The 288,358-nt window shown below is 44.6% G+C and overlaps 4 protein-coding genes across 6 annotated transcripts in view; 2 read left to right on the top strand and 2 right to left on the bottom strand.

Annotated features, from left to right (window-relative positions):
* Positions 1-20,706: 20,706 nt before the first annotated feature.
* SAR1B (secretion associated Ras related GTPase 1B) lies at positions 20,707-96,066 on the bottom strand. 2 transcript variants are annotated; one of them, XM_068273002.1, is made up of 7 exons: positions 95,935-96,066; positions 59,372-59,447; positions 48,918-49,037; positions 43,532-43,597; positions 34,255-34,358; positions 22,190-22,321; positions 20,707-20,958 (listed from the first exon to the last, which is right to left on the bottom strand). In XM_068273002.1, exons 2-7 carry the CDS (start codon positions 59,427-59,429, stop codon positions 20,842-20,844), a joined length of 597 nt encoding a protein of 198 aa, XP_068129103.1. In that variant the 5' UTR covers positions 59,430-59,447; positions 95,935-96,066; the 3' UTR covers positions 20,707-20,841. The 2 variants fall into 2 exon arrangements, with proteins under 2 accessions (XP_068129103.1, XP_068129104.1); XM_068273003.1 differs by lacking the exon at positions 95,935-96,066 and adding an exon at positions 90,580-90,602.
* Positions 96,067-107,734: 11,668 nt separating this feature from the next.
* SEC24A (SEC24 homolog A, COPII coat complex component) lies at positions 107,735-201,606 on the top strand. Its single transcript, XM_068277915.1, has 23 exons — positions 107,735-108,000; positions 137,012-137,533; positions 147,923-148,078; positions 164,787-164,867; positions 165,747-165,913; positions 168,712-168,896; positions 170,148-170,250; positions 172,911-173,037; positions 174,109-174,218; positions 176,660-176,772; positions 177,303-177,421; positions 178,292-178,347; positions 180,996-181,202; positions 182,618-182,741; positions 182,826-182,984; positions 185,909-186,082; positions 188,191-188,301; positions 191,486-191,661; positions 193,585-193,722; positions 195,993-196,097; positions 197,497-197,589; positions 199,673-199,776; positions 201,088-201,606. Exons 1-23 carry the CDS (start codon positions 107,943-107,945, stop codon positions 201,200-201,202), a joined length of 3,303 nt encoding a protein of 1,100 aa, XP_068134016.1. The 5' UTR covers positions 107,735-107,942; the 3' UTR covers positions 201,203-201,606.
* Positions 201,607-235,685: 34,079 nt separating this feature from the next.
* Positions 235,686-250,878, top strand: CAMLG (calcium modulating ligand). The gene is made up of 4 exons (XM_068273004.1): positions 235,686-235,935; positions 244,672-245,087; positions 249,241-249,306; positions 250,390-250,878. The coding sequence occupies exons 1-4, from the start codon at positions 235,782-235,784 to the stop codon at positions 250,579-250,581; spliced, it is 828 nt and encodes a 275-aa protein (XP_068129105.1). The 5' UTR covers positions 235,686-235,781; the 3' UTR covers positions 250,582-250,878.
* Positions 250,879-287,838: 36,960 nt separating this feature from the next.
* Positions 287,839-288,358, bottom strand: part of JADE2 (jade family PHD finger 2) — a 385,478-nt gene continuing 384,958 nt past the window's right edge. For both annotated transcript variants that reach the window (XM_068277917.1, XM_068277916.1), the window contains exon 12: positions 287,839-288,358. This exon is cut by the window's right edge and continues 389 nt beyond it. In XM_068277917.1, the coding sequence (XP_068134018.1) occupies positions 287,888-288,358 (471 nt within the window). In that variant the 3' untranslated portion in view covers positions 287,839-287,887.

A 288,358-nucleotide genomic window follows, 5' to 3' on the forward strand; every position in this document is an offset into this window, starting at 1 on the left:
CCGGAAAATATTCGTAAGGTGGCAGCGTTTCACCAGAAAATACACTTATTGCAGCAGCATTTCACCAGAAATTAATCATAGGGCAGCAGCGTTTCACCAGAAAATAATCGTAATGGGGCAGCGTTGTCAGAAAATAATCGTAATGTGGAAGCGTTTCACCAGAAAATACACGTAATCCGAGCAGAGGGAAAGAGTAGAGAGGGAGAGGCAGCATAAGATGTAAGAGGGGGGTAGAGGAACAGAGAGGGGGAGGGATAGACAGCATAAGATGGAAGAGGGTGCAGAGAAACAGAGGGGAGAGGGAGAGACAGCATAAGATGGAAGAGAGTGCAGAGGAACAGAGAGGGGTAGAGACAGCATAAGATGGAAGAGGGGGCAGAGGAACAGAGAGGGGAGAGGGAGAGACAGCACAGCACTAAAGCACAGGTTTACAGCTTTACCAGCCTACAGCCTAACCAGCTTTCAAAGAAAACTCTAGTATCAAAAGAGCAGGGCACATTCTAGCAGTTATAACAGTACTGGGAGTCTGCACACAGGACAGGAAGTGTTCTTAGCAGCCTGCCTGCATACCTTCTCTTCTGCCTGTGCATGCAGCTTATCATCTCTGGAGTAGTGATGGGTCGTTCGTGAACGAGCCGGCTCTAAGAGACGGCTCTTTGCTGCGAACGACAAGAGCCGGTTCTCAGTTTTGAAAGAGCCGATGCCTCAGCCGCCCCACAGAGCTCTGCTTTGCTCTGCAATAAAGGGCGCTGAGGCATGCTGGGAGATGTAGTCCTCCTCTTGCAGCTTGTAGGAGTGTATGGGGCGGAGAGCAGTAGCAGGAGGGATTGCCCCAGTCAGAGAAGCAGTCTGGAATTTTAATGGAGACGGGGGCGGGGCTTTTACTCCGATTCTGAGTGGTGTTTAGTGATATTTAATGAAGAGCCGATTCAGAGCCGTAAGAGCCGGCTCTTTAATGGGAGCCGATTCAGAAGAGCCGATTCTCTGAAAAGAGCCGGAATTCCCATCACTACTCTGGAGCAGAAACTTCCCTTCTCCCGGGCTGTGTTGCTGTCTTGTGCGGGGGCGGGGCTCCAACACGGACACATCACATTCTTCTCTCTGTGACTGCATCTGTCCCCTGGCTGTCTCGCTCCAGTGTCTGTGTGCAGCCAGTGACACAGGTGGGGGGTCAGACTGTCGGGGGCATAAGCTGGCTGGCTGCTGGCTCCTGGTTTGACTGGCGTGGGGCGGAGTTAAAGGCTGGGCCACACGAGGTAAACACTTTACCTGTGTGGCTACTGAGAAGAAGGGGCACGGCTTTAAAGAAGGAGCCTGGCAGAGAAGAGCAGTATTGATTGCTCTATTGGCTGGGGAGAAGTGGAGGTGGAGGCACTGCTGAGCACATGGTAGCATGCCGAGCACCGGGGACTGAGTCGGGAGGTAATATAATATTAAAAAAAAAAAAAAAAAACATGGTCACGGTAGCAGCGGCGGGGGAATGCGCCTCACCACCTCATGGCGCCTCACCACCTCATGGCGCCCCAGGCAACCGCCTATACTTGCCTGGTGGGTGAGACGCCCCTGTGGTTTACCGCACTGCAGTTCACAGTGCCACGGGTGTTGCAGTATAACACGGGCAGCACGATGGTGTAGCGGTTAGCACTCTAGTCTTATCTTGCAGGGTTTGAATCCCAATCAGGGCACTATCTGCATGGAGTTTGTATGTTCTCCACGTTTCTGTGTGGGTTTCCACCAGGAACTCCGGTTTCCTCCCACATCCCAAAAGCATACAGATAAGTTAATTGGCTTCCCCTAATTGGCCTTGGATAACAATACATACACTACACTTTAGACATATGACTATGGTAGGGATTAGATTGTGAGCCCCTCTGAGTGACAGTTAAAAAGAAACCGTAACCAAGAATTGAACTTCATCCCAATCAGTAGCTGATACCCCCTTTCCCATGAGAAATCTATTCCTTTTCTCAATCGGATCATCAGGAGGGTCTGTATGGCTAATATTGTAGTAAAAAACCCTCCCACAGTGTGATGTCAGGACCATGGTCCTGACAGTTTCCTGTCTGTGAACCTCATTGCATTGTGGGAAATAACAGCTGTTTCCAACTGCCAAAAAAGCAAGCAGCATCTCCTTCCACTGACATCACCTGCCAGCAGTAAGTGTCACCATATGATAAATGTCAGAATGTAAGTCAGGGAGAGGAAAGATTTTACAATGAGCAAACACTGACTAACTCATTTATACATAATTATTGTAAAAATGAAGCACCTTTTATTACATTATTTTCACTGGTGTTCATGTTTAAGTGACAAGACAATATACTCTGTAAAGCCCTGTGGAAGATGCCGGCGCCATATAAATAATAATAATGGGCTGCGGTATGGTAACACACTGTGAACGTGGCCTTAGGTTGGGAGCACACATTGCAGAATTGCATGCCTTAGAGGCACAGGATCAGCAGGACAGCCAGGCAATGTGCATTATTTAAAAGGAAGTAAACATGTAAACCTCCATATCCCTCTCACCTCGGGTTCCCTTCCAAGGCAGCTCCCCTGGCCTCCCAAAACCTCTTACATACTTAAAGGGAAACTGTAATCAAGAATTGAACTTCATCCCAATCAGTAGCTGACACCCCCTTTCCCATGAGAAATCTTTTCCTTTTCACAAACGGATCATCAGGGGGCTCTGTATGGCTGATATTGTGGTGAAACCCCTCCCACAGTGTGATGTCAGTGCCTCACAGCACTTAGGTACTTACATCACACTGTGGGAGCCTTGTTGCATTGTGGGAAATAACAGCTGTTTACAACCGAAAAAAAAAAGCATACAGCATCTCCTTCCAGTGACATCACCTGCCAGCAGTAAAAATGCCACCATATGATAAATGTCAGAATGTAAATCAGGGAGAGGAAAGATTTTACAATGGACAATCGCTGACTAAATAATTTATGCATAATTATTCTAAAAATTAAGCACTTTTTTATTACATTATTCTCACTGGCGTACCTCTTTAACAGGACCCTTGAAAGTTCCAGCAATGACAGACCACCATCATAATATTACAGTACAATATTTATAACATTTGTTGCCGTCCCCAGCAAAGATCTTCCGGCTGCCCCTTACCAGCAAGACCCTGCTACCCCCCCCCCCCCTCCAAATAAAAAACCACATTATTAGGTAGCTTTCAGCCACCCCCTATTAGACAGGGTAGCAGAAGCGGAATGATATTATCTTGCTTCTGGAGGCAGGACAAGTTCTTCTCACTTCTCTCCAGTGCAACATTTGTGGCTCCCGACTTTGCATACCATGTCATGTGACAGGCATTGAGAGCCTAGGCTGAATGGCAGCTATGCTGCTGGTGGGGGGGTGGGGGGGGGGGAGAAGTTTCAACATAAGCTAGCTGGCTTGGTGGTGGGAGGAAATAAGGCACTTAATCCTGCTATCTGTGGGTCTTGGGGACAATAGCGGTATTAATACTGCTATCTGGGGGTGTGGGGAACAAAGGCCACCTAATATTTCTATCTGGGGGACGAGGCGCAAAGGCCACATACTTCTGCTATGTGGGGGATGGAGGGGAATGTTCATTTTTGCACAGAGTCCAATGTCATCTAAAACTGGCCCTGTCCAAATAATATTATCAGGTAGGCCTTGTCCCCCAGCCTAGATAGTAACATTACATTACATAGCCTTTGTGCTCCTATTGCCCCTAGATCGTAGTATTAGGTAGACTTTCTGCCCCTACAATAGTAGTATTTGGTACGAGCCCCCCGCTCCCCCCCCCCCCCTCCGGGATAAGGACAGCAGAGCAATTAAGCCCTATCACACCCCTACTCCACTCAATTAAACTGAGCCTTCAGTAACTGTGCAATAATGCTGGCATATAGGAATTGACATCACATGCCAGTGGGTCTGGGTCACATAAGTGCCTGGGATGGGGAGCCATGGAGACGCTGGGGCGCATTGAGGAGGAAGGGGGAAGACAGGGTGAGGCCCTGCTGTATATGAGACTAATCAACTTTAAATCCTTTAACGAGAATCTGTTATGGAGGGCAAGTCTGCCATCCATTCAAGTGAAAGGTATGCACTGACTGCCAGTTGTAATACAATGTGCAGTCACAGATGCAGTGAAAGGTATGCAGTGACTGCAAACATCTGTTTGTGTAGTGATGGCCATGCTGGACTGGTGCGCACCATGACGAGAGTGCAGGTGATGGCGGCTTTCCAGCCCATATGGTCGCCGGGAGGGGTAGCTCAATGACGGAACAGTGATTGTCCAGCTGATCGAATTTGGTCTGTCCACAATGAAGCAACGACCTTATTATCGTGGGTGTGCCCCCCCCCCCCACCCCCAAAGCACTCATACAGCCGTCGGTCATTGCTTCATTGTGATATGCAAGTCCCTTGCAAGGTAACGATCACGAAAGGGAATTGACACATGTACACGCCTTTTGTTTTGTTGTTGCAGCTGCAGTGCAGGCAGAAAAATTAGGCAGGCATGTACACGCCAGAAAAATTATTATAGCGGCCGCTGCTAGCATAGCAAAAAATTCAGGAATCCGCCTGGAGTCCTGGATCCTGTTGGTGGTGGCGGAGAAGGCAGTCAAGCGGCCTGCAGGCAGAGATGCTGTGTGGGGAGTGACTTAGTCTTGGGGCAGGCAGTTACACGGCATGCAGGCAGAGATGCTGTGTGCGGACTGACTTAGTCTTCGGGTAGGCCTGACCGTGCTTTGCAGACCACGTGGTCAGATGGACCCTTGACCCAACGCTGTGTGCCAGAGATGACACCACTTGCCTTTCAACATCACGGTACAGTTTGGGTATATCCTTTTTTGGGAATTCAGACATAAACAGCTCCAACCTTGTGTGCAGCCTTGGAGTACTAATCGATGGGGAATTGAGTTTCAGAAACCAAATTTCATCTGTAGTTAAATCTTCCTTCTTTCATCTGAAGAACATTGCAAAGATTAAACATCTGATTCCCCCAGAGGATCTTCCAACCCTAGTCCACGCCTTCATCACATCACGGCTGGACTACTGCAATGCCCTTTATGCTGGCCTCCCTAAAAAGGACCTGCGTCGCCTGCAATTAATGCAGAATGCTGCTGCCAGATTGCTAACAAACCAGCCTCGCCACTGTCACATGACACCGATCCTTCGCTCACTGCACTGGCTACCAGTAGAATGGAGAATACTCTTCAAGATTGGACTGCTGACATTCAAATCCCTGCGCAATCTGGGCCCTGGATACATGAAGGACCTGCTGAAGCTGCACCACACCTCTCACAACTGCAGATCAGCAAGTTCTATAAACTTGGTCACTCCCAGAGTGCACCTCAAAAAATCTGGAGATAGAGCCTTCTGTCATGCTGCCTCTACTCTTTGGAACTCCCTGCCACACCCAGTAAAGACAGCACCATTCCTGGAGCTATTCAAATCCAGACTGAAAAGCCACCTGTTTAGCCTGGCATTTCCAGACTTATAAAATTCTTCCTCTGTACCACGATGGTCGGAGCCATGCTTATGCGCTTTGAGTCCCATGGGAGAAAAGCGCTTTACAAATGTTATTTGTTGTTGTTTTTGAGAAATAATTGCGGCCTGGTATATTCCACTGCGGTGTGTGGCTTTGATTTTGTGTGCGGCCTTGCTTTTGTGTGCTGCATTTCCTCAGATGGTCATCCCATTGCAGTTTGTGCTTTGTCATCATGTGCCTTCGTAAGGAAATTGTCCCTACACGGGTCTTGGTCTTTCCACGGCTCAATGTTTGGTGGCAGAGAGTACAGATGGCATTGCTCTCATCTGAGGCAGACACACAAAAAAATGTCCATACTGCTGAGCCCTGGGGTGATGGCACTTTGGTGGTGGCGGCCGACTGAGTGTTAAGTGGGGTGCCAGAATCAGAGTAGGAGGAGGAAGATATGTCACGCTTCCGTGCGGAAGCTGAGGTGTTCTGTGTTAAATAGTCAACTACATCCTGACAATCTTGGGGGTTGATGGCACGCGCCTTCTGAACACTGTACTTTGGTCCAGGGCCGCACAAAATCACGACAGCACGACCTCGAACAGACCTGCCGGGTGGCTTGCCTGCCTCTGCCTGTTTTGCACATATTGGGGGGGATGAAGTGAAAGGTATGCACTGACTTGACTAATACAATGTGCAGTCACACAGGTGCAGTGAACAGGTATGCAGTGACTGGTATCAATACAATGTGCAGCTGTCACACACACAGGTACCGTGAACAGGTGCAGTGACTGGTGGTATATAACACTGCGTGCGCTCACGTAGGTAGGTAGGTGCACTGAACAGGTAGGTATGCAGTGATTGGTATTACAAATGTGCAGCTGTCACACACAGGTACCGTGAACAGGTGCAGGGACTGGTGGTATATAACACTGCGTGCGCTCACGTAGATAGGTAGGTGCACTGAACAGGTAGGTATGCAGTGATTGGTATTACAAATGTGCAGCTGTCACACACACACACAGGTACCGTGAACAGGTAACAGGTGCAGTGACTGGGGGTATATAACACTGCGTGCGCTCATGTAGATAGGTGGTGCACTACTGAACAGGTATGCAGGGATTGGTATTACAAATGTGCAGGTCACACACAGGTAGTCACTGAATGTGCTGGGCCTGGCAGTGGCACAGTAGGAATTACCAAGGTCCAGCAGCTAAGACTGACTGACAGGGCTGTATATGCAACACAAGTGTCCGTGGGACACACACACACAAAAAAAAAATAGATCACAAGAACAACATTAGCTCAAAAGAGCTGTTGAGGATGAGGAGTGCTTTTTAGCAATAAGTATCAGCAAGATAGAGCAAGCTAACAAGCCTAACACAAGAGCCTAACTAAGCTTTTGCTATGTCAGCAGGTTCTCTCCCTTCTCTAATTACTGCAGCCACATGAGTGAGTGAAAAGGCTGACGCTGCCTGCGTTTTATAAGGGGGGGCTCCAAGAGGGAGTGTAGCCTGATTGGCTACCCTGTGTCTGCTGACTGTGATGTAGAGGGTCAAAGTTGACCCTAATGATGTAGTATAGGGGGCAGGTCAAACTCGCATATAGTTCGAACCACCGAAGTTTGCGCGAATATGTTCGCGGTCGAACCGTTCGGGCCATCTCTAGTTATGTGTAAATATTCCGGATAGAGAAGAAGTAGAAAGCACAGTTGAAGACTGCACAGAGGGTGCAGCTGCCGCCCACCGGGACAAGTGAGTATGCTCTAATGTACCAGGGCTCCAGGGAGCAGTGCGGTAGACAACTTGTCAGGGTCTGGCGGTGCAGAGGCCCCTGCAGATATCGGGGCCCTGGAGCGATTGCCCCCTTTGTCTGTATGGCGGCACCGGCCCTGTCCCTGATTACCGGTGTTTTGTGCATCAGGCCCTTAGTGTGACAGGGGCCTCAGAGGTCTTATGGAGTCCAGGCCTCCACAGGTCAGAGCTGCTTTGGCAGCACAGGGAGGCTGTACACCGTGTCAGGCAGGTGTTTTCAATATTGTGGCTGATTGGAGTACTATAGATTACTAGATATTAAGTGAAGTAATAACATAAAACATCGGCTCTCAGGGCACATTTTTTTGTTGCTCTATTACAGCAATCCTCTGGAAAGCATTTTTCTTGGCTCGTCAGAGTTCATATGTTTTTATTAACCTGGCAAGGTTGTTTTACTTCTCTGCAGGCATCTTCCATTAGATTTACAAGCATGATATTAAAACTACACTCCTTGCTGGGAATTAAATTATGTGAAATACTGTAGAGGGAATTCAAAATACCCAAATCCTGTATGAGGGCTGCAGGAATGGGAGCATAATAATTCCTGCCTGTCTCTCCAGCAGCAGGGGTGGGGGGAGGGGAGGGAGGGAGGGGGTGGAAGCATGCAGCAGATATTGCAAAGGTGAGTACTGCCATCTAGTGGGCGATGTAGAATTTGCAGTTATTTCTCAGCGTATGTACTATATATACTAGTTTATAACAGAGTAACCAAGCAGCTTGAGGTGACCCAAACCACTAGGAATGTATAGGGGGATAAAAGAGACCAAAAAGCCCTCCTACTAATAAGCAATGCTTGGTGAAATTTGCCTTCTTAAAACAGAAGGAAATTTGCAATAATTCAGCTATAAGTGAACATTTGTGGTTACCCACAATGCATCACTACTGAATATGCACATTATCTCTTTTTGCCCCTGTAAGCCAGACAAGCATTCAGAACCGCTGGTGTATAGCTAGGGTGGCCACTTGCAGAACCCCAAAAAGGACATCACACCCTAAAAAGGAGGATATCTTACCGAGGCACAGTAGTCCACATGGTGGAGGGCCGGTGTTCCGACGTGATAACCTACACGTCGAGTTTGCCTACATCCACTATCAAATGTATACCAGGAGGGTTGGGGGAGGGGAAGGGATAGTAAAAGTCTATGGGATGTAGGTTAGTTTGACGTGTAGGATAGAGTGTTGGAGCATCGGCGGCCGACCACAAAATGCAATCTCATAGGCAGCAGATTTCCCCACCCACAAACTGCAATCTCATAGCCAGCAGATTTCCCCACCCACAAACTGCAATCTCATAGGCAGCACATTTCCCCATAAACTGCAATCTCATAGGCAGCACATTTCCCAACAAAATGCAATCTCATAGGCAGCACATTTCCCCACAAACTGCAATCTCATAGGCAGCACATTTCCCCATAAACTGCAATCTCATAGGCAGCACATTTCCCCACAAAATGCAATCTCATAGGCAGCACATTTCCCCACAAAATGCAATCTCATAGGCAGCACATTTCCCCACAAAATGCAATCTCATAGGCAGCACATTTCCCCACAAACTGCAATCTCATAGGCAGCACATTTCCCCACAAACTGCAATCTCATAGGCAGCACAGCACGGCGGTCAGCAAGCCTCTCTCACTCCTCGCGACTCACTCACTACTGTCTACTAGTACTGCTGCTGGCTTACTTACTAGCAGGTAGGCTTAGTGTTGCTGGTGGCACTGGCAGGCCAGGCACTAGTGCGGAGGAGCAGAGCGACTGACTGGCAGACAGTGGGCGGCTAGTGGCTGGCTGGGTGCGGACTGCGGACGGAGCGACTGTCTCTGGCAGTGGCTAATGGCGGCTGGCTGCTGTGCACTGCATAGTTATGGGTGCGGCTCTGGATGGGTCGCGCTCGCGCGATGTTGGGTCGGCTCCTCCCCCCCCCACCTATCACGGACGGGCTGCCTCTGTTGCCGGCTACGTGTGTGTGTCACGTGTGACATCATCACAGGCAGCGCCACTGCGCCTGTGCACCACCAGCGTTAGGGAGATGGAGGAGGAGAGGGCCGAAAAGGAGGACTTTTGGCTGTCCTCCCTTGCCTTCCCCCGGACGGAGGACCACAGGTCCAAAAAACGGACTGTCCGGCGGAAATCCGGACGGATGGCCACCCTGTGTATAGCAAGCCTATAGCTTTAAATATTACACAGCCACATCAACCCCACATGTAGACGGCCTGTTTCTGGCTTTTGGCCCTCATCAGTACATGGCAGGGAATAATATGGCTGTATGGGATAGGGCTTGGACCAGTACAAAATAGTAACCAAACAGCTTGGGGTGACCCAAACCACTAGGAATGTATAGCGGGATAAAAGAGACCCGAAAAGCCCTCCTACTAATAAGCAATGCTTGGTGAAATTTACTTATACTATAGTATAGTAGTATAGGAAATCTAAAGTATAGGATGACCCCCAACTTTCACCCTCACAAAACCCTAATAATGTGTGACCCGATTATAACCTGAACCCCCACTGTCTCCCCAGTGTATATAATTCAGAGTGTGCATTGGAAGCGTGCTTGTTCTGGGGTGTTTCTAGGATCCTGGGAGACGTAGGGCACCCTGGACACCAAGTGAGAGTCAATGTGCGGCGCATGTAGTTCATAGCCCGGTTTGGCTTGCACGATCCTACTCAACCCCACCACTGCTGCCTGGGACCCTCTTCCTCTTTATGACTGCACTCCCTTGGCCATGAAGAGGACATTCTAAGTAAAGAATGTCAGGGAGGAAGGGGACGATAAGCAGGCTCCCCCAGTAACATGGACCTGAAGTCCCTAAGCCAGTGCCTGAAGTGATAAAACATTTTGTGGATTCAAGTGTACCAGAGATCAATAATAATAAAAGATTTATACAGGGCTTCCTCCAGCCCCATGTGCACGGATCGCTCCCACGCCACCCTCCTCCACTGCCTGCAGCTCCAGTTGCCCGTTGGAGAGATACGTAGAGAGCGCACTTCACTTGCGCAGACTGGCCGCAACTGGAGGAAGTAACGGGACCCGATACCGGAGCTGCGGGCAGCGGAGGACAGCGGCAAGGGAGCGATCCATGCACATGGGGCTGGAGAAAGTCTCGGGCATAATCTTTTATTATTATTGATCTCTGGCTTCCTTTAAGCCCATGGTGGGATAGATTGCCTGCTGCTGACTTAGTCCACCTCCTGTTTTCCCCCAAACAGCTGAAGGCCTGGAACCCACTAGAGCAGGCATGGGCAAACTTGGCCCTCCAGCTGTTACGGAACTACAAGTCCCACAATGCATTGCAGGAGTCTGACAGCCACAGTCATGACTCATTAAGGCAAATGCATTGTTGGACTTGTAGTTTCGTAACAGCTGGAGGGTCAAGTTTGCCCATGCCTGCACTAGAGCACTTTTTTGAGCGTTTAGGGAGCACTTTAAATCGCTAGCGATTTCCCTAAACGCTCTGCCAATGTAAATAAATGTAACAAATTCCACAGTAGCAATTGCACTTAGCAAAATCGCATTCGCAGGACATGCATTTTGGAAGCATTTGCGCTTCAATGTAAAGTATTGAAGCGCTGGCAAATCGCTCATGAATTGCTATACATAGCGATTTCTGTGCGATTTTAAATTACTGCAAACTGTAAAAAAAATTATAATAAATTGAAAGGACCAATCAGAATTAAAATAGCTAATCGCAAATCACTGTCACAATCGCTAGCAAAAAGCTTACACTTTTTAAAATCACTCTCAAAATCTCTGGAAAACGCTCATGAAATCGCTTAAAAAATGCTAATTAAAAACGCTAGTGATTGCGCTAGTAATTTGTGATTTGTAGTGGGTTCCAGGCTTTATGGAAGTTCAAGTTCAGTGATTCTGAACTGGGCATGCCCAATGAAAGAAAGTGTTTGTGCACATGAGCTTCCATTTTGCTGGGCATGCGTGGTTCCTTCCTGACTCCAGATGACAATCAGATAAAATCTCTGCATGAACACCACCGAGAATTACCTAGAAATTACAGTCATGGATGTCTTTCAGTGCAAGGAAAGTTTCTAAGCTGCCCTTAAAGGGACCCAGTAAAAATGAAATTGGTACTTACCTGGGGCTTCCTCCAGCCCACTGAAGGCTGCAAGGTTTCCCAGCATCCTCCTGGCTCCTCTCCCGGTGTCCTTGTTCCCCCGCAGGCTCCTCTGTTTGAATATCCCACTGTGGGAGACTTCGGCAGTCTTCAAAAGCACTCGGGCTCCCGAAGACGTGCCGCTCTGTATGGCCTGTGAGTGCAGGTGGATGGCCTTGTCTTGGTAGGTTTACAGTTGTGCCATACTCCTTCCAATTTCTGAATGATCGCTTGAACAGTGCTCCGTGGGATGTTCAAGGCTTTGGAAATCTTTTTGTAGCCTAAGCCTGCTTTAAGTTTCTCAATAACTTTATCCCTGACCTGTCTGGTGTGTTCTTTGGACTTCACGGTGTTGTTGCTCCCAATATTCTCTTAGACAACCTCTGAGGCCCTCACAGAGCAGCTGTATTTGTACTGACATTAGATTACACACGGGTGCACTCTATTTAGTCATTAGCACTCATCAGGCAATGTCTATGGGCAACTGACTGTACTCAGACCAAAGAGGGCTGAATAATTACGCACACCCCACTTTGCAGTAATTTATTTGTAAAAAATGTTTGGAATCATGTATGATTTCCATTCCACTTCTTATGTGTACACCACTTTGTGTTGGTCTTTCATGTGGAATTCCAATAAAATTGATTCATGTTTCTGGTAGTAATATGATAAAATGTGGAAAACTTCATGGGGGCCGAATACTTTTGCAAACCACTGTATGTAGTGTAAATCTGAGCAATTCAATGTGCAGGTATGTTGTGTTTTGTAGAAGGTGTGTTCTGTGTACTCAATAAAACGAATTCAAAATATAATGAATATAATTGGGCCACATATGGAGTATTCTGAGTTACCCAACAACTAGGCATGAGTGCCCAAACTTCCCAGTTTTCCAACTTTCGCTTCAGATTTTTTGACGTTTAAAGAGTCGGCTGCTTTGAGTGGCATTTCTTGCAGAGAGCATAACAGAAAATGAGTTTTCAGCATTAAAGGGTCAAAAGGATGTTCTCTTTCTTGAAAACTGTATAAGAAGCAAGGGGCTCAATCCTAATTACATATGTGGGCTAGAAAAATATATCCATAAATATGGAGCACCGTGTCATTATAAAACGATATGGAAACTGTCAGGGAAAGGGGAATAGGGAAATGAGAGGATGCAGTAACTCCAAACGCTAGTGTAAACATATAAACACAATACCTTTAATATAAATATACAACTAACACATATACCCATTACAAATTGCACTATAAGAACACCGGATACCGCTATTTCATAAGCCAAATGCACAGGGAATACACAATGTCAATCTAAGATTGCCGCAACACAAGTTCATACTGCACTGACCCAAAGTAAATGTTTGGGGTGCGCACCTCATACACACGGGGCAACTGTCGCCGCAACATGCGCGTGCCACGTGTTTGTGGCGACAGTTGTGCCCCGTGTGTATGAGCCATTAGGCTACAGAGCTGCAAGTCATGTAAGCCTCAAAGTACATGCCATATAAAAAGAAGAAAACTGGTATACTTGCATATCGGCAGATGTGCAAAGCCTCAGTGGTGGTTCCTGAAGGTGCTGCCACGCATACAGGCATCTAGCGAAAGGCTGGGTGATGGTGAGCTGTGGTGGGCTGTGCAAACAGCAAGACCTGAGTTGCAGGTAAATGCAGTAACCATCCTGTAACGGTCCAATGTCAGGTGCAGGATGGGTGGGCCAACATGTTTCGCCGGGCCAGTGCCCGCATCATCATGGCCAAAGAGAAAGCGAAAGTGCAGAGAACGTCACCGTTACCATGCAGGGAGATGTGGCGGCCATGGCCACGCCACGCAGACCACGTGATGTGCATGCACGCAGTCCCTGCCCTGGCTACGCCTGTACACCAATTTCAGCTGTGAATATCCACATGTTCTGAAATGCGTTTGCGAAAGGGTCTTGTGGTCTTCCCCACATAAAATGCACCGCAACGGCATTCAATCAAATATACAACAACAAGTGTACCGCAATTCACAAAATGTTTAGCTGTGGACCCTGGGTAGGAGACCCCCACGGCCAATCTTAAACCACCTGCAAAATTTGCATCCCCCACATGAGTAGGTGCCCACAACCCTGAAATGTGGTCTCCTAACAATGCCCAAACATTAGCTGTGTACCAGAGAGTTGCCAATGGTTCTTGCACAACGAGTAACAAGCTGAGGTGTAGGGGCAACTAATGTGGCCAGGGAGGCGTCTGCCCGCAAAACATGCTAATGTGACTGCGAAAGGTGTCTGAGGGGTTCATTAGTACCATATTGTGTAATCAAGGGCACGGTAGTAAAATTTAACCTGGGGGATGAGCGTGGTTGCAACAGACGTTAACGTAAAGCATGTCCATATGCACGGTCAATATCCCGCCGATCATACCTGCGCTCTAAAAAGTGACAGGTGAGCTTTTGGGATTCGAGAAAAAATCACTTAACATTGAGCAGTTCCGAAGAAAAGTGGAGAAACTGCCCTACCGGGATACCTCGTATAGTGTGCCTTGGATGGAAACTGCTAGCATGTAACAGGGCACTGGTGATGTCTCTTTGCGATCGAGTGTAGTGTGGACCATACCATCTGAGGAGAGCAAATTGCTCAAATCCAGGAAGGTCATGGTGCTATGATTATAACTAAGGGTAAATTTAAGATTACGGTCATTTAAATTGAGGACCAAAATAAATTGCTTGAGATCATCTACAAAATTGAGCGCTCCAACTCCCCCAGGTAGAGGTTCCCCAGCGACAGGGAACGGGTTGTCCCCATTGCTGCGCCCTGCACTTGGAGGTAGTGGGCCCCATCAAACAAAAAAATATTGTTCTGTAACAGGTATTCAAGCAATGACAGAACAAATTCATTATTGCAAGCCACGCTCGTCCAAAATGGAGGCCACCGCCCTTAATGGTGAGGTATAGAGCACTATACAGCACTTTAGTCCCTAATACAGCACTGGAGTCTCCTAGCGATCATCTGCTATCATTACAGAAGCACAGGCTGGTGATAATGGTACGCTACATGCCCAACTAGTGCTAAAATATGGCATGTATAGTATCATTTCAACCAGTACGAGACAAGTAATGTATTTTAAGGTGGTTTACAACTGTGGCACATGTCATGTAAACATTAGAAAGGAGAAATCATGAAAAATTGCATAATTTTTGTGTTTACACCTAATTTTCCTCGATAAAGTGCTAGTGAAATTAAAAAATACTTGGAAAAAAAATAGTTTCAATAGTGACACAGCTGATATGCCAAAATTGTCAGGAACCTTAACCTCTTCAGGACCATAGGCTTATACCCCCCTAGTGACCAGGCTATTTTTCACTAATTAGGCCACAGCAGCTTTAAAGGCTCACTGCAGGGCCTTACAACTCAGCACACAAGTTATTCCCCCCCCCTTTTTCTGCCCACCAACAGTCTCTGTTGGTGGGCTCTGATTGCTACAGGGATGTTAGTTTATTTATTTTTTTATTTAACAAAAAAATACATTTTACTATTTTTTTATTTATTTTATATTAACCCCGCTCTCCCTTCCCCCGCTAGCCAATGACAGCGATCGGCTGTCATAGGCATTAGCCAATGACAGCTGATTGCTCCTGTGCCTCCAGAGGGGACAGCCGAGTGACACGGCTGTCTCCAGTACAGTGCTGCCTTAGATCGCAGCGATGTACATTGTAAATAGATCATTCGCCGCTGGGAGACTGATGATGGAGCGGAGCTCCGTCATTCAAGCATAGATGCGCGCATTAGCACACGCAATCTCCGGCAAAACACTCCCCCAGGACTTGACGCTAATTGGCATTAGGCGGTTCTGGGGGAGCCACCGTCATTAGGGGGTTTAGGCTGGTTTCACACCAGGACGTTGCGTTTTAGGGGACGTTAAGGTCGCATAACGTGCCCCTAACGCAACGCCTGGTGCTCTCTGATGTGGACGTCAGAGTGAGCCGCGTTGTGCAGCTCACTCTGGCGTCCGTGATGCCGTGATGCGTACTCTTGGACGCATGCAGCATCACGTGGTCCCATCACGTCACTGAGTGCAGTAAATATTAATTAGCCATGCGCCTGGCCGCTCTCCGCTCCTCCCCAACATTACTGAGCATGTGCAAGCAGTCTAACGCGGCTCTGCCGCTTATAAAGTACTGCATGCAGTACGTTGTCTTATGGCGCAGCGTTACTAAGTAACGCAACCTGGGCACTGTTAACAGCCCATTGATTTTTCATTGCTGTGCGGTGGGGTGCTTTACAGGCTGCTCTAATGTACGCCTGTAACGTCCCACTGTGAAACCAGCCTAAAGGGAACCAAAATGGACCTGCAAAAAATAAGTTTCACTTAACTTTGGCTTCTACTGGCCCCCTACAGCCACCCGGTGTCTGCGCCGTTTCTGAACGCTCTTTCGGTCCCCTGCTGTGCCTCAGTTTCAATTCTGGTGACTCAGCCAGTCGATGGCTACTGAGCCTATGCGGCCCTGGCCACGAGCATCCTCAATCGTGCTTCCATTGCTGGGAGCTTCCTGCGCATATGAGACAATCTCTACGGAACATGCGCAGGAGACTCCCAGCGACGATCAAGGCGCAGTGGCCATTGACTGACAGAGTTGAAACTGAGGTGCAGCAGGGAAACGGAGAATTGCTCAGAGACTGGCTGCATGGGTCCGTTAGAAGCCCCAGGCAAGTGAAACTTGTTTTTTGCACATTGGTTTAGGTTCCTTTTAACCAGATTAGCTTTTTGGACGTAGCTCCTACGTTCATGAAAAAACCCATTGCTGCAGCCTTTCTCAACGTGCCCGTTAGCCCAGAGATCAATGAATGGAAACACAATTCCCATTCAGTCCCCATGTCAATGAACACTGGCATCAATGAGATGACTGCGTCATCCACACATTACTTTCTGTTTAGCGTAATAGTTTGCATATTGTGGCCAAATAGTAATATTACACTTACATACATTTATTTTCCAAAACAGACCTACACATGATTTAAACTTAACTCCTTACTTCCCACGCTCTCCCAAAAATACCTAAATAAAACATTTTATTAAAAAATTTTAAAAAAAATTACAATAAAAAAAACAGCGAGAGCTGGTCATGTTATACTGTATAAATTGCCATGAAGTATAAAATAAAGTGAAGCATTAGAAAAGTTTCCGCTGAGGGTTGAGTTCCTATGGAATGTATGCATACTGGATTCTCAGTATGGCCTTTATTTTTCTCAGTATGGCCTTTATTTTTTATTCCTGAAAAGGATTTATATAAAGATGCTGACCATTCTCCCTGCTTGCTTCACACTTTTTTTGGCAGTTGGACAGAGAAACCCCCATTTCCTAAGTGTTTTGAAAGTTAAGAAAACCCTGAGAACCCTCCCATGAGAAGATGGGCTATTAAATCGGTTTTGTCAGATTTCTATTGCCTACTAGAAGTGACAGCAAGATGATCAATGAGATGCAAATAATTCCGAAATTATGCACATTTTTATGCAAATATATACAGCTTGAAAAAGGAACAATCAATTTAAACCTGGGTTTAAATTGATTGGTCCATTTTTAAACTGCATATATTTGCATAAAATGTGCATACATTTGCATCCGCTCTGAAGAATTTGCATATCTCTGATCATCCCTAGTAATTTATGGCTCATTTTACTCTGGAAGAAATGTACTTCTTTTTTGAATGTGTTTACATATGTTTTAAATTTTACGACTCGCTATAGTGGTCCTTTCAGCATTGGGTGTAGTTTCAGGTTCTATGAGCCATAGCACCGATCTCTCATGATTTGCAGCACACAGTGCAGTACGAAGATTTCTCAGTGACATCCATCAGAGGTGCTCAAATTCGGACTCGGGAGATACCCAGATAGTTGCAATCCGGGTCAAGCCTACCTCTCTGACGTCTTCTTCGCTCGTCCCTTGGCGCCTCCCACGATGCGGACCACGCGCATCACATGACTACAAACACTTCTTCCTTCAACCCGGAAGGAGGAAGTGTGTGTAGTCACGTGACCGCCGCGTGGACCGCATCGTGGGAGGCACCGAGGGACGAGCGAAGAAGACGTCAGAGAAGTAAGCTTGACCCCCCCGCCCAGCCTGCACAGCATTACTGGGAGATATCTGGATTGCAACTATCCCGGTATCTCCCGAATCCGAATTTGAGCATCCCTGACATCCATGAACGCTGCAGGTGGGAGGGGAGAACTTCCTGTCACAACAGTTCTGCATGATTATTACCCGGTGATCCGACCTTGTAAGTTCCAGCACTTACGTCAACGTCAAGCGAAGATGGCGAATTTAGGGAAATTACTGCGGGGAAATGGATATGTGTTTTGACATTAGATGCGGTTTGAGCACAGAACGTCTTGTCAGATCTCGCTCCTTCCGCCTGCTTTCTCCGGTGAGCATTTTATGACGCTATAAACATCCCGCACTGTTGAAAAAAAGGCATTATCTTCCCCAAATAGACAAAAAAACCCATTCAAAATAAAACTCTGAGCTCCGCTAACACAGCTGACGCGCTCGGTGCCTCTGCCGCAACCACGGTGCCAAATACTTGCCTGCCGAGGCTGTCAGGCGTCTGACCAAACACGGTTTTCATTTGAAAGTTGGACAAAATGTAATTATTTTCTAACCACGCTAGTCCTGCACCCCTTGAAAACGCTTTAGGACATTATAGGAAAAAAAATAGGGTTTTCAATGTTTTTATTAGTGTGTAGTAATTGCCGGTCCTGCTCAATATGGAGGCACAATGGAGCTGCAGGACAAGATGGCTGTCTGACACTCCCAGAGCTGGAAAACCATCGAAAGGTGTGCAAACAGCAAACTTTTCCACTCCTAATTTATTGGAGGTATTATACAGCAGTAGTGAGCCTCAGGCCTGGAACCCACTACAAAACACTATAGCTTATCGCAATCGCTAGCGTTTTGTAGGCTCGGTTTGTAAGAGATTTCATGAGCGTTTTCAGTAGTGATTTTAAAAAGTGTAATCAATTTGCCAGCGGTTGTGCAGCAATTAGCAATTAGCATTTTAAATTCTGATTGGTCCTTTCAATTAATTTTAATTTTGCTACAGTGTGCAGTAACTTCAAAACGCTAGCAAAATCGCTCTGTGTAGGTTTTGACGAGCGATTATGCCAGCTTTATATACATTACATTGCAGAAACGCTGACGCTAAACGTGAAAAATGCTGCATGTCCTGCGTTTTGCGATTTGGTAATCGCAATCGCTCCCTAAACGCTCAGAAAATCGCTGTAGTGGGTTTGAGCCGTCATTCAGATTCCACAGAATTGAAATGTCCACATTTCTGATCAGAAATCGGAATTTCGATCAAAATTCAGAAAACAGAAATCTGAAAAATGGAAATCGGAATTACATGGAAAGCCGATATACCACAAGTCGGTAATTTTAGCCCCATCTCAGAACTCGAAAGCATTGGACCAATCAGAAAATGCAGAATTTTTCTGCAAAATTTTAATGTTAGACCAATAACAGGACTGAATTTCCATTTTCTGTTTTTCTGATTTCCGTTTTTGTTTTTTGTTTTCAAATTTTTTGCAAATCGGAAAATTGGATAAATGGAAAATCTGAAATTGGAATTTCCACAGAATCGTAAATGGGCATTGCGTGTGCATAAAAAAGAGGCACCGGGAAATTTGGGCAGCCAATTTCGGACAGTAGAAAATCGGTAAATTTACAGATATTCTACATTTTTAGATTAAGGATGGCAATTACGACAGTAAAATATCAGTAAATAATACAGATATTTAACTAGTAAACCTAACCCTATTCTCACACTGAACGCTCCCTCTACTAATACCTAACCTAACCCCCCTACTGATACCCAATGACCCTAAATCTTACCCCACTCCCATGCCTAACCTTAACCAACCACTTAAAGTACCTCTGAACTGAGAGGGGGTGATTGCGCTTGGTGCCATTGTGTGAATGGTGATGTGACATATGTCACTAGCCTGGTCTCAATACTGGCCTAGACTTTTAAAAACCCTCTGCGACATCTAGAACTGCCTCTTCATATTTGGACGTTCTTGTATTATAGAAGTCTCAACTCTTATCTATGGCAAATTTGCATGATTCTGCACCAACTCAGAATTATTTGCATCTCAATGACCATCCCTAATTGTGAATAATTACTATGTGTTAACTAATGTAGTGAATAATATAACACTGCAATCTCCAGTGGTGACCCCAAGATGCATGATCCCTATCTGACCATCATGACTCCGCCTACCCAAGACATCATCTGCTCTGAAGGGGTGGTACTACCGGTATAGTCAGAAGGTGAGGAGCTGCTGGGGCCCCCACAGCCCCTTGTTCCTCTGCAGCTGCAGGAAGTGCTCCCCGTTTCGTTTACTGTAGCTGCCTGATAAACAAAAGTTTGCCATCTTGAAACAGAAGGTATTTGCGATAATTCAGGTTGGAGTGAGCATATGTCTCCCACAATGCATCACTGCTCAATATGAAAATCATCCTTTGTTGTCCCTGTAAGATAGCCACACCTCCAGAACCATTGTAATGCAATGATGTGTCAGCTTGTTAATTATACAGAGCCACAATAACCCAACATGCATACAGAGTGTTTCAGATTGGTTGATCCTCATCAGCGCATGACATGGATGAATGTAGCTCTATGGGAGGCTTTCTCAACCAGGGTTCCTTGAGGACTCTGCAGGGATTCCTTGGCATTTTACCCCATCGTGGGGGAAGTATACTAGAGCATACTGTAATAGGTGGTACTGTAACAAGAAGCACTAAATTGAGGGGTCAGGAGACAGTATAATGAGTGGCAGTGTAATAGGAGGTAGTGAAGTTAACAGCCTAACCTACTTTTAAAGACCATGCCTCCTGCAAAATAAATGCAAGGGTTCCTCGAGACCACAAAAATGTTTGCAAGGGTTCTTCGAGATCCAAAAGTTATTTGCAGGGTTCCTCCAGGGTAAAAAGGTTGAAAGAGGCTGCTCTATGGGGTAGGTCTTGAAACACCCAGAGTTACAGAGTACCCAGCTAGCTCATGGTGACCCAGAACTCCTAGGAGTCTGTAAGGGGTACAAAGGACCAAAAAGCCCTCTTACTAAACTGTTTTGCAAAACAAAAGTTTGCCTCCTTAAAACAGTAGGTATTTGCGATAATTCAGGTTGGAGTGAGCATATGATACGATGCATCACTGCTCAATATGCAAATCATCATTTGGTGTCCCCGTAAGCTAGCCACACCTCCAGAACCGCTGTAATGCAATGGCCTCTGTGGAGGGAGTATTGAGAGAACTTGGCCATGCTGTATCTTTATGCAGTAATACAATTTCAGTGATTCATTATTAGTAAAATAATTCGATACTTTATTACATTTTAATCACATACACTTGAATTGCAGCACATAATGTGTTTCACGTTATAAAATCTGAATTAAATAAAAGAGAGAGATTGAAGCTGAAGTCCTGGGCGTGTTGTCAGTCGATGTACTGTGACAGCCAGCGGAAGCCTTCCCCATAGCCTTGTCTCTTCAGGACGCTGCACATAAACACCTCAATAGGCCGGCAGTTCAGCTGCTTCTGTGGCACCTTCCCCTACAAGTCATAAAACCCATGTCACAAAGTGCAACAGGAGAAACAAATCACAATTACTGCTTAAAGTGGACCTGAACTCTTGCACAGGTCAGAAGGAAAACAGAGGGAAATGCACCCTGTATGTATTTAGAGAGTTTAGCCTGTCTAATTCCCCCTCATCTGTGACTAATCACAACTGTAATTTGATCTCTCAGCTGTGTCCACTGGCTGCCACAGCTAATTTGTACACACAGGATGTTAACCCCATGTCTGTTTCTGTGAAAGCAGGAAGTAGACACACTACAGATTTATTGCAGGATTTGTATCAGCTGTAACAAAGAAATGTTTTTCTTTAAATTATGCTGTTTATCTTTTAGAGCAGAGAGGAAGTTCTGAGTTCAGGTCCACTTTAAAAGACTTTAAAGAGAACCTGAGGTGGTTCCATGGGGGGCAGATGGGACACAGGCCTCATGACATGCCTCTGTGTCCCCATCCTGCTGCTCTACAGCTCCCCGAGATAAGCGGCAATGTGTGGGTGCGCTATGGCACCCAGAGATTAGCAACAGGGGAGAGGGGGGTTCCTACAGGGTCTTCAGAGCTGTCATTGCCACTCTCTAGCCACGCCTCCTGCCGCTTCCCCACCTCCTTGCAGAGTCATCCGCTCAGCCCTCCAGATCGAGTAGCCTCCTTTTTTTTATTTTATGATTACACCTCAGGCTCTCTTTAAGCTTAGATACAATAGATATAAGACTATAGGGTTCCAGGAAAGTGATATTTAGGAGTGAGAGTATATATACAATTGTTTATCTCATCAGGTTTGCTTTAACCCCCCTGGTGGTATTCCCGAGCTGAGCTCGGGCTGAGTTTCACATGCCTAGAGCGGTAAGCCCGAGCTCAGCTTGGGCTGGCCGCTAACGCTGCATGCTCTCTCTGTCTGGGTCCCGCACGCGATCAGCGCCGCTCAATGAGACCCAGGCTCCTCCCCCACAGCCACCGGGATCCCCTTACCTCCATTCCTGTTCCAGGGATCCTGGTGACCAATCAGGATGGCGAGTGTACGGCGGTGCGACGCCACATTGGGTAGCGTCACGTCATCAGAGGAGGTTAATATTAAAGTGGACCTGGACCCTGGACCAAATCTGTTTGTACAATATATACAGTATATATATATATATATATATATATATATATATATATATATATATATCTCCAACGCTTCTACAGAAAATGTGGTGGATAAACGAGTGAATACCTTTCCCGTCAAGTGTCCATAAAGCCCCAACAAGTGCAGCAGTCTTTCTTCACTGACAGCCTCGGGTCTATCAATCTTGTTGCCGAGAACTAAGACTGGAACACTGGAGATGGTTTCATCGGCTAGTAATGCCTGCAGGAACACAAAATTATACACACACAGGTCACAAAAATGGCATCTCTGTAGGATAATGGGATCTACAGAACAGCAAAGCACCTGTTACCTGGATCTCAGGCAACCAGAAGTTTCAACTAACCAGCATGCCTGAGGGGTAACAGGGACATTGTTTTTTTTTTTGGGGGGGGGGGGGGGGTTACAGGGCACTGTAGGGTAGAAACTACTTACCGAGCCTCCAGGTGCCATCTTCTACCCTTCCTGCAGGTGACATGCTGGGAGCAGTACACAGAGGACACCGGAAAGCTGCTAGGAGCTTCAAGAAGTGTAGAAGCCGGCACCTTGAGGCTCGGTAAGTACCATATTTTCTGACACACGGGGGAGGTTAGTGCAGCAGAAAAGTTAGTGTAGTGTAAGCAACCAGCAAGCATATGTATCCAACATCAGGCAACCCCCATCTGTTCCGGATACAGAGGACTTTGCTGTGTATGCTTTGCAAATCATGCAGTTTATTTGTCATTTATGCCATTTATTATTCTCAAACATTGTTTGTGTCATTAATCATTTATCTGTCAATAGACTTTGCAGCTGATTATATGGGAGCAGGGGATTTCCACAGCTACTACCCATGTTTTCCTGTATCAAAACAAAATATTACAAATAAACGTCTTATCTTTGGCGCACGTCCTGTTCCTCCACCTGTCCATGCACTGTGGCCAAAAGAGAGCTGTAAAGAAGTCTTGAACTACAAAAGCTTGTCAGTCAAAAACAGTACGCGGAGCTATAAATACATATCACATTTTCACTAGTGATATTTAAGATAGGAAGGACCAGTGTGGTTTCAATTATAAAACATACGTATTTTCATATAAATTCTTTATAGTATGTGTGACTAGGGGTGTGTCGAGGGTGTGATTAGGGGTGTGGCAGGGGCATGGCTTATGTGTCCCTCTACAGGACAGCCTGTAGCGTGGATCGGGGGGGGGGGGGGCTAGAGCTGCGCAGTCGCACTTGCGCCTATGCAGACTGCGCAGCCGCGGCCAGCTCAGGCGGACATTTTACAGGAGGCATGAGAGCCCGACCAGGGCTGTGGGGTCGGGAGCCGGCCCGGGAGGGGGGAGGGGGGGTGGGGGGTTGAGCAGCGGGGACCCGGCGGAACTGCACGGAGGGCGCGGATGGCATTCAAAAAATAGAGGTACTGTACTTTTGTTTCTTTACATTGTGCCTCGTAAGTCCTTTAACCTTCGTGGCGGTAAACCCGAACGTAGTTCGAGGGAGGGCCGCGCAGGAGGATTTCTCAGGCCCTGCTGGGCTGATTTGCATAATTTTTTTTTTTTTGCTACGCTGCGTGTGCACACCGATCGCCGCCCCTCAGCGCCAATTCGCCGCTACCCGCCGCGCCGCGCCGCCCCCAACCCCCCCCCCCCAGACCCCTTGCACAGCCTGAGGGGTGGATCGGGACTCCCGATGATGTCACAACGTCGATGACGGGGGAAGTCCTCCAGGAAATATTTGAAAGGGATTTCTTGAAGCGGGTGGGGGGATGCCGCTGCACAGCAGCTATCATGTAGCGAGCCCTAGGCTCGCTACAGGATTTAAAAAAAAAAAAGCTGCGCTGCCCCCTGGCGGTTTTTAATAGAACGCCAGGAGGGTGAATGTGCGTTACCACCATTTTTTTTGCGTTGCGTTGTAATGCTGTGTTGTGACTTAAATGTCGCATTACAACGCAATGTCTGAATGTGAATAATCCCTAAGGCTTTTTTCACACCTAAAATTGCAAACCCCAGTGATTTTTTATTTTTTTTTGTGTGTTTTTTTTTTCTCCTGGTGTTCCATTGCACGCTGCGATTTAATGTACAGTGCTTTTCAAAGCGCTTTTGCAGAGCGATTTGTTTTATCACTTCCTGACGCAAGTGAGCTTTTTGTCCCGGAAAAGAACAAATACAATGTATTTATTCTTAAAAGCGTGAACGTAATCACCGCTCAAAGTCATTTTGTTAGCGTTTTGCGCTTTTCCTATACCTTCCATTGTAGCAAAAACGCCCTAAAAATGGTACAGGCAGCTCCTCGATGAGCGGAAAGCAGACGAAATGCACTGATATGAACAATCCCATAAGGATTCATTGCACTAGCGATTTTAGGGCGTTTATTAAAAATCGCCGGTGCTCAAAAAAATGCAAAACGCCCTATGTGTGAACGAGCCCTCAATGTCCGGATTCTGAGTTACAAATTGCATGAAATGCAGGCACACAAGAATGCACACGAAAAAAAATACATGCAGGCATGCAGGACAAATACATGCAGGCATGCAGGACAAATACATGCAAAAAAAAAAATTGCAAATAAGAGGTAGAAAGTTGAGCGCGTAGATGCAGGAAATGAGGGCGCACAAGAATGCATGCAGAAAATACAGTATGTGCATGCAGAAAATGCAAATATGAGAGAGATAGGGGAGCGCAAAGATGGGCCAGACAAAAGAAAGTTTCACTAAAGTTGAAAAATGTACACCTAATATGACAAAGAAATTGATGCACTACATCACAAATCCAGCTACTACAAGTAAGCTTAATTCCTCCACTTAGCGATGACACAGACAGCAATAAATGCCACTAACAATATAAGCACTGAAAAAATGCACAACACAACTTGATGAGGATTGTCGGGAGTCTCACTCCACATGCCTTCTATGGCCCTCTGACCCTATACCCCGGGATGGCCATTCATGCCACTTATCTCTGTCCAACAACACAGTGGCTACATGAAACTGCCATATATCTCTAAATCCCTTACCTTATGATACAGTCATTGCTGCACTCACATATAAATTATCAGTGGCGTAGCAATAGGGGTTGCAGAAGTAGCAACTGCATCGGGGCCCTTGGGTCAGAGGGGCTCTGAGAAGCCCTCCCTCAAACACTATATTAGCTCTCTATTGGCCCTGTGCTGGTAATAATCATTTCTATAGATGCTTTAAAGAGACACTGAAGCGAAAAAAAATTATGATATTATGATTTGTATGTGTAGTACAGCTAAGAAATAAAACATTAAGATCAGATACTTCAGTGTAATTGTTTCCAGTACAGGAAGAGTTAAGAAACTCCAGCTGTTATCTCTATACAAAAAAATCCATTAAGCTCTACGACTTTCAAAGTCGTGGAGAGGGCTGTTATCTGACTTTTATTATCTCAACTGTACGTAAACAAATGTCTTTTTCTCTGCCAGAGGAGAGGTCATTAGTTCACAGACTGCTCTGAAAGAATCATTTTGAATGCTGAGTGTTGTGTAATCTGCACATATTATAGAATGATGCAATGTTAGAAAAAACACTATATACCTGAAAATAAAAATATGAGAATATTTTCTTTGCTGCTAATCTTCTAGTAATTATTCATAGTACACAACCAATTCATTATATCATATATTTTTTTCGCTTCAGTGTCTCTTTAAATAGTGGCAGGGGCGTAGCAATAGGGGGTGCAGGGGTAGCCACCGCATCGGGGCCCTTGGGCCAGAGGGGCCCAGAAGGGCCTTCCCTAAACTACAGTATTAGCTCTCTATTGGTCCTGTGTTCATAATAAGCATCTCTATAGATACTTTGAATAGTGGTGATCATTAACAAGCTGTTCCCCATCCCCTTCTTGCACCTCTGACACTGTGAAAATCCTTGACATGTTTTGGTGCGCCGTATCAATTGCTATGTATAGAGTGCTTGGGGGGCCCCATTGTAAAACTTGCATTGGGGCCCACAACTCCTTAGCTACGCCACTGAATAGTGGTGATCATTAACAAGCTGTTCCCCATCCCCTTCTTGCACCTCTGACACTGTGGAAATCCTTGACATGTTTTGGTGCGCCAATGCCATATCAATTGCTACCGTGTTTCCCCTAAAGTAAGACATCCCCTAAGAATAAAACCTAGCAGGAATTTCAAGAATGCTTGAAATGTAAGACATCCTCCGAATTTAAGTTCTAGCTAGGCAGCAGCCCACATGACACCAGCAAGTCACGCTCAATACAAAGCCTGGATACAGGAGAGCAGCAGTATAATGTGAGTTCTATTCAGTCCTATATATGTGTCAGGCAATTTGTGTTTTTGTTGGAGCCAGCACTCCTGATCTGTCCTAATAAGCATCAGTAGCACTTCACCTCTTCCCAGGACACACAGCTTATCCTATTATAGCTCTGGGGAGCTTGACCGAGTTCTCTGCCTGCAAGAAATAGACTCTTAATTACATGATCAGCAGAATTAATTTCTTGTAATTGAGAGCCAATATCTGCAACCACAAGCTCTGTGTATGTTGCACATGGCATACAGTATGTACATTTTGTATAGGAAAACTAACAGTGTTTGCCCAAAAATAAGACATCCTATGAAAATAAGCCCTAGCACATCGATTAGAGCAAAAATTAATATAAGACTAGAGATGTAGCGAACCTCCGATTTTCGGATCGCGAACCTTCGCAAAAGGTTCGGTTCGCGAAAAATTCGCGGACCGCAATAGACTTCAATGGGGAGGCGAACATTGAAAAATAGAAAAAATTCTAACGCCTAGAAAAATTTAATGGTTAAGGGCTCTGCCTCTGACACAGGAGACCAGAGTTCAAATCTTGTCTCTGTCTGTTCAGTAAGCCAGCATCCAGTAGGAGACCTTAGGCAAGTCTTCCTAACACTGCTATCTTGTCTAATTTTTCTCTTGACAACTGTTGAACACAAAAGACAAGGCCATGTCTGACTACATATCTGTAAGCAGTGGCTGCATGGTGTAATGGTTAAGGGCTCTGCCTCTGACACAGGAGACCAGAGTCCGAATCTCGTCTCTGTCTGTTCAGTAAGCCAGCACCTATTCAGTAGGAGACCTTAGGCGAGTCTTCCTAACACTGCTATCTTGTCTAATTTTTCTCTTGACAACTGTTGAACACAAAAGACAAGGCCATGTCTGGCTACATATCTGTAAGCAGTGGCTGCATGATGTAATGGTTAGGGACTCTGCCTCTGACACAGGAGACCAGAGTTCGAATCTTGTCTCTGTCTGTTCAGTAAGCCAGCACCTATTCAGTAGGAGACCCTAGGCAAGTCTTCCTAACGCTGCTATCTTGTCTAATTTTTCTCTTGGATTGAGTATAAATGGTAAATGCTAGGCCAGCTTCAGTTAGTACTGTTGTGGTACAGCGGTTAAGGTACTTGCCCACCACACAGTGAGACCTGGGTTCAATTCTCAGCTATGGTATGTAAACTGGCTTTTGAAATAATATAATTCTCTGGCAGATGAGACCCTCCTCCCTCCGGTAGGAGGGAATAGGTAAAAGGGTGGAGGGTGGATCCCACAAGAGCCTAATTAAAATCTCCCTAGCAGAGTGTGTAGCAGCTGTCCCTTAACTAATTAGTATAGGCAGATGAGTGAGTCAAATGGCTCAAGGACCTTGCCTTGTATAAAGGGGGGTGGGGCTCCACCAGTGAGTGCAGTCTGATTGGCAATAATGTGTCTGCTGACTGTGATGTAGAGGGTCAAAGTTTTGCTCTATAGAGCATTATGGGGCGAATCGAACTTCCGGGAAAGTTCGCGTTTGGTAGGCGAACGCGAACCACCGAAGTTCGCCTGGAACCGTTCGCCGGCGAACCGTTCAGGACATCTCTATATAAGACAGTGTCTTATTTTCGGGGAAACACGGTATGTACAGAGTGCTTGGGGAGCAACATGTAAAACTTGCACCGGGGACCATAGCTCCTTAGCTACGCCACTGTAAATTATGCCCACAGGGCTGAAAACTGTTTTCAGACAACTGAGGTTTAACCTCCGTCCACCCTCTCAAACCAAACATGCTCCCTACCCACCCAGATAGGCTGGGAACACACTAGGCAGTGCAGGAAACATAGAGTGCTTGTGTGTTTTTAGTGCGTTTGCATTCTGCATTTTTTCCCACACGTGTTTTTTTTTTTGCATTTTGCATGCATTTTAATTTGTTTGCAGTTCGTATATATAAATTGCATATGCGCTTTGTATGCGTTTTGCATCCTTTTTTATGCGTTTTATGAACATCACTAGGAAGTCAACAGGAAGTGGAAATAAACTTGTATTTTTGAGAAAAAAAAACGCATATAAAAACGCATGCAAAGCGCATACAAAATACACTTACACGCAATGCCTCTGCGTCACCATTGACTTTCATTATGTGCATTTTTGATGTGTTTTTGAAAAATATGCAACAAAACCAGCACTTTTAAAAACGCACATTGCAGAACGCATTGCCGAGAACGCATATGCATTTTTTCATGCGGCCCATTGACTTGTATTATGTGCGTTTTTGCTGTGTTTCCACAACGCTAGCGTTTCTGCCTTTCGTGCTCTCTGCCATACTAATTCATGCATAATCGCTTTATTACCCAATCAACATGCCTTCCTTTGGATAAGCCACAAACAAACTCTCACCCAATCATTTTCAATCCTGTGCCCTTATGGCAACCAATCACTGATGTGAACGGATCCTATGCAATCCATTCAAAGGGAGCACAAGTTTTGGGAGGAACAGATTTTTCCGGATCGACCAATTTACCATCTTTATGGGCTCTATTCACAAAACTTCTCATAAATGACTTATTTATCACCTAATTGATAAAAATAACCTTTCAGCACATTTACAAGCGAAATAATCACTGAGGGCCCATTCACGCTAGAAGCGCTTTTCTGAGCATTTTGCGATTGATTAGCGTTTTTTAAAATCGCTCCCATTCACTTTCAGTAAAATCGTGGTAAAAATAGCTCGCGTACGTGAAAATTTGCAATTTTCCTGCGATTTTTAACACAATTTTAATGAAAGTGAATGGGAGCGTTTTTAAAAACGCTAAACAATCGCAAAACGCTCAGAAAAGCGCTTCTAGTGTGAATGGGCCCCAAAAGTAAGTTGTTTGTGATTAACTTCATTTCAATGTTACTTTTCTTACCTTAATTATATTATATTTTTGTTCTTTGGGAGCTTAAAAAAGTAACATAGATAAGGTGAAAACAGCTAAAAAAGCTTTGTGAATCATGCCCAATGTAGCATGAGGGACAACACATTTTGAATAATAAGGCTGCTTTCACAGTGTGACGTTACAGGCGCAGGTTAGAGCAGCCTGTAACGCAGCTCAACTCACAGTAATGAAAAATCAATGGGCTGTTCACAGTGCCCATGTTGCGCTACAGTGTTAGTACACACTAGGTCCGGAAACGTATCCGTGGCTGCGTTTTTTTAGCCCTGATGAAAAACTGAGTCCCGGATACTAATGTTAAAAATAGCAGCCGTCCTCACCCAAGAAAAAAACGGACCAGTTTTCAAAACCTGAACGGAAGTTCCGGAATTGCTGCATTTTTACGGACCACGGATACACGGATGGGTAGTGAACTCCATCTCCACAGGCAATATAGAAACAAAAACTGATGAGAAAATGGATAGCCTGAACTTTACTATTGGCCCAAAAAATCCTCCCACTACCTTCCTAATGATAGAGACGTTTTCTGTCCGTTTTTTGGGGTAAAAAACTGGACGGAAACTGATGCAAAACTGATGCACTTTGATCAGTTTGCGGTCTGGTGGTACTTCCCCTGATCTTCCCCTGATCCCGGACTCCAGTGTCCGTCCTGCAACCGTGCCTAGTGTGGACCTAGCCTAACGCTGGACATTATTGAAAAGTGCTGCCTGCTGTGCGTTAGACTGCTTGCACATGCGCAGTTATGTTGGAGGAGGAGGGGAGAGTCCGCTAGTGCCTCTAGCCACATGGCTAATTAATATTCACTGCACTGTGTGACGTGCAGTGTTTACTTCCTGGAGTGGCCGCTCTGTATGGCGATTGGCTGGCGGGACCACGTGATGCGGATCACGTGGACTCAGCAGTCCATAGCACAAAAAAGGCGCACCAAGAGCTGCATAACGCGGCTCTAGGTAGCGTCCTCCTTCAAAACCACCAGGCGTTGCGTTAGGGGCACATAATGCGACCTTAACGTAGCCCCAAACGCAACGTCCTGATGTAAAAGAGGCCTAAAGGTGGTCATACACTTATAGATTTGCAGCAGATTCGACATCAGATAGATTTCTGTCAGAAGTCTGTCAAGTTATATCTGACAGGAATCTGATGTGTGCCACACACTAGGAACAGATTTCCAATAGATTTCAGAATGAAATCTATTGGAAATTAATCTAAATGCATTATTGCACCATTAGATCCAATGCATCTCTATAGGCCATCTATCTGCTGCCAGCAGCAGAACGACCTAGCTTTTACAACCTGTCAGATAGATCAAATCGATCGAAATCGGCCGCAAATCGATTGATAGATTTGATAGAATCGATTTCTGATCGATCAATCGATTCCACAGAATTGATCGATCGATCGATGGCTGAAATTGACAAGTGTATGGGCCCCTTAAGTGACAGGTGAGCAGCTCCTGATCGCATTGTTCACTTCACTCCAGCGGCTGTAAGCTGCTTCATTAAACACCACTCATCGTCCCTCTGCCCTCCCCACTCCATAGCAACCATTGTGCCTCTAGCCTGCAGGCTAGTGACACGTCTGTACAGCATTGGACCTTGAACTGATGGGAATTAAGGAGAGATAAAGGGACTTTAAATCTAAGCTGTGTTTTAAAGAATAATAATAGCAATGGTCTTTTTAAACAAATTTCTATCAGGACAATGGAGAACTAAGAACACACAGCTGTGATTCATTCTAAGCAAGTCTAAGCTTCACCTTATGTATTAACCTTTTACATAATACGGTATTCGGCACATAAGTATTCCGCTCTGCCAAGTATTACGGTTACTGGAGTACATGGAGTAATGAGATCCCTGTAAGAATAGTCTAAGTAAATAAGCTGCTCATATGAAATGTCAACAATAAACTGCTTGAGCAAACAATTCCCTTTAGGGGATGAACCTCCCTGCTATACACTGCACTGAAACTCACTTTCCAAACACCTGGAAGCCATTCTGTAAAGATGTAATACAGTCAGCAGATTCTGCTCAAACAACACAGGACGGACACGCAGGTGTAATCCGTGCAGCTCAAGAGGTCTTCTCAGCAAGCTGCTGCCATAAATGTGGATATGAGAGACGAAGATCACACAAGCACAGGCCCTGTGTGGTTCAGGAAACCAATAGGGGGCTTATTTTTTCAGAGGTCCATGACAGAACTAGAATTCCCATGAGTGAATTAACTGCAGCATTGCAAAAAAGGAGGATCCACCAACAACACAAATATGGCACCTCTACTCACTAGCCTCTTTTGAGATGGTCACAGAAATTTCAGGTGACAAAAAAAATCAGCTGTGTATATGTAGGTTAAAGAATGCACGAGGCAAATTAAAAAAAAAAAAATCAGATTTACTTACCTGGGGCTTCCTTCAGCCCCTGAAAACCTATGTGTCCCTCGCCACAGCTCCTCCTTTAAGAAATTGTATTCATGACATTATTTTCAATACAGTGATCACTCATACAAAAAAATGCATAGGGAATACCATTGCAATCATTTGGAAAAAATCTAAACCACCAGACACCTAATTCTTAAGCAGGGATAGTCCCACAGCATGGAAAAGGGTGAGATGGACATAATACCAGTATCAGATCCTAACACAAATTGTCAGAATAGGCAACAATTATCACACGGTTCCATCTATATTTTGTTTTGTGGCTCAACATAACTTACTGCGTTGGTGCAGGGAGAATGGCCTCAACACTACAAAAACCGTTGAGATGATTGTTGATTTTAGGATTAATGCACCCACACCTCCCCCAATCCACATGAATGGCCACGGAAGTTGAAAGAGTTCCCTGTGCACACCTCCTTGGTACTACTATCTCCAAGGACCTAACTTGGAAGGCCAACACCGCCTTCACTCAGAGGAAAGCCCAGCAGAGGCTATTTTTTCTCTGCCAACTGAAGAGGTTTGGTATGGCCCAGAATCTCCTGCCGAGCTTCTACTTCACCACAATTGAATCTGTCCTCTGCTCCTTCATTCTAGTCTGGTACGATGGTTCCTCCGCCAGCAACAGACACAAACTACAGAGGTCATCAGATCAGCGGAGAGAATCATTGAGAAACCAGTCCCCCCTCTGGACCTCATCTACAACTCGAGACTGTACTCCAGGGCTTTGAGGATCGCACCCAGGCTTCCACTTCTTAATTCCTACTGCACATTGTATATAACTTCTGGTTAAAAAATGTATAAATATTGTTTTTAAATTGCTGTTTTTTTTACTGTGTATCCTATCATACACTAGCCCTAAACATGCCAAACCCAATTCCAGGCACGACCCAGTAGTGCTTGGCGAAATAAATTATTCTGATTCTGACATGTAAACATGACTCTTAGGAAGGAAAAACTTAGAGACCTTCAATGCAATCTGCAACAAAACTGAATAATAATAATAATAATAAATTATAGACCTGTAAGCTTAACATCAGTTGTATGAAAACTATTTGAGGGGTTACTAAGAGATACTATACATGACTTCATAGTAGAAAATAATCTTATTTCTCAGCATCAACATGGGTTTACTAAAGACAGGTCCTGTTTGACTAACATGCTCAGCTTTTATGAGGTAGTGAATGCTAATATAGATATTGGGAATGCTGTAGATGTGATATACTTGGACTTTGCAAAGGCCTTCAACACTGTTCCCCACAAAAGTCTGGTGCAAAAGTTGAGGATGCAAGGACTGGGGAAGAGTCTGTGTTCATGGATAGGGAACTGGCTAATGGACAGAAAACAAAGAGTTGTGGTCAATGGATCGTACTCAAAATGGGAGACTGTTAGCAGTGGGGTCCCACAGGGGTCTGTACTGGGTCCAGTGCTCTTCAATTTATTTATTAATGACCTAGTAGATGCAGTAGTCAGCAATGTTGCTATTTTTGCAGATGATACAAAATTGTGCAGAATCATCAACTCTCAGGAAGATAGTGTCATATTGCAACAGGATCTGGATAGGATGGCTATATGGGCACATACATGGCAGATGAAATTCAATGTTGACAAATGTAAAGTCATGCATTTTGGACGTACTAATGGTCTAGCACCATACAAAATAAATGGGATACAGTTGGGGACATCAAACTTGGAGAAGGACTTAGGAGTACTCATTGACAACAAGTTAAATAATCGTACTCAATGCCAAGCCGCTGTAGCTAAAGCTAACAAAATTTTGGGATGCATTAAAAGGCAAATAAAAACTCGAAATGCTAGCATAATATTGCCCCTGTTTAACTCTCTAGTAAGGCCACATCTGGAATATGGAATTCAGTTCTGGGCACCACATTACAAAAAAGATTTTGCAGTTTTAGAGCAGGTGCAGAGACGAGCAACAAAATTGATACGTGGGATGGAAGGTCTCACTTATCAAGAAAGGTTAGATAAACTGGGTTTATTTAGCCTAGAGAAAAGACGCCTTAGAGGGGATCTAATTAACATGTATAAACACATCAGAGGGCAATATAATAGCTTGGCGGATGAGCTTTTTGTCCCTAGGCCTTCTCTAAGGACTAGAGGACATGATCTGCGCATGGAGGAAAAATGTTTTAGCCATTTATTTAGGGAAGGGTTCTTTACAATAAGAGTGATTAAGATGTGGAATGCATTGCCACAGGAAGTCGTTATGGCAAACTCTATACCTGCATTTAAAGCGGGGTAAAATGCTTTCCTTGCGTTGAAAGACATCCATGGCTACAATTACTAGGTAATGCCTAATGATGTTGATCCAGGGATTTTATCTGATTGCCATCTGGAGTCGGGAAGGAATTTTTCCCTTTAGGGGCTAATTGGACCATGCCTTGTAAGGGTTTTTTCACCTTCCTCTGGATCAACAGGGATATGTGAGGGAGCAGGCTGGTGTTGTACTTTATACTGGTTGAACTCGATGGACGTATGTCTTTTTTCAACCAAAATAACTATGTAACTATGTAATAATTAAATACTTACTACTTACATCAAGTTCTGCTTTTGATTCAAGTAACCGATCATGGTCAGCACAGTCAATAAGAAAAACAATACCATTAATGGCAGGGAGGTAGTTTTTCCAAACTCGACGTGCTAAGAGAAGAAACAGAACAGTATGGTAATAAATCTGGTAATAAATCTTCTATTTATACACTTCTATCCATGTCTTTCTTTCATTACCAAAACCATTTGAAATAGTGCAGGGATTCCTCATAAACTCTTTTTCATTCATCTAATCTGCTGGCTCATGAGATATGTCATATATCAAACAAACTATGAATACCAGTACAGTGCTATGTAAAAGTGAAAATTCAAGTTTTTCTAGAAGGTGGGAAAAACTATGATTATTACTACAGTGGGAATTCATGTTATTCTAGAAGGCTGAGCAAACTATGAATATTAGTGCTGTGGGAATTCATGCTCAAGGCTGAGCAAACTATGAATATTAGTACTGTGGGAATCCATGCTCTTCTAAAAAGGCTGAGCAAACTATGAATATTAGTACTGTGGGAATTCATGCTCTTCTAAAAAGGCTAAGCAAACTATGAATATTAGTACTGTGGGAATTTATGCTCTTCTAAAAAGGCTGAGCAAACTATGAATATTAGTGCTGTGGGAATTCATGCTCAAGGCTGAGCAAACTATGAATATTAGTACTGTGGGAATTCATGCTCTTCTAAAAAGGCTGAGCAAACTATGATAATTAGTACTGTGGAAATTCATGCTCTTCTAAAAAGGCTGAGTAAACTATGAATATTAGTGCTGTGGGAATTCATGCTCTTCTAAAAAGGCTAAGCAAAGTATGAATATTAGTACTGTGGGAATTCATGCTCTTCTAATAAGGCTGAGCAAACTATGAAGATTAGTGCTGTGGGAATTCATGCTCTTCTAGAAGGCTGAGCAAGCTATGAATATTAGTGCTGTGGGAATTCATGCTCTTCTAAAAAGGCTAAGCAAAGTATGAATATTAGTACTGTGGGAATTCATGCTCTTCTAAAAAGGCTGAGCAAACTATGAATATTAGTGCTGTGGGAATTCATGCTCTTCTAGAAGGCTGAGCAAACTATGAATATTAGTGCTGTGGGAATTCATGCTCTTCTAAAAAGGCTGAGCAAACTACGAATATTAGTACTGTGGGAATTCATGCTCTTCTAGAAGGCTGAGCAAACTATGAATATTAGTGCTGTGGGAATTCATGCTCTTCTAAAAAGGCTGAGCAAACTACGAATATTAGTACTGTGGAAATTCATGATCTTCTAGAAGGCTGAGCAAACTATGAATATTAGTACTGTGGGAATTCAACTTGTTCTACAAGGCGGAGCAAACTATGGATATTAGTACTGTGGGAATTCAACTTGTTCTACAAGGCGGAGCAAACTATGGATATTAGTACTGTGGGAATTCATGTTCTTCTAGAAGGCGGAGAAAACGATGAATATTAGTACTGTGGGAATTCATGTTCTTCTAGAAGGCGGAGCAAACTATAAATATTAGTACTGCGGGAATTCATGTTCTTCTATGAGAGCGAGCAAACTATGAATATTAATGCTGTGGGAATTCATGCTCTTCTAGAAATTGGAGCAAACGATGAATATTAGTGCTGTGGGTATTTCATGCACTTCTAGAAGGCGGAACAAACTATGGATATGAGTACTGTAGAGATTCAGGTTGTTCTAGAAGGCTGATCAAACTATACTGTAAATATTAGTACTGTGGGAATTCATGTCCTTTTAGAAGGTGGAGCCAGCTATTGATATTAGTACTGTGGGAATTAATGTTCTTCTGGAAGGCTGAGCAAACTGCGTATTAGTACTGTGAAAATTCATGCTTTTCTAGAAGATGTAGCAAACTATTAATACTAGTACTTTGGGAATTCATGCTCTTCCCGAAGGTTAAGCAAACTTTTAGTATTAGTGCTGTTGGAATTCATATTCTTCTAGAAGGCGGAGCAAACTATGAATATATGTACTGTGGGAATTCCTGCCCTGAACTCACTTTATACAATGTTGAGAGATTCCCCAACTGGTTATTACTGATTGTTTCTAACATTATTATTATTACACATTTACATAGTGCCTCCATATTTTCCACAGCACTTTACAGACAGCAGCAATCGAGTCACATGACTAAGTGACTCGCAGTAGGTCTCACCTTCTCATATCCCTATCAAATTATACAGCCGACTTCTGGAAGGACTCAGCTAACCTATCTGTATATTTTTGCAAAGTGGGAAGAAAATTAAGCACTTGGAGGAAGCCCAAACAAACATTGGGAGAATATACAAACTTCATGCACATAGTGCCCAGGCTGGAGGCCACACCTAGGACACTAGCACAAAAAAGCTAAAGTGCTATCCTCTTACCATTATCATGTACAGTAGCAATAAAAAGTATGTGAACCCTTTTGGAATTATATAAATGTCTGCACAAATTGGTCATAAAATGTGATCTGATCTTTATCCAAGTCACAATGACAATCACAGTCTGCTTAAACTAATACCACACAAATAATTGAATGTTTCCATGCTTTTATTGAACACACCATGCAAACATTCACAGTGCAGGTGGAAAAGGTATGTGAACCCTTGGATTTAATAACTGGTTGAACCAGTAACTTCAACCAAATGTTCCCTGTAGTTGCAGATCAGATGTGCTCAACAGTCAGGAGTAATTTTTGACCATTCCTCTTTACAGAACTGTTTCAGTTCAGCAATATTCTTGGGATGTCTGGTGTAAATCGCTTTCTTGAGGTCATGCCACAGCATCTCTATCGGGTTGAGGTCAGGACTCTGACTGGGCCACTCCAGAAGGCTTTCTTCTGTTTAAGCCATTTTGTTGTTGATTTACTTCTATGCTTTGGGTCGTTGTCCTTTTGCAACACCCATCTTCTACTGAGCTTCAGCTGGTAGACAAATGTTCTCCTGCAAAATGTCTTGATAAACTTGGGAATTCATTTTTCCTTCCATGATAGCAATCTGTTCAGCAAAGCAGCCCCAAACCGTGATGTCCCCACCACCATGATCCACAGTTAAGGTGAGGTTTTGATGTTGGTGTGCTGTGCCTTGTTTTCTCCACACATAGTATTGTGTGTTTTTTCCCAAAAAACTCAACTTTGGTTTCATCTGTCCACAGAATATTTTTTCCAGTACTGTTGTGGAACCAAAAATCAGAGTTTAAGAGCAATTGACACAAGATGAACCAGGCAGACCTTTTGGGGGGTAGATGCTAACACACTGTGCCTCCAGATCAAGTGTCCATACATTCAGCAAAGAGAGAAGATTCCGGGCACCAGATGCGTTGCAAACACCATCAATTTATTTCATCCCACCAACACAGATACAGCTACAGATATAGGGTGTGGCCTGACAGCCGTTTCGCAAGCAATATGCCCGCTTCCTCAGAGACCAATCTGTGTTGATGGGATGAAATAAATTGATGGTGTTTGCAACGCATCTGGTGCCGGGAATCTTCTCTCTTTGCTGACTGTTTTGGAACATACAGGTGCTTTTTTTGCAAACTTTAAACGTGCAGCAATTTTTTTGGGACAGAAGTGTCTTCCTCTGTGGTATCCTCCCATGAACTCCATTCTTGTTTAGTGTTTTACATATTATAGATTTGCTAACAGGGATGTTAAAATATGCTAGAGACTTTAAGTCTTAAGCTGCCACTCGATTCTTCTTCACCTCATTGAGCATTCTGCACTGTGCTCTTGCAGTTATCTTTACAGGACGGCCACTCCTAGGGAGAGCAGCAGCAGTGCTGAACTTTCTCCATTCACAGACAATCTGTCTTACCGTGGACTGATGAACATCAAGGCTTTATAACCCTTTCCAGCTTTATGCAAGTCAACAATTCTTAATTGTAGGTCTTCTGAGAGCTCTTTTGTGTGAGGCATCATTCACATCAGGCAATGCTTCTTGGGAAAAGCAAACCCAAAACTGGTGTGTGTTTTTTATAGGGTAGGGCAGCTGTAACCAACACCTCTAATCTCATCTCATTGATTGGCCTCCAGCTGGCTGACACCTCACTCCAATTAGCTCTTGGAGATGTCATTAGTTTAGGAATTCACATACTTTTTCCACCTGCACTGTGAATGTTTACATGGTGGTTCAATAAAAACATGGAAACATTTAATTATTTGTGTGGTATTAGTTTAAGCAGACTATGATTGTCTATTGTTGTGACTTAGATGAAGATCAAATCACATTTTATGACCAATTTGTACAGAAATCCATATAATTCCAAAGGGTTCACATACTTTTTATTGCTACTGTATTTATATAGCACTGACATCTTCTGCAGCACTTTACAGAGTACATAGTCATGTCACTGACTGTCCTCAGAGGAGCTCACATTCTAATCCTACCAGTCATACTCTAATGTCCTACCATATTATTATTATATATTTATGTAGCACTGGCAGCACTTAGGGACTGCTTCACACTACAAGCGCTTTTTTAGCGCCATGTTATGCTATGGGTGATTTTTTGAAAAATATCATCAAGTGGTGAATTTTTCTGATAATTTTTTTTTTTTATTATAATCGAATGGTGTAGGGTAGTCAATTTCCTAATGTATAGTTTACAATCATTTTTTTTTTAAATATAATTGTGAAAAAATTAAACACACGTGTGTGGTACGTAGGTCAGATTTTTCAAATGTTACAATCAATCAGAAAAATTGATTGTAATTCTTCAATTGCATAGAAATGTTTTAAAAATGGTATGGTGTATGGCCACCTATAGTCTAATGCCTCTATTATGGTCTAAAGCAGTTCTGGGGCAAACAGTTAACTCATCAGTTTGTGCTTAGCACGTGGGAGAAAATAGGAGGAACAAACTCCATGCAGATAGTGCCCTGGCAAGATCTGAACATGGGACCCTAAAAGGATTAATGGGACCTAGGCAAGATAGCATTTTTTTGCCAACCACTGATGATCATCTGTTTTTTTTAATAAGATTTGGTGGGTGCAGCATCCACCAGGCCCCTAGACTCTGTTTAGGCCCTAGGAAATTGCCTAGGTTTCCTTTGTGGATGATCTGGCTCTGGACCCTAGCACTGCAAGGCAAGAGTGCATCCACTACACCCATGTCAGTTGCGCCATGTGAACTCAACAACCAAGGACACATACATCACATCACATGGCATGTGCATTCAGAAGTCATGTTTACATCACAAATGCCAAAGATAGCAGAAACCACACAGCGGAGAGCAGTTCTGCACAGAGAGAATAGAGTATTTGTGAACTGCTAAGGCGTTCAAAGTTCACTGAGCAGATTGTTTACCAGAGAAGTGCTTCAGGGTTTGTGGCAAGAACCCACTCGCATTGGGTTGGAGTAACATTAGGTGAACCTGAGCTGGGATGAATTTTAAATAATAATCATTTGTGGAGAAACTACAACTAAATCAAGGTAAAAGGATATATTTTTTTAATGACGAAAATACTTTAAAGAGACTCTGTAATTAAAAACACGTCCCCTGGGGGGTACTTATTTCGGGAGGGGGAAGCCTTAGGGTCCCAATGAGGCTTCCGCTATCCTTGTAGCTGCAAGCAATCCAGCGCTGGCTCCCTGAATTCTGATTCTGATTCTGAGGTGAGTACCCCCCAAGGGAACTTTCTTTAGTTACAGGTTTTCTTTAAAGAGAATCTGTAGTGTTAAAATCGCACAAAAGTAAACATACCAGTGCGTAAGGGGACATCTCCTATTCCCCTCTGTCACAATTTCGCCGCTCCCCGCCACATTAAAAGTGGTTAAAAACAGTTTTTAAAAGTTTGTTTATAAACAGGGACGGATCTAGGGGGGGGGGGGCAGGCGGGTCTCTTGCCCCAGGCGCAGTTTGTTGAATTCTTAAAAAGGCGGCAAAATGTATGGCAGTTTAGGAGCCAAAACCTGACCTTGCCCCAGGCGCAACTTTGTCTAGATCCGTCCCTGTTTATAAACAAACAAAATGGCCGCCAAAACAGGAAGTAGGTTGATGTACAGTATGTCTACACATAGAAAATACATTCATACACAAGCAGGCTGTATACAGCCTTCCTTTTGAATCTCAAGAGATCATTGTGTGTTTCTTTCCCCCTGCATCTCTCATGCACTGAAGTTTCAGGCTGCTCGTTTTTCTCCTGCAAACAGCTTTGCCCTTGTCTGAATTTCCTCAGTATGTGAAAGCCCAGCCAGCTCAGAGGACGATTTATCCAGCTTGTAAAAGATAATAGAGCAGAGAGAACCTGCCATAATCGAAATAACACACAGGCAGTGTGCAGAGAGGGGCCTGGAGGGGGGAGATGCATCACAGAACCACAACACTGAAGAACTTGGCAGCCTTCCAGACACAGGCCGACAAGTCTGACAGGGGAAAGATACATTGATTTATTACAGAGATGGTGATAGTAGAAAGTGCTGCAGTAAGCCAGAACACATTAGAATAGCTTTTGGAACTTGTAGGATGATAAAAAACAGGATGCAATTTTTGTTACGGAGTATCTTTAAAGTAAACCTAATGCGGCCAGTTTAACTTACCTGGGGATTTTTCCAGCCTCCTGTATTGAGCACGTTGATTAGAACGCAGGAGATTTGGGCACTGCCGGCGCGCCACCATAGACCTTAATAGGAATTACGGTAGTGCACAGTGAGTAACTTCGGCGCTATCAGAAGACGGAGCTGAAGTTACTTTTAAATCACTGTAATTCGAATGACATCGTTTCTCACCATTCACATGGACCTGGGGGGGAATAGTTATTAACGCTGTGGGTCTTGTGCAGGAGCAGGATAAGCCATATATCGGCTATATCCTGTGTCCAAGTCTCCTGGCAGCGATTTCTCTCATACGCCTCCTGTAGTCCTCCTGTAGTCCTCAAAGACATTCTGTGCTGATCCATTCAGCTGCTGTGCTCCTCTGAGAGCCGAGCGACTCAGCCAGTTTTGGGCAGTTTTTACAAACTGTGCAAGGGCAGAATGCTCCCGCCCATGGGGGTGCGGTCCATTAGGGTGTTAATGTAAATAAAGCACCTGGAAGTTTGGGCGCAGGGTAAAGCTGAAAAACATTTCACCCTGCTCCTGCTAAAGGCCCAGCAGCGTTAATTACTATTCCCTCTCCAGGCCGCCATTGACACTGGGGTATGACGTAATTCATCTGCCAGCTACTGCTGGTGGCCGAACTGCGCTGTTTTTATCATAATTTGGGCTCTGTCTTTTGACAGCCCCCAAATTACTGACTAAGCACCGTTATAGCCGTAATTCACATTACAGCCTAGGGTGGCGCATGGTGCGCCCCAAATCTCCAGCGCCATTTTTTGCCTGACTTGCCATGAGGTGTACGGCCTGAGGTAAGGAGCCCCTGGTTAAACTGATCACATTAGGTTTAATTTCAGTTTCCTTTAAAGGGAAATTATAATAATAAAATTATTTTAAATAAACACATGACGTAGCTACAAATTATTATTACATACTAACCTCAGCGTCAGTTCCTCTCAAAGGCTCAACCTTTTCTTCTTACAGTGATCCCCTCCAGTTCTGACAATGTTTTGTCAGAACTGAAATATACCAGTTGCTATCAGTTATATATCATCAGCTGTCAGTTACAACTGAATATGCAAGGTAATGTCTATGTTTCCCTATGTCTCAAGTGGGTGATATTACAGTTTAACAGTGTGCTCACCAGGAAGCTGTTATGGAGTAATGGCCATTTTTAAAATGGACAGAGAATTCCATTGATCACAGTGGACAAATGGGACGCAGGAGAGGAGAAAGAGATTGAGGAGTAGACTACACAGGAGGTAAGTATGGCCTGTGTAAGGTTATTTTGACTTTTTATTTTCAGTTCAGGTTCTCTTTAACCACTTGAGAACCCACCCTTTACCCCCCCCCTTAAGGACCAGCGCTGTTTTAGCTGATCTGTGCTGGGTGGGCTGTGCAGCCCCCAGCACAGATCAGGGTGCAGGCAGAGCGACCAGATCGCCCCCCTTTTTTCCCCACTAGGGGGATGATGTGCTGGGGGGTCTGATCGCTCCTGCCTGCCTGGGTGTTGCGGGGGGGGACACCTCAAAGCCCCCCTCCGCGGCGAAATTCCCCCCCTCCCTCTCCTACCTGGCCCCCCCGGTAATCCGGGCTGCACAGGACGCTATCCGTCCTGTGCAGCCAGTGACAGGACGTCCCCTGTCACATGGCGGCGATCCCCGGCCGCTGATTGGCCGGGGATCGCCGATCTGCCTTAATGTAATGTAAACAAAGCGGATTATTTCCGCTTGTGTTTACATTTAGCCTGCGAGCCGCGATTGGCGGCCCGCAGGCTATTCAAGGAACCCCCCGCCGTGAATTGACAGGAAGCAGCCGCTCGCGTGAGCGGCTGCTTCCTGATTAATTAGCCTGCAGCCGGCGACGCAGAACTGCGTCGCTGGTCCTGCAGCTGCCACTTTGCCGACGCGCGGTATGAGTGCAAGTGTTTAAGCACCTAATCACCTTTTTGACAAAATATATAAAATTAACCCTAAGAGAGGTTTGTAAATAGAGAGAGTGTGAGTGTGTGTTGGGGGGGGGGGGGGGAGTTAGAGGTTTGCATTATGGTAAAATAACCACAAGATGTCAATGTGTGTAAAGCATGATGGTAGTCTTTATGGGATTGTCGTTTCCTGTATTCACTCTATATTCTCTCTGTTCTAAATGAGCTGCATTTCCTGATGGAGGTGTATGATATATTTCTGCATCTTTTTCTTCAGTAAGGTGTTGTAACTTGTAATACTGGGTACCTATCTGCATGTACAACAGGGGTGATGGGCATTTCCTACCTTCAGGATGCTCCTTCCTAGCCAACCGTCAGTATGTGGACCTTCATCCTCTCCAAGGAGATCGGTAGGTGCTGCAGTTTCAAGCTCCTGCATTGGTGTTGGGTGCCCCCGACCACCACAATGCATGCTGGGACATCTCTTGCGATGGCAGGGAATGCACAACACTGGTGGGCACTTCACACTGCTGCTGCTGTGGGTCTGGCTGAAGAAGACAGAGGGGCCCATACAGTTGGCTGGGGGGGGTGGGGCTAGGAAGCAGCTATGGACCACCCTTGAGTGAAGCAGCTATGAACCAACCTTGAGGGAAGTGGGTGTCAAAAAGGTGCTTAGATCCCTTTACACATCAAGCTGGAAAATCACTTTCTCTGCTGAGTAGCTTATCAAAAGATATTGCAGATGAAAGAAATGCATTGAAAGCAATGATCTTTATTATGACTTGCACACACACACTATAAAGCCTGGAGTTACGCATTCATTGTATTTACCTTGCACGTGTCCTCCTAAATCAAATGTAGTAAATGTCATTCCCGCGATTGTTAATTCTTCTGATGCTGAAGAAAAAGCCAGACAAATATTTTTTTAGAAGGAATATAAAGTATGTTTCTCCTGCAGAAGTAACCACACCACTGAGGAGAAACCAGTGATCAGCAATATATTATTTTATTCATGACTTAATATTTGATTACGTTTTGAACTAGGTAATAAATAACACACACACGTTTCCCAGCGATTCCACAAATAAGAGGTTGAACACAATACATAAAAATAAACAAACCACTTAGAAGTATTCAAAAATAAAATCTCTTTCGGCTCGCCACCGATCAAGCAAAGTTTCCCATCCTGTGCAATCAACCAAATCGATCGATTTCAGAGGGGAATCAATCATAGATCGTGGCATCGATTTCTACCACATTCGATCACAGTGAATGAATCTGACGGATACGGATGGGTAAAATAGACAACTGTATAGCCAACTTAAGGCAAACCTGAAGCAAAAATAAACTTATGACATATCGAATTGTATGTGTAGTACAGCTAAGAAATAGAACATTAGCAGCAAAGAAAAGATTCATATTGTTTTCCAGTATAGGAAGAGTTTAAAAAAAACAACTTGTTATCAGTGCAAGAGAGCTTCTCTGAGTTCTCCGACTCAGTGGCGTAGCTAAGGAGCTGCAGGCCCCGATGCAAGTTTTACATTGGGGCCCCCCAAGCACTCTATACATAACAATTGATACGGCGCACCAAAACCCGCCAATGGCAACTACAGTGGCAGAGGTGCAAGAAGGGGATGGGGAGAAGGTGGTTTATGATTACCATTATTCAAAGTATCTATAGAAGTAATTATTATGATCACAGGACCAAAAGAGAGCCAATACTTTAATTGAGGGAGGGCCCTTTGGGGCCCCTTTGGCCCAAGGGCCCCGATGCGGTCGCTACCTCTGCACCCCCTATTGCTACGCCCTGTCCGACTCAACTTGGGTCAAATACAGTCCTGTCTTCTCAAGCACTAATGCTGGGCATACACGGCTCAATTTTGCTGCTCGATTCTCCCGCTCGATTCTGCAGGCGATTATCTTATCTTCCGCTCGTTTTTCTTATCTTTTTCCATTGTGTTCAATGCGTAATCGAGTGGCGAAACGATCGGGCGGGAGATTGGACATGTCAGAAATTATCTATCGAGCCATCTAAATGGCTCAGAATCGAGGCGTGTATTCCCAGCATTAAACAGCCAAGAGACAGTGAGGGACAGCTTGAGATAAGGTTTTTCTACAGGAAAGTTCAAAGGGTGATTATTTCTGCTTTGTCTTCTAGCTCAAAAAACAGAGGCCCATATGCAATTCACTTTTTCTCCTAAGTTTCCTCCAAGGTGATAATTTTTCCTTTTCTTTTTCAAATAATTTTTCGGCATTTTGGAATTGAAAATGTACCAAAAGTAGAAAAAGTACTATCAAAATTATTTTGTGTATTTTCTTGCTTGCTGGGGGTTGAAAAAGCATTTTATTGACAAGGTGTGAAAATATCATCTAGGAGAAACTAAGGAGAAAAAGTGAATTGCATATGGGCCATAGTGTGGTTTTAAAACTGCAACTGTGACAGGACGATGCAATGTTATAAATAAAGCTATATAACTGAATTAAAATATGAGACTCTTTACTTTGCTCCTAATGTTGTATTCATTATCTGTACAAACACATACTTATATCATACGTTTGTTTTTTTTCTGCTTTAGGCTTGCTTTAACTATGTGCATGTAGAACATCTATGTTTTTGAAGATTTACTATGACGAACCCAGTAGATGAAAAAAATATTGGCCTCAATTCACTAAGCTTATCTCCTGTCTTTAATAACGTTTCTAGAGTGATCACCATGGTGATGAGGCATGTAGTATTCAGGAAACATTTAACTCAGGCAAACCTAAAGTTACCTCTTCTGTCTTTAAGTTAACTCTTCGATACTTAAAATAACTCCAGAATTCTAATGTTAAAGACAGGCTGTTAATTAACTGCGTGTGAAAATAACTACAGAGGAGGTAACTTAACTACAGAGGAGGTAAATTAACTACAGAGGAGGTAAATTAACTACAGAAGAGGTAACCTAAGGAATGAAGAGATAAGATAACTCTCTCACTGTGTGGAGGTAAGTTTTCTCTTGCCTTATTATCTCCAGCATGATCTTAGTGAATTGAGGACATTGTCAAAATTATTCTATTTTCTTGCTTGTCAGTGGCTTAAAGGGGTTCTGTGGACTGTTTAAATAAACAAAAAACGCCACTTACTTGGGGCTTCTATCGGCCCCCTGCAGCTGGAATGTCCTGCGCCGTCCTCCTCCGATGCTCCATTGCCAGCCGCCGGTCCCGTTGTAATATTCATCTAGCAAGACAAATAATGCTCGCTCCCACGCGCATCATCGGGATCGTACTGTGCCGGCGCAGTACGGAGTTTTCTTGTACTGCGCCTGCGAAGTAAGCGATGACGCGCAGGAGCGAGCATGCGAGCGGCCACAGCTGCGCAGCCACAGTCTAAGCAGACGGCTGATTAGACCAGGACCGGTGGCAGGGAACGGAGGATCGGAAGAGGACGGCACGGGACATTTCAGCTGCAGGGGGCCGATAGAAGCCCCAGGTAAGTGGCGTTTTTTGTTTATTTAAATAGTCCACAGAACTGAAAACATAAAAGAGAAAGTGCCATGTATCAACATAAACACCCACACAGTATTTCACACAGTACATATTCCAACTATTACTATCCTCCTACATGCCTGTGTCCTGAGGACAGTGATTTGCAAGTATAAAAAGCAAATATTAAAGGGAGAGGCAGCAATCTTGCCTTGTACCGTTAGGTTATGAAAACTCCTAATTTATCAACATTTTTGCTAAAGGCCATAAATGCAATGACAATATGTACAATTGCAAGCTTTGGCCTAGCCTCATAAACTTATAGAGGAACTGTAACCAAGGATTGACCGTCATCCCTATCAGTAGCTGATACTCCCTTTCCCATGAGAAATCTTTACCTTTTCTTGAATAGATTGTCAGTGTCAGAGGGGTCTGTATGGATGATATTGTGGTGAAACCTCTCCCACAGTGTGATGTCAAGACCCCATGGCCAAGAACCCTGACAGTTTTCTGTCTGTGAAGCTCGTTGTATTGTGATAAGTAACTATTCAACACCAAAGCAACCAATATCTCCCTCTGTGCGTATGTATATCTATAATTAGCATTGTTAGGGGTGTGGTTATAAATAACGGCAGTTGTTGCTGTCTGTCTTTTTTCTGTCTGCCAGTAGTAAAGATGATGACATGCAGGCTGATTGTGGATCAAACAATATGAACAAATTACATGGCAAATATCAATCATTTCTTGATCTCTCGTCTCTTTTTTAACTTCTCTGTATGCAATGTATTGTTTTTTTTTTTTTCCCCTTTTTATTAAAATTCCTATTTAAAGACCCCATTGATAAAGTGCCCATCAATACTTTCAAATGCATTTTTGGCATCAGTGGATAGAACCCTGGATTTTTCCTGAATGACAAAATGTAAAAAACAACTGAGTTGATTACATTATGCCAAGCTTTATTTCTTCATACAGATCCAGTTTGACCAAATGAAATAAATTGAGGAGATGTGAATTCAACCTTCTCACCAGGATAGTGGAATGTTTAAAGCAGGGGTCTCAAACTCAATTTACCTGGGGGCCGCAGGAGGCAAAGCCAGGATGAGGCTGGGCCATATAAGGAATTTCACAATCGTGGCGCATCACCGCCTCTGCCCGCCCCTCTCACTCTTCCTTCACAGAGAGTGGCGGGGAGAGGCGGTGATCCATGCGGCGATTGATGTCAGGAGGGGCAGAGCTGAAGCTGAAAGCTCTGCCCCTTCCAGGAAATGCCAGCGGATTGCCCCCGGGCGATTTGGGGGCTCTGTAGCCCTCGTTTAGCGGCGGGGATGCAGCGGATTACTTGGGAGCACTGAAGCGAACTATAAGGAAGCTTTTGCCGGCGAGGGCCACAAAATATTGTATCGAGGGCCGCAAATGGCCCGCGGGCCGCGAGTTTGAGACCCCTGGTTTAAAGGCTACTGAGCACCCGAATTTTTCTTTTTTAGAAGATTAACCTCCCTTATAACCGCATACACCAAATTTTGTAGTTCCTAGTATTGTCACGCTTGCACACCACAATGCATGCCTGGAAATGTAGTCCATGGATGCAAAAACATCTCTGTACTCACATCCACAGATGTCATCTCCCAGCATGCATTGTGCCGTGCGCATAAGAAACACTTCCGGGAAGTTTGCAGATGCGGCCAGTCCATGGAGAAGATTGCGCAACTCATACTGATGAGCAGTACCCTATAGGTAAGTAGTGAGGCTCACCCCAATTTTCCACTCTGGGCTTTATTAACCACCTCATTCATTGGACCGGGGCCATTTCTATCCTTTTTTTTTCACTCCAGGAGAAAAATGCTGTGTCACCCCCCCCCCCCCTTCCCCCATGACCACACTAGAGAATGTAAACTATGTTCTGTATAAAGTAGATGCGTAATACAGGGAGTACCCGATATACAAGGTGTAGTGATGGTCGTGACTAGGACAACTCAAGGAGAAGCATGTGATAAGTTTGGTCAGGTGATAGATATGTAAGTCTCTGACTTGCTAGTCATGATCATGTGCTAAAGCTGGATGTGATCGCAGCAAAAATTTCTTTTTTAAGATGTGCTTTTAGACTCTAAAAGCAGGAAAAAATCATACTGCCGAGAGTGTTCATGCAGCAGCCCTGCACATTTCCCACCTCCCCAGGATCCAGCACCACAATACTTCCTCCTTTCCTCCAGGTGGCACTCTACCCTTATGGTGAGATCACTGTCTGTTGTCATGTAACAAACGACGATCTCACCCCAGGGATCCAGAGCTTCCAAGGACCTAGAACTACCTCTTGAAAAACAGTCACTGAGTAGCCACTCATGTAAAGATTCAAGTTTATTTACTTCACCTAGTAAATCCCTTATTTATTTTGTCCTTGTTCTTTATTAACTACACTCTTCATTGTTAGGTAAATCATTGGTACGTAATTGGTAGGCAAATCATTGGTACGTAATCAAAAATGAGGAACCAGCCTTTTCAAATAAATCATCAAATAAAGATCCATTTGGAGTTTCTGAATAAAGTCCCTGTCTTTCATTTCCATGTATGGTTTTGCTTGCCACTCAAAATATCTAACTTGGATTTAATTACTGGAACTCTGGAATTACTGGACTCTGCTAAAAATACACTGGTTAGGCAAACCAAGATGACCTGGTTCAATGTGTTGTTCCATACGGGTGCACATAATTTCCATAGACATATCTTTCACAGGATAGCAATTGCCAGAGATACTCACTGGGGTGCAGTGTCGGGACATACTGGCCCATTCTTCCATCTTTAAGCATTTGGAGTAATGTCGTTTTTCCTGCATTATCCAATCCTAAAAACACTAGTTTTCCATTTTTCTTATATAAACCTTAAAGATAAAAAAGGAAGCCTTGAGATGACATTTAAAATACATACTTAAACATAAAAATAATAACGTACATATATTGTAACAATTCTAGATTAGTTCCTTTAATTTTTATTTACTAGCTGGTGCTATGCGCTATGCTGCGTGGGCAAGGAGTGTGCGTGCCATGTCTTTGAATGTCATGTGCCACCTCGAATTGCATGACTGGGCCAAGTTTAGTGTACTAAATAGATTGTACTAATCAAATTGCATGATTGGGCTAATCAGACTAGTTCAATTGTACAATTCAGATTGGACCAATCACATTGCACGATTGGACTAATCAGATTGGACAAATTCAATTATTTTAATCTGATTTTGTCCAATTGTGGCCCCAGTTGCCCTGTGACTGACTGTGCCAAGTGTGAGGATCCTATCATTAAAAGTCGAAGTATGGCTGCAGTTTACATTCTCCCATTTAAAATGAATGGGTAAAATTTAATTGGCTATTGTAAGCTCCACCCACTTTCCCCGAATGTAAATCCTAGTGACATTGTGACCAACTGTGTCAAGTTTGAGGACCCTGTCATTATTCAGGTTGATATCGAGAATTGTTGGTACGAGTTTGGCAAATGCAGCTTCAAAACTGTATGAGGGGTAGTGATTACAAAATAGCAGTTTTTATGCCCACTTTTGGGCATCCCACAAAAATTCCCATTTTAACTGGGTCTAACAACAAGACTAGTTGGTCCAAGCTTGGTGACTGTAACTTCAAAACTGTATGAATGGAAGAAATTTGAATGTAGGTAAATTTTGACTAGCTGTTTTTAACTCCTCCCACTTTTGGGCACTCCAAAATTCACAGTAAACTTGGGTGGTCCCTGTCACTTCCTAAACTGGGGGGGCACCTGTCACCACCTAAACTGGGGGGGTCTTGTCACTACCTAAACTGGGTGGCACCTGTGTCGGAGGCGCTCACAATCTAATCCCTACCATAGTCCTAGTCTAATGTCCCACCATTGCTAAGTACATGTAAATTTGGCTCCATCTGTGACCACACCCACATCCTTGTTCATGGCCATGCCCATTTTCGGCACGGCGCGCTACTGTGCTGCATGACTTGCCGAATCCCCCCCCCCGGAAAATTTTCTGCAGACGCCCATGCTTATGGATGAGAGCATAACTAGGCACACATTATTAGAACTGATAAATGACTGATATCCACGCAATATCCATTGTTTACCTGGTTGCCACCTTGAACTACTCAACCAATTTCGAACTTACCAAAAAAACTATCCAAAGGCATCCCACTATTGTGGTAACTATCTACATTTGTATCTGACTTTCCCTCCAGGTACGCTTTAAAAAGCAACAGCATGAGCAATTTGCAGGCCTTTACCACAGCTATTGCTACGGAATCGCTTAATAAATCCCCAGTATCTTCGTGAATTTCACCCAGCGTGTCAGTTCATGCTTCAGACTTCAAAAGAAAACATTTGTTTATAAGGAATGCTTGTCAGCCACGTGATTCAGAAGGTTTACTGAAACATCGAACATATGCCCTCAGCAAGAATAACAACCGTGTCACACGATAGTAAAACCTGTGACTGGAGTGGCTTCAATAAACACCACAATACTGTCTTCTCCAAGTCACACTCCAGTCTGCATGTGTTTTGAGATTTTTATTACAGCTTACTGTTTATGACATAGGCCATCTACTCTCAAAGTGCCAATAACCATGAATGTAACATTTAAGTTTAGTAATTTGTGCTTTGCTCTTGAAGAACTTGTCTAGAAAAGAAGAGGAGGACAATGTCCCTAAAATCTGTATTTTCAGAATACACCCCTTCCTGGTGGAAGGAGCCAGCTCTACACTGGCTCCTTACACCATTCTTCATCTGCTGCTCCTCTCTACAAAGCTCTACACTGGATTCTCCCACCAGTCTACTTCTGATGCTCCTCTCTGCAAAGCTCTACACTGACTTCTCCCACCATTCCACATCTGATGCTCCTCTCTGCAAAGCTCTACACTGACTTCTCCCACCATTACACATCTGTTGCTCTTCTCTCCAAAGCTCTACAATGTCTCCTACTACCATTCCACATCTGATGCTCCTCTCTGCAAAGCTCTACACAAGCTCCTCCCACCATTCCACAGCTCTACACTGGCTTCTCAATCTCCCATAATTCCACATCTGATGCTCCTTTCTGTAAAGCCCTACAATGGCTCCTCTCACCACTGCATGTCTGATGCTCCTCTCTGCAAAGCTCTACAATGGCTTCTCTCACCTTTGCACATCGGATGCTCCTCTCTACAAAGCTCTACAATGGCTCCTCGCACCATTCCACATCTGATGCTCCTTTCTGTAAAGCCCTACAATGGCTCCTCTCACCACTGCATATCTGATGCTCCTCTCTGCAAAGCTCTACAATGGCTTCTCTCACCATTGCACATCTGATGCTCCTTTCTGTAAAGCCCTACAATGGCTCCTCTCACCACTGCATGTCTGATGCTCCTCTCTGCAAAGCTCTACAGTGGCTCCTCTTACCATTCCACATTTGTCACGGAAGAGCCGTGAGACCAGAAAACGCAGTCGCAATCGGTTTCCTGAACCGATTGTCGTTGCGTTGCCAGATCAAAATTTCATGTCTAGGGGGTCTTCTTTTGGAAATCTAGCTTTCATAGCTGCTAGAGGAAGTCTTTTCATTAAGCTTGTTGTCTGTGACTGTCCCAAGGTTTTGTTTAATTAGCAAGGAACAAAGGATTTCCTGTCATTCAGAAAGGATACCATTTGGTGAGCCCCAGCAAAGGTTGCTTCCTAGCAAATCTCACTCAGATGACAATTACCACACCAAAAGGTTTCTTTCATCCAAGGGAAGCCAAACGAAGCTAGCTCCACAGGGGGCTGCTGGAATGCTGGTATCCAGTAGCCAGTGCAGCACCACTGGAGAGCAGATTTAAATGCATGTGTTTTATGGATTTCTGTCTGTTAAATTAAAACCATGTATAGCAGAGCTATGAAATTAATATAGTCTTATTCGTTAAAATCTGCCCAATGTGCTGATATAAAATTCATAACAATAACCCGTCCGGTTATTGAGGTATTCACTTTCTCGGTGACAAGACCTGATACAGCCTTCATGAAATATGTCATAAGAATCGGTATTTTCTGAGGAATATGAATCTGTGACTGTTATGTGCATGCAGGAAGCGTAAGCTAAGATATGAAAACTGTCATATTTGGTGGGCACCAGGAACCCACCCAGGAGGTTAACCGCACCCTGTCCAGCCCCTGGGCTGAAACTGAGACTCCACCCAAAATTGTGGTTTATTCAAAAGTGTTTGCCAGGGCCTCCTCCTTCAGTCCTCCCCTGTGTTGGCTGGCTGCCATTTGCCTAGACTGAAACAAAGGACATTTTCCATGTGCTCAGATTTTCCCAGAAAGGACATATTTCCACAAACTGAAGTATTTTCTTCCCTTATTTTTATTTTCCATACTGTGCTATTATTTGTCTCTATAATTGTTGATTTTAACGATTTTCTGTATATATTAATTATTTATATTGCATTTTTAATAAATGACGCTAACATCATTTATTTGTTCAGCTACCCTGCTATTCTGCCGCACAAACTGAACCCTGGCTTCTGAAGAGTCGCTACTTTTGTCGATAGCTAGATAGAATAGCGTGTGTTTAACCGTTTTATTTGCAAGTCTAGAATCAGCCAGTCAGTGGGTTCCTCTGTCCCTTTAGAACAGAGGTGGTAGCAGTTATACCCTGAAATAGTGTGTAAGTGGTATTACCGTAACTCACAAGCTCCCTCCTAGTCGGTCTGCTGCCAAATTCCCAGCGGTTTCCGTGCACCGATTGCAAGCACAGATTGCATGGTCTGTGTGCTGAAACCGATTGGAAGGCATTGTGCGGCCCGGCCACTAGGGGGCTTGTGACAACATCTGATGCTCCTCTCTGCAAAGCTCTACACTGGCTTCTCCCACGATTCCACATCTGATGCTCCTCTCTACAAAGCTCTACAATGGCTTCTCTCACCATTCCACATCTGATGCTCCTCTCTGCAAAGCTCTACAATGGCTTCTCTCACCATTCCAAATCTGATGCTCCTCTCTGCAAAGCTCTACACTGGCTTCTCCCACCATTCCACATCTGATGCTCCTCTCTACAAAGCTCTACAATGGCTTCTCTCACCATTCCACATCTGATGCTCCTCTCTGCAAAGCTCTACAATGGCTTCTCTCACCATTCCACATCTGATGCTCCTCTCTGCAAAGCTCTACACTGGCTTCTCCCACCATTCCACATCTGATGCTCTTCTCTGCAAAGCTCTGCAATGGCTCCTCTCCCCATTCTATATCTGCTCCTCCTCTCTGAAAAGTTCTACACTAGCTCCTCCCACCATTCCACATCTGTTGGTCCTGTCTGCAAAGCTATACACTGCCTTCTCTCACTATTCCTCATTTTCTGATCCATGTTGCACATTTATTGACCGGCTACTCCCACTATTTCTCATTTGCTGCTGCTAGATAAACTGAGTTTACTTAGTGTTGAAAAAAGATGCTTTAGATGAAATCCAATTAAAATATACATGCTAATGCTTGACAAGTAAACTTTTTGTCCCCAGGTTTGTGCAAAGGACTAGGGGACATGATCTGCACATGGAGGAAAAAAGTTTTAGCCATTTATTAAAGAAAGTGTTCTTTACAGTAATGGTGCCCATACACGGGACAATAAAAACTTTGGATTTTGGTGGTGTTGATCCAGGGATTTTATCTGATTGGACCATGCCTTGTAAGGGTTTTTTGCCTTCCTCTGGATCAACAGGGAAATGTGAGGATGTACGATAGTGTTGTACTTTATTTTCTGGTTGAACTCAATGGATGCATGTCTTTTTTTAACCTAAATACTGTAACTAAATAACTGAATATAGTCATAAGCCAATATAGGACTTTCCTGAAATCACACCATAATCTTGTTTGTTTTTTTTGCCAACAAGTTTATTAGGCATATTTATCAAAATACAACATTTGTAAAAGTAAAACCTTTTAATGGCTAACTGATAAAGTTAAATTATGAACGCTTTCAGGGATCTAGTCTCCTTTTTCAAAAACTGTGCACAGGAATCAACCATCAACGCTTTAAAGTCAATGAGGGTAAAATGGACATACCAGTGGCCCAACACTTCTGTGAACCAGGACACAGCAAGCAAAATCTGTAAGTACTTATTCTTAAAGCAAACTTGAACCGAAAATTAAAAGTCAAAATAAAAACACACGCCATACCTACCTCCCGTGTAGTGTACTCATCAATCTTTTTCTCCTCTCCTGCGACCTGTTTGTCCACTGTGATCCATGAAATTCTCTGTCCTCCATTTTGAGAATGACCGTTACCCCAAAACAGCTTCCGGGTCAGCACACTGTTAAACTGCAATATTGCCCACTTGAGCCATAGGGAAATATGGTTACCTTGCTCATCAGTTGTCCTGTCAGTTATAACTGACAGCAACTGATATATTTTTTAAAAATCCACAGTTGTCCGAAAGTAAATCACTTAGCCCCATTTCCCCATGTTTAACACATGACTCAACTTACAAACAAATTCAATTCACAAAGACTAGGACTAGATCCGTGAAAGCTTGCATAATTTAACTTTACCAGTTAGCAATTAAATTGCATTACCTTTACAAAGCTTTGTTTTTTTTTCTACCTACATACAGATAGTGACATTTCATTTGCATACACATAGAATTATCTACAACTGTATAACCCCCCAAGTAGCTTGAGACTTCGTACTCAACATTCTAGCCAGTTATCCTATATTATTTGAAGCCTGAGTAGGCACTTCCTGTGGGTATAAAACAGCTTTTTCTGTCTTATTTTAATTTTAATGGTTAAAAAATCTATGTTTAAAGTTTAGTTCTTATGTGAACGGACAGAATTGTTTTACATTTATGTAGCTTCCATACAGTCAAATCTCGATCTTTTTATCTTAAGCTTTCTATACTTAAAAATGGTTTCAACCATACAGGCGTTTTTTGGCCTCTAATTAGTCTTTAGTGAGTTAAACACTCTGTAATCCGACAATGGAGAAACATATAGAGTCTTGGATTCTGGAACAGAACCTAGTTCTAGTAGGGCTGAGACTGTACATACACATCCTTGAAAATAAGAGATTTATTGATGTAAGAGAACGCGGAAAAGCCTCCGCGTGTACTGGCGGCAAGGCAGCTGATTCCGCGTCCAGCGCGGCGGCTTGTCCGCAGCAGCATGCGTTCAGCGTGGTGGTTTCTCCGCAGCAGCATGTGTCTGGTGTGGCTGGGTCTGTTAGTTCACATAGAGAGGCAGGGCCTTTATGTCAAATGGAGAGGGATCAGCTGACCAGGTAGGTCAGCTGATCTCAAGGCAGCTGACTATTGGTTGATCACATAGGGGTGGCGCTAGAGAGCGCTGCTCTATATATAGTCTCTGCTGGGCACTTTCAGGTTGTCTGCCGTTGCGAACACTACGTGGAAGCACTCAGACCTTAGTCAGATCCAACAGTGTGTTTGAACCAGGAGGACCTGGGAATTCTCACTGAGCCAGATTACTACTGTGTTATTATTGTGTTATACCTCAGACTAGTTCCAGGGTGTTGAGATCACGGACCTCACACCCAAGATTAGGGAACTTGTGTATCATTCTGTTATACTTCAGACTAGTTCCAGGGTGTTGAGACCACATACCTCACACCCAAGATTAGGGAACTTGTGTATCATTCTGTTATACTTCAGACTAGTTCCAGGGTGTAGAGACCACGGACCTCCCACCCAAGACTAGGCATTGTTTGATATCTGTTATGACCTATTGCTTTCCTGACTACCTCTCCGCTCGCTGATTCGGTACCACGCATATCTGATCATCCGTTGCCAACCCTGCCTGCCTTGGATACCGAATCAGCCTTCTGTCTTTGTACTTTGTCTGTCTGTGTGTTGCCGACCTGGCTTGCCCGACCTCGAGAGCTATTTCTCTCCTTTAGGAGATAGTCTCCAGATCAGCTAGTGACATCCACCTTCAGGTGTCACTCACTCACTGGTCCTTCCTACCTTCAGCCTGAGACTCCACCCCTTGGAAGATCTCAGGCTGCTGGAAGGTTCTCGTGCTTCTCAAAAGAGCAGTGTTGCCCACACTGCCAAGGACCACCTGCTCATCAGGTGGATTACTCAAAGTAAATACTGTTGCACCAAACACTCACGATATATACAGGTGTCCAGAGGTTAGCACTATATCTGTATTATTGGTGATTCTGCAGATCATCAATAATCGGGTATATATCTGTATTCTTGGTGATCCTGCAGATCACCAATAATCAGATTCTCTCTGTGTGCTGACACCGATCGTTACAATTGACTTGTAAGTATTTGCATTATCTGCTATTCTCTTGTTTTAAATGAAGCTGTTGAAAATTAGGAGTTAAAATTCTTGATCTCAAGTTATTAAAATTGTGCAGCCTTAAATTAAGCAATATTACAGTGCTTTGTTTACTCTGCCACAAATGTACTTTTAATATCACTGGGCATACTTATTACAACAATGTAGCTCTTACTCTTATTATTAGGAATACATTATAGAGTTATGAAGATATCCATATGCACAGTGTGGGCTTGCTATTATTCTGCATTTACTGTATGTTTTGGCAAGAGTGGGGGCTGGTAAATTAGTTGCTGTAACATTTTTGGCGAAGGGTTTGTGTACATAATCTGGTTGCTCTATATTTCTATTGCAGCACTGACCCCCATCAATTATATTGCATAGGACAGCGCTGTATCGCGCACAGAATTGCAGTGCACTGTCAGAACTCACTGCTCAGTGGCATAACTACAATATATGGGCCTCCCCCCAGCAAAACTTTGTTGTGGTCCCCCAGTGTTCACACTTCTTCCCTTGTCTTCCCTTGGAGCCCTACATGACTGTTGTACAATCTCACAAGGGCCATAATACAAGTGTGGCTGTCATAATCTTCACATCCATAACAAATATAGCCACAAAAACAGCTGATCTGAAGTATAGTCCCCTGTATCGGAGGAAAGGAAGGTTAGTAGTTGGGGCCTTTTTAGTAGTAGTTTTTTGTTTTACCTTGCAAGGGGCTGGACATATATCTCTCAAGAAGGGCAAGCAAAAAAGTCTATTGACTTGAAGACTGGAGCAAAGCTAAGGAAGAGAGTTCCAGAGAGTGGTGGTAGCCCTAATAAAGTCTTGGAAAGATGCATAGGAGGAACCTAATATTATTATTTAGCATTTAAATAGTGCCGACATCTTCCCCAGCACTGTACAGAATAGATAGTCTTGTCACTTAACTGTCCCTCAGAGGGGCTCACAATCTAATCCTTAAAATAGTCATATGTTTATGTATCGTGTAGTGTATGTATTGTAGTCTAGGGTCAATTGGGGGGGGGGGGGGGAGGAGGGGACCAAATAACATGTGTTACTGTACATTGAGATAGACTGTCTCTTTAAGATGCTCTTTATTTCCTCTTCATGCCACAATAAAGATACAATCACATCTGCCCATATTGGTAAGTCAGATGGTGAATCAAACCTGGGTGGTTGATGGTGTTGGGGTGCTGGGGATGCAGGTGACCTGGGAAGAGGTGGTCCGCAATTAACATGTGTATGTTTTGGGGATGCGGGAGGAAACTGGCGTGTCCGGAGAAAATCCACGCAGACATGAGCAGAACATACAAACTCTATGCAGATAGTGCCCTGGTTGGGATTCAAACCAGGGACCCAGTGCTGCAAGGTGAGAGTGCTAGCCAGTAGCCACTACGCCGTACTGAGTAAGGAAAGGATCAGTCATTGAAGTGAAGTAGGTAGTTACTGGTGTATTTATAAAAAAGGCTGTAGATGTCAGTGGTGGGACAAGAATTGCTGAGTGATCGATAGACCATAGTGGCACAAATGTGTATTCTCAGGTGAAATAGAAACCACTGCAGAGATTTTCAGAGAGGAACAGAAAAGGAGAAGTGGTGAGAAGGTCAGATAATCACTGGGCTGAGACTGTACAGATGCACAGTTAGCCTACAGGCCAACAACACGTCCTGTTGCTATGCAGAGGGGTGGAGGGCCAACGGAGCTGTGCAGATGTGAAGTCAGGCGGCGGGCGGTGAGAACAATATTATTGGTCGCTGCTCTTTCGAATTGATCTGCCTGGAGAATCACTGGCCGGAGGTCGGGGGCAGGCTGTACACACGCAAGATTACTTGACTCTCTCATCTCTACTAAAGGCCCATACAGGTGCTAGATAAAAATCGGCTGAGGCGGGCAATAACAACCGTATCCACCCAAGGCCAGAATTATACTTTGTGTTACCCTAGGCCAAGTATGTTGTAGTTCCCCATCCATATGCAGTAGCACCCCCTCCATGTGCAGCCCTCTCTTCCACATGTATTATCCATGTACTGTAGCCCCTCTTTCATGAACAGCCACCTTGAGCATCAGTTTCTCTTTTTCATGTGTTGCTCCCCATTCTTAGCCTCCTCTTTCATATGTCGCAACACCTTTTTTATGTCCAGGTGCCCCCTGGGGCTGCAGCCACCCAAGGACCGTGCCTTTGTATCCTTTCCAGAAATCCGGCCCTGTCTCTGCCACCAATTGGGCTTTTTGGGGTTGATATTTGTTTTCAGTAATTACTTTATTTTCCATGCATTTTAAAGGGAAAAAATGAAAAAATACACTATTTCTCCAATTTCATCCCCTATATTTTTAATATAAACACTGCTACTGTACATAAAACCCACACATTTTAACTGCCTATTTGTCCTGGTTATCACAAGATTTTAATTATGTCCCTAGTACAAAGTATGGTGACAATATGGTATTTGGAAATAAAGGTGTATTTTTTCTATGATTTTTTTTATCCACTATGTTCACACACGCACGGGAGCGCGCATGTGCACGCGCACAGCGGCAGTAGCACTGTCTGATAAAAACGTCCTGGAGCCATTAAGAGGCTCTAGCAGGACGTTTTTATAAGTCAGCATGTCACTAAGTGGTTAATCTAGTGCACAGGCCTTTAGTAGGGAAAAGAGATATTACATTAGAAACCTGTCAAGTTACAAATCTTTCCCATTCTCAAACCTAAACAATTAAAAGTTTCAGATAAAATTTAAAATACAAAACAATTCATATAAGTTCAGGCTGAAATATACAGTATATTGTAAGTTGAAAATAAATACAGAGAAATATACATATGATAAAAGCCATCCCATCATTCACAGATGAATCACTGTCAGATTCTGCTGATATAAAATAAAACACGTTCAAATGGCAGAACCTCAGTGTGAAATATGACAATTGGTCTATTAGCCTCACCTAAAAACTGGAGAATGCTGCTGAAGCCGCTGGAAATCCAACTAAACAGAAAGGACATATCCAGGAGTTACTCTGCCTAAAAAACACACACACAAAAAATCAGGTTTGGTTAATATTTCCCTTTGTGAGTGTGGGACTGAAACAGAAAAGAAATCAAATACGTCTTTTATGGCCAGAGCAAAGAACGTTCTACAGAGCAGCTTTCATCAGATAATAGTGGCCAGGTTAAAGTCTGTAAATTAACTCCCTCCTGTAAATCCCATCGCAGAGCGCATGGCCGTCATTCAGGCAATAGTTCAGCACTGAGTGCGATGGGTTTAACAATATCCACATCAAATCGCAGAGAAGGGCTATGGATTTCGTAAAATGTAAAATTATCACATCGCTTTCGCTGTAAAAGTGTTTGACGTTCTTCTGAGTACATAACTGCATGACCTTCATATATCAATCAGTTGATTCAACTCAGTGTTGGTTTCTAACCCAACAAATCTGAAAAGTAATCTGTGCAGTCTGTTCACATTTGACTCATGCTGTCCTTACACTGAGGACTGTTCCCTGAACATAATAAATGTTTCTTCATCGTTTTAGCAATACTAATATTTGTATTTCTGAGACTGTGTTAGTTGCCTCAATTTGGTTTACAAACTTGTAAGATAAATGTCTGTTATACTATCCCAGGAAAACAAAAAACACATGCCGTATATACATAGAGCTTGGTGTAATTTGCCTTTTAAACTTTTTTTTTAGTAGGAGGGCTTTTTGGTTCCTTTTATCCCCCTATACATTCCTAGTAGTTTGGGTCACCCTGAGCTGCTTGGTTACTCTGTATATACGTAGATACGTACTCTGTATATATACGTAGATAAATACTTGTTCTATTTACATAACATATGTGTTGTACTGTCCACGTTTTGATCTCAGTGAATCTTATATAGTAAATAAAAAGAAAACAATTGGAGGCATTTTCCATCTTTACTGCCTCTGAATAAGCCAATTCTGATGTAATTTCCTCCCTTACTATTTTTTTCTCTCTTAAAAAGTGCACTGTCATATCTAGCTTGCTTTGTAACACATGTGAGCACAGCATAGACCGTATTTCGTCAGGTTCTGCAGAAATAGGCTTCTCAGCCTCAGCCTGTCACACTGAACTGCCCTCTGCCAATTAGTGAGGAGCATGAATGTGGGAGGGGATATAACAAGCTTGCCTGTCCTCGGCAATGTACCAAATAGTGCCAGGCTGACTAAGATAAAATTTATAACAGCAGAAACATTTATGATTATATTGGAATGCTTGTAATGCAGGGTCAGGTTGTAGATTGCATAATAAACACAGAGCAGTTGGTAAATGGAATCTGATTTAATGGCTGACAATCCCGCTTTAAAGCTGCATAACCCCTTATCCTCCATGCAGGCTGGCATTGCTCAGGATAGCTAGGAGGCCTAGGACCCACTAGAGCACTATCAGCAGCATTTTGGGGTAGCCAACGATTGCAGTGACTCCAAAAATTGCTATGCCAATAAAAGTGGTAAGGAAAGATTGCTGCAAAATCGATTTTCAATTGCCATACATAATGATTTCAAATCGATTTTGCATCTCTTGTACTACCCAGTGTGCCTAGCTTATAGAAAGGCTATATAAACTAGCTTCTTAGTGTGCAGCAATGTAGATTCCAGGACAAACAGATATTAACCCTTTAGCAGCCACATATAGTAAAACTATATACTGTAGGTGCTGCAGGGCCACATTTTTTTCTGTGTGCCTCCCCCAGCCTGGCAGGCTATGCAGAGAGCGGCAGTGAGCTGTTGTCATATTTACCTGTCAGGACACTGGACCAGCTTCTCCTCCTCCTCCAACTGCGGCGCTGCACTCCTGACATTCTCTTCTGTGCCCTGCTCACATGATATGACGGCAATCGGAACCCAGAGGATGGTGTCAGCGTTGCAGCGCCGCCAAGTGGTGGAAGAGGGGTGATGGAAGAGACTTTTCAGGCATCCGGAACAGATTACTATGACAACTCCTTGCATCCACTCTGTATGGATGCTTTAGGCAGTACAACAAGTTAAGCCAGCAGCAGATGCCCTGCCCTGCACTATCTCACACAAGATAACGCGGGTGGGGCTGCTAAAAGGTTAATTAAACGTCATAGCTAATGGCTTTTGGTTATAACACATCAAGAATAATGAACAAGTTTATTCACAACTTCCTTTTACAGACATGTGATGTAGAAAGACCTTTGTTACTAGAACTAACTGCAACCCTGTGGTTATAGCTAGTAATGCATAAATATTCACATAATAGACTAATACACATTCCAACACTAGTGTTAGGCATTAGGAGGGAGGGTTAGTGTAAGAATAAGGTACCCAGTAAGTCACTAGTAATGTATTATTAATTTTACATTATTAATTTTTTTTCAACTAACACCAACAAAGCGGTGCTTAAATCGCCAGACAGCGTCACAATATGTACTCCCGCCTTCAAAACCCATTCTTTTCTTTTCTATCTATTTATTTCTTGAGGTTAAAGTGAACCTGAAGTGAAAATAAACTTATGAGATAATGAGCCTGATGCTATTCCAGGTGATAAGTAGCTTGCAGATGCGAGCTACTTATCAGCTTGCCATCGCACGAGGATTACCGGCAAATCCTATTGCCAGTTTCACTCATGCGATGGACGATCGTTAGGGAGCATTACTCAGGCGAAAGCCTGAGCGATGCTCCCTATTCCCGGGCGATGGGGAGCGAGGTTTACGCTGTGGTACTGTCCATCAGCACCACGGCCTCGCTCCCCACACATGCGCACAACCCGCCGAACATCCGCCGCCATCTTCCGCCGCTGCATCTGGGGGTCTCCTTTAATAAGGAGACCCCCAGAGCTCCCGCCTACCGCCGCTCGTTTCCGCAACCCCCCACAAAGTTACAAAGCTACAAATTGCTTAAATTCCTTACCGCCGCTTTACACCCGCCGGCCGCCGCATCTCGCCGCAAGTCCCCGCTGTGTAATTACAGTGTACGAGTTACTGTAATTACACTCACTAATAACAGAGTCCCGGCAAAGCATCTTTGAATCAGCCGCCGGGGCTCCCCATTGGTTCACAGGCTGGACCAATGAAAATGGCTCAGCCTGTGAACCAATGGGGAGCCCCGGTGGCTGACTCAAAGATGCTTTGCGGGACTCTGTTATTAGTGAGTGTAATTACAGTAACTCGTACACTGTAATTACACAGCGGGGACTTGCGGCGAGATGCGGCGGCCGACGGGTGTAAAGCGGCGGTAAGGAATTTAAGCAATTTGTAGCTTTGTAACTTTGTGGGGGTTGCGGAGACGAGCGGCGGCCGGCGGGGAGCTCTGGGGGTCTCCTTATTAAAGGAGACCCCCAGATGCAGCGGCGATGTCGTGCGTTAGCATGTTTAGACCTGCTTTCTGCAGGTCTAAGCTAACACTCATGTCTGCCGGGAAGCATCGCTTCCCGGAGGCATGCAAAGTGTAATAGGATAGGGTGTAAGGAACTTGCTGGGCGATAATATCGCCCAAGCGAGTTCTTTTAGCACCCTGCCTAGGGATAAATGCAATTGGATCAGGCGACTTTATAGTCACCTGATTATCGGACTCACCAGCGTTTAACACTGGCGAGTCTGACAATTGCATCAGGCCCAATGAATTCTATGTTTAGTATGGATGATAAATAGAACACTAAGGCCCATATGCAATTATTTTTTTTCACCTGAGTTATCTCCTAGGAGATAATTTTCATCTTCTCTGTAAAGTAAATTTTCAGCATTTTACAACTGAAAAAGTACCAAAAAGTTGTTGAAGAAGTACTATCAAAAATATTTTGAGCATTTTCATGCTTGCTAGTGGATTAAATAGCATTTTATGACCACTTATGAAAATATCACCTAGGAGAAAACTCAGGTGAAAAAGTGAATTGCATATGGCCCCAATAGTATAAAAAAGAGTCGAGAGGCAGAGGCGAGAGAGGCTCCAGCCTCAGGGCGCAGTGTAGGAGGGGGCACACAACTCACTCAGCTATCATTCCCCTATTGTGTTTGAAGCAGAGGAAAATAAGAAAAGGGGATACATGGCAGTGACTGCCAGCCGGATAACTAGAGATTAAGGTGTTGGGGGGATGGGGGGCCCTGGGGTGCCTCTTAGGGCCTGATTCACAAAGCGGTGCAAAGTGTTTGCACGCCTGTGAAAAGCCCTTTATCACGCCTAAACTTAGTTTAGGCGTGATGTAAAGAAACTTGCGCGAAACTCCCGCGCGCAAAGTGACGCGCGCGCGCAACGCACCGCACTTCGCGCGCAGCCCCCATTAAACCCTATGGGACTTTACGCGCGCGCGTACGCGTTTGCGCACGCAAAACTTTGCACGCGGAAGCTTCGCGCGAGTTAGAGCACAAAGCGGTGATAACTTTGCTACTGCAAAGGTTATCACGCCTAAAGTCTTTTAGGCGTGATAACTGAGTTATCACCGCTTTGTGAATCAGGCCCTTAGTCTGATAGCAATCATTGTGTGACGGCTGGGGTGGGGGGGATGGAGGGGCGCACTTCAGTGTCTCAGTCTTGGGTGTTGGAGGACCTTGTCCTGGCTCTGCCCTCTGCCCGCTCTGAATCTGTCTATTAGTCTTTCTTAACATTTAATTTTATTACCACAGTTTAGTTGAACTTCAAAGAAACATTAAACATGCCATGCTTAGTTGATTTTCCACTTGCTCCTCAGCATTTTCAAGCAGGACCCTTCAGGGTTAAACGTCTGAAGGGCTGCAGGGGAAATCTGTTTGTTCCTACTCTCTCTTCTCTGCAGCCTGAGGGGTACAAAAGCTCCCAAGAAGGTGTCGCAGCCTATCAGCGGGACTTGCAGGTGACAGAGGATGTTTCTATTGGCTCTCTGCCTCGTCAGACATGGGTAATACCTCTCTGCTTCTGTGAGTCACATCTCCTGCACAGTCTCCACACTGTTTCCTATACACCAGAGCAGGTAATCACAGCACATGTTTCTGGGCTTTATCACATGTTCTAATCTTCATGAATTGACATTTACTGACATTTGTTGAGGTATTTACTGCACAAGTCGGTAATTTACCTCACTGCTTGGTAATTTCAGCTTGCCATGCTGTAACAGCCTCTATGAATTGACATTATCCTAAGAGGTCAGCTGTTTTCTGCATTACTGCATGTGGTAATGCTTTGTGAATCGAGGCCAAAATTTAATTTATTATCTATTCTAGGTATATCAACAACCATGTCCAACAACATTTTAGAATATATTTTTCAGCACTTTTCGGGGGGCAGAGAGCACTTGAAAGGGTACCAATAAATCTGTCCAGCGTTTTTGTGTTCGCATTTGACAGCGTTGATGATTGTTTTCAAAAGTGTCGTGGTTAATCGTCAGCATTCACCAAACGACAATAGAATCCGCTGGCAGTCGTCTTCCAAAAGCCAACAAAAGCTCTGGTTGTCTCCTCAAGATGTCCTGGAGATATGCGGCTGACAGGAAATGGACCAAAATTCTCAAGGTGGAGAGGACAGAAAATGGACCATAATCCTCTGGGCCAAAAATCACAATAAAAGCTTTCAAACGCAAGCGATTTAACAAACGCTGTGAACAGCTTACAAACAACTTGACTAAATTACATGGCATTTGAAAGCGGTCAGTGTTCAGCGTTTGAAAGGCCCCCTGTGGCTTCTGGGCCCCCCTGTGGAGGCATCTCTTGCAGGGTCTATTGTTACGCCCCTGCTGTAGTGGCTGCTTTCCCAAAAGTCATACCACAGATGCAATTTGAGGACCAAGAAGAGGCATATAGGGTTAACAAATCAGTGGGTGGCCTTAAAGTGAAACCAAGATCAAAATAAACTGATGAGATATACAATTGGATCTGTCCTTCTACTCCTAGAAATGACTTTTTTAGACATCTCATGGTTTTATTATCTGTATAAACATTTACAAAGCAGGTTTTAATGTTTTATTGTCTCTGCTCAACTGCAGTGTCTCAAGAGTCCCAGAGCTAAAATACATGACCTTGTTATCTACCCCTTTCAGTCAGAAGCCCAGTTATCTGCTTAGGAAAATGTTTTATAGCTGCAATCTGTTATCAGTGAGGGACACTATAGCCCGATTGTGTCCCCAATGAAGAAAAACTGTCAGTTGCATAGCTGGATATTCACTTTTAGGCAGGGAAAAAAGAAAAGCATAAATGTCTGTATACTTGCCACAGTCAACACATCACATGTCATCTCGGGTACACTTTAAGGACTGGTTCACACGGACGATTGCATGGGGGTAAACAATGTCCACGGCGCTCATCATTTAAGCGATGTCTATTCAAGTCACCAGTACGATTGTTTACCATCATTCACGCAAATGTTGCACTCGATCGCATAGTCTCCAGTTGTCTTGGTTTTTTTTCTGGACTCGATTGGCTAACAGTAGGTAAAAAAAGACCCATTTGCCAAACGACAAGAACTGATGCCAAACGCCACTTTGCTTGTTTGCGCCCGTGTGAACTGGCCCATAGGCATGAAACTGGAGTGCTGATAGAGGAGGAGTAAAACTGGCCAGAGGGGGACCGCCATGCAAAAATAATAACCAAGGTGCTATTGGGAAATATTCTGCTGGTCAGGTTAAAACTCTTCAACTTTAGTTCACTGAAAAAAAGGTGTCCTCTACAGACACAATTTTCTTCTGAAGGAATGCAGATGAAGCACCTAGTAAAGCAAAGGTCAAGAACATTCAAACATCAGACAATACACGTCAGCACTCAGGAGTTTTACTTGCTGCAGAGCGACAATCCCAAAATAATTAGAAGGCCCCGTCACAGGAGAAGAAACACGGTGACGTCGCAGGGATCGTCAGGTTACAATGTTCAACACAGATCTGTGCAGGTGACTCACACAGAGATCCACGCTCAGCACTGAGTCATGCCTGTCTAGTAAGACATACCGAAAATTGTTCCAGGGCTTCTCTGAATCTAAACTGATACTTTGAAATGCATTTCTTAAATACCTGCCGAATCAGCAGCAAGTTTACAATAAACTTGTTTAAAGGGAAGGTCCAGGCAAAAAAAAAAAAAAAAAAAAAGTTTCACTTACCTGGGGCTTCTACCATCCCCATGCAGCCATCCTGTGCCCTCGTAGTCACTCACTGCTGCCCCAGTCCCCCTGCTGGCAGCTAGTTTAGTTTTTGCCGACCTCGGAGGTCGGGGGCCGCATTGCGTACATTTTTACGCATTCCCGCTAGTGCAGGAACATGCGGCCCCCGACCTCCGAGGTCGGCAAAAACTAAAGTAGTCCTCATGCCCACCACTGCTCTCGTTCTCCTCCGACCCCCGCCCCACCCACCTTATTGTGAAAAATGCCCCCGCAGCCACTTCCTGGACTGCCGGGTTGGGCAATCTTACCTGTCTGACGTCTTCTTCGTCCATCCCTCGGCGCCTCCCAAGATGCGCTCCACGCGCGTCACATGAGTACAAACACTTCCTCCTTCAACTCGGAAGGAGGAAGTGTTTGTAATCACGTGACCACCACTTGGACCACATCGTGGGAGGCGCCGAGAGACGGACCGAAGAAGACGACAGACAGGTAGGATTGACCTCAGTATAGATAGTACAGTTGCCCCAGTATAGATAGTATAGTTGTCTCAGTATAGATAGTATAGTTGCGCCAGTATAGGTAGTAAGGTTGCCCCAGTATAGATAGTATAGTTGCCCCAGTATAGGTAGTATAGTTTCCCCAGTATACATAGTATAGTTGCCCCAGTATAGATAGTATAGTTGCCCCTAGTATAGATAATATAGTCATCCCAGTATAGGTAGTATAGTTGCCCCGGTATAGGTAGTATAGTTGCCCCAGTATAGATAGTATAGTTGCACCAGTATAGATAGTATAGTTGCCCCAGTATAGATAGTATAGTGGTCCCCAGTATAGATAATATAGTCGTCCTAGTATAGGTAGTATAGTTGTCACAGTATAGGTAGTATAGTTGCCTCAGTATAGATAGTATAGTTGCCCCAGTATAGGTAGTATAGTTTCCCCAGTATAGATAGTATAGTTGCCTCAGTATAGATAGCATAGTTGCCCCAGTATAGATAGTATAGTTGTCTCAGTATAGATGGTATAGTTGCCCCAGTATAGATAGTATATTTGCCCCAGTATAGATAGTATAGTTGCCCCAGTATAGGTAGTATAGTTTCCCCAGTATAGGTAGTATAGTTGCCTCAGTATAGATATTATAGTTGCCCCAGTATAGATAGTATAGTTGTCTCAGTATAGATAGTATAGTTGCCCCAGTATAGGTAACTAATATACTGTAGTTGCCCCAGTATAGAGACCACACAGACCTCAGATCAGACAGACCCGCTCAACCGCTGTGAAAGGAAAGCGACCCGCCTCCTATCAGCGTGTATACAGGAAGTATTATTTCCTGTATATGCACTGATTGGAGGCGGGCCACTCTCCTGTCACAGCGGCTGAGCGGGTCTGTCTGATCTGAGGTCTGTGTGGTCTCTATACTGGGGCAACTACAGTATATTAGTTACCTATACTGGGGCAACTATACTATCTATACTGAGACAACTATACTATCTATACTGGGGCAACTATGCAGAGGAAGCAGCCACCATGAAGGTAATACGATTGGTGGCGGGGAAGGGGGGGGGGGGAAGGCGGGCGAGATGCTGCACAAATGCGTCACTTGGCATCATGGGCGGGAAGGCACTGCATGTATCTCTGATGAGCGACATCCATCAAAGGTGTCTACTCACCTTTACATGTGATTCTTGCCTGATGCAAGATAAGCCACTGACAAGTTTGCTTTGGGTGCTCTTTACACCTGCTTCAAACTCACATAGCCTTGCAACTCTCAAAGGTATTTCTTGTTGGAGTATCAACAGGATTATTACCTAAACTGTAGTACAGTAAAACAACCACAAGTTGTCACTGTGTGTAAAATGCGATGGTGATATTTATGGGATTGTCATTTCCTGTATTCTCTCTGTCCAAAGCAAGCTGCATTTCCTGATGGCCACCATCACACGCCACGTGTGATTTATATCTTTATATAGTTTCTCTTCAGTAAAGATTGCTAACTTGTTATACTGGGTGCCTATCTGTATCTACAGAACACTAAGCTCCAATAGTTCTTTCATCTCCTAATAATGGTAACACCCACAGGCTGCATACCTCTGATGCAAAGCACTGGTATAGGTCACATGGTAGAAAAGGTTTATTGATACACAGAAACTATATATAGAAGTTAACCAAGTCAGTTCTATAAACTGAGTGAGAAAGATATAATTATTCTACTACGATGACTAAGTTGCAGGATGTAGTTTAACATAATAACCTTCATTCATGTGTCAACAAGGGTGTGATTCAAGGTAAATATCTAAAATTAACACTTGATTATTTTATCTACTAAACGTTAAATAAGCTATGCAAGTTCTAAAGTACAATTTAAATTAAAGTGAACCTGAGGTGAAAATAAACTGATGAGATAAACAATTGTATGTATCCTCCTACTCCTATAAATGACTTTTTTCTAGATACCCCATGGTTTTATTTTATATTTAAACATTTACAAAGGAGATTGAACGTTTTGCTGTCTCTCCTTAGTGGCAGCCTATTAAGTGTCCCTGAGTGAAGATACATTAACTATTGACATTGGTTTTTTTTATCTCCCTCTGCTCTCAGCTTTATTCTGCCAGGAAAAGTTTTATGGCTGTAATTTTCTTATGAGTGATGCTCACTATATTCCGACAAGGCACCCACAAGAGAGGAGCTGTCACTTCCATGCCTAAACATTAACTCTTTCAGACAGCAAAATAAAACAAGTAAACCAGTCTGGTTATTAATATGTTTTGCACTCTACATACACGTTTATCTCATCGTGTCACATGTCCCCTCAGGTACACTTAAAGGAGTCATCAGGGGAAAAAATTAATAAAATAAGTGCTACTTACCGGGGGCTTCCTCCAGCCCCAAGCTCCCAGCATGTCCCTCGCCGCAGCTCTCCCCACAGCCGTTCGCCGCAGCTCCGTCCCGGTCCCCGGCAATGACGTCAGGGCGATCTCCAGTTCGGCCTGTACTGCGCCTGCGTGAGCGGCGCTGTCAATCACCGCCACATGGGCCGGAGCGGGCTGCGCAGACGAAGTAGTTCTGCACCTGCGCAGTCCGCTCCGGCCCACGTGGCGGTGATTGACAGCGCCGCTCGCGCAGGCGCAGTACAAGCCGACCTGGAGGTCACTCTGACGTCATCTCCGGGGACCGGGACGGAGCTGCGGCGAACGGCTGACTGCAGAGCTGCGGCGAGGGACATGCTGGAAGCTTGGGGCTGGAGGAAGCCCCCGGTAAGTAGCACTTACTTTATTAATTTTTCCTGATGACCTCTTTAAAGTTAGCCATACAAAAAACAACTACCAGTAGGAGGCACCAATAGGAACTAGAAAACTTGAAAACATTTTAAAAAGGAGGAAGGAGGATAAGTGGTGGACTTGCTTCAAAAAGAAGAACCAATAATAAAGTCAAAAATAAAAACAGCCCATTTCTTGGATTTCTCTCTTATTCAGATCAGTCTAAAGCAGGGGTGTCAAACTCAAATACAAAGTAGGTCGAAATTGTACACTGGGACCCTGTCGCGGCCGTGGGCCAACCTCAATGTCTACGGGCCACCTTCCTCCTTTATAAAGTTCCCAGGTGTCTAATGGCTGTCCTCCAACACCCATACAGTTCCCTGGTGTCTCGTGGTACTCACTCCCCTATATAGTTCCCTGGTGTCCGGAGGCCCCCAGCCTCCCCTATACAATTCCCTAGTGTTTAGCACTTTCCCCCTGCCTCCCACAAATGGCTTCATTGGTGTTCTAGGGCTTCACCTCTAATATAGCTTTCCTGGTGGCCTAGAGTGAGCCAAACATAATGCAAAGTAAGGGAACCACTTGAGGGCCAAATTTAATGGCTCTGAGGGCCAAATTTGGCCCACGGGCCGGAGTTTGACATGTATGGTCTAAAGCATACATGCCAAACTTTGACCCGCGGGCCAAGTCTGGCAAGCAGAGCCATCAAATCTTACTCTTAAGTGGTTTCCCCACTTTGGATTATGTGTGGCCAACTCTAGACCACAAGGGAAGCTATACTGGGGGTAGAGACCTAGATCACCAGGGAAGCCATATGGAGGAGGACGAGGAAAAGCATTAGACTCCAGGGAACTGTATAGGGGAGGGGGGGGGGGCACTAGACACCAGGGAACAGTTTAGGAGAAGGAAGGTATCCACTAGGCACCAGGGAATTGTATGTAGGGGGGGGGGTTCACTAGACACCAGGGAACTGTATAGGGGAAAGAGGGAGTCCACTAAATGCCAGGGAACTCTATAGGGGAGGGAGGGAGGACCACTAAACATCAGGGAACTGTATAGGGGAGGGAGGAGGCATTAAAGAGAATTAGAGACGAAGCACCCTCATGTATTTTACCATATATATCAATGGGAACATGACAGTAAACACCTACCCTGCTCTCCGTTTCATTCTTCTCTGCTAAATCTGCCTGTTATCAGCCCTGATAAGAATCCCCGACTCAGCATTCAGTCTAGCTTTGCCCGGAAGGATTATAGTCAGTCTTCTGTGATGTCTTTTCAAGCCCAGGTCTGCCTCCTTGTGGCTCTGCTTTCCTGCTATTTATCCTCGAAGCAGCAAATCAGAGCCACAAGGGGGCAGGCTTGGGCTTGAAAAGGCATCACAGAAGACTGACTCAGCTATAATCATTCCGGTGAAAGCTAGACTGAATGCTCAGTCGGGGATTCTTATCAGGGCTGATAACAGGCAGATTTAGCAGAGAAGAATGAAACAGAGAGCAGAGTAGGTGTTTACTGTCATGTTCTCATTGATATATATGGTAAAATACAGGGTGCCTCGTCTCTAGTTCCCTTTAAGCCCCATCTACACCATAACATTTTTTGTCCAATTCGATTCATGGATTTGATTCAATCGAACATGTCCGATCGAGATTCGATTCAATTAAATTAGCCATTGTTTTGCAATGGCAAATTGAATCAAATTGAATTGAATCACAATCGGACATGTTGGATTGAATCGAAACAAATCAATGAATCGAATCGGACACAAAATTGTATGGTGTAGATGGGGCTTAAGATATGAGAGAATTGTACAGGAAAAGGAGGAGGGCCAGTACAGTAGACACCAGGGAACTGTATAGGGGAGGGAGGGGGGCATTATATACCAGGAAACTTTATAAGGAAGGGAGGTGATCACTAGACATTGAGGTTGGCCCCCATGACAGTGTTCAGTTTCAGACCACTATGTATTTGAGTTTAACACACATGGTTTAGACTAGAGTATCAAGTGCAGAGCAGAGCACATCCTACTTAAAGTGAGCCTGAACTGAGAGGGATATGGAGATTGCTATATTAATTTCCTCTTAAACAATACCAGTTGCCTGGCCTCATGCACCAGTAGTGTCTGATTCACACATGAAACAAACATGCGGTAAATGCAATCAAACTTGTTTCCCTTTAAGCCTATAGTTTCTTATCTTTGATGAAAGATTGGGTGTCCCGCCCTCTTTTCCCTTCCCTCTGTTTTTTGAGCGTGGTTACCCAGCGTGGTTGCCTTATAGGTAACCCATGTTTCTAAGCAGTCCTGGGCCACCCATAAGGTGGGGTGAGGCAGGGTCCTCAGGCAGCAGAAGTGGGGGGGGGGGGTGGCGCCCACCTGGCCGTGGGTGGAGGGCCTCCAAAGCTGGAGGGGGTGGCAGGCAGGAAGGGGGCAGCGGGCACAGCGGTGGGGAGGGGGTTGGATACCCCCTCCCTCACCGGGGTCCCCCAGTCAGCGCTTCCCCTCCAGCTATTAGTGCAGTGTACAATCAGGCAGTGGGCGGGGAAGCGATGACTCACTTCCTTCCGCGATCCAGCATGTGTTCCACCGCTCGTCACTTCCTGCAATTCCTCCCACTGTACTGTACAGTGGACGGCACTGCAGGAAGTGACGTGCAGTGGAACGCAGCGCTGTAACATCAAGGAGGTGAGTCATCACTTCCCCGCCCGCTGCTTGATAATTGTACACCGCTAATAGCTTGAGGGGGAGTGCAGACCGGGGGGACCCAGGCGGGTGCCCGCTGCTCCCCCTCCTGCCAGGCTACCTATACTGGGGGCAATTATACTACCTGGGGGGAGGGCGCCATCTTCATAAGTTTGCCTCAGGTGGCAAAAAGTCTAGAACCGGCCCTGTTTCTGAGTATCCATTACCTTTTTTTTAACTATCTACATATTTGGTGTTAATGATTAATTAATAATTATTTCACTAGAATGGATTATTCGGTTCTTATCACAGCACAGGTTGATTCAGAAGGGATGATTGATCAAACACAAGAGAAGCGCAATAAAGATAAGTGTATGGGTGTAGTTATGAGATCTCTTAAAGAGACAATGAAGCGGAAAAAAAATATGGAATAATGATTTGTATGTATAGTACAGCTAAGAAATAAAACATTTGGAGCAGAGACATACGTCTAATATTGTTTCCAGTACAGGAAGAGTTAAGAAACTCCAGTTGTTATCTATGCAAAAGAGCTCCACAACTTTCAAAGTCGCAGAGAGCTTTGTCTTCTGAAGCTTGTTATCTCAAGTGTCTGGCACCGTATTAGTTTTTCTTCTGCAGGGGACAGATCAAAAGTTCACTAGCCTGCTCTTTAAAATCATTTAGAATGCTGAGTAGTGTGTAAACTGCAAAATAAGAGAATGATGCAATGTTATACAAAGAACTATATAACTGAAAATAAAAATATGAGAATATTTTCTTTGCTACTAATGTTCTAGTAATTATCCATACTACACAACCAATTCATTATATCATAATTTTTTTTCCCGCTTCTGATTAACAGAAATTTTCCAAACCGACTGATGGATGTTCTTCCAATTTTACACTCAGTCGTGTTCATTTTGTGTTGATACGATACAGAATCATTTCACGGTCTATGGTTTTCAACATCTGGCAATTGCTTTAATAAAATGTATCAAACCCTTATAAAGTTGGACAAAGGACACAGGATGTGTGGTCACAACAAGTGTCATGTGTGACTCTGTTCGGACTGTTTCGTCGGACCCTGGGGTGCTTCTTTTTACCCTGCAGCCCTGGGGGGACTCTGCCTCTGTCTCTCTCCTCTTTCCCTGGTTCTTTCTCTTCTCTCTTTCCTTCCTCAGTCTCTTTAGCTATTCCTTCTCTTTTTCTCTCTTTTCGCTGTCCACTTTTCTCCAGGACACACGGCGGGGCGTCTGGAGCTGCTGCAGAGCTGAGCGAGCGCCACCAGCAGATGGCCACCAGCTGCTCCCCTCACACAGCTCTCCAGACTTCCCCACGCGTCCGTCATTATAGCTAGTGTGCTGTATATATAGGTATATGCTACTTGTACTACTGTACCTGACTGTATATGTTGGATTGCATGCATGTGTTTGTACCATCTCCGACCCTGTCTGTGCCAAAAATAATTCCGGGTACAACCCCCGTTGTACTTGGCGAAATAAACGTGATTCTGATTCACGATCAAACGAATTCTGCTGACCCTGACCTGAAAAGGGATGGAAATCTGGACAGAGTTCATTTGAGAGCTACTACTGAATGCCCGGTACACACCATGCAATTTCCTGTCAGATAGATGGGATGAATCGATTATATCTGACAGGTCCGGTCTCATTTTACTGATCTACTGTGTATAGATGTGATCTGAAATTGATCAGAAATACGATTGGAAATCAGATCAGTCCTGTCGGAAATAATAATTTCAATCCATCTATCTGATGGGAAATTGCATGGTGTGTACCAGGCAGGGCAGGTTCTAGCAATTTTGCTCCCCCCAGCAGAGACGTGGTATCGCATAGATGTGGCTGCTCCCCTCCTCGAATGTCTCCGTCACCCCTCCCCCAGGCAGCAGAGAAGCAATAATAGCGTAGAAGCAGCGCACCACATCACTCAACCTTTCAGTGGTATAACAATCGGATAACCAACCACACGTCCTGCTTCCTCTCTGACTACAGTGGCAACTCATGTGACCCGGCAGCATGTACTAACGGGTCACATGAGGCACCGCTGGAGATCCCATGGCTGGAACGCTGTGAGTGACCTACACTACATCTATGCTATATCATGGCTTGTTTACGGCAATTAAAGGAATACTGTAGGGGGGGGGGGGGTGTCGGGGGAAACTGAATTGAACTTACCCGGGGCTTCGAATGGTCCCCCGCAGATGTCCTGTACCCGCGCAGCCACTCGCCAATGCTCCGGCTCCGCCTCCAGTTCACTTCTGGAATTTCAGACTTTAACCTGCCTGGCGTTCTATTAAGATCGCCAGGGAGGCTGCGGGAGGTTTTTTTTTTAATAAAAAAAAAAACTATTTCATGCAGCCAACTGAAAGTTGGCTGCATGAAAGCCCACTAGAGGGCGCTCCGGAGGCGTTCTTCTGATCACCTCCGGCGGCCAGAAGTAACACGGAAGGCCGCAATGAGCGGCCTTCCGTGTTTCGCTTACCTCGTCACCATGGCGACGAGCGGAGTGACGTCATGGACGTCAGCCGACGTCCTGACGTCAGCCGCCTCCGATCCAGCCCTTAGCGCTGGCCGGAACTTTTTGTTCCGGCTACGCTGGGCTCAGGCGGCTGGGGGGACCCTCTTTCGCCGCACTGCAGCGGCGATCAGGCAGCACACGCGGCTGGCAAAGTGCCGGCTGCGTGTGCTGCTTTTTATTTGAGCCAAATCGGCCCAGCAGGGCCTGAGCAGCAGGCTCCGGCGGTACTGGACGAGCTGAGCTCGTCCAGACCGCTCAGCAGGTTAAAGTCTGAAAACCACTGTGCCTGCGTGGCCGTGTCCTCGCTCCCGCTGACGTGACGCAGGAGCGTACTGTGTAGGCCCGGTATGGTCTGGGCCTGCGCAGTGCGCTCCGGGTGACGTCAGTGGGAGCAAGGACACAGCAACGCAGGTGTAGTGGTTTTCAGATTTTAAAGTCTGAAATTCCAGAAGTGAACCAGAGGCGGGGCCGGAGCATTGGGGAGTGGCTGTGCGGGCACAGGATGCCAGCGGGGGACCATTAGAAGCCCCAGGTAAGTTCAATTCATCTTCCCCCGACCCCCCTACAGTGTTCCTTTAAGTAACAAGCTTTATCTTCGAGGGAGTTAGTGTCAGGACAGGAGGGGTACATTTGGGTGATGTAGGGCCTATGCTGCCCTCTAATTGCTGCTGCCTTGAAGCACACGATTCACACTGCTTTATAGAAGAACCGTCCCTCGTACCAGGCATTGGAGGTTCAGCTAAAAGTAAAGGTTCTACTGTCAAAGCAAACTGGGTTCTTTGGCAGAAGCACAGTTGGCTGTGTGGATACGCTGTGCCTGTTGCAGTGTCCATTACATGTCTGTTGCCTTGTTCACACTATGCACCATTCTGCGTCTGCTTGTCTCTGCTGCTATTGCACAAGTCCACACCCCCACTGCGGCCAAGGACAAGCGTTGCCATACCCATGGGAGCCCTGGCAGAAGCATATGGCTGGGAGCCTCCCATTGGATTGAAACAGAGTGGTAAACCAATGAGCATTCTCCCTGGGAAGGGAGGATTCCTATTTGTTGGCTTCAATGCAACATGCTTCTGTGGGTCTCCCAATGATATAGCGGCGCCAGTCCCCGAAAGCTAGCAGACCTGAGCGGCAGCGGATCTGCCAGGTGGTGGTGATTAGAGATGCGAAGTTCGGATCTTTTCAATGATCCGGATGATTCGATTCGGATCATTGAAAAGATCCGGATCTTTGATCCGAATCTCGGATCATTTTACTACAGAAGCATTCGGGGGTGAAATGACTAGCATGACAGGTTTTCCCTGCAGTGGGCAGAGAAGGGGAGGGGGGTGGACGCAGGGCCGGGCCGAGGCATAGGCTGGAGAGGCTCCAGTCTCAGGGTGCAGTGTAGGAGGGGGCGCACAATTCATTCAGCTGTCATTCCTAATTGTGTATAAAGCAGAAAGAAATAAGAAAAGGGGATACATAGCAGTGACTGCAAGCCAGATAACTAGATAATAAGGTGTTGGGAAGGTTGTGGGCCCTGTGGCCCTCTTAGTCTAATAGCAATCAGTGTGTGACAGCTGGGGTGGGAGGGATGGAGTTGCGCACTTTGGTGTCTCAGCCTTGGGTGCTGGAGGACCTTGTCCCTGCTCTGGGTGGACACACAGAGAAGGGGAGAAGATGGACAGAGGGCAGGGAGTGGACAGAGAAGGGAGGAGGGACGAGCAGAGAGCAGAAATGTTTTTTTTTTGCACACAATACCCACATGCTGCAATCATATGCTTTACATATATTTCACCTATATGTGCATCTGTATACTTTGAATGCAAACGTCGCACAGTGAAAGAAAGCATTCCCCAAAGCATTCCCAGAAGTGAAGTGCAGCTGTTTAGAGCAGTGTAGGAGGATCATATTGCACAGTAATCACAGTGCCTGCCCTTCTAGCCCAGCACGCTGCCTTACTGAGCTGAGCCAAAAGTTTCCAATTTGTTCACTGCACAACTACGGAACAGACAGCCTATAATGAGCAGCACGTTATAGCCAGTATGTGTGCTCTACACATATCTGGCAGTGGCACCCATGTCCCCTCTCTCTGATCTACCTGTGGCTGCAAGCCTGGCTCCCCTCCAACAGAGCGATCCATCTCTGCTCTGCTTCCAGGACACCGCTGCCCCCTTTGCGATCCGAATCACTCATTTTGATGATTCGGATGATTCGACTCACAGTCACAAAAGAGATTCGAATCAAATCGTTCATGATCCGGACAACACTAGTGGTGATACAGAAGGTGACAGAATAATAAAAGAATGCAAATGAATATGCACAGCAAACAGCCTTGTAAGACTGGACATTGTCCACTCCCATAGGCTGCTTCCACAAGTATCCCCAAGAGTATTGCATGAGTATCTGCCTTTCAGCACTGCAGTGATCTGACCAAACACCGAACAGTTGGTACTGAAATGTTTAAAAAAAGGAAATAAATATTTCCCCCTCTATATCCCTCACACTACAGGGTCACTATCCCACCCATCCGTGGAACTTGCCAGTTTCAGTTTTATGCACTGGGCGTCCTGCTCTTCTGACCCCGTTTCCCAGTTCATGGCTCCTGATCCCATTCACTGTAATTCCATCCAGTTCCTGCTTCTTTATTTGCCAGGCTTTTGCCCTTAGTTGTATGCTTTGTATATTTGTAATTGCTGTACATGGGTGTTATTTGGTTTTGTTCTCTGTGCTCGGGGTTGGATCACTGTAGCAAAGTAGCTGCTGTGTCAGTTTGCACTTTCTGTATCTAGTTTATCTTTCATTCAATCTAGTTTTCCTTATATGGAACCCGAAGTGAAAGTGATATGGAGGCTGACATGTTTATTTGCTTTTAAATAATGCAGATTGCCTGGCTGCCCTGCTGACCCTCTGCCTCTTATACTTTCAGCCATAGACCCTGAACAAGCAAGCAGATGAGACGTCTATGACAAATCTGACAAAATTATCCGCATGCTTGTTCCAGGTGTGTGATTTAGACCCTCTACTGACCAGAAAGATCAGCAGGACTGTCAGGCAACTTGTATTGTTTAAAAGAAGAAATGTAGACCGGCACCATCCAATAAATATAACTCAAGCGATTTATTGTGCAGACGTCATGACACAATGAACCTGTCAGCATCTCACTAATTTATCATCAACATCCTCTTTATATAGCTACTACCATGGAAGAGCAACCAATCACGTTGAAGAAGTCGCCTGTGGCGACCAATCCCCTACTGTCTCGCTCTAGCGGACCTTGTGGGGGACTTATATATGCGCATACAACGTGCGCACAGAGTGTCAGACTCGCCAGACCGTGGGGCGGAACGGCGCAAACCACGTCCACCCAGCGCTCCGCCGACCTATAAGAGAGCACACAGTGATGTCAACAACATCAGGACACGCCTCTATCTGAGGCGGACCTGATGGGAAACTGTGGGCTCCCTCGGCGGCCTGTAAGGCCGCCCATAGACCGGTGACGCAAGCATGTGAGGCGTGTATCGCCCCCATGCGCATCATGGTAAGCGCATATGGACGGGCGTACGCCTTCCGCCCCACGGTCTGGTAAAGAACCAATTGCAAGCAGGGACCAGCAACATAGCGTATAGACAGGGAAGTGGGACATCTAGTGTTCAAACACAATATCACATATAGATAAAAGTCTATCATACATAACACTGATGGTATAGAGACCCTGTAGGTTTACAATATGGTGTCATCTTGTGGAGACAATCTAATTAGCTATTACAAAAAGATCCACATATAATCAAAATGTTGTAGTGACCATAGATGGTATAAAGCAATAGAAAATTATAAAAACGGTGGAAAATTATAAAAAGGGAGTCATATCATAATCTCTATTCATACCCCTTGGTTCAATCGTATCTAACCTTCGTATCCAGTAAGCCTCACGGTAAAGCAATTTCTTAATTCTATTACCTCCTCTCCTCCCCCACTTAACCTGTTCAATAACCTGAAATCTAAGTTGGCTTGTAGTATGTCCTGCAATGGCGAAATGTGCTGGAACGGGTAACTCAACTTTTTTTGTTCTAATGGTACTTTTATGGGCAGTAAGTCTATCTTTGATTCTCTGTGTGGTCTGGCCTATATACAATAGGCCACATGGACATTTTAATGAATATATCACAAATCTGGAGTTACAGTCAAATTGGCCTTTTATATCAAATTTTGTACCATTATGTGGATGTATAAAGTGGTTCCCTTTAATGACACTGTTACAATGTACACAACCCAAACATGGGTATGTGCCATTGGGTCTTGTAGAAATAATTGATTTTTTCTGGGACCCTAAATCAGCATGTACTAATTTGTCACGGAGTGTGGGTGCTCTTTTGTATGACATAAGAGGAGGGGCCTGGAACTCAGGTATATCAGGGAAATTCTCTTTTAACAGAGACCAATTGGTACGTATAATCTTAGCTATGCGGTCACTATAAACATTGTATTGGCTGACAAATGGGATTCTTTTATTGTGTCCTCGTCTTCTGCTAGTTCTACCTGATCTATCCTCATCAAGACTTTGTCGTGCTTTATCCAACAGTGGCTTGGGATAATGTCTACGTTTAAACCTGTCAGTCATCTCGTCTAGTCTCATGTCTCTAAGTTGATTGTCATCAACTATACGTTTTACTCTCGCAAACTGGCTACCAGGGATCGACAGAATAGTGCTAGGGGGGTGAAAACTATCATATAGCAAAGTGGAATTAGTGTCAGTGGGCTTGACATATAAGTCTGTAGATAATCTACCATTAACAAGTTTGACCATCGTGTCTAAAAAACTGACCTCACATTGATCACAATTGATAGTCAGCCTAATCGCTGGACACTGTATATGTAGTTGGCTTACCAGATCTTCAAGGCTCGAACGTGGCCCCGCCCACACGCAAAAGACATCATCTATATAACGCATCCAACAAAATGCAAATTTAGTAAAAATATCATTAGTATAGACAAAAGTCTCCTCATAAGCATTCATAAAGATGTTTGCATAGGACGGGGCCACATTCGAGCCCATAGCTGTGCCCCTTAGCTGTAAATAAAACTGGTCCTCGACCAAAAAGTAGTTATTAGTCAAGAGCATCTTAAGTAATGCGCATAGAAAAGTAATCTGCGTCTGCGAAAAATCAGACGCACAAAAAAGCATATTTTCTACAGCCTCCACACCTCCATCATGTGGGATGGAGGTGTAGAGGCTTTCTACATCCAGAGTGACCAACATTGCCCCCTCAGGAATATCAGACAACTTTTTAAGCTCCTCTAGAAACATCGAGGTGTCTCTCAGATATGACTTGCCAGCCACTACAAATGGTCTTAGAATGTAATCTAGATACTTAGCTATTGGAGAAAAAATTGAATCGATACCGGCCACTATGGGCCTCCCCGGTGGCCGGGATCGATTTTTGTGTATCTTGGGACAGATGTAGAATACCGGAATAATCGGTTCTTTTTGAATCAAAAATTCATGTAACTTATCATCTATTACTCCCTGTCTTAATGCTTCATGTACAACTTCCTGTATCTGTATCATAAACTCCCCAGTGGGGTCCTTGGGCAACTTGCAATAAGTAGTTGAGTCAGCTAATAGGCGATAGATCTCTTCTTTATAATAGGAAGTGTCCATAATCACCACCGCTCCTCCTTTGTCCGCTTGTTTTATAGTAATCACTTCATTATCACACAGTTCACGTAAGGCTGTACGTTCTTCCACTGGTAAGTTGTGATGTATGGTAAGATTAGTCCCCAATCTGGGATTTCTAAGTAGTATGTCTATCTCCTGTTGTACTCTCTGACTGAACCTATCTATAATCTGACATGAGGGGGGGTTGAATCGACTCTTCACTCTTAAATTCGTATCCTGCAATCTAAGGGCATCTTCACCTACTTCTGGTCTAGAAAAATAAGGTCTCTCTTGAGGCATAGCGAAAAAATATTTAAGCCTGATCTGTCTGAAAAAACGGTAAAGATCTATATCCAAATCAACTAGACTGGGCCAGTTTGTGGGGGCAAAGGAAAGTCCCTTCTCCAATAGAGACTGTTGTGTTGAAGACAGGACAACTGACGAAATGTTAACGACTATGGTTTCCGCTGGTTCCCGCTCAGGTTCTTGGACTGGTTCGGTCGCTGTCTCAGGCGTTCTTTTATATTTCCTCCACTTGCCTCCGCGGCGATGTCTTCTGCGCTGGACGCATTGTCCGTTGAGGACTGGGAAGTTGTGGGCAAAAAAATCTGTTGATTCGCCCTGTTTAGGTATGGCTGGTCCCTTGGGTTTTGGTCTATCTGGGCGTCTCCTCCTGGACACTGGTTTTTGCCATGAGTAAACATAGCCTGAAGTATAGTCCAAGGCATCCCTCTGGAATTTGTCACGTTTGATATTCTCTACTTGTTTTTTATGTATTTCTAGCCGTGTTGAGAGATCCACAACATATCTGGCATATTCATCACTTGGAGAATTATCAAACAGTTTTTGTTTCAGATTCCCAATTTGAGTTTCTAATTTCGGGAGTTCTGCCATAATCCGGTCGATAGTAAGTGCCATGGAATCGAATGAAGCTTTATTCCAGATGAGCATCCACGTATTGCAGAACGTAGTATCTGTGGGAAACATAAGTGGACTCACATGTGATCTAATACCACGTGGTATCCGACCAGTTCTTAAATATTCAGCCAACGTGGAAGCATGTAGCTCTAATGATATCTTTGTTTTGGAAATCTTTTCCAGTTGTCTTTTGATCATCTTTTCGTCCACAGTGTTTAAGAACGTTGTTTCAGTCTTAACCTGAGCAACAATCCTTGCAGTATCCTCAGGTGTGTATGAGAACACGAGATCTTCCATCTGTGCTGTTTCCATGATAGATGGGGGTGCACAGTCCTGTGCTGACAAACACAATTAACTTTGTAGCAGACAGCACTCCCCGATTTTCAAAAGTCGATGTGCCAGGTCATAAGGTCCTACAGCACTCAGGACCCAAATGGTATAGAAGAAATGTAGACCGGCACCATCCAATAAATATAACTCAAGCGATTTATTGTGCAGACGTCATGACACAATGAACCTGTCAGCATCTCACTAATTTATCATCAACATCCTCTTTATATAGCTACTACCATGGAAGAGCAACCAATCACGTTGAAGAAGTCGCCTGTGGCGACCAATCCCCTACTGTCTCGCTCTAGCGGACCTTGTGGGGGACTTATATATGCGCATACAACGTGCGCACAGAGTGTCAGACTCGCCAGACCGTGGGGCGGAACGGCGCAAACCACGTCCACCCAGCGCTCCGCCGACCTATAAGAGAGCACACAGTGATGTCAACAACATCAGGACACGCCTCTATCTGAGGCGGACCTGACGGGAAACTGTGGGCTCCCTCGGCGGCCTGTAAGGCCGCCCATAGACCGGTGACGCAAGCATGTGAGGCGTGTATCGCCCCCATGCGCATCATGGTAAGCGCATATGGACGGGCGTACGCCTTCCGCCCCACGGTCTGGTAAAGAACCAATTGCAAGCAGGGACCAGCAACATAGCGTATAGACAGGGAAGTGGGACATCTAGTGTTCAAACACAATATCACATATAGATAAAAGTCTATCATACATAACACTGATGGTATAGAGACCCTGTAGGTTTACAATATGGTGTCATCTTGTGGAGACAATCTAATTAGCTATTACAAAAAGATCCACATATAATCAAAATGTTGTAGTGACCATAGATGGTATAAAGCAATAGAAAATTATAAAAACGGTGGAAAATTATAAAAAGGGAGTCATATCATAATCTCTATTCATACCCCTTGGTTCAATCGTATCTAACCTTCGTATCCAGTAAGCCTCACGGTAAAGCAATTTCTTAATTCTATTACCTCCTCTCCTCCCCCACTTAACCTGTTCAATAACCTGAAATCTAAGTTGGCTTGTAGTATGTCCTGCAATGGCGAAATGTGCTGGAACGGGTAACTCAACTTTTTTTGTTCTAATGGTACTTTTATGGGCAGTAAGTCTATCTTTGATTCTCTGTGTGGTCTGGCCTATATACAATAGGCCACATGGACATTTTAATGAATATATCACAAATCTGGAGTAACAGTCAAATTGGCCTTTTATATCAAATTTTGTACCATTATGTGGATGTATAAAGTGGTTCCCTTTAATGACACTGTTACAATGTACACAACCCAAACATGGGTATGTGCCATTGGGTCTTGTAGAAATAATTGATTTTTTCTGGGACCCTAAATCAGCATGTACTAATTTGTCACGGAGTGTGGGTGCTCTTTTGTATGACATAAGAGGAGGGGCCTGGAACTCAGGTATATCAGGGAAATTCTCTTTTAACAGAGACCAATTGGTACGTATAATCTTAGCTATGCGGTCACTATAAACATTGTATTGGCTGACAAATGGGATTCTTTTATTGTGTCCTCGTCTTCTGCTAGTTCTACCTGATCTATCCTCATCAAGACTTTGTCGTGCTTTATCCAACAGTGGCTTGGGATAATGTCTACGTTTAAACCTGTCAGTCATCTCGTCTAGTCTCATGTCTCTAACTTGATTGTCATCAACTATACGTTTACTCTCGCAAACTGGCTACCAGGGATCGACAGAATAGTGCTAGGGGGGTGAAAACTATCATATAGCAAAGTGGAATTAGTGTCAGTGGGCTTGACATATAAGTCTGTAGATGGAGGTGTGGAGGCTGTAGAAAATATGCTTTTTTGTGCGTCTGATTTTTCGCAGACGCAGATTACTTTTCTATGCGCATTACTTAAGATGCTCTTGACTAATAACTACTTTTTGGTCGAGGACCAGTTTTATTTACAGCTAAGGGGCACAGCTATGGGCTCGAATGTGGCCCCGTCCTATGCAAACATCTTTATGAATGCTTATGAGGAGACTTTTGTCTATACTAATGATATTTTTACTAAATTTGCATTTTGTTGGATGCGTTATATAGATGATGTCTTTTGCGTGTGGGCGGGGCCACGTTCGAGCCTTGAAGATCTGGTAAGCCAACTACATATACAGTGTCCAGCGATTAGGCTGACTATCAATTGTGATCAATGTGAGGTCAGTTTTTTAGACACGATGGTCAAACTTGTTAATGGTAGATTATCTACAGACTTATATGTCAAGCCCACTGACACTAATTCCACTTTGCTATATGATAGTTTTCACCCCCCTAGCACTATTCTGTCGATCCCTGGTAGCCAGTTTGCGAGAGTAAAACGTATAGTTGATGACAATCAACTTAGAGACATGAGACTAGACGAGATGACTGACAGGTTTAAACGTAGACATTATCCCAAGCCACTGTTGGATAAAGCACGACAAAGTCTTGATGAGGATAGATCAGGTAGAACTAGCAGAAGACGAGGACACAATAAAAGAATCCCATTTGTCAGCCAATACAATGTTTATAGTGACCGCATAGCTAAGATTATACGTACCAATTGGTCTCTGTTAAAAGAGAATTTCCCTGATATACCTGAGTTCCAGGCCCCTCCTCTTATGTCATACAAAAGAGCACCCACACTCCGTGACAAATTAGTACATGCTGATTTAGGGTCCCAGAAAAAATCAATTATTTCTACAAGACCCAATGGCACATACCCATGTTTGTGTACATTGTAACAGTGTCATTAAAGGGAACCACTTTATACATCCACATAATGGTACAAAATTTGATATAAAAGGCCAATTTGACTGTAACTCCAGATTTGTGATATATTCATTAAAATGTCCATGTGGCCTATTGTATATAGGCCAGACCACACAGAGAATCAAAGATAGACTTACTGCCCATAAAAGTACCATTAGAACAAAAAAAGTTGAGTTACCCGTTCCAGCACATTTCGCCATTGCAGGACATACTACAAGCCAACTTAGATTTCAGGTTATTGAACAGGTTAAGTGGGGGAGGAGAGGAGGTAATAGAATTAAGAAATTGCTTTACCGTGAGGCTTACTGGATACGAAGGTTAGATACGATTGAACCAAGGGGTATGAATAGAGATTATGATATGACTCCCTTTTTATAATTTTCCACCGTTTTTATAATTTTCTATTGCTTTATACCATCTATGGTCACTACAACATTTTGATTATATGTGGATCTTTTTGTAATAGCTAATTAGATTGTCTCCACAAGATGACACCATATTGTAAACCTACAGGGTCTCTATACCATCAGTGTTATGTATGATAGACTTTTATCTATATGTGATATTGTGTTTGAACACTAGATGTCCCACTTCCCTGTCTATACGCTATGTTGCTGGTCCCTGCTTGCAATTGGTTCTTTACCAGACCGTGGGGCGGAAGGCGTACGCCCGTCCATATGCGCTTACCATGATGCGCATGGGGGCGATACACGCCTCACATGCTTGCGTCACCGGTCTATGGGCGGCCTTACAGGCCGCCGAGGGAGCCCACAGTTTCCCATCAGGTCCGCCTCAGATAGAGGCGTGTCCTGATGTTGTTGACATCACTGTGTGCTCTCTTATAGGTCGGCGGAGCGCTGGGTGGACGTGGTTTGCGCCGTTCCGCCCCACGGTCTGGCGAGTCTGACACTCTGTGCGCACGTTGTATGAGCATATATAAGTCCCCCACAAGGTCCGCTAGAGCGAGACAGTAGGGGATTGGTCGCCACAGGCGACTTCTTCAACGTGATTGGTTGCTCTTCCATGGTAGTAGCTATATAAAGAGGATGTTGATGATAAATTAGTGAGATGCTGACAGGTTCATTGTGTCATGACGTCTGCACAATAAATCGCTTGAGTTATATTTATTGGATGGTGCCGGTCTACATTTCTTCTATACCATTTGGGTCCTGAGTGCTGTAGGACCTTATGACCTGGCACATCGACTTTTGAAAATCGGGGAGTGCTGTCTGCTACAAAGTTAATTGTATTGTTTAAAAGGAAATAAATATGACAGCTGCCATGGGTCTCACACCTCGGTTTCCTTTGATATCCTTGTCTTATGTTTTGGTATATGCTGCAAACATGGTCGCTCTTTACATTGAGTCCTTTGATGACAATTGTGATGTCGGGGTTCAGGGTTTAGTGGGGCTTAAAGAGAGTCTGAAGCGAGAATAGATCTCGCTTTAGACCTCATATATAGCAGGGGCACTTGTGCCCCTGCTAAACCGCCGCTATCCCGCGGCTTAACGGGGGTCCCTGTCCCCCCAAATCCCCTCTGTAATGCGGGGGAGCGCTTCCACATTGGGGCAGGGCTAGCCGCCTCAGCCCTGCCCCACGCGCGTCTGTCAGACGCGTATCTCCGCCTCTCCCCCGGCCCTCTCAGTCTTCCTTCACTGAGAGGGGCAGGGGAGAGGCGGCGATGCGCGTCTGATAGATGCGACTGGAGGCAGGGCTGCAGCCGTTAGCCCTGCCTCCAGGAAGGGAAATTCTACGACCAACCTAGCGACCAACTTTTGCGGGGGGTGGGTTGGGGGTGAAGGGACCCCCGTTTAGCCGCGGGATAGCGGGGTTTTAGCAGGGGCACACGTGCCCCTGCTATATATGAGAGCTGAAGCGAGATTTAGTCTTGCTTCAGTGTCTCTTTAAAGTAGTTAAAGGCTTACTGTCACTTTTCACACATGCTGGGCTTATGACTGTTTTGTTAGGACCTGCTTGTGATCTCACTTCCTCTTTTAAATTCAATGGACCTAACTTACTTCTAATAGAGGGCAAAAGAAGAAGAGGACAAGAGAGGCTAAGATGGACACACAGCATATGTGAAGCTATGAACATGCATATGCAACAGCTGAAAGAAGAAGTGATTGACAGACATATCTGGCATGCAAAAGTACATATGGTCACGAAGAGTCGGAGTCCACTAAATTAATGAGGAGAAGGAACTTACTACTATATATTAAGTGGCAAAGACCTACAACTACTATAAAATGTAACCATGCAGCTTGGGTTTCAGCTTTGAGGGGTACCTTACACGGGTGTATTTTGGGGTGGGGGAAGGGTTGTTAGAGTGTGGCAAATCTTCACACCCTTCACAGAGCACTTTTTTCTAATATCGAAGGACAACAGTAAAAACTTAAAAAGTAGATTTCAATATATAAAAAGTCATTTTTAGGAGAAGGAGGATAGATACAATTGTTTATTTCATTAGTTTACTTTCACCTCGGGTGTCTTGTAATCAAGACAGCTCCAACCCTGGACAAGTTTAAATCAAAACTGAAAAGCCACCTGTATAGTTTGGCATTTATGATCACATAACTTTTTCCCCTGTATACATCACAAGGTACTGATCTGAGACAAGCTTATGCGCTTTGGGTTCTACAGGAAAAAAGTGTTTACAAATGTTTGGTTGTTGTACGACTTGCGCCTGCACAGTAGCACGGCTTGTGCATGGATTGTATTTTCCATAAACAAGTGGCTCCTTGCTACTGCGCAGGCACAAGCCCACTGGTACCTGCGCCGCACGGCCGCGAAGATGAAGAGGGTTCTGGCCGCTGACAGAGGGGGGCATGGAGGATTGGTGAAGCCTCGGGAGCATCCAGAGTCTTCCGCTATCTGCAATAAGTAAAAAAACTTGTTTTTTCTTTTTGATTGCAGGTGTGCTTTAAGAATCTTCCATTTCTTTGTACTTTTGCACTCGCTGCAGATAAAATGAGTGAAATGTGCTCCACCTCTGCTCTAGTGTCCTATGCCCTAGTTTTCATAAATCAGGCCAACATCCCTGCTAACTGCATCCTTTTCCAATTACCAAAAACACTAAGGCTAGGTTCACACTTTTGCCTGCAGAAAATAACTGTGATTTTCCACAGGCGTTTTTTGAATTTTAACTTATAATACGCGTTTTGATGCATGTCACCCACGATCAGCTGACGGTGGCTTATCTTCGGCTATGGGAATCATGCAATTGCCCTTATTCAATTCAATTAAACCTATCTAGTGATCACTTCAAAGCTCTTTCTACTTCCACTATGTGTGCTGCTCAGTTTCAGCACTGCTGCTAATGTTTATTAATTATTGCTGACAAAGGAATGTAAACAGAAGATTAGGATTTGGCAACAAGCCTTCCACTAAAGAAGAAAGTGCTGTGTTTGAGGGCTCTTTTACACTATATGCAATTCCCATTTTGATGCGATTTTTCATGCGATTCCGATGCGAGCAAAAAAAAAAGTCCTGCATGCTGCATTTTTTTCTGCATTTTTCTTCTTGTGTTGTTGGCATCCAGTGAAAATCGCAACTCAGAATCGCAAATCGGAATTGCAATTTGTAGTGTAAAAAAAAGCCTGAATGCTGTACTGCTTCCATTTTTTGTGGTAGTACCGTAGGTCTAAGGCTGTAAACAATCTTTTAGAGCAAATAAGAAATGCTGAATTTCAAACCACTTTACAGTATTTACTTGAGTATAAGTCTAGAAATTTAGGTCTGATTCACTTCATAAAAGTATAAGTGTCGACTTATACACGAGTCACCAGCAACACTGAGCAATGAGTAACGTGTGTACTTATAGTGACTTTCCCATTTGCAGCAATTTACCCTGTGGGAAGTAATACTTTGAGCAATATACTGTATATTGGGCCATTGTAATGAAGTGTTCTGTGGTGGCGGCTTATTCTGGCCTCAGAGAAATACTCTTTTTCTTCTCCTTTCCTTTTTCTCCTTCTCTTCTTTACCCTTTTCTCCTCTCTTAACCTCTTTTCTCTTCTGTTCTCCTTCTTCCTCTCTTTTTCCTGTTTCACTCTGGCTCCCACAGGAGCTGTTTCCTGAAACTTTGCAGTTGTATTGGGCCTCGGCCCATAAGTTATACTCAAAGCAATGAAAGAGGCTACCCATAGAATTTGGTAAACCAGCATTTCGTAATTTTGTTGTGTACAGCCAATGGCTAGCTTAAAGCGGATCCGAGATGAAAAACTAACAATAACAAGTAACTTGTCTATATATTTTATCTAACGTTTAGATAGTTTACACAGCAAATCTAGCTGCAAACTGTATCACAGGAAGAAATAATCATTTTCTGTTGAAGCTATGAGGGCAGCCATGTTGTTTGCAAACATTACACAGGCAAGCTGATAGCGTTTACAGCCCTCACCTCAATCCCCTCTCCTCCTCCCTCCTCCCCTCTGCCTCTGAAATCTCTGGCTAGCAACACCTCCTCCTCCTCCTGCCCAGACTGAGCTCTCATAACCTCTTGCTACTGTCTGAAAATGCCAAGGCACTCGGAAAAGCTGTGGGCGAGGCTTGTTTATTTTATAGGGAATTAGAGTATTAAAACATAAACAAAAAAAGTATTTGGCTTGAGGAATGAATAAACTAAATGAAAGGAACACAATTATGCAATGAGTAAAAGTTTCTCAAATCCACTTTATCATGAATCCTTTGAGATTGTTATTAGTGGCTCATTGTTATTTGTATTGTATTTGACTGTTATCGACTTAAAATGTGAAGTTTTCTTGTTAAAATTTGAAAACTTGAAAATCTTCAATAAAAATATTGAAACAGAGGGAAATGCCAAGAAAACACAGGTCTGAAAGTCCTGACCACAACAATAAACAAGGAATGGGGTAGGGAGGGGGGTGGGGAATACTGGGCTGCATAAAAGAAAAGTGAATAATTGCTGCACTAAGGCCTCTTTCACAGTGCGACGTTAAAGTCGCACGTTAGAAAATGTTCCAACACAGACTAACGCACAGCAATACAAAGTCTGTGCGACATTCACAGTGCACACGTTGCGTTGTGTGTAACGTGTAGCAATATTTAGACGGTGCTGCATGCTGTGCGTTTAGCAATACATTTGCTGTGGTATGTGTGTTGCACATGCTCAGTAATGTTTTTGTTTTTTTAATGTAACGCACGCGCCGTTTTCGTTCCATCAGTATGCGACGAAAACGGCGCACCAAGAGACACATAACGTAGTACAAAATAAGGGGCACGTTGTGAGACTTTAACATCGCATCAAACGCACTGTCCCACTGTGCAACAGGCCTTAGGGGCCTGGAGGGGGACAGGAGAGGTTAATGGCTGCAATACTGTATACAATGTAGTCATTAACCCCTTCAGAGTCCGCAAGTGCTACCATTAACTTTGAATATTGGAGTCGACTTATACACAAGGTTGACTTATATATAAGGTTGAGTATATATGGTAATTTTTTCTCCTGGGTGATATTTTCACACCTCATAAATAAAGTGACTTTTAGGGCTCTTCCACACTAGGACGTTGCATTTGATGCGACGTTATGGTCGCACAACGTGCCCCTAACGCAACGCATGTCACTTTTGAAGTGTGACGTTTAATTGCCCTGCGTTATGTGTCTCGCGGTGCGCCGTTTTCGTTGCATACTGATAGAACGAAAACGGCGCATGCGTCACATTTAAAAAAAAAAAATCAAAAACATTACTGAGCATGTGCAAACAGTCCAACGTAGCTAATAACGCAGAGAACGCACAGCATGCAGCACTTTCTAAATATTGCTACACGTTACACACAACGCAACGTGAGCACTGTGAATGTCACACATACTTTGTGTTGCTGGGCGTTAGTCTGCGTTATTACTTTTTGTAACGTGCGACCTTAACGTCGCACTGTGAAAGAGCACTTAAGCCACCAGCAAGCAAAAAAATACTCAGAATAATATTGAAGGTACTTTTTAACCTACCTTTTGGTACTTCTTTCAGAGTGCTGAAAAGTAATTTTAAACAGACGATGAGAAATGATCTCCTGGGAGAAAAGTTAGAAGGAAAGGAAAATTGGATAAGGCCCAATGAGTGGTATTATGGTCCGGTATACCTGGTATACCTAGTTTTCTTCATGCATCTGAAATGACATGCAAGTGTGAGTAAAGGCCAGTGCACACCAAAAAGCACTAGTGTAATCGCAAACGCTCATCGCTTTTTGAAGTGATTTTTCAGAGCGATTCTAGATATGTGCCAAGCGATTTTTGGAGCGTTTTGTTGTAGCATTTTTAATTTTTCATTACGGTAGAGCTGGATCTGAACAGCTTCTATAACAAAAACGCTTGGAAAATCGTTCTGTTCTAGCACTTTTCAGAGCGATTTTCCACTTTCCTATATTTAACATTGAGGCTGAATCGCCTCCGAAAAGCGCAGAAATGCTGCAAGATCCGCGTTTGCTTTTGGGAGAAAAATCACATCGCTCTGGTGTGATCCATCCTATTTAAATACATTAGCCAAGGTCTTTTCAAAGCGCTGGCGTTTTTAAAAGCGTTCAGAAGCTCTCTTGGTGTGCACCAGCCCTAACTCCATTGACTTACACTGCACAAAAAAACATGAAGGGCCTGCAGTCTCTTGCATATACAAAAATTAAATGTATTAGTTGCCTTAGAACAATCATTAGCTGCACCACACACATTTAAAAATGACACATACATTTAATAACACAAGGTCCTTGTCCAGGAACTGCCTACTTCCTAAGAGGGGGGGGGGGGGATGGAGGGCTCTTTGAGGGCTGGAACCCACAGGAGCGCTTTTGGCAGCGTTTTGGCAGCACTGCGATACGCTAGCAGTTTGCCAAAACGCTGGGCTAATGTTAATGGATGGGGCAACTTCCACAGGAGCGTTTGCGTTTCTCAGAAACGCAAACGCAGGACATGCAGCATTTTGGGAGCGTTAGCGCTTCAATGCAAAGTATTGAAACGCTAGCAGAAACGCTCAGCAAAACCTAAACTGAGCGGTTTTGCTAGCGTTTTGCGGTTCAGCACACTGTAACAAAATGAAAAATAATTCACAGGACCAATCAGGATAAAAACGCAAAACGCAAAACGCTAGGCACCCGCTGGGGAAAAAAATACAATGTTGCAAAACACGACCAAAAACGCGCATGAATCCGCTTGCAAACCGCTCAGACAAAACGCTAGCGGTTGCGTTTAGCGTTTGCGGTTTGCAGTGGGTTCCAGGCCTGACATCTATAGCATTAAGTGATCGCCCAGCTTAAGCTTATGCAAACAAGCCAGTGCAGTGTGTCAAAATGCTGGCCCTCCTCCATCACCAAAGCACCCTACACACGTGCAATCTGTATCAGCCGTTCCAGCATTATTATTCAGCCCTTAGGCCCCATTCACACTTAGAAACGCAAAACGCCGGTGATTTTTGCCGGCGTTTTGCATGAGTGATTTTTCCGCAATTTCGGAAAAATCACTGAACACTGCGGCGATTTTGCCGTGATCGCGTTTAGCGCTTCTCTAGCACTGAAACGCGATCGCCGGGAAATCGCCTGAAAATGGTGCAGGCGACACATTGGCATTTCGTGTTTTTGGCCGTTTTAGGGCGATTTGCGGCGATTAGTGCAAATCGTCCAAGTAAGAACGGGCCCATAGGATTTCATTACACTAGCGCTTTTAAAAAGTGCTAGCGTTTGAGCGTCTGATACTTCTAAGCATTCACAGTGATGATTGTCATGGAATACTTGCTGTTATGATGATAAGCTCCCGCTTACTTCGAGCACTTGCAATTTTACTCCGGATAGTTTGCTACTTATCGTCTGGCCTCCAGCACCCTGCAGTGGCGTTCTCCGGTGGCCAAGACGTCAGCGCTGACTAGATTTCCGCCGTTTAAACACGGAAAGCCGGAGACAAATCCCAAACCTACCATGCTAACTTCATATGGACCTTCGTATGGACCACGCTACCAAATGGAGATGAGTGGAGCTCTTAACATGCACTAATACTAGTTAAATTCTTTTGAATAATTTCTAGTCACCATTATAGATGAAAAAAGTGAATTCTGACAAAACAAGTTTTTTGTTGGGTGTTTTTTGCCCTACGTTGAGTGGAAACACTCCTTGCTGGTTGCTCCACTGAACTAATCAGTTTAGAAGGCTACTAATTAACACCCATCACCTTTATTGCCCTTTGCCAGTGATTTGCAAACTTGGCTCTCCAGCTGTTACGGAACTACAAGTCCCACAATGCATTGTGGAAGTCTGACAGCCACAGTCATGATTCATAAAGGCAAATACATTGTGGGACTTGTAGTTCCTTAACAGCTGGAGAGCCAAGTTTGCAGATCACTGCCCTATGCAAATAGATACAGTAAATCGATTCTGCCTACGGTAACTTTGATCCCTGTGAAGCAAATTAATAAGCTTGAGGGCTACAACCCACTAGAGCGATTTTTTTGAGAGTTTAGGGAACAATTCAAAATGCTAGAGATTTCCCTAAATGCTCAGCTGATGTTAATGGATGGGCCAAATTCCACTGGAGCGATTGCGATTAGCAAAATCGCTAACGCAGGACATGCAGCATTTTTTGAGCGTTAGCGTTTCTGCAATGTAAAGTATATAAACGCTGGCGTGATCATTCATGAATCACTGTACAGAGTGATTTGCTAGCATTTTAAAATTACTGCACACGGTAAAAAAAAATTAAGGACCAAAACGCTAATCGCAATTCGCTACACAATTGCTGGCAAAAAGCGTACACTTTTTAAAATCGCTACCAAAAATCGCCAGAAAACACTCATGAAATCGCTTACAAAACGCTCATTAAAAAGCTAGCGATTGTGATAGCGATTTGGGCTTTGTAGCAGGTTCCAGGCCTAAGTCGAATTTCAAACTCATATTTATTTATTTTCAGTATGATAAACTGACACTAAAGGTTCATACACATGAGCCACAGCGGTGGCTCAAGCCATAAAAAAAAAAAGCAGCGACAGCTCGTCGCCAGGTCCCTCTATGCAAGAGCCGTACACACGGCGCACAGAGGGACACAGATTCGGCGGAAGCTGTCGCCGAAGGTTCCTCCCCCCCCCCCGCCGGAAGCTCTGCCGGAAGCTCCATACATTGTGTATGGAGTTTCTGTCGCTAGTCCGCATACACACGGTGGACTAGCGATAGTTGCATCGATGTTGCAGCAAAGTTGCGGCGACAGCTTTTGCCGGCGATTGGCCGCGCCAATCGCCTGGCGAAAGCAGCGACGGTTTAGGGTGCGCGCCTCATACACACGGGAGACCTGTCGCGCAACAGGCGCGTGCCACGTGGTTACGGCGACAGTTGTAGCCCGTGTGTATGGGCCATTAGATCTACGTTCACATTGGGGGTGTTGCATTGCAAAGCAGTAATGCAATGCAGCGGGGGAGGGGGTCCCATTGTGTGTCATAGTGCAGCGCTGCACATTATCTGCGCTTTACATCACATACAGTGAAGCATGTAGTCAATGAAAAGCATGCTTTACTGTACTGTTACTGTGGGCGCTATGTGGTTAATGCGCTGCATGCATAGGGCTACCACCCTCCGTCAGATCGCACTGCAACGGCTGCACTGTGAACATCAAATTGCTTTTGCATTGCAGTGCTCTGTTCTGCATTACATTGCGGCCATTACGACGCACACGTAACGCTCCACTGTGAACATAGTCTAAAGCCCATTTCACACTGTAGAGAAAATAACATAATACATAAAATTTCTTATTGTTTACAATATTACTTTTTTTAATTATTTAGTCAGTGTTTGCCCATTGTAAACTCCTTCCTCTCTGATTTACATTCTGAAAACTATCACTGGTGGTGACATCTTTAGTTTTGCCAGGTGATCTGTACAGAATGTTTGTTACTGAAGCCCCATCTACACGATACGATTCTTTGTACAATTCTATTTACGATCCGATTAAATCCATCATGTCCGATCAGGATTCGATTCGATTCAATTTGATTTGCCATTGCGATGAGAGAGTTCTATCCACAGAGGGAGATATTGCATGCTTGGCAGTTGGAAACAGCTGTTATTTCCCACAATGCAACAAGGTACACAGATAGCACACTGTGAGGACCTGTGACATCAAACTGTGGGAGGGGATTCGCCACAGTATGACATACAGACCGCCCCCCCCAATGATCTATTAGAGAAAAGGTAAAGATTTCTTGTGGGAAAAGGGACATCAGCTACTGATTGGCATAAAGTTCAATCCTTGGTCAAAGTTGCTCTTTAAACATGATGTTGCAGTGTGATTGAGGAACAATCGCATCAGCATGATTTAATTCCATCCCAAAAGGACTGGCCGCACTGTGATCAATGTGATAGCCCCATATGGCTATCACTGCTTCTTCGGTGGGACGCTGCAATTTTTTGGCAACACAATGCAAGGCGACACAAAGGGAACACTCACACTTTATCTGTCGCATTGCTGAATTCTGCCTGTCAACTCACTGCCCATACAATTCTATGGACCTGTTCACATCACTGCATTGTAACGAATCGCGCAGGCTTTGAATTAAAGGACAACTGAAGTGAGAAGAATATGGAGGTTGCCATATTGACTTCCTTTTAAACAATACTAGTTGCCTGGCAGCCCTGCTGATCTATTTGGCTGCAATAGTGTCTGAATCACACCAGAAACAAGCATGCAGCTAATCTTGTCAGATCTGACTAGTCAGGGACACCTGATTTGCTGCATGCTTGTTCAGGGTCTATGGCTAAAAGTATTAGAGGCAGAGAATCAGCAGGATAAGGAAATACATGTGGCAGCCTCCATATCCTCTCATTACAGTTCTCCTTTAACATGTGCACTATAATGTACACACATTATAACACATGCATTATAACGCTTGCATTATAACACACTAATGATTGATACCCATCACCTTTTGCAAAAAAAACCCAACACCATCCATGGTAACGTTGATCCCTGTGGAACAAAATAATAAGCTAAACTCTCAATTCAAGTTCATCTCTACTTTTTATGAGTATGATAAACTGAAATTAACACTGCTTTCTTTCATTGCAATAGTCCTGCCTACATACCGTAAACGTTTGAAAAACTAGTCAGTTCATTAACCTTTTTCAGCCTAGTAAACTTCAGAGGTGCATTACTATACATAGAAATAGAACAGCTTGAATATACACTGAGCTGCGTACAGCCTGAACCATTATCCCTGAGTCTGTCTCATCCTGACCAAGGGGAGTCAGCACAAATCAACAGGTGAAGCCAGACAGCGACCACTCACTATAATCAGCAAGGACACAGCTCTATAAAAGCAGCAGAACAGACAAAACGAGTCACCTGTAGAGAGGGAAGAGGTATGCAGGAACGGGACTCGCCGTGGTAACCGCCAGTGAGCCGTACAAATCACAGGGTGCTCAGTGCAAATTCCTGGAATCTGGCTGTCTCCTCCCCGATACAACAACCTCTGCACTGACAGCTGATCTCAGCTTCCGCTGTCACCAGAGTGCTGCACTCATCTGTCCCTACCTGCTCAGGGCATATCACTTGGCCATACGTGAACTAGGCAGAGCATCCACACCCAGGACTCATGCTTTCATAGATACCTGCAGTGTTTCTTTAACCTTCCTGGTGTTCAGTTTCTGCTGGATTACTGTGCAAAAAGTGATTCAATTAATTTTAATAACGCCATCTGTCCCTAGTGTGCCCCCTCTTCTGTCCCCAGGGTGTCCCCTTCTGACCCCAGAGTGCCCCCTGTGTCACCTTCTGTCCCCCATGTCTCCTCCCCTTCTGTCCCACGTGTGTCCACTTCTATTCCTCAGTGTGATCTCTTCTGTCCCCTGTGTGTCCTCCTCTGCCCCGCATTGATCCTCTGTTGTTTTTGGCAACAGAGGAAAAGTGTGTGTGTGTGGGGGGGGGGGGGGGGGGCTGGGGCATACCTAGGATTTTCAAGGTAGGGATTCCTGAAAGGTCTGCCTCAGCCACGCGCAGTACAGTATAACACTATAGTAGGACATCATGCTGGGTACACATAATGCAATTTCCTATCTGACTGACAGAATCTGACAATTATTTCCTAAATGTCCGATCTGCACCTGATCGACAAGGCCCTTGTCGATCAGGTGCAGATCGGACATTTAGGAAATAATTGTCAGATCCTGTCAGTCAGATGGGAAATTGCATTATGTTTACCCAGCATGATCAGGAGCAGTTTGGATACAGATAATAATGAGGACAGCAGACATTTCTTATGAAAGGGAAAGTGAAATATTCACACAGCAGGGCACAGTGCTGTGCTCATACCTGACTCTGTTAAAGGGAACCATAGATGAAAAAAATAAAGATTTTAATACATACCTGGGGCTTCCTCCAGCCCCATATGCTCCGATCGCTCTTACGCCGCCATCCTCCTCTGCCCGCAGCTACGAGAACCGGCTCCCCGCTGTTCCGTCAGTTGGAGCCAGTCTAAGCGTAAGGGAAGTGCGCTGTTTGCGCATCTCTGCAGCAGCCGCTAGAGAGATACGTAGAGGGCGCACTTCTCCTGCGTAGCTGGCTCCGATGACGTCAGTGACGGGACCCGGTTCTCGTAGATGCAGGCAGCGGAGGACGGCGGCGTGGGATCGTTCAGAGCGTATGGGGCTGGAGGAAGCCCCAGGTATGTATAACATCGTTTTCATTTTCCCGTCTCAGGTTCATCTCTGGTTTCCTTTGAAGAGACACTTAAGCCAGAAAAAAAAAAGAGTTTTACTCACCTGGGGCTTCTACCAGCCCCCTGCAGCAGTCCTGTGCCCTCGCAGCCACTCACTAATCCTCTGGTCCCCCACTGCCAGCTAGTTTCGTTTTTGCCGACAGGCCCGTTAGGACTGGCCATGCGTAGCTTTTTCCGCATTCCCGACTGTAATTAGCGCTATTGCGGGCCGCAACGCATACAAAAATACGCGTTGCCGCATTACGCACGCATATTTTTGTATGCGTTGTGGCTCGCAACAGCGCTAATTAGTCGGGAATGCGGAAAAAGCTACGCATGGCCAGTCCTGACGGGCCTGTCGGCAAAAACGAAACTAGCTGGCAGTGGGGGACCAGAGGATTAGTGAGTGTCTGCAAGGGCACAGGACTGCTGCAGGGGGCTGGTAGAAGCCCCAGGTGAGTAAAATTCATTTTTTTTTTTCTGGCTTAAGGTTCACTTTAAGTCCCCCAGAGCTGCTCCATGCTCTGCAAACTACATCCAAAGTCAACTGTAATCGGGAAAGAAAGGGGGCGGTGCTGTGAGCTGCAGGATACCTGCAGATATTCTGTCTCAACTTGTGCCTGTCCCCAGACACTGCACCAGCCCTGGTCTGAGGGGGGATTCTGGGCAGCTGTAATCCCCCATGCGCTTGCTTATGGGGGCAAACGGGGGCAGAGGAGGACACACGGGGTGACAGGGCATACCACCCAGGAGGTTATAGTACACCTGAAGTGAGAAGAATATAGAGACTGCTTTTAAAGGTAAAATCCGAGCTGCAAAAAAAACAAAACACATTTACTTACCCGGGGCTTCCTCCAGCCCCTATGTCCCTCGCTGCAGCTCTGCTATCAGCTGCTGGTTCCCGGTCCCCGACGATGCAGAGGCCGACCTCGCCAGGTCGTTCTCTACTGCGCCTGCAGTAGTTCTGCCTCTGCACCCTCGGGGATCGGGACTAGACTTCACCTTCCCCAAACCCACATCACCCCTGACAAACCGCACTGCAAATGTGCTGGCTGGCCCAGCTGTCACTTCTTTCTTACTTCCTCTACGGCTGCCCGACATAGGTTGCCACAGGTGTCCCTTAGTATTAGGTAGCCAGAGTAACCTGTCATTTATGCTCCGCTCGGGACTCTGCAAAGGGAAGGAGGGAGGGGTCACCTCTCCATCATCAGGCGACTGAAGGCATGCGTTTACAGTGCCCTATGGAAAATCCAGCCCTGGGATCAAAGTATCAGACTTTATCCGACACTTTAAACCGAGTAGCCTGATGCTATGCCGGACTAGATCTGGCAACGGCTCAGGCAGCCCTAATGCGCCCACATATATATATTATGTGGTGCAGCGGATGGTCCGTAGGGTCAGTAATGATCAACGTTTCGGATTTCATCCGACACTCTGATCTGAACGCGCCACCGCTGTGCCGGACATAGCAGCAGCCATATACTGTATGTCCTTGTCCAACATCGGTTGCCGGGAATAGAAGGGTCCATTGTCGGACTAAGTTCAATAGAGGATCGGAAAAGGGTTAATATAAGCACTTTTACTTACTCACACTTTTACTTACTGTAGTCTCATGGGCTGTGGGTGGGCAGTAGGCATGATCAATCTAATGCAAATATTTCCGCATTCATGCTTGATTACGAAAATCTTTATGCAAATATATATATGCAGCTTAAAAAATGGACCAATGAAGTCCCACCCAGGTTTAAATTGATTGGTCCATTTTCAAGCTGCATATATTTGCAAAAATATTTGTGTCTCATTGATCATTCCTAGTGGGCAGTTAAAATCAAGCAGAATCTGTTCCCTAGATTCTGCTATAGCAGAGTGGCGAGTCTGTTGCTATGGAGGGGAAGGGGGGGCAGCACAGGATGTCTTGATTTTGGACTTGAAGGGTAAGAAGAATAACAATTCAGTTGCTGTCATTAAAGTGAACCTAAACCCAATAAAAAAAAAATGACTTTCACTTAGCTGGGGTTTTTACCAGCCCCCTGCAGCCATGTTGTGCCCTCGACGTCACTCCTGGATCCTCTGGTACCTTTGTACGCGTTGACACCTGCTATAGCGTCCTGTAATCGCGGTAACACGTGCAATGATACGCGTGGCGGCCCGCTGACTCCGAGTCAGCAAAAAGGAAACTAGCTGGAGGCGGTGACCAGAGGATCATGGAGTGACGTTGAAGGCACAGGAAGGCTGCAGGGGGTGGTAAAAGCCCCAGGTAAGCGAAACTCATTTACCTCTACCTCAGGGAAGGCTATAGAGCCTTCCCGTTCTTCTCCTGGTCCCCTCATTCCAGCGCTGGCTCCCCTGTTCAAAACTCCTGCCGCGGGACGCTTCAGAAGTCTTTAGGAGCCCGAGTGCTCCTGAAGACAGGGTGGCTCCCTACTGCGCATGCGCAAAAGAGCACTTGGGCTCCCGAAGACTTTCAAAGCTTCCTGCAGAGACATAGAAGGGGAGACAGAACCTTCCCTCTTCTTAGGTAAGTATCTGAGTTTTTTTTTTTTTTTTTTTTTTTAAAGAGACACTGAAGCGAAAAAAAATATATGATATAATGAATTGGTTGTGTACTATGAAGAAGAGAAGAACCGAGAGCCCGATATGGTGTAGTATGTCAAGGTAATTGGATAATTAGAAAGAGTATGAATTGTATACTCACAAACCAGGGTTACCTCCAGGCAACCACTGTATAGGCAGGTGAGGAGATTAGCCTGTCCTCACTCAGGAATAAGAAGTCGCTCTCTGTAGGCTTGAAAAACAAGAAGGGGTATCCCCCTCCACCAAAGGTGGATACAATCAGTATTATGGTAGAGAACAGAGGCGCCAAAAGGATAAAAACAATATTTAAAAGTTTTAAAATTATTGCTTAGGAGGCAGTGGTGGACTCACCTCCCACAAGCACACACAACAACTGTGTATTCACAAAAGGGACATTTATTGGTATACTCCAAATAAGGTCGCAACGCGTTTCGCAGGTCAAACCCGCTTCATCAGGCAATTACAGGAAGGAGCACACAACAGCAGTATGTCCAGATAGCACCTGGCGCCTCAGATGCCTCACTGAGGCGCCAGGTGCTATCTGGACATACTGCTGTTGTGTGCTCCTTCCTGTAATTGCCTGATGAAGCGGGTTTGACCTGCGAAACGCGTTGCGACCTTATTTGGAGTATACCAATAAATGTCCCTTCTGTGAATACACAGTTGTTGTGTGTGCTTGTGGGAGGTGAGTCCACCACTGCCTCCTAAGCAATAATTTTAAAACTTTTAAATATTGTTTTTATCCTTTTGGCGCCTCTGTTCTCTACCATAATACTGGTTGTGTACTATGAATAATTACTAGAAGATTAGCAGCAAAGAAAATATTCTCATATTTTTATTTTCAGGTATATAGTGTTTTTTCTAACATTGCATTATTCTATAATATGTGCAGATTACACAACTCTCAGCATTCAAAATGAGTCTTTCAGAGCAGTCTGTGAAGTAATGAACTCTCCTCTAGCAGAGGAAAAGTAAACAGTTCACTTACAGTTGAGATAATAAGTCAGAGAACAGCCCTCTCCACGACTAAGTTAGTCGGAGAGCTTAATAGCTTTTTTACATAGAGATAACAACTGGAGTTTCTCAACTCTTCCTGTACTGGAAACAATTAGACTGATGTATCTGATCTTAATGTTTTTTTTTCTTAGCTGTGCTACACATACAAATTATAATATCATCATTTTTTTTTTCCGCTTCAGTGTCTCTTTAAGCAGATTCACTTCAGACTCCCTTTAGAATACTATTTTGACTTTGTTTATGACAGTTGCAGACAATGCAAAAGAGAGATTTTTTTCACTCATTAGATGTTGGGAAATGTGTGCTACAATGTTTGGCTTTTGAGTTCTCTGTTGATTTCAAAGTAAGGGCTTTGAGAGTGTCTAACGTGACTATATAAGTGAGGCCGTCACCTCTTCTACCTGCTGAATCACTGGACTTGCACAATCTGAAATGATGTGGTTTGTGTGTGCTCTTCTTTTATCAGCAAAGTACAAAGTTTCTATACACGCTGGTAGCTGTTGTAACAAACAGAGGCAAAGGCTGTTTTTTTTCTTCCTTTTATAGTACGATACTTCCTTTGCGACCCGTTTTAGCACAGTGCATGCAACTTATGATGCCTGTATGCAGGTACAATAATCCTCAGATCGGCTTCTGTTCACCCAATGAGTCGCTGGTGCCAGTGGTGCAGCTACAGAGCCATGGGGCCGGTGGCAATATTACACTAATTCATTGAAGGAACGCGTACATGAAATAGAGGCGCGAGGAAAAATGGGCACCAGGTGAAGCCAATATAAGTTTAAATGATCAATACCGTGGTGAATTGGGTGCCAAATGAAAACAAAAAATATTTACAGTGGTAATGAGGATAGTAAAACATTGGTAAATGTTACCGATATTTTACTACAACTAAACCTACCCTATTCTCATACAGAACCCCCCCCCCCATCCGTTGCCTAACCTTAAAACCCCCCTTCCTAACGCCTAGCCCTAATCCCCCCTTCCTGACGCCTAACTCTAAAACCCCCGTTCATGACACCTAACCCTAACCACCCCTCCTGACGCCTAACCCTCTCCCCTTCCTGATGCCTTACTCTCTCCCTTCCTATTGCACAACCCTAAAACCCTTCTTCCCGACACCTAACCTTAAAACCCCCCTTCCTGACACCTAACCCTACACCTCTTCCTTTCCTGATGCCTAACCCTAAAACCCCCTTCCTGACGCCTAACCCTAAAACCCCTCTTAATGACTCCTAACCCTAAAACCCCCTTCCTGACGCCTAACCCTAAATCCACCGCTTCATGATGCCTAACCCTAAAACCACTCTTCCTGACGCCTAACCCTAAACCCCCCTTCCTAACCTTATCATTTTCAAAATGATAATTTTCCAAAACAAAAAAAATTGTACATACAAAAGACAAAAAAAAATCAAAAACTATAAAGTTCTAATTTAAAAAAAACGAAGAATTTCAGTTAGACGGGCCCCGCGCCCGCTATTTATTGGGTGCCCAAACTTCTGCTTCAGAGGGAACCATGAATGCCAACATGCTATGACATACTGAGGCAGAGCATAATGCCTTCCTCTTGGTAACTGGGTCACAGGGCACTATTACAACATGAGCACAGTGGCGTAGCGGTTAGCGCTCTCAACTTACAGCACTGGGTCCCTGGTTCGTATCCAGCCAGGGCACTCTCTGCCATGAGTTTGTATGTTCTCCTGTGTCTGCGTGGATTTCCTCCTGGCACTCTGGTTTCTTTCCACATCCTAATAACATACAGATAAGTTAATTGACTTCCCCCTAAAATTGGCACTGATTATATTAGGATTTGATTGTGAGCCCCTCTGAGGGACAGTTAACTGACAAGACAGTATGCCCTTCAGCGCTGCGGAAGAAGTCGTGCTACATAAATACTAAATAATAATAATAATGATAACGACCCCAAACACACCTGTTTAAGATGACCACTGCCTTGCTAAAGAAGGGTAAGGATGCTGGACTGTCCGAGTATGTCCGATTAAATATTCACAAAATGTGAGACTTGTGCTTACTTTTGTGAGATATTGTACATCTCCAAGTTAAATATCCTAGATAATAAAATTCTCGTCTGTCCCTGTGTCCGTGCCTTTTCCGCCAGCGCACATGCGTGGCACGCGGGCGGACATTGGACAGTATAGGAGGACATGAGCAGGGGGAGGTGTGCGCGCATGCGCACTGATCGTGCGGACATTGCTGCGGCACCAGAGGGGGCCGGTTGTGGTGCGAGGGGAGCAGCGGCTGAGCCCTAGCGCCTGTTTTTAAATGGGTGGGCTTAGTACTAGTTTTAAATAAAAGAATTGGAATACTACCTGCAAAAATAGATTTTTTCTTAGCTGACATCTTCTCAAGTGGACATAATGTCTGAATATATTGTAATTAAAGCATTTCCTCAAGGTAAGCTCCTGAGATGGATGAGTAGCTAACCAATAGAATGGAAAAAGATCAAGGGTAAAAGTTAATGGACCTTAGGCTATTAAAAGTATTTAATGAGGCATTAAAAGGAGGGGACTTGCCAAATTCAATGAGGGAGTCAATGACAGTGTTCTTGCCAAAACAATAACATTTTTTGGGCATTGAGTGACTTTGGCTCAGTCTATATTATGTTGGATTTAAAAACTGATACCTTGACTTCTATTCTGTTTTCCTTTTCAACAAATCAATTTCTAGGGGCGGGGGAGACGGGTGTCCTTCTGGGATGCAGTGAGGGTGGGGGGTGTAAAGCAGGAGCAGAAGCAGCAGGCACACTGGGACAAAGCTGCGGCGAGGGGGGCCAACTCTTCTCTCTCTCTCCAAGGGCCCTTCCATTGGCTGCGCCCCCTCCATTGCACAGATTTAGCACAGCGGGAAGCGGTCATAGTGAAAATTCACCCCTTCCAGGATCCATGCAAGGTCCACGTGCTGCGGGCCTTCTCTGTTTCCACTGCTGCTCACTAATTCCTGATTAGTGGAAGTAGAGTGAGCATTGCTGGTGAATGGATCCAATGGCTCAAACCCTAGTGGCGCATATGCAGTACAGCTGTGCTTGTACATGGATGAGAGCATGGCAATATGCAACACATTCAACAGTTTTTAGAATGTTTTATAGGGAACAGCAACAGAGGGATATAAGAAGATTGGAGAAGCCTCTGGACTATCCAGAGGCTTTACTGTACTGAGGTAAGTACCTTGTTTTAACATAGGATCTGTTGGCATGTCTGTTTCAGCCTCCAGTGAAATGGACAAAAAAAGTGTCAGTTTTCACAGTGATTCTGATCCATTTCAATTATAAGTAACATTCTTGTGAAATGACCAGCTAATCACCTAGTGAAGGTAACAAGACAGTAAAATAGTTCAGACCAGATCAGTTGCATTCCTATGTAATTGTCAGGGTAACCTGGCATCAGTCTCACCCACGGAGTCACGTCAGCCTAGCCAGCCTCTGTTTACAGGCAGATGTCCACGCGAAAGTGTGTGTGTGTGCATGCCGTTGGTCGTAGCCTATGTGTGCGCTTACATAACGCTTGAGTTTGGCATAGATGCAGCGAACGAGATTTTGAGCTCAACCAGCCCTGGCATGGCTATAAAAGACTGCCTCTCTCAGAGCTCAGTACTGATGCCTATATCAGCTATAGTGGTTGTGCTAGTCCCTGGTGGAATGCTTTCAACCCTCTTCCTGATTATATCCTGTTCCTGACCCAGCTTGCTGGCTTGTTATTGGTATTACCCTGTCTGCCACATGCCCCGTCCCAGATTACTTATTGTTATTGACTGAACTCTGCCTGCACCAACCTCGGTCTGATTCCCGTTATTGATACCTGCAGCCTGCCATGGCCTGATTTGACTACAACTGGAGTATCTACTCAGTGCCCCCGGATTGGGGTGTCGCCTGTTCTCCCGCCCACTGTTAGAGGACTCTGGGGTGCACCCTGGTGGGCACTAGGCAGCAAAGTCCATCATCCCTTGCGGGGTGCACTGGTGAAAACCCAAGGTCACTGAAACTCTGCACTCTAAGGGTTACTTTCGCCTCAGTGGGACGGTCAACAGAGTTGCGACTTCCCTTACAATAATTTACAAACATTACGATGAGAAGAATGCCATTTTATGTGGCCCTCAAGAGTTTCAAGTGTGCTTCATCGTAAGCAGTAAAAGAACACAGCACACTGTCTTAACATCAAGGGGAACACATTGGTGATAGTGTTTCTAACTGAAACATTGTCAGTTTGAGTCGGGGTGCAGCAATAACCCACAAGGCACCCCTGACCATAGGGCCCCCTCCTGGGATCCAAACCTCTCAACCACCATGTGTCTTGTAAAAGACATACACCCCTTTCACCTAACACCATCTCCCACACATTGCAGAATAGCGCAGTGGAGCAGTGTAACATTTACCTGCTCCAGTGATGCATTGTGTCTTCTGTTCTTTTTGGTCACATGCTCTATGCTGCATACCTCCTTTTCCAGATCACATGTCATGTCTCAGGAGCCAGAGGTATGCAGTATAGAGCGTAAGACTGTCAGGAAGATGGGAGACCTGAAGCAGCACTGGAGCAGGTAAATATTGAACCTCTGCAAGGGGGTGAGAAGCAGGCCCCCCACCATTTCTATAGTTAAACCACTTAGTTTGAGACTGATAAAAAGTTTGGCCCCATGACTTACACTATGTTTTTGACAACGCAAACAACGCTTGCAGATTCGGCCAGATGGATCTGGGGAAATGATCTTTCGGTGGTGGAGATGCCTGATCCATCTGGCTGCATCTGCCAGTGGGTACGTAGCTTAAAGCGGAACTGAAGATTAGTTAAAAACATACAGTTTCACATACCTGGGGCTACCCCAAGCTCCCTGCAGCCATCCTGTCCCGCGCCGGTCCTCTATGATCCTCTTGTAAGTCGACAGCAGCTGTGCCTGCGCAGCCCAGGCCACGCATATTCTTCATGTTACCGTCCGCTGCAGGTTGCCATAGACTGCATTAGGCTTGATTCTGTCCCTACCCCTCCTCATTCTCGGGTAATATCTTTTTCCCCTTGTGCCTGTCTATTTACGTACCTGTCCATAGACACCATTGAACTTGCTGTACAATATACAGTAGATCACCTTCTGCTATTCATTTATGCCCCAGTTGGGCCATATTCTTACCACAGATTTACACATATATATTGTGTTAATTTACTCAACTTATTTTAGGAATATAATTGTGCCCCTTTATCAAATATATGTAATTTGGTATATCACAGTTTATTATTTATACTAGATTTGGCTTGCCTTTTACATTATTCTTTTGGGGAGGTGGACATCTACTCATATACCATATATAACTTATGCATCAGATAGAGTGTCAACTGTGATTTGAAAATGTTTTGAATTACTGTACTTTTGTATTTCATGCTTTTTTCACATTGATGTGAAAGTATATGAAAACAACTTCTAGCAAGGATTGAGGAAACGCTGACACCACCGCTGCATAGACCAAGGGAGCAGGAATGAGTAAGGAGCCTCCTAGAGCTCCGATACGCGTCAGCCTTTGTATGTGTCTACTGATGTGCTAATAAAGTTGAAGAAAAGTTTTATACCCAGCCTTGGTGTAGCAGAATGCTCTTTTCCTGAAAACAACTTCTGTTCAAAATCCCAGGAACTAGTTGACTTAGGCCTCTTTCCACGAACTGTTTCTAGGCAGTGAAATGCCTCTCAAACTCTCACAACTGCTCACTGCTGCCTGGTAACTGCTTGTCGCTGCCTGGTAACTGCTCACTGCTGCCTGGCAACTGCTTGCTGAGCACACAGCTCAACAGTTCGTGGAAAAGAGGCCTTATGGTGGGGCAAATGTTGTTCCCGTTACAGCCCCCACACCTAGAGGTAGAGACCCATTACACACAAGTGCGCAGGCGTACTCCTAAAGGTACAGACAAAATCTTGCACAATACAAGTCAAATGCAACTCCAGTAACTTACATTACATGTGCAGCAGATGCAAATTTGCAAAATCAGGAACACACATTATGTTATGTGTGAACAAGGCCTAAAGCCTAGTACACACCTTCAATTATGATTAGCCAATCTTACCACCTCCAGGAGGTATGAGAGTCAACAGATACTATGAGCAGATTGTGTAATACCTCATACTACACTGTGGTGGTAAAATTGGTCAGTAATTGGCCAATCATAATTAAAAGTGTTTACCAGGCTTAAAGAGGAATTGTAGTGAAAATAACATAATGAATACAATTGCTTATGTTTTTATAGTATTTATTTATAGCTGTAGTCTGTGCTTGCATTGTAAAATGTTTCCTCTCCCTGATTTACATTCTGAAATTTATCACTGGAGGGGACATCCTTAGTTTTGTCAGGTGATCTATACAGAATGTTCCTTACTGAGAGTTCTATGCAAAGGGATATTGGTTGCTTGGCAGTTGGAAAAAAATGTTATTTCCCACAATGCAACAAGGTTCACAGACAGCAAACTGTCAGGACCATGGTCATGACATCAGTGTGGGAGGGGTTTTACTTAAGGAAAGGTAAAGATTTCTTGTGGGAAGGGGTTATCAGCTGATTGGAATGAAGTTCAAGTTCCTCCTTAAAACTTGCTGAGTCAGTGACCATAAATAAGTACAGAGAGCAGGTGTTCTACCTCAGATGTGACTCAACAGCCATTGCAACAGGTGTGTGACTCAGAGTCAGTAGCACAGCCATGACTCTGGTATTGTAGGTAATTATAACTTCCACATTCCTCTCTCTACTGGTTTCCTGCTTATATGTGAATATAGCCCCAGTCAGATAACGTGTCAGGACTCAGCAGCCCTGCTCTCTCTCTCTCTCTCTCTCTCCAGTGTCTCCACTATCCGGTACACGGTGGCAGAGTCAGCACCGCTGACAGGAAGTGCCACGTGTACCAAGCGCGCATGCGCGGGCCGCCCCGGGGCCGGGCCTCCGCACTTCCTGCTGCCAGGGCTGAACTCTATCACTACCGCTAACAAGCTCGGGCCTGGACGGGACGGAAAGCGGCGGCTCCTCGCCAGGAATAGCCACTATGAGCGGCTGAGTCTCCGGTGCTCTCGCACATCCTCCCCGGTGCCACCATGTCCAGCGCTGGCTACAACTCCCAGAATGGGGCATCCGGGCCGCCTTACTCTAATGGTGAGTGTATGTGTGTGAGGGGGGCTGGTGGACTACGCGTCACCCAGCCCGGCGTGACGTCAGACGGGGGGGGGTCTGCGTGTGACGTCATGGGGGTCCCCTCACCCCAGGCAGCAGAGTGTCACCGTGTGGTGTTGGGAAGGGGCAGCCGGGGAAGTGGGTGGATGATGTGGTCTGTGGAGCCCAGCAGCCTGTGCTGTGCTGGTGGGGGAGCTGCACAGGGGAGAGGGGTGATGTGTGGGCTGGATCTGTGGATCTGGAGGTGCCTCCTGAGTCAAGAGTCCTGACCCTGACCAAAGGTCACTGTAGTGATCTGCCAGACTTGTCACTCCTGCCTCTGAGCTGTCATCTCTATAGGGCACACAGCTGCTGCTTCACACTGTTGTGAAAATTACTGTACATGGTTGCTGTCCCCTCAAATCGTAAAAAAAGTGAAGAGTAGCATTATTTTTTTTTTTTATTTAGAACCCAATTGAGTAAGACTACTTATGGTTGTTAGTTTTTTCACCTTTGCTACCTGTTGATTGATAGAAGTCGCGTAGAGAAGATTCGTAGGTGGTGTATTGCATTACCAGATTTGCTCAGTTATTTTTACATCACCAAAGGCTGGTTCACACGGGAGGCTTCCGGTGTCTGGCGTCCGTCCTCGTCGTTTACAGACTGGGTCCGTCGCGTCCCGCAGTGAAATGTATGGAAGCGTTTAGCTAAGTGCGCAAGCAATAGAATTTTCTGAGCTGCTGCTTCTAGTGTTGGTGACATTTGCGATTTCCTATCACCCTGCGGGCTTTAAATGTGACGATGAACAGACAAGCGGTTTAGCACACTGAAACGTCCCACCGCCACCCGTCTGTGTGAACTGCCCCATAGGCTCCTTTCACACTACGTCCCTTGTTTTCGGGCGCAACGGACAATGTAATTGCTTTAAACCTCCATGCAATTATATTTCTATGGTATGTTGACACTAGTACACGAGTATGGTTGACGTGAGCAAGAATGAAAGTTTCCATGGGCTATGAAATTCTGCTAAAGCGATTAGGTGGACAGTCACAGCACCCTCTTGAACTGCTAGGTTTCAGATAGGTTGTTGTAATAATACGCCCACACTTTTCGGCCAATTGGAATGCTTCAAATTTTAGATGTTGCTGTGATTGGTGATCTGTTTCCTATAGACTTCATGCTGACTTACTTCATCCACACTGGCTCCAGTATGGTCATGTTGATGTAGCAACGGTACAGTACAATATGTACTTTTGGAATAACTTGCAGCATACTTTGTGTTTGCATTTACGGTGGCAGTGAAGCATACTTTCAATGCACTGTATACTTCACATCGCATTCCCAATGCATGACGCTGCGAACATCATTTCAAGCATTGACGCCCTTAAAGATTGTTCTGGGAATACTTTCTTTTCAGTATTTTTTGCATTATAAAAAGATATACAATATAAGTAATTTTCGAATACAACATATATTTCCAACGCAAAGGATAAGAAACACTTGTCTTGTGGGGTCGTACCAGGTCCCTGGACCAATTTTCATGGTTCCTCACTTATAGTAAACACAATCAGGGAAGCATGTTGGAGAACAATTTATGCTGAGGCGACGGTTTGATCTGGTTGTAAACAAAGTGTCATTTTATTGGCTGGAGGGAGCACACCCCTTCTATGGGCGATCAATAGATTCATAAGTCCCCACGAGAGAAGTCAGGGCATGGACCGAATGTTGGTATAGTTCTGTATCTGTATGCCCACCACGAAGTGGGGGGAGGGGTGCTCTGGTGTATAAGTGGATCTGTGTGTTAAATCGATGAAAAAGCAAGAGTATTTTTGTGAGGTAAGTCAGTAATGCCAAACCTGTTCTGGGGAATACTTTGAATCATTTGTACAGACACACTGCTTTGGCATATTCTGCTCTTTGTAGAGAGGAGGGGTAAGACCAGCATCAAGAGGCCACAATAGAAGACCGATCACCTCCTGGGATGTTGTCATTTGAGTTGTTTTGACAGATGAAAATCTAGCGTACGTAGGTTGCTGTCATCACTAATTATAATTTAAAATGATACTATATTTGTATAAAACTTTGTACACACCTGCATTTATTATTGCCAACGGGGATCGAGACTTGATACTTCTGCCGTACATATGCATTCTGTTGCTATGGGGCGAAAACTGAACGGAGTGGGAGGAGTAAGGGTGTACATGTAATAAATCCACCTTCAAAAAGCGGCGCTGGATATTGCCACCAGGACTGTGAGGTGGGTACAAAAATGATCTGACTCCACCTCCTCAGTTTATGAAACCACCAACTCCAGGTACCCAAAATTGCTCTGACTCCGACGCTGTACAAAATTCCTCTGACTCCTCAGTTTATGAGATCAAAGATTCCGGCTCAAGGTACCCAAAAATTGCTTTGACTCCATCTCCACTGCCCTGATTGCCACTTGTTGAATATCGCTAAAATGACCGATCTCGTACTACTTCATCCCTCCCTGCCCACAAAGTGTGATTATCGGCATAACAGGGACATTTGGAGCGTACCTATGTAATCGCCGCCGGGAGACTTGGGCGCAGGATACAGCCGGTATATGGCTTCTCCTGCTGCTGCTGCACAAGTCCCGGTGACGTTAATTACTATTCCCCCTCTAGGTCCACATGGGAATAGTGGGGAATTATATAATTCGGCTTCCAGCTATTGCTGGAGGCCAAATGAGTGTTTTAAAAATGTAACTTCTGCTCCGTCTTCTGACAGCGCCGAAGTTACTCAGAGTGCTCCCAAATCTCCTGTGCTGTGATTACAGCGCTCGACATTTGGATGCCTGAAGGCTTCCACTATGTGGTTTTTTTTTTTTGTTTTGTTTTGTTTTGTTTTGAGACTACCTATTGCTATTTATATAAATTTCCCTATGTTTTTCGTATTGAGGCTTCCACTATATGGTTTACATATTCAGTAAAAGCCAGTGCAGGTCCGCTGTTATCTAGAGTAGCAAATCGGCATCAAATAATGTTGCACCATGTAGGAACTCCTTAATATACTAGGTGTCACACCGCCACCGACAATAAAAATCAAGATTTACCAGCCAGGGCCAACCCACATTATAAGGTTGTAACTCTGCTATGTTGTCTGTCAATCAGTGGTCACCCTCCACAAGTCCAGGATACTGTGTTGGTATAGCCTTCGGATCTCAATGGAAGACCAGGCCGTAGCTGATTCCAGTTATGAACATAAAAACACGAGCTCATAGGATGTGGGTCTCAAACACTGGATACCCTGAAGTTACAAGTACTTGTGTGAGATAACCGAGAGGTAGAGATTAAGAGGTGCCGCCCATCTCTTTCCCGACCGGTTTTGAACTCTCGCATTTTTGTGCTGTTTTTGTGAAAATATTTCTTTTGCTATTTCCTGGAAATATAAATTAACCTAATTTTCATGAGAATGTATCCATTGTAAAAATCGGGGTGTGAATTTTTGTGCAAAACGCGATTCTGCAGGATTCCCTCTTAACTAAAAGCAGATTTGCTGTCAGAGCTTAAAATGCAGAGAAATCAAAATCGCATGCGAACACACGAAAAATGCGTTGCCGCTGCAATACTCTAAATGTGTGACGATTCTGTTTTTTGGAGAGTCACAAAATGCTTGTGGTTTATTGTAGCTGTGAATCCTGCCTTATGCTGAATACTCACCTCCTGACCAAGGAAGATGGATCTCAGCAACATCCCACACATGAGGAGCCCTCCCTGATCCTGTTGTCAATCGTTTTCCTGACGGCTGGTATACACGATGGAGGCGAACAAGAGTTTAAGTGATCACGGTACTTTGCGCAGGAGTCATCGGGGATCTTGGAGATCCAATCCCCTGTGTCGAGCGATATCGCTAAGCGCCTGCGTAATTGCGTGTCTGTGCCCACGTTGCAAGATCGAAAAAACAATTACTCAGAACCATCGCTGGTCCTCTGGAAAAATTTCGGAAAAATAAGTAATGGGTATGGAAAAGTAGCTGAATGGGGCAAGATGAGAGAATGCAAGGGGGGGGCTGTGCTTCTCTGCACAACTCTGCTCATAGCAGAGGAGGTGGTGAGCTCACCAAAACCTGGCTAAAAGAGCCTGGGGAGAACACCGGACTTTTGATGTCAGGTTCATGGCAGAGGTGAGGGTTAGGACTATGGTAGATAGGCCAGCATGGAACTCATGCCTTGAACTATTTGTGTTTGTGGTTGTTAAGGTAACAGTTTGTCATCTATGATGTTGCTCACTGGATAAGAATTTGTAATGCTCTGTTTGAATTTTGTCATGATTATTGTGCCTAGAGCAGGATCTACTCTTCTGAGAACAGATTTTGAGTGACGTTCTTCGGTGTTTCATTACTGCTATTTCCCTCTGGTATTCTGTTTTTTGATTACCCAATATAACCAAAAACTCTGCCTGTGTGTTTATTAGAGTTCGTGTGAAAAAATTATAATTTGGTATTCTACATGCTTTGTATTTCTTGCTTCAGACTTCTTTGCTTCTCTTAATATTCATCTCAATTTGCTTTACATTGCTTTTGTAGCAAACTGAGAAGCTGGATGTGCAGAATAAATTTTGACCAGCCTCAGGATCGTTTTGTCAGTCTGACGTACAAAGTACAAATGCTTGGTTTAAAGTGTACCTGTAGCGCAAAAACAAAGTGCCCCAAATGGCTACTACTTTCAGTAGAGGGAGGCCTTCACCTGGCTGTTCCAGTGCTGGGACCTCCCAAAAACCGTCAGCAAACCTTTTGACGGCTCACACCTGTGCAGTAATACGGACCCTATCGAGCTTAGCTTTTTCCAAAGCCTTTGCGGGTCTGGGCTACTACACAGTGCGGCCATGCTCGTTCATGTATGGGTGCATGACTGCAGCTACAGGGGGTCCTGGCATCCAGGAGGAGTCTGAAGAAGGACGTGGGAAGCCTCTGGAGCATAGGTGTTGAACTCCAGTCATCAAGGGTCCTATCCATACCTATCCATACCAGTGTTTAGAATTTACAGAAATTGAGCAACATGTTCTACTTGATGAATCACACCTTTTCTGATTCAGTCCCATCAGTTTATTTGAGCTGTGCCAAAAATGTGAGGACCTCGGCCCTTAAGGACTGGGGTTAGACATCCTTTTCTGGAGGATTCAAAGCCTTCCCTCTGCCGAAGTAACTTTTTTTTATTTATTTTTTTCACTTAAAGCGGATCTGAGATGAAAAACTAACTTTAACAAGTAACCTGTCTATATATTTTATCTAAAGTTTTTAGATAGTTTACACAGCAAATCTAGCTGCAAACAGCTTTAATAGAAAATTATTTCTTCCTGTGATACAACAGCAGCCATGTTGTTTGTAAACATTACACAGGGGCCGGCTTATCTGTATCTTGAGCACTTAGCCTGTGAAAAAAAACTAATCCCCCCCCCTCCTCCCCTCTGCCTCTGAAATGAATGGCTAGTAACTCCTCCTCCTCCTGCCCAGACTGAGCTCCCATAAGCCCTTGCTACTGCCAAGGCTCTCTGAAAACCTGTGGGTGTGGTTTATTTAGTTTATAGGGAATTAGAGTATTAAAAACACAGTATTTGGCTTGAGGAATGCCCTATAAACAATAGGAAAGGAACACAATTATGCAATGAGTAAAAGTTCACCTCGGATCCACTTTAAAAAAGGCACAGGTTTGCTTTAAAAGGAGGCTGCCATATTTATTTCCTTTTAAGCAATACCAGTTACCTGGCTGCCCTGCTGGTCCTCTGCCTCTAATACTTTTATCCCCAGACCGTAAACAAGCATGTAGCAGATCAGGTGTTTCTGACATTTTTTGTCAGATATGACAAGATTAGCTGCATGCATGTTTCTGGTGTGATTCCCATTACTGCAGGAAAATAGCTCAGCAGGGCTGCCAGGCAACTGGTATTGCTTAAAGTGAACCAGAGACGAAGCACCCTCATGTATTTTACCATATATCAGTGGGAACATTAGAGAAAACGCCTACCCTGCTCTCTATTTCATTCTTCACTGTTCAGCCTTCTTCTAATCACCCCCTGATAAAATCCCTGACTGAGCACTCAGTCTGGCTTTGCTCAGTAATCATTGGAGCCGAGTCATTAGAGCCACAAGGGGGCAGGCTTGGGCTTGAAAAGACAGACTCAGCTATAATGATTCCTGAGCAAAGCCAGACTGAATGCTCAGTCGGGGATATTATCAGGGCTGATAACAAGCAGGCTGAGCAGTAAATAATGCAGCAGAGAGCAGGGTAGGTGTTTTCTCTAATGCTCCCACTGATATATATGGTAAAATACATGAGGGTGCTTCATCTCTGGTTCACTTTAAAAGGAAATCAATATAGTAGCCTCCATATACATCTCACTACAGTTCTCCTTTAAAGGGTACCTAAAGTGAAAGTAATGTGCCCAGTTTAACTTACCTGTGGCTTCTTCCAGCCCCCTGAAGTCCCTCTGGTGCCTTGCCATCATTCTTCTCTTTTCCATTCAGAAGCTGTGCCCCTCCGACAGCTGGGATACTGAGCCAGTTGAGGGCTACTGCGCATGCACAACCCTAGTCCTTGCCTCAATTATCGCACTCCGGTGGTTGGGACTGTTTGGCATATGCACAGTTGCAATTTTTACGAACTACAAAAGTGCAGAATGCTCTCGGACATGGGAGCGTGGTACAAGGCCACGCATGCAGGTTTCGGACGGGAAAGCTGCTGAATGGAACAGAGTGGAATAATGGCGAGGGACCAGAAGGACTTCAGGGGGCTGGAGGAAGCACCAGTTAAGTTAAACTGGGCACATTACTTTCACTTCCCCACATCCTGTCAATAGAAAATTATGCCTTTTTCCAAGATCATCAGTTGACATTTTGCTCAAGTTACCAATGCATTTCCTCACTTTCTCCTAATTTATTATACAGTAGACTGAGTTGCCTGGCAAATCGGCTTAACTCCTTTCTGACAACTTTGATCCATAGAAGCCAGGCTGACCTTTTTGCAGGATGCCAGGCAAGTGGTAACATCCGAAGGGCTACCCGTTTACCATAGTTCAGTTAATGGTTCAAATATGTTTGACAAGCCTTAAAGAGACACTGAAGCGAAAAAAAAAAAAATATGATTTGTATGTGTAGTACAGCTAAGAAATAAAACATTAAGATCAGATACATCAGTCTAATTGTTTCCAGTACAGAAAGATTTAAGAAACTAAATTTAGTCGTGGAGAGGGCTGTTATCTGACTTTTATTATCTCAACTGTTTTCTTTTCCTCTGCTAGAGGAGAGGTCATTAGTTCAGACTGCTCTGAAAGAATCATTTTGAATGCTGAGTGTTGTGTAATCTGCACATATTATAGAATGATGCAATGTTAGAAAAAACACTATATACCTGAAAATAAAAATATGAGAATATTTTCTTTGCTGCTAATCTTCTAGTAATTATTCATAGTACACAACCAATTCACTATATCATATTTTTTTTTTCGCTTCAGTGTCTCTTTAAGGCCCATACACACGTCGGATTTCCACGAACGACGGGTCGTTTGAACGTTCCGTCGTTCGCCCGCTAAATCGGGCGTGTGTACAGACTGTCGTTCACTTGATAAGGGTGGGTTTGAGCGATCCGCCGGGCGGATGAACGACAGTCTGTACACACGCCCGATTTAGCGGGCGAACGACGGAACGTTCAAACGACCCGTCCGTGGAAATCCGACGTGTGTATGGGCCTTAATGCTTTTGATTCTCTATCCTGGGAATATTTTACAGTGAACTAGTAACTTCCCCAAGAATAAAATTTGATACTTACCTCAGCAGAGGTAATCTAGAGTATTCCCAATCTATCCAGGGACCCTCCATTCCTGTGCAGGGTCCCTCTGAACAGTTTCACCAAGAGCTGGTCGGATATGTTCTGTTGGCTTTGCTCCCCTCCGTGTACAAGCTTGGATGTACTGCTCATGCGCAATTAGGGCTTTGGAGTTGGAGCAATTTTGGGTACCTCGACTCGGAGTTGGATGATTTTTGTACCAACTCCACAGCCTTGTGCGCAAGTAGAGCTGAGACTGCGCAGTAGGATGAAGGCTGCTTGTGAACGTGTGGCTTCGTGTACAGCTGTGCTTTAGGGAAACATGGCCAGCAAAAAGGATGTGGGAAGCCTCTGTCGAACACTGGCAATCCAGCGCTGGAGGCTTGCGTGCAGCCGGCGACAACATAGGCCGTAATAGGAATTACGGCTATATCGGCGCACAGCGAGTAACTTCAGCGCCATTAGAAGACGGAGCTGAAGTTACTTTTTAAACACTAATTCGGCCTCCAGCAATTGCTGGAAGCCAAATTATTTCATTCCCCACTATCCACGTGGACCTAGAGGGGGAATAGTATTTAACGTCACCGGGAACTTGTGCAGCAGCAGGATCAGCCATACTGACTGTATCCTGTGCCCAAGTCTCCCTGCGGCGATTTTCTCTCCGTACGCAGCCTCTGTTGCATCCAGGGGCTTCCTTCTACTTCAGTAAGTTTCTAACTTTTTTTTTCCTTGGATATTACAGGTTTGCTTTAGAGCACACCTGAAGGGAGAGGAATATGGAGGCTGACGTTTTCTGTATTTTTTTTCTAGAATATAAGATGCACTTTTTCTTTTTGGAGGAGGGGGGGGGGAGGGAGTCTCTTATTCCGACTATATGGTAAAAAGTGTTGAATACGGCGCAGGGAAGTACTTGCCCATCTTGCCGGCGCGCTCCTCTCCCCCTTGCTTAGTCCGCTGCACACACGCAATCATCTTCTGCAGCAGTCGCTATACAGCACCAGGTTCGCCATTCCTTGTGTCCTTCGTACTTCCTGATCTTTGGTTCCCTGGCACAGACGCCACTGCGATCACGCAGTAACATGGAACTGCAGACCCTGGTGTGATTCCCTCCTTCAGACTTTCCTCAAAGAAAAACTCTTGCTGTGGATGTTGCATGCAGCTGCAGTCAAGCAGCTAATAATTCACATCTCAGCAGTCCTCACCATGATGATGTGATTATACCTGGGTGAGGGTGATAAGTACTAGCTAATAGTAGACTGTTTTAACTAATGGTGTTGAGGTTTTCATCAGGATATCACATATAATGTCCCCAGATGCTTGCAGGTCTCTGGAGGGGCCTCAAGAGTCGGCACTCTGTGTTCCACACGACGAGTCCTGTCAGCGGAGGAAGAACACGATCCCTGCAGGTGTAAGGCTGACTTATTCCTTATGAGAATGTGCTGTGCCAGGGCTTCATATAGCCCAAGATAGTCTATGGCACAGAGGAACAGCTGGGAACTGACTGGAGCACTAAATAAAAAAGGGCTATAGATTTCCAACACAGATATTTTTTTTTTTTTGGTGAGTTGTAAAAATGAGGTTAAAGAGGACCTGTAATGACTCCTAGCAGAACACGCCTGATCTTTTGGTGATGTAGGTTGGCCGCTGTCCACAGGCTGGGTTCACGGTAGATTCTCGGCTTAGGCGGTTGTTATCAGCCTTCATGTCAAAGTTTTTAATCTACCATGTGTATGTAGCTTAAATGGAACCTAAAGTGAATGGTATGCGTGCAGTTAAACTTACCAGGGGCTTCCTCCAGCCCCCTTGTAGTCGTTCTGGTCCCTCGCCTTCAGTCTGCTGTGCTCCTCTGAAAGGTGCATGCACAGCCCGGGGTTGCGTACCTCCTGATAGCGTTCCCATGGCCGGTATCGTTCTGTACCTGCGCGCCTGTAAAAATTGGTACTGCGCATACAGCGAATGCTTGTGGCTACGGGAACGCTATCGATGAGGTGTGCAGTCGGGGCAGTATCACAGTAGCCCACATTTTGGAGGGGCACAGTGGCTGAATGAGACAGAGTGGAATGACTGAGGGACCAGGAGGACTATGGGGGTGTGGAAGAAGCCCCAGGTAAGTTAACCTGCTGACAGTACATTTACTTTAGATTCCCTTTTAAAGGACAACTGTAACAAGAGGGATATGGAGGCTGCCATATTTATTTCCTTTTAAAGAATACCAGTTGCCTGGCAGCACGGCTGATCTCTTTGGCTGCAGTTGTGTCTGAATAACACCAGAAAGAATCATGCAGCTAATCTAGTCAGCTCTGATATTAATCTCAAACACCCGATCTGCTGCATACTTGTTCAGGGTATCTGGCTAAAAGTATTATTGGCAGAAGATCAGCAAGATAGCCAGGACACTATTGCCTAAAGCGGATCTGAGATGAAAAACTTTAACAAGTAGCTTGTCTATATATCTTATCTAAAGTTTACATAGTTTACACAGGTTACCTAGCTGCAAAGAGCTTCAAAAGTTTGATTATTTATTCCCGTGATACAATGAGGGCAGCTATGTTCTGCTTGTCACATTGTCACAGGCTGAGGGCTGGAGATGCTATCAGCTTGCCTGTGTGTAAATTCAGTCCCCTCTCCTCCTCCCTCCTCCACTCTGCCTCTAAAATCAATGGCTTGTAACCTCCTCCTTCTGCCCAGACTGAGCTCCCATAAGCCCTTGCTACAATGCCAAAGCACAAAAGGAGCTGTGGGCGAGGCTTGTTTAGTTTAAAGGGAATTCGAGTGTTAAAACAAAACAAAGTATTTGGCGTGAGGAATGCCCTATAAACTATATGAAAGGAACACAATTATGCAATGAGTAAAAGTTTCTCGAAACCACTTTAACTACTTGAGGACCCCACCCTTTACCCCCCCTTAAGGACCAGCGCTGTTTTAGCTGATCTGTTCTGGGTGGGCTCTACAGCCTCCAGCACAGATCAGGGTGCAGGCAGATTGCCCAACTTTTTTCCCCACTAGGGGGATGATGTGCTGGGGGGGTCTGATCGCTGCTGCCTGCCTGGGTGTTGCGGGGGGGGGGGGGGGCACCTCAAAGCCCCCCTCTGCTGCGGAATTCTCCCCCCCCCCCCCCCCCCCCTTCCTCGGAGATCCGATGCTGCACAAGAACGGATCTGTCATGTGACAGCGATCCCCGGCTGATCTGGTACAATGCTGCTACTGTTAGCAGCGTTGTACGGATGTAAACAAAGCGGATTATTTCCGCTTGTGTTTACATTTAGCCTGCGAGCCGCGATCGGCGGCCCGCAGGCTATTCACGGAGCCCCCCGCCGTGAATTGACAGGAAGCAGCCGCTCACGCGAGCGGCTGCTTCCTGATTAATTAGCTTGCAGCCGGCGACGCAGAACTGCGTCGCTGGTCCTGCAGCTGCCACTTTGCCGACGCGCGGTATGAGTGCGCGGTCGGCCAGTGGTTAAAAGAAAATAAATATGGCAGCCCCCATATCCCTCTCGTTACAGTTGTCCATTAAAGGACACCTGATGCGAAAATAAACGAATGAAATAAACAATTGTATCTATCTTCCTTTTCCTTAAAATTGCTTTTTAAGATATTCCACAGTTTTATTTTATGTTTAAATCTACTTTTTAAGTTTGTTTTAACTGTTTTTTTATTGTTTTTGCTCAATGACACATCCATTGAAGTATGCCAGAGCTAAAATCTATGAACTGTTGACCCTTTTTATCTCTTTCCTGATCTCCAGAAGCCATTTTCTGCTAGGAAATAGTTGTATAGTTGGAATTTCTTATCAGTGAGGGCCACACTGTAGTCACTTCCTGTCTGAGTCAGCCACTTACATACCTGATATTTAACTCTTTCAGGCAAAAAAAGAAAAAAAGGAACACAGCATAGTTATTTGTGTGCTAGGCACTGTACATACTCATGTCTATCTCATCATGTCACGTGTCACCTCGGGTATCCTTTAAGCCTGAGAAGCTTATGACTGTACATAAGAGAGCAGACTCCTGAGAAGGGAGGTGTTGGCATAGTGGCTGGGCAGAACTGTGATCTGCATGCTTGTTCAAGGTCTATGGGTAAAGTATTAGAAGCAGAGGATCATCCGGACAGCCAGGGAAGGTGCATTGTTGAAAAGAAAATACATTTGTCAGCCTCCATATGTCTCACTTTAAGTTTGTGCTAAACATGCTGTGGTAGATTTCTTCACCTAGCTGGATTAGAAAAAGGAAAACTTTTTTTACAGGGGCAGAAACAGCACTTTTGGTAAACCTTTCCTTTCAAATCCTGAAAGCAGCGGAAAACCTGGCTAAACACAAATTTAAAGAAAGATTATTGCTTTTGCAGCAATAACTGCAACGTAATATTTATGGTAACCGTTGAGCCTTGAACATTGAATTTTAGCCTACTTGTAAAACTGTTGCTCCTGGATTTGAAGTGCATTGTCCCCTGTCCTCTTGGCATTTGTGCAGATCAGTTGAAATGCAGCGTAATCGCACTACCTAGAGTGCTCTTTAGCAGCTGTAAGGCCAGAAACCCACTAGGAGCGATTTTCTGAGCTCTTGCTAATGTAATGCTGTGGGTGCGATTTGATTTTATAAAAATCCACCATAGCATTGCATTAGTAAGGCCTTTTTCAAATCGCTAGCGATTAGAAATCGCTCCTAGTGGGTTTCTGGCCTAAAGCTGGGCACAAGGTACAGTAAATTCATCCCGTCCGTGAATAATCCCTTCTGCAAATTTGCTGATGCCTTTATTTTTGTCAGTCACATTATTTGATTTCTAATTTTTTTTTGTTCGTAGTTGTGTATCATTTATTTTGCATGCTCTTTATGGAGTCTAATATTGATCCTGTTACTTACAAAGCCCTATACAGTTTACTACTCTTCCCTCCAGATAGCTCCCCACAAGCAACCTCCGCTCCGCTGACGACATTCCCCTCTCTTCCTATCTTATTGGCCAGTGGTTACCAAACTTTTTTTTGGGTGAGGGCACCCTTGATGGCTTTGAAATTTTTTCAAGGCACCCCTCGGCAAAAACTACAGAAATGCAGTTATGACCCTTAGCAGGTGACGACTCACTCCAAGTAGCTAGTGATGCTTATTAGGCACTGCGATTCCTCTTATGTTCAAATTCAACCATGGTTGCCGGGACTAAAGGTTAACTAGCAGGTAATGCAGCCACGTTGTATATCAATGTGCGGTTGCATTACCTGATGGTATTGCATAAAGGATGGGGATGCATGCCGAGGCGCACCAGGGTGCAATTTGAGAACCCCTGTCATAGCCTCTTCTCCTTCTTGCATTCAGGACTCCCCTCTCCCCTTGTCTAGAATTTCCTTCCACAGTCTTTTCTGCACTCACCCACACTGAGGCCTTGTTCACATTATAAATCGCCAGCGCTATCGCCTGATTTTTGCAAGCTCTTTTCTAAGCCCTTTCAGAGGGATTTGCGTTTTTCTAAGCGCTTTTGTGTAGCAATGCTTTTTTTCACTTCCTGACGTCAGTCAGGAAGGGATCTGTTTGCTTCAATGTATTTAGTCATTAAAATCACTCAGAAAATTGCTTTCTTTTGAAGCACTTTTTCATGCGCTTAGCGATTCTTCCTATCTTTTCTATTCAATCGCAAACTCTCAGAAAAATGGTGCAGGAGCCGCATTTGCGATTGGATAGAAAGCTCATCTCTCATGTGAGAACACTCACATAGAGCAACATTTCAGAAGCGCTTCTAAGGCGATTTTCAAAATCGCCAGCGCTTTAAAGAGAACCCGAGGTGGGTTTGAAGAATATTATCTGCATACAGAGGCTGGATCTGCCTATACAGCCCAGCCTCTGTTGCTATCCCAAACTCCCCTAAGGTCCCCCTGCACTCTGCAATCCCTCATAAATCACAGCCACGCTGCTGACAAACAGCTTGTCAGAGCTGGCTGTGTTTATCTCTATAGTGTCAGTCTGCTGCTCTCCCCGCCTCCTGCAGAACTCCAGTCCCCGCCTGCATCCCTTCCCTCCCTGCTGATTGGAGGGAAGGGATGGGGGCAGGGACCGGAGCTATGCAGGAGGCGGGGGAGCAGCTGAGACTGACACTACAGATGTAAACACAGCCTCACAGCACGGCTGTGATTTATGAGGGATTGCAGAGTGCAGGGGGGCCTTAGTGGGGTTTGGGATAGCAACAGAGGCTGGGCTGTATAGGCAGATCCAGCCTCTGTATGCAGATAACATTCTTTAAACACGCCTCGGGTTCTCTTTAAAAAAACAACAACAACGAAATTGCTCTTAGGCCTGGTGCACACCAGAGGAGTTTTTCTGAGCATTTTGAGTTTTTAAATCTGCTGCTAATGTTATCCTATGTGTCTGTGCACACTGGAGCAATGAGATTTGTAAAAAAGAAACCATAGCATTACATTGGGAAGAGCTTTTGAAACCTCTAAAAGCTCTCCCCAATGTAATGCTATGGGTTTTTTTTACAAAACCTCATTGCTCCAGTGTGCACAGACACATAGGATAACATTAGCAGCAGATTTAAAAACTCAAAACGCTCAGAAAAACTCCTCTGGTGTGCACAAGGCCTTAGTGTGAACAAGCGCTTACCATCTTGAAAAGGTTCCTGGAGGAACTTGAAAAGGAGGTCCTGGCATGAAGTGCAATGGAATCCTGATCAGTATTGCGGCAGGAATGGAAGGTGTATGGCAAGCTGCTATGAAGATATGAAAAGGATGGAAGAGCAGAAGTTTCAAAGAAGAAAAACACTTGCAGATGAAAATGGTGGAAGAAAGAAGTATACAGGACGAGAAAGGAGAACGTACAACAGAAGACTGAAGTGCTCGGAAATCGATTGGAAAGCAAATCGAACATTTTGGAAATAACCGATCTGACAGTAAATCGGCCAGAAAATCTCATAGTGTGTACCCAGCATAACCGTTGCCTGGCTGTCCTGCTCATCCTCTACCTCTAATTGTTTTAGCCATAGACCATGAACAAGCATGCAGATAAAGCTTCTGACAAGATTAGCTGCATGCTTGTTTCAGGTGTGTGATTCAGACATTACTGCAGCAAAAGAGACCAGCAGGGCGTATACATGTAAAAAGGGAGCCGAGAAATTTGGACACAGGGTGAAAATTGTCTCACCCTGCTCCTGCAAGTTTCTTAGTAGTGTAGATTACTATTCATCCAGGCTGCTATTGACTCAGGGGTAAGATGCAATTCAGTGGTTGAATTGCACTGGTTTTTTTTGTAGTTTTGGCTCCGTCTTTTGCAGGCACCCAAATTACGCTCTGAGCGCGCCACTAAGTCACATTACAGTCTATGGTGGTGCCCAAATGTCCAGCGCCCTTTTTACCAGTCTCACAGCAGGACTGCCAGGCAACTTGTATTGTTGAAAAGGAATTAAATATGGAAAGATCCATTTGCTTTTCGCTTCAGGCATCCTTTAAAGTGTACCAGGGATGGCACACTACAACTTTTTTTTTATTTATTTATTTATATTTTACAATCCCAGGTCCCAGGGTTTCCTCCAGCCCCATAAGCATAGATGCGCCCCTTGCCGTCCTTCCACGGTCCTCCATTTAGCGGCAATCAGCCTTGTTATCTGGCTCAGTGACATGAGACTGGGTCTTCTGCGCATGCGGCTGACTCAGACTGGAGCCGACTGAGCCAGTTACGTGGGCTGATTGCAAACGAATGGCGTACAACGGGAGGATGGTGAGGAGCGCATCCATGCTTATGGGGCTGGAGGAAGCCCCGGGTGAGTAAAAAAAAAAAGTTCAATTGCAAAATCTCTGGGCTTCTTTAAATTCAATGGGAACCTAAAAAAAACATAGATACTTGCCTAAGTAGAAGGAAGGCTCTGTGTCCTATAGAGCCTTACTGTTGCTCTCACGGCGCCCTCGGTGCAGCGATGTCACCCTGTTTGAACCCCCCGCCGCATGAGGAATTGGAAGTCTTCGGGAGCCCGAGTGCATGCGCAGTACGGGGGCGCTCGTCTTCAGGAGCACTCGGCTCCTAAAGAGTTCTGAAGCCTACTGCGGCAACAGAGAGCAACTGATTGGTCGAATACTGCTACCGGGGGAGCTGCCGCTTAGACTAGGCGACCAGCTAAGGAGAGGGAAGGCTCTATAGGACCCAGAGGCTTCCCTCTCCTTGGGTAAAGCCTAGTACACACTAGCAATTTTGATAGGCCAATCATTGGTCAATTTTACCACCTCCATGTAGTATGACCATTTACCTATGTAATCTGCATAGAATTGAAAATCTGTGTGGCCCTCATACTACATGGAGGTGGTAAAATTGACCAATCGTTGGGCAATCAGAATTGCTAGTGTGTACTAGCCTTCAGTATCTGCTTGCTGCTTTTTTTTTTTTTTTGTCCCCTATAACTTTAACCTGTTGCCAACCACTCCACGCCATGGTGGAAGCCCCAGGACCGCTCCACGCCGATTGACCTGAACGGCCTTCTATGGGGCTAGCAGGCTGCGTGCGCATCTCCTGCTCGGAAGGAGGAGCTTGGCTCCATCTTCAGTCTCCCAGCGGTGATCGCCGCTCGTTGACTGTTAGACGGCGCAACGGTTTTGCCGTCTAATTACTGTACTGTGCTGCGATCTGCAGCAGCGCTGTACTGGGGACAGCCATGTGACAAGGCTGTCCCCTTCATAGGCTGGGGAGTGATCGGTTGTCATAGGCTGAAGCCTATAACTGCCGATCATGCTGAGTGGCTGGCAGAGGGAGGGAGCCGGGCAAAATAAATAAATAAAAAAAAAATAGCCACAATTATTAAAAAAATAAAATATTTATTAAAATAAATAAACTGTAGAGCGATCAGACCCCACCAACAGAGCTTTGTTGGTGGGGAGAAAAGTGGGGGAATCACTTGTGTGCTGTGTTGTGCGGCCTTTCAGCTTGGCCTTAAAGCTGCAGTGTCCTTTTTAGTAAAAAATAGCCTGGTCACTAGGAGGTTTAACACCACGGTCCTCAAGTGGTTAAAAGGGCAATGGTTTGCACTTTTGCCTTTTCTCTAGTGCAGAGGTCCCCAAACTTTTTACGGTCAAGGGCCGGGTCAACATACTTTAGACTGCCGGGCGGCCAGTACATACATAAAATTATGTTAAACATTACATTGAATCTAGGTATTGATTCCTTCCAGTCATGCCCGGAGGAGAACTCACAGCAGAAGCCATTCATTCTTGCAGTGTCCAAAGAACTTCTTTGTGCACCAGACAGTGAATATACTCAGATGACAACCTGCCATCCCATTGGACAGCAGTGTCACCTGATGCAGAACTGGATTGGAAGCCAGCGAATGACTGCTCACTGGCTTCATGCGGATGGGTGGTGCCAGCACTGCTATTCTATATGTCGGCCGCCGATATTTAATGGTGCAGTGGGACACATCTATAAGTTATACATTTTGGTTTGGGGGGCCGCATTCCGCCCGCGGGCCTTAGTTTGAGGACCACTGCTCTAGTGCTTGCCTGTTGGCTAAAGCAAACCTGAACAGAAAGTAAACTTATGAGAGAAATGGTTGCATTTGTAGAAATAATATTTAATGGCCCTTTAGGCCTTGTTTACATTGTGTTCCAATCGCGTTTAGCGTTCACTTTAGTGTTTTTTTTTTTGTTTTTTTGCGATTCCCGGCTTTTGGGTGGGCGGTGCATTTTTTCATTAAAAATGCTTTTCTAAGTGCTTTTCCAGAGCGTTTTTTTAATTCACTCCCTGACCTGACCTGGAAAGGAATAAATACAAACGCAATCGCTGTACAAAGTGATATTGTGAACGTTTTTCATTTTTCCTATACCTCTCATTGAGGCAAAATCGCCTCAGGCACTGCTTTGCTGAGCTTATCGGAAATGAACCGCTCAGATGTGAACTCTCCCATAGAGAATCATTGCACAAGCATTTTTAGGGCAATTTTGAAAATCACCTGCGCTTGAAAAAAGGGCAAAAACACCCCTAGTGTGAACGAGCCCTTACTAATTATATATTTTTTTACTTTGATTGATTAATCTAGGCTCAGCCATATACAACATCATACTGACATGGCTGCTGTTCACACACAGAGAAATGATAGCCTTTTGAACATTTGGTTTTCTAGCCTAGTTTTCTAGAGAGTTGCTGCTGCAGTGCAGCTCTGCATTAATAAAACACTGAGTTATTAACTATTGCAGTGAAGAAATGTTTAGAAAAGGACACAGGCCAGTTCTGTGTAGAACAGTCGGAACTGTGCATAAACGTTTTTTATCATGTCACATGTTGCGTCAGGTACCTTTTTAAGCAAACACAGCTGCACTCCTCTTGTCTCTGGTCTAAGTAAATGACTGTCACAGTATTAAAGTGAGAGGACCACTGTAGCAGGTAGGCAAACACCGGTTTTCAGTACAATTTCAAAAATGATTCCTTTCGTAACCTTTTAGTACTCGATATGTCCTTTATAACAAATGCAATCATAGGGAGCTAAGCTCTTTGGTTTCTGGCAAAGTTAAACATGCATTTCAGTGTCTATATATCAATGTTTTTAAAAAGAAAAAAGGAAAATTAGGAAACCGGTTTCTGGTGTTTATATAGTTATTTATTTTCTTTGGCCTAGGATAGAGTTAGGGCTCGTTTCCACTATAGCGAATCCGCATGCGGGCACTGCACGCGGATTCGCATAGGCAATGTAAGTGGATGGGACCGTTTCCACTTGTGCGGCTGCGGGAGCGTTTTTTGGTGCGGCAGAAATCTGCACGGCAGAGCCATCAGATTTCGCGTGCGGAAGGAATGTGCGCGAATCGCCGCTAATGTATCTAATAGGGAAATCGCATGCGGGGTGACCATGCGTTTTTTGCCAGTGACATGGTTAAATTCGCATATACCTTACCTATGCGGAATCGCATGCGGAATCGCATGCGAAATCGCGGCAAAAACGCATGCAGAATCGCACCCGCATGCGATTTCGTCCGCGGTGGAATGCAGGCGATTCCGCACCGCACTAGTGGAAACTAGCCCTAACAGTTGAAGAAAACTCTTTTGAGGCCCAGTGTACACTAAAAACCTCTAGCAGATCTGTAAAACGCTAGAGGTTTTTTAAGCAGATTTTCAGAGCGATTCTAGGCATGTATAGAGGTTTTCTAAACATGCCTAGCCTTTTTGGAACGTTTTTGTGTAGCAGATTTCATATATTGTTACAGTAAAGCTGTACGGCTTCTGTAACAAAAACGCCTGGAAAATCGCTCTGATCTAGCGTTTTTCAGAGCTGTATGAGCTTTTCTGTACTTTAGCTTGAGGCAGAAATGCATCTGCAAACCGCAAAAAGGCTGCAGGAGCCACGTTTGCGGTTTGCTAAAACCTCAAACCGATGGTGTGCACCATCCCATTGAGATACATTAGCCAAGAGTTTTCACAGGCGGCAGCTTGGTGTGCACCAGGCCTGAATGAGGATTCACAGTTCAACTTTTTTCAAGTTTTTGGCTGAAAGAGAAAAGCTTATGTAAGAGGCAGGGAAGCTGTTTTGAGCATGACTCAGCCAGCCATGGAGGTGAAAGGGTTATTGTTTGGGTTTGTTTTTCAGCAGAGAAAAGCTGGTTACTTTTATCACGTGGAAGTTATATTGAGCAGGAAAGGCTAACATTCCGCTATTTGCAGGGCTGGGCAAATCTCAGGAGACTGATAGCTTGGTGTAATTTGCCTTCCTAAAACCGAAGGAAACTTGCAATAATTCAGCTATGAGTGAACATTTGCGGTTACCCACAATGCACGGCTACTGAATATGCAAATTATCTCTTTTCGCCCCTGTAAGCCAGGCGAGAATCCAGAACCGCTGGTGTATAGCAAGCCTATAGCTTTAAATCTTACACAGCCACACCAACCCCACATGTAGACATCCTGTTTCAGGCTTTTGGCCCTCATCAGTACATGGCAGGGATTAATATGGCAGAATAACCAAGCAGCTCGGGGTGACCCAAACCACTAGGAATGTATAGGGGGATAAGAGGCCAAAAAGCCCTCCTACTAATAATGCTTGGTGTAATTTTGCCTTCTTAAAACAGAAGGAAACTTGCAATAATTCATCTATAAGACGGATAGCTGAAACGCCTTCAAAATTACAGCTGGCACCTTAGTTTTCATTTTTTCTCCAAATCATTTTCAGTTGAACTGGCCCCTAACTATGTTTTACTGGCTTTTGAATTGCACATATAGGCATCGTTATTACGGTATTCCGGCGACTGTATCAGAGATGGATGAGGCATCCGAATCCCCCTGGCGTTCCAATACGTGGTCATGGAAATTCAAATGCAATGTCCAGAAAAATGCGGCAGGCTTGTTTTGTTTCCGCATGTGAATAGGAAGCAGCCTATTGATATCAATAAAAACAAATTAATAAAAAAAGATAAAGAGCTTGATGCAGTAAACTCTGCAGGGGCAGCACCGGCCATTGACACTCAGCACAACGTGCGTTACCGGGTTAACAAGCATATTGCTATGGTAGCACGCATTACCGCTGTAAAGCACATGGCGCTAGGGGTTAACTGCCAGTGCTGTCATTTGTCATGTGACTACTGCGGTCGCCCATTCCCGTGGCTGTTAGCACTCTGCATTCACACTACGTAACCATTTGTAGTGCGCATATGCAGAGGGTTCCTGGTCACCGGTGCGTGGTCAAGGACATGCCGCTGCGCTTTAGAACACTCATAGGTTCTTTTACAAGGGGACGGAGGTGAGGGGAGTGCGGGGCAGGAGAACTCCTGTACTCCTGCTCCCTCTTTTTGTACAGTTTGCCTCGGGTATCCTTTAGGCACAACCTCTTTAGTACTGGTCAGCATCATACATTGCATACACATGCACAATACTAGTTCTCTGAAGTGATTGGGAGCTGAGCACAGTACAAATGCCACACTCTGCAATAGCAGAGTAATGTCTGTTGCTATGGGGTGGAGGGCTCATGCACCGCATGCGATGAGTGACTTTTGTCAGGCGAGTAAAGGAAGAGCACTGGACTCGGCTATTGATTGCCGCTTACAGGTCCGGCATGCAAAATTATTAAGCGATCTTAAGGTGTCACCTGTACACACAATAGACTGTCCTTGGTCTAGGCAGATGATTGGGGCCATCTCAGCGGAGAACAGGCAAGTGTGTACAAGGCTTTACTCTTACAAGCAAACACACTCCCAAGGTGTGTAAATGGTATCTGGAGAAAAGCCATGATTTGTAGTTCTGTGTATCATGAATTAACTTGCCCAGGCATCTGATCTGAATTACATTTAGTTATTTTGGGAGGAGTCATATTGCACCCTCTAAGAAACCTGCCACCAACCAGGGACATCCTTGCTGGAGGTGGGTGGCGTCTTACAGGAAGCATATTCAAATATTACAGCTGAATGTTTGAAAAAGAAAACCGATAGTCTGAATGCATAGCATATGTATAGGAGTTGTATCTTCCAGCACATGATTTAATAAGTAATAACACATACTCAAAGGAGTGCTGACCCATCTTGCCTCTGTTGATTCTACAGAGTGTTAAAGAGAACCCGAGGTGTGTTTAAAGAATGTTATCTGCATACAGAGGCTGGATCTGCCTATACAGCCCAGCCTCTGTTGCTATCCCAAACCCCACTAAGGTCCCCCTGCACTCTGCAATCCCTCATAAATTACAGCCGTGCTGTGAGGCTGTGTTTACATCTTTAGTGTCAGTCTCAGCTGCTCCACCGCCTCCTGCATAGCTTCGGTCCCTGCCCCCGTCCCTTCCCTCCAATCAGCAGGGAGGGAAGGAATGCAGGCGGGGACTGGAGTTCTGCAGGAGGCGGGGAGAGCAGCAGACTGACACTATAGAGATAAACACAGCCAGCTCTGACAAGCTGTTTGTCAGCAGCGTGGCTGTGATTTATGAAGGTTTGCAAAGTGCAGGGGGACCTTAGGGGGGTTTGGAATACCAACAGAGGCTGGGCTGTATAGGCAGATCCAGCCTCTGTATGCAGATAATATTCTTCAAACCCACCTCGGGTTCTCTTTAACGTCATTCACCTGAAGAGTTTTGGGTTCACTTGCTTCCTGTTCTGCCAGGCCATTACCATAGTGAGTGCAGATTACACACTGAACGTGGATAAGGCAACAGGGTGTACAGATTTCTATACAGAAAAAGTTAAAGGGCAACTGAAGCAAGAGGTATATGGAGGCTGCCATGTTTATTTATTTTTAAGCAATACCAGTTGCCTGGCTGTCCTGCTAATCCTCTACCTCTAATACTTTTAGCCATAAACCCTGAACAAGCATGCAGCAGACTGTTTCTGACATTGTCAGATCTGAAAGATTAGTTTCATGCTTTTTTCTGGCATTATTCACTACTGCATACTAATAGACCAGCAGGACTGCCAGGCAACTAGTATTGTATAAAAGGAAATAAATATGACAGCCTCCATATACCTCTCACTACAGTTGTCCTTTAAGCAATAATGTGCTGTAAATGGGTTGTAACACTGTGTAACGTGCAGCCTTATGACCTTTGCAGCACTTTCAGCTATCTGTAACTGTGGCAGTCTTGAAAATATGGCTTTAAAGATTATGCAACAAAACCTGCGTTTTTAAAAACGCACACATCAAAAACGCATATGAAGCCTTAAAATTATCTATTTTTACTTACAATTTCTCTTTAGTAATATGCCACTAGCTGAAACGCTGTATTCCCGCGGCTGAACAATGCCTCTTTACCCCCAAATCCCGGGGCAAAATCCAGGGATCACTTCTTGTAAGAGGAAGAGCTTTCCGCTGTAGCTCTGCCTCTAGGCGCGTCAATCTGCTCCGATCGCCGCCTCTCCCCGCCGCTCTGTTTTTCACTGAAAGGGTCGGGGCGAGGCGGAGATCCGCGCACAGATTGACGCGCCTGGAGGTAGAGGTACAGCGGAAAGCTCTGCCCCGGGATTTGGGGGTACAGGGGCATAGTTCAGCTGTGGGAATGCGGCGTTTCAGCTAGCGGCATAATACTAAAGAGGAATTGTAAGTAAAAAGAGATTTTAAGGCTTCAGACTCTCTAAGTAAACTGTATAAGCAGTGCAATGTAAAGTCAATTCCCATGTAGTACACTTCTTCAAAGCTGACACGAAGTGGCATGATGAGATAAGCATGGCTACATAGAGTAACCTACTTAGAACTTGCCTGTGTTCCTTTAACCCTTTAGCAGCCAACTTATTTATAGGCTTGCAAGTGCACCAGGCCAATTTTTTTTTTTTTTTCTTATTTGTTACATTTCCCTTCTTCTTAGTACTGCTGTAATGTGTATTTATGGCCACTTCTCGTTAGGGGGCAGTGTGAGACAATAACAGAGGACTTACTATTAGGCCAAAGCATTCCAAGAATTTACAGCACAAGTTCTGCCAGTTCTTCCAGCTGAGGTCAAAAGCAGGGCACTTATCTCAAAGGATATGACTCTATTGAAGTTGCTAATGGGTTAAGCTGTATTTCCATACAACGGGATTCTCCCTCACACGATTTTGGATTTTAAATTGCAGCCTTCAAATGAATAGGCTGCTTACGAGTCGTGTGCGGGGGGATAAGGATAGTCTGCTGCATTTTTTGGGCACGTATCTGAATCCTAATTGCCGCACATTGGCAAAGCAGGGGGATTCAGATGTGAATTTGCATTATCACAGGTGCCGCGCCTGTTTTGGAAACTAACGCTGCATGTGAATTGCGGTGTGTAGATACGGGGCTTCTGTTTTTGTTTTTTGTTGCAAGAGTTAATAAACCAGTGCTTTATATGTACAGTGGAACTTTAGCACCAGCTTTCCTGAAAACTAATTATAGGCCATAAAACTCTGTTGGGGATGAATGAGCACAGTTTCAAGAGAAGCATAACTGTGCCCATGTATATGTGTAAGCGGATGACCTGAGCAGAGCACTCACACATGAAACTGCTCCTCCCTACTCTGAGACTGTGCAAATACTTCCTATAGGTGCGTGACATGGCTGCCCTTCACATTTCAGACTTATAACTTCAGTCCTGTGAACCAGAGACAAAGCACCCTCATGTATTTTACCAGTGGAAACATTAAAGAAAACGCCTACCCTGCTCTCTGTTTCATTCTTCACTGTTCAGCCTGCTTCTAATCAGCCCTGATAAAATCCCTGACTACTCATTCAGTCTGGCTTTGCTATAATGACTCCGCTATAATTATTCCCGAGCAAAGCCACAAGGGGGCAGGCTTGGGCTTGAAAAAACATCAGAGAAGACAGACTCTGCTATAATGATTCCTGAATAGAGCCAGACTGAATTCTCAGTCCGGGATTTTATCAGGGCTGATAACAAGCAGGCTGAGCAGTGAAGAATGAAACAGAGCAGGGTAGGTGTTTTCTCTAATGTTCCCACTGATATGTATGGTAAAATACATGAGGGTGCTTTGTCTCTGGTTCCCTTTAAATTAAAAATAAGAGTCAGGGACTCCAGGAAACATTTTGTACTAGATTCTTTATTTCCTACTTTTACTTTTACTTCAGGTTTTTTTTTGTTAAGGACAACTGAAGTAAGAGTGATATAGAGGCTGCCATATTTGTCCTTTTAAACAATGCAGATTGCCTGGCTTTGGTTTATACTCTTTATTAGGGATTGAAATATTTGCGTTAATGCAGCATTATGTAAGTTTGTGTGTACATTTTATACAGCTTGAAAATAGACCAATTAATTGGGTGGGACTTGATTGGTCCATTTATAAGTTTCATAAATGTACATGCATGTTTATGTGGTCTGCTGGATGAGGCTAGCTATAAGAATGAAGTGTGAACTTAGGTGATATCTCTGCATTTGCACTCAGGAATGGATAAAGTTTTACAATGTGGACCTGAACTCTTGCTCAGGACAGACGGAAAACATAGAGAAATGCACCTTGTATGTATTTAGTGAGTTTAGCCAGTCTGTCTCCCTCATCTGTGACTAATCACAAGTTGTAATTTGATCTCTACCCTGTCAGCTGACTGCCACGGCAGATGAGCTCATTTGAAAGCACGGGGTGTTAACAATTTGTCTGCTTTAATGAAAGCAGGAAGTAGAAACCGTGCAGATGTATTGCAGGATTTGTATCAGCTGCAACAAAGAAATGTTTTTTCTTTAAAGGTTATGCTGTTGTGCATCTTTTAAAGCAGAGAGGAAGTCCTGAGTTCAGGTCCGCTTTAACCTGCTTCAAATTGGCAGACTTTATTTCATTGTTTGCTGAACCACACCCCTGACCAGAGAAAGTCCAAGCTCTGGCCGAAGAAAATCAAAAGGTTTCGTGGATTTGTTCTGAAACATTAGGAAACCGCGCCCATACATCTAGGGATATTGGGCAGATTCAACCAAGAGACAAACCTCTCTGATTCAATCTGATTAGAGAACAGATCAGTTTGTACAGGGATTACGTGCCAGTGTGAACCGGGCCTTAAGGTGCGTACACACATGCGACTATAGTCGTTTGAAACGATCGTTCCCCGATCCTTTCAAACGACGATCGTTTGAAAAAAAGCAGCCAACGACCATAAAGTCTAACGACGGACGAGCTAGATCGTTCAAAATCAAAACGAATGATCTAGCTTGGCGGATTTTTCCCAACGACGATCGTTTGCAAAAGTAGTACATCGTTGGAAACGGTCGTTCGTACTAGGCTTGACATGCGCATTTCACTATTTCTCCATGAAACTTTTCATTTTTATGCGCAGGCGCAATAGTTACTTTTACGTGATGTAACGTTCGTTCTAACGATCTGATCGTTACACACCTTTTAAAACTAACTTTACTTAGGTTGTTCTTTCATCAATTAAAAGTTCGTTAGTCGTTGACAATGAACGATCGTTGTCGCATGTGTGTACGTAGCTTACCTCTATATGTTCTTTGAATAGTGATAAGGGGTCCTTTTCCTCTAAGAAATGTAGTACAATGGGGATGTTTTGGCACCCTGGAGAAAGACATGGGAAACAGAAACACTGGAGCCCAGTAGTGTGATATGTTTAGATGCAAATGTAACAATGGGTAAGTAAATGACTACTCACAGAGGTGGCTTGCAGAGGGGCAACCGACCACAGGAAGCAGGTGGAGACTATAAACCCCACTCCACTCGGGGTGGCCCAACCAGACCTGGATGCGGTCGCTCTCCTTAAAAATCGGAAAAAAATGATGTGGCTTACCTCAATGACAATCATTGTAATAACAAAAGATTTTATTCAGCACAGGCAACGCGTTTCGCGAGTGAGCCCGCTTCCTCCTCTCTATAGGCTCCCTGTGCTGATGTGTTTTTTTTTTTCACTTGGCACTCTTATTGGCCTGAGGAAGTGGGTTCAGACTTGAGAAACGCGCAATGCTTAAAGAGGAACTCCAGTGAAAATAATGTAGTAAAAAAAGTGCTTCATTTTTTACCATAATTATGTATAAATGATTTAGTCAGTGTTTGCTCATTGTAAAATCTTTCCTCTCCCAGATTCACATTCTGACATGTATTACATGGTGACATTGTTACTGTGGGCAGGTTATTTAGCTGTTTCTAGCTGCTCTGTCTGTTAGACAGCTAATAACAGCTATTTCCTGTCTCTGAACATTGTTACATTGTGGCAGTTTGCCAGCAGTACCGCGGTATTCAGAGCCTCTTGTGGGAGGGGTTTCAGCACAAAATCAGTCACACAGCGCCCCCTGATGGTCTGTTTGTGAAAATCATTGTCTTTCTCATGTAAAATGGGGTATCAGCTACTGATTGGGAAAAAGTTCAATTCTTGGTTGGAGTTTCTCTTTAATGGGAAGGTCCAAGCAAAATGAAAAAATGAGTTTCACTTACCTGGGGCTTCTACCAGCCCCATGCAGCCATCCTGTGCCCTCGTAGTCACTCACTGCTGCTCCAGTCCCTCGCTGGCAGCTTGCCAACCTCAGAGGTCGGGGGCCGCATTGCGTACATTTTTACGCATTCCCGCCAGTGCAGGAACATTAACACATACATTTTTACGCATTCCCGCCAGTGCAGGAACATTAACACATACATTTTTACGCGTTACTGGTTCAGTGCGTATATTTTTACGCATTGAACCAGTAATGCGTAAAAATGTATGTGTTAATGTTCCTGCACGAGCAGGAATGCGTAAAAATGCACGCAATGCGGCCCGCCGACCTCCGAGGTCGGCAAGCTGCCAGCGGGGGACTGGAGCAGCAGTGAGTGACTACGAGGGCACAGGATGGCTGCATGGGGCTGGTAGAAGCCCCAGGTAAGTGAAACTCATATATATATTTTTTATTTTTTTTTTTGCTCGGACCTTCCCTTTAATAAAATCTTTTGTTATTACAAAGTGTTCGTCATTGAGGTGAGCCACCTCGTTTTTTTTCTGATTTTTTTTTTTTTTTTTTTTTTTAAACTTTTTTTAAAAGCAACCAGAGACCTTCTTTCCCCATATTTGCTCTAAGAAATTGTGTGTTTTCATTTTTTTTGTTCCACTGCCATGTTTTTGCCTCAATGTTTGTGCAACCTGATGGGTGTATAGTGCGATTGCTGTATTTTGTGATTGTGATTTACAATGGGAGTGGGAAAAAAGTTGGAGACTTTTATTTATTTATTTATTTATTTTTAATTGCCAGATTGCAATAAAGTTGCAAAGCAATTCTGTTGATTTGTATTTTTCCTGTGCTCCTATATTTTGTATCGGAGCTGAAGTGCATAGTTACATAGTTATTTTGGTTGAAAAAAGACATACGTCCATCGAGTTCAACCAGTACAAAGTACAACTCCAGCCCGTCCCCCACATACCCCTGTTGATCCAGAGGAAGGCGAAAAAACCCCCACAAGGCATGGTCCAATTAGCCCCAAAAGGGAAAAATTCCTTCCTGACTCCAGATGGCAATCAGATAAAATCCCTGGATCAACATCATTAGGCATAACCTAGTAATTGTAGCCATGGATGTCTTTCAACGCAAGGAAAGCATCTAAGCCCCCTTTAAATGCAGGTATAGAGTTTGCCATAACGACTTCCTGTGGCAATGCATTCCACATCTTAATCACTCTTACTGTAAAGAACCCTTTCCTAAATAAATGGCTAAAACGTTTTTCCTCCATGCGCAGCTCATGTCCTCTAGTCCTTTGAGAAGGCCTAGGGACAAAAAGCTCATCCGCCAAGCTATTATATTGCCCTCTGATGTATTTATACATGTTAATTAGATCTCCTCTAAGGCGTCTTTTCTCTAGACTAAATAAACCCAGTTTATCTAACCATTCTTGGTAAGCGAGACCTTCCATCCCACGTATCAATTTTGTAGCTCGTCTCTGCACCTGCTCTAAAACTGCAATATCTTTTTTGTAATGTGGTGCCCAGAACTGAATTCCATATTCCAGATGTGGCCTTACTAGAGAGTTAAACAGGGGCAATATTATGCTAGCATCTATTGATTTTATGTCACCCATCAGGGATCAGGACCTGATCCCCCTAGAGCGACATCGCTGGCCGGCCTGTACAGATGTGTGCCAGCTATGTAGCTGACGACGCGTTCTGTTATGCGGAGGGACAATGGAGCAGTGGGTGCGTGACATCATATGGGGCAGCAGTGTGGACAATGCGGTCAGCCATCGCGGGGTGAGTTGTACCGCTGGGCTGATGGCACGTGGGTCGACGGCCGCTGTACACACGCCTATCGTCTCACTCATTCATTATCCGTCGTTTTAGACAGACGTGTGCACGGGCCTTTCCATTCCTCCTTATCAGTGCAGCAGAGAATCAGAATTTTCTCACAGCTTTTTAGCGGAGCAGTTTGGAAAGTCCTGTAGCCTAGTGGAATGATTTTGGCATTTTTCCCTTCATTTTTTTTTCTTTATATTTGTACATGTGGCAGCTATAACCTCCTTCACAGCACTGCTTTGGCTTTTGTGGAGGCTAATTTATCATATGGTACAATGTAATATGTAGTTGCAGTATATCTGATTTGTATAACTTGTTTGGTAGATGCATATGTTTCTTACATGCTGTGGCTTGTGGAAACTCAGAGATTTTTATGCTACAGTAAGTAAAGACCTGTATTTGACTTACTTTTTATAATCCTTAAATATTTTGAAGCTATATCAATGGCTGGCAGCCGATTTGCATCTAACCCTGCGCCCAAATTTCCCGCCGCCCTTTTTACACAGATACATCCCCAGTGGCCGTTCTATTGTTTTTGTTTGGGTTTTAAGTTCGTACCTCGTATGTGTTGATGTCCATGTTTTATTGTTAAGTTTTGGATATTGAAACCTATTAGTAGAGTCTCACTTCTATTTTCATTCTTCCTTTTTTTTTTAAGGTCCACTTCAGAACCCTTTGATTTATTCTCAAGAGCCTTCAGGGGGACAGAACTACAATCCAAGACTTTCCGGCCCATATCCACAACAGATGCCAGCCAAGGCACCGCTACAAGCGGCCACTGGACTATACAATTATGGTGGCCCTCAGACTGCTCCATTGCCTGGACATTTTCAGGGATCTGGGCAGACAGCTGTTAGACCACCCTATGGACCTTCCCAAGTGGTACCTCCTCCAAATGCATCATCGACACCCAGAATGCCACCTCCCCCTCAGAGTTTAGCTGCAGCTCCACCGGCTGTTAGTGGCAATATTTCACATGGAAACCAGTCCACACAATCCAACTGGCAGTATTTTCCAACACCCCTGAGCCATGCACAGTCTATGGCTAGTCATGCACCATCCACAACAGGAATGCTTTTAGGGCCACCAACAACACTGGATACTTCAAAGCCCGCAACTACTCAGCAGTATGGACATTCTTTTGGAGGCCCTCCGCTTCAGAACAGTTTTATGAATCAAGGTAAGTCATCAACACTTGAAAATGCTAGCTACTACTGGTACAGACTAGTTTATAAGTGCATTGTACTGTTTCAATAGAGAATTGCAATGTTGGTAATGCATAAAGAAACCTTGAAGTGGCATGATGAGAGAAATCTGTACCTATAGTTCGAAAGGAAGCCCCGGGTAAGGATTAATTCTTCTCAGATTTGCTTTAGGAGTAATCCACTATTTATGCCCTTCATTTTTGTTGTGGTTTAGGTAATGTGGATTAAAGTAGGGCCATTTTGTGTTTACATTTGTAAGTCAAAAGATAAGAAATGTAAAGCCCCATACATAGGCTCAACAGCGGTCTTTTATGCTTGTACAACTTTTGTTGTGAAACAAGTTGAAACACCTAAAAAAAAAAAAAAAAAAAAAAAAAAATATTTTGCTATTGTTCAAAGAGCTGATAAGAAGTCAATCCAACTGTTGGATTGACTTCTTATCAGTCTTATCCGCTCTTTGAACAATAGCAAAATACTTTTCTTTTTCTTTTTTTTTAGGTGTTTTCAACTTGTTTCACAACAAAAGTTGTTCAACAATTTTGCTGCATAAAAGACCGCTGTTGAGCGTGGGAATGGGGCATAAGTAAACTATTAAAGTATTCACTTTGGCACTAAAGTTCATATGTATTATAGCTGTTCTTTCTTGCAGCTGTACACCTATCCAGCTTCAGGACCGCTACAGTCAACTGTCTTCCTGTGTAGAAAGCAGGGTCCTAAAATCCCTTTTCCTTTGAACTACCAAGTCCACTGCAGGCTGTAGCAACACAGTGACTGACACAATCTCCTGCCCATCTCTTTTACATAAAATAGAATATGGATAAGGTGGGCGGTGAACTGTGCAGCGCCCCTCCCCCCCCACCTCTCCTTTGTTGCCACCTTAAAGTGAACCTCCAGACTAAAACATCTACTCAGCACTGAAAAGGCTTGGTGTTTAACAGTTTCACAGCATCAGAACTTTGTTTTTCTTACTTAAGCCTCATTTTCAGCTGCACAGAAGCTAAGCTCCGCCCCATCAAAGAAACCTGTCCGGGCATGTTTCCCCTGATGCTGTGCAAAGCATGATGGGATTTCCTATGCTGTTCTCGTTGCATAACAGCTGGGAGGAGTGATCAGGACAGTTGGAACTGTGTCTCATGCTCTCTGTCACCTCCTTTCAACCAAAAATATGGCTGCCCCCATGAAATCAAGCATTTGCCTGTTCTTTTAAAACAGGGTGGGTAAGAGATATTACCTATCTATTTTAATTAACATAACTAATGTAACTTAATGACAGTATGTTTAGGCTGAAGTTCCTCTTTAAATACATTTGTTTTCTACTGTAATGCTGGGAAATGTAGTGTGGTCTTTATCCCTACTCTGTGTGTCACATGGTCACTCCTGATTGAACAGCCCCCCAACTGTATTATCTTTAGCAAGAAATCCCTATCCTGTGCATTTAGTGCTGCTGCATAATATTATGTGATTCCCCAATCCTGTTATGGATATAGGGCAGCCTTTCTCAACCTTTTTTGACCCGAGGGACCATTTTGAAAATGTTAAAATCTCGGGGAACCCCTGACACGCACGTATTTTATATATAATTTCCCTATATTTAAATTGGACCCATTTTCTCTTTATAGTATGGCACCTGTGCCCTCTTTATTTAGTGTGGCCCCCTTTGTCCCACTTGTTAGCAGTTATGGCTCCCATGTGCCCTTATTAACAAGTGTGGCCCCCATTTGTTTGGCTGCTATGTCCCCCTTGTTTGTGGGACTGCTTTGTCCCCTGTTTCTGTGGCTACTATGTCCCCTTGTTTGTGTGGCTTCTTTGTTTGTGTGCTGCTTTGTCCCTCCTCTCTGTGACTGCTTTGTCCCCCCTTTCTGTGGCTGCTTTGTCCCTCCTCTCTGTGGCTGCTTTGTCCCCCTTTCTGTGACTGCTTTGTCCCTCCTCTCTGTGGCTGCTTTGTCCCTCCTCTCTGTGGCTGCTTTGTCCCTCCTCTCTGTGGCTGCTTTGTCCCTCCTCTCTGTGGCTGCTTTGTCCCTCCTCTCTGTGGCTGCTTTGTCCCCCTTTCTGTGACTGCTTTGTCCCTCCTCTCTGTGGCTGCTTTGTCCCTCCTCTCTGTGGCTGCTTTGTCCCCCTTTCTGTGGCTGCTTTGTCCCCCTTTCTGTGGCTGCTTTGTCCCCCTTTCTGTGACTGCTTTGTCCCTCCTCTCTGTGGCTGCTTTGTCCCCCTTTCTGTGACTGCTTTGTCCCCCCTCTCTGTGGCTGCTTTGTCCCCCTTTCTGTGACTGCTTTCCCCCCTCTCTGTGGCTGCTTTGTCCCTCCTCTCTGTGGCTGCTTTGTCCCCCTTTCTGTGACTGCTTTGTCCCTCCTCTCTGTGGCTGCTTTGTCCCCCTTTCTGTGACTGCTTTGTCCCCCTTTCTGTGACTGCTTTGTCCCTCCTCTCTGTGGCTGCTTTGTCCCCCTTTCTGTGACTGCTTGTCCGCCGTTTCTGTGACTGCTTTGTCCCTCCTCTCTGTGACTGCTTTGTCCCTCCTCTCTGTGGCTGCTTTGTCCCTCCTCTCTGTGGCTGCTTTGTCCCCCTTTCTGTGACTGCTTTGTCCCTCCTCTATGTGGCTGCTTTGTCCCCCTTTCTGTGACTGCTTTCCCCCCTCTCTGTGGCTGCTTTGTCCCTCCTCTCTGTGGCTGCTTTGTCCCCCTTTCTGTGACTGCTTTGTCCCTCCTCTCTGTGGCTGCTTTGTCCCCCTTTCTGTGACTGCTTTCCCCCCTCTCTGTGGCTGCTTTGTCCCTCCTCTCTGTGGCTGCTTTGTCCCCCTTTCTGTGACTGCTTTGTCCCTCCTCTCTGTGGCTGCTTTGTCCCCCTTTCTGTGGCTGCTTTGTCCCCCTTTCTGTGACTGCTTTGTCCCTCCTCTCTGTGGCTGCTTTGTCCCCCTTTCTGTGACTGCTTTCCCCCCTCTCTGTGGCTGCTTTGTCCCTCCTCTCTGTGGCTGCTTTGTCCCCCTTTCTGTGGCTGCTTTGTCCCCCTTTCTGTGACTGCTTTCCCCCCTCTCTGTGGCTGCTTTGTCCCTCCTCTCTGTGGCTGCTTTGTCCCCCTTTCTGTGACTGCTTTGTCCCTCCTCTCTGTGGCTGCTTTGTCCCCCTTTCTGTGGCTGCTTTGTCCCCCTTTCTGTGACTGCTTTGTCCCTCCTCTCTGTGGCTGCTTTGTCCCCCTTTCTGTGACTGCTTGTCCGCCGATTCTGTGACTGCTTTGTCCCTCCTCTCTGTGGCTGCTTTGTCCCCCTTTCTGTGACTGCTTTGTCCCTCCTCTCTGTGGCTGCTTTGTCCCCTATTTCTGTGACTGCTTGTCCCCCGTTTCTGTGACTGCTTTGTCCCTCCTCTCTGTGGCTGCTTTGTCCCCCTTTCTGTGACTGCTTTCCCCCCTCTCTGTGGCTGCTTTGTCTCCCTTTCTGTGACTGCTTTCCCCCCTCTCTGTGGCTGCTTTGTCCCCTATTTCTGTGACTGCTTGTCCCCCGTTTCTGTGACTGCTTTGTCCGTGTGTGTGCTGCTTTCTCCCTTCTTTCTGTGGCTGCTTTAGTCATTGGTGTCAGTGCAGGGAACAAAAAAAAAAAACCCCATACTTACCATCTGACTTATTTTCCTCCTTGAAGCTGAGATCCTGTTAGAACTCTGCGTGTGCCGGAACTATAGAGCTGGCTTTCGGGTGATGCGGCTGCTTTGTAGATCCATCCGCCGCATCACTCGCAGCAGCAAGAATGAATCCTGCTGCTGCCGCCGCTGCTATGCTGTGGAGCAGCTATGGAGAAGCGGGACTATATTGTCCCGCGGAAGTGTCAAATTGACACGGAACTCCAGGAGGGTTCTCGGAACCCCGGTTGAGAATAGCTGATATAGGGCAACCACCATAATACACACTAATAGTAGTATTAATGTGTTGTCATGAAAAATGTGGTAGGAAATCACTATTACTATATACTAATCCACTGTGAAAAATAGAGCAGCACAAAACTGCAGGCAACTCACTATAGTAAATATGATTGTGATTAGAAGTAAAAAGAGCTCTAGTGTGGCCTGAACTCATCCCAATTACATTTAGTGCACCTAGTACGAATGGGCAGGAGTACGCATGGCTGTGGAAAGGGTGCCTGCTTTGACCTGATTAGGGATGGACGATGAGATGCAAATAATTTGGAGTTGATGCAATGGATTATGCAACTTGTGTATGCAAATTAATGCAGCAAAAAAATGGACCATTCAAATTTTACCTCAGCAGAATTTAATTTGGTTCAATTTCAAGCTGCGTAATCTTGCATAATGCTTGCATGAACTCAAAATTATTTGCATCTCATTGACCATTCCTAGTCCTGATATGTCCTTGAAGATCCTACTAAATGTGTTTTTTTTTGTATATTTATAGAGCACTGGCATCTTCTGCAGTACATACATAAACTACTGTGCCTCAGGGTAGCTCACAATCTAAAGCCTACCTTAGTCCTGGTCTAATGTAGTCTGAAGCCAGACATGTGGAGGTTTCAGATCACGTACCAGTATGTTTTATGCATGTTTGAGTGGGGAGAACCAGGATTCCCAGAGGAAACCTTCACAAAGGCTGCTTTCACAGTGGGACGTTACAGGCGCAGGTTAGAGCAGCCTGTAACGCAGCCCAACTCACAGTAATGAAAAATCAATGGGCTGTTCACAGTGCCCACATTGCGTTACAGTGTAACTCTGGACGTTCAAAGAAAGTGCAGCATGCTGTGCGTTATAGGTGGTTTTAACTGCGTTAGACTGTTTGCACATGCTCAGTAAGGGGAGAGTCCGCTATTGTTCCTAGCCACATGGCTAATTAATATTTACTGCACTGTAGTGTTGTCCAGATCATGAACAATTCGGATCTTTGATCCGGATCTTTTTTGTGAGTCGAATTATCCGGATCATCACAATGAACGATTTGGTTGACAGTGGATGTCTGGAAGAAACAGGAACTGCAGCTTCTGTGCACAAGCACAATCTTCCTGCTGCATCTCTCTCCCTTCCCCATTAGCACCCTCAATGCGCCCTCATTCTCCTACACCTCTCTCTGCTGCACCCTTGCTTCCTGCTTCCCTAGTAAAATGATTCAAAGATTCGGTTCAAAGATCCGGATCTTTTCAATTATCTGATTCGAATCATCCGAATCATTGAAAAGATCCGGACTTCCCAGGATAGCACCAAGAGCCTCATAACGCAGCTCAATCTGACGTCCAACCTCAACACTACCATGCGTTGCGTTAGGGGCACGTTATGCAACCTTAACGTCCCCTAAAACGCAACGTTTTGGTGTGAAAGAGGAAAAAAGATAGTGTTCAGGATCAGATTTGAACCAGAGACTCTGCACAGCAAGGCAAGAGTGCTATCAACTATGTCACCGTGCTGCCTGTGTTGAAATTAGAATATATAATGGGACAAATTTTCATCTCTGAGAAATTCTGTAGAACTGGTTTTCTAGTGTACAATTCTTAGTGTACCTGAAGGAGAAAAGGTACTTACCGTGGGAGGGGGAAGCCTCGGGATCCTAAAGATGCTTCCCCCTTTCCTCCCCAACAGAGGGGATCCAGCGATGGGACCCCCGGAGATCCGCTTGTTGCCGATGTGTGCAGACGCAGTATCGGCTTTCCCCTTGGTCTCCGGGCCCAATTAAGTTTGCTCTACTGCACAAACGCAGACACTTTGCACCTGCGCAGTAGAGCAAACCTGATTGGGCTGGGCTGTTTCTGCTGGAGTTCAAGGGGAAAGCCGCTAGGGGGCATGCATGCAGTGGCGTAGATTACCGTGTGGGAGTGAGGTACGGGCTGTCAGCAATGGAAAAGAGGGATGGAGGAAAGGTCATTAGGAAGTTTTCTCCTCCCCAAGATAAGTATCTGATTTCTGTTTAAATTAGTCACAGGTTTTCTTTAAAGGCCAACTGGAAGAATATGGAGGCTGCCATATTTATTACCTTATAAACAATGCCATGCTAATCTCTTTGACTGCAGTAGTGTCTGAATCACACCTGAAACGAGCATCCAGCTTAATCTTGTCAGATTTTGTCAGAAACCTCTGATCTGCATGCTTGTTCAGGTCTATAGCTAAAAGTATTGGAGGCAGACCATCAGCAGGACTGCCAGGGAACTGGTATTGCTTAAAGGATACCCGAAGTGACATGTGACATGATGAGATAGACATGGGTATGTACAGTGCCTAGCACACAAATATCTATGCTGTGTTCCTTTTCTTCTTTCTCTGCCTGAAAGAGTTGAATATCAGGTATGTAAGTGGCTGACTCAGTCCTGACTCAGGCAGGAAGTGACTACAGTGTGACCCTCACTGATAATAAAATCCAACTATAAAACACTTTCCTAGCAGAAAATGGCTTCTGAGAGCAAGAAAGAGATAAAAAGGGGAATTTCTTATCAGTGAGGGTCACACTGTAGTCACTTCCTGTCTGAGTCAGGACTGAGTCAGCCACTTTCATACCTGATATTTAACTCTTTCAGACAGAGAAAGGAAAAAAAAGGAACACAGCATAGTTATTTGTGTGCTAGGCACTGTACATACACATGTCTATCTCATTACGTCACATTTCAGTTCGGGTATCCTTTAAAGGAATCATCAGCCGTTTTAAGTTCCTCCCCCACCATCTACTTACCCGTGCCTTCCTCCAGCTCCTACCCAGTGGCACGTTCCACGACTCAGCTCTGCTCGCAGCCCGCGGCCCGCTATTCACGCCGGTGCTGACCGGTCGGCCTCGTACTGTGCCTGCGTGAGCGCCGCTGTCAATCACAGCCACGTTGTCCATGGTGTATTGCGCAGACGCAGAACTACTGCGACACCGGGATGCGGGCTGCGAGCGGAGCTGCGTTGCGGGACATGTCGCCAGGAAGAAGCTGGAGAAAGCCACGGGTAAGTAGATCCATATCCCTTTCGCTTTAGGTTCCCTTTCAGAAACACTTTTTCTTGAGAACAGAGATAGATATAGATCATGTATCATTTTTTTTTTTTTTTTTTTTATTGTTACGGATTTGTCTGTGTGGCTGCTGAATAAACTGTGGTTGAATACCTGTGTAAAGCCTAAATGCATATTTTTAATATAAAATAATACTATGCTGTTCCAGGAAAGTCCTGTTTAGGACTTTCCTGGAAAGTGGACTTTCCAGCAGTGGTTTAACAGTGAAGGCTTGTGGGATAGTTACTCTGCTATAAAGTAGAACGGGATTAACAAAACCATTCCGATCTGTAGATAGAAAAATGTACCTCTAGTAAACCTTGTGCTGGCACCCAGTCATCCTTCTCTTCTGAAGTACAGCACAGAAGCTCCACCATCTTCCAAGATGGCTGCCAAATACCACATCTAAGAAAGAGAAAGCAAGGAATTAAACAGGACACAAAGCTGTCCCTGATAGGTGAGTATACTACAATGATAACAAGACGACCTATGGGGTGAGGGTTTCCGTTTTGTGGATTCCATCAGCAGAGTGAAGCTGGAAGGAGTTGGTAACTTTGGCCCGTTGCTCTTTTCTCAGCAGTGCCTGAGGCATGCCATTCCCATTTTTGGATGTTGGCACACAGAAATTCCCTGTTAGGAGGATCATGTCCAAGTGTCTTACTGCCTGGCATTTAAGACCTTTATAAAAGAGCTTGCGTGCACCTGTACATGTTTGATTCTTGGCACATGTGGACACGTGTGTATGCACGAGGACAGGCTGCCGCCATTGGTTAAAAAGGTAAATCTAGCTGCCCCCATATCTCACGTTGCAGGGTTACTTTTAAAGGGATACTTAAGCCAGGAATAAAAAATAAGTCTTACTTTCCTGGGTCTTCTACCAGCTCCCTCCAGTCGTCCCGTGCCCTTGCAGTCACTCACGGAGCCTCCTGTCCCTTGCCGCCAGCTACCGTAGTTTCATTTTTGCTGACAGGCCTGGCCACACGTATCCTTCGTGTTCCCATCCGCAATAGCGTCCTGCACCTGTGGAGGACGCTATTGAGAATGGGAACATGAAGAAGGATACACGTGGCCAGACCTGTACAGGTGCAAAAAGCCCACCGACTCCCTGTCAGGGCCTGTCAGCGAAAACTAATCTAGCTGGCAGCGGGGGACCGGAGGCTCTGTCAGTGACTGCAATGGCACGGGACGGCTGCAAGGGGCTGGTAGAAGCCCCAGGAAAGTAAAACTGATTTTTTTTTTTTTTTTTTTTTTTTTTTTTTTTAATTCCTGACTTAAGTGTCCCTTTTTAAAGGTACTTGTAACTTTGTGCTACACAAACTGAAGGTCATGCTCGCCAGGAGACCTCGGCATTGTAAAACTAGTCTGCAGAGCAGTGCTGGGCGAGGAAGCGGCAGACAGTCCAGCCCTTGGGAACACTTCATAGAAGGAATGTTTCTAGAGCATCTTCACACTGTGTAGGTTCCCATTCATTACTAGGCTTCATACACAACATTCAGCTTCTGCAAGTCTGCTAATTGTGCCGATCTCAGTCATGGCTGGGAAGGACCTTTGCATGTTAAGTCTGAGAGGAAAAAAGGCTATCAAACTTGCACAGAAAGTGATGATTAAAGTGGAGATGAACTCTTGCACAGGGCAGAAGGAAAACAGAGAAATGCACCCTGTATGTATTTAGAAGGTTTAGCCAGTCTAATTTCCTCTCATCTGTCACTAATCACAACTGTAGTTTGATCTCTCAGCTGTGTCAGCAGGCTGCCATGGCAGAGCAGCTAATTTGTAAACACAGGATGTTCTCTCTGTCTGCTTCCGTGAAAGCAGGATGTAGACACAGTGCAGATGTATTGCATGATTTGTATCAGCTGTGACCAAGATGTACCAAAGGAATGTTTTTCTGTAAAGGTTATTATGCGGTTACTTATCTTTCAGAGCAGAGATGAAGTTCACGTCTGCTTTAATGTGTCACAACATTAAATGTACTACTACAGTTAGCTTTTACGGTGCTGTCACACTATGTGCATTCCCATGAATTTTTGCAAGAGCATGTCACTTTCAAGTAGTTTTCCATAGGACAATCATGTTAGCATTTAGACTTGTCTTTTTGCTGGTTTTTTAGTGTGCTTTCTTGCTATCTTTAAAAGAACAGCCTGCTTCCATTTTTTAGGAAAATTGGTATTTTGGTTGTTGTTGTTTAGGGCGAAAAAGCAAATCTGCACGATAACCAAATACAAAATACAGTATATGCATTATGCATAGGAGACATAAACACATATACACTTTGAACGTGTGAAAAGCCCTCAAGTAAATGTCTTCTAGTCTATGGTTACAATGAATAATTACATTTCCTCTTTAGAGACTTAATTTACCTACCAAAAGGATTTCACATACTTCAGCTTATTGTCGCGGTGAACTCCTAAGCAGTGGCCGAGTGGCAGGAATAAATACAGAGTATGAACTGGTATGTAAATCAAGAGCTATGCCCAGCTGTCAGTTCAGCCGCACACAGCTCCACTGAAGTGAAAAGGAAAAATGTGCAGATTACAGCAATGAGAATAAGTGCGCTTTTACTTTATTAAAGGGAAACTGAAGTGAGAAGAATGTGGAGGCTGCCATATTTATTTCCTTTTAATCAATACCAGTTGCCTGGCAGCCCTGCTGGTCTATTTCTCTGCAGTAGTATCTGAAGTACACCAGAAACAAGCATGCAGCTAGTCTTGTCAGATCTGACTTTAAAGTCTGAAACACCTGATCTGCATGCTTGTCCAGGGGCTATGGCTAATAGTATTAGAGGCAGAGGATCAGCAGGGCTGCCAGAAAACTAGTATTGATTAAAAGGAAATAAATATGGCAGCCTCCACATTCTTCTCACTTCAGTTCCCCTTTAAACCATACCAGTTGGCAGTCCTGCTGATTCTCTGACACTACTGCAGCCAAAGAGATCAGCAGTGCTGTCGGGCAACTGGAAATACATATGCCAGCCTCCATATACCTCATTTCAGGTTTGCTTTAACCCTATATTGTAGAAGGGTAATGGATCATATATGACTGTGTGTGGTGGTGGTTTTTTTTTGCTTTTTTGTTTGTTTTTTTTTTTTTCCCGTTGACTTCTATGGGAAATAGATTGGAAAATCGATTTGAAATCAGATCGGACTTGTTGGAAATAGTTGATCTGACAGCAAATCTGTCAGAAAATTGTATTGTGCGTACCTTTCGTAACACTTTTTTAGCCATAGACCCTGAACAAGCATGCAGCAGATCGGGTGTTTCTGACATTATTGTCAAATAGGGCTGCCAGGCAACTGGTATTGTAACAGGAAATTAATTTGGCAGCCTCCATACACCTTTTGCTTCAGTTGTCCTTTAAAGACTTGCACAAATGTGATTTTGGTTGACTTGATTTGATTGTAACTAGCATCTGTTGCTGTTTCCAGGTCCTCCAGCACCAACAATGAGCCTCGCACAACCCAACCGGCAACCTCTAGGGCCGCCTCCCACATCGTCCCCTTCCTTGACGAGAGCGCCAGCACCTCCCTCTGGTCCACCTGTCAGCAATGCACCTTTAGCACCTTTACTCAGTGCTCCATCTGGTAGGTATATCTGAACTGCTTATTTCATGGTGAACAATACCTGTCAACAAAATGCTAGCCACCCTTGCTGACCCTTTAAAATGTTAGTTTTGTGGTTGTAATGCCGATCCTCTGGCTACAGTTTATAAATTGTGCATTAGAAAGAAGTCTACTCATGAGTTATACTGGTTCAGGTGAGTCATTCAGATAACTTTGTTCCTAAACACAGAATAAATTAGTTGCTTAAAGAGTAACTGTCAGGCTGCAGAAGCTAATTTAAACCTCTATTCTCCTGTGTTAAACAGTTTAGACAGAAGCCAAAAAGACATTACTAAAGATAAAAATCTCTCTTACATTTAATGTGTGCTTATCAGCACAGCTAAGCTCCTAAGGAGGACGCAAGCCGCATTCCATACTGCAAAGCATTCTGGGGCCCTCCCCTCGGCTGCTAAGGAGAAGACGGGATCAAGTTTCAGCAGCTTCTAACTCAGTCCAGCCACAGCACAGATAAATCTCCGGGAAGAGTACTCTGCAGGAGTCCGCTATTGTTCCTAGCCACATGGCTCATTAATATTCACTGCACACTGTGTTATTCTGTAGGAGCTCCTCTGTGAATAGGGAAGCAGGCAGGACATGACGACACATTTGGCTTCACAAACATGGAACCTGCCATGGGCTGTCAGGAGCATCATTCTCTGCATATACTATATAAAAATTCTGTGAAATCCAAACGTGGACAGTGAAATGCATATGTAATGTAAGTACAGCCAATCTTTAGCTACTGATATATGTGTTTATTTTCTCTGAGACCTTATACCTAACAGCTCCTCTTTAACTACTTCCGTACCAGCAGTCTCTGCCCCCTTAAGGACCAGAGACTGCTGGCACGGTAAAGCGGCACTTACCGACAAATTGCTGTAATCATCCGTTGCCCCCACCGGTCATGCCATTCTATCCCCGCCGCAGGTTGCTGTCTCTGCCATCCCTATGACGACAGAGTGCTGTGCGCCGGTCAGGAGCCGCTTTCATTGTCTCCTGACGCTGTCAATCAATGTGGGTCAATGGGATTGGCTTACAGTGGTGACAGGTTTAGGAGCCAATGAAATCGGCTCCTGAGCAGCTCACACAGCTCTGCCATCATATAGACGGCAGGGCGAGTGATCTGCTGCAGCAACGAGTGTTGAAATCTACATCCTGTCAGATCTGCGCAGCCACATGCAGGACGTGGATTTCAACTGTGTGGGTCCAGAACCAGTGAATTCAGTAATTGTATGTGTCCGCCCAAAACAGCAAAATATTGATATCTCTGACTGGAAATGAATCATGGTCTAATGATCATTACACCACCTTGTATTTTGTTGCCGGGCTGTCCTGCAGATCTCTGCCTACAATACTTTTAGCCATAGACCATGAACACGCTTGCAGAGAAGATGTTTCTGGCAAAATCTGTCTAGATTAGCCGGATGCTTGTTTCAGGTGTGTGATTCAGACACTACTGCAGCCGAAGAGGTCCGCAGGATAGCCAGCCAGTATTGTTTAAAGAGACACTGGAGCGAAAAAAAAATGATGATATTATGATTTGTATGTGTAGCACAGCTAAGAAATAAAACATTAAGATCAGATACATCAGTCTAATTGTTTCCAGTACAGGAAGAGTTGAGAAACTCCAGTTGTTATCTCTATGCAAACACGCCATTAAGCTCTCCGACTAAGTTAGTCGTGGAGAGGGCCGTTATCTGACTTTTATTATCTCAACTGTTCCTGGACTATTTACTTTTCCTCTGCTAGAGGAGAGCTCATTACTTCACAGACTGCTCTGAAAGACTCATTTTGAATGCTGAGTGTTGTGTAATCTGCACATATTATAGAATGATGCAATGTTAGAAAAAACACTATATACCTGAAAATAAAAGTATGAGAATATTTTCTTTGCTGCTAATCTTCTAGTAATTATTCATAGTACACAACCAATTCATTATATCATATTTTTTTTTTCGCTTCAGTGTCTCTTTAACTACCGCAATGATTGAAATCTACACCCTGTTTTGGTGGCTTCCTGGCTCGCAGGGAATAGATTTCAATCAACCGACGCCACGTGTTCTTGCCGCTTTCGACGCTCCCGACCATCGCGACGCTGTCTCCCCGCCGCAGCTCACTCGCTCTGCCGTCTCCATAACTGCAGGTCAGAAGCCGATTTCATTGGCTCCTGACACTGTGTATCCATGTAAGCCGCTCCCATTGGTAGGCAGGGTCAGGAGCCAATGAAAGTGGGATGACAGAGTGGGTGGCCCAGGTTCCCGACGTGCGGCAGTGACTGCGATTGCGGCGGGTATGCGTGGCAATTCGTTGTTGTTCGACGGTGTTCTGCCGTTTCTAGTACCAGCAGTCTCTGGTCCTTAAGGGGGCAGAGACCGCTGGTACTTAAGTAGTTAAAAGGAAATGCATTTAGCAGCTTCCATAGACCTCTTGCTTCAGGTTCCTTTTTAAGCATTTCTTGCATTTCAGCCTGCCTATACTACAGCCTGAATTGGAAGAACTGTGTTATGTATATAACTTCCCCCCGAACATTCTGTCATTTTGCCTTTACATTAGAGGCACTTAATGTTTATAATCCGTTATACATTATGTCTGATGCCTGCAGGGTGTGCGGTGCTGCTCAGTTCCCAGAACTCCTCAGTCTCCGCAGCCATTCTCTATCAGCATTTACTTTGCATGACTGACCTTGTGATTTTCAGCCTTGCAAATCATGTAATGTTAGTCACTGGATGATTATAAGTGAAGCTGTCACAGAACTTGGAATATGATCTATCGTTTGCAAATTAGGTGATGTGCGCTTTCCTGGATCATCCAAATCTATTAAAGTGGACCTGAACTCTTGCACAGGACAGAAGGAAAACAGAGAAATGCACCCTGTATTTATTTAGAGAGTTTAGACTGTCTAATTCCCCCTCATTTGTGTCTAATCACAAGTTGTAATTTGATCTCTGACCATGAATCAGGAAGTAGAAACAGTGCAGGTTGCGGCGGCTGTTTGGGGGGGACCATTTCATCAAAGAATATTGTTGTACCCTGAAGTTGCTTAAAGATCATGCATGCCTGAACCGTCTGAGGGCATCGTTTCTCCTTACACCACCTGACAGACGCTGTTCTGTTGTTTCTTTTTTTCATTTTTTTTTTTTTTTTTTTTTTTTTTTTTTTTTAATGCTGTCGTACGTCTTCCCCCGTCGGTGGGGTGCACAATCCGGCAGGTGGGTGAAAGCATACCCGAGGTGAAAATAAGTTAATGAAATAAACAATTGTATCTATCCTCCTTCTCCTACAACCGACTTTATAAGATATTCGTTTTATTTTATATTTAGATCTACGTTAAGTTTTTACTGTTTTATTGTTTTTGTTCAATGACACATTCATTGACCTATGCCAGAGCTAAAAATCTATTAACCCTTTTTTATCTCTTTCCTGCTCTCAGAAGCCATTTTTTTTTTTTGCTAAGAAAGTGTTTTAGGGCTCAGCCACACTATAAGCACTTTTCTGAGCGCTTGCGATTGATTAGTAAAAACATACACGATCGCTGCGATTTTTACCGCTAATCAATTGCAAGCGCTCATAAAAGTGCGGCTGAGCCCTCATAGTTGTAATTTCTTATCAGTGAGGGTCACACCGTAGTCTGACTCAGTCTGGAATCAGACAGGATCTGCCACTTACATATTCTTTCGGGCAGAGAAAGAAAAAAAGGGAACACAGCATAGTTATTTGTGTGCTAGGCACTGTACTATCTCATAATGTCAATGTGCTTGCACGAGATGATACGAGTCTCTGTTGGAGACTTATCGAGGCGCCTGTACTCATGCTAGAGTCTTAGCACTTTTTGCTCAAATACATCTGATAACAGCTGAGTTATTATGTTATGTGGGTCTTTTAGACTTAATGTACTATATAGAGTAATTTCCAAGACCCTGTATACCAGTATATTCCCTACTTAATAAAGTCTCAGCTTCTGCACCTGTGTGTGTTTACCAGACCATGTATGCACGGGGGGGGGGGGGGGGGGGTGTAAGGGAAGGCAGGCGCGGGTTGCTGTGGGTTATGAAAGCGGGTGCGTATGGAGTTGTGGGAGCGAGTGCACCGCTGCAGTGCCTGTTAGCTAATCAGGTGAAAAGACTTTAGAATTTAGTGTCGTTTTTCAAACTAATTTCAGCTGTCGATAATACAGATTCAGAAGCCATATTAAACCCGTGACTCCCATTAAGAGGATACTGCTTATTATTGGGTGTGTGACTGGCAGTGAGTTTTGTTTTTCCTATGCATATTCCTGCTATGTATATGTGATGACTATATTATAATATTTAAGCCTAGCTTTGATCAAATAGGTACAATATACAGTTTAAAGACAATTATTAAACCTGTCACTCAGAAAATGTATGCAGTTATAACGATCTTGACAAGAATAGACACGTTTAATATACTTCATGCTTACTTTCCTACTAAGGGTTCCCGGCGGGTCTGTTGGTCTCAGAAAATTGACCGCTGCTACTGACGCTCTTTTAAGCGAGATCTTTCCAGCGCTCTGCATTGATTGCTTTTTCGATCGAAAACGAACATTGGGTGGCCTGCTGCAGCATCGATCTCTGCTAGATTTAATCATTCTGATCAAATCTGTGGGATATCCAAGCTACAAATGGAGTTATGTATGGGTACCTTTACACTGGTTGCACCACCAGAAGAAGCCTTTATAGATCTGATGTCTGCGATCACTAGACTTATTATTATTATTGATTATTGCTGGTTCTATAGACTATAGTAGGCGCTTGCGCTGATCAGTGTACATAGAGACACATATTTGCTCCATACCTGAGTTAGCCAGTAGAATTCTGTTCTTTAACAGTCGATTCTTGTGGAGGGATTGAGTAGCGCTGATATGCCTTTGGAGATGTCTTTATGTTCTCGTATAAAAATGTCGGACAGCTTAGACTTACTGTGGGCTTTCTCTGTGTGTGACGATGGCTTGAAGGTTGCTGGATTGAAGTGCTGTGCTGCACGTATCTGGCAGGTGATTTGCTACAAATCAGCCATACACTGGCTGACATGCAAGATCCCCAGGTCCCTTACTTAGAAGTTCGCCTCTGTATTCTCCCGAAGGACAGGTTAATCCCCGCGGGTCTCTTCGTACGGCTTTATGCCATATGAGGCTTTCTCGGTTACATTTGTTGAAGCAGATAGTGCTGAGAAACACAGGCGATAAGCCTGCTGATAGCGTAGGAAGAGTGAGGGGACCAGACCACCAGGCCCTGACACAACTGCTTATAGGTAAGAGCGGTTTCTGTACATAACTTTTCTTTTCTCCTTTTGTTACAAAGCTGTATCTCAGTTGCTTTTGTTTCAGACAGTGTTCTGAAAAATGTATCCTATTGTTTTTATAGAAGACTCGTTGTGTATTCGTATTTTTTTTTTATAGTATTTCACTGCTTGTTGTGTTTTTATGTGGTAGTGTTATCTAGGAAAGGGGTTTCATGGCATGTGCATGTTCTTGTAGTAAATGAATAGTTTCAGAATGAGAAAAAAATGGCTATTTATATATGCAGAATTATTTGTCTTTTGCATTTGTTTCACACTGAATAGTTTTTGAAATCTATAAAATGGAATTCATTATTGATCTTTTGTGTTTCTGTAGTGCTGACAGCTTCTAAAGCGCTAATGTCCTTTTCCAAGGCTTTGGCCAGTGTTTAACAGAAACCACTTACAGTAACTTATTGGTATGTTCTTGTGATGAGGGGGGCAGCGTGCCCAGAGGAAGACGTGGGAATAACATACAAGTGCCATACAGACATACAGATAATGCCGTGCATGCATTGCATTATTGCACAATGTGATTCAATCCCCCCCCCAATCCCAGGATTTTCCATGCAACACCCCAATGGGAACGTAGTTTTGGGGATGGGCAATGAGATGCAAATTATTTTTGAGGAGATCCTGAATTTTATGCTAATATTATGTAAATATATGCAAATATAAGCAAGTGATTGAGGCTGAAACTGTTCAGCCCCATACACACACTCAACAGCGTTCTTTTATCCAGCGCAATTATCAAACAACTGATAAGACTGATAAGCCATTGACATCTTATCCGTTGTTTGAATAATAGCAAGTACATTTTTGGGGAGGGGGGGGGAGGGGGGGTTCAACTTGTTTCACAACAAGTTGTTTGATAATTGTGCTGCATAAAAGACCGCTGTTGAGCGTGTGTATGGGGCTTAACTGTTAAGGGGCCCATACACTGGTCGATTTTAGCGAACAATCGATTCTATAGAATCGATCGATCAGAAATCAATTCTATCAAATTCCCCATTTGATCGATTTGTGGCCGATTTTCGATCGATTTCAATCGATTTGATTGAACTGACAGTATGGAAGATCTAGGTCGATCTGCTGATGGCAGCAGATCGATGGCCCATAGAGTTGCATTGGATTTAATGGCTCAATAATGCATTTAGATCGATTTTTCAATAGAAATCTGTGCCTAGTGTGTGGCACACATAAGATTCCTGTCAGATTCGACTTGACAGGCATCTGACAGAAATCTATCTGATGGTCGAATCTGCTGTAAATCTATAAGTGTATGGCCACCTTAAATGAGTGTCCAGAAGTCTATCCCACCTACAGACATCAGACTTCGGTTACATGAAATGTTTATTCTTGAACATTTGTATTATGCTAGGTACACACCATACAAATTTCTGTTAGATTTACCTTCCAGATCGATTATCTCCAACATGTATGATCTGAATTTCGATCGATCCTTCGATCTTTTTTTTTTTTTTTTTTTTTTAACCAATTTTCCTCAGTTGTATGAAAATCGATTTAAAAAAAGAAATCAAAAATCGATAAAAATCCAGATCGGACATGTTGGAAGAAATCGATCAGAAATTTGTATGGTGTGTATCTAGCAGGGCTGTGGAGTCGGCACAAAAATCTTCCGACTTCTCAGTTGAAATCACGACTCCAACTCCGACTCCAGGTACTCAAAATGGCTCTGACTCCGGCTCCTCGACTCAGACTCCTTAGTCTAATACTTAACAGGGATGTGGATTTTGTACAAAAATCAGCCGACTCCCGACTCCAACTCCTCAGTTTATGAAATCAACGACTCCGACTCCAGGTGCCCAAAATTGCTCGACTCCTCGACTCCGACTCCACAGCCCTGGTATCTAGCATTAGGCAGGGGCCACATATGTCTATTTTCATGCGTGTTTTCTGCACAAAAAATGCATTTCAGCTGAGAACTCATGTTAGCCAATGGGCCACTTCACATTTGAAAATTGTTTTTCATGCACAATGAAAAAACTGACATCCTGCAGCACAATTCTGCACATTGTGGGAGTTTTCTCTATCAAATACCTTAGTTGCTGTGAAAAAAAAGTATTTCTGAATATAAACACGCATGTTGTGCAGAAAAACGCACACAGAAAACTGAAGTACAAGTGTAGCCCCTGCCTAAGCCTCCTTTGCCACAATGTTTCTCTCGCCTTGCAGCGCTCGGTCCCTGGTTTGAATCCGAGCCAAAGCACTATCTATATAGAGTGAGTTTGTTCCCCTTTTTTAATTAAAAAAAGCATGGGAGATCAGGCCGGGCAGTAAAATGTTATCGTGTTGATGGAGTCATGGTGGATCGATGGCCATATAGCATTGTGCTCACTTAACCGTACATCGCTAGCAGCGCAATTTGATTTTTTTCCAGTAGAGTGCTGCTTTATTCTGATTGAGATCAGGCTGGGCATAGTAGTGCCCAGTCAGTGCTTTCAGTGAAAGTCAGTGCTTTCTGAATTGGGGCATTTTTTGGTGGCCACACATGTAGTCATGCACCCATTTTTTATGAGTAGCATAGTGAATAGCACTCTCCCCTTGCAGCAGTTCAAATCCCAACCAGAGCATTATCTGCACAGAGCTTGTATGTTCTTCCCGTGTCTTCTGGGGGTTTCCTCTAGGCACTCCGGTTTCCTCCCACCTCCCAAACTTTTCAGTACAGTCCTGGTGTAGGCAGGCAATAAAACTATGGCAGAGTAAGCAGGATCGAAATTGGGGAAAATACTTACAGCAGTTTTCAACAGGGATTTATTGGTTAAAATATGCAAAGTCTGTATAGCGAGTAGGTTTGTGGAGCTCAGACTCGGTGTAAGCTGAGAACTCACTGCACAGAGTTGATACACAGTGCTTTGTGGACAGACTCGGCCCCCGGGAATTGCACAGGCATCCCACCAGAAGTCGGACTCTGCAGTACAGGTTCCTAGTTCCGGCCAGGCTGGATGCCAAAATCTGGCTTCTTTATCCGGCAGGAGGTAATGTTTATATTTATGTATAGAGAAGGCAGAGCAGCCTGTGCCAGTTTTCATAATTATTTTTTTGTTTAGAGTGAAATTTCATTTTAAATTAAACCTGAATTAAAAAACAAAACCGTTCTATTGTTCTAAAGTCAAGAGCTTTTCAGTTCACTGCATATAAGCAGTCAACTCTTTATGTGCTTTCCTGGCAGCAGTAGTTTCGGGGCCTGCTAGAGATCGCCAATCACTAGCTAGCGTTTTTTTTTGCACCGCGATTGCGAATTCGGCAAGTCGCAAGTGCTCTTTTGTAATCAAGGCCACAGAGTTACATTGGTGAAGAACTTTTGGTATAGCTGTTGAAAACTCTCTAATGCGCTTTCCTATATTCAGTCTGATTGTCCCAATTATCTTATGGTGCCCATACATGGTACAATTTTTTTTCGATTAGGTAATTTTGTTTGATTACTCCATTAGATCGAATTTATAGATTTTTTCCAACATGTCCGATCGGATTTTTATCAAAAAACAGGAGAATTGTTCGCTTTTCTTGATGGGAAAAGGATTATTTTTGACTATCAATCGTTTTGGTGGAATAAACGGGAAAATCAAACATTTTTACTGTGCCGTGCGTGGGCATCATTAGTAAGATCTTGCTGTGTGTGGCCAATTTTTGTCTGCGGTAACGCTAGATATTAGGTTTGCTGGTGATTCATGCTGTGTGCTGCCATTAGTAAGATCTTGCTGTGTGTGGCCAATTATTGTCTGCGGTAACGCTAGATATTAGGTTTGCCGGTGCTTCATGCTGTGTGCTGCCATTAGTAAGATCTTGCTGTGTGTGGCCAATTATTGTCTGCGGTAACGCTAGATATTAGGTTTGCCGGTGGTTCATGCTGTGTGCTGCCATTAGTAAGATCTTGCTGTGTGTGGCCAATTATTGTCTGCGGTAACGCTAGATATTAGGTTTGCCGGTGGTTCATGCTGCTTTTTTAGTCTGCGTAGTTTCTTTTGCTGCTTTGCATAAACTGGCTATTTTTGCCTTTTGTAGGTAGAGGTTTATATTTCACATTCTGCCTTGTGCACCTGATCAGCCGGAGGGAACTCCTCTATCCTTGGGGGAATTGAGACACACAGAACATCAGGGTCATAGACTTGTGCAACATTCAATTGCTGTTGAGTAATGTTTGTGCAGAGTGGGCAGAGCGCACGACATATCTGTAGTATGGAGAAAGGTTATGGAACTGCGCAGAGATTTTTTTTTTTGGGGGGGGGGGGGTTGTCTTGTTGTTTTCCTTATTTAAATCGTCAATGTTTTTTAATTTTGAGGAATCCCTCAATACATTAAAGTATTCTCTTAAAGCGAAGGTCCAAGCAAAACATAAAAATGAGTTTCACTTACCTGGGGCTTCTACCAGCCCCATGCAGCCATCCTGTGCTCTCGTAGTCACTGCTGCTCCAGTCCCCCGCTGGCAGCTTGCCGACCTCGGAGGTCGGCGGGACGCATTGCGTACATTTGTACGCATTCCCGCTAGTGCAGGAACATTAACACATACATTTTTACGCATTACTGGTTCAATGCGTAAATGCCAGCGGGGGTCTGGAGCAGCAGTGAGTGACTACGAGGGCACAGGATGGCTGCATGGGCTGGTAGAAGCCCCAGGTAAGTGGAACTAATTTTTTTTATTTTGCTTGGACCTTCCCTTTAAAGGAAATGTAAGGTAAAACATTAAACTGATGAGAACAACAATTGTATCTGTTCTCCTTCTCCTAAAAATAACTTTTTTTTTTTTTTTAGATATCCCACAGATTTATTTTATATTTAATCCTGGTTTTTAAGTTTTTACCCGTTTCATTGTCTCTGCTCAATGGACCCCTTCATTGAAGTATGCCAGAGCTCAAATCTATGAACTATTGACCCTTTTTTTTATCTCTTCCTTGTTTTCAGAAGCCATTTACTGATAGGAAAGTGTTTTATAGCTGAAATTGCTTATTAGTGAGGGTTATGCTATGGTCTGACTCAGGCCCACCTGGACAGAAACTGTCACTTACATCCCTGATATTTAACTCTTTCAGGCAGAGAAAGGAACACAGCATGGTTATTTGTTTAGCACTGTACATTCACATGTCTATCTCTTGTTAAATCTGAGTTTATTTAACTTTTTGAAAAAGGAGAATGAACAAAGTACAAAACTGGAGTACAGTTACATGAAATTTGTTTACAAAATGGGAGAATTACATCACAATGGTGGAAATGATGAAAAGTACATACCTACATACGTACATAAATATGTAAAAGTCATACAGAATGATCCTCAAATATTTAAAGGGTGGTGACACATCTGAAGAGTGAGATTTTCTTTCTATGTGATGACCATAAAAATTAACAGTTGGTAACTGAAGATCTGAATGAACAATTGAAAGTATAGAAGGAGAAAGAAGAGCGATAGGAGGAAATAGAGATTTAGAAGGAAATTTAGGAGGAAGGGGGGTGACATGCAAGGGGCAAAAAGTCCACCAGCACTGCACCCCCCCAGGAGGTAGAGTAGGGGGGGGGAGATGGGGATAGGGTGGGGGGGGGGATAACCGGAGGGGATAGACCACATGCCTATCTCATCATGTCACCTCAGTTGTCCTTTTAATGTTTTTTTTTTTTTTCTTTTTGTAAATTCGATCTCAGACCACTTTATTTGTTTAGGAATATTAACAGTTTTTACAAATTCATTTTCAGGCCAACCTCCCCCCCCCCCCCCCCCCCCCCCCCCCCCCTTTTCTTGAATGGTCGCCTGGCCGGGTGCTTGTTAGCACTTGGCACAGGCGACTGACAGGAGACCACACACACACACACACACACACACACACACACACACACACACACACACACACACACACACACACACACACACACACACACACACACACACACACACACACACACACACACACACACACACACACACACACACACACACACACACACACACACACACACACTTGCATCTGAGAACAGTGGTTTAGCGTGCTCTGCTATGACATGAGATAGTATTATGCTGCATGGTAACGCCGCCGTGTCAGCGCTTGACGCGCGTGGTGTTATAACCGCTGCCATTCAGCTGCATTTAATTTGCACCCGAATAGCAGTTTTAGGTGGCAGATAGGATGCTGAACTGCTCGACAAACGAGGAGTTCAGACATTCGTGGAAAAGAGGCCTTAGCCAATGCATTCAGTCAACACACAAAGCTGACAGTTGTTACGGGGCCACATCATGGGGGCCCCTTCATCAGAACATAGTGCAGTGTTCTCCCCAGGCTCTTTTAGCTGGGTGCTCCACCCAGCTAATTTTGGTGACCATCTGGCTATCAGCTCGCTTCCTCATCCTCCTCCTATGCTGTAAGCAGAGCTGCGCAGAGAAGCACCGACCCTGCATTCTCCCGTCGCTCCCCACCTGGCTACTTTTTTGTTTTTCATGCCACCCGGCTGACTGGCAGTGTCTGGGTGTGACCATTGTTTACACTTACTGTGACGTCATACATTTGCATTAATGCATAATATGTGCAATAGGCACTAATCATGCAGTAACGCACTCTTCACTTCGCATAGGGTTTGCAGTGATTTGAGTTATTGCGTTGCATCACATTAAGTATGAAAGTCTCCATCTCCACCCAAAGCCTACCTCCACCAAGGGCCTGTGCGCACGCACAACACAACCACCGCCTACAATGCAAATGCCACTGCCACCAAAAGCCTACCTCCACCCAAGGCCTGTGCGCACGCACTCCACAACCGCCTCCTACAACGTGAACACTAGCTCCACCCAAAGCTTTCTGCCACCCAAGGCCTGTGCGCATGTACACCACAACCACCGCCTACAATGCAAATGCCACCCAAAGCCTACCTCCACCCAAGGCCTGTGCGCACGCACACCACAACCACCGCCTACAATGCAAATGCCACTGCCACCCAAAGCCTACCTCCACCCAAGGCCTGTGTGCACGCACAACACAACCACCGCCTACAATGCAAATGCCACCTCCACCCAAAGCCTACCTCCACCCAAGGCCTGAGCGCACGCACACCACAACCACCTCCTACAACGTGAACGCCAGCTCCACCCAAGGTCTGTGCGCACGTACACCACAACCACCGCCTACAATGTGAACGCTAGCTCCACCCAAATCCTACCGCCATCCAAGGCCTGTGCGCATGTACACCACAACCACCGCCTACAGTGCAAACGCCACCGCCACCCAAAGTGTGTAGACCACAGCCGCCGCAGTGCCTCCATGCATAATTACATTCTTGGTGTAGTATATTGCAGAGTTTCATAAATTACTGGAAGGCAAATGGCGTGGAGGTGACAGAATGATGTCACAGCGACATATTTGGTGCTGTCTCTCGGATAGTGGTAATTGATTTTCCTGTGTTCCCTTCATATGCGTTTAATGTAAAGTCTATTCTATGGGAAACCAGAATACCAACCTGAGAAAACTTTCCATTGCTTGCTGGATTAACTATATTCTAAGCGGAGAGTTTGTTAGAAAAGCCTAGATCAGGAGATATTTCACATTGTTGCAGCAGAGCCATAATTGTGATGATAGTGTATTATTACCGGCTTGTATATTTATAGGTTGGGTTAAGCTGTTCCAACCGTGTGCTGTTATTTACACCGTTCCTTCCCACTGGGAATGACTCTCCTCTGGAGAACTGAACTCAATGCAGCAACTCTGTACAGAGCCTATAATTAGACTCCTGCATTGCAGGTGGCTGTAATTGTGCATGTGCTGCCTGAGCACATCTGGCTCTTCAGCACTACACCACACCAGCAAGCATGTAGCACACATGTGTAACTGGCTACTGTACATGTCTGTGCCAGCAGCTGCAGGATTGATATGGATAGTCACAGGTGCTTTGGATAACATTCGTTTTAAAAGGAGATGTGTAGTTGCTACAAGTCACCCATGAATTGCAACTCTTTCAAGTGGTCTGAAACTCAGCATTTCTTCTTTGCTCTAAAATATTATGTGCAGCATAAAATCTACTACCACAAGAAAATTGTAGCAGAACAGCATTCAAACAGTTAAACACAGCTCTTCTTTAGTGGAAAGCTTGCTGCTGCATCTGAAGAGGTGACATGTAACTTTTGTTTACATTCCTTTGTCTGTTAGAATCACCATACATTAATTGCTGTGCTGAAAATGAGCTATCTCTGCTGTAGTAGCAGAGGGCTGAGAAGTGAGTACTATAGATTACAGCAGCTATGCAATTAAATGCAATGGCAGTTTTCAGAGCAGATAAACTGTACTTTGGGAACTTGTAATTTTTAAATAGACAATATTACTTGTGCACAAAAGCAAATATGGTAATTGTATGGGTAATAAAAAGTAGGAAAACACATTTTTATTGAATGCTTATGTCAGAGTTTTATCCCACTTTAAGGTGTCCATATACACATTGATTTAGCCATTCGGTTCCCTGCATATTGGAACTCTTCGATCAAATCGGATTGGAGGCGATTGCTTTAACCTTTCTGGCATTCAAATTCTTCTGGATTTCCGTGCAAAAGTGGTTTAATTAATTAGCATGAAATTTTAGCCTGTATTTGAATCAAAGATGCAGAAAACCAAATGTCACACCAAGATGTGCAATAACAAAAGGCCTTTATTCTAATAATAAAGGCCTTTTGTTATTACACATCTTGGTGCGTCATTTGATTTTCTGCTTCTTTGTTTCTAATATTGACTCTTGCCAGTTGCACAGGATGTGTTGATTTACACACCTTTGATCTTGGTGGTGCGAAACTAAATACTTGATTGAAATTTTTGCCTGTAAATTACCCAAATGTTTCAAGCAAGGGGCTAGTACAGTGATCTGCAAACTTGACTCTCCAGCTGTTGGGGAACTACAAATCCCACAATGCATTGCGGGAGTCTGACAGCCACAGTCCTGATTCATAAAGGCAAATGCATTGTGGGACTTGTAGTTCTTTAACCGCTGGAGAGCCAAGTTTGCAGATCACTGGGCCAGTATACGTGTTCAGTATAATAAAAGTTTCAAATGCAAAAGTCATGTTAAAAAATAAAAATTACATTTTCCCTTTCTGCCAGGCCACAATTTCCCCACTCTTCAGCTTCTTGGCAGAAAACGTGCAGTTTTTCGCATCTGTGTGAATTTACCCATGCAGGTTTTTAGAGCATGTGAAAACTTGCAGAACTTCTGGATGAGCCTTACTTGTCTATACAGTTTGCAGCTGTTTTCCCTGGACGAGTCAGGCTTGTCCATACCGCCAGGGAGGTTAAATGTTCGATTTGATTTTAACCAAAAATCGTTCAAAAGTATCGGACAGGATGTAAAATATAGGCCGGTGGGGGCTAGAGGGGTGCATGATCGATAGGCCATAGCGCTGCATGGAATCAAACACTACAGTTCAAATGATCGATTTTCAATAGATTCCCTGCTGGAATCTATGAAAAATCAATGTGTTGTGTGCTCAATTCCTTTTAAGTCTTCCTTTCTGAAAAGAATCGATTTGTTTTGCTGCATTGGGTGGAAATCTATAAGTGTATGGCCAGCTTTAGTGTGATGCAACAACCGTATTCTCTCATGTATATATTTCTATCGGCTCTTGCGCGGTAAACACTACATTCTTGTTTACAATGTAGGCATTGCTGATGGTTTTAATGCAATGTGTGTAGCATAGGATAGGCTAAGAAATCAGGCTTTCCATAAAAGCAATGTCCCTCTCCTGCTCTGCCCCAGTAACCAGTGTCATGCATCTAAGATTGCCCAAAGCCATCCTTTCACTCTTTTGTCAAGCAGCTTGTTCTGGCCTATGGAGCGTGGAGAACGAGCAGGAGACAAACTGCAGCAGTAAATTTATAGTGGTTAGCTAATGTATTGCAGCAGGTCAGATCACCCACTGCCTGATATAAAAAGAAACACCAACTCTGGGTCTAAAGTCTCAGGAAGACCGATTTAAATCACAAGTCACTCAGATTCAGTGATAAGCTGTCCTTTCCTTCTGTATGACTGATACGATTTTCACACATGGAAAGAAGGAAAACGCACGTAGCATAAATAACTCCAGGGTAACAATGCCCACCACTTCTCCACATGGATCACAGCTCTCCTCCACCCAAAATACAGTTGGGCCATCAGTGTTTGGCCTCACCCTGGTGTCCCCCTTTAGGCCGGAGGAAGGTTTATCAGCGTATAAGTGACCAACTCATCCTTTCGGCAATATGTGGCTCCAATCTTGTTGATCTTTCACACTACAAATTAAAATGGACCTCGCATATAGTGAAGAACATTGTCGGTAGATCATGCGCATGTATCTAGAGGGATAGCATCCCATGTGATCGCTTCTCCAACTTATGCCTTGGGATCCCTGCGTCTTTGCTTGAACTAAAACAGCCAATCACGTGGTGATGTAGCTCCAACCTATGCGTTTCATCAGAACACTATCAGGAAAATACCCCACTACACACTGTGGGACACCCGTACACACCGGTAAAGTGCACAAATCCAGCATGAATGATCATTGCAGGTGACTTAGTGTACCAGAGATTACATGGTGAGATAGACATGTGCATATACAGTGGCAAGCATACAGACACATATGTTGTGCTCCTTTTTCTTTTTTCCCTGCCTGAAAAAAGTTTATAATTAGCTATGGAACTGACAATTTTTCTCCAGTCAGGAGTCAGTCGGCTCACTGATAACAAATTACAGCTATAAAATGCTCTCCTAAGCAGATACCTGGGCTTTTTACTGTAAGAGGAAAAGATAAAAAGGTCAGTAGTTCATGTGTTTCACTCTGGGACTCTTGAGACACTGCAATTAAGCAGAGACTAAAACATTAAATCTGCTTCGTAAAAGTTTATACATAAAATACCTTGAGATATCTTAAAAAAAATTTAGGAGTAGAAGGACAGATCCAATTGTTTCATTAGATTATTTTCCTCTCTGGTTCACTTTAAGCTGAAGCGGTGTACTAGCTGTTAGAGCAAGTAGAAGGCAAAATGTGTGCAGTTTGAGAATTATGAATACTAATTATGATCTGAGCCAGAGAAGCAAGTGCGATTAGTGTTCTGTATTATATGAAAGAAGCTTCTTCATCTCTGTCCTCAGCCATATGCCTCTGCTAGATAGTTCTTCATGCATTGCAACATGGGAAATGTCTCTTGACAGACTGAACCTGCCTACCCATTCTCTTAGCTCTTCTGCATCTGATACAGGAAGTGACATCACCTAGCTTCACTTTTGACCTGCAGAAAAGCTGAAAAGGGCAGTGGTGAAAATATAATAAAACGTGTCCAGCATATATTTACAGTGAGAGATTTTAATATAGTTTGTAAACCACTCTGAATATCCTGTCGCTTATAAGTGCACCAACACTAACGTTTGTGTTATTGTTTTCCAGGCGTTCCTCCTCCACCCCTGTCAGGTGAAAGCACATCAGTTCAAAATAGTTACGATACTATAGAAGGAGGCGGATTTATGGGTAAGGGCAGTTCATGTGTAGAGAATGTGATTTAGGGGGTTGTTGTGAACTTGGTGTGATAATTTTCATATATGATTGCAGTAATTTTACGAGCTGACAGAACTTCCTCACAAATCCCAAATAATGCTTTCAGATTCTGGCTCTTATTTGTTAAATGTAATTGTCTGTGACGCGTTTACATTATTGGGGTGATTCGATATCAGACTAAGAATATCCTCATTGATTATGCTCTATTGTTGAGCAATAGATCTTAACTTCTCAGATCCACCACTGTCCTGTTGATTTTCATCCCCCTTTTAATGGCCAATAAAGTTCTGATTTTCATTGCTTGCCTAATTTTTTTTAACTTACACAGATATTAGGCACACACTCATCAAGCACTTTAATAGGAACATTGTACAGTAAAACCCCCGTTTAACTATGGTCAAAGGTAACATAAATCTAACGGGGATTACACTAGGACTGTTTCTAGAATGGGCTGCTTACGAACATGTATGTCTTCAGAAAACAAGGTAAACCTTTCAAAAAATTGGTGTGCTGTAGGCAGAGTTCCCCAACCCGTTCCTCAAGGCCCACCATCAGTACATGTTTTGCTAAAAAAAAAACACAAACATGCACATGTGAGGTAATTATTGTCTCAACAGAGCTGATTTTCTGCCCCTGTAGATTTCCACATAACATGCACTGTTGGTGGGCATTGAGGACTGGGTTGGGGAACGCTGCGTGTACAATCTGCAGAAACAAGTAGGAATTGTTTGTTTATGTAAAACCATACTGGTGCCGCTCTATACGTTCGCTTGCAAGCTTTCCTCTTTTGTACACTTAAGGAGATGACTGTCAAATCTTGTGTCCTATTTTAATGTGCTGTTTCTGTCACAGGGATGGTTCATCCAGTTCAGCCTCTTCCACCACCTCAGAATCCGACAATCGCAAGAAGTGCGTACCCAACATTACCACCTGGGTACCAGAATGCTTTCCCACCCGGAGGTCCAACCATCACACCAGCTACTCAGCGATACCCCAGCCCTCCACAGCCTCTGCCTCAGGTACAATACACATACTGGAATCCTTATACAAATACGTACTCTTTCTAGTTGGGAATAGTTGGCTTTTGAATTTTTGCATTGACGATCAAACTTTTGAGACCCTGCATGTACAGTGGGGTGCGAAAGTTTGGGCAAATCCTCATTATTTTCCTGTATTTGGTTCTTACGATGATAAATGTCACTTAAAGGGACACTTAAGTCAAACAAAAAAAATGAGTTTTACTCACCTAGGGCTTCCAATAGCCCCCTGCAGCTGTCCGGTGCCCTCGCCGTCTCCCTCCGATCCTCCTGGCCCCGCCGGCAGCCACTTCCTGTTTCGGTGACAGGAGCCGACAGGCTGGGGACGCGAGTGATTCTTCGCGTTCCCAGACACATTAGCACCCTCTATGCTGCTATATGGTATATGATATATGCTATAGCAGCATAGATGGCGCTATTGTGGCCAGGAACGCGAAGAATCACTCGCGTCCCCAGCCTGTCAGCTCCTGTCACCGAAACAGGAAGTGGCTGCCGGCGGGGCCAGGAGGATCGGAGGGAGACAGCAAGGGCACCGGACAGCTGCAGGGGGCTATTGGAAGCCCCAGGTGAGTAAAACTCATTTTTTTTTGTTTGACTTAAGTGTCCCTTTAACCTCCTTGGCGGTAATCCCGAGCTGAGCTCGGGGTATGCCGCCGGAGGTCGCCGCTCAGGCCCTGCTGGGCCGATTTCGTTTCTGAAAAAAGCAGCACACGCAGCTGGCACTTTGCCAGCCGCGTGTGCTGCCCGATCGCCGCCGCTCCGCGGCGATCCGCCGCGTGCAGCGGCGAAAGAGGGTCCCCCCAGCCGCCCGAGCCCAGCGCAGCCGGAACAAACAGTTTCGGCCGCCGCTAGGGGCTGGATCGGGCGGCTCTGACGTCAGGACGTCGACTGACGTCCATGACGTCACTCCGCTCATTAGGCCGCTCATTGCGGCCTATCTTGTTACTTTCGATTGCCGGAGGCGATCGAAAGTACGCTTCCGGAGCGCCCTCTAGTGGGCTTTCATGCAGCCAACTTTCAGTTGGCTGCATGAAATATTTTTTTTTTAATTTAAAAAAAAAAACACATTGCAGCCTCCCTGGCAAAATAAATAAACCGCCAGGGAGGTTAAATATATCATATAGGAGACACACAGTGATATTTGAGAAGTGAAATGACGTTTTATTGGATTTACAGAAAGTGTGCAATAATTGTTTAAACAAAATTAGAAAAAAAGAAATGAAATCAGTATTCAGTAGTTACTCCTTTGGCAGAAATTACAGCCTCTAAACACTTCCTGTAGGTTCCATTGAGAGTCTGGATTCTGGATGAAGGTATTTTGGACCATTCCTCTTTACAAAACATCTCTAGTTCATTCAGGTTTGATGGCTTCCTAGCATGGACAGCTCTCTTTAGCTCACACTACAGGTTTTCAGTTATATTCAGGTCTGGGGACTGGGATGGCCATTCCATAATGTTGTACTTATTCCTCTGCATGAATGCCTTAATGGATTTTGAGCAGAGTTTAGGATCGTTGTCTAGTTGAAAGTTCCAGCCCCGGCGCAGCTTCATCTTTGTCACAGATTCCTGGACATTGGTCTCCAGAATCTGCTGATACTGAGTGGAATTCATGCGTCCCTCGACTTTGACAACATTACCAGTCCCTGCACTGGCCACACAGCCCCACAGCATGATAGAACCATCACCAGATTTTACTGTAGGTAGCAGGTGTTTTTCTTAGAGTGCTTGCTGTGTTCTTTTTCCTCCATGCATAATGCCCCTTGTTATGGCCAAATAACTCCATTTAGTTTCATCATTCCACACCACCTTATTCCAAAATGAAGCTGGCTTATCTAAATGTGCTTTAGCATACCTCAAGCGGTTTTGTTTGTGCTGTGGGCAGAGAAAAGGCTTCTTCTGCATCACTCTCACAGCATCTCCTTGTGTAAAGTGCGCCGAATGGTTGAACGATGCACAGTGCCTCCATCTGCAGCAAGATGATATTGTAGGTCTTTGGTGCTGGTCTGTGGGTTGACTCTGACTGTTCTCACCATTTGTTGCTTCTGTCTATCTGAGATTTTTCTTGGTCTGCCACTTTGAGCCTTAACTTGAATTGAGCCTGTGTTCTTCCATTTACTCAATATGTTCCATAACCGTGGAAACAGACAGCTGAAATCTGAGACAGCTTTCTTTATCCTTCCCCTAAACCATAAAGGTGAACAATCTTTGTCTTCAGGTCATTTGAGAGTTGTTTTGAGACCCCTATGTTGCTGCTCTTCAGAGAAAATTAAGAGGATGGAAATGTACAATTGACCCCCTTATATACTCTTTCTCATAATTGGATTCACCTGTGTATGTAGGTCAGGGGTCACTGAGCTTACCAAGCCAATTTGAGTTCCAATAAATAGTTGTAAAGGTTTTGGAATCAATAAAATGGCACAGTGCCCAAATTTATGCACCTGCCTTATTTTATTTTAATAATTATTGCACACTTTCTGTAAATCCAATAAACTTCAATTCAGTTCTCAAATATCACTGTGTGTCTCTCCTCCATGATATATTTAACTGACATGTATTATCGTAACAACTAACGATTTATACGGGAAAATCATGACGATTAACAAGGTTGCCCAAACTTTTGCACCCCACTGTAGCTTGTAGTTTTGGTAAAATTCAAGGTTACGTATCCTTTCAGGGGCTCAAATCATGATGTCATGACAAATCGACAGGAAACTGAAACGCTCTGTTTGGACTGTACCACATGACTAGTTGTTGATCATTTGTTTTTCTCACTCTTCTAGCCCACAATGGGAATGAACAATTTGGTATCCTCAGTTGGAGGCTTGAGTCTTCATCAGGCACAGCAGCTGGATGAGTTACGTGCTCTGAACCTTCTGCAGGAGAGGAACATATTACCACCAACACCCGTGAAGCCTCCTACACCCTGTCTGCAGGAGGAGATACAGAAACTTAATTGTAGTCCTGAGTAAGGTTTATTTTATGCTTATTCTTCAAATGTTAGCATGAGGTTGTAGAAACATTGTCATGTTTTTATGGCCATATTAGTTGTGGCCCCATTTACTTTAATTCTACTAAATGACCAAAAACAGATGCGGTACATTATCTGTATATGGAATGGCCACTAGCACTTTTTTCAGATGAAAATTCCAATATCTCTATAACTTGAGTGATGTATTTATTTATGTTTGCTTCACCTTTGAAATTCTGCCCATTGTTCTGTATTATCAGGCATATTCGTGTACTTTAATTGCCCTTGTTTTAATAGAAATCCTACATTTTCAATGCTATGTTAGCCAATGTAGATTAACCAAGCCATTAACCCCTCCACTACTTACAGGAGAGAGAGAGAGAGAGAGATTGATTTCTTCTGTTACGTTGATCAGGCATTGACTAGAATTTTCTGCACAAGATCAAGTGGCACAGAGTGCAGCACTTCATGCTGGGGCGTAACTGCCCATGATGCCCACACATGCAGTATAGGACAGGGACCAGAGTATTATTTACCTGCCCCAGTGCTGCTGGTCTCCTCTTTGCATCAGTCGTACACTCTCAGCTGCCGTTTGCCAGTTCCCGATCACATGACTCGCATCCGTCTTGTGATCGGGAGTCAGTGATTGGCAGCAGAAAGTGTGTGGCTGAGATGCACGGAGAAGAAACACAGTGCTGGAGCAGGTAAACATTACTCAATCACCTGTGCTACTCTGCATGCTGGTAAGGATATGGAGGAGGAGTGCCCCCCCCCCCCCTCGGCAGTTGCAGGGGTCACAGGGGCTATTGTTGCGCCCCTGGCTCCATGGGCAATTACATTCTGTGGGCTCCGTGGACACACGTCATTGATTTGATATGATCAATAAGAGGCACATAATCCCAGCTTGCAATAAAAAAATTCTGTGTGGTTCAGAATTAATCATATCAACAACTCATTTGAATAAAATTTGCATGCTAGCAAGAATTCATTGCAGCTCACTTAACATCTCTACTAATATCTAGTGGTGCAAGTCCAGGTAAAGGATCAATATTCAGTGATTGGTCACCTGAGTTACCTCAAATCTAACTGGTTACAGTGAATATTTGAGAAGAATCTGCCAGGTTCATGTGTTTACATGGTAAGCCATATTGTCTAGTGGAAACAGAAACTGCAGGTGCAGATATTTTCCTAAAACTTATCATTACAAAATGAATGTTTTTATAACTTGACCATTTTTTTTTTTTACAGATTATTTCGCTGTACTCTGACCAACATCCCTCAAACTCAGGCCCTGCTGAATAAAGCCAAACTGCCCTTGGGCCTCCTGCTACACCCATTCAAAGACCTGTCGGTAATGCAATATTTTATAACTATGGTTCTGTCATGTTAAAGGGATCCTAAAGGCAAAAAAAAGTGTTTCACTTACCTGGGGCTTCTACCATCCCCCTGTAGCTGCCCTGTGCCCACGCCGGTCCCCCACGATCCGCCGGTCCCCCGCCGCAGGTTAGTTTTGTTTTTGCCAACACTGAGTTAGCGGGCCACTGCGCCTGCGCAGCTCTGTCCACACATATCGGCAAAAATAAAACTAGAGACCGGAGCATAGGTAAGTGGCTGCATGGGTACAGGGTGGCTACAGGGGGCTGGTAGAAGCCCCAGGTAAGTGAAACTCATTTTTTTCCTTGCCTAAAGCCCAATCTACACGATACGATTCTTTGTGCGATTCGATTGCGATTCTATTTACAATCCGATTAAATTCGACATGTCCGATCAGGATTCGATTCAATCCAATTCGAATCAAAATCCGATCGGACATGTCGGATTTAATCGGATCGTAAATAGAATCGTAATCGAATCGGACAAAGAATCGTATCGTCTAGATGGGGCTTTAGGATCGTTTTTAATCATGTTTTGATTTTCAGAAGAAATGTGGCTTGTACAAAGGCAATGCTGGGCTCCTTATAATACACTGATCCTGGTAATGTCTTAGGACATGTCCACTGTGGTGCAGTGTAACAGCCACTTTGTAACGCGGCTTACCACACTCCAATGCACCACCTATGCGACGGTTACACTGCCTGCTTGTTTGTTTTTTTCACCAGAGAAGTACGATTGCTTTTTCTGCTTGATAAAAGAATTTGAGAAATAAAACCAATGTACATATACATATGATCAAGTCTTAACACCTTTTTTTTTTTTTTTTTTTTTTTTTTTTTTATGTTTGGAAAAGCATATATTTGGCTTCTTACAACAGATCAGATATTAGTTGAAAAAGATAGGTCTGCTTTCTCCCCCATAACCTAGGTTAGGTGGTATATATGGTATGCATTTTCACTCAGGACGTACCTGACAGACAATCCATTACATAATTTAAAATGAAGAAAAAAAATCCTGTATAAAACTCTAGAGTATACTAAGAAGTATAGGTACTTGAGTATTATACCGTCCAGCAGAGCTGTCCAGCAGTTGGGATTGAAGAGCAGCTGATTTGTGACGGATTGGCTGCACTCCAGTTTCAGCAGCAGGGAGGGCAGTGAAGAGGCTCAGAGCGGACAGTCGTGACAATTCTCTCATGTATGTGATACCATCACCATATCACCAACTTCATAATGGAGAGCTGGGAGGGTGAAATACAGCAATAATAGGCAGACAATTTCAGAATCAAGACGAACCACTCAAAATCAAATAACAGTTATAAAACTAAGTACAATCACCCAATATGTAATCCACGTCACCAAACACCTATTAGTATGCCCTGTCACAGGGCTCTCACCAGCGCCGATATGCTGTACAGTCTTCCTGTCTCGGGATCCGTCTTGGTTGCTTGCAGCTTATCTAATGCTCTGCTCGGCATGGTGCAAGGAGACAGAGCAGCTGACACAGGAGACCCGGGATAGTCAGGGAGAGAGCAGGCAGGAGAGAAGCAGAGTTCTGACTGCTATTATCAGCACCCAGCAGATCGGCAAATCAGTGTGCTAATGCTAGGGTAGTTACCAGTGCCGATCACCAGCCAATACATGGAATGCAGCCGATCCGTGACTAATCAGCTGCTCTTCAATCCCAACAGCCGGACAGCTCTGCTGAACGGTATAATACGCAAGTACCATAGTATATATAGATAATAAAAGTATTAAGAAATGATTGCAAAATATGAATAAACAATTATAAACTACTGTTATCAAATATACGTATGTGGGTTTGGGAATGAAAAAAACTACTTTTTTGCCTGCAGCTGCAAAACCACCTAAATCCATGCACTAGATAAGTCATTGGAAACTGTTGATTCACCGTAGGTTGTCAGAAAGATGTTTATTGAAAAGATGCCCAATGACTTGAAAATATAGCCAAATACAGTTCTTGAGCACAACAAACTATCAATATGAGCCAGGTTAATTCGGGTAGTTATCAGTCATGTGAGACATTGTGTACAAATTTTCAAGGCTTTGGAGTTGGAGCAATTTTGGTACCTGGAGTCGGTGGTTTCATAAACTGAGGAGTCGGATGATTTTTGTACTGACTCCACAGCCCTGCAAATGTTATTATATTATGAATGACCATTCATGCGAGTAAGCATGCGCGACTTCTCTGTGTGTATTTCAGTAAACATCACTATGCATGTGCCAATGCCACATGCGCACTTGTGCCTTCAGTCTGTTCAATGTTGTGAATGACGTGGTTAGTGTAATATGTGCAGAATTATTACTCATTACATCATTTACAGATGCCGTCCATTCAATGGTAACCGATCATACACATGTTATCTTGGCAGTAAATACGTCTACATACAAGCTACTTGTGTATCTGTGGCTCATAGTATAAGATCCCTTCACTAAAAAGCTCAATTAGGCAGTGATCCCCACCACAATTATTACATCATGTTACAAGGTCAAGCTTAATACAGTGTTGAGGTGTCCGATTTGAAATGATCTTGATTACATTTTATTTGTGTTCTACATATGGTTTCTCAGTTTACATGTATTTTTAATTGAGCATTATGGCATTGTATTTTCCCAGCAACTCCCTGTTGTAACATCCAGCACAATAGTCCGATGTCGCTCTTGTCGTACGTACATCAACCCTTTTGTCACCTTTTTGGACCAGAGGCGGTGGAAGTGCAATTTGTGCTACAGAGTCAATGATGGTAAGTGTGCATGAAGACCGTACTGTGTATTTTCTATCCCAGTCTTATGAACAGTGCAGCATGCAGGTACAGAGTCAGTGATGGTAATTGCGCATGAAGACAGAAGAGCGTTTTTGTTGAGTATAGAACCATTTTCTTCTCAGGAAAGAGTCTCCTTTTTAAAGTGGTTTGAAACTCAATTTTTCCCACTAAAATATCAAAGTAAAAAACACATTTGAAACACTAAAAGACTGGTCTGATGTCATTTGAAGGCATATTTCACTTCGCTGAAGCGAATTAATAACATTGCCAGTTTCAGGAAAAATGATCAGAGTGACTAGTAAGTAATTACTAAGCGAATAAAGGAGAAAAAGTTCTCTACAGTTGAAGAGAATTTGTACTCTAAAATTCTTACAATAAAAAGCATACCATTCTATTCATTATGTTCTCCCGGGCCGCTTGTTGCTGTTTCTGACACTCCCTGCTGCAATCCTGGCTTGTAATTGCCAGTTTTAGACAGTGTTTACAAACAAAAAACATGGCTGCTAACCAGCATGTGATAGGCTGAGAAGCTCAGTATTTGACTCATACAGAGCCTGGAAGGGGGCGTGGAGAGGGTGTGTATAACTTTTACCTATCACAGTAGAGCAGCACATGCCTGCCTGAGCCGACAAAGCTGACAAAGCAGATTAGATTATAAATAACAGAGATAATACAGCCACTGTGCAACTAGGAAAGGCTGCAGTAAGACAGACCACATTAGAACAGGTATAGGAACTAATAGGATAGAAGAAATAAGGCTGAAAATGTTGTTAGAGTCTCTAAGTTTAAACCATTGAAAAGAAACCGTTCCTGACCTTGCACATTTTACTGTAAACTTGTAGTGATATTTTTATTATATCATAATTTATTTCCTAAAGAAATTCTGATTACACTTTTTACTTATTTTGAATATAGAGGTTATTCTTTAGTGAATAGTTCACCATGTATGGTGTATAATTTATTGAATCAGTCTATATCATTTATGGTCAGTTGGTGTAGTTAGCTTGATGTGAAATGTAATGTGTAGCTTTTTTTGTTTTTTTAACCCAGTACCTGAAGAATTCATGTACAATCCTGTAACCAGAGCTTACGGAGAGCCGCACAAAAGGCCAGAGGTTCAGAATGCCACTATTGAATTTATGGCCCCATCAGAATATATGGTGAGTTTTAAACTAATATGCTTCTTTGTTTGGTAGCAGCTTTATGTCCAGTTCAGATGTAAGTATGTTAATATCTAGTTTAAAAGCAATAGCTCTACTTAAAGGAAATCTGAAGTGACCCTGGAAACAAGTTAGATACTCGTGTATGTAGAGGCAAGGCTCTGGATCCCATTGAGCCTTCCAGATCTTTGCTATGTCCCCTCGGTCCACCGCTGTCGAGCGTTGAAATTCCTTGCCTTCAGGACTCATCAGAAGGCTTGGGAAATGCATCCCCTAGTGCTTCTGAAGACAGGTGCTTCCATACTGCATGAGCCTTGACTCACCTGTGCGCAGTACTGATCCACTTGTCTTCCGAAGTACCGTATATACTCAAATACAAGTAGATCTCATGTATAAGTCGACTCTAATAGTCAACCCTTTTAAGCTGGAATTTTTTTGTTGACTCAAGTATAAGTCTCCCCAGCAAAGTTAATGTCTGCACTTGGGGACCAGGAGGGGTTAATGACTGCACTGTATACAGTATTGCAGCTATTAACCCCTCCTGTCCCCTAAGTGCAGCCAATACCTTCTCCAGGCCCCCAAGTGCTGCAATTATTCACTCCCTATTATGCAGCCCAGTATTTCCCCCTTTCCCTTTCCTTGCTGTGTTTTCTCAGCATTACCTTTCCTCAAAGTAAAACTTACCACAGGGTACATTGCTGCAAATGGGAATGTCACTATTAGTACACACATTGCTAAGTGTGCTCTGTGTTGCCCGTGACTCGTGTATTAGTCGACCCCTAAACTTTTATGAAGTGAGTCAGACCTAAATTTATAAACTTATACTCGAGTATATACAGTACTCGGGGACGTGAGTGCTTCCGTATCCATCATAAGGACCTCCGAAGGCATATTCGACTGGGTGGTGAAATGACTTGGTTGGGGGGGGGGGGGGGGTAGCAGTCAAATAATTGTATGGAGAGAGGAATGGGAAGGCTCTGTGGGAGCCAGACCCTTCCCTCTACATAGGTGAGTATATAGGCTTTTTTTTTTTTTTTTTTTTTTTTTTTACTCCTTGAATAAACAAACATGTTGGGGGGCTGTGATGTGAAAGGACCTGCCTTATCGTATGTGGCTTACCAAGACCCGCCGACTCCCAATTCTTCCAAACTTGTGTCATATAATGACTAAGGATAAAATTACAAACCCAATGCTGGTAAATTCTTTGCATGCCCACAAATCTCTCTTGACTCCTCCCACAATATACAATATATCTGCTGGAGACCATGGTCAAACATTGCAGCAGAGAGATATCTGCAGTCAGTGCAGGAAGCAAATGCATCGTCTATAGGGCTGCAGTCAGTTCTGTGCTCAAAGCTCTGGGGATTGCTAGCGTATGGTATGTGAGTGTATACAGTAAAGTCCCTAGTATACCGCACAGTCGGGGATTGCCTGATGCTGGCATATGTGATCTTTGCGGTTGCTTGAGCAGTCAAGAAACCGGAGCCTAAAATAACGCGAACACAGATGAAATGCAGAGCAGCGCGGCGCAGAAACTACTTACAAAACATCCAGGCGTTGGTCCTCCTGCAGCCCCAAGCTGCTTTGCTGCATCCGCTTTGTTTGGTTCTCGATGATGCAGGTCAGGTGACGCATCACAAGCCTTAAGAAGATGCAGCACAGCAGCTGCAGTAATGAAGAGGGCCAGCGCCCGGAGGTTTTGTAAGTAGTTTCTACCAGGGCTGTGGAGTCGGTACAAAAATCTTCCGACTCTGGGCTTGATTCACAAAGCGGTGCTAACTGTTAGCACGCCTGTGAAAACCCCCTTAGCACGTCTAAACAAGCTTTTCGCGCATAAAACTTTACGCGCGCAAAACTTTATGCGCGTAAAACTTTACGCGCGTACTGCACAGAGCGCAGGGCGCTCCGCGCGAAGTGCCCATTAAAGCCTATGGGACTGACTGAGAAATCCGGTGCTAACCTACTTAGCACCCTGGTTAGCACGTCTAAAGACTTTAGACGCGCTAAGTAGGTTAGCACCGCTTTGTGAATCAAGCCCACTGACTCCTCAGTTTATGGAATCACGACTCCGACTCCGGGTAACCAAAATGGCCCCGACTCCGACTCTCCAACTCCTCAGTGTATGAAATCACGACTCCAACTCCGACTCCGGGTGCCCAAAATCTCCTCGACTCCAACTCTGACTCCACAGCCCTGGTTTCTACTGAGCGATGCTCTGCTTAATTAGATGGCTCTCCCCGTGCCCAGTCGGTTGCTTGAGACTACCAGTTGGTAGAGTCCTAAATAACTGGGATTCAGTTGTGTTCATAAAGGCTTTGTGCCTTTACTTCAGTTCAGTAATTGCTGACTGAATGCATCTTGAGATTATATAATCCTATTAGCTGACTGCTGCTGCTAAACCGGTGTTAATTATGCATTTTTTCTCTTTTTCCTGTTTGTAGCTTCGCCCCCCTCAGCCTCCAGTGTATCTTTTCATGTTCGATGTATCTCACAATGCCATAGAGACTGGATATTTGGACACTGTATGTCAGACCCTGCTTGAAAATCTGGAATGGTAAGTTTTTTTTTTTTTTTTCTGCATATGCCATTTTATGTGTGTTTAGCTTTCTACCTGGAGTTGACCCTTAAAGAGAAACCGTAACCAAGAATTGAACTTCATCCCAATCAGTAGCTGATGCCCCCTTTCCCATGAGAAATCTTTTCCTTTTCACAAACGGATCTTCAGGGTGCTCTGTATGGCTGATATTGTAGTGAAACCCCTCTCACAGGAAACTGTGAGGACCATGGTCCTGGCAGTTTCCTGTCTGTGAACCTCGTTGCATTGTGGGAAATAGCAGTTTACAGCTGTTTCCAATTGCCAAAAAAGCAAGCAGCAGCTACTTCCACTGACATCACCTGCCAGCAGTAAAAATGTCACCATGTGATAAATGTCAGATTGTAAATCGGTGAGAGGAAAGCTTTTACAATGGGGAAACACTGACTAAATCATTTATATATAATTATTGTAAAAATGAAGCACTTTTTTATTATTTTCACTGGAGTTCTTTTTTAAACCATTGACATGGCATTTGCATTCATTTACAGGCTCCCTGGCAACAAGCGGACGAAGATCGCTTTCATCACATTTGACAGCACAATCCATTTCTACAGTTTACAGGAAGGCCTGTCTCAGCCTCAAATGTTAGTGGTAACAGATATTGACGGTAAGTGCTTTTGCCAATAGTGTTTAATAAAACTAATTGAATGGTTTCATTGTCTGTCACAGTAAACCCGAGGCAGCAATAAACCCAAAACCCCACCAAAAAATACTAGCCTAAGAAGCCTGCAAAGGTTTCCCACCTCCACCTCCTGACCACCACTGCCCGGGATTCTCTTAAAACGGTGATCTGCAAACTTGGCTCTCCAGCTGTTAAGGAACTACAGGTCCCACAATGCATTGCAGGAGTCTGACAGGCACAGTCATGATTCATAAAGGCAAATGCATCGTGGGACTTGTAGTTCCTTAACAGCTGGAGAGCCAAGTTTGCATATCACTGTCTTAAAAGATTGTACCACGTTCCTCTTCATGCATGAGCCTGGCCATGTTGCACCCGCTTGTGCACAGCTGCACCTGCACAGTAGCACAGAGTGGCCAATGGATGAGCGGCTGCGGCTTACTGTGCAGGCGCAGTATGGCAGCTCTATGTGGTGAAGAGTGCAATCCAATATCCAATAAACTCTTGTCTGATATGTTCCTGGGGTCTGTACGTGGCAACCGTGGTGGCCAAGAGGATGTAGCAAGCCTCTGCAGAATCCAGATGCTTATGATAGCATAACACAGAGGTATTTCTTTGTTAGATGCATCTCAATATGGACATGTAATTGTCACAAGTGCTGCAATAAAACCACTTTGGCACAGGACGGATGGCGTACGTGCCTTTGTCTTCCTATTTGCTTATCAGAGGCCAAAAACTGCCTCTGTAGTATTTGGAGGGCAAAGGTTGCCCTGCTGCATTATCCTTGTACTGCCTGTTTCATGATGATATCATGAGGTGAATTGACATTAATGTTGCTTTTCTCTTTGTTGTATACAGATGTGTTTATCCCCATGCCTGAAAATCTGTTGGTTAATCTTCATGAATGCAAAGAGGTATGATTGAGCACACTAAATTGGCTTTTCATTTCTGCTTTATGTTGAAACCACGCCTGACCTAAAGCTAAAGGCATGGAGAGATGGGAGCTGTGTTGAATTTGCTTGACCTCAGTCCAGCCAATCACAATTCATCTTAACAGCACAGATAGCAGTGGAGGGACTTGCAAAGTGGCACACGGAGTTCAGCTACTATGTAGTCTTAACTTCAGATATTGGAGGGGTAATTAAGGTGCTTGGCTTTTGTGTGTCTGAGCCCCACATTGTCACTGATAGTGTTTGGTTGAGGGGAGGGGTGAGTTAGTGTTAGGCGTTGGTAGCGGTAGGTTAATGTCGGGGGAGGGCAGTTAGGGTGGTAATTGGGTCAGGTACAGTAATAGTAAAATATTAGTAATGTTACTGATATGCTAGTATCGGCATTATCCAGTGCCCAATAGTAGAATATCAGTAAGGCCTCTTGCACACTGCAAGCAATTCAGATTCAGATTCCAGAGGTGCTCTGCTTGCTATAACTGAATTGCTGTTGTTTATCCCCTGCTTATTGCCTGAAGAAGTGGGCTGTGCCCGCGAAACGCATTGCATCTTTGGGGTATTTTCAATAAATGTGTATATCTATACATTTACAGTCCTTGGTGTCTGCTTTAACGGAGGCGAGTCCACCACTTCCTCCCAGCAATTTTTGAAAAATTGTATGTACTTTTATCCTTCTGGCGCCTCTGTTCACCTCCCAACAGATTCAGATTCCGCTTTTTAATCTGTTTTTACTTCCGATTCAGATTCAGATTTGCAGTTTGCTCCTTGCACACTGCAAATCTGAATCGGAGGTAAAAACTGATTAAAAAGCGGAATCGGAATCGCATGCAGTGTGCAAGAAGCCTAATATTGTTAATATTCTACTAGCATTTCACCTTGTGGCCATATTTGTGGTTCATCCTTTTTCAGTGTACTCCAGAAGTCTACCGCAGACTGAGCCAGAATATACTGCCACAAGCTCTCTGCAGCTGTGCAATGAAATAAATGTGCTGACTCTAGCCATTCTCCACCCTTGTCATTGCCTCTGTCAGCGCCCTCTGCCACCACCTTTAGCCACATTTTGTACTGTAAAGTTGTGAATTGTAGTCTGACTTGTTGTCTTTCCTACTTTGGCAGTCACATGGCCATTACTAATTGACCTGTCCACAAACTAAATCTGCAGAGGGCTGAAAATTAGCTATATTGTACTGGCAAACCCACCTGTCTCATGCATAGGGTATTGTCCACCACTTTGCTTCTATACACTGTATATATTCAGTTGTGCTACTTTTTATTAGATTGGGTAGCGATCGATTCGATGTGTGCCAGAACATTTGCACACATGGGATTTTACGGTTAGTGTGCAGCTGCAATAGGCCTGAGATACAGTATTTGACAATATATCTATCCTTATAAATGATGGATTTAAAGAGTAAAAACAAATCAATACATTGCAAAGTGATAAGTAAAAAAAATAGAATAGAGATCAAGAAATGATTGATATTTGCCATGTAATTTGAGCCACAATGAGCCTGCAGGTTATCCTCTTTACTACTGGTGGACAAGAAAAAAGTGGACAACACCAGCTGCCATTATCTATAACCACGCCCACTAAGGTTGCCTAAAAGGTGTTTTTTTGTTGTTGTTTTTTAATATACATCTACATATGTACAGAGGGAGATACTGGTTGCTTGGCAGTTGGAAACAGCTGTTATTTCCCACAATGCAACAAAGTTTGCAGACAGGATCACACTGTGGGAGGGGTTTCTCCAAAATATCTGCCACATAGATCCTCTAATTATCTATTTGAGAAAACATAAAGATTTCTCATGGGAAAGGGGGGTTACAGCTACTGATTGGGATTGCGTTCAATCCTTGGTTACAGTTCCTCTTTAGTTGCAGCAGGCAATGCTAATATTCATCTTAAAGCACAATCTAGAATTTCTGTTAGAGGCAGGTTCTCCTTTTCAGAATTTTCAGAAATCCAGAGGAAGCAGAGTATTCTGCAGCTTTGGCCAGCAAAGCCAGTTTGGAACGTGTGTGTTTTAGTAAAACAAGTTTTTAGTTATATTTAAAGAGAACCCGAGGTGGGATTTAATTATGCTAGTGGGGCACAGAGGCTGGTTGTGCACACTAACACCAGCCTCTGTTGCCCCATGGTGTGCCTCCAGGACCCCCCTGCGCGCCGATATACCCCCCACAGTGCTGGCGACACACAGCGTGTCGCCAGCTCAATGTTTACCTATGCGCTGTCTGTCAGCGCCGCTCCCACGCCTCCTCCGTATCGGCGCTACCCGCCCGCGTCACTTCCCTCCAATCAGCGGGAGGGAAGGGACACGGGCGGGTAGCGCCGATACGGAGGAGGCGGGGGAGCGGCGCTGACAGACAGCGCATAGGTAAACATTGAGCTGGCGACACGCTGTGTGTCGCCAGCACTGCAGGGGGTATATCGGCGCGCAGGGGGGTCCTGGAGGCACACCATGGGGCAACAGAGGCTGGTGTTAGTGTGCACAACCAGCCTCTGTGCCCCACTAGCATAATTAAATCCCACCTCGGGTTCTCTTTTTGTGCTTCAAAGAGTTAAAGGAGCTGTGATAACTCTGGTGTGTACATTTATTTTTTTCTTTTACATTTAGCTTGTGCAAGATTTGCTGAAGAATCTGCCACAAATGTTCACAAAGTCATCAGAAACACAAAGTGCACTTGGACCAGCTCTGCAAGCTGCCCATAAGCTGATATCACCCACCGGTGGACGTATATCTGTATTCCAGACACAGCTGCCCTCACTGGGAGCCGGAGCATTAAAACCTAGAGAAGAGCCTAACCAAAAAGCCACTGCAAAGGTGAGACTAAGGCTGCATTTATCCTGGATGAGTCTCTCTCTCTCTCTCTCTCTCTCTCTCTCTCTCTCTCTCTCTCTCTCTCTCTCTCTCTCTCTCTCTCTCTCTCTCTCTGCCCGTTGCTTTGCCTATAGGTTACTACAGGCAAGGCTGACTGCAGTATCTGTTGTTCACAAGAAGCCCCAGAGCTTGGTTCTTGAGACAGAAGCAGAGCTGGAGTACGAAGGGAGCTGCTCTTTTACATAATTGGAACTGTTATTTATTGCCATTTTTTTTTACTTGTAGCAATATAGGTTCATTGATGATGCTTGGAGCTGTTCATAAAGTGACAGTGTGCCCAGGCAGTCTTCTTTCAGGATCTTTACAGCTGAACTTTCCGACTATTAGGGTGCCCATACGTTATTCGATTTTCAGCATCAATATCTGTTCGACTTGATCATATCTGGCAGAGATTGATGCTGCATCATGGCCACCCCATCAATTGCTTTGTTCAATTTCTGTCAGAATCTGTCAAGCATCCTGGAAAAATCTCAGTTGAAAGCGCTCTGTTGTGTACACAGCAGTCGGTTTCCTTATGGCAGACAGGCCCCCGGCTGGTTTCCCCCCAAGGCCTGTGGTGAGTTATGCAGGCTCACCTGTCATGCTTGTGCAATTCCTCCCGTGTTCGAAAACAAGTGGGTTGATTTGATTTCACCTCACTGATGTATTTTTAGTCTCTGCAGTGACATATTTAGTGGGAGAGGTATATCAAAGCTACCATCCTGTAGCAATAGACCACTGTGCCTCACGTCTCTACTCACTATCAATATAGTGGCAGACAACCCAAAAGTGCGTGTTGTTTCAATGCGTATGATATAACTCAGCCAAGGATATCCATTCCAGCATTGCAGGTTAAAAAACTTTAATGTAAAACACCAGGGACTGTGTGACAGGCATATACTCTGGCCGGGGAACACAGAGCAGCATGTCGCCTTCAATCCACCCGGCTTCCATGTCTGCCGTCAGTGCACGCCTCCGACTCTGCCCTAGGCGTTTTGTCACACTGTGACTCATTCAGCTACCATCCTGGATGAAGCCCAGTTCATCCAGGGGGACCTCACTAATGATTCTCGAAGGATATCCGAGGCGAGTGACTTTTTAGTTGCATAAACCTCCTGGGACGCAGTCTGTGTTTTTCTTTTCCCCCCATTCTCCACCAAGTGCTTGCTAAACCGGACATAGTGGATGCGCTGCCAGTGATGTAAGTGCGCACGCAGTATGTACAAGAGACTGCCGGGAGCAAGGACAATGTGGCAGAGGGCCTAAGACTCCCGGTCATACGAACTGCGCATGCCCGGCAGTGATTTCGGACTTCTGCTTCTGCTTTCAGATAAACTAATGTAAATGAGTTTATCTATAAATTTTTATGTCATTAACAGGAGATACACAACTTGACACCAGCAACAGACTTCTACAAGAAGTTGGCTTTGGATTGTTCGGGACATCAGGTGGCCGTGGACTTGTTTCTTCTGAGTGGACGATATTCTGACTTGGCTTCTCTAGGTATGTTTGAAAGCTCGGTGTTCTGATTGTTGGGTGTTATGCTTGTTGAGTTCCTGATTGACAGCTTGGGTTTCTCTGTTTCAGGCTGCATTTCTAGGTATTCGGCCGGTAGTGTTTACTACTATCGTTCATACCATCACCAGCACAATCCCGTGCAAGTGGAGAAGCTGCAGAAGGAATTTAAGAGATATCTGACCCGGAAGATTGGATTTGAAGCTGTCATGAGGATAAGATGTACAAAAGGTTTGTATGGAACCTCTACTCTTACCCTGCCTACAGTAATGAAACTGGTTGGAGTCCATGACAAGTTTTAGTAGTAAGGATGCAGCTTAAGTTGTATCTGTGGTGAACCTAAGGGTAAAATATAGATATTTTACTAAGAAGAGGGATGCCTCTGGATCCTGCAGAGGTTTCCCATATCCTCCTGGCCCCCACCGCTGCTTTGTGCAGACCCCCAAAGGTAATCTGACAAGAGTACGGCTGTGCATCCGCAGTAAGCTGGAGCTGCTTGTGCATTAGACGCTTCGTATTACTGCACAGATGCGACCATACTGGTGTGGGTGCAGCACGGCCTTTCTTGTGCATGAAGAGGATCCAAAGGCTTCCTTCTTTTTAGCTAAGTGTTGAGGTCTTTTTTTTTTACCTTAGTCGCCTTGGATTTATTTTAATGAAAACCTGTAATTAAAAAAGTTCCCCTGGGGGTACTGACCTCGGGTGGGGGAAGCCTCCGGATCCTATCGACGCTTCTCCCGTCATCCTGTGTCCCACGGCCATCTCGCTGTGCCCTTCCGAACAGCGGGGATGTAAATATTTACCTTCCCGGCTCCAGCACAGGCGCAGTATCGTCTCTCTGCTCAGATATAGGTGGAAATAGCCGATCGCTGTTGGTCCGCTGTACTGTGCAAGTCTCCTGCGCCTGTGTAGTAGAGCAGACCTGACGGAGATCGGCTATTTCCGCCTATCTCCGTGCTGAGCCGCAACAGCGCCACCCGCTGGAGCCAGGGAAGGTAAATATGTCAAGTCTTGTCAGGCTTATGGAGCCAGGATTGCGGAACACTTCGGGGGAGCCAGCGCTGGACTGCTTGCAGCTACAGGGGAGGGGGAAGCCTCATTGGGACCCTGAGGCTTCCCCCTCCTGAGGTGAGTACCGCCCGGGGAACTTTTTTTTTTTTGTTACAAAGTCTCTTTAAAGGGAATGTCCTAGCAAAATAAAAAAATGAGTTTCACTTACCTGGGGCTTCTACCAGCCCCATGCAGCCATCCTGTGCCCTCGTAGTCACTCACTGCTGCTCCAGTCCCCTGCTAGCAGCATGCCGTCCTCGAAGGTCGTCGGGACGCATTGCGTACATTTTTACGCATTCCCGCTAGTGCAGGAACATTAACACATACATTTTTACGCATTACTGGTTCAATGTGTAAAAATTTACGCATTGAACCAGTAACGCGTAAAAATGTATGTGTTAATGTTCCTGCATTAGCGGGAATGCGTAAAAATGTACGCAATGCAGCCCCCGACCTCCGAGGTCGGCAAGCTGCCAGCGGGGGACTGGAGCAGCAGTGAGTGACTAGGAGGGCACAGGATGGCTGCATGGGGCTGGTAGAAGCCCCAGGTAAGTGAAACTCATTTTTTTTTATTTTGCTTGAACCTTCCCTTTAAGAAACTCCACTCTTGAAAGTTTTGGAGTTCATTTTTTTTATTGCTGTCTCCTCACTGCAGCCCTTATCCCTCACTTCTGTTCTTGGGACCTTTCTAAGTTTAAAGGCAATCCAAAGTCTAAAAACAGGCATTGCTTATTCATCTCACTTCGAGTTCCCTTTAATATGAAAACTGTGCGTACATACATCTTGACTTATGTCGCCCATCAGGGCTCAGGACCCGATCTCCTAGGGCGACATCGCTGGCCAGCATGTACGGCTATGTAATGGATTTCATGTCTGGCATACACATTGCAATTTTCTGTCAGATTGACAGTCGGATCGTTTATTTCCGTCAGGTCCAATACAATTTCCGCTAATTTTTCTGATCGATTTTCTATCACTTCTATATAAAATCGATCAGAAAAACTGTTGGAAATCAGATCGGACCTGTTGGAAATAATCAATTTGACTGTCAATGTGAGGGAAAATGACATCGCATGTTCTAGGCATTAGCTCAGGGGACTGGAAATAAAAAATGTCAGGAATAACTCGCTGTACATAAAATAAGGTTTCACAAATTTGCCCGTCATAATCTAGAGACAATTGTAAGGCTTATACACACGTCCAGCAAAGCGCATGGGCAACTCCACCTCATGACCAATCCCTGGACAAACCATTTACCCGACTTGTATCTTCTGTGCACCAAACTAAATGACACTCATTTGCATACCGTGCGCACAAGCGGAATGATGGCTTTCACAACATAGCCGCATTCAAAACAAGCACATGTTGCTCAAACCGAACACTGCCATTCCAGCGCAGGAGACTTGGGTGCAGCAGTGAGTACCTTCAGCGCCGTCAGAAGATGGATCTGAAGTTACTTATAAAACACTATAATTCACCCTCCAGCAATAGCAATTATTTCATTCCCCACCATCCATGGCGCCCTGGAGGAGGAATAGTATTTAAAATCAATGGGAATTTGTGCAGGAGCCGGATAAGCCATACAGGCTGTATCCTGCGCCCATGTCTCCTGCACGATTCCTCTCGTACGCTGCTCAAACGACTTGTGCACGTGGCCATCTGCACGATATCAGCCCAACAGTCACATGAGTTGATCCGCGGGATGGATCGGTCCAACTGCCTGTTATTAGTTAGTCGGTTATAGTGCATACACAGGCCTGATTGTCGTCCAACAAACCAAAATCAGACGACGATCAGGCGGATTTGTTGGACGTGTGTGCGAGTATTTAGGGGGAGGCCAATTAACTTATCTGTTGTGGATTTCCTTCATACATTTTACACTATTTGCTGTAAATCTTTGCTGCGATAAATTGTTTGTAGGTTGGTTGATTTTTACCCAGAAATGTGAAATATTACCTCTTCATCCTATAACAGGCTGCCAAGCAGCTTACCTTGTGTGATCAGTCTGAATAGAGCAATTTTGTGACAATGGAATTGTGACAATTAAAGGGACCTTGATGGAATATTGTTTTACAATAACATTTCATTTGTCATTTTTTTTGCAGGCCTTTCTATCCATACATTTCATGGTAATTTTTTTGTACGTTCTACGGATCTCCTCTCGCTCCCCAATGTTAATCCAGATGCGGGTTATGCTGTCCAGATGTCTGTGGAAGAGAATCTGACCGACACGCCTATAGTCTCCTTCCAGGCTGCTCTTCTGTATACATCAAGCAAAGGTTTGCTTTTACCGAATAACCAGATGACCTGTGGTTGTTTTTTTTTTTTTTTTTTTTTTTACACTGAACTACAGTATTAGTAATTAGAGATTGCCATAGTCAAAATCTCTGATCTTATGGAGAGTGATGTTGAGGGGACATTTGTTTACACATTAGAGTGTAAACCCGTTTGTAGTACTATACTTTGTTCAAGAATAGGGTAAACAGACTGATTATATACATCCATCCAGGGTCGGATTTACCATAAGGCACTGTAGGCGTGTACCTATAGGCGCCTTATGTGAGAGAGGCGGCCCCTCCTCCTCAGATCACTGACCACACATGGGCTTACAGTCTAATCCATGCCTCATATCACTGACTAGCACTTACACTATAATCCTTGTTTCATGCTAATAAGGATGATATAAAACCGTGATTATAGTGTAAGATTCTAAGAACAGTTAGTGGCATAAGGCAGGGATTAGCGTTCAGAATATTTTACTTGGGGGTGTGGCCTGTGTTCAGGGGCAGAGTTTAGGGCGCCAGAAGGCCTGCGCCTGCAGTTGGAAATCCAGCCCAGCATCCACCTTCTTCATTAGAAATTTCCCCTGGCAATCGGCATCACTAAATTTGGGGCAAAGCCACCAGGTGGTGGTGTTTATGCTCAATGGTGCTGATTCGTAGAGCTTTCAGTGTAACTTCCTGAATGGAAGTGCTTTGTGGGAATATTCCAGGGTTGTACACTGAAAAGGCATTCCAGGCATCCTGTTTAGATGTGTGCCCATGTAAGCATGACTGCTTCCTGTAAACTTTAGGGCTGGTTCACATGGGCTTCGGCCAGTGTGTCGGTCAAATGCTTTTTCTGCAAGTGTGCCGAAAAGCATTTCACGGCTTCCGGCCTTTTTCACCCCCTCAGGGGGGTGTAGCAGTTTGTGACCCTGGAAGCAGCATGTTACTTCCAGGGTCCACTGAAGAAATAGGAAAAATCAGGATCAGAATGCGGCAATCGCGCAAACAATAGTACTGGCGCTGCCCATTCATTTGAATGGACAATGCTTTAATGATGAATGCCGTGGCCAGCGGCTGGCAGGGCGGCTAGCGGAGGCTCGTTTAGCATTATAGCATTGCTGTGCAGAAAAGCGGCATTGGTTCATGTCATCGTGTTTTGAGTCCCTAGGATGACATGGAACCGTGAGCGTAATTGCAGGCTGGATGCTACTCGTAGACAACGCGATCTACCACCATCATTTAAAAACCGCTTCTATTTATTTCAGAGATAAGGCGGTAGTTCCCTTTTATACAACGCTTTTTTGGGCCGGCATTTCTTTGCCGCCTGTGTGAACCAGCCCCTTAGATTGTGCAGGGGTTGCCTAAAATGTTTCCAACTGCTTTTTGCAGAGGTCTAGGAAAGCCTTTAACCGGTGTTTTGAAAAGAGACGTTTTGACGAAGCTATAGTTGGCTAGTGTTCAAGTCTCTAGACAGTTTATGAATTCTATAGCTCAGGGGTGTCAAACTCAAATACAAAGTGGGCCGGAATTGTACACTGGGACCTCGTCGCAGGCCAACCTCAATGCCAACTGACCACCTTCCTCCCTTTTAAAGTTCCCAGGTGTCTTATGGCCCCCATCCAACCCCTAAACAGTTCCCTGGTGTCCTCTCTCTTTTATACAGTTCCCTGGTGTCTAAAGACCAACACTCTCCCCTATATAGTTCGCTAGTATTTAATGCTTTCCCCCTCCCTCCCCCATATGGCCAGGTGTTCTATGGCTTCACCTCCAATTTAGCTTCCTTGGTGGTCTAGAGTGGGCCAAATATAATGCAAAGTGGGGAAACCGCTTGAGGGCCAAATTGAATGGCTCTGAGGGCCAAATTTGGCCCGCGGGCCAGAGTTTGACATGTATGCTATAGCTGGATCCAGCGGGATGGGGGGGTATGTCATAGCAAAAATGGTGATATATGTTACCTCTATTAGCAGCTGTTTCAGTACATTTTACGTTGTTTTGTTGAATTCTGCCAGGTGAGACCTATAGTTCTTGTTTTTTTTGTTTTTTTTTAATTATAATGTAACTAATCAAAGCCTTCATTGTTTAACTGGTGATAATAAAGTCCATATTGTGATTTCCATCAGGAGAGCGGCGGATCCGTGTGCACACTATGTGCCTTCCTGTTGTGTCAGCTCTTTCAGATGTTTATGCCGGAGCCGATGTGCAGGCCGTGATCGGATTGTTGGCAAATATGGGTAAGTGTACATCGCAAAAGGTCTTCATTGTTTTCTCCTGGCTGAGGTCCAGCTGACATTTTGAACCTCCAATATGGAAGCTATTTTGTCACTTCCATTTTCCCCATGCATTTTGCAGTGGATATGCAGAGCTTGCAGGAAAGATGTGCTTAGTATTTGCATTGTCTCCTTAGCTCCACTAGATGTGACATCACTGTTCACAAGGACCCTGCTAAAGAGTCAGGGCTGGATTTAACATTAGGCCTGTGCATACAGGCACCTGATGATGGAAAAGTGGCTCACTACCATCCCATAGTGCCTTCCCTATGCAGAGGCGCGAGCAAAAGTGTAAATGCGAGATTACTCACCTAGGTCTCGCCATTCCACTGATGAGATCTCCCTTCAGTTGGGGGTACCTCTAGCTGCGTAAACTTGGGAGCACCTGTAGCTACCTATGATGGGCAAGTGAGCGAATGGAGAAGGAACAGCTGGGCTAGCCAGAACACTTGTTTAGGTTCGTGGAGTGCGAAGTGTAGGAGGCCAGGATACCTGTGCCTAGAGGCTCCTGTGATGTAAATTCGGGCCTGTGGAGGGTTATTAGTTTCTGCAATGTTTTTAGAAGATCCTTTATATAGCAGATTAATTGCAGTCTCTGCATCTGTGTGCATGAATGAGGGGGGACCAGGGCTTTGGAGTCAGCAAAAAATGATCAGATTCCTCAGTTTATGAAGTCACTGACTCCAGGTACCCAAAATTGCTCTGACTCCTCGACTCTGACTCCACAGCCCTGGAGGGGACTATAAATCTGTGTCTCTGAACCTTGTGTTCAATGTATATATAATGCCATGTAAGCTATTCCTTTCCATAGGGAAGGCAAGGGCATTATCACTCCATTGTTCTAAGTAACCCCATCCATGCCTCCTTAAAGCTGAGCCTTTACATTTCTCAATTCAGGTTACCTTAACCTCTTGAGCGATAATCCCGAGCTGAGCTCGGGGTATATCGCGCAGGAAGATTTCTCAGGCCCTGGTGGGCCGATTTGCATAATTTTTTTTTTGTTACACGCAGCTAGCACTTTGCTAGCTGCGTGTAACTTCCGATCGCCGCCGCTCGCCGTGCCGTGCAGTCCCCCCCCTCCCCGACCCCTTGCACAGCCTGGCCAATCAGTGCCAGGCAGCGCTGAGGGGTGGATCTGGACTCCCTCCGACGTCACGACGTCCATGACATCGGTGACGTCATCCCGACCCGTCGCCATGGCGAACCGGGGAAGCCCAGCAGGAAATCCCGTTCTGAATGGGATTTCCTGCTTGCTCTGATCGCCGAAGGCGATCGGAGTGGGTGGGGGGATGCCGCTGCGCTGCGGCTATCATGTAGCGAGCCCTGGGCTCGCTACATGATTTAAAAAATAAAAAATTTAAAAAAATAGTGCTGCGCCACCTCCTGGGCGATATAATTGTATCGCCCAGAGGGTTAAAGGATACATGAGCGAAATAAAAGAAAATTAGATTTACTTACCTGGGGCTTCCTCCAGCCCCTATAAGGCTATATGTGTCTCTCCCCGCTGCTCCGCTTTCTGACAGTGTCCAGGGGTCCCCTCCGTAGCAGGTTGGTGGCTTCTGCACATGCGCAAGGGTAAGCCTGCACTTCCGTGGTTGGAAGCGTTCTGCACAGGAGACGCTGGAGGCCACTATGGAGGGGACTCCGGGACACTGGCAGAGAGCGGAGCTGTGGTGAGGGACACCTGGGCTTCTAGGGGCGGGAGGAAGCCCCAGGTAAGTTGATCTCCATCCCTAAAAGTTGATAAAATTATATACTGTGTGGCCAGTTCCCAAATTGGCCGGACAATGTGGGATGTGGCCAAGGAATGTGAGCAAGATGTAAGAATACATCGTACCTTGGCTGGTAAAGGTGTTTTCTTCTGAATGTGCAGCCTGCAGGCCTATGCCTAATGCTAACCCTCCCCCTCTTCTGCCTAATGGTGCCCATACACGATACAATAAAAACGTTCGATTTTAATGTTTATTCAATCTAAATGATCGAATGAAAGTTGAAAATATTTTTTTTTCGATCAAGAAATTCAAACGATTATCCCATTTTTTCGAGAAAAATCTCATCGGACATGCTGAAAAATCTTTATATTTAGTCTAATGGCATAATCGAACTAAATTATCTAATTAAAAAAAATGAAAAATTGTACCCTGTATGGGCACCTTTACACTAACCTCCCCTCCCCTCTCCTCTGCCTAACGCTAACTTCCTCCTCTCCTCTGCCTAACACTAACCTCCCCTCTCCTCTGCCTAACACTAACCTCCCCTCTCCTCTGCCTAACACTAACCTCCCCTCCTCTGCCTAACACTAACCTCCCCTCCTCTGCCTAACACTAACCTCCCCTCCTCTGCCTAACACTAACCTCCCCTCCTCTGTCTAACACTAACCTCCCCTCCTCTGTCTAACACTAACCTCCCCTCCTCTGTCTAACACTAACCTCCCCTCCTCTGTCTAACACTAACCTCCCCTCCTCTGCCTAACACTAACCTCCCCTCTCCTCTGCCTAACACTAGCTTCCTCCTCTCCTCTGCCTAACACTAGCTTCCTCCTCTCCTCTGCCTAACACTAGCTTCCTCCTCTCCTCTGCCTAACACTAACCTCCCCCTCTCTTCTGCCTAACACTAACCTCACCCTCTCCTCTGCCTAACTAGCCTCCCCTCTCCTCCGCCTAACACTAACCTCCCCTCTCCTCTGCCTAACACTAACCTCACCCTCTCCTCTGCCTAACGCTAACCCCCCCCCCCTCCTCTGCCTAACACTAACCCCCCCTCCTCTGCCTAACACTAACCCCCCCTCTCCTCTGCCTAAAACTAAAACGAACCTCCCCTCTCCTCTGCCTAACACTAACTTCTCCCTCTCCTTTGTCTAACACTAACCTCCCTATAACTCCCTAACCTTCCCACCTCTCCAGGTTCTGTCATGTCCAAGAAAGTGACGCGATGCCAGGAAAGCCATTTTGCACGTTGGCCAGTCAGTGTTGGACTTTGGCTGGTGATGTTACAACTAAATTGCCATTTTGAGAAATTGCTGGCCAATTCCCGCTTTGGCTGACTTCTGGCTTTGGCCGTAATATATATACTTTTTCAGCATGAATAATTGTCAGAAGATATTGCTAAAATAATAATGCATATTTTTTATTTCTTGAACCACCTATAGCTGTGGACCGGTCGGTGGCTTCTAGCTTGAGTGATGCTCGGGATGCTTTAGTTAATGCAGCGATTGACTCTCTGACTGCGTATCGCAGTTCAGCGCTCACTGTACAACAGCCTGGCCTGCTGGCACCTAATTCACTGCGCCTCTTCCCGATGTATGTTCTGGCTCTTCTGAAGCAGGTTAGTATTTATATATGCACACCTCATAACAATTGAAAAGAAACATCTTATTTGTAACTAGTTGTAACTCATTTAGTTGTAACTCTTGTTACAACTTTTTAAAAATAAAATAAAGAAGTCCTGTCAGGAAGTGAATCACAAAGTTCAGGTACTAATGTTCTGAAATGTTTTACTTTCAAAATGAGTCTTAATGCAGTCCAGCTGCATCCCAGCCCTGAGGAACAGTCTATTTAAAGGACTTCCGATGCACACTTAAAAATCTATTTTGTACTCACCTGGGGCTTCTTCCAGCCCCGAGCAGCAGTCAGTCCCTCGCCGCAGCCTTGGTTTTCCGCGTTGTTCCACTGGCCGTCCGTAATGATCGCATCCCCGGCAGTGGTGGTTGGCTCTTCTGCGCCTGCACACCATCTGGTGCATACTGTGCCTGCGCACAACTACTGTGCAGGCTCACTAGGCACCAGATGATGTGGATGTGCGATCCTTACAGCCGGCCAGCGGGGACACTGAGGAGGACCGGTGCTGTGGTGAGGGACTGAGACTGCTGCTCTGGGCTGGTAGAAGCCCCAGGTGAGTAAAAAATAGATTTTTAAGTTTGCATCGGAAGTCAGTCATTTGCCAGGTACTCCACTACTCTTGCATTAGAATCCAAATGCAAAATGAATTTTTGGGGAATGTGTAGCCAGGCAAACTTAGCGTTTTGCTTGCATGAACTTTATCATTAAAGAGACTCTGTAATAATAAAAAAAAAAAGTTCACTAGGGGGGTACTCACCACGGGAGGGGGAAGCCTAAGGGTCCCAATGAGGCTCCCCCCCCCCCCCCCTCTGCTGTAGCTGCAGGCAATCCAGCGCTGGCTCCCCCGAAGTCTCCCACTATCCTCTCTCAACAAGCCTGACAAGGCTTGATATATTTACCTTCCCTGGCTCCAGCGGGTGGCGCTGTTGCAGCTCTCAGCATGGAGATAGGCGGAAATAGCCTATTTCTGTCTGGTCCGCTCTGCTCTACTACGCAGGAGACTTGTGCCTGTGCAGTAGAGCGGACCGACAGCGGTCGGCTATTTCCGCGGTGGGACACAGGAGGACGGGGGAAGCCTTGATAGGATGCGGAGGCGTCCTCCACCTGAGGTGAGTACCCCACACACAGGCATTTGCTTTGCTGCCCAGTTTCTACCCCCCCCCCCTTTTTTTGCCAAAGCAGTTAATTTGGGCATGACAGTGCTACATTGTGCCTTGGCAACACCATAGAGCCCAAACTTAAAGTTAAACTATGACTATGAGTTACTCTGGGGGCGGGTGCTCTGCTAAATTATGGGAAAGAGCACTAAATGGTGATGAGTTCAGCTAAACCATGGCCAAACTCCATTAGCGGTGGGGACAGCGTACAAAACTGAGGTAGCAACTGAGCACAGTTTAGTGTTAGGTATAAGCTCCATTTAAATAATACCAGTTGCCCTGCTGATCTCTGGCTGCAGTAGCATCTGAATCACACACCTGAAACAATTATGCAGCTTCCAGCTGAAGTCCAACTAGATTACGTTGGAATTCAGTTAGAATCATATGATCTGCATGCTTGTTCAGGGTACATGACTAAGTATTTGAGGCAGAGGATCAGGAGGACTGCCAGGCAACTTGCAATGTTTAAAAGGAAATATGGCAACCTCCTTATCCCTCTCACTTCATGTGTGCTTTCACCACCAGGAAAATGTATAAGCGAGGTGGACCAGCACCCAATGGGGAGATGACGTGTGCTAAGCAGAGTAGATCTCGTTGTCCCCATTTATCTTGACAACATTAAAAGAGCTTTAACACCGATGTGGTGCTGCAGACTGCTTATATTTTATGATGTACGGTATTTGTGTCCTGTCATGCTGCGTACATTTCAGCTATATGAACAGTTTTTGACAAGACTGCTCTCTTGTTTTCAGAAGGCCTTCCAGACTGGGACAAATGTGAGCTTGGATGAGAGAATTTACACCATGTGTCAGATTAAGAGCCAGCCCTTGGTATACCTCATGTTGATGACTCACCCTGGCTTGTATAGAGTGGACAATTTATCAGATGAGGTGGGTTCTCTTAGTTTGCTCTGATGAAATTTGAATGGGAGTGTGCATACATCAACTTAGTTTGTATACATCAGCCAGGACTTTGGACACGCTGGTTTTGCTGATTTAGGGCCAGTGCACACCAAAAACCTCTAGCAGATCCTAAAACGCTAGAGGTTTTTGAAGCAGATTTGAGCGATTCTAGGCATGTTTAGAGAGATTTTCTAAACATGCCTAGCGTTTTGGAGCGTTTTTGTGTAGCAGATTCCATATATTGTTACAGTAAAGCTGTTACTGAACAGCTACTGTAATAAAAAAACGCCTGGAAAATAGCTCTGATCTAGCGTTTTCAGAGTGCTTTTCCACTTTCTTATACTTTACCATTGAGGCAGAAACACCTCAGAAATCTTAGAAATGCTGCAGCCCCCGAGTTTGCGTTTGTGGAAAAAACGAACCGCTCTGGTTTGCACCAGCCCATTGAAATACATTACCCAAGTGTTTTCAAACCGCTAGCGTCTTTAAAACTGCTCATGAGCCCCTTTGGTGTGCACCAGCCCTTTTACAGGGTGCAGAACATGTACACCTTAGTCTTAATCAACCTGATGGATTTATGCAAAAAAACATTCCAGTGTCTGTTTAGATGATATTCTATACGGTAGAATCCCTTTATAGCAAACTCCAAGGGACCAGGAACAGTAGTTTACTATATCAGAATTGGTCTTACATTGTATATTTATACGGACACAGTTGCTGGGACCTAAGAACTGAGTTTACTATATCCAGAGGTCTACTATATCAGAGTTTACTATAACGAGATTCTACTGTATAAGCATCCCATGTGTCTTGGCTTCTGGTGCCCATTTAGTCTGTACTACCTGCTTTATTGGCTAGAGGGAACATCACAATGTTATAAAGCTGGCTGTAAAGTTGGGGCCACCTTCTTGGCAGTGGGTGCTGTGTCTTCGCCAGGGAAACCCTTCAGGGATGCTGCAGCACACCTGCTCATTCACTGGGCAAGGGGTCCCTCCAGCGAACACGCTGAAACCAGCGCAGGAGATTTGGGCGCAGCTGGCACCACCATAGGCTGTAATAGGAATTACGGCTATAGCAGGCACAGGGAGTAACTTCAGTGCCATCAGAAGACGGAGCTGAAGTTACTTTTAAAACACAATAAATTGGCCTCCAGCAATTGCTGGAAGCCAAATTATTTCATTCCCCACTGTTCCCACGTGGGCCTAGAGGGGGAATAGTATTTAACGCGGCCGGAACTTGTGCAGCAGCAGGATAAGCCATACTGGCTGTATCCTGCGGCCAAGTCTCCAGCACCGTTATCTCTCGTACGCCTCCTCCAATCCTTCAGGTGTTGGAGGATTTACAGTGTCCCCGAGTCAGTTGCAAAATGGCACACATATCCCTACCCCCTTTGCTGCCAGACTGAGGAGGGGAAACCGGAGGCTCTTTCTTTTTGGGAGGGGCAGGGAGTGTTCCTCATGCATGATTTTTTTCTCCTAAGAGATAAAAAGTGAATCTTACTGCAGTATTCCTTAGTTGTTTGTTCAGCTTCCATACAGACAAATCTTGAACTATTGAACTCTTCATCTGTTTTTCTCACACAGGGGTTTTATGACCTGTAATTGGTTATCAATCAGTGTTAGGGCCCGTTCAGATCACAAATGCGGATGGCCATGCGTGCGGAACGCGTGCGGACTGCAACGCGTACGAACGCATGGCCATCCGCGTTTGTGTGCGTTGCGTGGCTGATCCCATCACTGAAAAGTGAATGGGACAGCCACGCGTTTTAGCAAAATCTGCGTGCAGCATGCGTTCCCGGACCGCACAGGTCCGGAACGCATGCAGTGTGAACATCAGACATTGCACTCTATGCAATGTCTGATGTCGTGCGTATCGGCCACCTGCACGCGTTTCCAAAACGCGTCTGGAAACGCGTGCAGTGTGAACGGGCCCTTACAGATTTCCAGGTGCAGAGATATTGTCATTTAGAGTCCTGAATTCTTAACCCTTACAGTGAAGAAAAAAAAGCCTAGTTCTGTGTAGGATTTGTACTGTATATACACTTGTTTATATCATCATATTACATGTCACTTATCCTTTAAAGGATACTTTTTCCAGTACCTTCTACTGAGAAAATCGGTGTTGATTACAATATTAATAACTAAATATTCTATATAAATTTATACTTTGGTTAATGAATCTTGATTGATCAAGGTCTGAACACGTGTACGTTGATATGGAATTAATATTATTTGTAATGGTTTTGCTTTCTGTTGCAGGGAGCATTAAATATCAATGACAAGACGATACCTCAGCCGCCACTTCTTCAGCTGTCTGTGGAGAAGCTGAACCGAGATGGAGCCTATCTCCTGGATGCTGGCACAGTATGTACTACTCAAAACACTTCTCCATTGGAATTCACTTAAAGTGAACCTTAAGTCGGAAAAAAGAGTTTTACTCACCTGGGGCTTCTACCAGCCTTCTGCAGCAGTCCTGTGCCCTCGCAGCCACTGACTAATCCTCCGGTCCCCCGCTGCCAGCTAGTTTCGTTTTTGCCGACAGGACTGGCTACCCGTAGCTTTTTCTGCATTCCCGAATTCAATTAGCGCTATTGCGGACCGCAACGCGTACAAAAATACACGTTGCCATATTACGAACGCATAGATATGCGGCAACGCGTTGCGCCCGCAATAGCGCTAATTGCAGACGGGAATGCGGAAAAAGCTAAGCGTGGCCAGTCCTGTCGGCAAAAAACGAAACTAGCTGGCAGCGGGGGACCAGAGGATTAGTGAGTGTCTGCAAGGGCACAGGACTGCTGCAGGGGGCTGGTAGAAGCCCCTGGTGAGTAAAACTCCATTTTTTTTTTTCTGACTTAAGGTTCACTTTAATAAAATATAAATTTTGCTTTGAACATATCCTGATGAGCTGCACATTTTTGTATCATCAGCATGTAAATATTTATGCTCTTGGCACTATCATTGTGTCAGGGGAAAGTGCAAGTAGGCAGCCATATTGGTTTGACCAGTGTTAACCACTTGAGGATAACACAGTGTTGACCACTTGAGCAATAATATGGCAGTTTTTTTGTGAAATATCTATACTGGGTGTACTTGGGGGAAAAAAGACTACTGGAAAAAAGGGCGCAGGGGATTGCCACTAGTTGAATAGTGTCAAAATTAGCAATATTCTGCTACTGAATTTTGATAGAAAAATATGGGTAATCTTTCCTGATATTTTACTATGACTAAACCTAACCCCTGTCTCACACAGAACCCTCCATCTATGCCTAACGCCCTTTAACCCCCCCCCCCCCCCCCCCCCCGTGGCACCTAACCCTAACACCCTACCTTCCCCCTACCCCTGCTCAATGAGAGTAAAGCTGGGCAAAGGGCGGGGCCTGAGTCTTCCTGCTATGCAAATTGCAGCTTTTTTTAATGTGAAGCTATAGCAACATTTTTGTTTTTCTTTTTTTTTAAACCAAGGCGTATGCGGGGCCATTTTTTCCTGTTTTAGTATAACACGCTGTCCACATTTGTTAGGATTTGTCAAGTGGCAACATTATAGGTACAAATTAAATAACGAGTATAATATTTAAAATGGTGGTGGTTTTTTTGTTGTTTTTCTTTTTGAAAGCGCTGTAAAACTCTTTAAAAGATTAGCAACCACTCTGGACTGTGCTTCATAAAAACAGTATATTTATTGCATAGGTGATTTAATTGCATACAGCATTTCATTTGCCCTTTTCTTAAGATGCAATTAATCCTCATTCTAATTATTCATCAGATTATGCTTCTGTGGGTGGGACGTAACTGTGGACAGAACTTCTTCACCCAAGTTCTTGGAGTTGCAGGCTACTCATCATTAAACCAAGACATGGTAAGTCTTCTTTACACTTTACTTTATTTTTAATAAACCATATTTCCATGGTTACAGGTAGTAGAACATTTGGTTAGCCACAGATTACATTTTAAGACTTGTAACCTTAGGGTGTACCTGAGAGCAGGAGTAAGAAAGATTTGATACTTACCCAGGGCTTCCTCCAGCCCCATGAGCACCGCTGCGTCCCTCGCCACCCTCCCGAGTGGTAGGGCTGAACGATTTTCGGTTTAAAACCGAAAATCGCGATCAGGGGCGTCAAAGTGTCGGTTTTGCTGCGATTTTTGGAGCCGCTGGTACCTACTCCTCTCCCGGCCCCCTCCTTCTCTCCTGGCCCCCTCCTCCAGCAAGTTCTTATCCCGTTTGGCTTGACCGCAATTAGACTGCTGCGCGGTGAGCCGTGGTGAACAAGCAGCGAGTGTTGCCCAGTATTGCGGGGCCGGAATCAGGAAGTGTGACATCACTTCCTGGCGCCCACCGTTACCAAGCAACACTCGCTGCCTGTTCACCGCGGCTCACCGCGCGACACTCTAATGCGGTGAAGCCGAATGGGATCAGAACTTGCTGGAGGAGGGGGCCGGGAAAGGAGTAGGTACCATCGTGAGGGGGCTCTGCCTATATACACTAAAAGGAAGGGGGTGTATCTGCCTATACTAAAGGGGGGATCTGGCTATATATGATAAAGAGGGGGATCAGGCTATATACATTAAGGGGGGGGAGGCTGCCTATATACACACTAAAGGGGATCTACACTAAAGGGAAGTGGGGAAGTGTCTGCCTATACTAAAGGGGAGATATGGCAATATAAACTAAAGTGGGGGATCTGCCTATACTAAAGGTGGATCTAGCTATATACATTAAGGGGGACGGAATGCCTATGTACACTAAAGGGGTGATCTGGCTATATACACTAGAGGGAGGGGAAAGAATCTGCCTATATACACTGGGGGGGGGGGGGGGGGAGGGAGAATCTAGCAATATACACTAAAGGGGGATCAGCCTATATACACTAAAGGCGACTGTGTATGTGTGGGGGGAGGGGGGGGGGGAATCTGGTTACACTAAAGGGAATCAGGATAGCTACCCTGTACTGTGGCACCATACACTGGCTAATCTGTACTACGGCACCATACACTGGCTACCCTGTACTGCGATACCGACACTGGCTAACCTGTACTGCGGTACCTAAACAGGCTAACCTGCACTGCAACACCTATAGCTGGCTTATCTATACTGGGGCACCTATAGTTAGCTAACCTTTACTGGGGAACATATAGCTGGCTAAACTATACTGGGGGCATTGTGAATTTAGTGCTAAAGCTCGATTTGAAGAAAATCGTGAAAAAATCAAAATCGCAATTTTTGAGAGAAAAATCGCAATTTCAATTTTTTTCCTAAAATCGTGCAGCCCTACCGAGTGGCACTGTCCGGCCACAATCAGCCCCGGTAATCTGGCTCAGTTGCGTCAGTCTGGCTCTTCTGCGCATGCGCTGCCGTCCGCATATGCGCAGAAGAGCCCGACTGAGCCAGTAACCGGAGCTGATTGCGGTCGAACGGAGCCACTCGGGAAGACCACAAGGGACGCAGTGGTGCTCTTGGGGCTGGAGGAAGCCCTGGGTAAGTATCAAATCTTTCTGATTCCTGCTCTCAGGTACACTTTAAATTGAGATGCGATCTGAAAAATCAGACAAGCTATCTGCTGGATATCTAGTGCCCCCCAAACTTATCTGATCGATTTACTCCCAATCTATTTTGGATAATTCAGTTGACCAGAAATGTGATCGAACATGGTAGTGATTTTTGTGCGAGGCTGTGGAGCAATAGCAACAGAGGATCAATGGCTACATTGCATTGCGCGTTCAGTAGTGGTCAATTTCTACTGAAACCTATCAAGATTGAGTTTGCAGAAGTTAGCACTGTATGAATAAATAATACATTTCTGAATCCTGCAACAGGCAGCCCCGTTCTGTTACATTGAACAGGGCCGCGTAGCAGTCGGTTGACTTGTGTAGCACTTACTTCTGCATCCATCACACACTGTGAATAAACCCCTAAGCTGTGTTCTCTGTCTTCTCTGCACCAGACTCAGCTGCCTGAACTGGATACGCCTGACTCCAGCAGACTGAATGCTTTTATCTCTTGGCTCAGAGAGCAAAGACCTTTCTTCCCAACATTACACATAATCCGGTAAGTGGTGCCTGCATAATGACTTTTATCATATGACGTGTTTGTTTTGTTTATTACACACTAATCTCTATCCTAGTTTAGTTCCACTAATGGTTCTTAGAATTCTTAATGCCAATGTTTACACTTAAAGTGCATCTGAGATAAACTTTTGGTCATTGCATAATTGTGTTCCTTTCATATAGCTTATAGGGCATTCCTCAAGCCCAATACTTTTTGTTTTTTGTTTTAATACTCTAATTCCCTATAAACTAAACAAGCCTCGTCCACAGCTCCTTTTGTGCCTTGGCACTGTAGCAAGGGCGTATGGGAGCTCAGTCTGGGCAGGAGGAGGAGGAGGTTACTAGCCATTGATTTCAGAGGCAGAGGGGAGGAGGAGAGGGGACTGAATTTACACACAGGCAAGCTGATAGCATCTCCAGCCCTCAGCCTGTGACAATGTGACAAACAACATGGCTGCCCTCGTTGTATCACAGGAATAAGTAATCATAAACGTTTGAAGCTGTCTGCAGCTAGATTTGCTGTGTAAACTATCTAAACTTTAGATAAGATTTATAGACAAGTTACTTGTTATAGTTAGTTTTTTATCTCGGATCCGCCTTAAAGTGAACCTGAAGCGAGGAAGCTCCGGCTCTGTTCCCACTTGAGCTTAGAAGAGACATATTTTTTGTCTGTTCTCCACTCATTGCAAATCTGATGAGGAACGGCTCCTATTGGGATCCATTGGCGTAAGCGGGCTCCATTTCTATGCAGTCCGCGAAAATCTGTTGCAGGCGGATGTGTTCACCATACAGCCTATGGGGGTAACTCATCTGCCCCGAGCTACAGCAGGACCATTAGTAGTGGCAGAGAAGGATTAACTTGAAATGGGACCTTAGGATGGATGCCAAATTTGTGCCCCATCTATTGGTCATCTTTTTTCGTTGGTAAGGTAAGATGAGGGAGGTTAGCCAGTAAAGGTGCCAGGCAGGCCCTAGCCCAGTGATCTGCAAACTTGGCTCTCCAGCTGTTAAGGAACTGCAAGTCCCACAATGCATTTGCCTTTATGAATCATGACTGTGGCTGTCAGACTCCCGCAATCCATTGTGGGACTTGTAGTTCCATAACAGCTGGAGAGCCAAGTTTGCAGATCACTGCCCTAGCCTAAGCCTGCCTTGTGGATGATCTGACTCTGGGTAGTGGACAGAGCCGGATCGTCCTGTTGCTACAAGTGCACTTTTAGTGGTTGTAGATCATATTCTAGCATGTATAAGTACATTGAAATATCTCTCTGGATATTGCTTATTCTGATTGGCTGTTCTCCTCTACTCCTAGGGACGAGAGTCCGCTGAAGCCCATTTTCCTGCAGAACATGATTGAAGACAGAACAGAATCGGCCTTATCCTACTACGAGTTTCTCCTCCATCTTCAGCAGCAAGTGAACAAGTAAAACTACTGCATAGATCCCACGTGCAAGAGGAAGAGTCTGTCCCCAGTAGTGTCCCATACTGCGGCATGGTTACTGCCACATCTACATTGCTAGGTCTGTAGGCCTCATGAATTTACGATGTGCATACACTGTGATTTCAACAAAATCGAAAAAACAAAAGAAAATGAACATATTTTGGAACTGCGATGTGCAAGCACACATGCTGTCATTTTAAATAGGATGTAAGGAATACGAAGCGACTGGTGCCTGCGTAGTGAGCGTCACTTGGAACTGTCACTACTGTCATTTATGCGAGTCCACGCGCCACGCCACTGCCGCCCTCATCGGCACCAAACGGTTTCCACGATATACAGGAGGTGACAAGACCATTAATAAAATAAAGCCAGATCTTACTTTGGAATACAGATATTTTTTTTCCTTGTTTTGCTTTCTTTTCTTTTGCTGCTAGTTTTTTTTTTTTTTTTGAAAGTTAACTAATGGAAATACAAGTTGCTGCTAAAAGAGAACCTGCTTTATACTCCCATGTATATGTGTAAATGTTTTCATAGATTGTCAGAAAAGGGTATTCACAACGGGCCGTATGAGTGATTTTTCTCCCCGCTGTAACGTATGAGTTGTCTTTTAGTATCCCCTGGTTTTCAGATGTACAGGATTTGTGTTGATAAATCGCGTTCCCAAGCCTTTCACAAAGGTGCTTTTTTTTTTTTTTTTTTTTTTTTTTATAGAAGAAAAAAAAACTAAACGTAAATTCTCCTCAGAGCCAATAATTTATTTTGTTTAAAAAAAGGAAACCGCTCAACAGGAAACTGCATCTGAGGTGGGAGCTGACTCCATCAGTCTTGTCTACTTGTGTTGATCAGTTTTGGAATGTACTGGACTGGTTGACCTGATTAGGGTGAATTTCTCTTCAATCTCTGCAGCCTCCCGTGGACCATTAGAGGTCAATCAAGGTTTGCCTGATGATGAAACTCCGCTCACTTAGGAGGTGCTGGGGTTTTTAACCAATTGGAAGCTTCACTAGGGTTATCTCGTTTGAGATAAGGGCACTGCTTTTGACAGCGGAACTTGTTGTGCTGTAAATTATAGGAATGCTTTGATCTCTTCCTAATAGCAGAAAATATAGAAACTGAAAGCAGAGGTCCTCTGTTATTGCCTCACACTGCCCCATAGTGACAAGTAGCCATAAATACACATTACAGCAGTACTAATTAGAAGCAGGGAAATGTAACAAATAAGAAATCAAATGCACTAAAATAAATTGGCCTAAAGGGTTAAAGCAAGTCTGAACTCTTGCACAGCACTCAATAAAGTCTTTATTCCTCATACAGTTGCCGAAGAAATCCACTGCTCTTTGTTTGTTTTACCTAGATAAAAGCAGCATAGGCGGATCAAAAACTGATGCTTTTCACAGATTAGTTTTTGATCCGTCCAGTGTGAACCAGGCTTTATACCAGTGGATCAATAAATGTCCTCCAGTATGTGTTGGATCATTACTTTATTGGATTGCGTGGTCTGGTGATCACTATAGTTCAGCCCTTATTGAGGCTCCTATTGATATATACTCCCGACCAATCAGACCAGCTTTAGATTATACAATTTATGGTAATGTTCCCCCTCCCCCCTCTGCTTTTCACCACCACTAGCCAATCTGCCGAATAATGCAATAATTTACAAAATTACACTTCAATTACAAATATTGGCTCAGAGCTGAAAGTTCTTTTGGTCCCTTGTGAGCGGACTTTCAACTTTACGCAAAACTCTGCTTGTCTCCTACCCTCTGAACACAGACTGGTTTACACACACACACACACACACACACACACACACACACACACACACACACACACACACAAACACACACACACACACACACACACACACACACACACACACACACATATATATTTCTCTTTTGCTTTAATGAAATGCTGAGGGATTAGAACCACCATCAGGTTTGTACTGCTTTCTGGTTTTCTACTAGGGAAATTTTTGACTAACTTCCTGTTCTCCGTGTCACCCAGACAGTTGTATGAGGTAAAAGTGAAGGTGAAATTTCTTCCTCTGGAACCAGGTTGATAAAATGTTTTCTAACCCTTTCCCAATCTATCAATACCATGTAATAACTCTGCTCCACTGAATAGCATCACTTCCCCAGAACTACTGAATGAGAATTGCTGCTTCTTAAAGGAACATTATCAAAGTTTGCCTTTTTTTTTTTCCTTAAATAGGCAGAAGGGAGTTTCTGATCACTTATAGTCATAGTAAAAGGGAAAAACATCCTTCCTCTTATCAGATCTCTGGAGAGTTCGGGTGTCGGGTGAGGTGACGGGCTGCACTGCGGGGGGGGGGGGGGGGGGGGGGCGCAGCTGTAACCTCTCCTTCACTCACTGTCCTACTTGTATAAACACAGCACCAGGCTATGCTGACAGGAGTGTGATGTGGCTGGGGAGGATCATTGAATGAAATTTGCCCTCCCACAACACACTCCTGTCAGCATATACAGCACCAGGCTATGCTGACAGGAGTGTGATGTGGCTGGGGAGGATCATTGAATGAAATCTGCCCTCCCACAACACACTCCTGTCAGCATAGCGTGGTGCTTTGTTTATACAAGCAGGACAGTGAGTGAATGAGAGGTTACAGCTGCCAGTCACCTCACCCGACACCATAACTCTCCAGAGATCTGATAATAGGAAGGATGTTTTTCTCTTTTACTAGAACTATAAGTAATCAATCTCCCTTCTGACTATTTAAGGTATTTAGAAAAAAGGTAAACTTTGATAGTGTTCCTTTAAGGAATTTCCTGAAACAGATATTTACCATGTGGCATGTTCCTTAGCCAGAGCTAGAACACTGGTTTTGTGGTGAGTTCTATGGGTGGAGTCATGAAGTGAAGCGCCTATGTAAAGCTGGCCACATACTATTCAATTATCACTCGATTTTTCAATTGAAATTACAATCCATATTACGATCAGTTATTTTACAATATAAAAACCATTGCGAATCTATCTTTCGATCAATTTTTAGCCCTTTACACTCTTGTCAGTATGGATGCGTGCCTGACTCGTCCCTGGAAAAATAGCTGTAAACTGTATGGACGAGTCAGGCTCATCCACCAGTTGTAAGGCAGGGTTCTGTTTTTTTTTTTTTGAGGGGGGGGGGGGGGTGCATTCAAATTTGTGCTCGTATTAGAAACCTGCATGCAAAAAATGTAAACACGAATGCAAATTTTAATGTGGAAAAAAATTCATGTTTTCTTCCAAAAAGCTGAAGACTGGGGAAAGTGTGGCCTGGCAGACATTGATTGCCAGAGAGGTTAATATCGATAATGTTGAAAAGAAAATAGAGTAATAATTGAATAGCGTATGGCCAGCTTTAGATCTCTGACTTACAAGCTGCCATTCACAGACAGCATAATAGTTCAGGGACAGGGAAGCTGAACTTCTGGCAAGCATGGGAACATAACATATGACTGTGAGGATTACAAGCTGTTCCTTAACATTGAAGCCATTTGTATTTTAGCAATATTTGTAATGTGAGTTTAGTACACCAGGCAATGACTTATAAGCAAAGAGAATGAATGCTTCTGTTCTAACTCGAGTCTAGCTTAATATCTGAAGATCACAGAACTGGGCCACTAAGATGATCTGCTAACTTTTCCAACGTCTGTATTTTTAACATTTAGTAAAAACAATTCTTCAAGCTTATTTGTTAAGGAATTCAACGCTGGTTTACCATATAGGTAATGAAAGAATGTGATTGGTTAAAGTAAATCTGAAGCCAAAATATTAAAAAAGACATACCTAAGGAGAGGGAAGGCTCTGGGTCCTATAAAACCTTCCTGTTCCTTTCCTCGTTCTCCCGCAGGCTCCTCTGTTTCAATCTCCAGCTGCAGGAGGCTTTGGCAGTTTTCAGGAGCCCAAGTGCCCCGAAGATGGGCGGCTGTGTACTGCACACGTGCAAGTGTGTGAAAGAGGGCGCATGTGTGTATGGAGCTGACCATCTTCGGGAACTTAAGTAATCCTGAAAACTTCCAAAGCCTCCCGCAGTGGAAGAAAGCTGACTTCTACCCACTGTTTAAATGTACACATGGCAAAATATGCTAAGCCAACTGTATGCCTATCGGACTGGAATTTGGACCTCACCACATTGCACACCTAATTTTGCTGAGCATCAACTGAACCACAAGCGTAGAATAGCTGTAACTAGACTGCTGACCAGATGGATAGGCAATTACCTGGTGTTCAGACTACAAACACACCTGAAATAAATCTCAACATTTAAACACTGGGATTTTTCATTTCTGGCCTTATTCATTCATGACGAAGTCAGGTGGAGGTTTTAATTCAAGCTAACGTAGCAATGTGGTAAGGTTGTAGATTACACTGCTCAGTTCTCTGCTTTGTCTGTGTAGTTAGTCCTTTCGACTTCTTCTGTACAGCGCTACGGAAGATGTTGCCGCTATATAAATAAATAATAATACACTACTTCAAATGTAAAGATTAACATGTGCATTTTCCTTTATCTCGCAGTGGAAAAACTTTTTAAATCTAGTTTTTCCCAGAATTTGCTAGTAACTGAGGAGGTTATTCATGGACCAATTTTTATAGTCACTGAGGCGTTTCCACCGGTCCTGAAAGTTGGTTGTTTGTGTATGGGGCACAAATGATGTGAAATTCCAGCACTAAGTAACCAGGGCTGGGGGATATATGGGGGTCTCTGGACTTCTGGCTCAATGATTTCCTTGGAGAGGAGAGATTTCACCATACATGCATGGCCGCCAATCCTGTGGAAAATCCACCTGGTCTTAGCGTAGGTGGGACAGGTGGTTCTGCTCGTGAGCAGTGTGTGTTGATCTGTTGTGCCTACTGAAGTTTTTAATTGTTTGAAATATTGTCTAACAAGGATAAATTTATGTCTTCTAATCAGGAATAAGAAACCAAATGCATTAGTAAAAATGTCCTCAACAGTTCAGAGACAATATTAGACTGAGTGGTCATATGCTGTTTGTGTTACTTGTCTTCATGATTGCCACAATGTATCTAGGAGACATTTGTAATGTAGGAGAGCTTGTTGAGTGTTCTAGGAGATATTCACCAATATTCCAAGTAGCTACATTAACATGTTGGGCCTAATTTACTAAAAGCATCTTCAAAGATCTCCGAGCATCTGTAATCCAGAGGCTTCCTCCATTCTCCTCCACCGATCCATCTCTGGGACCCTGTGAACATATTTAACCAGAGCACGTGGAATATGTAATTGTGACTGCACTCCTGTCAGTGTGCGAGAGTGGCTGTACTGTGCAGCTGCAGTGACGGTCTGTGCCTGCACAGTAACACAGAGCTGCTTGCATATGGCTTTTTCCTCCGTACATACCATAAGTAGCTCTGTACTAGTGTACAGGCACAGTACTTGTGCCAGCACAGTGCATGGATGGGAGTGCAACTGCAAAAATGAAGGGGGTCCCGGCAAGCAGTGGTGGGGTGGAGAAGGATCAGAGCAGCCTCTGGATCTTCCAGATTCTTCCCTCTACTGAGGTAAGTATCTAACTTCAATTTTTTTCCCCCACACAGGTTTGTGTTAATGTTTCAGCAACCCCATTATGTCCTAATAAGACCCAGGGATAAGCTGTGAGTGCTTGTTCGCACCTAGGGCGTTTTTACCTATTTTTTAGCGCCGACTATTTTAATAATAGCCCTAAACGCTTGTGCAATGAGTCCTTATGGGATAGTTCATATCGGCATGTTTCGTCTGCTTTCCGCTCAGCAAAGCGCTGCCTGTACCATTTTTAGGGCGCTTTTGCTATGATGGAAGGTATAGGAAATTGCTTTGTGCGGTGATTGCGGTCGCGCTTTCATGAATGAATTCATTGTATTTATTCATTTCCTGACTGACGGGAGGGAAAAAAAATCACAATCCCAAAATACTGGCCTCAGCGATTGCGATTTCAGATGTAAACAAATCCTCAAAGTTTTCAACCCAGTATCAGTCACTTTCATGTTTCCCAGATCTGTTCCCCAATCGTCACAAATCTGCCTTGTTTGCTGATAGGGATTGGTCCTAATTCCAAATCGATGCAAATGTTATGATCATTTTATGCATATTTAGACTGCGTCAATTCAGAATTCCTTGTCTCTTGTCTCCTTGCGGCCTGCACCTTTTAATTGCGAGCTGAAATATTGAAATGAAAATAAACCTCTTAGCAAAGTTCCTGCCGTCCTTAACATATACATATATTTTTTCTTTTTTAAATCTGGCATAACTTTATTACTGACTAATTTATTGTGAAGTGGAAAGACAGAACAAAACAAAAAAATGCGTGCGTGATTAATTTTGATTTTCTTGTTTTAAATGCACCTTTTATTCTCAGACTTCTTAATAAAGTTTTTAAAGACTCTGTAACTTTTTTCACCCTTGTAAGTGTCAAGCACAGGACAGGGAGGTCTGGGAGCCCAATCTGGTGCAATAACGTTAGTGGGTCAGGAAATGTTTTTAGTATAAAATAGAATACTCACAAGAGTGGGTTTCTGGGTGAGGCAACCACTCGTTCTCGCATGTGGGATAGTACCGTACCGGAAGTACCTTGGTGGTTGTTCGCTGCTCCGAAAAAGTAGACCTATCAGAAAACTTCCAATGCCGATCTTCCCCTAAGCATAGGGGTACTAACTAGTTTAGGTAGGATTAGAAGGCGCCCGGTCAAGGTAATATGAAAACACTATATGGCAGAGACAACCGTAACGATAGAATGGTACAGTCCTACCTTATAGGTGTTCCATTACGGGAAGTATACAAATGGAAGAGTGTAATTAAAGAGAGTTCGTTTTTTATTGGTGCACAAGACAACGCGTTTCATGGCTTCAGCCGCTTTCTCAGGTCAATAGTAGTGCCTAAACTCCAGTAGTGTCAGGTGTCCGGGCACTGTTATGACACGGCGCCCGGACACCTGACACTACTGGAGTTTAGGCACTACTATTGACCTGAGGAAGTGGCTTAAGCCATGAAATGCGTTGTCTTGTGCACCAATAAAAACAAACTATCTTTAATTACACTCCTCCATTCGTATATTGGGCAGCACGGTGGCGTAGTGGTTAGCTCTCTCGCCTTGCAGCGCTGGGTCCCTGGTTCGAATCCCAGCCAGGGCACTATCTGCAAAGAGTTTGTATGTTCTCTCCGTGTCTGCGTGGGTTTCCTCCGGGCACTCCGGTTTCCTCCCACATTCCAAAAACATACAGATAAGTTAATTGGCTCCCCCTAAAAATTGGCCCTAGACTACAGTACTTACACTACATAATATAGACATATGGCAATGGTAGGGATTAGATTGTGAGCTCCTTTGAGGGACAGTTAGTGACAAGATATATATATATATATACATTGTACAGCGCTGCGTAATATGTCGGCGCTATATAAATACTAAATAATAATAATAATAATAATAATATACTTCCCGTAATGGGACACCTATAAGGTAGGACTGTACCATTCTATCGTTACTGTTGTCTCTGCCATATAGAGTGTTTTCATATCATTACCTTGACTGGGCGTCTCCTAATCCTACCTAAACCCTCAGAACTGATAAAACAATGAAAATGCCACATTCTACGGCATTTTTAAAGGTTTTATAGTAAACTAAACAGGATGTAAAGTGCATCTACTTAGACCAGAGGTGTCAAACTCTAATCGCCTAAAAGACCAAAATCTAAAACGTGGTCTATGTTGCGGGTTCATTAATATTTAACCTCCTTGGTGGTAACTCCGAGCCAGTCTTGGTGTAAAAAATGCATGCTGGGAGCGGTAATCCTGAGCCTGGTTCTGTGTTGCCAACGGGAGGTATATGCAGAGCACACAGCGGGCATTTGGAACTCTGCTCTGTACTCCAGATGCTGGCAGCCATTCTTCTTCCGGTCCATTGAGGCTCTTGATCCCTTTGATGAGATCACAGTTTATCACATGAAGACAGACGGTGAAAAGAGTGCTTTTCTATCTGTTTTTCTTTTTAAAACATTCTCCCATTGCCTTACATTAAAATCATGCCAAATAGCAATGATGGTTAAATAAAAAAAACAAACTAATGAACAAAAAAAACGCGTTTGTGGCTATTTTGCTGCAAGTCAATGGGAGTGTGTGTTTAATTACAAAAACTGATCGAAAAGTGCTCTGCAGTGTGTCTCAGCCCTCAAACTAAGTAAGGCCTGGAAACCACTAGGATCGCTTTTCTGAGTGCTTTGTGATTTGAAAAGCTCTTGCTAATGCATTGTTATGGGTGTGATCCCACTAGAGCAGGTGTGTCAAACTCAAATACAAAGTGTGCTGGAATTGAACACTGGAACCTAGTTGTGAGCCAACCTCAATGTCTACTGGTCACCTTCCTACCTTTATAAAGTTCCCTTGTGTCTAATGGCTCTCCTGCAACCCCTATACAGTTCCCTGGTGTCTAGTAGCCCCCACTCTCCCTTATCCAGTTCCCTAGTGTTTAGTGCTGTCCTCCTAGCTCCCCCATATGAATTTCCTGATGATCTAGCGCTTCCCTGGTGGTCTAGAGTGGGCCAAACATAATGCAAAGTGGGGGAACCACTTGGGGGCCAAATTTAATGGCTCTAAGGGCCAGATTTGGCCCGCGAGACAGAGTTTGACATGTATGCGCAAGACGCAGTGTTCCCCAACCCTGTCCTCAAGGCCCACCAACAGTGCATGTTTTGTGGAAATCCACAGAGGTAGTCAATAAGCTCGGCTGAGACTCCAATTACCTTACCTGTGCATGTTTGTGGTTTTCTGCAAAACGTACTGTTGGTGGGCCTTGAGGACAGTGTTGGGGAACTCTGCACTAGAGGGATGTGAATTTATAAAAATTCCCCATAGCATTGCATTAGCAAGAGCTTTTTCCAAACCCTAGCGGTTAGAAAAGACGTAGTGGGTTTGAGCCCTAAGAGTAGTGCAGTGTAGCTGTTTAACTACTTCCTGCAAAATGGACATTTATAAACGTCCTATTTCTGCACCTTTGGTTTATGAAAGTCTAACTACGTCAAGCTTAGAAATGGACAAGTCAAATGCAGCAGACATTAGATCTGGTATGAAGAGAGTTGAGGCCTAGTTCACATTTGCTGTAGTGGATGCGCTTCTGTATAGTTGTGTCCCAAATAAAATTATATTTTTCAGGTTTATCCTTTGCAGTAATGCATCAGACAAACCCCTGAATATTTGTGTGTGACTGGGCCCATAGGACAATATATGCCTTCTGAACATGTTCTTTGGTCTACTCAGCAGAAAGATTCTGATGAGATGTAGCTGCAGCTTGAGTCTCACAAAGTTCATCTTTCAGCAGAAGGAGGTGGGTCGAGATCTGTGCTCGAAGGGAAAGACCTGGCTTCTTTTCTCTCAGAGCTCTTGCCTGACTATCATGTGGCTAATGTTATGATAGGAGGAGGTGTTTGGACATATGTCTGTTAAAATTGCATTATCATCTCAACCGGTAATGGAGCTACAGGACCCAGCAAGCCAGGTATTTTCTATATATTTTTTTGTTCAGACGAGAAGTTGGGAGATCTTTGTGAAAACAACGTTATGGAAAAAAGTGCTTAATTTTTACAATAATTTATTGATGATTTAGTCAGTGTTTGCCCATTGTAAAATCTTTCCTCTCCCTGATTTACATTCTGACATTTATCACATCGTGACATTTTTATTGCTGGTAGGTGATGTCTGTGGAAAGGGATGATGCATTTTTGGCAGTTTGAAACAGCTGTTCTTTCCCACAAGGCTCCTACAGTGTGATGTCAGCACCCTGGTGCTGACATCACACTGTGGGAGGGGTTTCAGGACAATATCAGGCATACAGAGCCCCCATGATGACCCGTTTGAGAAAAGTAATATATTTCTCATGGGAAAGGGGGTATCAGCTACTGATTGGAATGAAGTTCAATCCTTGGTTACAGTTCCTTTTTGAGATACTGCAACAAAATGAATAAACGGATTGGACAAGCACCATACTACTTAAATATATAGGGTAATGAGACCAGAGTGTGCTAGGGAAGACTATCAGAAAACTGGGCAAAAATATATCCCACAAACAGCACCAAACTGGTTGAAGAGTAAACAATCAGTCTTGAAAAAAATATATACATACACAAATAAAACCAATTAAAAAAATCATGTTGCATATACTTTTCAATAAAGACTTATTGTTTACTCTTTATCCAGTTTGGAGCTGTTCATGGGACATCCTCTTGCCACTGGCATAACAATAGGGCCTGCATCCCCTGCTCCCGCGGGGGGCCCGGGCCCCCCTGGGTCCCGCTCTGGGCCGTTTTGTGGGGGCTGGAGGGGGCGGCAGCATGAGGGGAAAGCCTTGGCCACAGTCGGTGGGGAGAGGGGAAGTCCCGTCCCCCCCCTCACCTCGGGGCTCTCCCCTCCAGCTTAACTGTGTCCATGGGCAGCGGCGGGCAGCAAAGAGATGCATACCTTCCGTGCGCTCCAGCCTGCATTCCTCTCGCTAGCCTCTAAAGCGACTTCCGGTATAACAGGAAGTGGCGTCAGAGGCTAGCGAGAGGAATGCAGGCTGGAGCGCACGGAAAGGCATGTATCTCTTTGCTGCCCGCCGCTGCCCACGGACACAGTTAAGCTGGAGGGGAGCGCAGAGGGAAGAGCTCAGAGGTGAGGGAGAGGGGGGGAACTTCCCCTCTCCCTGCCGACTGTGGCCAAGGCTTTCCCCTCATGCTGCCACCCCTCCAGCCCCCCCAAAACGTCCCCGAGCGGGCCCCGGGGGGGGGGGCCTAGTTACGCCCCTGCCTCTTGCCCAGTTTATTACAGTTTTTGTAACATGGATAAGAGGGAGTGACTCTACAGCTGGTATTTCCTGTCCACTGGACTACTGGTTCTTCTCGTAAAGCACAACTGACCTGAGGCAAAGCTATCCTGGGTAAACGTAAAAGGTGTGTTCATGCTGGATCCACATACCTTTGTGTGCTCTTAAGGGCCCATCTCCACTGCTGCGGAAATCGGGCCAAATCCTCAGTTTCCCCGCAAGCAAATCGTGCGGGGAAACTGCCATAGGGGGATAATGCTGCTGCCATCTGAATTGCTTGCCTTACCGAATCGTCCGACACTGCAGCATTTTTTTCTTGTGAGCGGCAGCGAATTCTATAGCCGTGCATGGCACAGCTTCTGGGATTCTTCTGTGTACTCGCAGACCAGGCTATGCGTGCGGCGGCTAGTGCAAGCACGGCGGCATTCCTTGAAAATTTTGACTTTTGGCTAAAGTCAAGTTTTCAGACTGGAAGAGGCAGGCTTGCAACAATTTTCTCCTATCACCCTCCCATTCTCTCCTCTTTCCCCACCCGGTTCAAATATTTCAAGGCATGAACACGGAGGGGGCAGAGATGAGTAGAGGAATGGACAGTGCACAGAGCGATCAAAGAAGGAGAATATGGATGCACAGGTCAGCCAGTTATAATTTCAGGAGTGCTGCTACCACAAATTCAGCCAACAGAGTACATGACCAAAAAAAGATAAAGGAGGAAGCACACATCCACCATAAAGGAATCAATTTATTTCCATTATTTTAAAATGCAGTGGCAGGCAAGACAATCACTTTAACCACTTGAGGACCACAGTCTTTCTACCCCTTAAGGACCGGCCACTTTTTTTCCATTCAGACCACTGCAGCTTTCACGGTTTATTGCTCGCTCATACAACCTACCACCTAAATGAATTTTGGCTCCTTTTCTTGTCACTAATAAAGCTTTCTTTTGGTGCTATTTGATTGCTCCTGCGATTTTTACTTTTTATTATATTCATCAAAAAAGACATGAATTTTGGCAAAAAAATGATTTTTTTAACTTTCTGTGCTGACAATTTTCAAATAAAGTAAAATTTCTGTATACATGCAGCGCGAAAAATGTGGACAAACATGTTTTTGATAAAAAAAAAAACCATTCAGTGTATATTTATTGGTTTGGGTAAAAGTTATAGCGTTTACAAACTATGGTGCAAAAAGTGAATTTTGCCATTTTCAAGCATCTATGACTTTTCTGACCCCCTGTCATGTTTCATGAGGGGCTAGAATTCCAGGATAGTATAAATACCCCCCAAATGACCCCATTTTGGAAAGAAGACATCCCAAAGTATTCACTGAGAGGCATAGTGAGTTCATAGAAGATATTATTTTTTGTCACAAGTAAGCGGAAAATGACACTTTGTGACAAAAAAAAAGAAAAAAAAAAAGAATCCATTTCTTCTAACTTGCGACAAAAAAAAATGAAATCTGCCACGGACTCACCATGCCCCTCTCTGAATACCTTGAAGTGTCTACTTTCCAAAATGGGGTCATTTGTGGGGTGTGTTTACTGTCCTCGCATTTTGGGGGGTGCTAATTTGTAAGCACCCCTGTAAAGCCTAAAGGTGCTCATTGGACTTTAGGCCCCTTAGCACAGTTAGGCTGCAAAAAAGTGCCACACATGTGGTATTGCCGTACTCAAGAGAAGTAGTAGAATGTGTTTTGGGGTGTATTTTTACACATACCCATGCTGGGTGGGAGAAATATCTCTGTAAATGACAATTTTTTCATTTTTTTTACACACAATTGTCCATTTACAGAGTTATTTCTCCCACCCAGCATGGGTATGTGTAAAAATACACCCCAAAACACATTGTACTACTTCTCCCGAGTACGGCGATACCACATGTGTGGCACTTTTTTGCACCCTAACTGCGCTAAAGGGCCCAAAGTCCAATGAGTACCTTTAGGATTTCACAAGTCATTTTGCGGAATTTGATTTCCAGACTACTCCTCACGGTTTAGGGCCCCTAAAATGCCAGGGCAGTATAGGAACCCCACAAATGACCCCATTTTAGAAAGAAGACACCCCAAGGTATTCCGTTAGGAGTATGGTGAGTTCATAGAAGATTTTATTTTTTGTCAAAAGTTAGCGGAAAATTGATTTTTATTGTTTTTTTCACAAAGTGTCATTTTCCACTAACTTGTGACAAAAAATAAAATCTTCTATGAACTCACCATACTCCTAACGGAATACCTTGAGGTGTCTTCTTTCTAAAATGGGGTCATTTGTGGGGTTCCTATACTGCCCTGGCATTTTAGGGGCCCTAAACCGTGAGGAGTAGTCTGGAAATCAAATTCCGCAAAATGACCTGTGAAATCCTAAAGGTACTCATTGGACTTTGGGCCCTTTAGCGCAGTTAGGGTGCAAAAAAGTGCCACACATGTGGTATCGCCGTACTCGGGAGAAGTAGTACAATGTGTTTTGGGGTGTATTTTTACACATACCCATGCTGGGTGGGAGAAATAACTCTGTAAATGGACAATTGTGTGTAAAAAAATCAAGATTGTCATTTACAGAGGTATTTCTCCCACCCAGCATGGGTATGTGTAAAAATACACCCCAAAACACATTGTACTACTTCTCCCGAGTATGGCAATACCACATGTGTGGCACTTTTTTGCACCCTAACTGCGCTAAAGGGCCCAAAGTCCAATGAGTACCTTTAGGATTTCACAGGTCATTTTGCGGAATTTGATTTCCAGACTACTCCTCACGGTTTAGGGCCCCTAAAATGCCAGTTCAGTATAGGAACCCCACAAATGACCCCATTTTAGAAAGAAGACACCCCAAGGTATTCCGTTAGGAGTATGGTGAGTTCATAGAAGATTTTATTTTTTGTCACAAGTTAGTGGAAAATGACACTTTGTGAAAAAAACAATAAAAATCAATTTTCCGCTAACTTTTGACAAAAAATAAAATCTTCTATGAACTCACCATACTCCTAACGGAATACCTTTGGGTGTCTTCTTTCTAGAATGGGGTCATTTGTGGGGTTACTATACTGCCCTGGCATTTTAGGGGCCCTAAACCGTGAGGAGTAGTCTTGAAACCAAATGTCGCAAAATGACCTGTGAAATCCTAAAGGTACTCATTGGACTTTGGGCCCCTTAGCGTACTTAGGGTGTAAAAAAGTGCCACACATGTGGTACCGCCGTACTCAAGAGAAGTAGTATAATGTGTTTTGGGGTGTATTTTTACACATACCCATGCTAAGTGGGAGAAATATCTCTGTAAATGACAATTGTTTGATTTGTTTTACACACAATTGACCATTTACATAGAAATTTCTCCCACCCAGCATGGGTATGTGTAAAAATACACCCCAAAACACATTATACTACTTTTCCTGAGTACGGCGGTACCACATGTGTGACACTTTTTTGAAGCCTAGGTGCGCTAAGGGGCCCAACGTCCTATTCACGGGTCATTTTGAGGCATTTGTTTTCTAGACTACTCCTCGCGGTTTAGGGCCCCTAAAATGCCAGGGCAGTATAGGAACCCCACAAGTGACCCCATTTTAGAAAGAAGACACCCCAAGGTATTCCGTTAGGAGTATGGCGAGTTCATAGAAGATTTTATTTTTTGTCACAAGTTAGTGAAAAATGACACTTTGTGAAAAAAACCCAATAAAAATCAATTTCCGCTAACTTTTGACAAAAAATAAAATCTTCTATGAACTCGTCATACACCTAACAGAATACCTTGGGGTGTCTTTTTTTCTAAAATGGGGTCACTTGTGGGGTTCCTATACCGCCCTGGCATTTTACGGGCCCAAAACCGTGAGTAGTCTGGAAACCAAATGTCTCAAAATGACTGTTCAGGGGTATAAGCATCTGCAAATTTTGATGACAGGTGGTCTATGAGGGGGCGAATTTTGTGGAACCGGTCATAAGCAGGGTGGCCTTTTAGATGACAGGTTGTATTGGGCCTGATCTGATGGATAGGAGTGCTAGGGGGGTGACAGGAGGTGATTGATGGGTGTCTCAGGGGGTGGTTAGAGGGGAAAATAGATGCAATCAATGCACTGGGGAGGTGATCGGAAGGGGGTCTGAGGGGGATCTGAGGGTTTGGCCGAGTGATCAGGAGCCCACACGGGGCAAATTAGGGCCTGATCTGATGGGTAGGTGTGCTAGGGGGTGACAGGAGGTGATTGATGGGTGTCTCAAGGTGTGATTAGAGGGGGGAATAGATGCAAGCAATGCACTGGCGAGGTGATCAGGGCTGGGGTCTGAGGGCATTCTGAGGGTGTGGGCGGGTGATTGAGTGCCCTAGGGGCAGATAGGGGTCTAATCTGATAGGTAGCAGTGACAGGGGGTGATTGATGGGTAATTAGTGGGTGTTTAGGGTAGAGAACAGATGTGAACACTGCACTTGGGAGGTGATCGGACGTCGGATCTGCGGGCGATCTATTGGTGTGGGTGGGTGATCAGATTGCCCGCAAGGGGCAGGTTAGGGGCTGATTGATGGGTGGCAGTGACAGCGGGTGATTGATGGGTGGCAGTGACAGGGGGTGATTGATGGGTGATTGATAGGTGATTGACAGGTGATCAGTGGGTTATTACAGGGAAGGACAGATGTAAATAATGCCCTGGCGAATTGATAAGGGGGGGTCTGAGGGCAATCTGAGCGTGTAGGCGGGTGATTGGGTGCCCGCAAGGGGCAGATTAGGGTCTGATCTGATGGGTAACAGTGACAGGTGGTGATAGGGGGTGATTGATGGGTAATTAGTGGGTGTTTAGAGGAGAGAATAGATGGAAAAACTGCGCTTGGGTGGTGATCTGATGTCGGATCTGCGGGCGATCTATTGGTGTGGGTGGGTGATCAGTTTGCCCGCAAGGGGCAGGTTAGGGGCTGATTGATGGGTGGCAGTGACAGGGGTGATTGATGGGTGATTGACAGGTGATTGACAGGTGATCAGTGGGTTATTACAGGGAAGGACAGATGTAAATAATGCCCTGGCGAATTGATAAGGGGGGGTCTGAGGGCAATCTGAGCGTGTAGGCGGGTGATTGGGTGCCCGCAAGGGGCAGATTAAGGTCTGATCTGATGGGTAACAGTGACAGGTGGTGATAGGGGGTGATTGATGGGTGATTGATGGGTAATTAGTGAGTGTTTAGAGGAGAGAATAGATGGAAACACTGCATTTGGGTGGTGATCTGATGTCGGATCTGCGGGCGATCTATTGGTGTGGGTGGGTGATCAGTTTGCCCGCAAGGGGCAGGTTAGGGGCTGATTGTTGGGTGGCAGTGACAGGGGGTGATTGATGGGTGATAGGTGATTGGCAGGTGATTGACAGGTGATCAGTGGGTTATTACAGGGAAGGACAGATGTAATTAATGCACTGGTGAATTGATAAGGGGGGGGTCTGAGGGCAATCTGAGCGTGTGGGCGGGTGATTGGGTGCCCGCAAGGGGCAGCTTAGGGTCTGATCTGATAGGTAACAGTGACAGGTGGTGATAGGGGGTGATTGATGGGTAATTAGTGGGTGTTTAGAGAAGATAACAGATGTAAACAATACATTTGGGAGGTAATCTGACGGCGGGTTTGCGGGCGATCTAATGGTGTGGGTGGGTGATCAGATTGCCCGCAAGGGGCAGGTTAGGGGCTGATTGATGGGTGGCAGTGACAGGGGGTGACAGGGGGTGATTGATGGGTGATAGGTGATTGGCAGGTGATTGACAGGTGATCAGTGGGTTATTACAGGGAAGAACAGATGTAATTAATGCACTGGCGAATTGATAAGGGGGGGTCAGAGGGCAATCTGAGCGTGTTGGCGGGTGATTGGGTGCCCGCAAGGGGCAGATTAGGGTCTGATCTGATAGGTAAAAGTGACAGGTGGTGATAGGGGGTGATTGATGGGTAATTAGTGGGTGTTTAGAGGAGAGAATAGATGTAAACAATGGATTTGGGAGGTGATCTGATGTCGGATCTGCGGGCGATCTATTGGTGTGGGTGGGTGATCAGATTGCCCGCAAGGGGCAGGTTAGGGGCTTATTGTTGGGTGGCAGTGACAGGGGGTGATTGATGGGTGATTGATGGGTGATTGACGGGTGATTGACAGGTTATCAGGGAAGATAGATGCATACAGTACACAGGGGGGGGGGGGGGGTCTGGGGAGAATCTGAGGGGTGGGGGGGTGATCAGGAGGGGGCAGGGGGCAGGGGGGGGGATAAAAAAAAAATAGCGTTGACAGATAGTGACAGGGAGTGATTGATGGGTTATTAGGGGGGTGATTGGGTGCAAACAGGGGTCTGGGGGGTGGGCAGGGGGGGGTCTGAGGGGTGCTGTGGGCGATCAGTGGGCGGGGGGGGGCAGATCAGTGTGTTTGGGTGCAGACTAGGGTGGCTGCAGCCTGCCCTGGTGGTCCCTCGGACACTGGGACCACCAGGGCAGGAGGCAGCCTGTATAATACACTTTGTATACATTACAAAGTGTATTATACACTTTGTAGCGGCGATCGCGGGGTTAACATCCCGCCGGCGCTTCCGTATGGCCGGCGGGATGTTACGGCGGGTGGGCGGAGCCAGTTGCCTGGGGAAGCGCGCGTCATCAATGACGCGATCGCTCCCCCGGCATGCCTAAAGGACGCGCCGCCTGAAGGCGTATTGCGGTCCTTTAGGCGTCCACTTTGCCGCCGCCCATGGGCTGTGGGCGGTCGGCAAGTGGTTAAAGGGAATCTTAAGTGTAAAAAAAAAAAAAAAAAAAAAGATTTTAACTTACCTAGGGCTTCTTCCAGACCCCTGGACTCCTACTGTGCCCACAACGTCCTCCTGATCCCCTTTGGGCAGCGGTGGTGACCCCTGCAAAGCCGGGCTACTGCACATGTGTGGCCCCGAGCCGCGCACACCCTGGTCGCCCTCCCATGGCCAGGAGTGTTTTGCAGCTGCGCATGCGCAGAATGCTCAGGGCCGCACATGTGCAGTAACCGGCGACTGGCGGAGTGGCCACCAGCTTTACGGGGGTGGCTGCTGCTGACCAGAGGGAATCAGGAGGATGTCGTGGGCACAGTAGGAGTCCAGGGGGCTCGAAGAAGCCCCAGGTAAGTTAAAATAGTTTTTTGTTTTTTTTACTTGTCCATTTAATGTGTACAGACCAGTGCAGGGGTTGATAGCTCTTTCACACTGCAACATGGACAGTGCACAGAGGTATGTGATTACAACATGAACATATATGTTTCAGTCTGCTTACTTTAGGTCACGGGTGTCGAACTCCAGTCTTTGAAGGACCATATCCATGCCAGTGTTTAGGATGGACTGAGAAATGAAGAAAAGGGTTCTACTTGATGAACCACAGTTCATCAAGTAGATTCAGTCCCATCAATTAATTTGAGCTGTGCCAAAAATGTGTGAGGACCTCGGCCGTTGAGGACTGGAGTTTAACATCCCCACTAGGGAGCTTAGCCCTGGGTCAGCTTTTAACCACTTGATGACCCACCCTTTACCCCCCCTTAAGGACCAGCGCTGTTTTTACTGATCTGTGCTGGGTGGGCTCTGCAGCCCCCAGCACAGATCAGGTAGCAGGCAGAGAGATCAGATTGCCCCCCTTTTTTCCCCCCTAGGGGGATGATGTGCTGGGGGGGTCTGATCTCTTCTGCCTGCTGGGTGATGCGGGGGGGGGGCACCTCAAAGCCCCCCTCCGTGGCGACATTCTCCCCCTCCCTCTCCTACCTGCTGCCCCCCCCCGGCGATCGAGGCTGCACAGGACGCTATCCGTCCTGTGCAGCCAGTGACAGGACGTCCCCTGTCACATGGCGGCGATCCCCGGCCGCTGATTGGCCGGGGATCGCCGATCTGCCTTACGGCGCTGCTGCGCAGCAGCGCCGTACAAATGTAAACAAAGCGGATTATTTCCGCTTGTGTTCGATGGCGGCTCGCAGGCTATTCACGGAGCCCCCCGCCGTGAATTGACAGGAAGCAGCCGCTTGCGCGAGCGGCTGCTTCCTGATTAATCAGCCTGCAGCTGGCGACGGTCCTGCAGCTGCCACTTTGCCGCCGCACGGTATAAGCGTGCGGTCGGCAAGTGGTTAAGACAACAACGTTCTGTGGAGATCCCAAGAGCAGAATGTTAAAGCAAACCTGTGAGGTCTGAAAATAAAAAAAATTACCTCAGGAAGGGGAAGCCTCTGGCTCCTAAAGATTCTACCCTCATCCTCCTCAGCCTACCTGTTCCAGTGCTGGGACTCCTGAAGTATGGCCTCCCTGCGCACAAGCACCATCCCACTTGGGTTCAGGCAGAAATGGAGCCCGACTGGGTCTGTGCTATTGGGCAGGAGTAAACCTGATCTGGCCTGGCTTTTTCTGAAGAAATTTGAGCAGGATGGTGCTAGTGCGCCTGCAAGAGCTGCCATGTGTCAACAAGTGCTTTTTCAGGGTTCCCAGTGCTTGAACAGGGCTGCAAAAGATGAGGAAAGCCTCTTCAGAAAACAGAAGCTTCTCCTTCTTGAGGTAAGTACCCCCTAGGGGCACTATTTTCACCACAGGTAAATTTTTAAGGAAATCTTTAAATGGAGATTTGGAGACATAAGCCTCAATTCACTAAGGTCATGCTGGAGATAAGGCAAGAGAAAACTTACCACCCCACATCCATCTTGCCTAGAGATAAGTGTAGATTGTGTAGAGAGAAGTTTTCACAGTGAGTTATCACTGTAATGCTGGGGATACACTGTACATTTCTGTACCGTGTATCGACCAGCTGATCCGGCCAGCTGATAATATTCAGCTGGCCCGATCATGCCGCTCGACCCGCGCCCGCTCGATTCCCGCCGGTGGACAATGGCAGGGAATCGAGCGGCTGATAAGGACCGCCGGCGGGGACGAGCGCGAATCGATCCGCGCATGAGCGGGGATGCGGCGGGGGTCGATCCGGCGGCTAATCGGCCGTGTATGCCCACCATAAGAACCTATCCGTTGGTTGCTATTGGCAACAGCACAACACACCTTTTACTTCGGCACCAGCAACTCATTAGAGCTGCAACTCACAGCAACAGCATACAGGAGACATCCACCTTCACCTTTAAGGGGTTTATTCAGCAATCAGTTATACAAGTATTTCATCAGGCATCTTTTGTTACATGTTGATTTCTTCAGAGTATAAACAGTCTTTCCTATATCCTATGTACATCACATATTTACAGCATACAGACATGAAGCTATTATTCTAAATAGGAAGCGTAGAGAGCTACCTAGAAGTCGTCCTTTCTGCCATCCCATCTCTTACTTTTATATGAACATCAAGGAGTTAAATTCTGACATCACACGAGCTATACCCCCAAGCCTACAATTGGCAGGCATGGGCATGTGACCCACATCATCATCTAGTGCACCAGTGCTTTATGCCCTAGATGCACGGAATGCAATGTTTTCCCCCCGGGAGCAAGGTATGGGTGCCCGCAGTATAGGTTAGCCAGGTCTAGTTGCACTTAATATAGGTTCCCCCAGTATAGGTAGCCAAGAATAGGTACCGCAGTATAGGTAGCCAGGCATAGGTGAGCCAGTATAGTTGCCCCCGCTATAGGTTAGCCAGGTAGGTGCCTCCAGTATAGGTAGCCAGTATAGTTGCCCCCAGTATAGGTTAGATAGGTAGGTGCCCCAGTACAGGTTAGCTAGGTGGGTGCCTCTAATATTGGTAGCCAGAATAGTTGCCCCCAGCATAGGTTAGATAGGTAGGTGCCCCCAGTATAGGTTATTTAGGTAGGTGTCTCCAATATAGGTAGCCAGTATAGTTGCCACCTGTATAGGCTGGCTAGGTAGGTAGGTGCCCCAATACAGGTTAGATAAGTGCCCCCAGTATAGGTTAGGTAGCTGCCCCCCCCCCCCCCAGTATAGGTTAGATAGGTAGCTACCCCCCAGTATAGGTTAGATAGGTAGGTGCCCCCCCAGTGTAGGTTAGATTAGGTAGGTGCCCCCCAGCGTAGGTTAGATTAGGTAGCTGCCCCCCAGCGTAGGTTAGATTAGGTAGCTGCCCCCCAGCGTAGGTTAGATTAGGTAGCTGCCCCCCAGTATAGGTTAGATTAGGTAGCTGCCCCCCAGCGTAGGTTAGATTAGGTAGCTGCCCCCTAGCGTAGGTTAGATTAGGTAGGTGCCCCCAGGATAGGTTAGATAGGTAGGTAGCTAGGGGAGGGCAGCCCGACCTCTCCCTCCCTCTCCCGGGCCGCCCTCCGTGCTCCCCCCTCAGAAGTATAGTGAGCAGGCAGGAAGCGATGTTTACAACTCACCTCCCTGCGTTCCAAGCGCTGCTCTCTAGCCGCCGGTCTTTTCCTCTCTGTATACATGCTGATACACACATTGTTTCCGGCTAAACAGGAAGCAGCGTGTGTATCAGCTTGTAGGCAGAGAGAAAGAGACCGGCGGCGAGAGAGCGGCGCTTGGAACGCAGGGAGGTGAGTTGTAAACAGCGCTTCCTGCCTGCTCACTATACTTCTGAGGGGGGAGCACGGAGGGCGGCCCGGGAGAGGGAGGGCTACCCTCCCTGCGGCTCCGGCTCCCCCCTCCATTATAGCGCCTCCCTCCCAACAGCGCCCCGGGCGGCGGCACGGCCCTAGAAACGGGCATGTTTTCAAATATCGGCTCTGTTTACTTTTTTGTAGTCTAAATGTCGGTACAGTTAGACCTGATAACCCATTATGTGTCCTTCTAGAGGAACATGCTTCTTGTAAATTTTATTTATTTATTTATTTATTTGTTGTATTTATAAAGCGCCAACATATTACGCAGCGCTGAATGACTTCACTATTCTAACTACAGCGTTTGAGATTTGGACAAATCGCAAACACGCTGCATGCAGCACTTTGGGGACAATTGTGCTGTGATTCTCATTCTTTTGAACGGGAATCACAAGCTCAAATCGTAGTAAAAACGTAAAATTTTTTAAACTAAAATTGCAATCACGTTCATGTTTTTAATGTGAACTAACCCTTAGTGATTGCAATTGCATTTTGTAGTGTGAGCTAGGCCTAATAGTGCCCTGAATAGAGATCTGCTTTTCCCCATTGAACCTGATTTTGCCCAGTTAAGTTTCTTAACCCCCTTGCCGTTACAATTCTGGCGGCAAGGGGGCAGCACAGCACTTTTGTTTTATTTTTTATTTTTTTTAAATCATGTAGCGAGCCCAGGGCTCGCTACATGATAGCCGCTGACAAGCGGCATCTCCCTATCCACTCTGATCGCCTTCGGCGATCAGAGTAAGCAGAAAATTGCGTTCAGAACGGGATTTCCTGCTGGGCTTCCCCGGTCGCCATGGTGACCGAGCGTGATGACGTCACCGGACGGTCGGACGTCGGGACGTCATAGGGAATCGAGATCCACCCCTCAGCGCTGCCTGGCACTGATTGGCCAGGCTGCGCAAGGGGTCTGGAGGGAGGGGGGGGGGAAGGGGGCGGCACGGCGGGTAGCGGCGAATCGGCAGCGAGCGGCGGCGATCGGAAACTGCACGCAGGTAGCAAAGTGCAGTAAAAAAAAATTTTTTGAAAATCGGCCCAGCGGGGCCTGAGAAATCCTCCTACGCAGGTTACCCCAAGCTGAGTTCGGGATAACCGGCAAGGAGGTTAAAGAAAACCTGTAACAAGAAAAAGTTCACCTGGTGAATACTCACCTCAGGTGGGGGAAGCCTTCGGATCGTATCAAGGCTTTCTCCGTCCTCCTGTGTCCCACAGCGGTCTCGCTGTGCCCCTCTGAAGAGCAAGGATGTAAATATTTACCTTCCCGGCTCCAGTGCAGGCGCAGTATTGGCTCTCCACTCGGCGATAGGCGGAAATAGCCGATCGGCGTCGGGCCACTCTACTGTGCAGGTGCAAGTCTCCTGTGCCTGCGTAGTAGAGCGGACCAGACCGAGATCGGCTATTTCAGTGCTGAGAGCTGCAACAGCGCCCCCTCTGGAGCCAGGGAAGGTAAATATATCAAGCCTTGTCAGGCTTGTCGAGAGAGGATTGCGGGAGACTTCAGGGGAGCCAGCGCTGGATTGCGTGCAGCTACAGGGGAGGGGGAAGCCTCATTGGAACCTTAAGGCTTGCCCCTCCCGAGGTAAGTACCCCCCAGGGGACGTTTTTTAAAGTACAGGCTCTCTTTAAGCCTAAACTGAGTTTCTTAAAGGAGTCATCAGGGGAAACAGGCTAGAATAAGTGGTACTTACCAGGGGCTTCCTCCAGCTCCAAGCTCCCAGGACGTCCCTCGCCACAGCTCTGCCCGCAGCCGTTCGCCGCAAGTCCGTCACGGTCCCCTGCGCAGTCCGCTCCGGCCCACGTGGCAGTGATTGACAGCGCCGCTCGCGCAGGCGCAGTACAGAGCGACCTGGGGGTCGCTCTGACGTCATCGCCGGGGACCGGGACGGACCTGAGGAGAACGGCTGCTGGCAGAGCTGCGGCGAGGGACGTCCTGGGAGCTTGGAGCTGGAGGAAGCCCCTGGTAAGTACCACTTATTCTAGCCTTTTTCCCCTGATGAGACCTTTAAGCGTAATTGAGCCTAAAAAATTGTTTAGTAGCTTTTTGTTTTGTTTAGTGTTTTTTTTTTCTCTTTTTATTAGATGTCCTAATTAACATTAAAATAATTAACTAATCGGCATTCAAGGAAAAAAAGTAGTGTTAACATTATTTATTATGACTCACATGCCGGAAGGAATGAACTTAAAAGGAATTTAAAATGCAAACTGCATAAGTAGTTTTGCAAAGTTCAAATCTGGAGTTCACCATCTATTTACTGACTTAAAAAAAATAAAACATTCAGCAATCGCAAAAAAAAAATTCATTTGCATATTAAATGCTGGATTTAGTAACAGTCACGGATTAAAATCACTGCTACAAGCAGTAGGTTTATTATTAATTATTTATTATGGACATTTTCTTTGCTTTTAAAAACTTTAATTTAAACTTGTTTAAAGGACCACTATTGTGAAAAACTGTAAAATGTAAAGAGGAACTCCAGTGAAAATAATGTAATAAAAAAGTGCTTCATTTTTACAATAATTATGTATAAATGATCTAGTCAGTGTTTGCCCATTGTAAAAATGTTTAAATCCCTGATTTACATTCTGACATTTATTACATGGTGACATTTTTACTGTTGGCAGGTGATGTAGCTGCTGCATGCTTTTTTGGCAGTTGGAAACAGCTGTAAACAGCTATTTCCCACAATGTAACAAGGTTCACAGACAGGAAACTGCCAGGAGTGCCACGGTCCTCAGAGTTTCTTGTGGGACGGGTTTCACCACAATATCAGTCATACAGTGCCCCCTGATAGTCTGTTTGTGAAAAGGAATAGATTTCTCATGTAAAAGGGGGTATCAGCTACTGATTGGGATAAAGTTCAATTCTTGGTCGGAGTTTCTCTTTAATATGCATGTGTATGCATACATATAAAATGTACGGTACATTTCTTCCACAGCGAAATGCACTGGAGTAACTAAGGAGTTCGGGGTGACCCAAAACCACAAGGAGAGTATAGGGGATTAAAAGAGACCAAAAAGCCCTCCTACTAAAAAGCAATGTTTTATGTGGTTTGCCTTCTTAAAACAGAAGGTATTTGCGATAATTCAGCTTGAGGTTGCATTCACAGTGAGACGTTTTGGTCGCACGTTATAAAGTCTTATAATGCAACTTACCGCACTGCAATGCTAATCCTATGGGCCATTCACAGTCCGACGTTAAAGTCGCGTTAAAAATGAGGCTTTGTGGTAACTCACTGCTTGAAGTGTATTACCTCTTAGGAGGAGGAAAGGTGGCTCACTCCCCTCCCCAACACCTCCCTCCTTCCCTATGCAGAGTCCTGATGAGAGTGTAAATGAGAGGTTACTCACCCAGCTCTAAGCATTTTACTGACAAGATCTTCCTTCACTCAGGGGCACCTCTAGCTACTTAATGAGAGTCTGAAGCGAGAATAAATCTCGGGCGCCATCAAAAGACTGAGCCCAATAGTCCATGGCAGCCTGGAGGGGGAATAGTAATGAACACCACCGGGACTTTTTCAGGAGCAGGGTGAGCTGTTTTCCGGCTTAACTCCGCCCCCAAATTCCCCAGCACCATTATTGCATGTATGCTTTTTGTACTTCCTTACACTTTTCAACAGTGATCAAAAGACCATTGAAGCTGTGCAGCAGTAGGCGTGTAACTGATACACTTCTGAGCAAAGCCAAACACAGTCTATTAAACTTTTCAGTACTGTAACAAATTGGCAAATAAAGTTTTGAGACCATGTTGACCAATGATGAAGATGGAGCCCGCTAGTGGAATAAAAGTACCGTCATCTGGAAACTACACTGAGCGGTGGAAGACAGCTGAATGCAAGTTTCTCATATCTGTAAACCTAGATTTATTTCTTTTTTTTTTTTTTTGTAAATATACCTTTTGTAAAGTAGTGTAATATTTGTAACACTAATATTACTGGAGAAGAAGTATCTTGGCATGAGGTGTAGATAAGAATCAGTCCTCCCTGTTCTAACTATATATAAACTAACATTTTTCTTTTTACTGTTTGTACTATTCTGTTATATCTCTGTAAAAAGTCATTTGTAATAAAATGTGAATGCTTATTTTACTATTGCTAATATATCACATTTGACAACTTAATAAAGTTACTGTACATGCTGTATTACTGATCATTGAGTGGTATATACGGTGGTTTGCAAAAGTATTCGGCCCCCTTGATGTTTTCCACATTTTGTCACATTACTGCCACAAACCTGAGTCAATTTTATTGGAATTCCATGTGAAAGACCAACACAAAGTGGTGTACATGTGAGGAGTGAAACCAAAATCATACATGATTCCAAACATTTTTTACAAATAAATAACTGCAAAGTGGGGTGTGCGTAATTATTCGGCCCCCTGAGTCAATACTTTGTAGAACCACTTTTTGCTGCAATTACAGCTGCCAGTCTTTTAGGGTATGTCTCTACCAGCTTTGCACATCTAGAGACTGAAATCCTTGCCCATTCTTCTTTGCAAAACAGCTCCAGCTCAGTCAGATTAGATGGGCAGCGTTTGTGAACAGCAGATCTTGCCACAGATTTTCGATTGGATTTAGATATGGACTTTGACTGGGCCATTCTAACACATAGATAGGTTTTGTTTTAAACTATTCCATTGTTGCCCTGGCTTTATGTTTAGGGCCGTTGTCCTGCTGGAAGGTAAACCTCCGCCCCAGTCTCAAGTCTTTTGCAGACTCCAAGAGGTTTTCTTCTAAGATTGCCCTGTATTTGGCTCCATCCATCTTCCCATCAACTCTGACCAGCTTCCTTGTCCCTGCTGAGGAGAAGCACCCCCAGAACATGATACTGCCACTACCATATATGACAGTGGGGATGGTGTGTTCAGAGTGATGTGCAGTGTTAGTTTTCCACCACACATAACGTTTTGCATTTTGGCCAAAAAATTAAGTTTTTGTCTCATCTGACCAGACCACCCTCTTCCACATGTTTTATGTGGCAAACTGCAAATGGGACTTCTTATGCTTTTCTGTTAACAATGGCTTTCTTCTTGCCACTCTTCCATAAAGGCCAATTTTGTGCAGTGCATGACTAATAGTTGTCCTATGGACAGATTCCCCCACCTGAGCTGTAGATCTCTGCAGCTCTTCCAGAGTCACCATGGGCCTCTGGACTGAATTTCTGATCAGCGCTCTCCTTGTTCGGCCTGTGAGTTTAGGTGGACGGCCTTGTCTTAATAGGTTTACAGTTGTGCCATACTCCTTCCATTTCTGAATGATCGCTTGAACAGTGCTCCGTGGGATGTTCAAGGCTTTGGAAATCTTTTTGTAGCCTAAGCCTGCTTTACATTTCTCAATAACTTAATCCCTGACCTGTATGGTGTGTTCTTTGGACTTCATGGTGTTGTTGCTCCCAATACTATCTTAGACAACCTCTGAGGTTGTCACAGAGCAGCTGTATTTGTGCTGACATTAGATTACACACAGGTGCACTCTATTTAGCCATTAGCACTCATCAGGCAATGTCTATGGGCAACTGACTGCACTCAGACCAAAGGGGGCTGAATAATTACGCACATCCCACTTCTCACGTGTACACCACTTTGTATTGGTCTTTCATGTGGAATTCCAATAAAATTGATTCATGTTTGTGGCAGTAATGTGATAAAATGTGGAAAACTTCAAGGGGGCCGAATACTTTTGCAAGCCACTGTATATATCCATTACGGCATACATATTATTATAGTGAACCTGTAGATGGTCACTGTTTACTCATCTAGGAGTAAAGCCTGGGGCCTACTAGTTATTGCAAAACACTGAAGACCAGTTCACACTTGTAATGCAAATTTTGTCACAATTTGCGTTTTGATTCCAGTTCTGCGCTATAGTGACTTCACTAGCGCCACCCCTACTACGTAAATTAACGCAGTAGCAGTGGCGCTAATGAAGTCACTATCGCGCAGCATAGCGTTGCTAGGGAGCGCATGCTACGCTGCCAATAGCACGCGTAGCATGCCTGTGGAAACATTAAAGGATACCCGAGGCGACATGTGACATGGGTATGTACAGTGCCTAGCACACAATTAACTATGCTGTGTTCTTTTTTTCTGTCTCTGCCTGAAAGAGTTAAATATCAGGTATGTAAGTGGCTGACTCAGTCTTTACTCAGACAGGAAGTGACTACAGTGTGATCTGCAATCATAAGAAATTCCAACTATAAAACACTTTCCTAGCAGAAAATGGCTTCTGAGAGCAGGAAAGAGAAAAAAAGGGTCAATAGTTCATAAATGTTAGCTCTGCCCATACTTCAATGTTTCTCAGAGCAAATACAATAAAACAGTTAAAACTTAAAAAGTAGATTTAAACATAAAACTGTGGAATATCTTAAAAAGTCATTTTTAGGATAAGGAAGATAGATGCAATTGTTTATTTCATTCGTTTATTTTCGCCTCGGGTGTCCTTTAAGTCGCACTGGTCTAAATAGCGCTTGTAAGGCCATTTAACTTGCGCTGCTGCAGCACGTTACTGATGATGAATCAACCCCATTAAAGTGTAAATATCGGGCATACAATCAAAAATCAATTCTTTATTTTTATCTGGTAAACAAGTAATACGGATGCTAACTAGCAATCCAAACTTTAAAAACACTGTTACTTTTCTTGTTGATAAATAAGTGATCATCCCCCAGTTTACCTGACTCTCATTTGGTGCATTGCCGCACAAAGGAAGTTGCAGGGCATGCTGGGTTGTCCTTTTTTGCTTCTCTACTTTCCCCTCAGACTTGACTAATGCAGTCTTATTAGCTGAAGCATCTTTCCCTTCTGTTTTCCCCTCCCACACCTCTGTTCCTCTCTGACTGGCCAATATTTATCATGCTGAGACAATGCACTTTGTAGAGTGGAGGGCGGGCCGGCATTCACAAACAGGCAGAGGAGAGTAAGGCCCCGTTCACATCTAGAATCGCAAAACTTGCGGGAGTGATTTTCCTGCGATTAACATGGAAAAATCACTGGACATGCGGAGGTTTTCGCGCGATCGCGATTAGCGGCGCTATGCATGCTAATTGCGATCGCTAAACGCTAATCGAGAATCGCCGGCAAACCGCTGCATGTAACACGTTTGCGGTTATCACTAACCGCAAACGCGGCAGTGAGAACACTGCCATGTGTTACATGCTGCAGTGTTTTTTTTTTAAAAACTGCTAGCGGTTTGCCTTGAGCGGGAATCGCGAGTGTGAATGGGCCCTTAGGGAGGAAATGACATCAGGATTGGCTTCAAAATAGCCACAGTTAAAATGGGAAGTGCTAAGAAGGATTTTTTTTTACTGTAGAAAAATCACTGAAATCAAAACGTGGACAGTGCAATACATATGTTATGTAAGTAGAGCAAGTATTTATCTACGTGTGTGTGTGTGTGTGTGTGTGTGTGTGTGTGTGTGTGTGTGTGTGTGTGTGTGTGTGTGTGTGTGTGTGTGTGTGTGTGTGTGTGTGTGTGTGTGTGTGTGTGTGTGTGTGTGTGTGTGTGTGTGTGTGTGTGTGTGTGTGTGTGTGTGTGTGTGTGTGTGTGTGTGTGTGTGTGTGTGTGTGTGTGTGTGTGTGTGTGTGTGTGTGTGTGTGTGTGTGTGTGTGTGTGTGTGTGTGTGTGTGTGTGTGTGTGTGTGTGTGTGTGTGTGTGTGTTTTTCTGAAATAGTATGGCTCCTCTTTAAAGAGACTCCGTAACAAAAATTGCATCCTGTTTTTTATCATCCTACAAGTTCCAAAAGCTATTCTAATGTGTTCTGGCTAACTGCAGCACTTTCTACTAACACAGTCTCTGTAATAAATCAATGTATCTTTCCCCTGTCAGACTTGTCGGCCTGTGTCTGGAAGGCTGCAAAGTTCTTCAGTGTTGTGGTTCTGCTATGAACTCCCCTTTATGCAGACTGCCTGTGTGTTTTTTAGGATTAGAGCAGCTTCTCTCTTCTCTCTCTTATCTTTTACAAGCTGGATAAATCGTCCTCTGAGCTGGCTGGGCTTTCACATACTGAGGAATTACAAACAAGGGCAAAGCTGTTTGCAGGAAGAAAAGAGCAGCCTGAAACTTCAGTGCATGGGGGAAAGAAACACACAAATGATCTCTTGAGATTTAAAAGGAAGGCTGTATACAGCCTGCTTGTGTATGGATGTATTTTCTATGTGTGGACATACTGTACATCAACCTACTTCCTGTTTTGGTGGCCATTTTGTTTGTTTACAAACAAACTTTTTAAATCTGTTTTTAACCACTTTTAATGCGGCGAGGAGCGGCGAAATTGTGACAGAGGGTAATAGGAGATGTCCCCTAACGCACTGGTATGTTTACTTTTAAGCGATTTTAACAATACAGATTCTCTTTAAGAGAAAAAAAAGACCCAGGCACCAGCCTTATATATGTAATTGTTTGCCTCTGACAAAGCAGGGTGCCCCTGTGAAATGGCTGTTAGGCCTTTTATTGCATTACATGTCAGTTGGTGAGAGGAGGAAATAAAGGTAACATTTGAAATACATAAGGCTGGTACCTGGAACTTCTCTTTCTCTTAACTGCCTTTTGAATCTACACACTGGAGGCACAGCCTTTGCACCTGCCACTCCTCTACTGCCTGTCAGACAACTTGTGCCAATTTTCACTCTCTCTCTTATTATATAGTATTTAAAGGGAACCTGAGGCAGCCTCCCAAAAAAAGTAAGCTCACTATTTTCGTCTAACAACGATTCCTTCCAGTTCTGACTTTTCCAATATATTAGTTGCTGTCAGTTATAACTGAAATGACAACTGATGTGCAAGGTAATGTCCCTGTTTCCCTATGGCTCAAGCAGTACTAAAGAATAACAGAGTACTGCCCCAGAAGCTGTTTACGGGGTCTCACAATTATAAAAAAGGAGGGTGGAAAATTCCATTGATCACAGTGGACAAACAGAATGCGGGATATGTTATGTTACAGCCCTATTCCAAAATGGATTAAATTCATTTTTTCCTCAGAATTCTACACACCACACCCCATATTGACCATGTGAAAAAAAGTTTACTTGAGGTTTTGGCAAATTTATTAAAAATACAAAGACTGAGAAATCACATTTACATAAGTATTCACAGCCTTTGCTCAAGACTTTGTTGATGCTCCTTTGGCAGCAATTACAGCCTCAAGTCTTTTTGAATATGATGCTACAAGCTTGGCACACCTATCCTTGGCCAGAGATGTTCAATCAGATTCAAGTCTGGGCTCTGGCTGGGCCACTCAAGGACATTCACAGAGTTGTCCTGAAGCCACTCCTTTGATATCTTGGCTGTGTGCTTAGGGTCGTTGTCCTGCTGAAAGATTAACCATCTCACCAGTCTGAGTTCAAGAGTGCCCTGGATCAGGTTTTCATCCAGGATGTCTTTGTACATTGCTGCAGTCATCTTTCCCTTTATCCTGGTTAGTCTCTCAGTTCCTGCCACTGAAAAACATCCCTAGATCATGATGCTGCCACTACTATGCTTCACTGGATGTGGTCGTGCAGGGATGGTTTTGGCCTGGTGAGGACCCGTGCCTGGTTTCCACCAAACGTGACCGCTGGCATTCACACCAAAGAGTTCAGTGTTTGTCTCATCAGACCAGAGAATTTTGTTTGTCATGGTCTCTGAGAGTCCTTCAGGTGCCTTTTGGCAAACTCCTGGCAGGCTGCCATGTGTCTTTTACTAAGGAGTGGCTTCTGTCTGGCCACTCTACTATACAGGCCTAATTTGTGGATTACTGCAAAGATGGTTGTCCTTCTGGACGGTTGTCCCCTCTCTGCAGAGGACCTCTGGATCTCTGACAGAGTGACCATTGATGTCACCTCCCTGACTGGATGATGGCTTATCAGCTCTAGAAAGCATCCTGGTGGTTTTGAACTTCTTCCACTTATGGCCACTGTGCTCATTGGGACCTTCTAAGCAGCAGAAATATTTCTGTAACCTTCCCCAGATTTGTGCTTTGGGATAACCCTGCCTTGGAGGTCTCCAGGCAATTCCTTTGACTTTATGCTTGGTTTGTGCTCTGATTTGAGCTCTCAACTGTGGGGCCTTATATAGACAGGTGTGTGCCTTACCAAATCATGTCCAATCAACTGAATTTAACACAAGTGAACTCCAATTAAGTTGCAGAAACAGCTCAAGGATGATCAAGGGAAACAGGATGCACCTGAGCTCAATTTTGCAATTCATGGCAAGGGCTGTGAATACTTATGTACAGGTGCTTTCTTATTTTCTTTTTCTTTTTAATAAATTTCTTAAAACCTCGAAGTAAACTTTTTTTCACATTGTCATTATGGGGCATTGTGTGTAGAATTCTGAGGAAAAAAATGCATTAAATGCATTTTGGAATAAGGTTGTAACGTAACAAAATGTAGAAAAAGTGATGCACTGTGAATACTTTTTGGATGCACTGTAGCTTCTAACTTTTTGAGATAAGAAAGAAGGACGATACCAGAGCTGATAAGAGGAGAAACGTTCTCCTCCACCTCCTCCTTTGGCAGCTTAAAGGAAAGGTTTAGGGTAACGTGGAAAAAAATAAAAATCCATATCCACTTACCCGGGGCTTCCTCCAGCCCGTGGCAGGCAGGAGGTGCCCTCGCCGCCGCTCCAGAGGCTTCCAGTCGTCTTCGGTGGCCGACCCGACCTGGCCAGGCCGGCTGCCAGGTCGGGCTCTTCTGCGCTCCACGGACGGGCTCTTCTGCGTCCCACGCGGGCGTGCTGACGTCATCGGACGTCCTCCGGGCTGTACTGCGCAGGCGCAGAACTACTGCTTATACAGAGGGACATAGTTACATAGTTACATAGTCATTTTGGTTGACAAAAGACATACGTCCATTGAGTGCAACCAGTAAAAAGTAAAACTCCAGCCTGCTCCCTCACATATCCCTGTTGATCCAAAGGAAGGCGAAAAAACCCTTACAAGGCATGGTCCAATTAGCCCCAAAAGGAAAAAAATTCCTTCCCGACTCCAGATGGCAATCAGATAAAATCCCTGGATCTTAATTTGGTTCGTAACATAAACAGGGACTGTCCCTTCGAAAAAGGAATAGTTAAAGGATACCAGAGACGAAACTATTAGGAGAAATGGGAGGAGCAGGCATGTATGTGGACTTGTCCTGATAGCCAACGCTCCCCCTTTTCTCCTGTGCCCCCCCCCCCCCCCCCTTCTTACCTAAAGACCCCTTGGCAGTCTCTTCCGGGACACCGGGTCTCACTGCGCAGGTGTTAGCCTGGCTTCCACGCATCCCTCAGCGCGCCATTCCCGCCAGGAGTGCTCTGTGCATGACCGCACGATTACGTCATGTGCAGATCGTTCTCGGATGTGGTCGTGCACTGAGAGACGCGCGCAAGCAGGGCTAGCGCCTGCGCAATGGGACCCTACTCCGGCGACCCGGAAGAGGCTGCCGGAAAGTATTTAGGTATGTAAGGAGGGGGATAGAGAACGGGGAGAGCAGTGGCTATCAGAACAGGTCCCCATATATGCCTGCTCCCCCATTTCTCCTAAAAGTTTCAGCTCTGGTATCCTTCAAAGTGAACTAAGCACCCTTTCTTTCCCTGGAATTTGTAATGGGCTGCCAAGTTCCCCCCCTCCCCTTCTCACTTTCCTTATTTACAGAAGTCAGATATGCTATCTTAAAGAGGATCTGTAACATCAAAACATCCCCTTGGGGGTACTCACCTCGGGTGGGGGAAGCCTCCGGATCCTAATGAGGCTTCCCACGCCGTCCTCCGTCCCTCAGGGGTCTCGCTGCAGCCCTCCGTGAAAGATGACGTCAATATTTACCTTCCTGGCTCCTGCGCAGGCGCTCTGACGGATGTCGGCTCCGAAGTAGGTGGAAATACCCGATCGCCGTCGGGTCTGCTCTACTACGCAGGCGCAAGTTTCCGGCGCCTGCGCAGTAGAGCTGACCTGACTGAGATCGGGTATTTCCATGCAGTTCGGAGCCGAAAGCAGCCACAGCGCCCCCACTGGAGCCAGCAAAGGTAAATATTGAACTGACAGTCGGGTCTGTCGCCGGCTGTTCAGAGGGCTGCAGCGAGACCCCCGTGGGACCGAGGACGGCGTGGGAAGCCTCATTAGGATCCGGAGGCTTCCCCCACCCGAGGTGAGTACCCCCCAGGGGATGTTTTTGATGTTACAGAGTCTCTTTAACACATTCCCTCTGGATAACGTCTTTGAAGCAGTTGTTCAAATTACCCACCCTCCTATGTTAATGAAAAGGTATCGTTTACTTCTTGGTAATGAGTGCAATAAAACAATTACTTAAAGGAGTGATCCAAGCTGTAAAAAAAAAAAAAAAAAAAAAAAAAAAGATCCACTTATCTGGGGTTTCCTCCAGCCCGTGGCAGCCGTCCTGTGCACTTGCCGCAGCTCCGGTGGCTCCCGGTCTTTTCCGCTGGCGCAGCCAACCTGGCCAGGTCGGGTTCCGGGTCGGCTTCTACTGTGCTCCACAGCGCGGGTCACATGGTTTCCCCAACGTCATCAGGACTGGACTGTGCAGACGCAGAACTGCTGCACCTGCGCAGTACAGTCCTAATGACGTCGGAGAGATCACGTGACCCGCGCAGAAGAAGCCGACCTAGCACCCAACCTGGCCAGGTCGGCTGCGCCAGCAAAGAAGACCCGGAGCCACCGGAGCTGCGGCGAGGGCACAGAACGGCTGTCACGGGCTGGAGAAAGCCCCAGGTGTGTGGATCTTTTTTTTTTTTTTTACAGCTTGGATGTATCCTTTAAGTCATTAGCTGCTTGAAATCTCTGTGGACAGGTTAGATGGGCAGGCCTGCTGAAGCAGGCTACTAAAACTTCTGCTAAAACTTTAAATGTAAAAATAAAGGGTAAAATGTATTTTTTTTAAAATAATGAGATATATTGTTGGCATGCATTTTGAATGTGCTATTGAGATGCCCTGGGTGCTAAAAATGGTGCTCGGTTCACTTTCAGAGTTATGTGAGTAACTATGTGGGAGGTAAGTGTAAGGTGTGTATGTTTATTTTGACTTTCATTTTTCAGTGTAGGTTTGTTTTAAAGAGATGATTTGGCAGCATCACAGTAGCATTAACAGGGGGCCAGGGGCACCAAGAAACCAGCATTCATCTCTACTTGCTTCATCCAGACCCATCTCTCCTCTCCTGTCCTCCTAGTACTGACGTCATGAGCGTCTGTCTTTCCCTGTCACTAGTCTCTGCGCTGAGTAGGTCACATGATCTGGTCATCTGATCACTACGTCAGAGAGGTCCTTTTACCCTCACGCAGCATCGGCAGGCAGCGCTCTGCAGAAGAGAAGACAGAGGAGTGAGTCCACTGGCGGCGGAGAGAATGATGGAGGCTCCGCTCGGCAGCACCGGGGACTCGGCTCCCGAGCAGATGTCCACGTCTCAGAGGAGAGCCGAGATCCGGCGGAGGAAGCTGATGACGAACTCGGAGGAGAGGATGAACAAGATCATGGGGATCCACAAGCCTCCCAGCATCGGTGAGAGGGAGGCAGAGCTGAGTCATTATCATTAGCAGAGACCCCTGCAGCTGAGCTCGCCTGTCTCTCAGTCACACCGGCTACACGTCACCCTGCACAGCGCCCCCTGGCGGCCATTCACACGAGCTGTCATTCTAGTTTCCACTGCAGAGTAGAGATGGGAAGTTCGGATCTTTTCAATGATCCGGATGATTCGAATCGGATCATTGAAGAGATCCGGATCTTTGATCCGAATCTCGGATCATTTTACTACCGGAAGCATTCGGGGGTGAAATGAACAGCAGGACAGGTCTGTGGACAGGAGAAGGGGAGGGGGGTGGACACACAGAGAAGGGGAGAAGATGGACAGAGAAGGGAGGAGGGACGAGCAGAGAGCAGAAATGTTTGCACGTAATACCCACATGCTGAAGTCATATGCTTTACATATATTTCACCCTTATGTTCATCTGTACACTTTGAAAGAAAAGGTCGCACAGTGAAAGAAAGCATTCCCAGAAGATAAGTGCAGCTGTTTAGTGCCGAGTGCAGGAGGATTATATTGCCTTTCAATCACACTGTCTGCAAAGTTACTGAGCTGTGCTTAGCCAAGCGCTTCCCATGTGTTCACTGTGCAGCACTACGGAACAGCCTGCCTATAATGGGCAGCACATTGTAGCCAGTATGTGTGCTCTACACACATCTGGCAGTGGCACCCACCAGGGGAGGACTGGGACCTTTTGGCCTGGGGGGAAAACACAAACTAGAGGCCCATGTTCATGGCAGCCTCAGCCCAAATGGTCCCCACACACACACTTACTGTATATCCAAAGAGGGACTGTCCCTTCAAAAGAGGGAAAGTTAGGAGCTATGATTGTAAGAGAGCAGAGTGAGTTTTTTTCCCACAGACCCTCCAGGCAAGCCTCTGCTCTGCATCATGCTGTGTATATTTACTTTTCCGCCCTCGAATTGCTAATTGGGCTTTTATTTCCCTCAGCCAACCTAGTGGTTCATATTGACTTATACAATAACCTGAATGCAGCAGGCCCTGCACCAGCCCTAAATCATTAAATGAGAGGCAGCCTGGGGGGAAATCTCCCCTCTTCCCCCCTGGCCAGTCCTCCCCTGGCACCCACCCATGTCCCCTCTCTCTCATCTACCTGTGGCTGCAAGGCTGCCTCCCCTCCAACAGAGCGATCCATCTCTGCTCTGCTTCCAGGACCCCGCTGCCCGCTAAGAGGGGGCGTGTCGCTCCTGGCCCCGCCCCTTTTGCGATCCGAATCACTCATTTTGATGATTCGGATGATCGACTCATAAAATAGATTCGGATCAAAGATCCGAATCGTTCATGATCCGGACAACACTACTGCAGAGAAGACGATACGCCCAGAGATGCATGCTTCAGTGTGCCAGCAGCAAGAGAGGGTATCCTCCAGCACTGAGGAGCCCACTCCTACTATATTACAACATGAAGATGGGATAGAGGGTTTTGGCTTTATTTTTTGTCGTTTTGCCAATTTATGTCCCTTGCAAAAGAGATACATTTTTTTGTTTCTACCATTTGCAATAGCAGCTAACTTACATTTTGTTTATCACTGACTCCCCTCACTACCAGGATCCCCATATAGTTCCTGCAGTGGCATCAAATGTGGGGCTTCGGTCTGAGAGGTGGATGCTGCATCATTGTTGCAACCTGTCCTTACTGTGGTGATATTTGGGAGTGGTGCCATTCACACCCTTCTTTGACCACTGAATGGAAGGGAGGCATAACTGTTATAGCCACTGGTTACCCCAGTATATTGGGTGGGGGGTTCAGTTTCTTAGGGAGGGTGCATGGGTTCTGAGGATCTGACATGGGGGTTAGAGTGCAGGAGTTAGGAACCCTGAGGGTGCATTATTGCAGCACTCTGTCACTCTCTTCTGGTGACTGTTGGCGCCTTATCTTCCCCTCCATATGATCACTCCCCTGACCACTGATATGGGCAGAGGGTGAACAGTATGTTTCAGAACAGCCTGCCATTCCCGACTTTTCCAGTTGACACAAAACTTAATGTTTTCAGTTGGACTTTCAGTCTTGTATTATAGTGTACTGATTAACCACTTCCCGACCGCCGTATGTACAATTGGCGGCCGGGAAGTGCACCCCGCAAGGACCGCCGTATTGACAATTGGCGGCGGTCCATGTAGGGGCATGGGCGGAGCGATCGCGTCATCAGTGACGCGATCCTCCGCCTCCGCCTGGCGCCGCTCACCCGCCGCAACATCCCGCCGGCCATACGGAAGCGCCGGCGGGATGTTAACCCCGCGATCGCCGCATACAAAGTGTATAATACACTTTGTAATGTTTACAAAGTGTATTATACAGGCTGCCTCCTGCCCTGGTGGTCCCAGTGTCCGAGGGACCACCAGGGCAGGCTGCAGCCACCCTAGTCTGCACCAAGCACACTGATTTTTCCCCCCCCCCTGCCCCAGATCGCCCACAGCACCCATCAGACCCCCCCCCTGCCCACCCCCCAGACCCCTGTTTGCACCCAATCACCCCCCTAATCACCCATCAATCACTCCCTGTCACTATCTGTCAACGCTATTTTTTTTTTTATCCCCCACCCTGCTCCCTGCCCCCTCCTGATCACCCCCCACCCCTCAGATTCTCCCCAGACCCCCCCCCCCCCAGACCACCCCCCCTGTTTACTGTATGCATCTATCCCCCTGATCACCTGTCAATCACCTGTCAATCACCCATCAATCACCCGTCAATCACCCCCTGTCACTGCCACCCATCAGCCAGCCCCTAACCTGCCCCTTGCGGGCAATCTGATCACCCCCCCACACCAATAGATCGCCCGCAGATCCGACATCAGATCACCTCCCAAATCCATTGTTTACATCTATTCTCTCCTCTAAACACACACTAATTACCCATCAATCACCCATCAATCACCCCCTATCACCACCTGTCACTTTTACCTATCAGATCAGACCCTAATCTGCCCCTTGCGGGCACCCAATCACCCGCCCACACGCTCAGATTGCCCTCTGACCCCCCCTTATCAATTCACCAGTGCATTAATTACATCTGTTCTTCCCTGTAATAACCCACTGATCACCTGTCAATCACCTGCCAATCACCTATCACCCATCAATCACCCCCTGTCACCCCCTGTCACTGCCACCCATCAATCAGCCCCTAACCTGCCCCTTGCGGGCAATCTGATCACCCACCCACACCATTAGATCGCCCGCAAACCCGCCGTCAGATTACCTCCCAAATGTATTGTTTACATCTGTTATCTTCTCTAAACACCCACTAATTACCCATCAATCACCCATCAATCACCCCCTATCACCACCTGTCACTGTTGCCTATCAGATCAGACCCTAATCTGCCCCTTGCGGGCACCCAATCACCCGCCCACACGCTCAGATTGCCCTCAGACCCCCCCCTTATCAATTCGCCAGTGCATTAATTACATCTGTCCTTCCCTGTAATAACCCACTGATCACCTGTCAATCACCTGCCAATCACCTATCACCCATCAATCACCCCGTCACTGCCACCCAACAATCAGCCCCTAACCTGCCCCTTGCGGGCAATCTGATCACCCACCCACACCAATAGATCGCCCGCAGATCCGACATCAGATCACCACCCAAGCGCAGCGTTTACATCTATTCTCTCCTCTAAACACCCACTAATTACCCATCAATCACCCCCTATCACCACCTGTCACTGTTACCCATCAGATCAGACCCTAATCTGCCCCTTGCGGGCACCCAATCGCCCGCCTACACGCTCAGATTGCCCTCAGACCCCCCCTTATCAATTCGCCAGTGCAATATTTACATCTGTTCTCCCCTGTAATAACCCACTGATTACCTGTCAATCACCTATCAATCACCTATCAATCACCCATCAATCACCCCCTGTCACTGCCACCCATCAATCACCCCCTGTCACTTCCACCCATCAATCACCCGCTGTCACTGCCACCCATCAATCAGCCCCTAACCTGCCCCTTGCGGGCAAACTGATCACCCACCCACACCAATAGATCGCCCGCAGATCCAACGTCCGATCACCTCCCAAGTGCAGTGTTCACATCTGTTCTCTACCCTAAACACCCACTAATTACCCATCAATCACCCCCTGTCACTGCTACCTATCAGATTAGACCCCTATCTGCCCCTAGGGCACTCAATCACCCGCCCACACCCTCAGAATGCCCTCAGACCCCAGCCCTGATCACCTCGCCAGTGCATTGCTTGCATCTATTCCCCCCTCTAATCACACCTTGAGACACCCATCAATCACCTCCTGTCACCCCCTAGCACACCTACCCATCAGATCAGGCCCCAATTTGCCCCGTGTGGGCTCCTGATCACTCGGCCAATCCCTCAGATCCCCCTCAGACCCCCTTCCGATCACCTCCCCAGTGCATTGATTGCATCTATTTTCCCCTCTAACCACCCCCTGAGACACCCATCAATCACCTCCTGTCACCCCCCTAGCACTCCTATCCATCAGATCAGGCCCAATACAACCTGTCATCTAAAAGGCCACCCTGCTTATGACCGGTTCCACAAAATTCGCCCCCTCATAGACCACCTGTCATCAAAATTTGCAGATGCTTATACCCCTGAACAGTCATTTTGAGACATTTGGTTTCCAGACTACTCACGGTTTTGGGCCTGTAAAATGCCAGGGCGGTATAGGAACCCCACAAGTGACCCCATTTTAGAAAAAGACACCCCAAGGTATTCTGTTAGGTGTATGACGAGTTCATAGAAGATTTTATTTTTTGTCAAAAGTTAGCGGAAATTAATTTTTATTGGTTTTTTTTCACAAAGTGTCATTTTTCACTAACTTGTGACAAAAAATAAAATCTTCTATGAACTCGCCATACACCTAACGGAATACCTTGGGGTGCCTTCTTTCTAAAATGGGGTCACTTGTGGGGTTCCTATACTGCCCTGGCATTTTAGGGGCCCTAAACCGCGAGGAGTAGTCTAGAAAACAAATGCTTCAAAATGACCTGTGAATAGGACGTTGGGCCCCTTAGCGCACCTAGGCTGCAAAAAATTGTCACACATGTGGTACCGCTGTACTCAGGAAAAGTAGTATAATGTGTTTTGGGGTGTATTTTTACACATACCCATGCTGGATGGGAGAAATTTCTATGTAAATGGACAATTGTGTGTAAAAAAATCAAACAATTGTCATTTACAGAGATATTTCTCCCACTTAGCATGGGTATGTGTAAAAATACACCCCAAAACGCATTATACTACTTCTCCTGAGTACAGCGGTACCACATGTGTGACACTTTTTTACACCCTAAGTACGCTAAGGGGCCCAAAGTCCAATGAGTACCTTTAGGATTTCACAGGTCATTTTGCGACATTTGGTTTCAAGACTACTCCTCACGGTTTAGGGCCCCTAAAATGCCAGGGCAGTATAGGAACCCCACAAATGACCCCATTCTAGAAAGAAGACACCCAAAGGTATTCCGTACGGAGTATGGTGAGTTCATAGAAGATTTTATTTTTTGTCACAAGTTAGCGGAAAATGACACTTTGTGAAAAAAAACTATTAAAATCAATTTCCGCTAACTTGTGACAAAAAAATAAAAACTTCTATGAACTCACCATACTCCTAACGGAATACCTTGGGGTGTCTTCTTTCTAAAATGGGGTCATTAGTGGGGTTCCTATACTGCCCTGGCATTTTAGGGGCCCTAAACCGTGAGGAGTAGTCTTGAAACAAAAATGACCTGTGAAATCCTAAAGGTACTCATTGGACTTTGGGCCCCTTAGTGCAGTTAGGGTGCAAAAAAGTGCCACACATGTGGTATCGCCGTACTCGGGAGAAGTAGTATAATGTGTTTTGGGGTGTATTTTTACACATACCCATGCTGGGTGGGAGAAATACCTCTGTAAATGACAATCTTTTGATTTTTTTACACACAATTGTCCATTTACAGAGGTATTTCTCCCACCCAGCATGGGTATGTGTAAAAATACACCCCAAAACACATTGTACTACTTCTCCCGAGTACGGCGATACCACATGTGTGGCACTTTTTTGCACCCTAACTGCGCTAAAGGGCCCAAAGTCCAATGAGTACCTTTAGAATTTCACAGGTCATTTTGAGAAATTTCGTTTCAAGACTACTCCTCACGGTTTAGGGCCCCTAAAATGCCAGGGCAGTATAGGAACCCCACAAATGACCCCATTTTAGAAAGAAGACACCCCAAGGTATTCGGTTAGGAGTATGGTGAGTTCATAGAAGATTTTATTTTTTGTCAAAAGTTAGCGGAAAATGACACTTTGTGAAAAAACACAATTAAAATCAATTTCCGCTAACTTTTGACAAAAAAATAAAATCTTCTATGAACTCACTATACTCCTAACGGAATACCTTGGGGTGTCTTCTTTCTAAAATGGGGTCATTTGTGGGGTTCCTATACTGCCCTGGCATTTTAGGGGCCCTAAACCGTGAGGAGTAGTCTTGAAACGAAATTTCTCAAAATGACCTGTGAAATTCTAAAGGTACTCATTGGACTTTGGGCCCTTTAGCGCAGTTAGGGTGCAAAAAAGTGCCACACGTGGTATCGCCGTACTCAGGAGAAGTAGTATAATGTGTTTTGTGGTGTATTTTTACACATACCCATGCTGAGTGGGAGAAAGATCTCTGTAAATGGACAATTGTGTGTAAAAAAAATTAACAAATTGTCATTTACAGAGATATTTCTCCCACCCAGCATGGGTATGTGTAAAAATACACCCCAAAACACATTATACTACTTCTCCTGAGTACGGCAATACCACATGTGTGGCACTTTTTTGCACCCTAACTGCGCTAAGGGGTCCAAAGTCCAATGAGCACCTTCAGGCTTTACAGGGGTGCTTACAATTTAGCACCCCCCAAAATGTCAGGACAGTAAACACACCCCACAAATGACCCCATTTTGGAAAGTAGACACTTCAAGGTATTCAGAGAGGAGCATGGTGAGTCCGTGGCAGATTTCATTTTTTTTTGTCGCAAGTTAGAAGAAATGGAAACTTTTTTTTTTTTTTTTTTTTCACAAAGTGTCATTTTCCGCTTACTTGTGACAAAAAATAATATCTTCTATGAACTCACTATGCCTCTCAGTGAATACTTTGGGATGTCTTCTTTCCAAAATGGGGTCATTTGGGGGGTATTTATACTATCCTGGAATTCTAGCCCCTCATGAAACATGACAGAGGGTCAGAAAAGTCAGAGATGCTTGAAAATGGGAAAATTCACTTTTTGCACCATAGTTTGTAAACGCTATAACTTTTACCCAAACCAATAAATATACACTGAATGGGTTTTTTTTAATCAAAAACATGTTTGTCCACATTTTTCGCGCTGCATGTATACAGAAATTTTACTTTATTTGAAAACTGTCAGCACAGAAAGTTAAAAAAATCATTTTTTTGCCAAAATTCATGTCTTTTTTGCTGAATATAATAAAAAGTAAAAATCGCAGGAGCAATCAAATAGCACTAAAAGAAAGCTTTATTAGTGACAAGAAAAGGAGCCAAAATTCATTTAGGTGGTAGGTTGTATGAGCGAGCAATAAACCGTGAAAGCTGCAGTGGTCTGAATGGAAAAAAAGTGGCCGGTCCTTAAGGGGTAGAAAGCCCTAGGTCCTCAAGTGGTTAAAGAAGCCACGAAAAGAGACACTGTCACACCGCTCCATAAGCACTAAACCTTTGTTAAAGGAACCACCTTCAACACAGGAAGCCAGGGTTTGGAGCCTGGCTGAAGCCGGATACCAGATGCTCCAGAGTGGCCTATTGAGCGTGCCCCTAGTGGCTGCCGCTCTCAAGTGCTTTGAATACAACGGGAGAAAATTGCTATATAAATGTTAGCTTTATTATATTGCAAGGGTGAGGAACCTTTTTGGCTGAGAGAGCCATAAACTCCACATATTTTAAAATGTAATTCCGTGGGAGCCATACAATATGTTTCAAACTCGAACAGTGCCCATGCGCAGCAGAGGGCGCACGTCCCTGTTGCCATGGAGATGTGTATACAGTTGATTTTCTGGGCAGCGGAAGTGTCAGACACATCTTCAGCGCTTCTCTTGGGTTTTAGCAACATCAGCAATTTCCCCCGAGAGCCAGATAGGAGAAATACCAACTAACAGCTTGTACAATTAGCTAGCTGACTTGGGGGTTGATTCACTTTGTAGGACAAGATTTGTACCAAATCCACAGCCCTGATAAGTATTAGACTAAGGAGTCGGAGTTAGAGCTATATTGGGAACCTGGAGTCAGTGTTTCATAAACTGAGGCATTGGATGATTTTTGTACTGACTTCACAGCCCTGATCCCGTCTCATAGCAACTGTACTCCCAACAGAGTACACAAGGTACGGGCGGCAGTCATTTGGGCGCTGCTATAGACTGTAATGTGCATTATGGCTATAGAGGCGATCAGCAGGTAATTTGGGTGATAGCAAAGGATGGAGCCTAAATTATGAAGTAAAAATCAGTGCAATTTAGCCAGCAGCCGAATTGCATCTTACCCCTGAATCCATGGCGCCCTGGAGGGTGAATACTACTCTTTTACCCAGGTGTGGAGCTCTGGTAAAATGAAGTATGTGGATAAATATGTTGCAGAGTGAAACTTAAATTGCTATTAAAGGATTAAGATTTCAGAATTCTATCATCTTTACTCTTGTTTATTCCAAATATTTTAAGCAAGGTATGTTTTTTTTTTTTTATTAGATGACCTTCGAATTGAAAGGCTGGATAAGCCAGACTCTCTGCCTTTGCAGTCAGCACTTTCTAAGAGAGGGACTGTGTTTCCAGGAGAAACTGGGGCATCCAGTGACCACTCTTGTGGAGATGTGCCTTCCTATGTAGAGGAAAATATGGACTTCAACCAGGGTTCTGATTATAGAAACGATGCCAATGGACTCCGTAACAGAACAGATATTTCTTCAGAGGCGACTCCGACAGGCCTGAATCAATATTTAACAAGGTTTGATGAAGCGATGAAACTTAGGAACCAACTTGGCAGTGAGAAGTCTGTTCCTGACAATGGTAACGGTGTGGATGAAATGGACTCTTTCCGCATTTTTAGAGTAGTGGGGAGCGCCGTCCTTGCTGTGGCTGTAAGACTGTTTGTGTGCAAATTCTTGGTAAGTTAGCCATATTCTAATGTTTTATTTCTTACTTTCAAGAGTTGTTATGTACTGTATAATGTTTTAAATGGAACCTGAAGGACCGGGCTATCCTGCTGATTCTCTACCTCGAATGCTTTTAGCCATAGACCCTGAACGAGCTTGCAAATCGGATATTTCTGACTGAAGTCTGACTGGATTTGCCCCTTATTTAGTTTCAGGCGTGTGATTGAGACACTACTGATGCTAGAAAAATCAGATGGAATCAGCAATGCGATACCATAACACAACATTTAGAGTGCAACGCGAATGTCGCACTGTGAATGTTGCATAGCCTTAACATTGCAGTGCGGTAAATAGCATTATATAACGCAGAACCATAACATCCCACTGTGAACCTAGCCAAACAGTTAATCTAGAATACTACTACCCTCACTTGCTGTGTTTATTGATGAGGATGTTTAAACTGAAATGGTCTCATTTTTGAAGACCAATCACCTGCTCAAAAGCTAGCAAGACTGTGGTGTGAGTTCATAGACCCTCCACCCTATTCATTGGCCTTTATCTAATTAACTTTTTCTCCTGAGTTTCCTACCAGGCGATCGGTTTTCATGTTATCTGAAGAATAACTTTTTTTAGCAGTTACATGGTAATTGAAAAGTACTAAAAAGTTGGCTAAAAGGTCATATCAAAGTTATTTTTGCATGGTGAGAGAGTTGACTTTTTACAAAAAAAAAAAAAATATATCCTGTTGGAGAAAACGCAGGAGAAAAGCTATTAGGATATGGACCATTATGTCTTGCTCTGTCCTGCTATTTACTGTTTTCAAACCTTAACCTCTTGACGACCAGCTAACGCCGATTGGCGTAAACTGGTCGTCTGTGGGTTACCATGGAAACCTTTCCATGTCAGTTCACAAAGGGTGTCTCCGTGAACAGCCGCCGATCGCGGCTCGCCGGCAAAATGTAAACACGCGGGGAAGAAATCCGTGCTGTTTACATCATACGGCGCTGCTGCGCAGCAGCGCCGTGCCGGGGATCGCCGGCATATGATAGGCTGAAGCCTATCCTACAATGCGCAGGACGGATATCCGTCCTGCGCAGCTCAGAGGGGAAGGGAGAGGGACGGAGCGCCGAGAACGCTGCGGAGGGGGGCTTTGAAGAGCCCCCCCGCAAAGCGCAGCAAGCCGTCGGCGATCAGACCCCCCAGGAGGACATCCCCCTAGTGGGGAAAAAAGGGGGTAAGTCTGATCGCCCTGGCTCTATCCCGATCTGTGCTGTGGGCTGGAGAGCACACGCAGCACAGATCATAGGAAAATCCACTGGTCGTCAAGTGGTTAAAAAGGGTTGGTGCAGCAATAGAGCAGTATTTTAGTAGGGTTAAATAAACTTGAGAAACGATGGGCCAAGTATGAAGAACTTCAGGGTGCATGAGTGGGAGGCAAAGTGCATGGCTTTACCACTTGAGGACCGCAGTGTTAAAGGGAACCAGAGAGGATGCAATATACATACCTGGGGCTTCCTCCAGCCCCATACGCACGGATCGCTCCCACGTCGCACTCCTCCGCTGCCTGCATCAGCCGCCACCGGGTCCCGTCATTGCCGCGAGTCGGCAAGTCGGCCGGCGGACGCGGCCAATTCTCCGCATCACAGGGTGCTCTCCCCATACAGATACGCATGTGGCTGTTAACTGCGCAGCCGCATGCGTACATGTATGGAGGGAGCCCCTGTGATGCGGACAATTGGCCGCGTCCGCCGGAAGTGACGGGTCCGGTACCGGCGGATCCAGGAAGCTGAGGATGGCGGCGTGGGAGCGATTCAGGCTTATGGGGCTGGAAGAAGCCCCCGGTATGTATAAAATCTGTTTCTTTTTTCACCCCCCGTTCCTCTCTGGTTCCCTTTAAAGGGGAACTGAAGAGAGAGGTATATGGAGGCTGTCATGTTTATTTCCTTTTAGACAATACCAGTTGCCTGGCAGCCCTGCTGATCCTCTGCCTCTAATACTATTAGCCATAGCCCCTGAACAAGCATGCAGCAGATCAGGTGTTTCAGTGGTTTAGACTTATAAGTCTGATATGACAAGACTAGCTGCATGCTTGTTTCTGGTTTTAATCAGATACTACTGCAGAGAAATAGACCAGCAGGGCTGCCAGGCAACTGATATTGATTAAAAGGAAATAAACATGACAGCCTCCATATACCTCTCTCTTCAGTTCCCCTTTAACCCCCTCTAAAGACCAGTACCTTTTTCATGAAATTGGCCACTGCAGCTTTAAAGAGGAACTGTAACGACAAAACGGCCCCTGGGGGGTACTCACCTCGGGTGGGGGAAGCCTCAGGATCCTAATGAGGCTTCCCACGCCGTCCTGCGTCCCTCGGGGGTCTCGCTGTAGCCCTCCGTACAGCCGTGACGCAATATTTACCTTCCTGGCTCCTGCGCAGGCGCTCTGATGCCTCTCGGCGCCGAAGTAGGCGGAAATACCCGATCGCCGTCGGGTCTGCTCTACTGCGCAGGCGCAAGTTTCCGGCACCTGCGCAGTAGAGCGGACCCGATGGAGATCGGGTATTTCCGTCTATTTCCTTGCCGAAAGTCGCCACAGCGCCCCCGCTGGAGCCAGCAAAGGTAAATATTGAACTGACAGTCGGCACAGTCGCCGGCTGTTCGGAGGGCTGCGGCGAGACCCCCGTGGGACAGAGGACGGCGTGGGAAGCCTCATTAGGATCCGGAGGCTTCCCCCACCCGAGGTGAGTACCCCCCAGGGGAGGTTTTTGTTGTTACAGAGTCTCTTTAAGGCCAAGCTGCAGGGCCGCACAACTCGGCACAAAAGTGATTTCCGCCCCCCCCCCTTTTCTCCCCACCAACAGAGCTCTCTGTTGGTGGGGTCTGATCGCTCCTCAATGTTTTTGTTTTTTTTAAATAAATATATCTTTTTATTTCTAAATAAAATTATTATTTTTTTTAAATTATTTTAGCCCCACTCCCTCTGCCGGCCAATCAGTGTGATCGGCTGTCATAGGCATAGACAGAGGGGACAGCCATGTCACACGGCTATCCCCAGTACAGCGCTGCTGCAGATCGCAGCGCTGTACAAAGTAATTAGACGGCAGTTTCGCCGTCTAACAGTCTACCGAGCAAGAGCTCCGCCTTTCAAGCAGGCGATGCGATCTCCTGCTAGTCCCACAGACGGCTGTTCACACCAATCGGCGTGGAGCGGTCCTGGGGCTGCCGCACTGCTCACGCCAATTGGCGTGGAGCAGTCGGCAAGTAGTTAGAGTGGATCTGAGCTCAGAACTTCCTCTCTGCTTTAGAAGGTTAGGAACAGTATTAAAACAATCGGAAAAAAAAAACATTATTTTGTTACAATGCACAGAAATCCAAAAACAAGCCTGGGGGGGGGGGGGGGGGAGGAGGAAGAAGGCAAGGAGGGAAACAGACAATGCATAAGGGTATGTAGATCCAACATGAACATGCCTTTGTGCGTAGCTTGTCCTCATGTCAGACTGACCTTCAGGGTCACTCACTTCCTGGTTCAGGCCTTTGTATATTTTTTCAGGACCCTCCTCAGGAATTCTGGGTTTTACCATCAGCTTCATAATGCTCTGCTGAGGTGTACATATAATTAAGCTGCCGTGAAATTTGGGAGCAGGGCAAAGCTTAAAAATGTCTCACCCTGCTCCTGCAAAAGTCCCGGCTGGCGGGAATTACTTTTCCTCCTCTAGGTTGCCATGGACAGTAAGGAAATGCTTAATTCGGCTCCCAGTTATTGCTGGCAGCTGAATTGCGCTATTTTTATAGTAATTTGATCTCAGTCTTCTGACGGTGCCCAAATTAGTGTCCGAGTGCTGCTTTAGATGTAATTCCTATTACGGCCTATGGCTGCACCGCAATCTCCAGCGCTGTTTTTGTTTCACTGCTGAGAGGCTGTGAGGAAAATTCATTGGTTTGGATTTTGCTTTTTACTCCTGAACATATAATACATTTTTATACTTTGCTCTTGTAGCTTTGTAATGTAGATTTCTGTATTCTATTGCTAGTCAGTAATTGTATTTGTTTTAATTCCTTAAAACACTAATGGCATTTGTCTACCTGTAGCATTTTCTATGGTACAAAATGAAAATTATGTCTGTCCCCAATGTTTTTTTAACTGGCTTTTTCTTTATTTTGTTTGCAGTCGATATTTGCTCCATTCCTCACAATACAACTGGCCTTCATGGGGCTGTCAAAATATTTCCCAAAGGTAAGATTTCTTATTGTAATCAGTAAATCTGGGACTTTTGGGGCACAAGGAGGATGGGTAGGAGATATGGAAATCAATAAGCTGGCAAAATAAGCATGCCAGGGAAAGGAGGGAGCTGAGAGAAGGAATTGAAGAGGCAGAAAGGACTGATTGAGAAAATTGTGACAAGGAATGTGGTGGGAATCTGTTACTAGGGGAAATAAGTGGTAGGGCAGCAGGGGCTAGTGGAAGGGAGCCATATTGGAATGTGTGCAGAAAGATGGACAGCTGAGTTTGATTGGACAATTGAACACATTTTGGTTCCTGCAAAAGAATCATACTTGCCAACTCTCTAGTCCCAAAGACAAGCCTTATAGGTACATATGAAAAGCTGGTAAACTTTTATTAAAACATTGGTTAAAAAATGGACTCCAATGTTGTTGGTAGTCCCCTGTGAATTCCCTAAAATAGGGATCTCAAAGACTATGGGGGATCTGGCTTATCCCCTTCCACTTCTGTAGTGTCAAGAAGTGGGGTGTAGCTATCCCACTGAAGGGTGAGAACGTCACTGAACGTAGGTGAGGAGAGGGTCCCTGCCCTGACTCGGCGTAGGTCGGATTAACTGACAGTCAGTGGCAGACCCTCAAGAGTACTACCTTACACATACGTCCGTCTAATACATGATGGTAAATGCATAAATGGTGTTAACAAAAGTGAATGGTGCTGTACAAAGACCTTAACATGACCACGGCTTCATCAGAAAGTGCTATACATAATATACAAAAGGTGTGCAAACATACACATCTCACCAATTTACAAAATGCCCCCATCATATATACAAGTCAGAGCTCTGTTCTTAGATATTGGCCCCTTTACGGGGTTGACACCTCTGATCTAGAGACTTTCCTCCTTCTTAGGTAAGTATCTGTGGGTTAATTATTTGCTTTCTTTTTATAGTTTTTACGCCTTGGGTACACTTGAAATCTAAGGGTTGTAATTTACTAATGCAATAAGCAGGTCTGTAAATATCGAATGTTTTGAGGTGTGTTTTAGTATGTGAAAGCCAATCATGCTGTGACTTTTTCTATTTATTTTTGGTTTTAGGGGGAGAAAAAGAATAAAACGACCGTCCTCACTGCTGCCCTTCTGCTGTCTGGGATTCCGTCGGAGGTGATCAGTCGCTCGCTGGATACATACAGCAAGATGGCCGACGTTTTCTCCGACCTCTGCGTTTACTTCTTTACCTTCATCTTCTGCCATAAAGTACTTTTATTTTTTGAATTTGAAGGGTCCTGAGTGGTGGTTTCATCCCTCCGACATAGAGACCTGCTGAGATTTACAGCCCTGACTGCCAGATCTCTAGCATGGGCCAGAAGATGTAGATCCTAGGGCAACCAAGCTATTTTAAGTCCAAAAAAAGCTAACGTATTAATGATTTATGTTTGGAAATCTGTTTAAATCGTCTGGTGAGAATTTTTTTTTTTATTTGTCTTAAAACGCCAGTTTATGCAACAACTATGAAAATGCGTACTTGGAATGTCTATTTGTTGAACGAACATATCACTAAAATATCAGAAGGGATATACAGCGAAACACTAGTTTCTGCAGTTTTTGGGATGTCATATCTTTGTCAAATGTTCAATTTTTTTTTTATTTTTTTTTTGTTTTTTTGTTTAAAGGGAAGCTGAAGTAGGAGGGATATGAAGGCTGCCATATTTTTTTCCTTTCAAAGGGAACCAAGCCCCACTTTTTTCCCCGGGTTTTTAATAGCTATAGGCAGTGTTCTCCCCAGAAATGTTTTCCCAGCCGGGTGGCATGAAAAAGTAGCCGGGCGGGGTGCGAGCTGGGATTGCAGGGTCGGCGAAACTTTGCTTACAGCATAGGAGGAGTATGTGTAGGTGAGCCAGGTGCTCACCAAAATTAGCCAGGTGGAACACCCAGCTAAAAGAGCCTGTGGAGAACACTGGCTATAGGAGCTGCCATGTTCTCTCCCCCCCCCCCCCCCTTTTCTGCTAGCTGCCAATTATTTATCCACAGGGAAGTGTGAAGATAGCTTCTGTGACTTCTCTAAATGCTTTCAAGTACAGTGTTTTGTCTACCCACCCCCGCTGATGAAAGCTTTTGTTTGCGCTCTGCTAATGTAACGTGTGCAATAAAATAAGTACACCAGTCCTTATCTGCCTGAAACTTCTGTGGTAGGGAAGGCATGGAAAGTAGGCTAATAAAAACCTCTGCTAAACTTTTGAAGGTAAAATTGAAGGTTTTTTCTTTACATTTTTGAGCCACCTTGTTGGCATACTTAATGTGCTATTGAGACAGCCTGGGTGCTAAAAAATGGTGCTTGTTCACTTTAAACAATGCAAATTGCCTGGCTGTCCTGCTGATCCTCGCCCTCTAATACTGTCAGCGATAGACCCTGAACAAGTATGGCAATGAGGTATTTCTGACTGGATTCGCTGCATGCTAGTTTCAGGTGTGTATGTATAGTAATTACTGCAGCCAAAGCGATCAGCAGGATGCTAGGCAACTGGTATTGTTTTAAAGGGAAAAAAATGTCAACCTCCATATCCCTCTTATTTCATGTTTCCTTCAATGCTTTTCTATGTGAGTCTGTTTTTGAGAAATGCTTTCCCGCTGCTGAGTAATAAAATATTCACCTTTTCTAAAGAATTTCCGAACAGGCTGGTAGACCGAATACACAGTAGTCCAGGTTGACAATAGTCTGGGTCCTGTAGTGAAATTAATATTCCATTAGGATGCATGACCACCTCCTGTTTACACATAACCCAACAAGACGGATATAAACCTCCTTCGTACAAAGAACTGCTTAGTTTATGTTTTGGTTTTTTTTCCCTTGCTGTAAGGGTTTAGAATCCAGAGCATGTAACTCTCATTGATAACTAATTAGGGTTGTAAAACCTCATAGGAGGGCAGGGCACAGGTAACCCATTTAGTGGTTCAAGATTTGTTTTTAGGCCCTGTACTGTGGCTGTGTGGTGTGGCTGTGTTGCACTGCGTTTTTATAATCGCATGTGCTTTCTGAAAATCGTGATGAACTGTACCCAGTGGTGCAATGAGATTTTAGAAATTTGCAGTCCCGGTGAGTGCAGCGCTTTTTGAGTGTTGCATTTGAAATATTGCATACAAAAATGTGATGCAATTTTTTTTTTTTTTTTTTTTTTTTTTTTTTAGGTCAAATACCAGAAGACCTTGCAAAATCCTGCTGAAGGACTTCTAGCCAAATTTTTATTATTAGTTTGTATTTATATAGCACTGAAATCTTTCGTAGCGCTGTACAGAGTATATTGGCTTGTCACTAACTGTCCCTCAGTGGGGCTCACAAGCTAGTCCCTACCATAGTCCTATGTCTATGTATGTATTGTGTAGTGTATGTATCGTAGTCTTTGGACAATTTAGGGGAAGCCAATTAACTTATCTGTATGTTTTTGGGATGTGGGAGGAAACAGGAGTATCCGGAGGAAACCCACAAAAGCACAGGGAGAACATACAAACTCCTTTCAGATGTTGCCCTGGCTGGGATTCAAACTGGGAATCTAGCGCTGCAAGTCGTATTGCTAACCACTACCAATCACAAGCAAAACGCAAACGCATTGAAAAACGCAAGCAAAAGCGCAAACCCATCACAAAGACATAAGCATGCGATTTTAAAATCGCATTGTGTTTGCTAATTTTCAATGTCTGCAGGCCCTAATGGGATTCCAATAATCTTAATAACAAAAAATCGTGTACCAGGGACTGTCGAAATTTGAAGGATCACTTGCATTGCAGAATAATTCTGCATGTCAACTCATTGCCCATACAATTTGTGCTGTGCTAAAGACGGCGGCGTAGGAGCGATCTGTGCAGATGGGGCTGGAGGAAGCCCCAGGTATGTATACATCTTGTATAATATTTCAGCTCTGAGTCTTCAGAATAGAGAATGCAATAAGGGAGGATGGGGAAAAATGATGGATATGTAGACGTGGAGATATGGGATTTTAAAAGAATCCTATCTTACCCTATAAAAAAAAAAAAAAAAAAAAAAAAAAACCTGTCTCCTTGCCCATCCTTAAAATGGACATGTTTTGGCTCTAGCGTGAACAGAGCCTACCTAAACCACATGGTTGAAAGTTTTCAGTCCAAAGCTGCTGTTGAATTGATTGGCCCCAGTGTTTTTGGGCGTAAGTACAAACGTATTGCCTTGTTTCCACATCAAAGGTGTATTTGATGACCACTTATGGCCAGACTTATCTGGACTGTAGTTGGGTGTTCCAGGATCCCTCAAGTTTCTGCTTGATCTGACCTGACCAATATACTGAATATTTTCTGATTGCAAAGGAAAGTTCTCATTCATGCTGTCTTTCTTTTGCTGCACTAAGCTTCCCTGTCACCAAGGTTCTTTGTGTTGGATGCACAACCGTGCATTCACAGCATCTCCACTCAAAATACACCATGGTCCATCGCCTCCCTCACATATACTGTTGAGTGTGCCAACGCCATTCATGTCCACCACCGCTGCGCTGGTCCACTGCAGGGAACACGTGCTGGTATCTTAATGCATACATTTGAAATCGGCACCGGGAGACTTTGGGCACAGGATACAGCCGGTATATGGCTGATCCTGCTCCTGCACAAGTCCGGGCCGTGCTAATTACTATTCCCCCTCCAGGCCGCCATGGATGGTGGGGAATGATATAATTCGGCTTCCAGCTATTGCTGGAGGCCAAATTATTGTGTTTTAAAAGCAACTTCAGCTCTGTCTTCTGACGGCACCAACGTTACTCGCTGAGTTCCGCTATAGCTGTAATTCCTATTACGGCCTATGGTGGCGCCGGCTATGCCCAAATCTTCCTGCGCTGAAAAGCACTGCTCCGATCTTGATCAGAGCACCAGCAGAAGCATTATGGGGCACCCCATTGGAATGCAACAGACCAATGGGAAAGCTTCCTTTAAAGCACACCTGAAGTGACAATAATATGGAGGCGGGCATATTTCTTTTCTTTTAAACAATCCAAATTGCCTGGCTGTCCTGCTCACCATCTGTCTCTTAATAGTTTTAACCACAGAACCTAACAGGCATGCAGATCAAGTGCATAACATTGACCTTTACACTTTCACCAATGTCTATAGGTTTTTCCAGTATCCATATGCCACTGATGTTTATAAGTGTTCCTGTGTTCCAGCATCCATATGCCATGGAGTACTGTAGGCGGTTGTTTTCCAACATCCATATGCCACTGATGTCTACAGGTGTTTTGTTTTCCAGCATCCATAAGCCACAGATGTCTTGTTATAATTTGCATAGGAATAATGCATTGCACATGGAGCATAACATGAGTAATGCAAGAGATCCGCAAAAAAAAGAGCTGAAAATATCATTTTGTAGGAAATAACTGAATGAACGAGAACTGGAATAAATGAATAATGGAAATTTATGAATCAAGTGTAGTAACATAAACAAGGAATGAAGCCAGCAATGTACATTAACCTTGTATAGCAATATGAAATACAACAATGATCAGGTGTAAACATAAGACAATATTCTTGCAGGCAAATGTATTCAGAAGGCATAAACTTGCAACTTTATATACAAGGAGCGAGACAGACAGAGATCCCCATCATCTGCTACCTGCACCCAACCAGTCATCTGCTCCCCACCCAGACACCTGCTACCTGCACCCGACCCATAGTCTGCTACCTGAACGCTTAGAAGCCAGCGCAGGAGACTTGGGCGCAGCCGGCACCACCATAGGCTGTAATAGGTATCACGGCTATTGCAGCGCACAGAGTGTAACTTTGGCGCCGTCTGACTGACACTGTAATTCGGCCTCCAGCAATAGCTGGAAGCCGAATTACATCATACCGAACTATCCATGGCGGCCTGGATGGGGAATAGTAATTAACACGGCCGAGACTTGTGCGGCAGCAGGATCAGCCATATATCGGCTGGATCCTGCGCCCAAGTCTCCCGGCTCCGATACTTCTCATACGCTCTGCTACCTTCATCTGAGCTGCCACCTGCTATTCACACCTGCCTCCTGCACCTGCCTGCCACCTGCTCCTGACCTCATCATCTGCTACCTGCACCCGAGCCCGTCATCTGCTACCTACTCCTAACCCATCACGTGCACAAGACACATCACTTGTTATGTTACACAGTGGGTGAAGTAAGTGGGGAGAACAATGCTCTTCGCCAGCTCTTGTCCAAGTTGAGCCACCAGGCTGATCTCTGGCATCGGAGGGCATTGGGGGCCGCTATACACCTGCTAGATTCTCGGCAGAGTTTCATCTAGTGCGTGTACACATGCTTAAATCTCGCTTTAGACCTCATAGCAGGGGCATGTGTGCCTCTGCTAAAACGCCGCTATCCCGCGGCTAAACGGGGGTCCCTTACCCCCCAAAATTCCCTCCGAGCAGCGCATCCCCTCTTCAGGATTGAGGTAGGGCTAACCGCCGCAGGCCTGCCCCCGAAATCCCCTCCGAGCAGCGCATCCCCTCTTCTGGATTGAGGCAGGGCTAACCGCCGCAGGCCTGCCTCATGCGCGTCTGTCAGCGCGTATCTCCGCCTCTCCCCCGCCTCTCTCAGTCTTCCTTCGCTGAGAGGGGCGGGGGAGAGGCGGCGATGCACCGCTGATAGACGGCGCTGAGAGGCAGGGCTGCAGCCATTAGCCCTGCCTCAAGAGCAGCAAAATCTACGACCAAGTTGGTCGTAGATTTTGCAGGGGGGGGGTTGGGGGGTCAGGGACCCTCGTTTAGCCGCGGGATAGCAGCGTTTTAGCAGGTGCACACATGCCCCTGCTGACTGAGACAAGAAGCGAGATTTATTCTCGCTTCAGTGTCTCTTTAAGGCAGAGAGGTGCTCTCACTATTTCAGCATGGGAGCTACTTGCAAAGTCAAAATAATCTACCTCCATTACAGATGCTATACACTGAACTATGTCTGATTTTTTTTTTTGGGTATGTCAATCAGAAAACAGCCTGACATTAAACACTTTTCATCAATCAAATCGCCAATTCACACTTCATTTTATTAAAGAATCCATGCAAAAGTTGATTGAACATAAATATTAATCAGTGTAGTATGGGCATCTTTACTCTGGTGTGCGGGCGTGATCTACCCAGAAGTCCGTTGTCATTGTAAGGTAGATCACAATCAACGAAGTGGGCAGCCCTGCTCTAATGTATATTATGTAAGGGCTCTTTCACACCAGAGCTGATTTCTGGTGTTCTGACGCAAAGTCAATACTTTGCGTTAACCAAGGTAAAATGAAAGTCCATAGACTTTCATTTTACCTTTTACATCCAACGCTGCGTCTTGGCGCGTTGCAGTTCGACGCACCCAGGAGCTTTTAATCGTTCACAGGCAGTTTCAGATCAGGTGAATTATAACTACTGCCGCTAATCAGCGTCGCACCTCAACATCCTGATGTCCAATCTGCAGATCATGACGCTGGCAGGAAATCGGCTTCTGCAAGCGTCATGTAATGTTATAGAGCCCTGAGGATTCCAATGGTGATATGTACTCACAAAGTTAATGCTCCAATGCCAGGGAACCGTTTTTGGATTAATCATATGGGCATCCAGCCTGTGGAACTAAGGCTTACCATAGATTGCCACCCAATGTGGTAAATTGATTTAGAGCGGAAAAGAGGAAAGGAATCTATTTAAAGAGGATTCAATTCTTACCATACATTGCACATTGATTTTCAATAGTGTCCTCTAGGGAATCCATTACATATCGACTCAACTACTACACTAACTGTTCAGTTCAGTGCACTGCTATGGGCTGACGATCTGCCACCGATGCGACTGCCCCACCCCCAATCGTCCTAGATCTTTCATGCTGTTTGATTGATACTCTAGATCGATTTTTGGTCAAAATGAATCAAAACTTGATTTATTGAACTTTTAAGGGGGATTCATTCCCAGCAGATTTATTAAATCTGCCAGGATTTAAATGGGAAAAAAAGTATCGATTTACCTGTTTGAATCCTGGCAAATTCAATTAATCTGTGTACAGTATAGGCATTTTTTCTCTTTTGGAGTTTTCTTTATGGCCACTAGATGTCACTAAACCACTATCATGATTTATGCACACTTGGCAAGCTTCCTTCATTAGAATTTCATCACATATTTAAAGAGACACTGAAGCGAAAAAAAAATTATTTATTATGATTTGTATGTGTAGCACAGCTAAGAAATAAAACATTAAGATCAGATACATCAGTGTAATTGTTTCCAGTACAGGAAGGGTTGAGAAACTCCAGTTGTTATCTCTATGCAAACAAGCCATTAAGCTCTCGGACTAAGTTAGTCGTGGAGAGGGCTGTTATCTGACTTTTATTATATCAACTGTTCCTGGACTATTTACTTTTCCTCTGCTAGAGGAGAGGTCATTACGTCACAGACTACTCTGAAAGACTCATTTTGAATGCTGAGTGTTGTGTAATCTGCACATATTATAAAATGATGCAATGTTAGAAAAAACACTATATACCTGAAAATAAAAGTATGAGAATATTTTCTTTGCTGCTAATCTTCTAGTAATTATTCATAGTACACAACCAATTCACGATATCATATTTTTTTTTCTCGCTTCAGTGTCTCTTTAAAGGACTTACGAGGCCAAGTCCATCAAAAAAAATAAAAAAAAGTTAGCTACCTTGCTCAGCTTGTAAGGCACGGAGGATGCCGTCCGCGCCCTCCGTGCCGTTCCGCCTGGTCCCCGCCGCTGCACAGCCCCCCGAACGGTCCCCGACCGCGCGGCCCGGGTCGGGCTCCCCAGCCCTTACCAAGATGGCCGGCGGAGATGGCCGCGGCTGCACAGTCCGCATAGCCGCCAGTGCGGCTGCGCAGCTCTAAGGCCAACCCCCCGATCCACGCAACAGTAGCGTGGATCGGGGGGTTGGCCTTAGAGCTGCGCAGCCGCACTCGCGGCTATGCGGACTGCGCAGCCGCGGCCAGCTCCGCCGGCCATCTTGGTACAGGCTGGGGAGCCCGACCCGGGCCGCGCGGTCGGGGACCGTTCGGGGGGCTGTGCAGCGGCGGGGACCAGGCGGAACGGCACGGAGGGCGCGGACGGCGTCCTCCGTGCCTTACAAGCTGAGCAAGGTAGCTAACTTTTTTTTATTTTTTTTGATGGACTTGGCCTCGTAAGTCCTTTAAGTAAAAAAAATGTAATCACGTATTTGGTCTTTTTTTTTTTTTTTTTTTTACATTTGTATACATCTGGCAGTAGGTATATTTTGATTGCCATTATTTGCATATTTACTACCTGCTACTGTAGTAATTAATTAAAGGATAACTGAATCGAGAGGGATATGGAGGCTACCATATTCATTTCCTTTTAAAGTGTACCCAAGGCAACATGTGACATGATGAGATAACGTGTATGTCCAGTGCAAAACATATTCATAACCAGGCTGTTTTACTTGTTTTATTTTTCTGCCTGAAAGAGTTAATCTTTACGGATGGAAGTGACATCTTCTGTCTTGTTGGTAACTTGTTGGGAATATAGTATATTGTTAGGAATGTTGTAATGTTGGAATATAGTAAACATAAAGTAACCATCACTGATAAGCAAATTACATCCATAAACGTTTTCCAGGAATAATAGAACTACTGAGAGCAGGGGAGATAGAAAAAGTCAATAGTACATGTATTTTTATTTAGGGACACTTTATAGGCTGCCACTGAGCAAAGACAACAAAACATTCATTCTACTGAAAGATATAGATCATTTCAATGTGATAAATAATGATTAAAGTAATTGGCAAATGAATGTGAGCAGTGTGATGTGAAAATTGCTGTGGTTTTAAATGGGAAAAAAATGTGGTTGGGAAGTGGTTAAACAATATAAGTTGTCTCCTGAAACAAGCATATGGCAAGTGCAGTCAGACTTCAATCAGAAACACCTGATCTGCATGCTTGTTCCGGGTCTATGTCTAAACGGATTAGGGACAGATAATCAGCAGGACAGCCAGGCAATATGCACTGTTTAGAAGAAAATAAATATGTCAGCCTCCTTAACCATCTCATCCCAGAATCGTTGTAAAGAAATTAAGTGTCTCTCCTAATTCAGCAAATAATGTCAATGAGTAGATTTGAATTTTTAAAGGAAACATCCATCAGTCTATACTCCCCGATGATATACTTACCCAGGGATTCCTCCAGCTCCTTGCAGCCCACATGTCCCACGCAGCATCTCGGCTTGCCAGGGGTCCCCGCCGGAGCAGGGGCCGACCTTGAGGGAAGTAAGGGAGAAGTGACAGCTAGGACAGCCAGCACAATTTTGGTGTGGTTCAGTGGGGGTTTGTAGGTTCATGGAAGGCGAGGTCTAGGGTGCCAGGACATCTGTGCTCCTGTGATATAAATCCAGGCCTGGTTCCAATGCTGCTATATATAAGTCTAGATATTTAGGTTTGACTCACTAAAGAAAAGTATAGGGGTCAACTTGTACACAAGTCAGACCTAAATTTCTGACTCATAGCTGAGGGGTGCACCTCTTTCTCAAACCTTGCAGAGCAAGCCGCAACAGCCAGCATGCCTTATAACCCTCCTCCCACTGCCACCGTTTGTTTGGAAAAGCACTACTTTGCATAGCTTACTTTTGGTATGAGAAGGTTTTAGAGGAATCCATTACCAACCAATGGCTGTAACACTGAGCACACTGAGTAATGTGTTTACTGTTATTGACATTCCCATTTGCACTCATTTAGTGACACTTTATTGATAAAAAAAAAAATGTCAAGAAAACACAGGTTCCAAAGTGCAGCTGTTAACTCTGCCTGGTCCCAAAAGTACAGCAATTAACTTTGCTGGGTAGACTTATACTTGAGTCAATAAAAAAAATCCATCTTAAAGTGACCCCGAGGTGAGAGCGATATGGAGGCTGCCCTATTTATTTCCTTTTAGGTCTCTTTCACAGTGCGACTTTAAAGTCGCACGTTAGAAAAATTTATAACGCAGACTAATGCACAGCAATACAAAGTCTGTGCAACTTTCACAGTGCACACGTTGCGTTGTGAGTAACGTGTAGCAATATTTAGAAAGTGCTACATGCTGTGCGTTTAGCAATACATTTGCTGCGTTATGTGTGTTGCTCAGTAAGTTTCTTTTTTTTTTTTTTACGTAACGCATGCGCCGTTTTCATTCCATCAGTATGTGACATAAACGGTGCACCGAGAGACACATTGCAAAATAACGTCCAATTTCATAACCTACATGCGCTGCATTAGGGGCACGTTGTGCGACTTTAACGTCGCATCAAACGCAACGTCCCAATGTGAAAGAAGCCTTAAACAATAACAGTTGCCTGGCAGCTCTACTGTGCTATTTGGCTGTAGTTGTGTCTGAATTAAACCAGAAACAAGCATGCAGCTAATCTCGTCAGATCTGACAATAATGTCAGAACACCTGATCTGCTGCATGCTTGATCAGGGTCTATGGCTGAAAGTATTAGAGGCAGATGATCAGCAGGATAGCCGGGCAACTGGTATTGCTTAAAAGGAAACAAATATGGCAGCCTCCATATCACTCTCACCTCGAGTTCACTTTAATAGCTTGCCGACCACTCCTTGCCAATTGGTGCGGATGCGGCGGCAGCCCCAGGACCGCTCAACGCCAATTGGCATGAAGTCCTGGGGCAGAGTTTTTCAGGAGATCACGTGGCAATACGTGCGCATCTCTGCTTGAATGACGGAGCTCGCCGCTAGGAGACTGTTAGACGTCGAAAGTGCCATCTATTTACAATGTATAGTGCTGTGATTTAAGGCAGCGCTGTACTGGGGACAGCTGTGTGACACGGCTGTCCCCCTGGGAGGCACAGGAGCGATTGGCTGTCATAGGCTGATACGGATTGGCTGGCTGGGCGAGGGAGGGATGGGAATAAAAAAACAAACAAACATACTTTTATTGAAAAAACAACAACAAATAAATACAAATAAAAACAAAAACACAGGATCAGAGCCCACCAACAGAAATCTCTGTTGGTGGGCAGAAAAGGGGGGGGGGGTCACTTGTGTGCTGAGTTTTATGGTCCTGTAGCGTGGCCTTAAAGCTGCAGTGACCTAAATTGTAAAAAATAGCCTGGTTACTAGGGGGGGGGGGGGGGTTCAGGTGAGGGTTGGGGAGGTGTAAGTCCACAAATGGTTAAGAGGATCAAATTTTAAGGTCGACTTATATTCGAGAATATACGGTAGTTATATTATTGCTACAATCACTGACTTTGAATTTTGTTTTGATAGCACAAAGCAAGTCCGCTATAATTATGGAATAAAGTGTAAAGATTATCTCTGCATAAATGTTATTGCTTTTACGGATGTTATTCAGTCAATGAATTGGGATTATATTGAAGATCATTGCAAATAAGACAATAGTTTTGTTGGTGCTGGTCAGTTCATGAACTATCAGCCAGCCACCCTGCTGGAAGATATGCTCATCTCTGCAAAGCCTCATATTATAGGCTAATTGATTGTGGTGTTGCAGGAAACCAGACTCTCTTCAACTCCACAAGTGTATTTTTCTTTGTAAGGCAGAAACAGCACCCCCAGCTGTTCCAAGACTTGTGTACTGCAGCTCAGAGACAGATTGTTTCATCACGCATGTAACCAGCCATGTGAGCTTACTTTTCTGGCTGATAGAATCTACAACATACCCTGCAGAGGAAGCTTCCTTGCCTGACCGCCGCAGCAGGGATCCGCATTGCTTGGCAGAGCGCAGACTGTATAGTGTTCACTGATGCAGACCGCCAGCTACACTCAGTGGGTGAAATCTTCTCCAGCCTTCTGCTGTAAAGCACTTCGGAAATTAGAAAGGAAAACTCATGTGTTATTAACTACTAAAAATGCAGAACAGAATATTGCTAAGCAAATGATTTTGTAACTTTCAGCAATTTAACTAGATTTACGGGCAAGCGGGTGAGTAAAACTGATTTCTATTTTCATATTTAATGTTAAAGTGAGTCTGAAGTGATTGAAAAAACAAACAAACAAGCAAACCAGATACTCCCCTAAGGAGAGGGAAGGCTCTGGGTCTTAGGCCTAGTGCACACCGAGCGGTTTTTGGAGTGATCCGCCGGCCGCATCCGCCTGATAAAAACGCTTGGCTAATGAATTGCAATGGGATGGTTCACACCGGCGGTCTGAGGTTTTTGCCAAGCCGCAAACGCACCTCCTGCTGCGCATTTGCGGTTTTCGGAAGCGTTTCGTCCTCAATGTAAAGTATAGGAAAAACGCAAACCGCTCTGAAAAACGCTACTTCAGAGCGGTTTGCCAGGCATTTTTGTTACAGAAGCTGTTCAGTAACAGCTTTTACTGTAACAATATGTGTAATCTGCTACACAAAAACGCACCCAAAACAGCTAGGTATGTTTAGAAAACCTCTCTAAACATACCTAGAATTGCTCTGAAATCAGCTCCGCTAGTGTATTGCGGATCTGCTAACGGTTTTGGTGTGCACTGGGCCCTATAGAGCCTTGCTGTTCCTCTAATGGGCTGCTCGTTCCAGCACAGGATCCTCCGTTTAAATCCCCCGCCGTAGAATGCTTTGAAGATGGTGTGCAAGAGAGCGCACTCGCTCATGCACAATATGGAGCACTCGGGCTTCAGACCCCCCTAACCATTTTCGCCTTTTGGACGTGACTTTAGCATCCAAAAGGCTGTTGTGCGTGCTCCCACATTGTTCTATTCATCGATTTAAAGTGAACCAGAGACGAAGCACCCTCATGTATTTTACCATATAGATCAGTGGGAACATTAGAGAAAACACCTACTATGCTTTCTGCTTCATTCTGCACTGCACAGCTTGTTTCTTACCAGACCTGATAAAATCCCTGACTGAGCACTCAGTCTGGCTTTGCTATAATGACTCAGATATAATGATTCCTGAGCAGAGCCAGCAGGGGGCAGGCTTGGACTTAAAAAGACATGAGAGAACACAGACTAAGGCCCGGTGCACACCAAAACCCGCTAGCAGATCCGCAAAATGCTAGCAGATTTTGAAACGCTTTTTTTTATTTTTCTATGGCGTTTTGCTAGCGTTTTGCGGATTGCTGCTGCGGTTTTCAGTATAGTAGATTTCATATATTGTTACAGTAAAGCTGTTACTGAACAGCTTCTGTAACAAAAACGCCTGCAAAACCGCTCTGAAGTGCCGTTTTTCAGAGCGGTTTGCGTTTTTCCTATACTTAACATTGAGGCAGAAACGCACCCGCAATCCAAAAAATGCCTCACCCCGGCATTTTTCGTTTCTGCAAAACGCCTCCCGCTCTGGTGTGCACCACCCCATTGAGATACATTGACCAAGCGGATCCGCAGCCGCAAGCGGATCTGAAAACGCCCAAAAAGCCGCTCGGTGTGCACCAGCCCTAAGCTATAAATATTTCTGAACAAAGCCAGACTGAATGCTCAGTCAGGGATTTTATCAGGGCTGATTAGAAGCAAGCTGTGCAGTGCAGAATGAAACAGAAAGCATAGTATTTTTTTCTCTCTAATGCTCCCACTGATATATATGGTAAAATACATGAGGGTGCTTCGTTTCTGGTTCCTTCTGGTTCCCTTTAAGTCCCTTTAAACTTCTTTACAGAGCCCGCGGTCTTTCTGAAAAAAAAAAAAAAATCACATCATCCTTGTAGTTCCTGTGAGCGAGCGTCCTCACTCGCAGGATAGAAAAACAAAAACTCACTGTGGCCATCTTGTGGCCAAATATTTATGAAGAGATTATCTTTGCAACACTTATTTTTATTTATTTATTAGATTTATATAGCGCTAACATATTACGCAGCGCACTTTAATCCATAACCACTCCAGTGTATGATCTGGCATTGTACTACTGTCTGCATTGTGTTGTGTATCTTTTTGCTTTTACCTGCATTGTTGTATCTATTGTCTATTACCTGTATTGTTCTGTCACCCCTGTTATCATTGTCTGTAACCCTATTTATTGTACAGCGCTGCGTAATATGTTGGCGCTATATAAATCTAATAAATAAATAATAATAATAGTAAAACTACATGCACATACATTTTTAATACAAAAAGACACAATAAATTACATTTAAAATTAACTATTTACCTCCCACACCCAAAAAATACCGAAATAAAATTAACTAAAAAAAAAAGTTACAATAAAAAAACAAACAAAACACAAATAGTTATCTAAGGGTCTGAACTTTTTTAATATGCATGTGAAGAGGGTATACAACTAATATTTTTTTAAATTATAAGCTTGTAAATAGTGATGGACACAAAACAAAAAAAATGCATCTTAATTTCCAAATAAAATATTGGCGCCATACATTGTGATAGGGACGTAATTTAAATTGCGTAATAACCGAAACAAATGGGCAAATAAAATACCTGAGTTTAAAATATGGTAGCATGTATTATTTTAAAGCTATAATGGTTGGAAACTGAGAAATAATGAATTTTTTCCATTTCTTTTTCTTTATATTCCTGTTAAAATGCATTTACAAAAAAAAATATTTCTTAGCAAAATGTACCACCCAAAGAAAGCCTAATTGGTGGCAGAAAAAAAAACAAGATATGGGTCAATTCATTGTGATAAGTAGTGATAAAGTTATTGGTGAATGAATAGGAGGTGAAAATTGCTCGGATGCATAAGGTGAAAAACGACTGAAGTGGTTAAAGACTTTACTTTTATTATTGAGTAAGTAAGTGTTTCACTTACTTAGGGCTTCTGCCAGCTCCTCGTAGCCTTCCTGTCCCGCCACCAGCTAGTTTTGCTGCTGTCGATGCGACAACTGCGCCTGTGCGCCCCGGCCTACGTGTATCTTTCTTAGTGTTCCCGCCCAAAATAGCATACTGTGATATCAGCGCAGGGCGCTATTGCGGGCTGGAATGCGAAGAAAGATACCTGTGGCTCAGGGAGCGCAGGCGCAGTTGCCGTGCACTTACAAACCGACATGACGGTTACGAAAATAGCTGGGGGCAGGAGAACAGAGGATCATGGAGGACCGGTGCGAGACAGGAAGGCTGCAAGGGTCTGGCAGAAGCCCCAGGTAAGTGAAACACTTTGCTTTTTTTTCAGTATTCAGTTCTGCATTAAGTGTAAAAAAAAAAGTTTAAGTTACCCGGAGCTTTTTGCCGTCCCCTGCAGTCATCCCATGCATGAGCTGTCCCTCCGTGGCCCTCCAGCCAGCAGTTACCCCTTCAAAGCTGGCTGGTCGTGGCCATTCGCAGGCTACTGCACGTGTGCGGACGCTAGCTGTGTGCCTCATGATCGCGTTCCCGTTGTGGGGAGTGTTCTGCGCATGCGAAAATAGCGATTTTTCCATGCTACGCATGTGCAGAACACCAAATCTTACTTCAAAAAAAGCCAGGTGACCATCAGTGGTGGGCGAAAACTGCTATGTATCAACAAAAAAATAAAATTTCAATGGTTCACAAATTCAACCACTACTGCTACATGTGCATAAAAAAATTACAATTTTATTGTGCGACTATTGCTAGGTACAAATGGTCTTAGACTTCAATAAGTATTGATAATTAAAAACATGGATCAGAACAGTGAGTCACTCCATTGATTTTACCACCGGCCATCTATGGACCTAGCCAGATCGCCCAGCACTCGGCCTATGCAAAAAATGGCTGGTCCTACATTCAAAATTGGTCGTATGTGGTCCCACTACCAATGCACACCCATGCCTCACACACGTTGAACTTGCAGGGCCCTGCTGTTGGTAGATGGGAGTATCCCTATGAATGTACCAAGGTCTCATATGCCTGCACAAATGATGTGTTAACACAAACCCCAAAAGGAAATCCAGTGTGGCTTGTAAGCTTGGTTTGCAGCACACAGTCCCGACTTGGCTAGGGGATTTCCTCATATATCAAACAGTTCTATGGCATTCTATATATATAGAGAGAGAGAGAGATAAAACATTGAGCGTGCACATTCACATTAAATTGTAAGCAGCTTTGATCTGAGCCCAGTGACTAGATACATACACTTTGCATGAAATGTGTATGCAAGCCGGAATAAATTGCACCCCACTGAGTATCTCTGTTCAGGTGTGAGAGAAGGAAATTACTGCGTAGGAAGTGACATCAGATCTGCACAAGCCAGGCAGACAGGAAGAGAGACATGGGAGGACCTTATCCAGCCACATCTGCAGGAAACGTGATAAGTTGGGGAAACCTGAACAATATCTATTCTAGAGATCCTGCTGGGAACAGGGTAAAAAAAAATGATTTTACTTTGCAGACTGGTCACATCATTTGCCAGCCACAGGTGAACATTGGGATTTGTATAGTGGATGTGCCGGATGCCCAAATGCTCTAGAAAGTAAAGTGAACTCTCTAGATGCTGTAAACTATTGCTAGTACCAATATAATGAGTAGATGAATACTATAAGGGACAATAATGTTATATAATTATTTTTTTTAAGAGATTATATCACATTCAACTTCCACAGCTAATTGTCCCTCAGATGAGCTCACAATCTAATCACTACTACAGTCGTACTGTCCCTGCTATAGTCTAAAGGTGGCAGTACATCAGGGGAGGCTGATTGACCATCCAATTCCGATCATAATTGGAACGGATGAAAATTGGTGCCACAAAGTGCATGCCTGACCAACAATGCGACCAATTACGGCTCCAAATTGGTTGCATATATCGGTTGGACTTGCTGCCAGATGTCAGGCCGTCGTGGTCGGTCGGATGCGCGGTGGTAATGGCAAATTATATCGGGACGAGCTATGAAACTCCCCGGTGCTGTTCCCCCAGGTGTAAAAATGTTTATGTAAACATTACCTGTCCTGTGTCACGGTGTCCGTCCGTCTTCCCCTGCTCTTCTGTAAGCACCATACACGCTGCTGGCGGATATGATGTCACACGCCATGCCGGCAGCATGTATGGGGGACTATGGAAGAGCAGTGGATTCAGAGGAGGGAGGGACACTGCGACACAGGGGACATGTAATGTATAAATGCACACATTACATACATATTTATACATTAGGGCAACAACGATGGGCTCGGCCAATTCCCGAGAGATTTCAGGCTGAAATTGATCGGAAATCGGCCTGTGGTGTATTGGCTCAATGAAAAGGTATAGGGAAAATCACAAAGCGCTTGAAAAAGCAATTTGCATAGCGATTTCCCGAGCGTTTTTAAAAATATATACATTGGTTTTTATTTTTTTCCGGGTAAAAGAGATCTCAATTGCTCTGCAAAAGCGTTTAGAAAAGAGCTTTTCTAAGTGCAAAGCGCAGGGAAAAGCGCTTAAAAAAACTCAAAGCGCTTGCGACAGCGCTGGCGATTTTATAATGTGAACAAGGCCTAAAGCGGGATCTTCGTCCACCACTTATCTATTGGTTGGCTATAGTGAATAACGTGCAAAACTGAACTCTTTATTCTGGGTTCAGAGGTGCTATTGCTGTTGTGCGACGATTGCTGGCAGCCGAATTATTGTGTTTGAGGCTGGTTTCACAGTGGGACGTTAAAGTCCCACGTTACAGCAGCCTGTAATGCAGCCTAACTCACAGCACTGTAAAATCAATTGTGCTGTTCACAGTGCCCACAAGTTGCGTTACATGGTAACGCAGCACGTTTAAACAAACTGCTGCATGCTGTACGTTATACTGGGCTAAGCAGCGTTAGACTGCTTGCACATGCTCAGTAATGTTGGAGGAGGAGGTCTCCCCTCCTCCTCTGCAGCCAGCCACATGGCTAATTAATATTCAGTGCACTGCAGAGACTCGTGGTGGCCGGATCATGAACGAATCGTTCATTTGATTCGGATCTTTTTTGTGAGTCGCATCATCACAATGAACGATTCGGTTCACAGTGGATGTCTGTCTGGAAGAAACCGGAACATACAGAATGTACAGTGCAGGGAAAGTCCTGTCCTGCTAGTCATTTCACCCAGTCTTCTTCCCTACTAAAATGATTCAAATGATTCGGTTCAAAGATCTGGATCTTTTCAATGATCCGATTCAAATGATCCGAATCCTTAAAAAGATCCGGACTTCCTATCACTAACCTGGAGCAGCTGCTTTGAGTGCTGCATGACGCAGCTCAATCTGACGTCCAACTTCAACACCACCATGCGTTGCGTTAGGGGCACGTTATGCGACCATAACGTCCCCTAAAACGCAACGTCTTGGTGGGAAAGTAGCCTTAAAAAGTAACTTCAGCTCCGTCTTCTGACAGCGCCAAAGTTTACTTGCTGTGCGCCGCTCCAGCCGTAATTCTTACTGGGTTGTGCCCAAACCTCCTGTGCTGGATTTCTAGTGTTCGCCCCCTATGGGGAGCCTAAGCAATTAAGGTTACAATAAAGATGAACAATTATCGTGCAGCCAGATAAAGTATGCAATGGCACCATGTCAGTATGCATGTGGTTGTATGCGTGTTTGCCGGTTTAGACTAGACAGAAATGCTAGTTTTTGCGTAGGCAATAGGGATATCATTGGTGACAAAGTTACTCCTGCAATTTTTAAAGGTGTTTTTTTTTCCCCCTTCTGATTTTTGCATGCAATCAAGCATCTTGTTGGGCAGTTGTTTTTGATTATTGATATGCTAATAGCCCCTGCCACTTGTATATAAAGTATTTGATTGTATTGTGGGTAGCGCATCACTTTATGTATAGTGGGGATCAATACAATATCGTTATATACCTTTTGAGGTAATACACTCTCTATCATTACCCATGTGAGGCCTGGTGCACACCAAAAACCGCTAGCAGATCTGCAAAACGCTAGCGATTTTTGAAGCGATTTCTCTTATTATTATGAAGCGTTTTGCGGTTTTGTGTAGCTTTTTTTGTGTAGCAGATTACAGATATTGTTACAGTAAAGCTGTTACTGAACAGCTACTGTAACAAAAACGCCTGCAAAACCGCTCTGATCTGCCGTTTTTATCAAGCGTTTTGCGTTTTTCCTATACTTTAACATTGGAGGCAGAAATGCCTCCGAAATCCCAAAAATGCTGCAGCCCGGGAGTTTGCGTATCAGCTAAAACCGACCCGTCTGGTGTGCACCAGCCCATTGAAATACATTACCCTAGCGTTTCCTCAGCCGTAAGCGTTCCTAAAAAACGCGACCAAAACGGTTCGGTGTGCACTAGGTCTAAGAAAGTAGCCTAGTTCACATATAAAAGTGCAATTTGCGCAACTGATTTTACCACGATTATCGTGGTAAAAATCACTGGACACTTCGGAGTGATCATGGTCATTGCTTTATAAGCACTGTACTGCCATCGCTCAAGAATCGCCCTGAAAATGCTGCAGGTAACACGTTTGTCATTGGCGCTAATCACGAAGCGCTTTAGCGTTTAGCGGGAATCGGCCGCTAATCACTTAAGTGTTTGTTTTATGGATGGTTCACACTTGGGTGCTATTCATCGCTTTGCTGATCACTTGCAATTAGCAATGTGTTGTAGCTAATGTACCCCTATGGGATCATTCTCACTGCAGCATTTGCGAACTGTATAAATCGCAAACGTGCTGCATGCAACGCTGTGGGGCAATTGTGATGTAATTCTCCTTCTGTTGAACGTAGCGCACAATGCATATGTATGTTTGATTGGTGTGGCTCTAAAATGTATTAGTTTCAGGCTCACCAGCAGTTATGGAATATCGCAAATGCCTTCTGTTTTAAGGAAGCAAAATTAATCATCCCAAAGGTGTAACACTGGGATAGGCCCGGTTCACATTAGCGTTGAACGGAAGCGGAACGTATACTGTACAAACAGTCCGGTATGCAAATGGATCCAATGTTAACCAATGGATCCGTTCACATCCACCTGCTTGTACGGATCCATTGTCCATTCCGCTCAGCGGACAAAAAAATGCTGCGGGACCTATTTTTCTTGACCGTTGTGCCCAGCAGAACGGCAGCAGAAGGTTTTGCAGCTGCATAGGAACAAATAGACAACTGACAGTTTAAAAACGGACAACTGTCTGTAAAAACGGACAGTTTTTACATGATCCTGATGGCTGGATCCATACGGCCGGCTCCGCAAAAAAATGTGAACCGGGCCTTAAGGTTAGGACTATGCAGGCCAATGAAGTTCCTCCACAACAAACTTGCTTATCCATCTCTTTATTGACCTTTACTTGTGCACTGGTGTGCAGTCCTGTTGGAACAGGAAGTGGTCATCCCCATACCATTCTTACAAAGTTGGGAGCATGAAGTTGTCCAAAATGTCTTGGTATCCAGAAGCATTTAGGATTCCTTTCAATGGAACCCTGAGTGGCGAAGCCCAACCCTGAAAATCAACCCTACACCATAATCTCCCTGCTACCAAACTTTACACTTGGCACAGTGCAATCAGGCAAGTATTTGCCAAACCCAGACTCATCCATTGGATTGCCAGACTGAGAAGTGTTATTCCTCACTCCAGAGAATGTCTCTTCTGCTTTAGAGTGTCAGTGGCAGCGTGCTTTACACCACTGCATTTCACACTTTAGATTGCTTTCGGTGATGTAATGCTTGGATGCAGCTGCTCTGCCATGGAAACTCATTCCATGAAGCTTTTTACACACTGTTCTTGAGCAAATCCGAAGGCCATGCAAGTTTGGAGGTCTGTAGCTACTGAGTCTACAGAAAGTTGGTGACTTCTGTGCAATTTATGCCTTTGTATGCTCTGACCCCCAACTGTGATTTTATGTGGCTTGTGGCTTCATGGCTTTTGTGCTCCGTTCACTAACACCTGTTCATGAAAAAATGTAATGTGTGGTCAGTTCCTTTTTTTTATACCGTTAAAACGTAACTTTTTACTGAGCCTCTATTAAAACCACTCACACACACGGACTCCCAATCGGGATGTGCCATTGTATGGGTAATAAACCCCTATGTAATCATCCGACCACAAGTCCATCACGGAAGTCCCCCGGCATCTCTGATTTGTATAGTGGAATGGGAACCTTGTACTGGTGGGGAGTCCATCGGTGGGTTTGTCAACGTTTGGTGAATCCCTGTTTGTACTACTGGTCCACAGTGTGTGCCATAATTACCTGTACCTCCCAGTTTTCAGAGTGTTTATGTGTGATAAATAACATCATGCGGTAATTTTTTTTTTTTTTTTTGAGTATTCACTAAGAATTTTACACATGTGGTAATATTATCACAGTACCACATTGGAATTCACTGAGCTCCTTACAGTCACCCATTCTGTCACAAATATTTGTAGTAGTTTTATTTTATACACCGGCCATGTAAGTGATTGAAACACCTAAATTCAATGATTTTAAAGTGAACCTAAACTGTCCAAAAGAGTTTTACTTACCTGGGACTTCTACCAGTCCCCTTCAGCCATTCTGTCCTGCGCCGGTCCTCAGCAATCCTCCGTCCCCCCGCCGCGGCTTAGTTTTGTTTTCAGCCAACAGACAGTTGGGCCATTGCGCCTGCGCGGTCCTGGCTACACGCATCTTCATTCGCGTTCCCGTCGGCAAGAGCATCCTGCGCAGGCGCAATAAGAGAACACCTTGTACTGCGCCTGTGCAGGATACACTTCTGCTGATGGTAAGGCAAACGAGGATGTACGCAGCCAGGACCTCACAGGCTCAGTGGCCCGCCAACTGATTAGTCGGCAAAAACAAAACTAAGCCACAGCAGAGGATCGTTTAGGACCGCTGCAGGACAGCACAGCTGCAGGGGGCTGGTAGTAGCCCCAGGTAAGTAAAATTATTTTTCTTGGTGATGGTTTAAGTTCACTTTAAGGAGCGTCCCAATACGTTTGGCAATATAGTGTATATGGGGTGAGGTCTGAGCATGAGATTGTGGATGCTGTTTTGGTTTTCAAGTCCCTCAGCAAAAAATAAAAGAAATTCATTTTCAAAGCCTATAGAAGTTCAAAATTGTACTAGACCTGGTTGCTTACTTTCTCTTTTAATATCTACATTGCGCATGGAGCCATTACTGGGTAGGATTAGGACAAATATTTTGGAAATGAAAGGTGGAAATAAAGAGGAGCCTGAAAGCTGAGGCCTGTGCTGATTACCTGCTGTTCTGTGAGACTAGCACCATAGTAGTCCTATGTTCTGTGCAAATAGCAACATGGTAGTCCTTTGTTTTGTTTTGTGCGACTAGCACCATGGTAGTCCTATGTTCTGTTCTGTGAGACTAACACCATGGTAGTCCTATGTTCTGTTCTGTGAGACTAGCACCATGGTAGTCCTATGTTCTGTGTGACCAGCACCATGGTAGTCCTATGTTCTGTGTGACCAGCACCATGGTAGTCCTATGTTCTGTTCTGTGAGACTAGCACCATGGTAGTCCTATGTTCTGTTCTGTGTGACTAGCACCATGGTAATCCTATGTTCTGTTCTATGAGACTAGCACCATGATAGTACTACGTTTTGTTCTGTGAGACTAGCACCATGGTAGTCCTATGTTCTGTGCGACTAGCATCATGGTAGTCCTATGTTTTCTGTGTGACCAGCGACATGCTAGTCCTATGTTTTCTGTGTGACCAGCATCATGGTAGTGCTATGTTTTCTGTGTGATCAGCATCATGGTAGTCTTATGTTCTGTGTGACCAGCACCATGGTAGTCCTATGGTTTGTTCTGTGATAATAGCACCATGATAGTCCTATGTTCTGTGTGACCAGCACCATGGTAGTCCTATGTTCTGTGTGACCAGCACCATGGTAGTCCTATGTTCTGTGTGACCAGCACCAAGGTAGTCCTATGTTCTGTGAGACTAGCACCATGGTAGTCCTATGTTCGTTGTGACCAGCACCATGGTAGTCCTATGTCCTGTCCTGTGTAACCAGCACCATGGTAGTCCTATGTTCTGTGTGACCAGCACCATGGTAGTCCTATGTTCTGTTCTATTTTACTAGCACAATGGTAGTCCTGTGCTGTTTTCTGTGCGACTAGCACCATGGTATTCCTATGTTCTGTTCTATTTTACTAGCACAATGGTAGTCCTGTGCTCTGTTATGTGAGACTAGCACCATGGAAGTCCTATGTTCTGTTCGACTAGTACCATTGTAGTCCTATGTTCTGTTCTGTGTGTCTAGCACCGTGGTAGGCCTATGTTCTGTTCGACTAGCACCATTGTAGTCCTGTGTTCTGTTCTGTGTGTCTAGCACCATGACAGTCCTATGTTCTGTTCTATTTTACTAGCACCATTGTAATCCAATGATCTGTTCTGTGAGACTAGCACCATGGTAGGCCTATGTTCTGTGAGACTAGCACCATGGTATCCCTATGTTCTGTGTGACTAGTACCATGGTAGGCCTATGTTCTTTTTAGAGATAATTGTAAACTTTTGAGAAATGATCAAAGCATAAGATTATGACACAGGACACAAAGTGGGCAAGAGACGACCAGAAGTGTACACTCCTTGTGAGGACTAAGTCTGGTCACCTTGTGGCTGATACCACGTCAGGACCTTTCTGCTGTTTTTCAAGAGTGCAACTATCACCACCCTCTCTGGGTACCCAGGTGGAGGTTTTTATACACTTTAACATACCGCACCATTTGGGCCCCCGTTGTCTGTTTTCTTATTAGGGTGCATTGCTCACCCTTCCACACAGTTATGACACAGGAGGAGCTATAACAGAATATCACCTCTGCGGGGATTCAGTTTGGATTGATACAGTAATTGAAGTGTAAAATCACTTACACACCTGGGGGCTAATTTATTAAAAGCATTAAAGAAGAAATTGCCATCAGTTGGTTCGGTCACATCCACGTTAGGATGAATGTCTTGCCTATATTGTTGCATCTTATTCAAACATTACTGATGGAGCTGGATGATTTTTTTTTTTATTAATTTAGTGTTGGAGAAATGTGTTTGGACAGAGGGTCCCTCAAGATTAAAGGGACCCTGAATTGTACATAAAATCGAAATTTGGACTTACGTGGGGCTTCCTCCAGCCCCCTGTAACTGGCGTGATGACGCGATTACGCATACTTTACTCTACCAGAGAATCGCCACTGTCCCAAGGAGAGGGAAGAAGAGGACAGCGAAGGACCTGGCGGGCTACAGGGCCCTGGAGGAAGCTCCAGGTAAGTCCACATTTCGATTTTTTTTTTTTTTTTTTTTTTTTATGTACTGCTCATGGTCCCTTTTTAAGTAGCAGATTTATAGGTCTGGGATCCACTGGAAGCGATTTTGCAGCGCTTGCCGGTGATCTGCAAAGCCGTTCACCAGTGGAACCCTATGGGAGTTGCTTCCACTCACAATCACTATATGCAGAATTTTGGAAGTGATTGCCCCAGTGGCTGCAGAGCCAGATCACTCCACTAATCGCGTCCGTTCATGATTTGGAATATTGAGGGTTCTTTGTGATTTGTAGTGGGTTCCCAGTCCAACCCTGGATTTAGAAGTATCTTCTTATACTCTATATATCAGCCTTTCTACCCTGGAGGAACCCAGCAAATAGCTTTTGGATCTCAAGGAACCCCTGCATTTATTTTGCAGGAGGCATGGGCCTTGATTCATCATTGTCTTTGAGATAACTTTTTCCAGTTTGTGAAATTACCGAATTCGAAGTTTATCGATTGCTAGTTGTATTCATCAAGGTTTTTCCGCATTCGGTGTGAATTCGATAACAATGCGGTAACCATTCGGTAGCGTGTCGATATTTCCATTTTACAGCGGTAATTTAACACAAGGCCATAAGATTCCAGTAGAATTGTGGGTAAAAGGCAGTCCTTTGAACACCACGTAGCAACATTCCGAATAGGGCTTAACACCTGGACCAGGATTCTGGTAGTGGTTTGGGACAATCTCACAATTTTACCAGCTGCGGCTTGATAGGAGCCTTTTATGAAAAAATGTAGTGCAGCTAGCAATTTAGTTAACCCTGGCACTGCCTGTGTTCTCTTACAAAATGATTCAAGAGAAATGCCGAAGTCCTGGTATAGCAAATAAATGGATTCTCTTCTGCGCCTTTGAATCACTCTCAGCTGATACATAACCACTTCAAATGGCTCCATCTTCTCTGTCAGCGATGATCTGACAGGAATAATAACAGAGCAGTGAAGGAGATAACTAATCCTAAATGTAACGCTAAACCACGCCCACTTTCATTTTCATGAATTGCACTTTCTTCCGTTTTTATCGCATCATTACCGAATGATTACGGAATGCTCGCTAACAGCTGTAAATAACTTTGATGAATCCTGAAATCAACTTATCGAGTTCTGTATTTTATCGAGCTGTCGGTAATTGATTCGATAAGTCTTGATGAATCGAGGTCTTTAAAAGTATGTGTGGCTGTTTATTTCACTACCCCCATTACACTTCCACTCATTATACTGTCTCCTGAGCCCCCAATTTAGTGCTTCTTGTTACAGTACCCCCTATTATAATGGGCTCTACTATACTTCCCCCACGATGGGGTAGAATGACAAGGAACGCCTGCAAAGTACTCAATGGAACCCTGGTTGAGAAAGCCTGCTCTATATATTGTGCGTGTTTTAGAATTGTAGACTGGTGTTGTGGCAATTCGCATTAGCGTTGGGTAGATTCCCTAATGTCATCCTCATTGAAAAGTCTCAGGAGACAAGAGAGAGCCAGTTTAAGCCAGACTCTGGAGGCAGGATTATCCTTGGGATCACTTTGAAAGAATCGAAACTCAAGTACTTCTAAGGTCATTTTAAGGAATTGGAACTGAGCACGAAAGTGAAACCTAATTTACAGGAAGTCTCATGAAGGACATAGGTTATCCCACCCGGCGAGGAGGTCCAAGCCTCCTTAACATGATACTGATTGGACTCATAGAAGAAGAGACTGCCTGGAGGGAGGAATATGTTAGCATATTAACTGGGGTATAAATAGAATCAACAAATGAATAATTACTTTTCCTGGCTAGATGAAGCTGCAGTTAGTCTTGTTGCTTTAATATGCTGGCACATGGAAAAGTCCTCAGCTGAGTAAAGATTTTACTTTCATTGGCTACATAGAGAAAGTCTCATTGTGGTATTATTTCTTTTGACAGGGCTTTCATATTTACCTCTTCCGGATGATGGATTGGTTCACCTCCGTAGAAGCGCTTAAAGTGCAACCCAGTGCCCTGCACCCACTGCACCATTCATCGCATCACACCTGATATGTGCACCTATCCTATTGATCATTTTGTATGCACAAGATGTACGCCTTTTTGATGTGACGGAGTCCTCATTAAAAGCCAATTGCAGCAGTGCCGACCTCCATCTTCATTCTTCCATGTACTTGCTCACCTCTACCCACAGAGCTGCACTGCCGACATAGTCTTCTGGGACATGGCACGTGATCGGGACCCTAAGGATTGTGTCAGGGTTGCAGCAGTATACTGATATACCGGTATTTAATTGTGCATAGTGTTCCTAGCATGCACACTCACGTTTTACTGGTTTCTGGGACGACGCAGCGGCGGGCAAACGAACAATGGCGGGGTAAACAGATACTCACTTGCCGAGAGTCCTGAGCATGTGTACTACCTACTTCTTCTTCTACCTATTTCTTCCTGCTCTTGCGTTCCACCTCCCTGTAACTGCACCCCCTGGGCACTGTTACAAGGGTATGGAACGCAAGAACAGGAAGAAGAAAGAAGTACACACATGCAGGACCCCCGGCGAGTATTTGTTTACCCCCGCCACAGCATCCCCTCTCCCCTCCCACCTGGCTATTATATACTGCAGGCACCTATTCCTGTCTATACCTATCCCTGGCTACCTATACTGCAGCCACCTATCCCTGGCCACCCATTACTGGCTACACCTATTCCTGGCTACTTATACTGAGGGCACCTATACCTGGCTACCATGTGGGGGGTGGGAGTGGAGCTCTGTAAAAACAGTGCTGGAGATTTGGGCGCAGCCAGTGCCACCATAGGCTGCAATAGGAATTACGACTATAGAGGCACTCAATAAGTAATTTGGGTGCCATCAAACAACAAAGCACAAATTACTATAAAACACTGTAATTTGGCTGCCAGGAATAGCTGGAAGCCGAATTACATCTTTCACCAGTATCCATGGGGACCCGGAGGGGGAATAGTATTTAATGCGGCCAGGACTTGTGCAGGAGCAGGGTGAGCCGTTATACAGCTTTACCGTGCGCCCAAATTTCCTGGCGGCTTAATCATATGTATGTCGAGGGAACATCTGGTTACCGTACTGGTGTGTGTGGGGGGCACATCATTTACTGTAAGGGGGAGGCCCGGGTCCAAATAACTGTAATGCCGTATACAGTCATACTGTGGTATATATATCTTTTATTTAAGACTGTTATGCCGTGGATATTCATACTGTGGTTGCAGTGCCGCTTGGTGGTGGAAAAGGGGTAGTGGAACTGCTGTAGGAGGAAAGGGAAGCTACCTAGATCTGTGCAAGACTTTCCCCCAAAGTCTCCTAGTATTGCAGTGGTATACCCTTGAATAATTTGTGCCCCACCCAACCTGAGGTGGATATACTGTAGATGCAGAACCAGCCTCCTATTGTTGAAACAAATACCACCCAACTTCCCTCGCTGTGAGATCATATGGGGTTGGTTGGGAAGCATTACCAGAGCGGATACTGCCACAAACCTAATGAAGAATCTCACAGGGTGTAAGTACACTCCCTCTACCCAAGGCCCCCTGTTGATTTATCACATTTGTGGTAATTACAGCATGCCTGTAACTACTCACTCACTGCTGTAATTTACCCGTGTGACTAACTTCTTCTGACTGTTCCAGAGACTTTTTGTTCCCTACTGTGGTTGGCTTACAGCGGTCACAGGGCCAAGAGCCAATTAAATTGGTTACTGAACACTGCACGGTCAGACAGCTTTGCTTAGTGCCAGTTCGTTGGAGGGGTTGCGACTGGAGCTGCTGTAAGTAAACCTAAGCAGTTGTCAGGCTTAAAAGAAACCTGAGGTGAGAGGGCTATGGAGGTTGCCATGTTTATTTCCATTTAAACAATACCAATTACCTGCCTATCCTGCTGATCTTTAGCTGCAGTAGTGACTGAATCACTTACCTGAAACAAGCATGCAGCTAATCTAGTCAGACTTGAGTCAGAGCTCCTTATCTGCATGCTTGTTCATGAGCTGTGGTTAAAAGCATTAGAGGCAGATGGTCAGCAGGACAGCCAGGCAATTTGCTTGAAGTAAGTCAGCCTCCATAGCCACATTTTCAATTATAGAAAAAAACTCAGCCAGCATACACAGAAAACATTGCTTTATTAACTGTTTTTGCTATCACATTGAAAGAACGCAAAAGGGTTTATTTTTGTCATGAGCGATGGGCTGTGGTCCCACGTGTCTTAAAGCAAATGCTGAACTCTAAAGAAGAGTAAAAACAATGACAGACAAAACTATTCAAGCAACACAAATCGCATGCATATACAGTAACACTGAACAATTTCCATATATTATATTGCTGTAAAGAACACCTAACATGGAAAATGTACAAAAAGGAGAAATAGGTCTTTGCATTAATGAAAAATACATTTTTTTCCCTCTACAAAGGAATTTCTAATACAAGAAAATAAATATTGCAACATAAGCCAAAAATAATTTAAAATTGCTCTTTTCAATATATTTTCAATATTTCTCTTTATATTAACAAATGGCACATCACTTTATTTATTTTTTTCTTAAAAAACAAAGACAGGAGTGTTTCCCCTGCGACATTCATTTAGTTTTCTGCATCTGATGTGATTTCGTACAGTTTCATTTGTTGAATGGAGTGACTTGGTAGAATCTGCTTTAAGGAACAACCTGCAAATCTGCACAGCTAAGGAATGGGTTCTTAGCGTTGAAGTAATTTACACTGTCTGAAATATTGGGAATAATTTAAAGTGCCTTGGCTGTGTTTTTTTTCTTTTTTTTTTGGTGTGTTTAAAAGAAAATCCAAACAAGTACTTCCAACCTTCATAAATAGGCTGGAAGTACTTAAAGCAAACCGTAAGAAGAAACAAACTTATAAAATAAGTAATTGTGTCTGCATAAATAATCCTAAGTCAAACTTTGCTGGAGACCCATATTCTTATTTTGGGTTTAAATGCTAAAATTTCATTTTGAAGTCTGAGCCATTTTTAACAAAACACTTCAAATTCCTGCTGTTCATTCAACTCCCACATAAAGAAATGATGACCTTTTTAAACGCCTCATCACTATTTTGCTTTCAAGGCAGTTTGACTGCACAGGTAAAGCACAGGTTTATTAACCCTTGCAGTGAAAAGCTGAATCCAGGTGTGTTCTAAGTAGGATTGGTACTATTTTATTTACATGCATATGTCATGCCACGCCACTTTAGGTAGTGAGTGAGCCATTGACTACAATGACCAGTGAGGAGGTGCGTGTTCCCTGTGTGGCAAAACGGGCACGAATCTACTAGTTGTGCTCCCTTCAGCATATTTTACTGTGTGGTTAAAGATGATCTCTCACCCCATTTCTCCACCCAGACCTTTCAGAGACCTGGTCTAGGGCTGGCAGCACACTTGTCTGTGCAGAGAACCATGTGGCCATGTGCATTTTTTCCCCCTGCAGTTGCAATTTTTGGGTTTTATGTGCGTATTTTTTTTTTTTTTGTATTCAGTTTTGTATTAAAGCAGTAGGATTAGCCATACTATGCCAGGGAAAAAAACACATATATATAAGTAGATAAATACTTGATCTACTTACATAACACATGTATTGTACTGTCCATGTTTTGATTTCAGTGAATGTTAATAAAGTAAATGAAGAGAATTCTGTTCCTGGTGGGAACCATGTCTTTTGCCCATAGTTTAGGCTAACTAGTGATGTAATTTCTGCCCTTTACTTTTTTTCTTTTCTCCTCCAGTGGCTGAGTCACCTCAGCCTTGCTTGTAAACACAAATGAGCAGGGGATCAGGTTTCAGATAAGCAGCTAGGCAGGAAAATAAAGGGAAGAGGAGGAATATATTATAGATAAAAAGAACCCCCAGCATGCAACTGTTTGGCACTGCCTACTAAAGGGCCAGTGCTCCTTAACCACTTCAGTACCACCACCCTCTGCCCCCTTAAGGACCAGAGGGTGCTGGTACAGTAAACTGCCGCTTCCCGACGAATCGCCGCAATAATCCGTCGCTCCCGTTGGTCACGCCGCTCTGTCCCCGCCGCAGGCTGCTCTCTCTGCCGTCGCTATGAGGGCAGAGCGCTGTGCGCTGGTCAGGAGCTGCTTTCATTGGCTCCTGACCCTGTCACTCAATGTAAGCCAATGGGAAAGGCTTACAGGAATGACAAGGCCAGGAGCCAATGAAAACGGTTCCTGCCCGGCTCACAGTGCTCTGCCGTCATAGAGGCGGCAGGGCAGCACACTGCGGCGGGGACAGAGCGGGGGCACGCGGTCAATGGGACGTAGAGTTTACGTCGGGTCAGAACCGCATCGCCACCCGCCCACGGTAGATTTAAACTGCGTCAGTCCGCAGGTAGTTAAGTATGTGATAACTCCAAATCATAACAGCAGACAAAGTTTTGAATGCAGGATTAGCATCTTTATCACTTAATACACTCAGACCAGTTGCTGTTGAAATTTGATTTTTATGGTGACACTTCTGCTTTAATTTTATTCACATTCAAAAAGTAAAACAATTTTTTTTCTCTTAAACTTTTGCATAACTTTCTGTGCGATTTTAAAATGCACATAAAATAGCATTGGAGACCATAGACTTTATGTGCATGCGCTTCTTCGAAGTGTGCTCCCTGCCTGAGAGATTTATGATCTCATTCTAAAAAGTGTTAATCTCCTATTTCAGTTTACTGAAGGCTGGTGGTCATCTCTCATTGGGCCACATTTCAGAGATGGAGTAGGGGGGTCCTTTTAGAAGTAACTTCATCTAAAACATTTTCCATTGCTCCCCCACTACTCTGATGATGCACCCCCTGGAGTGTGCGGTTGGAGAGAATGCTCCTTCTTACACTGACAGATCTGTAATCAATTACTCACTGGGGATGGTCAATAATATACATAGAATTCAGAGTTTAAGCAAGATTATGCAAATGCATGCAGCTTGACAATAGATCAAACTAATACAGCCAAAGTGGAATCTGATTGGTCCATTTTCAAACTGCACAAATTTGCATACACAAATGCATAATCTTGCATAAACTAATTTTAATCTCACTGACTATCTCTACTACTCATGCCAGATGAAAAGTAATTTTTTTTAACCCACTATGGGTATTTTTTTTAAGCAATTGTTTGACATAACAAACAACTTGGTAAGGAGTTAATATACTTCTTGATTTTAAAAAGTAAATATAAAAATATAATAAGCATAATTAATTTACAGAATGAGAAATTCTTAAAATACTGTATAAAAAAAGTGCTAATTTTTATTGATTTGGATGTAGTGCAGAAACATGCCTGTGAAGATGATTTATTCGGGCCATGAAAATTTTTTTTTTGTATTCTAGGAGACCTTTTACCACCAACCAAATGGTTTCCTCTCAGTTCTAAAGAAATATTCAGAGATGTATTTGTATATATGTAAATCACAAATAAAGGTTTCTAAGTATTCTCTTTTGAACTGAGGAATTTACTCTAGTTACAGGTGAAACATCTTGTAAAATAAAAATAAATCTCTACTTTAGCCTTTCTCAACCTTTCTACCCTGGAGGAACCCTGCAAATAACTTTTGGATCTCAAAGAACTTATGCAAACAATTTTTTTAATCTCGATGAACCCCTGAATTTATTTTTCCGGAGGCATGGTCTTTAAAAGTAGGTGAGGCTGTTAATTTCACTACCTCCTATTACACTGCCACTCATACTGTGCTCATTATTATTCTGACCCCCAATTTAGTGCTTCTTTTTACAGTATCCCCTATTATAGTGTGCTACATTATATTTCCTCCACGATGGGGGAAAATGCCAAAGAACCCCTGCAGTCCTCAAGGAACCCTGGTTGAGAAAGCCTGATCTACTCAAAACTGCCTAAAAGGACAGATGCGAGGCGACAATATACGTTTTTTTTACTTACTTACCCGGGGTTTCCTCCAGCCCCCTGGCAGCCTCTATGTCCCTCGCAACAGCTCTGCGTCTAGCTGGTGGTCCGGGGCGCCCTCCATTGCAGATGCCGACCTAGCCAGGTCAGCATCTTCTGCGCCTGCACGAGTACCGCTCGTGCTCACGCTCACGTGGTCTGGAGTGTTCTGTGCAGATGCAGAACTACTGCGCCTGCGCAGAACACTCCAGACCACGTGAGCACGAGGCGCAGACGATACCGACCTAGCGAGGTCGGCATGTGTAACAAAGGTTACCCCGGGCCACCAGCTAGAAGCGGAGCTGCGGCGAGGGACAATATTGGCTGTCAGAGGGGATGGAGGAAGCCCCACAGGTAAGTATATATATTTTTTTAATATTGCTTGGCCCTTCCCGTTAATTTTTTTTGGGGGATAAGTGCAAAAGTGGCATTTTTGGGGAGCACAGGTAGTTCACGACTTACGAACGACCCACCAATACGAACGGCATGGATTCTGTGTTTCCATGGGAATATGTCAAAAATTGGACTTTTGAGAAAATCTATTTAAAAAAAATGGCTTTTAAACTTGCATAAGCAGAGGGCAGAGGTGACACAGAGGGAGACACACAGGAGGTACAGGGAGCAGAGATCTTTTAATGTTTTAACTTTAAGAACAGATTCCGGTTAAGAACGAACCTACAATCCCTATCTCGTTAGTTAACAGGGGACTACGTGTATTTTGTTTATGATTATTTATCTGTAGAGCCATAATTACTTGTAACTGCTGGAATAATGTAAATGATCATTTATAATATAGGTTACGTAGCACATTCTCATAGGGGTCAGTTCACAGTGCTCAGTTGCATTGTAGAATAATTCTGTAAGTCCACTCGCTACCCATATAATATTATGGGCCTGTTCACAGTACTGCATTGTAACAAATCCCCTTATTCTAACTCGCTGCATGCAGGCTTTGCATTGAAGTCTATGTCCAGTCTGCATTGCAGTTCACACTCGTAACGCGTGCTTTATGCAGCTGACCACTGAGAATCTAGCCTCAAGAGATGTTACAGTCCTTAAAGTATTGGCATACAAACCTAGGTAAACATGAAGACCAAGTAGTAAAATTAACATTCCTTTCTTTTGTATACAACAGCTAACAATCTCACAAATTTCTATTTATTATTTTTTTAAATAGACTTTAATAAGAAAATACATTTCTGGTTTGTGTTTGGCCTACACTGAGAACTGTGATATTATAGTAGCCCATAACCTAGCTGGACTTCTGAATAAAATTACATCATTTAAAAAGATAACTTGGGATTCATCCCAAAATTTCAGACTGTACCATGTAAAATGATTAACTGTACAGATTTACCAATGCAAAGAAAGCAGGTTGTTCTTTAAAGAAATTCTTAAGTTTTGTATTCTGTACTGATCAGGCAAGTAATACTAAAGACAGATTATGAAGCAGTGGTTTGTGGGTAATTTTGTATCCATAGTTGAACTGAAGCACACGGAAGCGAGAACATTAAATGCAGCATATTACTTAACTGGTATGAAACCTATTATAGTAATTGTATCTAAAGTCTACCAAGCATGTAAAGTTGAACTAGTCCTAAACTGTATTTAACATTTTTAACACACACAAACCCTTCGTTTGCTCCTCCTGGTGAGAAATTGGGAGCTAGGATACCCAAACTCGGTGGACTCTGCAAACTGCGAACAGCCACCGGAACGGTTTGGGGGTTTATTTTGTTGCCTTTTTGCGACAGCTGAATATCATAGAAATTGTCGCCTTGCATATTAACTTCACGCCTTTAAAAAAGTATTACAGTTAACCACTTCTTGAAAATAGACGTTTATACAACGCCCTATTTCTGCACCTTTAGTGCAAATAGGGAGTTTATAAAAGTCCAACTATTCGGCTTAAGCGTACATGCGCCACGGGAGCGCGCGTTCACACTCGTGCATTTGAACCCTTCAGCCCCATGGCATGAAGTGGTTAAGGTATCTGAATGAAGATCTGCTCTTCTTGTTCATAGGAACCAATCTCTTTTTTACTCTTGTTCTACACTTGAAGAAAAGATTTGATTGGTTATTATAAGCAAGGATAACAGTGCTTCCTTCAGATGCAGTGCTAAATGGTATATTTATGTGTATAACTTTTTTTTTTGCTTTTCCCTTTTTTCTTAGCTGTATAAAACAAACTACAGGAGTGAAATATTATACATGGGTAAATCTGTGACACTCTAAGCTGCTGGTAAGGCTGTTCCTGAAAGACAGAAAGTCATTATCAATGATATAAAGCAAGTTGTTCTAATTCAAAACAGCAGGGGGTGCAGTTATCGCAGACTTAATGTCGTGTAATTTTTCTTTTAGTTCTTACTGTTGAATGTTTGTGAGCTCATAAGATCCGGGTTTCAAATAACTGCTCTTTATGTTAACCCCCTTTTATTTGCTTATCTGTATTGTCGGTGTGATTTTTAGTCATGTACAACTGTTCTTTGGCATCTATTGAATGATTTTTGTCTGGTGTGTATTTTTGCTTTCGTGGAAAGCTTGCAGGTTTGTCTTTTGTAGGCCGCAGAAATGCAGTGTTATGTTTTTGCTATTTTTAATTGTCAGACCTGTGGTTCTCCCTGAGCTCACCCTGGGGGTCACACGAACTGCAAAATACCAAATATATAGTAGTGACCGCTGAAGGATGCAATGAAATGTTCAGGTGCATGCACGATTCATTGAATGAATTGAAGCACAAACCATTTTTTAAGGCTTAGAAGGGACTTTTATCACTGCGTGTTGGCTAACTTGCTGAACATCTTAACAGTCAGCATTCCTTTAGGGTTCGTCATGTCCCTAAAAACAAAATGCTTTTTGCCCAATGGCAGCAGTAATATACATTTAATTTTTTTTGCTGCATCAGAGCATAATGGGCCTTCTGACAACGATACATGGTAGCAAAAAGCAATTTGATTTCATCCATACATGGAAGGACATTCAAAACATATCACGCGCGTTAAATGAAACATTATTACACGATAAATGAGTGATCATCTTTACATTATCATTGGATTTTCAGAACACAAACTGGCTACACAAAAAACTTCAAATTTACAGATCTCTCAAAAAATCGAAGTGCAAACGAGGTAAAGACCTGAGACATGTACATCTATACATTTGAAGCAAACGCAAGTACAACAACGAAAAAAAAATAAAAACAATGGTTGAAGCTGGTAGTTGGTAACTAGCCCTGTGAAATGAATTCGGACATTTCACCGGTAATGACGCGACCCTGAATGAACATCGTAAAGAAAGGGTTCTCAAAAATTGGAAGCGCTGTATTAGCTCTCAGCTTTATTGTTTGGTAGAAAGAAATATTGTAAGTCAACAAAATTGGGGTCCATTCTCTCCTAAGTAATTATAGCAAACAGACTAATTATTGTATAGTGCAGAACACAAGTTTACCTGTTCATAACGGGACAATAATTGGCCAAATCAAGTTGTGATGAACCTAATCTATAAAAATACTGACCCAGGTAAGAGAAGCCTACACGTTTGTCAGCCCCTCTTGGGTAGTAAATAGACTGCATATAAAAAATCTGATTGTATTATGGCAGCAGAAATACAAATTTAGTCTTCTGTCCATATGAACAGTTCCGGCCATACAACTGCATGGTTATGTCTTTTAAGAACAGGTCGCTGCACTTTAAGTAAGGTTGAATAGCCCAATTAATTAAAATTAAAGCTACACCTATTACAGAATTGTTGCTCAATCCAACCATGTTTGAATGGATCAAAGCAACAGTCTGTTTCTACAAGCTTCATCAGTCCTCTGGTGGTGAACATGCTTTGGGGGATCAGCAATCTGTAGGGTTGGATTGTCCCAGGCAGTCACCATTGTAGTCTTACACAGTGAGAGGTCCACTGCCACTCCATCATCCCACTTCCCCTGTTGAAGTGAATATGCTACTCAGTCAAGCCACTGCTGATCTTCCAATTAGGTTGGCAGATTCTACATTCGATGTTCTACAACCTAAACAGACTTCACTGGCTCATGTTAGGGCTCAGCTTTACTTGGAGAAGAGTTCCTATGTTCCCTGGAGTAACTAGGAAGCGCGGTTGACAGTGGTTATTGTGGAAATCTCTCAAGATGTTACAGTACAATTCAAAGTTAGCATCTGCTCTTAGGAGTATTTCCGCCAATAGAAATGGTCGTCGGAAAAAGGAAGGACCCAAACTGTCCTACTGAAGTCAGCAGATGGATTAGTTACAAGACTGTTGCATAATATCCTCAGAGTACCAGTGCATCGCCACAAGCAGTTCATTGTGAGAAGTGATTTAGGAAAAATAAAAATGATGAGCTGCCCTTTTTTTTCGGTTCTCTTGACATTAGATGTCCTATATATTAAATATATATGTGTGCAGGTTGCAAATTCATTCTCTTTGAGAGTATTACTGTGGATCAACCACACTTTTTTTTTTTTTTTTTAAGTGCATTCATAAATTTAATTCCATTTGGAACCCCTCTGCTAAACAGACAGTCCAGATATATTCTGTGGACAGCATCTATGTTGGCAACATGGGATGAAAGCTTTCTCTCGTTTTTACGTGCTACTAAATACGCAATGTCAAGAATTTTCTAGCTGCCTTTTTCATGTTCCCAAGTTGGTCCTACTTGTTCATGGGCAATGCAGGCCAACAATAACGGAAGTTGTTTAGAGGCAGCCCCATTCTTACACCATGGCATTTAAAGTTGCCGATCTTCTCAGAACTACGATTCAAAGGAATGAAACGCGCATGAGAACTCAATCAATAGTAACTCAATCACGAGTGCTGATGGAATGGCATATCCCTTCTGGCAAATTAATGGTTTTAAAATGTCTGGTTACAAAAGTAATGCCTATATTGTCCTCTCTTGGCCCAACCATGGGGGTGAAGCCTAGTTTTGTTTTTTTTCCACCTGAGCAAGTAAATCCAACCAGCAATTATTAGGCTTAGCTATGATTATGTTCAATCGACCTTTTTGCACGTACCATAAACAGATGTTTAGCAGATGTACTGATAAGAAGAGCCTTGGATGGCTCATAGTGCCACACACTTCTGCTAATTATTACTGTTTTATGGCCAGCAACGGAGCCCTGGACGGAAGAAAATGGGTTCAGGAGAAAGAACATTGGTTAAACCTTTAGACAGCTTAAGTTGCCTTTCTCTACCTATAAGTGCTTTCTTCAAATAAGCAATTCATTTGTGCTTTTTTTTTAAAAAAAAATTTTTTAAATCAGTTTGCTTATTTTACTACATTATTGTTCCCTTAAACAACGATGGGAGGCGATTTTAATTCACGTTTGAAAATTTGACATTATCTTTTATGTAAAATAATGCCCGTTCGAACACGGCGGTTCTCCCATCATTCTTTAACAGCCTGCTTTGGAATAAGAAGCACGTGTCCCTTGATGCACATGCTTGCATTATGTAGAAAATGCATGTTGGCTACAATGGGACTTACAGTACAACTATCTGTAACGATGAGGCTTAATGTGTGTAAACCAGCAGAGAAAGGCAACTGTGCTGAACCCACATATGTGTTACATATACACCCATTATATGTAAAACATATTACAAATATACATGACAGCTTCTTTTAGAAAGAGCAAATGTGTCAGAAATGGCAGTCATCTGTTGGTTTAGGCATCAGTAAACTGTCCAGTTTATTTACAGGTGAAAAAAATTATGATGCCATTATGCTCATTCGGACAATGTCATCACTGGAAGGGTCAAATTGGCTAAGTTGCATCCTCGCTTGACTTGGTTCCTCCTCTGAGTCGGACATCTCCGCATCGGAGTAGTAGCCATCCGTTTCATTGTCTAAATGGGTGTTTTCTTTGGGCATTTTGCCGGCTTGAAGTCCGTTTGCCCGTTCTGGATCTTCACACTGTGTCTCCAAATGTACTTTCCCCCCCTTTGGTAGTTTGAACCTTCCCGATGTCTTTGTACAACCCCGTGACTCAGGCACTTTGACAAGAGAATCAGACTGGGGTTGTGCATGTCGTACTGTCTTTTCACTACTGTCTGTTTGACTGGAATCCGATAAGCCGTGTGCACCGTTGGCCTTCGGTACAGGCAGGTGCGTGGAACCTTTTCGTAGAGTCTTTTTTTCTGTAGGCCCTTTGCGGTCTGCTTGTGCCTTGACAGCTCCTTT

The sequence above is a fragment of the Hyperolius riggenbachi genome, chromosome 3, assembly GCF_040937935.1.
Source record: "Hyperolius riggenbachi isolate aHypRig1 chromosome 3, aHypRig1.pri, whole genome shotgun sequence".
NCBI classification, from domain to species: domain Eukaryota; kingdom Metazoa; phylum Chordata; class Amphibia; order Anura; family Hyperoliidae; genus Hyperolius; species Hyperolius riggenbachi.

What these genes read in the sequence shown, in the direction of transcription:
- SAR1B (XM_068273002.1), bottom strand. Translation starts at nt 59,429, where the DNA reads ATGTCCTTTCTGTTTAGTTGGATTTCCAGCGGCTTCAGCAGCATTCTC. An exon ending in TTTAGGAGGACACGTGCAAG is followed by an intron (nt 34,359 to 43,531) that starts GTAAATACAATG and finishes TTCTTCTCTTAG; the next exon opens with CACGTCGAGTTTGGAAAAAC. An exon ending in AATCAAAAGCAGAACTTGAT is followed by an intron (nt 22,322 to 34,254) that starts GTAAGTAGTAAG and finishes GTGTTCCTGCAG; the next exon opens with GCATTACTAGCCGATGAAAC.
- SEC24A (XM_068277915.1), top strand. Translation starts at nt 107,943, where the DNA reads ATGTCCAGCGCTGGCTACAACTCCCAGAATGGGGCATCCGGGCCGCCT. An exon ending in GAACAGTTTTATGAATCAAG is followed by an intron (nt 137,534 to 147,922) that starts GTAAGTCATCAA and finishes TGCTGTTTCCAG; the next exon opens with GTCCTCCAGCACCAACAATG. An exon ending in AGAAGGAGGCGGATTTATGG is followed by an intron (nt 164,868 to 165,746) that starts GTAAGGGCAGTT and finishes TTTCTGTCACAG; the next exon opens with GGATGGTTCATCCAGTTCAG.
- CAMLG (XM_068273004.1), top strand. Translation starts at nt 235,782, where the DNA reads ATGATGGAGGCTCCGCTCGGCAGCACCGGGGACTCGGCTCCCGAGCAG. An exon ending in CCACAAGCCTCCCAGCATCG is followed by an intron (nt 235,936 to 244,671) that starts GTGAGAGGGAGG and finishes TTTTTTTATTAG; the next exon opens with ATGACCTTCGAATTGAAAGG. An exon ending in TGTTTGTGTGCAAATTCTTG is followed by an intron (nt 245,088 to 249,240) that starts GTAAGTTAGCCA and finishes TTTTGTTTGCAG; the next exon opens with TCGATATTTGCTCCATTCCT.